The 285,476-nt window shown below is 54.9% G+C and overlaps 2 protein-coding genes across 52 annotated transcripts; one reads left to right on the top strand and one right to left on the bottom strand.

The window, feature by feature from the left end:
* The first annotated feature begins 37,966 nt into the window (after positions 1–37,966).
* RFLNA (refilin A) lies at positions 37,967–52,898 on the top strand. Of its 2 annotated transcripts, none has more exons than XM_072722726.1 (3): positions 37,967–38,376; positions 50,013–50,122; positions 52,052–52,898. In XM_072722726.1, the coding sequence occupies exons 1-3, from the start codon at positions 38,170–38,172 to the stop codon at positions 52,380–52,382; spliced, it is 648 nt and encodes a 215-aa protein (XP_072578827.1). In that variant the 5' UTR covers positions 37,967–38,169; the 3' UTR covers positions 52,383–52,898. The 2 variants fall into 2 exon arrangements, with proteins under 2 accessions (XP_072578827.1, XP_025872872.2); XM_026017087.2 differs by lacking the exon at positions 37,967–38,376 and adding an exon at positions 48,486–48,620.
* Positions 52,899–59,901: 7,003 nt separating this feature from the next.
* Positions 59,902–269,636, bottom strand: NCOR2 (nuclear receptor corepressor 2). 50 transcript variants are annotated; one of them, XM_072722674.1, is made up of 50 exons: positions 269,501–269,636; positions 240,658–240,705; positions 205,442–205,656; positions 197,707–197,834; positions 195,905–196,082; positions 189,537–189,716; positions 186,516–186,629; positions 177,263–177,319; positions 170,169–170,221; positions 160,613–160,679; positions 154,234–154,406; positions 153,191–153,284; positions 150,404–150,582; positions 146,990–147,044; positions 144,542–144,640; positions 129,346–129,500; positions 127,813–127,985; positions 125,653–125,715; positions 124,224–124,268; positions 113,244–113,386; positions 105,934–106,081; positions 102,766–102,816; positions 101,121–101,754; positions 94,100–94,220; positions 93,035–93,191; positions 88,587–88,751; positions 87,672–87,811; positions 86,849–86,951; positions 86,514–86,618; positions 86,096–86,199; positions 82,253–82,403; positions 79,624–79,764; positions 79,145–79,231; positions 78,215–78,513; positions 76,307–76,661; positions 75,398–75,619; positions 74,559–74,810; positions 73,626–73,775; positions 73,340–73,489; positions 73,028–73,247; positions 70,884–71,425; positions 69,567–69,716; positions 69,190–69,335; positions 68,538–68,731; positions 67,530–67,679; positions 66,785–66,933; positions 65,940–65,993; positions 62,871–63,092; positions 61,666–61,845; positions 59,902–61,055 (listed from the first exon to the last, which is right to left on the bottom strand). In XM_072722674.1, the coding sequence occupies exons 3-50, from the start codon at positions 205,544–205,546 to the stop codon at positions 60,874–60,876; spliced, it is 7,785 nt and encodes a 2,594-aa protein (XP_072578775.1). In that variant the 5' UTR covers positions 205,547–205,656; positions 240,658–240,705; positions 269,501–269,636; the 3' UTR covers positions 59,902–60,873. The 50 variants fall into 50 exon arrangements, with proteins under 50 accessions (XP_072578775.1, XP_072578797.1, XP_072578780.1 ...); XM_072722696.1 differs by having other exon boundaries at positions 63,006–63,092; XM_072722679.1 differs by having other exon boundaries at positions 73,037–73,247.
* Positions 269,637–285,476: the final 15,840 nt, after the last annotated feature.

Here is a 285,476-nt window from a genome sequence, read left to right as displayed (position 1 = left end):
AAAAATAAAACAAACAAACAAAAAACTTAAGAATGTTCTTCTCTGCTGAAGTACTGTTTAGAACTGCAATCCAGCTTGCTCCCAAATGATACCCACAACTATGTGTGCCTGGAGGTGGGAGGGGAGTCCACCTCCTCCTGTCTGAAGCTGGCCGGTCTTAGCTAGATGGAGCCCTTGTCAGTGGCCCCAAGGCGAGTGTCTGTACCCTGGGGTGCAGAGCCCCATGCCGGCGCCCCTCAGAGCCCCGTCACTGGAGAGTAATATGGGGTCTGCGATTCGGTCCCTCCTTTGTACCATATGTGCTAAACAGTAAACAGTCCTCCAGGACCCAAATAAAAAGGTCTTTATGGAGAGAACAAACACAAGCAAATGCCAGAATCCAATTTAAATGAATAAATAAACCCAATTTCAGAGAATGCAGGCCACAAGATTTCGGGGACACGAGCCAAGCAAGTTGGTTTCTTGTAAATGTGGGGAAGGAGGGGAGGCCCCAGCTCCTGTCAGCAAACACTGGCTGCTCCAACTCTGAGGGTCCTGGCCTCTGGAAGGGAAGGCACTCACACTGGCTTGCTCCACCACAACTAGCTTTCAAGTTTGCATTCAGAAATAAAGTTGAGTGACATCTCCCAGAGGTCCGGGGAGAGGGGACATCCCAGCCTCTTGGAGCCTGTGATGGGGCTGGGGAACGGGAAGGTGATGCTGGATCCTTTTAGTGATCAGTGTGTCTTGTCAGCCATGCTAGCTCGTGTGTCCCCTGCTGGCCTGGGGATGTGGCCATTTCCTGGCTCAGCCTCTGTCTCTTCACAAGTTCCACCACCTTGTCTCCTCCTCCGATGACCTTTTCTCCATTGTTCTATGCTATGCACAATGCTTGCTGGGAGCTTCTGTCCCCTTGTGGTTTCAACCTTCTATGGCAACATGGTTGCTTCTCTGCTTGCTCAAGCCTATGTCTCCTCCAGATATCGGCCTCACGCACAGCTTCCATGGCTCATGCCCCCAGGGCTCCCTCTGTGGCTCTTGACTTCCATCCACTCCTGATGGACCAACTGCCTCTCTACCCCTGGACAGAAATCCTGAGAATCCGAGTGTGTGACAGGCTTCATACCTGGCCATTTTACGAGCTGCCACCCCTTCTTATGGAAGCTTCTCAGGCCTTCTCCTGGGCAGGTGGAGTGGGCACTTTGGTCCGGCAAGGGGACGTGGGTCCAGCCAGCATCTTGGTTAGACACACGAATGCAATTGCTCTTCCTAGCACATCCATCCACCTACTCCATCCAGTTTAAGGACTCTCGTGTGCCAGGCAGTGGACAAGGAAGCGTACTTCCTTGTAGGAGCTTGCAGTCTAGAGAAAGAAAACCACAACCAGCTCCTAAGACAGTGCCCCAAGCACAGTAAGTGGGACAGGAGGGGTGCCAGGGGTGAGGGTGGGTGGGCAGTGAAGGCCACCTGGAGCAGGGCTGAGTGTTGGGGGCTGGGTCAGAGAAAGCTTAGAACTTTCCCCCCATCCTCCCCCGAGCCCAGGCCTGGAGAGCTGCTGGCCAGCACCTCGTCAGCCTTGCTGTAGGGCAGAAACAGTGTAGTATTATTTCAGGGAAATGGGGCATCTTTGCCACTCTGCTGCATCAGTTACACCTCTGGCTTTGACTTAAAGACTGGCTTTTTTAGGGGGTACTGGGAACTGTCTCTGCCAGCACGAGGAAGGGGCCAAAATAATAATATCTATGTCTTTGCCCCAGACGCCCCACCCACCCACACTGTGCTCTTGTGCAGGAGACTTGGAACAAAGCCAAAAGGCATGGCCGTGAGCCTCAGGGGCCGCTGAAGGGCTGAGGAGCTGGCTCAGCTCTGGGCTCCCTGAAATCCTCAGACTATTTTTCAAACATTGGGAGATTGGTTAAAATCCAAAGTCAGTTTTTCCAAGTTAGGTTTCCCCCCCTCAATTTAACCCTGCTTGTCGCTCTGGAAATTTAACCTTCATGTGAGCATGTGTGTAAGAGTGTGTGTGTGTATGCATGGGCCAGTGGGTGTGTGTGTGTGAGCACGGGCAGGTGTGTGTATGCAGACAGGTGTGTGGGCGTGTGTACGCAAGGCAGGTGTGTGTACGCATGGGCAGGTGTGTGAGTGTGTGCATGGATAGGTATGTGTGCGAGCACATACAGGCAGATTGTGAGAGTGTGTGCATGTGTGTGTACACACATATTACAGGAGAGTAGGATGGAGGATAGACACTTGGGAACTGAAGAGCAAGCACAGAATTGCAATGAATTCATCTCTATTTCCATGGCCCGCTAGTGCTCAACCAGAGTAAGTTGGAAACAATTTTTAAAGTTGACACTATGTCATTCTATAATAAGGAGTCATATGGGCTGAACTGGGCCCCGCCCTTCCAGATTCATATGTTGAAACTCTAAACCCAAAACTTGAGAATAGGACTTGATTCAGAAAGAGGGTCTTTACAGACATAATTGGTTAAGATCAGGTGACAAGGATGGGGGGTGGCCCTAACCCAGTAGGACTGCTATCCTTTTACTGGGGATATTTGGACACACACACACACACACACACACACACACAGGGAGATGCCATGTGAAGACTAGATCTGTGTCTCCAGGAGCCAAGGAACTTCCAGAAGTTGGCAGTGAGGCCCGGGACACAGTCTTTCCAAGGCTTCAGAGGGAGCATGGCCTTGCCAGCCCCTTCATCTTGGATTCCAGCCACCAAAATGAGACAAGACATTTCCGTGTTCCGACTCCTCACTTTGTAGCTGTGGGGGTCCCAGAAAATCAGCACAGGACTTGTGATACTGCTGAGTTCCACCGGTGAGTCATTCTCAATTCCCTGGGATGCATTGTACTATTGTTTTCTAGTGTGTATCTTCCTTTTTGCTAATTCTTTATTGGATACAGGTAACTTCCTTCCTCTTTCCATGAAGGAAGGAACTTTCTGTACACCTCTGTTTTTACCCTACATCTGCCTCATTGTTTCTTCATCACATTAAAACAAAATAACACTTCCACCCAGGTGTCGACCCTATGAAGTGGGGAGTGATCTGCCTGGATGGGCAAGAATAGGGTTCTGAAGACGAACCCTTTGGCTGCACAATCTCTACTCCATTATTTATTGTCTTCAAGACCTCGGGTATGCTACAATACTTCCAAAATCTTTAGTGTTGCCAGCTGTAAAATGGGGACATTAATATCTTATGAGACCTGAATAAGGTCAGACACAAAATGCACAATCTGGGCAAAATATTCCAAAGGGCTGAGTTTACTAAGATGCATTCAAGTTGCTCATTCACTTGGTGAACACAATTGAGAACCTTTTATGTAATATTCTAGGTGTTGGAATGCGAACTAAAGTAGAATGTCCCCTGCCCCCTCAGGACTCCCCAGTCCAGTTGATGTGTCAGGACCATCATGTGATTACAGTGATGGGAATTATATCTGACTGGCTTTTTCAGCTATCAGTGACAGAAATGCAACTCAAGTCAATGAAAACAGAAAAGGAAATTTATTGGCTCACTTCAATGCAAAATCTAAAGGCAGTGGACTCTGTTATATTTCTCCAAAGATTGTTGTTATTGTTGTTAACATCCATTCAGACATGGTGGATACGGGTACCCAAACCATGCTATCAGGAATTGACCTCTCTCTACCTCTTGGTTCTTCTTTCTCCTGTGTTGTCATTCTTAGATGGGTGACAAAGTGGCTGCCAAAAGCTCCCAGCTTACACCGTGCCCATTTAGGGACCCAGCAGTAAAATCTTCTGCCCAAAAATGTCAACCAAAATCCTTGGGAGTGTTCACATTGGCTTTGTTTCACTCACATCCCTGTCTAGTGTGACCCCATTACATGGTTACAGGCTGGAAATGTACTGAATGGCCAGGTCTGGCTGATGGGCCCATTCCTGGTGCCAGGGAGAAGGGCCAGCTCTTCTCAAGCCAGAAGAATTAAATGTGGAAGACGAGTGGTCTCACCAAAGGAAAATCGGGAATGGGGAATGAATGCTGAGCAGAGGGAAACAATAGAAGTCTGTTAGAGAACAGAGGAGGGAGCAGGTGCTCTAAGAGAGGAGTGAAGATGCCAGAGGAAGCTTCAGGAAAGGGTAAATGGTTTGTGCAAATACTTACGTGTGTTCCCCAGAGGAAGACTCATTCTGTAAATTCGAAATGAAGTTAATCCAACAAGGACCTTGAGGTCCCCACTTGCAGGTGAGACAACACACTGACCTCCATGGTTCTCTTTCCTGGACTGTATATTTCAGTTCCTCAATTTCCATGTGGTTCTATATATATATATATATATATATATATATATATATATATATATATAGTTTCTGTTTCTCTGCTGAGATTTCCCATCTTTTTTATTCATTGTGACCATGTTTTCCTTTATACCATTGAACACAATACTAAGAGTCACTGTAAAACCCTTATGGGATCATCCCCAAATCTAGATGGTCTCAAGGTGGTCTCCCTGGACTGTCATTTCTCTTGAGAGTAAGCCACATGTTTCTGGTTCTTTGTATATTGAGTAATTTGGGGTTGCATCTTGGGCATGATGAAAGTTATATAGTGAAGGCTCTGGACTCATATTTCTCCAAAGAGTGTTGTTATTGTTGTTAAGCATGAAATTAAGTTGATGGGGCTAAACACAAGTTGATGTGTCTCTTGGTGTTTTTAGGTAGGTGGAGATTATAGAGGGCTGGTGGTGAGAGAGCATATGCCATCATCATCCTCTTTCCCTGCATGCCCAGAAGAGGCACTTTCTCTCAGGATCCAGATCCACTTATCCTGGCACACTCTGATGTCAAGGAAACATGACTAGAGAGATTGATCTCTGTGTTCTCTGAAGCTCCCTAGGAGGCTGTGATTTTAATTTCTAGCATCCCGTAAGGCAATAAATTGATCTTAGCTCTCATTAGCAAGCTTTGTGCTTTAGAGCAGTGGGAGGAACCATGAAAATCTAAGAAAAATGGGGTGCAAATCGCTATAACCATTTGAAGAGCATTTTGGCAGCATCAAGCAAAAATGACACTGGGAGGGCCCTGCAGACTCACTCCTAAATATATTCTGTAAAGCAGCTGCTAGGGGCTCACAACTCATGTGTGAAAACCTACCCCCAACATGGTGGTATAAGGAGGTGGGGCCTCTGGGAGGGGGTTCGACCCTCACCAGTAAGATGAGCACCCTTATAGAAGGAATCCCAGGGCATGGAAACTGGTGCAGTCACTGTGGAAAACAGTATGGAGGTTCCTCAAAAAAATTAAAAATAGAGTTACCATATGATCCAGCAATCCACTTCTGGGATTATTGAAAGGAAATAAAAATCTCTATCTTGTAGAGTTATCTGCAGTCGCTTACTCCTTGCAGCATTATTCACAGTTTGAGTACGATTCATGGAAACAACCCAAGTGCCAATCAACGGGTGAGTGAGTCCACAGGCACACAATGAAATATTAGCCGCACAAAAAAGAAAAAACTACTGTTCTTTGTGACAACCTAGATGAATGCAGAAGGCTTTACACTAAGTGAAATAAGACAGAAAAAGACAAATACTGTCTGACCTCCTTATATGTAGAATCTGGAAAAGTCAAGCTCACAGAAACAGTAGAGGGATGGTCACCAGGGGCTGACAGTGGGGAAAATGGGGTGGGGGGTGCTGGTGGAGGAGATGAACTTCCAGTTCTAAGATGAGTAAGTCCTGGGGATCTGATGGACGGCATGGGGACTGCAGTTCACAGTAATATATTGTGGACTTGAAAGGTGATAAGAAATAAGTCTTAATTCTTCTCACCCCTCCCAAATGGTCATTATGTGAGGAGGCGTTCACCAACCTAGTGTGGCAATCGTTTCAAATAGAAACGTGCATCAAATCATTACATCAAACACCTTAATGTTCTAAGTTAATCGTATCTCCATAAGCTGGGGAAAAGAGGCCCAGTGAGGTCCCTCCCGCTTCCGCCATGTGAGCACACGGGGGGGGGGGGGGGGGGGTGGACACGTGTCTGCCAACTAGGAAGCCCCCTCATTACCCACCAAATCTCAGTTGCGCTGGCCCCTCGGTCTTGGACTTGCAGCTTCCGGGGCTGTGAGAAACAAATGTGTGTTGTTTGAGGGCCCCCCACCCCAGGGTGTGACGTTTTGTTACACAGGCCTAACCTAAGACAGCAGTATTTGTCCAACTTCTCAAACTATGACCCACATAGTTAGGAACACTTTATATCTCGGGCACTCGGGTGGCTCAGCAGTTGAGCATCTGCCTTTCGCTCAGGTCTTGATCCTGGAGTCCCGGGATCGAGTCCTGCATCGGGCTCCCTGCGAGGAGCCTGCTTCTCCCTCTGCCTGTGTCTCTGCCTCTCTCTTTCTCTCTCTCTGTGTCCCATGAATAAATAAATAAAATCTTAAAAAAAAGAGAGAGAACACTTTATATCTCAATCTGGGCAGCACACACTACCCCCCCACACACTCACAACTACATACACACTCTCACACTCATATACCACACACACACACTCGCTCATACACACACTCATACACACCCACGCAATGCACTCATATGCATATATACACCTACACATATGCACTCACACCCACCCACATATACACATGCAAACACATATACACCCCCCACAGTCACACACATATACACTCACTTACCCACCCACACTCACAACTATATACACACTCACATACTCATATATCCCCCTACATAACTCACATGTTCATACACATACATACATACCCATATATTTACACATTCACACAATCACACACCCACACACATATATACACGCACCCACACATACACACTCACCCACACAGAAGTCACACCCACACCCACACATATACACATTCATACACAAACTTCCTCATGTACACATGCACCCACCCACACATATATACTCACACACACAGACTCACACCTATACACCTCCCTGATACAGAAGTCTCATGAACTAGTACCCAGTCCTATTGGGTGATGCCCTCTAGTACCTTTCATTCTCTTCCAGTATTTAAATTCTACTTAGGGCTCACCGAGTGATTTCAGTACTCATTAACGGGCACCACCCTCATTTTGAAAAATACTGTCCTAAAGAGACAAGGAGACACAGATAAGAGTATTTATAACAGCATTATTCATGATAAGAAAACAAACAAAACAAAATAAAACCAGTAAACAAAGTGCCCGTGAAGAGGAGTATGGATACATAACAAAGTGCATTCATACGAAGGGAAATTGCACATAGTGGACCGAATGAACTGGAATGAACTGAAGGAATGTGTGTTAGTGTGGATGCACTCACAGAATAATGTTGAGTCAAAGAAGCAAGTTGTAGAAGAACAGACACAGTTAAGTATATATGAAAAACAACAAAGAGCTTCTATATATACACCTTTATGCATAATGTTCAGGGAGATGTTTATCTACAGGTAGAAATGTTTGCAGAAATGTGCCGGAATCACTAACACCACGTTCAGGACCACTGCTAACTCGTGGGACACCAGGGCTCCGGCCGTTTTGTCTGGCGATGTCTCTCTTCACCTGGCAGAGGGTGCGTGGCTTCTGTTGTATGAGCTTCTAGAGCTTTTTGATCATTTTTATTCCTGAAAACATCTAATGAAAGATGGACCCCTGGGTGGCACAGTGGTTGAACGTCTGCCTTTGGCTCAGGTCGTGATCCCGGGGTCCCAGGATCAAGTCCCACGTCGGGCTCCCTGCATGGAGCCTGCTTCTCCCTCTGCCTGTGTCTCTGCCTCTCTCTCTCTGTATCTCTCATAAATGAATAAATAAAAACCTTAAAAATGAAAATCTAATGAAGGATAACAGGATTCAGAACCTGGAGTCCACTCTTCCTATATCCGTGCTGCAGATTTCCCATTTTGTGTAGTTTCTGCTACCTGCCAGCCCTTCATAACAGAATTTGCTCAGAATCTTTGTAAAATCTTAAGCGTACAAATGCTGTACAGAAGAACCAGAATGCACCTCAGTTACACCATGTTCATTTTATGTTGCACATTACAATGTATTAATTTATAAGGGAAAATCTGTAGCACACTTCTTGGCTCCGGGCCCATAACTAAGAAAGATTGCTCAGAAACATGCACTCTTTAGTGCTTTTATTCATTTAATGGTCTTGGGAATGAAGAAAGGGAGGGGGGAGCTGAACTATTTACTATGACTCTGCCCCCAACCCTTTACCCCACAACAAATTCTTTCCAGGTCTCTTTTAAAAGGTTTCATGGTGAACCAGTGAATAAAGACCCCATAGCAGGCTGGCCTTTATAAATAACAAAACTAGGCTACTGTGGACTAAGTTACTGACTTAGCAGCCAGGCAGGGGGAAGAAAGGAGGAATGTGTGGATATAATTGGGTCTCGTTGGAAAGCAAATTAAAGTAGTCTGCATCTCGTTACTCAGTGACCCAGCTTGGGAGGATTCTGGAACATTTCCAAGAACAGAAAATAAGGCCCCACTGATGTGGAAAACCACAGGGGCAGGGGTGGTTGTAGGTGGGAACATCTTGCCTTGAAATGGCCCCTACCCTCTCCTGCCATTTTTAGCTGGCTCTCTTGTGGGTGGCTCCAGGGGCCAGTAGGGATGCCACAATTTCCCTCTGAAATCACTTGATTGCATTAGAGCACACCTCTGAGGCCTGGCCTTTGATCATGCCTTTATTCCAGAATTTGAGATGAGGCTTAAGTAACACCCCATCCCACCAGAAATCTGACTGTGATCCTGCCTTCCAGACATAAAGGGCCTCATCTTCATAGGTACAGACTTGGGACACTAGGTCCTCTTTCTGGGCGACCAGGAATGACAGGTAAGCTATCGATAAAGACAGAACCGTTGTGTCAGGTGAGGGACAAAAGCTTTGCCCCCAACATGGGTTGGAATTGGGGTTGTGACCTCTGTGAAAGTAGGGGGCAGGAAAAGTTGGGAGTCCCTGAGAAGGGGAGGTGAGGCCGGAAAAGCAGACCATGCAAATAATGAAGAAAGGAGATTTGAGACAGAATGCCTGGGTGCCAAGGCAAGGCGACCTTGGCCAAATAAACCCTGGGCATTTAGTATACTCTATGCCTCCAGGTCCCTCACTGGCACTGGGGAAAAAGTCTTGCCACCAGAAGTTGGAATAGGATTAGGGGCAACCTTCCTCCTGGAGCCCTTAGTAGAGCCCCCGGCTGAGCCAAGTGCTCCATCCCCACTGGTGCACTGTTGTTGCGAGAGAACAGAGCGGCCACCATGCCTGAGTGGGGAGCCTACCCCTTGCACCTTGAGCCTGCTCCCCAGGGTGGGAGGGCACACATGACCCACGTTCTCTCTCAGCCCGGAGAATTCTCACCTTCTGGGAGAGTTCCGCTCCCTGAACAACAGCATGCCAATGCCTTCTGGATCTTCCTTCCTGCACATCCTTCATCACTAGAGTGGACTTATGAATGCAGCAGCTTTTGATTTTCCTGGTGCATGAAATAGGGGTGGGACGCGGGAGGAAGGTGAGAGGGAGCCAAAGTTCCAAAGAGGTGCTATTTCTTATCCGTTCAGGCAGCCGCAGCTAAAAGTCTGAGGATGTGAGCAACAGGAACAGTAATTCTTTGCTGCTTGGGATGAAATCCCACCAGTAGGTATCCACCCAAGAGAAGCGGAGAGACATCCACACAAAGCCTTACACTTCAAATCTTAAGAGATCCACACTGGAAGCAACCACGTATTGGTCAGTGGGGACATACTTATACCAAAAAATACGCGTAGTTTTTCTGATGCTCAAATTTAACTGGGCGTCCCTGCATTGCCTGGCAAGCCTACCTCCGAGGCACCCATGGGAGAGCTGCCCTGAGATGGTGTTGGGGGCGGACCCACAGCAACACATCAGACATGAACATATGGTGGTAAACACAAAGTGTATGGCAATAAACACAACTACCCTTTATCGGGCACTCACTGTGTGGTTTGGTCTCGTGGTTAAGAACAGGGGCTGCTCAGGTGGGAACCCCAGCTCTGCAACGTTCCAACTGTGCCATCTTTTGTGCCTCAGTCTCCCCACATCTAAAATGGGTGTAATAATAGCTCCACCTCACAGAGACGTAAGGATTTGTAACGTTTGTAAAGCACCCAGCCACGGCTTCAGGTTGTAAACTTGTACTGAGGGTCCCGGGCATTTCCCACAAAGCTGCCATCGAGCGACCTTCGCCTCCCGCGTCCTCACGCTTCAGAGTGAGAAGGCACAGAGCATACAGAGCCCGTGACTTGCTCATTTTCCCACTCCAGCCTGAGAATGCTCCAAATGTGTGCAAGCCATTACAGGAAGGCAGCAAAAGATTGTGCACCCCTTTGGGCCGAGAAAGGGAGCAGCAGCGTGGGAGGGAGCAGAGCCCTGGGGAGAGCAGAGGGGATGCTGAGGCTGAGGGCTGCCCCTTGGAGCTGCCTGCAGGACCCACTCCCTAGGCCCCCTGTGATGAGGCACCCTGGGGGGGGGCAAGGCTTGGCCCCTTGCACACGGCTCCTCCAGCAGGGTCTGAGAACTAGCCTGGGGGAAATCTCCTTCATCTCCACGTCGCCAGCCTCTGATACGTTTACATTCCTTCCATTGGGATTTCCTTCTATTACAAACCACAATAGTTAACACAGACTGTGACTTTATTCCCTACAAAAGGCAGAGAGAAAAACAAACAAACAAAAGGCAGAGAGATTTTTGCATGTCACATGGCAGCTGTTGCAGCCATCTCAAAGTATCTCTTACACTTGTCACTACTCCAGAGTTACAGAAGTTCAGACCTGCTGGTGGTTGCATCATTTAATGCGCCTCTAGAGAAACCCGTGTAATTATGGCGTCCTTAGTCTGTTTAATATTGTGATAACTGTTTTTGTGCAGTTTTCTTTGCAAACATCTGGATTAAATGTTATGCATTTAAAAACATTATTCTGGGGCCCATCAAACTGTCAAAGTGGTCAGAGGCGCAGAAAAAGACAAGCCACCACCTGTGGCCACCTTAGGCATCGTGGAGTATGCGGGAGGATGCTCAGACCACGTGAGCCAGAGTCTTGGGGTGTGCTAACCTGGGGCACCCCAGAACCTCCTAGCTGGTCCTCCCCTCCTACTTGCTTCCTCTCCTTTCCACAGAAGCCCTAGTGCTCTGCAAAACACAAATCTGTTGTGTCGTTCTCCTACTCAAAACCCCTTCATCTGCTTCCTGGTAAACTTAGAATAAAATCGAAGCTCCTCACCTGGTTTGTAAAGCCCACAATGATCTGGGCTCCAACCTTTCCCTGACTCCATCTCCAACCATCTTTGCCTGGTCACGCTGGTCCAGCCACACTGGCCACCTTGCTCATCTCAAATACATCAAGTTCCTTCCTGCCTCAGGACCTTTGCACTTGCTCTTCCCTCTGCCTGGAAAAATTTTCCCCCCAGATATGTATGTACCTTGCTCCTTCATTTTAATGAGATCTCTGCTCAAATGTCACTGCCTAAAAAAAAGCCTTCACTGGTCACTCTGTTTCAAAGATGGCCTGTCTTCTTCACTTACCACTTGTTATGTCACTTTTTCCCCAGAGCTCTCATTGTCTCCTGAGGCTACATTTCACAATTCTGTGTTTATTGTTTCTCACCTAGATTGTCAACTCCAGGAGGGCAAGGACTTTGCTTGTTCATGGCTATATCCCAAGGTCTAGAACAATGTCTGGCACAAAGTAAGTTCTTATGAAATAATGATGAATAAATGTATGCATTTTTAAGTCACTTGGGTAGATGGGCAATGTTACTTTTGCCTTGAGCTAATCTAATATCCAAGGATCTCTCTTTTTCACTTTTTTTTGTTTCAATGTTTCACCTTTATTAAAGTTTTTTATTGAAGTGCAATTCATGTAACATAAAATGAACCATTTTTATGTAAACGATTCAATGCTACTTGGTACATTCATAATGTTGTACAACTGCCACCCCCTTCTTATTCCAAGACATCCTCGTCACTCCAAAAGAAAACCCCAAATCCATTAGTCATTCCCTATTCTCCCTTCCATCGCTTGGTAACCGTCCATTGCTTCCTGTCTTTATGGATTTACCTACTCTAGACATCTCGTACCAGTGCAATTATATATTTATGTGGCCTGCGTGTCAGGCTCCTTGCACCTGTTTTCAAGGGTGATCCCATGATAGCAGGTGTCTATACTTCATTTCCTCTTATGGACAAATAGTACTCCGTTGTGTGGATGGGCCACATTTTGCTTATCTGTTGATGCATTGATGGACATTTGGGTGGTTTGGGCATCTAGGCCATCTTAAGGAAAACTCTGATATTTAATCCACATGTCCAAGAATGTCAGTGGTTCAGTTCATCTGGAACGTTCGTCCAATCCTCACTGAAGATCAAGGTGGAGTTAACTCAACTTCCTGCAGTGGACAATATTCTCAAGGGGTCGGGGTGGGATGTTACAGAAAATTGGAGCTATAAATGACACTGCCCCGTCCCTCAGATTCATATGTGGAAGCCCAGCTCCCAGAGTGAAGGTGTCAGGAGATGGGACCTTTGGGGGTGATTAGGATTAGATGAGGCCATGAGTGTGGGGCCCCCATCATGGGACCATGGCCCTTATAAGGAGAAGAGGAGACCCCAGAGCCCCCTCTCACCACCTCATGAGGACACAGGGAGAAGGCAGCCCTCTGCCAGCCAGGAAGCGGTTCTCACCAGATAGATGCCCAACCCGCCAGCACCTTGACCTCGGACTTCCAGCCCCGGACGGTAGGAAATAAATGTCCCTGCTTTGAGCCACCTGGACGGTGGTGTTCTGCTTGGGCGGCCCGAGCCGACCAGGGCCAGCGCCCCTAGCCGCAAGGCTGCAGGGTGGCTGTGCTGCTGTGCCTGCTGTGGGCCTTCCTCCCGTGACCGCGTCCCGCCCCGCCCGGGGCCGCTCCGCACCTTCCCCGCAGCTCTGCTCTTGTCCCGGGAGTGGACTGTTCCCGGGCAGCGGTCGGTCCCCGGGGCCCTGCGGCCTCCTGGGCGTCAGCCTGTCCCAGAGGCACCGTCACCCTCGGGGCCAGGCTGCAAAGTCGTGGCCACTACTTCTCTCCTTCCTCCTTTCCATAGTCTTCGGTTAGTTGGTCAGCGGGTCTTGTGAAAAAGGTGGAATCAACATCTTCCAAGCTGTCCATTCTTCCCTGTTCCCGCCATCAGCATGGTGTCCAGGCCTTCATCAGTTCTTACCTGGACAACTTTTGCAGCCTCCAGTCTTCCTGGGCTCATGTCTCGGGGTCTAGTTTATCCTCTTACTGCAAATGTAAGGGTACCAGACACGGGCAATAGCTTTTTGTTTGTTAGGGCCCACAGATGAGATCCCAACCCTTACTAACATTATATAATAAATGTTATTCCAAATAAGATATGACAATATTTCCAAATATTTTCCAAAATAAAAATGTGACACAAAGAGAAGCTCACCAGTATCTGCTATCACCACCACTTATTAAAAAGAAATGGGGGATCTCTGGGTGGCTCAGCAGTTTAGGACAAAGTAACAAGGGATCTGGATAAGAGAAGGAGGAATTCATACGAAAAGAAAAACCACAGTGACTGTTTCGGACAGTTTGTTGGAGAAATCAAAGCAGAGACAACACACAATCTGGAGAACAAACAAGGAGTTTGCCCAGTTCAGGGGAGAAAAAAGATAAACAGATGAAAACTGCTAAGAAGACGTTGGTAGAAATGAACGACAGCATCTGAATAACTAGCAAAAGGATTGGCAGCCCACAAAATCAGATCCATCAGAAATTATTAGTGAAAGAAAATCTCATGATGTTTAAAAATCGAGATAATATTCTAAAATCACATACACACAAAAACCGGGATCGAGCAGCGGAAGGTGGAAAATGATTTGACGTTATTTGTCTCGTTTTACATGAAGACCGCTTCATTCCTGACCTTGATAATTATAGAGACCTGACTATCCTTTATTGAAAGGCTAGCGTCCAAGTGACCAAAACCACTTCGCTAGAAAGAAAAAGAAGGAAATGGTATCCATCTGTAAAGGCTACTGAATAACGGACATTGTGAAACAGCAAAACAACATACGACGAGGTGAGAGGAGCAACGCAGACGGTGCTCGCCGTGGAAATGTGAGTTGGTTACCTGGTGCAGAGACAGGGTGTGATGCTGACTCAGAAAACGAAATCCAACTGCATGCTGTCGACAAGGGACACACTGAAAGCAAAGTGACACCGTGAGGTTAGAGGTACAACAGGGGGGCAGCCCGGGTGGCCCAGCAGTTTAACGCCGCCTTCAGCCCAGGGCCTGATCCTGGAGACCCGGGATCGAGTCCCACATCGGGCTCCCTGCATGGGGCCTGCTTCTCCCTCTGCCTGTGTCTCTGCCTCTCTCTCTCTCTCTCTCTCTCTCTGGGTCTCTCAATAATAAATAAATAAAATCTTGAAAAGAAAAAGAAAGACAACAAGGGGTGGATACAGCAGGAGAGCAGGGTGTCAGGAGGAGGATTCAGAGGGCTCCCTGGGTGTTGATGAGCTCACGTGGCACGGGGTCCCGCCTCGGATGCAGAGAAGATGAAGCCGCCAGCGGCCTGCGATGTGGTCTCCATCCCCACCTGCTTCTCCTCTCCCCCGGCCTCAGCTCTGACTGTGAGCTTATTTTTTTAAGTCTTTAACTTAGAGATCTGCCTTTCTCTTTCTCCAAGAAACTCCTCTTCTGAAGTGCGTTCCCAGCCTTTGGGATTTGGAGTATAAACATCTCTGCAGCAGCCCCAGGCCCCAAACACCCCAACATGCCTCCTGTTCCCCTTGTCGACTGTCTCATGGCTCCTTCCCGCCTGCCCCTCGCTGCCCCTCGCCGTCTGCTGCCCCGTCGGCCCCAGGCACACGTGCTTATTCACCACGAGGCGGCTTCTCTGGGGCTAAGAAGGAAACACCCTGTGTTCCGTGTTTCCAGCCGACCAATGCCCGCTTTGGGGATCCGGGAATGCTGAGGCGTAGCCGTGGTAAGGTGGCATTGCTTTCCTTGCGGAGCAAACGTGCAACCGCCCTCCCTCCACGTCCATCAGTGGGTGAAGGGAGAAACGAAACGGGGTGCAGCCACGCAGTGGCGTGAACTAGGGACCCACGCCGGAACGTGGGTGGCCTTGGGAACGTGATGCTGGCGAGAGAAGCCAGACGCAGAAGGACGACTATGGTGATCCCGCAGATGCGCGAGCCCAGAGACAGAAGGTGGACCCGAGAGTGGAGCGCTTGCCCGCAGCGGGAGGAGGGAGGCCGAGGAGCTAGGGCCTAAGTGACACAGAGCTTGGGGAGATGACAAAGTTCTGGAGATGGTGGTCATGGTCGCACGACCCTGTGAATGTACCAACGTCCGTGCCTGATTCACTGACGCGCCCCAGAGGCTGTGCTGGTTTCCTGGGGCTCCGCGACGAAGCAGCACACACGGAGGAGCTCAAAACAGTATATTTACTCTCAAGGTCGTGGGGACCAGAGTCTGAGCTCGAGGTGTAGCAGGGCCGTGCTGCCTCCGAGACCCCGGGCAGGACCTTTGCGTGCCTCTCCAGCTCCCGGTGTGGCGCGATCTGTGGCGCTCCGTGGCTGGCTGCCGTGGCTCCAGGCTCTGCTCCTGCTGCCACCCGGCATTCTCCCGGTGTCTTCATCCACGGTCACAGGGGTTCTGGATCAGGACCCGCCCCAACGACCTCGTCTGAACTCAGTGACATCTACAAAGACTATTTCCAAATGAGGCCACGCTCACAAGGGTTAGGACTGGGGACATCTCTTTTGGGGACACGGTTCAGCCCATAACAGATACTTTCTGGGGAGTGTTGGGTCAAGTTCCCTCTTAGCCTATAAATGGGGGTAGGATTCCATATCTGCACAACAGCCTTGGCTCTTCTAAAAGGCAAAACGCCCGTGGGGTGTTGCTTTTCCCTTGTGGTGTTCCATCAAGAATTCAGTGCCCGTGGGACTAGGTCCCTGAAGCACATTTTGAGAACCACTGAAATCAGTGGTAGGTAAATGAACTTGGTTGGCCTCAAGCCTGGTCTTCCAAATCCCACTGTTCTGGTATTACTAGGCTTGCTCCATCCTAAGTATCACCGGGGTGCTCCCTCCAGCCCAGACTCCTGGCTCCAACTCCAGAGATTCTACAGCTGGCCTTGGGGCCCTGGGGTGATTCCTGACATCAGGACAAGTTTGGAAACTTCTCGGGATCATGGCCGTATGCTCACTGGGGCCCCACATCCTGGAAGTCATCCAGCCCTTCAGCTTGGTATTTCCAAGCCAAGCTAATGCTCTTGTCCCTTCAAGCCTTGCATATTTCTCCCTATTCACCCAGTTGCCAGGCTTGGTACTTTGGAGACCGGTCAGCCCCTCCTCCTCCCTCAGCCTCACACCTGGTCCGTTGCCTGCACACACACACACCCAGACTCTCTCCCGAGCACATCTCTCGTTTCCTCCTTGTTATTCCTGCTTCTGTCACCTTGGTTTAGGTGTTTATCAGGTTTTGGTAGGACTGGTGCAGTAGCCCACTAACTGGCTTTCTTTCCTTTGGTCTAAGCCTTTTCTGTCTGTCCTCTGTACTATTGCCCTTAACCCCCATCCCATTTCTCCAGCTTTATTGGCTACAGTGTCCCTTTATGAGGCTTTTATGCTCACAGAAGTCCTATATGGGTCCTATGGTTTATGCCCCTCACTTCTTTGAACATGTGGCACTTATTAGTCTCCGTGCCGCATCTTGTTTATTATGTTACTAAAGAACTACATTAAATTAATACAAAAGGACAAATATTGTACAATTCCACCTACATGATGTGCTGGGAAGAGTTGAATCCATGGGGACAGGAGTAGAATGGGGATTGCTAGGACCTGGGGTGGAGGAATGGGGAGTTAGCGTTTAGTGGGTATGACGTATCAGTTTGGGAAGATGAAAAAGTTCTGGAAATGGATGGTGCTCCTGGCTATATGACACCATGAATGTGTTCAATGCTACTGAACTGGACACTTAAAAAATGGTTAAAATAGTAAATTCTGTGACACATATTTGACCACAATTTTTAAAATGTGCCAGTAACTGTGTAAAACAGACCTCAACAAAAACTAAGAAGCAAAAACATTTATGTACATGTTATATATTACTACATTACAAATTTGGGTTTTCAAAAAGTGTTTTGATAGTTGCATTTCCGTATTACGAGCTTCCTCTACAGTCCTCTGTATTTTATTATTCTAGGAAGAAGTTTGTCTTCGTGCTCGGGGCAGCCACACAAATGACCACAAAGTTGGTGGCTTTAAGCAACAGAAATGTAATGCCTCCTAGCCCCCGGGGCCCGGGCATCCTTTGGGTCTCTGTGTCTGTCTCCACCGCCCCCTCCCCTACATCTCCTTCCTCTCCTCTTCTTTATAAGGATACTTGTGGTTTTATTTAGGGGCCACCTGGATAATCCAGGGTTATCTCCTCATCTCAAGAGCATGATCTAGTCTCTGCTCAGACCCTTTTTCTGAATAGGGTCACATTCACAGTTTGCAGGAACGTGATGCAGGCATCTGTTGGGGCCCCACCATCTACCAAAGGGCCTCCGGCATGAAACAGGGGTGCACCTGGATGCCTTTTGGTGCCAGGACTTGGCACCTCCTTCTCATCCCCCACAGTGCCAGGCCCAGCATTCCCAAAACTTCCAACATGCCCCCTCCATGATGCTGGGGCCTCAGCCTATACATGCGGCCGCATCCCCATCCCCCAAAACCCCTGGGGGGCAGCAGTCTGGAAGTGAGGGCACCACAGAGCCTGTCCTCTGGCTGCACCTGCCCGGTAGCTCCTTGCCTTTATTCTGATTCTGTTTTTATTCGGGGGGGGGGGTGCAGGGTGGCACCGATGCAGAATATGGGGGGGGGCCTCAAATGCCTCCAGGTCACCAGTTGGTGCTACCATGATCCTGCCCTTGGCAGGAATCCTGAGAAAGAGAGAGCAACACAGCAAGAGCAAGCCAGGGTGAGCAAGCAAGAGCACTACTGTGATGGGGCCAGGGTGTAGAAACAACCCTGATGACGGCCCTGCCCTGAGAAGAAAGGGGGCACCTTCCCGTTCAGCTGAGGGCTTCCAGATGGTGCCAGGTGGTGCCCTGATGAGGCTTCTTTGTTAGAAATCAGGAAAGATAGGAGTGGTGTGTGGAATGTGCTGGGTGCCGGGCTGAGACCTTGCTGGCTGCCTGCAGGGCGGAGGGAGCCTTACTTGTGTGACCCTCAGGCCCCCCTCCAGCAGGTAGGTCTGCAGAAGTGGTGTCAGCAGAGACGCTGGCTCCCCACCTCCCATCACTGGTTTTTACTTGAGAGCCTAGAACGTGACCGGCGGAGGGGCGGCCTGCTTCACCACATCACTGCTCTGTCTCCAGATTTCAGCCTCTTACTCCACCAGAAACCAGGGTGTGACCAAGCCACCCCACTTCAAGAACCTTCTGGAACATTCTAAGGATACACTCCATCAGGTGGAGACTGAAGTATCCCGAAGGCATACATGCCTTCGCTGGGGCTGCCCTCGCATCAGCTCTTTGGAAAAGGCCATCGCCCTGGGCCTGGGGATGTGGTTCTAGAAGCTGGGAAGGTCCGTGGTGGACGGGGCACAGCTGTCCTGCCTGACCCTAACCCGCCATCCTGACCTCCCTCCCCTCCACTCCCCATTTCCCCCCTTCCTCCCTTCTTGTCTCCCTCCATCCTTTCTTCTCTGTCCCTCCCTCTTTCTAATGTCATGTTTCCCTGATCTAAGTGTAACACCGATTCAATGGAGAACATGTAAACTCTACAGAAACATGTCCAAGAGGACTCAGAAAGTACGGTTGCCACACAGAGGTGACAAGGACATCAGTGGTGATGCTTTATTGAACACCTGCTGAGTGCTGGACACCAACCAACCCCCCTTTTTCTCTGCAAAAAGTTTTATAGTTTCCATTTGTTCTATGGAGTGGGGGAGGGCTCTGAGTGGGGAGACAGGTGCCTAGTGGCCACAGGGACAGCCTCAGGCACGAGTCTGGGCACCAGGGGGGCTCCAGGGGGCCCCTCAAAGCCTGCCAGCCTCCAGAGGCTCCTAACGGTGCTTGAGGGTGAGATCGCCACCCAGTCTCCTGGGGGCCAGCCTGGGCACGTGAATCAGGGGTTCCCGCTCTGTCTGTCTTCCTGACAAGTGTCACCTGCTTACCTAGTAAGTGGCTCTCCAGGAAGTCCCAGAGACCAGGGCTGCTCCAGCTCCTGGAAGTAGCGATCCAGGCCTAGAGAGCCACGTCCTCACGGTAGAAACAGAGGCCCAGCGAGGCAGGTGCAGGAGGCCCACAGGTGTATGTGGACCAGGAGGCTGGTGGCAGCCTCCCTCTCGGGGCAATAATTCTGATGAGCCTGGGAGCTCATGGTTGATTAGTAGTAAGGAGCTCAGCTCCAACTAGGGTGTTGGGTGAGCTGTCGTCACACAGGTATCTGTGTGATGCAAAATGCATCAAGCTGGACAATTGTGATGTGTGCCCCCGACACGGGGAAATTATACCCCATTAAAATGAGGAAGATCTAGTAATGGTTTATTCTACACTCAGGGCCCACTGAAGAGTACACACGAATCAATGCCTTAATAAATGAAGGAATGAAAGTGTGCTCGCTGCTTCCTGGGGCCTCTCGAGTGTGAGTGCTGGGACCTCTGAGCCTCCGGCGTTCCTTTCCAGCTCCACTGAGTGGGCCAGTGTCCCCAGTGTCCTCAGGTTTGTCCCAGGAGGAAACATACCCTGTGAGTCAGCACCGTTGACTCAGCGAGGACTCCCTGCAACTTGTCCCCTCCTCCCACCATTTTACCTTTCACCACCCACAAGGCGTTTGAGGAAGATGATGTCCCTGTATCTGTTCTAGCAGGGAGGCCACACCCTCCTGGACTTGGAGCCCCTGCCTGACTTCTCCTGCCTCCGTGAGCTCGGAGACCCCAAGGTGAGATCATGTCTGGGGAGTTGTCCAGCCAAGGAAGCCACCTCCTGCCCAAGAGAATGTCCAAGTGTCCCTGCCCACCTCTGTCACTTGGGCCCCATCACCATGGAGCTCTAGTGCATTACTGTCTCCCACCCTCCAATCAGGCTGCTGAGGGGGGTAATTTCCATAGTGGATGGAGCCAGAGAAGGTTTGTGCTACAGAAGGGGTTTGTAAACCCCCACCCCCAGGGTTCCCAGGGAAGCTGGGGTCCACACGTGGCCTGTCCATTGCTGTACACTGGGGGCCACGTGGGCTTTGCTCAAGCCCCGATGGGGACTGAGAAGGAATGGCATTGTAGGGATACCCTCTTGCACCCTCAGACTCCTGCTAAACCCCCCTTTCCCTCGGTGGAGATCTCAGGGCTGACCCCTAGTCTGGTTGAAAAAGAACTTTCTGGAAGGCAAACTCAACATCCCCTCACCACTGAACCTGGAGCCACGCTTGAAGAATGGTGGCGGTCAGAGTGCCAGCTGCTGTTGAGCAGTTGACTTTGAACTTGAACTATTTTGAAATCCAGCTCATAAATCTCCAGCTCCACACGGGGACCCACCTTCAGGTCCGGGTGTGGAGCTCGCAGGAGAGGCCTGAGGTCTCTAGCACAATGCGGCATTTACAGAATCGTGTCATGTGTGTGTGTGTGTGTGTGTGTGTGTGTGTGTGTGCGTGTGTGTACCTGGGGACAGAGCGCTGCGGCTGGTGCGAAAGGGAGGGCGCCGTGCATCTGGAAAGTGTCAGGTTTAATGCCCAAAGCTACGGCCCGGTCAGCTCCCACAGCTGCAGCTGTGCAAACTCCCGCCACTCAGGCTCTGCTGGGCTCATGTCAGGTTCCCTCAAAGACAGTGGCCCCTTTGTCAGATTCCATTCCAATCCCGTTTCAAAGTCATTGGCCTGCCATGGGGCCCCCCGCCATCAACAGCTGCGGGGCAGCATCTGTCTGAGGCCGCATTCATTCTACAGCGAGAAGGAAAATATCGTAATTTAGGGCACACGTCTATGGCTCGTCCACCAGACTTCAGCCCTCCCTTCCTCCAGAAACTTCCGTGTCCCAGCTGGTTGTATACCCACCACTTCACATGCGTTAGGGTCACAGTGAGCCCATAGCATGTCCGACTCCCACCCTGGGGAGCAGGTTCCGCTTCATTTGGGTGTTCGTGGCCATCATGTGGGAAATCCTTTCCTTGTCGATGGGGTTTGGCTTGTGTTGGGGAGGGCGGTGGGAACACAATGGTGTGTGTATGTGCACATGTGTGCGTAAGAGACGGGGATAGTCCAGGGATCACTTGGGGTCAGCCAGTATATTAGCCTGGTTCAGCCCCAAAGCAGAGCTCAGGGTGGTGGCTTGCGAGCAGGTAGTTTGTTTGGGGATGTGGTCTCAGAGAAGAGGGGTGAGGGGTGGGAGCAGCGCAAGCAGGGAAGGAGGCGGCACCAAGGAGGGAGCACCATCCTGCATGGGCATCATGGTGAACTGGGGCGCCATCCTACAGGGCCTTCGGACAAGTCATGAAGTGCAATGTCAGGACAGTGGGAAGGGAGCTGACCCCATCGGTGGCCCGTGGCTGTTAGCTCGCCACACTCCTGGGCTTCGCGGGCCAGCCGAGGTCCTGCATGTGTCCTCCTGCACGCGCACACACCTGGGCCAGGCCACTGCATGGCTCATCCCTGCTGCGAGCAGCTGGAGGGTCCCAAGTGGCAGACAGGAGAGTCCAGAGCGACCAGCGTGGGTCTGGAGCCTGAGCCCGCCCTGCGTCACCCCGGGTTCTGCTGTGCCACCACTGCCGCCCTTCGGGAATGTTGTATTTGACTGGCCAAGAGCTTCTCCCTCTTCAGCCGAGGAGAACGGGGTGCTGGGGCTTCCCAGTCTTCAGCCTTCTGCCCAGGAGGACTGAGCAAGCGCCCCTCCCTTGGACAAGAGAACCGGAGCCCAGGTCCGAGTGGCGTCCCAGCTGCCCAGGGTTCCATCCGCCCCCGGGGGCGCGAGTGGTGGTGATGCCCTACCCCGCCTGTCCCCTCTGTGCTGCCAACCTTCCACGGCACCACGGACGCCCCGGTGGGGCCACGTGATGATGGTGTAACAGCGGCTGGCGCTCGCAAGCACGTCGGTGCCCATACCGACTCGCTGCACTCCTAGAGCGACCCTATGTGATAGACGCTATCATGATCCCCATTTACAGCCCAGGAAATTGAGGCTCAGAGAGGCCAAGGAACTGGCCCAAGCGATACATTAGATGGTGAAGTGTAAGGTCAGTGGCAGAGGCAGAAACTCGAGCAGGGCCTGCCCTATAGCCGGTCCCAGCGCAGCTACTCCCCTTGCTGACATCTGCTACTCCCCTTGCTGACATCTTGCACTGGTGTGATGATGCATTTGAAATAGCTGATGAACCGATATTCGATACACTATTAACTAAAGTCCACAGCTCTGTGTTGGATCCGCTCTTGCTCTCTGGGTTTTAACAAGTGCGTAATGTCACACGTCCTCCCTCACACTCTTAGAATAGTTTCACTGCCGCCGAGGCCCTCAGAGCTCCACCTCTTCACCCTCCTCGCCACCCCCAGTCCCTGACAACTGCTAATCTCTTTGCCTCTATGGTTTTACCTTTTCCAGAATGTCCCACAGTTGGAATCACACGTACGCAGCATTTTCAGACTGGCTTCTTTCACTTGGTGGTATGCATTTAAGGTTCCTCCATGCCTTTTCATGGCTGGATAGATTTTTTTTTTTTCCTGAATACTGTGCCCAGTTGTGCCACAGTTACCCACCCACCTGCGGAAGGGCATCTCTGTGGCTTCCAGGTTTTGGTAGTCATGAGTAAAGCTGCCATAAGAGCTGGAGACTGTCCTCCCCACACTCCCACGTTTTCCTGGAAGGAGGGCATTTCAAGCAGAAGGAACACATATCAGAGCCCCAACATTGAAGGGCATGGCATGTCCTGAGGACAACACAACAGCACAAAGGTGGAAAGAGGTGTTGGGGGAGGTAGGGGCAGAGTGGAAGTGGCTAGAATGGGGTCTTGTGGTATCAAAATTGTGATAACAACCCTCCCCCCCACTGCCCCGTGTAATAAAGCCTTCTCGGGGAAAAAAAATTGTGATAACAGTATTGGCTGCCACTTACAGAGCATTTATGATGCACTAGACCTTGGTTAAGTGTTTTCCATGCATTATCTCATTTAAATTAATCTTGTTATCTCACAGAAGCCTGTGAGTAGAGACTAGTATTGTCACCATTTTGCAGGTGAGGGAACAGCGGGCTCAGAGAGGTGGAGAGGCTTCCTAGCAGTCACAGAGCGTGGATCTCAGCTTGCAACCCAAATAGGCAGATGTGAAAATCCTGCTCTTGACTGTCATGTTGCATTGTCCCTTGAGGAGTTTGGATGTTAGCCCACGGGTAAGGGCACAGCATCAGCAAAAGGTTTAAAAAAAAAAAAAAAAGGAAGAGGGAGGCCTGGGTGGCTCAGTGGTTAAGCGTCTACCTTCCAGCTCAGGGTGTGATGCTGGAGTCCTGGGGATCGAGTCCCACATCAGGCTCCCTGCATGGAGCCTACTTCTCCCTCTGCCTATGCCTCTATTTCTCTCTCCCTCTGGATGTTTCTCATGAATAAATAAATAAAATCTTAAAAGAGAAAAAAAAGGAAAAGAGTATCATGGTTGTCCTTGAATTTCAAAAGATTCCTCAACCAGCTGGAGGAAGACAGGCTGAGGCGGGTAGTGGGGCCACCACGGGTCCATTAGGAGGTGATTTCATGAGTCCAGAGCAGGGGTGATTTGATTTTAAACTCAGGCATTGCCATAGTGTTGGGGACAAAGAGAACTTTGAGATGTTTCAGAGGAAACCTACGGGACCTGGGGTTCCACTGAAGGAGGGAGCTGAGGAGACATCTGGGGTCTCTCTACTCCAGCAACTGGGTGGACAAGTGGAATGCGACTCATCTACCATGAGTGTCCCGGCAGGTCAGAGTCTCACATAAATGTCCAGATCATATTGTGGGGTTCTCAGAATGTTGATGTATCATATGATTCCACTGTTGTTAGTTTGATCATTCCAGAAACTATAGTATTGGGAAACACCCAACTTTCTAAAAAGGTAAGAGGTGGATTCCGCTCTTGGCAGAGTCGTAGATGGTATTATTGTGCAAGATAGCCCTGCCAACCCCTATATTCCCTATGTGCCTGTGCCATTGACAGCAGGCTTGACCATATGGCTCGTTTCAGCCAATAGAGTAAGCGCAAGAAATGTGGTTCGCTTCCGGGCGGGAGCCCTCAGGGCCACTGTAAAGTCTTCCGCTTTTCTTTCCTGTCTACCACAAGCCTGGTTTCCCAGAATAAAGACTGCAGCCTTTGATGGATGCATAGTGTGAGCAATAAGCCTTTGTTGTTATAAGCCACTGAGATTTTCGGGTATATGGTCCTGATGTGGAGCTTAGCTTCAGCTCTGAACCTGTTATTCACAGCACTGTTTCTGAATTTAAAAATAAAAGAGTGATCTCTGGAAGCCAATATGGGTTCACGTAGAACAAGTCACACCTGACAGAGGTGGTTGAGTTATTTGATAAGGTTACTCTGGGTCACAGGAGTGACACATCAGAGGAATTCTGGAAATCTAAGTGTACTCACATTTCAGCAAGGCATTGACAAGGTTATTTCTCATGAACAAGATGGGGAAAAGTGACTCAGTGAGAGCATGATTAAATGGTTTTGTAACCATCAGAATGACGAGCCAAGACAGACTGATTTAATACCGTTGATGCCAACCTGCAGAACGGTCTCTAGTGGCATTCCATAGGCCTCTGCCCTTGCTCTGTTCAGTTCAACATTTGTAGCAATGATTTTTCATAAGGCCTTCAAAGGTATGCTGGTTACATTCAACGATGATACAAAGCTGGGAAAAATAGGCTGATGAATGGTGAGGATTTTTTAGTGGGGGGGTGACATATTTTTGGCAGAGTATAGCAAGGTGAATTGTAGGCGAGATCAAACCACATTTCAAAAAACCAGAAGGACTAGAAATGGAAGCTATAAGAGCACGCATGGGATAGACAAGGATTTTGTGGACCATGAGCTCAGTATGAGTAGTTGCTAGTAAATGCCAATATTTGTTGAGCACTCATGATGCAACAGACATTTCGTTAAGTGATTTACAGAATCACCTCATTGTATTCTTTACAATGACTCTGGTTATTTCATTCCATGCTTTGCAAAAGTTGCTTCCATTGAATTACTGATAGAAAAATAGTACATGTATACATATGTGTGGGTATGTGTGTGTGTATGAAACTTTATATATAACTATATATATAACTATAAAACTGTGTGTTGTGTGTGTGTGTGTGTGTGTGTGTGTGTGTGTATAACTATATATATGATGTTTTTGCAAAGAAACTCCTAGGAGGTAGGGTCTATTCCTTCTGGAATGCAATGTCTTCTATCATTTCCTCTTAAATGTTTTTAACTTAAGGATTCAATGTATTTAATTTTTTTTTAATTTTTTTAAAATTTTTATTTACTTATGATAGTCACAGAGAGAGAGAAAGAGAGAGAGAGAGAGAGGCAGAGACACAGGCAGAGGGAGAAGCAGGCTCCATGCACCGGGATCCCAACGTGGGATTTGATCCCAGGTCTCCAGGATCGCGCCCTGGGCCAAAGGCAGGCGCCAAACCGCTGCGCCACCCAGGGATCCCTAATTTTTATTTTTTATATTTTATTTGTTTATTCATGAGAAACACACAGAGAGAGGCAGAGACACAGGCAGAGGGAGAAGCAGGCTCCCTGTGAGGAGCCCAATAAGGGACTCCATCCCAGGACCCTGGGATCACACCCTGAGCTGAAGACAGATGCTCCACCAGTGAGTCACCCAGGCAAACAAGGATTCAATTTAATTCAGCGTTTACTGAGCACCTGTGATGTCCCCAACACTCTTCCAGATGCTGGGGATTGATCAGCGGCAAGGCAGGTAAAGTTCCTTCCTCCGTGGAGTTGCCTGCTAGTGTGAGTGACAGACAAGCCCCATGATTTTTGGTGCCAATACATTCTAGGAAGAGCGTAAAGCAGGGTCATGGCAGAGGCTGGGGAGGAAAGGAGGGATGACTAGGCAAGATGGTCAGGGAAGGCATCCTGAGGAGGTGACATCTGAGCAAAGCCCTAAGAAAAATCCAGCCTGTGGTTCCGAGTCAAACACTTCCTTACACTCCACTTCCTCTTTGATTAGAAGCCAAGGCATTAAGAATGACAGTAGAAAACCCACTTCCAGAGCCCAGGCAAGAGGAGAGGGTCTATGAAGCTTCCAGATGTCCAGCATTCTTGACCAGCTGGCTTCTATGCAGTCTTCACCGTGCCCTTGACACAGGCAGGTATCAGGAGCTCCACCGTGGGCAAACTCTAGCCAAGGCACAGAAAGTAAATCTGGAACAGGGTGTGTGGGGGGGGCAGGTATTTTTTTTAGCTTGGATTTATTTTTGCTGGGGTTTCCTTGCAGAGTTAAGAAGCCCTGGGAAATTATTTGCTTAACAAGAGCATTCGGTATTTCTCAGAGGCTTTTTATTTTTTTTTTTTAACCTTCTTTCCTTTTGCTCTTGTTTTTCTTCTCTTTGTTTGGCTTTTGAGCAAAAACTTCCTACCCACTGTGATATTTTCCCCCTGAAAAGCTAAGTAGGCTAGAAAAACAGTAGTAGGAAACACAGGGGATGGCCGGGAATCAGGGTAAACAGCTGCCTGGGAACCTCCCAGAAGAACCAAGGTCAGGACTCCAACCTCAGTTCATGTCAGCAAAGTGCTCCAAAGGCAGGTTGGCCGCTCAAGTTCTACGGGGAGGTCTCTCCCCTTGCAAGGCTCCACTTTGAAAGTGGGGGGGGGGGGGGTGACGTGGCAGTTGCAGAGGGCTTGTTTGGCAGGCCCGGGAGGAAACAAAGAGAGATGCACTTTGGAACCTGTCCCTTGTGTGACGGTGGTGACAGAGCATCCTGCATCCAGCAGTCATTCAGGGAGGGACAAGGGACGAGGGACTTTGGCCCATCCAAGTTTTAAACCAGCGCTGTTAAATCTAGCCTGTGAGACAATGATTTGAATTTCAAAGGATTAAGAGAAGCCCCTGGAAAGAGATGAGGTACAGAGCTGCAAAGAAGTCAGATGTGAAGGGAAGGACGGGCCCCTAGGAAATTTCGCTGGGAGAGAACATGGCAAGGAAAAGAAAAGTCATCCCTTGTCATTTACCCCAAGAGTAAAAGCAGAGTTTCCACACTTTGTTAAATTAACATGCAAGTATTGTATTTTGGATTTTTACCACCTTAGATTTCTTTTTCAAGATGAAGTTCCCATCAAACCTCTCTCTTTCTTTTATCCATTCATTTTTTAAAATGTGTTTTTTCATGAGAGACACAGAGAGAGAAGCAGAGACACAGGCAAAGGGAGAAGCAGGTTCCCTGCGGGGAGCCTGATGCAGGACTTGATCCTGGGACCCCAGGGTCATGACCTGAGCCGAAGGCAGGTGCTCAACTATTGAGCCACCCAGGTGCCCCATCCATTTACTTTTAAAATATGGGATTTTTGAACCCACAGCAAGCGGCTCCACATCAGACGTCCTGGTTCTGGTCACCATCCCTCATCTGTTCTTCCTTCCCCGTGAGTGTCCACCAGGCTGGGGTCACAGAGAGGACTATTTAACGTCCCTGTCCTAGACTCCACTGAGTTGAGGTGTCCTTCTTCTGGAGTCTGCTGTATAAAGGAAGAGCCCCTACTTCTCACCTTCCCCTCCTCTTCTGTGTTGGAGGCAAAGCAGTGCAGCGGCCGCCCACAGCCTCCAGGCCCAGTGGCTGAATGGTTGTCTGCCCGCAGGGCTGGTCCACACAGTGTTTTGGGGCTCCACCCTCAGTGACATCTTTGGAGTCCTCCCCCTTCAGCCAGGGATGGAGAAGGTATTGAGAGAAGCTTGTGTGGGCCAGGCTTAGAGGAGTGCATGTCGACCGCACCCACCTGCCAGGGGTTGGAGCTCAATTGTGTGGTCACACTGAAGTGCCCAGAGCCTGGGAAACTCCATCCAGCCGGGTCCCCTGGAAGAGCCCGTGAGCTCCAGCCAGGTGGCCACGCTTCCCTACTCTTTCTCCTCCTTTTTTCAACATCACCTCCTGGTTCCTGTTCATCTCTGGGTTGGTGTGTCTATGTAAGGTACCTGTGTGTCCCCCTACGGAGCAGGAAAGTCCTGCCTTTTACCAAAACTCCTACAGGCACTTCACAAACTTGCTGAGCCTCACTTTAGAAAAGCCTGAGTGGGGACACATGGGTGGCTCAGTGGCTGAGCATCTGCCTTCAGCTCGGGGTGTGATCCTGGGGTCCAGGGATCGAGTCCTGCATCGGGGTCCCCTCAGGAAGCCTGCTTCTCCCTCTGCCTATGTCTCTGTCTCTCTGTGTCTCAAATGAATGAATGAAATAAAATCTTAAAAAAAAAAAAAAAAGAAAAGCCTGAGGGTCAGAAATGTTTTTTGAGTTAAGTGACCGTGTATGCTCACCTCTGTGCCTCACCTGGGCATGCACAAAAAATTGATCCAACCTGAGCTAAATACGAACATGGCTAATTGCAGAGAGACATGTGCTAGTTTGAGAATCCATCCATCCATCCACCCACCTGTTGTCCATCCATCCATTTGTTTAAATGATAGTTAATGAACCCCCTGTGTACAGAGCCCTGTGGAAAGAGCCATGCAGAACGAAGGAAAAGAAAGCACATACTCTGCCTTTGAGAAGTTTAAAATCCAGTTGTGGAAAAAGAACTACACACACACAACGCTCGCCGAGGTGCCAGGTCCAGCACATAGAGACGAGAAGGAATCACTTAGGAGCAAAGGCAACATGCTGGCTTTGCACGGTCACCCATCTCCCTTCCTTCTCCTTGTGCACACAGCACCGCGGTCCATCTGTCCTGTCCCTCCTCTGTTCCTTCACAACTGGCCTTACTCTGGTTATTCTCTATCCCATCACCCCATTTTATTTGTATGGTATTATAACTCTCTGAAATTACCTTATTTAATTATTTTCTCCCCCTCCCCAGATTGTAACCATCATAAGAATGGGGGCCGAGTTTGACTTGTCGGTGGCTGTATCCCCAATGTTGAGCGTACAGGAGGTGCTCAATTAATAACAGCAGATTGAAGGGATGACAGCAAGCCCCTCTCCCTTTCTCTTGGCATCTCGGCACTGCAGGGCCAGCATTGCTGAGCCTTGGCCTCCCCCAGGCCATGCCCCTCTCCCCAGAGTCTGCTGCACAAGCTCCGCCCTCCCTGAAGCCCCCAGGCATCCATCCCCCTGGGAGCCAGAGCCCTCCTTTGCTTCCCACTCAATGACCTTTGTCTTCAGTTCTGCAGAAAACCATGCAGCCAGAGTATCTGCCCGGACTTGTGTCTTCCTTGAGGAATGAATAGAAACATATTTCTCTGTGAGGCACTCACCCAGGGGCACTGGCGAGGGGTCCCTGTTGCTGTGCTCCCTCCCTCTCTGAGCTCTGGCTTGCGCAGGAACTGGGGAAGGGCCCATTGGCTCCTCTGGGCCCTTGCAGCCACTCTGATCTTGCCTCAGCTCTGACCAAGCTAGACTTAGTGTTGGGTTATTTTTAATGTGCACAGATGCCCTGTCTGCCTCATTGTTCAGAGGGAGCTCAAGATCACCGTTGGGGTTATCGAGCATCTGCCATGATGCCTTCTTAAAAAGCCAGAGCGCTTTTGGGGAGGACTCCTTGTTTTTCACTGTAACAACTTCTTCATCCCCCAAACCTTCTCAATCAAGAAGTGTATTTTAATGTTATGGTTTTGGGTAGACATGCTCACCAATTATGTGGCATCACAGTTTCTAGTCAGAGAAAATAATTTGGGGCCAGTTTGGGTGGCGTCCCGCATTCGGAAGACCCCAGAACAAGTTGCCTTGTGGAGATTTGCAGAGCCAGGGGCGGGCAGAAGCGGTGGCTTCTCATCTGCTGTGTGGAGTTCTAGAGATGTTTGCGTGTATGTGCAGCTTGAGAGCAAGAGAGCCCTCCACCCCTAAACATTTGGAAAATATAACGAAAGTGGTGGTGTAGAGAGATGACTGTGTCAGAGGGGACCTACTGAAGGTGACTGCTGGGTTCACCTTCTGCCCCCATCACCCACCACTCACTGGGTTCTGCAAACTCCTTCTGTAAGGGACCACTGGGTAGAAGCTATTTTAAGCTCTACAGGCCATGTAATCTCTGTGGCAAGAAGAAAGCATCATCATCATCATCATCATCATCATTATAGGATCGGGGCTGTCACCCGGCACCATGCCCTCGGCAGCTAGACTGACTAGGGTTTGCAGAGGGAACGGGCTATTCCTGTGGTGTCCTAGCAGCTCCCCACAGATTCCTGGTAAATCACAAAGGGAAAGACAACTTTACCAGAAAGCAACGTAGCAGACAGCACTTCAACTGAGAGGAGACGTTAGTGGGGTCAGTCAGGAGAGGAGCCAATGTGACATCCCTCCTGCTGTGGACGCCTCAACAACAGCCCTGTAAAATTCTTGCATAAGTGTTTATCCTAAGTCTAATCTCAAGGAAGCCATCAGACAAATGTGGATTGTGGGACTTTTTTTTTTTTAAGATTTTATTTATTTATTTGTGAGAGAGAGGCAGAGAGAGAGAAAGAGCAGGAGCAGGAGGGAGGGGCAGAGGAAGAAGCAGACTCCCCGCTGAGCAGGGAGCCCCAATGTGGGGGCTCCATCCCAGGACCCTGGGATCATGACCTGAGCTGAAGTCAGACGCTTAATTGATGGAGTCACCCGGGCATCCTGGATCATGAGCCTTTCTACACAATTACTGGCCTGAACTCTTTACAACTTTCACTGTCTGCAGAGACAGAGAAAAGCATGGGACTATTCTAGATTAAAGGAGATAAGAGAAATGATGATTTGGGGTGTGAACTGACTCATACCCTTATCTGAAAATGACAATCAAAGACCGAGAAGCATCTGCGGTTTCACTTTCCTGGCCAGCTAAGTAGTTAGCCTGCCGCAGGCGCCTGGATCTGGCAGGAGACGCGAGCCTCCTGGGTCAGAGGCTAAGGATGCTTTTATTACACAGCCAGAGGCATCTTCCCGTGCCATTTCTCAAGCCCCACTCAAAGAAGGCCAAGTGGCACCTGCACACACACACACACAGTGCCTGTCATCATAGCAGAAGAGGCCTGAGCTGAGGGAACCCAAATGTTTTATTTATTTATTTATTTATTTATTTATTTATTTATTTATTTATTTTTAAAGATTTTATTTATTCATGAGAGACACAGAGAGAGGCAGAGACACAGGCAGAGGGAGAAGCAGGCTCCATGCAGGGAGCCTGATGTGGGACTTAATCCATCCATTTATTTTTAAAATATGAGATTTTTGAACTTCCCCCAAATGTTTTATAAAGGGCAGAAGCCTGCTCAATCTTTTCCCCAGATGGAGATATTATGCTTTTTATACTGGACCATGAGCACACCTTGAACGTATCCTTTGCTTGGAGAGAGACAGTTTCTCGACCTGTTGAGTCTGTTCTCCATACAAACATCCTTGAAATGACACTCCAGGGGCACCTGGGTGGCTCAGTGGTTGAGCATCTGCCTTCTGCTCAGGTTCGTGATCCCGGGGTCCTGGGATCAAGTCCCATGTCAGGCTCCCCGCATGGGGCCTGCTTCTCCCTCTGCCTGTGTCTCTGCCTCTCTCTCTCTGTGTGTCTCTTGTGAATAAATAAATAAAATCTTTAAAAAAAAAAAAACAAGAGACAGTCTAAGCAGAGCACAGCCAGGTCCTCTCCTCAAAAGATGTGCAGAAACACAAGAGCCCTGTGCAGAATGGTCTCCCCATGGCCCTGCATTGAAAAAGAAAGCAGCTTTCAGAGGCATTATTGGGATAACTGGGCAGCAGTGGGGGTTGGTGGTAGAGGGGATTTGATATAAAATAGAGGCCATATAATATCTTTGCACCAGTGTCAAATTCTTTTGGTGTCAGTCATATAATTGTGTTTATGTAGGAAATCATCTTTGTTCTTAAAGATGCCACTTAGGTATTGGGGTTAAGGATCATGATGTCTGCCACGAACTCTTCAATGGTTCAGAGAAACAGACAAGACAGCAGTGTCGGGATCACGCACGCGTGCACACACCGGGAAAGAGAAAGATCGAGAGAGGCCGATGAGTCAACATATCAACCAATGATGAATGGAGGTGAAGCGTGCTTGGGTCTTCATTATACTATCCTTTCAACTTTATAAATCCAAAATTAGGGGGGACCTGGCTTCCCTGGGAACAGGCAACTGGCCTGGGCAGGTGGCCGTCTCCTGAAGGGAAGGACTGCGTTTTCACTACACTCTGTCCCCATTGTATCCCTGCCCTGCCTTAATGAAGTGCTCTGAGGACATAAATAGGTTTTTTTGTTTACTCAAGCTTGGGAGCAGCTGGCGAGAAAAGGCCTTTTCAGCTAAAACTCCCTAAACCCGAAGGTGTGAACCGGCAAGTTAGCAGCCACGCAAGCCTTTTCTGCTGCGGACTCCCCAGCACTCAGAGGTGACACGTGGCACCAGCCCGCTTCTGGAAAGGGAAGGGGAAGAGCAGCAGGCAGGCCAAGCTGGGAAGTTGGCGGCGGACCCCGGGAGCAGCATTTTCATTATTTTGCTGGAAGCAGGGGGAACCCTGAGTGTATTCCAGACACACACACATTCAGATGTCAGCAGTACAGGTCCCCCCCTTCCAGAGGCACCTGGACCCCTCTGGTCCCCAGGTGGGCAGGTGGGCAGGAGCCGGTCTCAGAAATGGGCTCTGCCGCCGTGGGCCCGGGCCAGCGGCCAGCGAGGCCAGAAGCAGGCCCTGACCCCAGACCTGCAGCTGCCGGGCAAAGCCCGAGGACCGTGCTAAAAATGAAGATGTGAGTCATTATCGAAGCCACGGCCCCGTGGGGACGTCTGTAGCTCCTGCGGGGGACTGAGCGACGGTGCTGCGGACAATCTGATGGCCCTGTTAGGCCAGGCGGGGAGGGGCATCCGCTGGCCTGGCCCCAGACCCCGGCCCTGCTTGGGACACACACACACACACACACACACAAAGTCACGGTCGTGACTCAGCCTTGAACGTAAAACCTTCTTTCTGCAGAGCACTTGCCCTTGCGAACAGCTCAAGTAGGAGCGGATAAAAAAGAAACTGCCCTCCTCTTGCTCTGCCTGTTTGACTTCCACTTAGTCTTCCCAACACTCCTTTCAAATGCTGAATAATGTGTGATTACTGCCAGCCATGGGTCCCTAAAGGCAGACCAAATCTGTGGGCTCTCCATACAGAAGATAAAGATTTTGCTCACATGTTGCCCCCTTCTTTTCTCTTCCTAAGGAAAAAAAAATGTGTATCTATATACATGTGAGTACGAGTCTGTGTGTGTCTGTGCGTGTTTGCCATGTATATCTGTGTCCTGTGTGTTTGTGCGTCTGTACACGTGTACATGTGTGTATACTTCATATATTGATTGCTTTGGTCACTTCAATCAGGCAAGGTGATGCCGTGATTGAGCAAGGGCTGGAAAAAAGCCTGGAGAACTTTCACTGGCGTCGTGCCTAGGGTCCAGCCCGAGCCTGGCACGCCTAGAAGCATATGCCAGTTATATTTAATCCTGGTATATTCAGTCCTCATTCGATCTCTTTATTTAAACCCTGCTTTATGGAGCAGACACTCGGGCACAGAGAGGGCATTGCAAACTGCCCAAATCACACAGCTAGAAAGCAGTAAGAGTTTTAAGACAGGCTCTGCTGTGTGAGTTTAGGTGGAATAGTTACCCTCTCTGAGCTTCCATCTTGTCATCTCTGAAGGTGATGCAACTCTCTGCCAGTCTCTCCAGATTATGGGAGCTGTACCCCATGAAACCAGCCAGCCAGCACCTCCCCAGGGACAGCTAGGTGGGTCACTAGGACCCTCCTCGGTGTGTTGAGGAAGTTTGAGTAATTAGACTTGGGCAGTATGGTGTGCACAGCCCGCCAGGAGATGGGAGTGCCCAGCCCTGTCCTCAAGGCACTTCCAGGGGAGTGGGCAAGAGTGGGAAGTATCTGTGAACGATCACTATGTCACTAGAGTAGGATCATTGCTTTCAACTCAGCTTGGGCCTTTGGGGTCTGTGGCACAATCCCCTAGATGGGCTTGTTTGCTTTGGAGGAGTCTCTGCAGGCCACAAACATGCCTCATCATCAGGCATTAGAACCTCAGTCCTCCAGCCTCACTATTTCTTGATACATTGGGACCCACTGACAACCTTCCCCCACATCCATCCTAACAACCTCCAGCCTGGCTTTCTACTTGGAAGCTGTGTGATCTCTGTCAAGTCACTTAACCTCTCTGAGCCTCCGTGGCTTGATCTGCTTTATTTTAAAATAGAAGTAATCCACATCCATCTAGGGTGTCGGGGTAGCTTGTGGGGTTCCAGTGCAAGACAATACGTGTGCAGAGGCCTTTAAGTAAGCTGTCCATGAATGCTCAGCTCTACTTTTATGAATGTTCTCCAAAGCTGCTTGGAACAAGTGGCTTACGACTCTCAATGAAAAAGCCTTTATTTCTGCATGCCCTTCCCATTCATCTTCTGGCATTTCTTGGAGCCTTGAGCTTCCCTCTCACAAAGCAGCCTGGGAAAGTCCCCCTGATGCTGGGGTGCTGGGATGCTGGGTGAGTCCCCAGAGCTTGCAATCACCCTACCAAGTGTTCTTAAAAACAGGTGACTTCACAAGCTCCTGGATGAATGTCCAGTCCAGAGGTGTGTGGTATGGGGGTCTGCCCTTTCCTCCAGCATGGGACACACACGTAGGACCCCTTGTAGTGTACCCCAATACCTCTTTTCTATGAAATATCTGCTTTTTTCTATTATATATCCAATCTCTCTTCTCCTGTCTTTAATTGAACTTTGGAAGCAGTTTGGATACAATCATTCCTAAAAACTGCTTCAAAACTTCTGCAGACTCCCAATCTCCTGGCAGATAAATTCCAAAAAAGTCCAAATCCTTGAGCACTACATACCCACCCATCTCTGAAAACCTGAGATCGCCTCCTCCTGCCCCTGCTGCCCTGCTCCACAGCACCTGACCCAGAGTAAGCACTTAGATCTTCAGAGACTGCCCCTTTTTATTTCTCTGGCTTCACATCGCAGAGGAAAGGTTCAAGCCCCCTTTCCCCTTGAGGCTGGCCAAGAGAGCCACCCACCCACCCTCCTGCTAGCCTCTGGCTCAAGCTAATTTATGGAAATTTTGGCCTTTCCTCCCTTCTTTGACATTTGAAGACCATCTGGCGCTGTGAGAAATAGAAGGTTTTACAGAACAGGCTTTCAGTGGACAGGCAGCCTCCAGCCTGCAGCAGTGGAGGCCATTAGGTCAGAGGTCATGGTCCCCAGGGTCATTTGTGTGGGCCACTAACTCTGGTGTTTGACATTTGAATTGTGGGCAAGTTTTTTCTGCCCCTGGATGTATACACATTTCCAACATTATTCTACACAGGTGGGAAGTTGTGTGGGGGTGCCGGGAAACTTCCAGAACCCAAGTGGGCATCGTCAGAAAGTGCTCCTGATCAGTGTGAATGGCACTAGGCGGCCGGGATCAGGTGAGGTGGGTGAGACACTCGCCGAGGACACAAATTTCTGGAAATGTCCCAAATGTGGAAATCAGGACAGATATGATTTTACTTTTGAAGGCCATTTGGATTGTCAAAATTGACACAAAAATTTTCAAGGTGAGCAAGATCTTAAAATTTTAAATAAACAGCCCACGCACCTTACCCTACCTACCTCCACACCGGGCCCTGGGAGATGCTGCTGCCTGCGCCTCGCCGTTCACATCCCTGCGATCAGAAGTAATCAGCTGTTTGTCAAAGACTTCTCTCTAGGATGGCCAAGAGTTGGCCACGATTGAAGCAAGCCCTCTCCTACAGGGGGAGGTGAATCTTAACGTGTTCATGATCTGGAAAGCACAGCCTCTCACTTTTGCCCTATGAGATGACAGCAGTCCCCCCCACAGTCGAGTGGCCCATGGAAGGCCCGTCTTGCCTATTAAGATTTGAAGCAAATGGAGTCAATTCTAGTTTTTTACCTGCAGAATGTTCCAGATATCCAAACCTCTGGTTGAGTCTGTTGGGGCAGCAGACTTCCCATGCTCTCCCTAGTTGATATGGAAATGGGTTGTAAATTCACCTGAAACAAGTCTCTGAGTGCCCCAGTACTCTCGGGAAGCTACCCTGCCCCTCCTGGAATGCGCTGCAGGCCCTCTAGCCCTGGGAGGGGGCGACCCTGTTGTCCCTGCTGTCCCTCCCACCTGTAAGTAAATTCTATCTCCCAAGTACTGCTTGATGGTTGAGGTCTCATCTTAAAGTGTCACCTCAGAGCTGCCTTCCCTGACCACCAGAACCATCAACTGTCCCTCCAGTTCTGCTTGCTTGAGGTGCCTTATGAATGAACGTCCTCCACTAGACTCACCCCCTCTGCTTCCTGGTGTGTCCACCACCCTTTCACCAAACAAGGTGCCCCAGGGCCAGGCTATCCTACCCAGGGCTTAGGGTGCAGTGGGGCCCTGATCAGGCTTGACCCGGTGAACCTGCTTTATGGAACACAAGGAGCAAAGCCTGGCAACCCGAGCTGGCACACCCATCCATACCTTCCTTCTCCCTCCAGCCTCACCGCTCCCTCCATTCCTGCCCTTTTCAAAGCAATTTGTGGGCACCCTGGGTGCTCTGCCTTCAGAATGGAAGGCTGGATCCCTAGGAGTGGTGTGGGGCTGTGTGAGTGGGTGGGTGGATGGGAGCAGAAGTTACCGGAAGAAAAGGAAGCAAGTGCCCTCCCCTAGGAGGGAAGAAAAGATGGGGGATGGGATACCCTTGTTCAGGAGAAAGAACTTGGTAGGAGGAAATGTGAAAATGGACAGATGCTCCAGGATTCCAGAAAGGGTTTCTCACCTCCCCTGCTGCCTGGGCCCCATTTCCACCCAGTGCTTTCCACCCCAAAGGCCCGGTTGTCACCGGATAATCAGACCATCCAGACCCGGGTCCCCAGCGCAGGCCATGGGCCCTCTAGAACCTAAACGAAGGGTGGGCCCTCTGCTTGGGAAGAGGCCGCTCAGGGGCAGGTCCCCGCCCCCCAGGAGCCTTCAGGCATCTTGTTTCTCCTCCACCGGGACTCGGACTGGGGACTCGGGACTCGAGGATCTTTAGAAGTGGAGGCTTCTAAAGATTCCTGCGCTCTGACTTCCTCGAGATGGAGACAACCTCGGGTGGCCGCATCAAATGCGCCTGCCACCAGCACTCGGGGTGACTTGGGGACCCCCAGGCCCTGGGGTGTGCACGGGGAGGGTTCGCCCGGACAGCGACGCTGCGGTCCCAGGCAGGGCGCGGGGCCGGAGGGGCGAGGCAGGCGAGGCCGGCTGGGGCGGGTGCCCACCGCGCGGGCATGGGGGGCGCAGGAGAGGGGAGGAGGGGGAGGGGACCGGAGGGGGAGGGAGGGGAGGGGAGGAGGACGGAGGGGAGGGGGGGAAGAGGGAGGGGAGGGAGGGGAGGAGGAGGGGAAGAGGAGGGAGGGGAGGGGGGAAGGGAGGGAAAACGGAGGGGAGGGGGGAAGAGGAAGGGGAGGGAGGGGAGGGGGGAGGGGAAGAGGAGGGAGGGGAGGGGGGAGGGGAGGAGGAGGGAGGGGAGGAGGAGGGAGGGGAGGGGGGGAGGGAGGGAGGAGGACGGAGGGGAGGGGGGGAAGAGGGAGGGGAGGGAGGGGGGAAGAGGGAGGGGAGGGAGGGGGAAGAGGGAGGGGAGGGAGGGGAGGAGGGGGGAGGGGAGGGGAGGAGGGAGGGGAGGGGGAGGGGAGCAGGAGGGAGGGGACGAGGGGAGGGGAGGGAGGGGAGCAGGGGGGAGGGGACGACGGGAGGGGAGGGAGGGGAGCAGGAGGGAGGGGACGAGGGGAGGAGGAGGAGGAGGAGGGAGGGAGGGGAGGCGCCTAGAAAAGGAGGCGCGGGCCGGGAAGGTGCGGAGCGGGCGGGCTGGGAGCGCGGAGCCGAGGTCCGGCGGCGGCGGCGGCCGGGAGCCGGGAGCCGGGAGCCGGGGCTGGGGGCGCCGCGCTGGTCGGGTCGAGCGGTCCGGCCCGGGCCCGAGCGCGGTGGAGGAGCCCCCCGAGGAGCCCCCCGAGGAGCCCCCCGAGGAGCCGGGGGCCCGCGCCCCGCGGCCCGCGCCCCCAGACATGGTGGGCCACCTGCATCTGCAGGGCATGGAGGAGGGCCTCCGGGAGAAGAGCCGGGAGGGCCTGCTGGACAGCCCCGACTCCGGGCTGCCCCCCAGCCCCAGCCCCAGCCCGCCCTTCTACTCCCCGGCGCCCGGCATCCTCGACGCCCGCGCGGGGGCCGCCGGCGCCCCCTTGGAGCCCCCCGGAGCCGGCGAGGCCAGAGCGGTGAGCGCGCCTGGGGAGGGCGGGGGCGGGGGCGGGGGGCGGGGGCCTCCCACGGCGGGTCCCCGTCCGCCCACCGCAAGGGGGACAGGTGCGGGCCCTCCCGGGGGACGTGGTGCTGGGGGCACCGGGGCGCGGAGGCGGAGGCGGAGGCGGAGGCGGCGCGGCCCGACCCCGACCGCGGCCCCGGCCCTCTCCCTGGCGCCGGCAGGGGGTGGAGGCGCAGGTCCGCGTCCCCAGAGAAGCGGGCGGGCGCTAGGCGGCCCCGCACCCCGAGCAGGCTGCAGACACCCAGAGCCAGGTCCCTGTTTACTGCTCCAGCGCTGCCAGCGCGAAAGCTTTATTTTTTTATTTTTTTACTTTTTTTTTTTTTTTTTTTAAACCAAACCCAACAGTAACCCTTCCTTCTCTGGATGTTGAGGGACGTTGACGTGGAACAGAGGCTCGCCTGGGGGCTGCTGGAACCCCAGGGCAGGAGACCTGAGAGTTTTCTCCCCTGTTGGACCTAAAGGGGCCTTTAGGTGGATTTGGGTGGGCACCAGCAGCGGTGGGACAGAGTCGGGGTCAGGGGGCACTGCAGGCCGGAGCAGAGTGGATGGGATCCAGCACCTCCCGGCCTGAGAAATGACAAGGTGAAATTGGGAGGTTGCTAAGGGTCCCAGGGGCATTTCCCTGGTCCTGCCTGCTCCCTGCACATCTTAACTTTTCTGCCAAGTGTGGGTGCTGGCATGGCTCCAGCCGATCTCTGCTTTCCTGGGGCCCCTGTGATGCTTGCTCACCTGGCACCTCCAAGGGCACAAAATGCCTCCCCCTAGCTGAAAATCCTCCCTCCCCCCCTCCCCCGCAGCAGGAAGGAGGACTTGCAACATGAGTTTCACTTGCGCCTCCCTCATTCCTTGGTCTGATGCTCCCAAACTTGACCGGGTGTTGGCATCTCTCACGACACCAATGCCCACCTCCCACCAGACATCCACGTTTCGTAGGTATAGACTATGACCCGAGTGCCAGGATTTTCAAAACCTCCCCAGATAATTCTGATGCGCAGCCTGATTTGGGAACCACTGTCTTGCCGTGAATTTGATTGTGCGTGTGAACGCGCCTGCTTCTCTGCAGGGGGGCTTGGACTTGGCCCCGCTGTGTGGGGGTATTTGGGCTGCACACGTGGGGAGTAAACCCGGTGGTGTCTACCATGACAAGACTGACAAAGGGACAGAGAGCCAGTCTTCCCCTTTATTTTTTGGATGACCTAGAGTCCTCCTTAAAGAGAGTTTTCTGGAAGTTTTCTCTGCCAGCCAGGCCAGCCCGGCCAGCCAGGGGCAGCCATAAGAACGGTGTGCCTGGCTTACTTGGCTGTTCTGGTTGATTTTAGTTTTTTTCCCTTCCTTGCTCACTGGTTGCCAGGTATGGAACCAGGCTGTCCCTGATCTTTTTAATTTGGCTTGAAGGCAAATCCTAGGGCTGTTTCCGCACAGGTAATGCTCTCTGGCATTTAGGGAGCCCTTACCCCAGGCCAGAAACACTCCTTGCCATACGTTGGCCCATCTGCTTTCCAAAGTATCCCAGTGAAGTGTGCTCTTACTGCCCCATTTCCCAAGGGGCACATGGACGCAGAGGTTAGGGACTTACCCAAGGTCACCCAGTTGTTGGTAAGTGGACTTGCTGGGATAGAACCCAGGGAATTTGGATCTGGAGTCTCTACGTTTAAATCTTATAGTATCGTCCTTTTCACTCTGTAGCTAATTAACTACCTTGTACAGGTTGATTATTATTTTTTTCAATTAAAAAACAAAATGCCTGTGAACCTATGGGGTTTTGAGATGCTGCTTTTAATAACTAGGAAATGGTTGCCATGGGCAACATCTTCTCAGTGGCCCCCCGGCTCCCCCCACTCTGCAGCTGGGGCCCTACCCCCTAACCCACAGGGCACTCACCCTCCTGGCACACTTCCCGCAAAGTCACTAATCTGGTGTTTAACAACAGCACCCCGCTCGCTCCTGACTCACTGAGGATGCTTCCAGGTGTAGACGTGGGCAGGTCATCCACTGCCCATCTTGCGCATCTCTGGGGACGGGGACAGAAACCTGTCCCATGTCTTGGAGCTGATGGTTTCAAATGCCCAAGCAGGGGCTGGTGGCAAGTGGGGCCTGGTTTCCTCTGGCATCCCCTTGGTGTCATGTGCCATACCGTACAGGCCTGGGTGTCAGCCTGTTCTGCACGGGGTTTTCTGATACTTGGTGCCTGGTGCTGTGTCCCCAGCAGAAGTTGGGGACACATGCCCGAGCCAGGGCATGAGCGGCAAGTGCCATTCCCAATCCCTAGCTGGTGAAGGCTTGGGGACTTGTCACTCTGCTTATGATGCTGGACATGAATGTTCAATTTGCTCACGCTTCATTTCATCAAAGAGGCCCATCCCATTCCCCAGCCCTCGCTTTGTTTCCAGAGGCTGGGCTCACCACCGTCTGCACAATGCCCCATTGACGCTGGGTGTCTGGCTGGCTGCGAGACCGCTCCCACCCAGGCCAGCGGAGGCACCCGGGCCAGGCTGGGTGTGAATGCGCCTCCCCACCCCGCCTAGACCGTGGGATTTCCTTGCTCACTCTTTGGAGCAAAGAGAGAAGCGTTCCTGGTGATTCCCAAATCAAATGAAGATGTAGGGCTCACTCCTTCACTGCACCCACACTTAACTGAGCGCCGACAGTATGTTGTGCACTGTTTTGGACTGTGGGTGACATGGTGCTGAACAAGACATGCACAGTCCCTGCCCTCATGGAAAGCTGTTCTAGTGGGAGAGACACAGTCACCAGATTAAATGGGACATAATACCAGGTGGCTTAAGACACAAGACTGGGGGATCCCTGGGTGACACAGCGGTTTTGTGCCTGCCTTTGGCCCAGGGCATGATCCTGGAGACCTGGGATCAAATCCCACATCGGGCACCTGGTGCATGGAGCCTGCTTCTCCCTCTGCCTGTCTCTGCCTCTCTCTCTCTCTCTCTCTCTCTCTCCCTCTCTCTCATAAATAAATAAAAATTAAAAAAAAAAATACACAAGACTGGATAGGGGTGAGATGGCCTAGCCTGGGTGGTCAAGGAAATGATGGTTATCAGAAACCAGAAAAAAGTGAGGACGTGGGCTTTATGGTTATAGGGCTGAGGTGTGTGCCAGTCCAAGGGGATGGATGGCAAGTGCAAAGGTCCTGAGGTGGGAGCAAGGTAGGAGTGTTTGAGGAGCAGTGAGGAGGTAGCAGAGGCCAGAGCAGAGACTTGTGGGCCAAGCTGAGGCCAGAAAGTAAAATTCCATTTGGTCCTTTAAAAATGTCCTTGTGACTGTTTTATTTTTTTCTTTCAAAAAGCATCCTGAACCTCTACAACCCCTTAAATTAGAGACTCAAATCAGACTTGACTGAGCAAGATGCCCTGAGGCATGGGATCTGTGCGGGGCTCGCCCACACAGGTGCCCTGCTCTCCTGCAGGACAGAGGGACAGCCAAGGCTCAGGAGGGCTCACTTGTCAGCTGCAGTCATCCCACAAGTGCTTGAACCAGCCCAGGGGAGGCACATTGTGAGCAAGACACATGTCATATCGCAAGCTCCTGGGGCCTGTACCACTGGCTTGAGGTTGAGCAGACACCCATGTCCTCGCTCCCACCTCCCTGGCCTGCCAGACCTAGCTGTGGGGATCGAGGGACGCTGTGGGGAGAGGGACAGGCTGGCTGGGAGCCACCAGCAGAGACCACGCACCCCTCCCGTTAACATGGGCAGTGCAGGAGCTATGTCCTTGGGGAGCCCACGAACAGCATTTGGGGTCTCAGACCGTGCTCTCTGGGTGCACATTTGAGAGAACAGCCACCCGTGGGGTGGATGGAATGTGGACAGATGTGGAGTCTGTCGCAGACGAGGGACACAGCCCACTAGGTATTGGAGGTAGGGGGTGACGGTCTGGACTGTCATCACACAGATGTGGAGATGGGGTTCTGTTGCCCCGGGCTCCATCAGAGCTGGCAGCCGGGCTCTGTCGTGCTCGCTCCCATCACCCCATGAGGTCTCCCAGGACTGTTGATGTGCTGAATGGACTTCTGAGGGGCACACCTGAGAATTTCCCTAAGGATGAGGTGCCAGTTCCCTGGACCCAGATCCTGGGAGGAGCCCTGTGGGCCGGGCGTAGGTAGGACCAGTGGTCGGGAGTGAGAGGTCTGTGCCCCGTCCAGGGAAATTTCCTGGGGCCACCCAGCTCTTTGAGAACACCCATAGTCACAGCCACCTCCTAGGAGCTTGGCTGTCACCGCTCGCCCCACCCCACCAGGAGTCCTGGATTTTCTCTTTTCTGTTTCTGGACTGTGATGGTAATACCAAGGATAATGGAGGGAGGCCGAGATTTCGGGAGTTAGTGTCTGGGCTTGGGAAGGATGAAGGATGGATGGTCAGATGGACAGAAGGATAGATATGTGAATGGGCAAATGGATGGATGGACACATGGATGGATGGACAGACAGGTGGATAGAGAAATGGGCAGTTGGATGGATGAATGGACAGATGGAGAGTTCGGTCCCCTGGCCCCCTTGCAAGCTCATCTCTGACTGGTGAAGGTGTCCGCGCAAGCTCACGGGGAAGGGAGCCAGGTGTGTCAGGCAAGGTGGGAGGAGTCCACTTGCAGAAAGGCCGGTTGGGAGGAGGACAGGGAGGAAGGGCGCCTCCCTTCACTCTCATCTGCTTAGCCCTGGACGCCTTGGCCTCCAGCAGGGTCTGCAGAGCCCCACGTTCCCATGGTGGGCTCACCTGTGTGAGAAGCTCTGGCTGTAGCTCCCATGTGGCAAGAGGACAAATAGGCCCACACCCTTCCAGGTGCTCTGGAGATGTGGGAGTAAGCAGGTGCCACCTTGCTTCAGAAATCGGCTTTTGCAGGCGGGCAGGCCTCGCAGGTGCCCGCAGTAGCTCCCTGGGACTGTACAGCCGGGTCACAACTGGGGAGGCCAAAGACGACAGACACTCCTCCTATCCTGGAGCCAGGGCTGCGCTCCCTGCAGAGGCTCTGGAGGAGGATCCCTCCCGCGTGTCGTTTCCAGCTACTGATGGTGGCTGGCAGTCCTTGGTGTCCAATCTCTGGCCTGTCCTCATGCGCTGTGTCTCCTGAATGTGTCCTATAGCTTCCTCGAGTACGAGGAACAGGATTTGGGGCCCAGCCTCATCCAGTAGGACCTCACATTTGCAAAGACCCTATTTCCAAATAGGGTATGCTTGCCAATTGCCTCCTCGGTGGTGGTCACAGGCCAGCCTGCCTCCCACTGTCCTGCTGGTGTGGGTCAGGCTGGTCCTTGAGCCCTGCCTCAGATCTGATGTTTGTGTTTTCTTAGTTTTGGTGCCTTGGGTGTCAGACCCCAGGCCTATGGGGTCTGTGCTGGGCCCATGATACTTTGTGGCCCTCTGGGAAGGGCCCACTCCATGTTGGGGTCTCCTGGGCTTCCCTAGCCAGGCTCATTCACCTCCACTGTGGTGCCATGTCAGAGGAGGGCAACGAGCCTAAGGAACACCCTCCCCATTGCCCTGGGATTTGTCACATGGCCCAAGGCCCTACCATAAGAATGGCAACACTTGAATGTCTCCTCCTTGGATCGCTCTCCTCGTGGGTGAAGGTCACGGTCAACAAATCCCAAATGCACACCGAAGATGATCACGTTTAATTCGGATAGCAAAAAAACAAAACAAAACAAAACAAAAAACAGGAGCCATCGCTGGCCGCTGAGGTCAGTAACCCAGAGAAACGGCCATTCTAGCCATTGCAAAGGTTCTGTGTGGCTTTGGGGAGGACACCTCTCCCCTGTGTCAGTGGGGGTGTCCCTAACCGGCTTCCTCTCTCCAGGAGCAGCAGGGGCTCTGGACCCCTCCTCCTGTCACACACCCCCCATCGATGGGGCTTCTTGTTCCCCGACAGAACCCAGAGCTCACGGCCGTGTGTCCCCCCGAGTTGGTCACGGACACAGCTGGGCTGTCCCTGCGTGTCCCTGGAAGCCAGGTGGGGACCCCCGGGCAGATTGGGCTGTCACCCAATGGCACGGAGCTCTCCTGACTGAACGGTTATCTTTCTTTGCCGTCCCATGGGCCGTGCCCTGTACCGCAGCCAGGAGGGGGCTGCTCCAGAGCACCGTGTGTTTGCACTGCCAGCCGGCAAGTATTTATCCTCGCCCTGGCAGCTCCTGGGGAGGCACATGAATCACTGGCAGAGGCAGGTGCGCCTTCTGAGGCCCGCCCTGCCCCCCTCCCCCCGCCGGCCTGCTCCCCCAGATACTACAGGGCCCTCCCAGCTGGGAGCTGGGGCTGGAGGCTGGGCCAGCTGTGTGCATCCACCCGGGTACAGAGGGCAGCATCCAAGGGGCCTGGTGGTCTCAGCTGGTCTGTGCCTGGGACTTAGGCATTCCTCTTCTGCCCCTGCTGCGAGGGGATCCGGACCCCCTGGGTCACTGGCCAGCCCTGTGGGGTGGGCCTCGCTAACGGCACAGAGAACAGGTAGCTGAGCAGCTGTCAGCAGGTCCTCGTTGGGATGGAACAGGAGTCCGGGCATCTGGGGGAACGACTGGGGGAGGGTGGGGAAGAGCGGTGGGCCGTCTGGGGGCTCTCTTTGCTCCGGGAAGGCCCGTGGCTGGTGGAGCAGGAGTAGTGGCGGTGGCCCCCTGGGTGAGCGAGCCCCATTCCCCCCGGCCTGGTGACTCCCATCAGAGAGCCACCCAGTCCTGGAGGAGTGTCTGTTCCAGGAGGTTGGCAAGTCCTTCCAGGGCCAGCGGTGTGCTTTCTTGGCTGTGAGAGGCGCTTTCCTTGCCCACTCTCCAGGCTGGCCGGGTTCCATGGGGCTGGCACTGCCATTTTGGTGTTAAAATAACTCTGCGTCCAGAAGGGCTCCGCTTGGAGCTTCCGGACGGGCCGGTGGCTGCCGGGGAGGCCAAGCGCTGCGCGGCCGCCACTGTCTTCCTCCTGCGCCTGTCCCTGGAGCCCCGAGGGCTGTCCTTGGGCCTCGTGGGGACTTCCGGAGCTGTCTCGCCACCCAGGCCCTCTGGATGCCAGCCTGTGTCTGGGTTTTCGCTGGCTTCTCATATCTCTTTTGCAGCACTTCCAGTTTCGGTAGATTTTAGACGTTTTTCCACTGGGCCCTTTGGAAAGCAGTGCCCAGAGCTCCGGCTCCCCAGCCCAGCCTGTGAAGTGAGTCTTGTCTCCTCTCTTGGCAGCCAGTCAGGGAGTGAGATCCGGCCGGAATGGGGCTGCTCTCGCGGGGCACTCAGGGAGGTTCCAGAAGGTCTGGCAGTTTCTTTATCCTGGGTCGACCCCAGGGGGATAGCACTGCTCAGCTCTGCAACAGCACGGAGGGCTCTGCCCCTCGGAGACGTCCTCCCTGCTCCTTAGCTTGGAAGTTATTCTTTCGGGAGGAGGGGAGAGTGGGGTGATTAAAACCAGCATCAGGCTTCTCCTCTTTCTCGCCAGCTGTTCCATCGATCTGGACAGAAGAAACATCTCCAGATAACTTAGCACCCCGTTCACATCCCCTCACATGCCTGCGTCATTCCGTTTTCTCCTATAGCCAATGTCATGCCTCCCTGGACAGGAGGTGTCCCCGGAGGCACCGTGCCTCATCCCACCCAGGGTCTGGCACATAGTAGGTGCTCAGCAAACACTTGCACACCTTTGGGGGAAATGCCACTCTTTAGGTAATGCCTTTGGGGAGAGAGAATTATTTTTACAAATATTAAGTCATGCAGCTTTGTGGCTGGGGCCAGTTGGCATAACCAGAAGAGCCATGGAGGAGGCCCGAAGTGCTTCAGTCTTGTCACAGTCCCTCTACCCCTTTAAATCCAGTCTCCTGGAATAGGTGTGCTTGCTTCTGGAAGGTAGAGGTAGTGTCGTCTTAGAGCTCACAAGGGTGTGGGTTATGCTGCTGTCCAGGGAGGACTCCCCCACCCCAGATCTTGATGTAAAAGGAGGATTTGTGACACAAGCCGGTTTTTGTACAGCGCTTACTTTGTGTCAGGCACTGGCCCACACATTCGCAGGCTTTGACTCGTTTAGGTGTCACTGTGACCCATCACCCACTTCAGGGACGTGGAGGCTGCTGGCCAGAGAGAGGAGTTGTCTACCCCGACCTGTGTGGTGTGTGGCTTCCTACTGCCGTGGAGACAGACCACCAAAAATTTGTTATCTTACGGTTCCAAAAGTCAGAAGTCTGAAGGGGTCCTACGGGCTCCGATCAAGGGTTTCGGCAAGGCTGTATTCCTTTCTGGAAGGTTGAGGGGAGAATCGTCCCTTGTCTCTTTCACCTTCTAGAGGCCACCTGCATCCCTCAGCTTGTGGCCTTTCCCGTTCGTAAGGCATCTTCAATCCGAACCTGACCCCTACATCCCTCGGATAAGGACCTCTGTGATAGCCTTAAGGACAGCTACTGGGGGCTTCGGGGGACCTCCTCCTTTGCCAAACTTCGCATCCTTTCTCCCTGTGGCCCTTGGCTCTTGTTCTGGGGACACTGTGACCGGCTGGGGAGGGGCTGTGGGTGATCCTGTCCGTAGCTGACACCAGACAGGCGTGGGCATGGCCCTGGAGCTGATGAGGCAGTGGGGGCTTCTCCGCACGTTTGCGCCTCACCTCTCAACAGTAGGCCCTGGGGTAGGCCCTCAGTCTCGATCCTTATGGAGCTCTTGGTCTGGATGGTGACAGGCACACAAAGGGGTCACAGCAATCAAGGCAGCAGGTGGGAGCCCAGGGACCCCGCAGAGGGCGGCGGGAGGCAGGAGAGGGTGCCTGAGTTGAGTCACTTTGGAGCAGATGAGAAGGAACCAGAAGGATGTTCCTGGAGCAGGAAGCAGCACAAATGGAGGCACAGAGGCGACAGGGGTGTGGCCGAGGGGGTGAGGGATGCGCCTGCAGAGGCCCGAGGGGAGGTGCCGGGATCCTGGGTGCGAGGGCATGCCAGCTCTGGGTGCTGCGACAGGGCAGGTGCCGGTCCCACACACGCGAGAGACGGCTCGGGAGTGAGGGCATGGACTCTGGGGCCAGACCCAGGGTTCGAATCCCAGTTCCGCTCCTTCCCGGCCGTGTGGCCTCAGGTGAGGTACTTGGTCACGCTGGGCCCCTGTTTCAGCATCTATAAAATGGGCGAGCTCATAGCAGCCGCCCTGCGGTCGGATGATGAACGCATGGAGGGAGTGCCCGGAGCAGTGCCTGGTGCAGTTAGAGCCCGGAAAGCACCGGCTGCTGCGATTTATCCTCCTCCAGGTGAGGCCCCGGCAGGACCTGGGCCTGGGGAGGGGCCGGTGCAGGAAATCTCAAGTCAGTAACCAGGCAGGACCTGGTCTTGTCCCGTCTGGGGGTGGGGGCTGGCCTGCAGGCGGAGCCCCTGCTCTTGCGTATTAGGGTAAAATGAATATCCCCTAGGACAGTGTTGTCCAAGAGGACTTCGTGCGAGAGTGGGAATGTTCTGGATGTGCACTGAGCAATACAAGAACCACGACTTCGTGTGGCTGCTGGGCACTCCAAGTGGCAGCCGGGGTGGCTGAGGAGTGGAATTTGTCATTTGTTTAATTGTAATCAGGTTAAATTGCAGTCACCCCTTGCAGCTAGTGACTACCGGGCTGGGCAGGGCAACCCCAGACCAGTGTCCCCAGGGCATGTGGATTTTAGGAGAGGCGGGGAAAGCTCCCTCTTAGTGGCAGGATGTATGCACGTGCTTTACAGGCAACCCCAGGCCTTCATCTGTCTAGGGTGGGGCTGGGACAGGTATTTGAAGTAAAAAGGAAGAGGGATAAGTTCCAAAGATGAAGCACACTCAGAGAGTAGGTGGCAGGTGGACACAGTGGGAGCTGTGGATGGGCAGTGACTGAGGGGCATCTGGGGCTTGGCTTCATCTGTCCCCTGTGGCCTGGTGGGTCGCAGCAGGCAGAGCAGGGGAGGTGGGTGTGCTGGTGTCGCAGTGCTGTTGGACTGAGGGATCCCTGATTGGGTGGCATTCCAGGACACATGAAAGTGCAGGCCCCATGACCGGTGGGGCCAGAGTTGACTCCACCCTAAAGATCACATCTCAAGTGTCACTTCCACAGGGAAGCCCTCCTGGATTTCCTGATGGTCAATCCCCCCTCCAACCCGCCCAGTGATTACAGCCCTCACCACGGTTGGAACTTTAGTCTGCTTAAGGGATCATTTGAAGACTAGTGGAGGATTCGGGCAGCAAGGTCTGCAGGAGCAAGGAGGCCATCTTCTCGCTCACTGTGGCAACCACGGTATGGATCCCGGTAGAGCACAGACGGGTTCAGTAAATGAATTCAATGAAAGACCTACATCCACATCCCCTGAGCTCGTTCAGGACTTGGTGTGGGCACATGGAGTTACAGTGGAGGCAGGCCGGTGAGTGGCCTGGCGGGGGACGACTGCTACCCCGGCCGGGTAACGCTGCTTAACAAACATCCCCAGACGGCAGTGGTGTCAGACAGATGGCAGAGGTTTCTTTCTGGCTCTCACTCCACGCCCATCACGGGCTGACCGTGATGTCGAGACCTGGACAGTCTGCCTTTCAGAGGAACTGAGGGTCTCGGGCTGGCAAAGCGGGAGGACGTCACACTGGGAGGAAAGGTTAACAATGGGGGACCTCACCCTAGTGTGAAACTCAGGGCCCAGGGGTGACATGCGTCACAGGTACTCGCCACAGGCCTGTCGTCCACAGCAGGGCTGGGAAGCATGGTTCCCCCCACACGAGTGGAAGGCAGAGCTGGAGCTCGCGGCTGACAGGCTGGTGGTCATGAGCCACGCTGACCACACTGGAAGTGACGCAGGAGGAGGCGCTGAGGGCGGGTTGGCAGACGTGTGCAGGCCCCAGCTCAGGGCCCCGCTCGCAGCCGGCCCTGAACGATTCCCACTGGAGGGATGGGGAGAGCCGCGGGGTGAGGTTGTGGTGGTGCCCTGGCTGGTCTCCGAGGGGGTGGCTCCTGGTCCTCTTCCTGGGGGACCTTCGCTCCTCCCGGCAGGTGTGTCACAGACACCTGGGTGGTGGCCCTCAGCCTGGCGCTGCACTAGGCAGGGTCAGGAGTGAAGATGACACAGTTCAGCCTCTTGTAGGGCTCCTAACCACCCGCGTCAGCACAGGGGCAGCTTGGGGGCCCTTGAGTCGGGGCTTCCCTGAGAGGGTCCCCGGGGCTCTGAGCTGGGCTCCTGGGTGTGCTGTGGCTGGGGGTGGCAGGGAGAGGCCATCACCACATCCTCGCATTGAGGTGTCTGGGAACCGGGGTCAGGCTGGTGGGTGGGGAGCCCAGGGCCCAGGGGGGTGTGCTGGGGTGGGCTTTTTTTTTTTTTTAAGATTTTATTTATTCATGAGAGACACACAGAGAGAGAGGCAGAGACACAGGCAGAGGGAGAAGCAGGCTCCATGCAGGGAGCCTGACGTGGGACTCGATCCCGGGTCTCCCAGGGACTCGATCACGCCCTGGGCGGAAGGCAGACACTCAACCACTGAGTCATCCAGGTGCCCCAGGGGTGGGCTTCCTGATGGACCCTGTAGAGCAGGCTCCCAGGGGCCAAGCCAGGGCTGGAAGGATGCAGGGCGCCCTTGTGCCCAGTGGAGAGCTGGGGCCACGGTGCCAAAGGGCTGCATAACCCCATGTCTGTGGCTCTCCCTACAGCCCCGTGCCCTCCCCCCGAATTCCCCAGCGCTTGAGATGAGGCCCCGGATGCTGCCTGTGTTCTTCGGGGAGGGCATCGAGGTGCACCCAGAGCCCATGCACGAGATCCGGTGAGTGGGGCCGCTGGGCGGGTAGGGGTGTGGCAGGCACTGGTCCCGACCCCCCAGTGGGGAGGGGGGCCAGGCTCTGGGCCCAGCAGGCTCCCCCCACTCTAGGCAGCCCTCTGGGTGCTGCTCCCTGAGGAGGCAAGGCTGTGTCTTGGCCAGAGATGAACTGATGCTAAGAGACTCTGACCCAAGGGGATCTTCTCTGTCTCCCATCTCCAGGTTGGCATCGGGCCCTTGCCCCACTTCCCTTCTCCCCAGATCTGGCAGCTTTTATTTTAATCCAATCTTCCAGAGTTTGCACAGTGATCAACACTCCCACAGCTAATGTAGCTCCCTCCTTCCTCCAGTCCTGCCAGACTTCTCAGTATCCAGACTGAACCTCACAGGTAGCTGGGGGCCCCCTTTTCTGCTCAGGGTTTGGCAGGTGTCACGTGAGATTTGCTGGGTGTTCCTGGGATTGTAGTGTCTCCTTTGCCTCCTGAGGAGTCCTCGACCACATCTGTCTTAGGGGCGTTCTCACCTATAGGGCATCTTAAGTGCATCTGGACTTCTGAGTTAGGGTGACACCACCAGGAGACTTTCTGCATTGGTTTGCCCTCCTGGAAGGGCTTCTGGGGATCAGTATTCCAGAAGGTGGAGCCCAGGGGCCACGGGTCTTGCCCACATAGCCACAGGATGCTCGGGATGGATTTGTCTGCATCCACCTGGGCCAGCCAGGGAGACCCACTGCCTCCTGCCCCTCCAGCGCTGGATGTGGCCCCAAGGGGACAGGTGGCTCTACTTGACCATTTGCATTTCCCAAAGAGTCTGTATTATCTAAACATGAACTAAGATTATGAGCCGCCCCCACATGGGTGGATGAGCACTGCCTTGACTCTTGGGGCCTCTGATCGCCTTCAGGAACTGATCGTCTGTGGGGATACGTTGGGGAACGAGGCAAGTACAATCTCCGCTGCCCCACCCCGGAGCTTTTGCTTGCAGTTTGGTTTTCTGGAGTTCTGGAAGCAGAGCAGTTGCTTACTGGTACAGGGGTCACGCATCTAGCTGAAGCTACTTTTTTGGAAAGTAACTTTTTCTTTTTAAAGATTTTATTTGGGGATCCCTGGGTGGCTCAGCTGTTTAGCACCTGCCTTTGGCCCAGGGCATGGTCCTGGAGTCCCGGGATCGAGTCCCGCATCGGGCTCCCTGCAGGGAGCCTGCTTCTCCCTCTGCCTGTCTCTGCCTCTCTCGCTCTCTGTGTCTCTCATTTATTCATGAGAGAGAGAGAAAGAGGCAGAGACACAGGCAGAGGGAGAAGCAGGCTCCCTGCAGGGAGCCCGACGTTGTACTCGATCCCCGGACTCCGGGATCACACCCTGAGCCGAAGGCAGACGCTTAACCACTGAGCCACTCAGGCGTCCTGAGAAAAACTTATTTTGATATAATTTCAAACTTGCAGAAAAGTGGCAGGGAGAGTGCAAGGAACCTTCGAGTACCCGTTAAATAGATTCACTCTTCCTTATGGTTTTCTCCTGTTTGCTTGAACACCTGCATGCTCTCTTTGTAAATGAAACTTTTCTGAACCACTGGGGAGGCAGTTGGTGGCATCCTGACCCTTTGCCCCCAATACTCCAGCGCCCTTCCTAAAGAGCAGGGACATCCTCTCACCTAGTGACACCGCCACCCATATCCACATGGCACAGATTTCATCCATTGTCCCCAGATGTCCCTTCGTGGCCTATGTTTAGCTGACCTGGGATCCAGCCGGGGTCACGTGCTGCACTGAGCTTTCCCACCTCTTTAGTGACATGCTTCCTCTGCCCTTTGATCCTGACGTTCCGAAGAGCCCAGGCCATTCCGGTGGGTGGGGCGGAGGGGCAGGAGGAGGTGCGGGAGGGCATCGGCGGCCCCCCTCATCCTGGGCTCAGCCCGCCTCCTCCCCCGCCTCCCCAGCTGCAACTCGGAGGTCAGGTACACCTCGGAGAAGCACTTCCAGGACAATGTCTTCTACGTGCCGGTGCCCACGGTCACGGCCTACAGCGAGACGATCGTGGCGGCGCCCAACTGCTCGTGGCGCAGCTACTGCAGCCAGCTGACCCTGGAGCCGCGGCCCCGGGCCCTGTGCTTCCGCAGCACCACCATCATCTTCCCCAAGCACGCCAGGAGCACCTTCCGGACCACCCTGCGCTGCAGCCTGGGCCGACCCAGCCGCCGGTTCACCTCCAGCGTGCAGCTCCAGCTGTGCCAGCACCCCCGCCTCCTGGGGCCCGCGGCGCTGCTCTGACCTTGGCCCGGGCAGGGGGCCCAAGGCCGGACTCTGGGGTCAGGGGGAGGCCTGGCCCCTGTGGCCGCTCTGTAGACACCCCTGCCTCATGGGCACATGGACGGGAGGGGCGGCGCGGGTGGGGCCCCCTGGAGCTGCGGCAGGCGGCGGCCCAGGGCACCCGCAGAGGGAAGGCCACATCCCCGTCTGTGCGTGGTCCGTGGCTCCCAGGCGAGTGTGAGGGACGCGGGGTGCCACCAGACAGCCCCGCCTCCCGGGAGGAGGGTCTCCGGAGCGGGCCCTCGCGGTGCTCTGATGGAGGCCCAGGCTGAGCCACCTCTGCTGGCTGCCGAGGCGGGGTTGGCGGGGCCCGGGGTGGAAGCAGGGCTAGTGCCGGCGAAGACCCAAGCCGCCCTCGTGCGCGGCGCCGCCCGCATCCTGCAGAGGATTGAGGGCACAGCCCGCCTAAATTGAGGCCTTTGAGCTCTGCATCTGGAGCTTCGACCCCCTGGCGTCCCACTAACCTCTGTCCCCAAGACCCCCTCAGAAACAGGACTCTCATGCCAGAGCCTTTGCACCAGGTGCCGAGGGGAGGCGTCGAAGCTTCCAGAATGGCCACCAGTCACCTGTGTGAGGGTCCAGGCTCAGTCGTCGGCTTAAAGAGACACCATGGGGGCTCCTGCCCATGGTGATGCCACACGCACAGCCCCAAGGGCTGCAGGGCTCGTCTTGCGTGTGATGCCAGGACGCGCCAGGGGCTGGGGCCATGGGGCAGTGCTGCCCAGACTGGCGCCCCAGGAGCCCCCAGCGTGGCCGCCGAGGGGCCCCCTGACCTGCTCACCCCCCACGACGGGGGCAGAAAGGCTCTCGGGGGCTTCAGCCCCACGCGGGGATGAGAAAAGCAGCTCACAGCTCACACGAAAGAGAGGCAAAGTGCCTGATATATTTTTATATATCTGACAGATGGTGCATGTTCTCTCCAGTCTGATTAACAAAGAAATAACTTAAGAACTTGACTGATATTATCTTAATAAAATGTGCAAACCTGAAGAGGCTCCCTCTTCTGTGTTTCTGAGCCCCTCAGATCCCCTGGGGCCGGGGGTGGGGCAGAGGCCCTGTACTCTGTGGCTGCCCCCTTTCCTACCCGCTCAGGCTTAACTTTGGGGAACCCTGCCTCCTTCAGCCCCAGGTGGGTGGTGAGGCTGGGAACCCTGTACCCAAAGTGGGCAAGGCTTCACCCAAAGAGCTGGTGAATACATGCAGAGACCCAGGTCCCACCATAGGACTTGGGTCTGGGGTGGTTCTGAGATGGGCCTGGGGATCTGCATTTTTGGTGTCCAGATGCTTTGCGCTCAGCATCCCAGCCCCCTGCACCAATACTCCCCACTCCCCTGGTCCCTGGAGGAGGGCCCCAGCTGTCTCTGCAAAGAAGGTGGTCCCCACCCATGTTATAACTTCTCTCCATCTTGTCCACATCTTTGGAGGGGCTGCTGGGGTCCCGGCAGCAATAAGACAATGTCCTCTGGGAATTGGAAAGTCAGACTGGAGCTTGCCCCTCTGGGGCTCTGGAGTTGGTGGGCAGAGCAGGTGGGGGTGTCTTTTGACATAAGAGGCTTTGCAGGCGACAGGTCCCTCCTTGGAGGGGGTGGGTCACGAGTACAATGGGCAGGCAGGGTCAATTGTGGCCTCCTGATGCTGGAGCCTGAGCCTGGCCATGTGTAAGAGCACAGTCGTGGTAAAGCTGTGCCAGCTGACTCGTGCAGTGCCCAGCACGCTCCCGAGGTTTTATTAAACATCCCTGGTGGCTTGACTCTGTTCAGCCTTACCTGCTGAGATGGGCACTACTGAATCTCCATTTCACAGAGGAGGAAGGCACAGAGAGGTTAAGTAAGTCCTGTGCCCAATCACACAGCTACTGGGAGGCAGGGCCAGATCTTACCCATTTGGCTACCTGCCTTGGTGGTGGAAGGTGTCTGCAAGGTGGGGCCGGGGGTGAAAACCAGGAGGGCCAAGGACAGGCTTCCGACGTCACTGTGAGGAAGACTCCTGAGGCCTCTGCTGGCTGTGTGGACCAGCAGGACTCAAACACAGCCTTGGGGACCCTGAGAACTCAGCCCGTTTAGACATGGGATTCTGTGCAGACATGCACGCTAGGGGCCACTTTGTTTGTACCTGATAAATCCGACTGCATGGGCTCCATTTCAGCCACAACCTTGATCTCTTGCCACTTGAAGGAAGAAGGGGCTGGGCCTCCTGACGTGCAGTTAGGGTGCCAATGAATCCAGCAACCTTGGAGGTACCCTTGGGGTCACCCTTCAAGAAGGAACTTGCAAGGTGTGCAGGTTTCCAACCACTGCCAGGGACCCCTAGCATGAGTCCTTGCTCTTGGGGCACCGGGATCGTGCCCCCTCGTTACCTTTCCCAGCGCCACCTCCATCCTGGGTGCCGTGGAGGACAGGCGGTGCGCCGGCCCGGAGAGCAGAGCAAGCCGGCATCTTGCACTTGGTGTTTGCAGAAGTCGTTTTGACCCTGTCGATAGCTTTTGCCTTCACTATGGACACGGGAGTCCCGGACTGCTCCCTGTCTACACAGGGGGCTCAGAGAGGCCAGCCTGGGAGATGGACAAAGTGGGAAACAAGAACACCTCCCTGGAAGGCCCCCAAGTGTACCTCCGGTTTCCTGGGCACCCAGAGGACCCAGAGGCCAGGTAGAAGGAGGTGCCGGTTTTGCCTAGATCCTTGGCATTTCCACCACCCCGCCCCCCACAATAGAGACTGGAGCCCAGTGCCCCCTGCTGCCGGGGCTCAGGCTGCACCCCGCGGAGGCCCCTCTACCCTTCCCTGTTCTCCACACACCCACACACCGTAGATCTAGATGTGCTGGGCAAGCCCCCAGGGGGCAGAGGTCACTCCCGAAGTCCCCCAGGGAGCAGGAGATGACACTGGGGGTGGGCTGGTGGCAGGAAAAAGAGCAGGTCACTTCACATCTCAAAGCGTCTGCCAGGGGGACACATACGCTTATGGCCCCCGCCTCCCCCCCACTGTGGGGGGTGGGAACAGCTGCTGCTGATCCCCGCTGGCCAGAGCCTCCCTGGGGGCGGGGCAGAAACCTCGACGGAGGGCTGCCTCTGGGCCCAAACATAAGCCTTGAATCAAACTCAGCAGCCCCCCTAAACAGGCATCCCCCATCCTTGGGACTCGACAGGGTCCTGTGCCTCCCCGAGTAGGAGTGATGTGACGTGACAGCCAGCAAGCCCTCAAGGCCTCAGGTCAGCTTTGGCACGTTCATCTTCTTTCATCTTCACCGTGACCCTGGGAGGTCGCAGGTGAGAAATCCTAAGGAGGGAGCAGGACCTGCCCACCTCTGGAGGTGAGAAGGGAGGACCTGTCACATGGCTGCCAAGCCCTCAGGTTTCCTGGAGAATCCTCCCCTCCCAAAAATCCCCCCCCAGGATGACCCTCCTCGGCCTCAAGGACAAGATGGTCAGGGCCGCCCCCTCCGCCCCAGCTGCTGGCAGTCCCTTTACTCCCCAGACATGCAAACGAGAGTCCCCGCTGCCAGCCCGCCTGCAGTTTTTCCTCCTTTCATTTTCTATCCAACCCTTTTGGTCTGCTCCTTGCCGGGTTGCCCTGACTCCCGCCCAGGGGAGTGCGCCGTGTCTCTGCAAGAGAACCACAGATAGCATCATCTCCCTTACAGAGGAGGACACTGAGGCACAGAGGGTGCACGTGACGGCGTCAGGGTCACACAGCCATTCAGTGGCTGGTGAGGATGCCTGCTCCTGCTCCCTGCCCTCACCCGCTCCCGGCCAGGGGGCTCCATCCTGCTCTCCTCTGCCCTGTGAACCCCATCCTGGCCCCCACTGGTCTCGGAGGCTTCTCTCTCTCTCAATACATCCAAGATGCTTGCAAGCTAACGTCACCCCAATTTCAGAAAAGCAGCAAATCACCTTGTTGGGCTCATTCTCTCTCAGAAACTCCTGGGCCCCCACTGACTCACATGTGGCCTCCCTTGTCTCCCAAATGTCCCACTGGGTCTCACCTCCCAGCCTTTGCCCAGGCAGGCTCCCTCCATTCAGCCCATCCCCCTACTCCTCCAAGAACCACCACCTCCAGGAAGCCACCCTGACTGCTCCAGTTGTCAGTGTCTGTGTCATCCAGCCCCAGGAGGGCTTTCCTGAGCCAAGCCCGGTGCCTCGGGGACTGGTCTGTTCCTGCCTTCCCTGCGGGCAGCAGCTCTTTAGGCTGGGCCTCCTTCTACGTGTGCCCTGAGCGGAGGCCTGCGGGCCGGGCAGAGGGGAGAAGCCAGGCTCCAGGCGGAGGTCCAGCTCCGACCTTGGACACCCACCCCCGCCACCACGGTGACGGCTGGCAGCCCACCCCAGCAGAAACACCTGATCTGTTTGTCAAGAACACAGGTTCTCAGGCCGCATCCTAGACCTACCTATTCACTTCCACGTTCTCTAGGCGGGGCGCAGGAATGTGCATTTAACCAACCTCCCAATGTCCTAAGACATGTGGACATTTGTCAACAACTGTCCTTCACCTTACAAATCACATCTGGTTTCCTATTAGATCTGCTTCTTACAGAGTCTGTTCAGCTTAACAGTCGCCCGGGGAGCTCAGTCAACAACAGGGCAGAAGGGGAAAACAAGAGCTCTGCCTTGAGGGGCTCTGCCCGGTTCGGGACATGGGGAGCCTGCGGTGCGTTACTGGAGACCCAGAGGAGAGAGAAGATGGAGAGGTAGCAGTTCTTAGAAGAGGCACTGATCCAGCTGGGTTTTGAAGTGTGTGTAGGAGTTTTCCAGGGAGATGAAGGTCAGGGGAACAGCACAGGCCTCTGTTTTAAAGATGGAGGAGTGAGGACCCCTGGGTGGCTCAGCGGTTGAGCGTACGTCGTGATCCCCGGGTGCTGGGATTGAGTCCATCATTGGGCTCCCGACAGGGAGCCGGTCTCCCTCTGCCTGTGTCTCTGCCTCTCATGAATAAATAAAATCTTTTTAAAAATAAAATAAAGATGGAGTAGTGAGAAAACCAAACAATATGGGAGTCTAATGAGTTCTTGGGGGGTTGAGGACTGGTTGGTTGGGCTTAGAAGACAGAGTGGGCCCTCCCCAGGTGACAGGAGGCCATGAGCTCTCCCTATACCCTGCAAACACCTCTGTGTTGGGTCAGGGCCACCAGCCCTCACAGGAGACAGAAGTGCTAGATAGTGTCAGCTCTGAGGCCATGGGGTCAGAGGCTGGCAGAGATGACCGTGTGGACTGAGACTTGTGCCCCACCCCCATCACTCTGGTCTGACTGCAGCTTAGGGAGGGTCCAAGGGATTCTGGGTGGCACCAGCATGTGTGGCCAAATCCTGGTGGCTGGCGTGGTCAACACAAGCGGACCTGTCCCGGGCTCCAGATGGGGCTGACCTATATGCTGACCAGGCAGGTCCCAGCCAGGACAAGACCCTTTGCTGGCCCGACACTGCCACCTGCCTGCCGGCCTCAATAGTACATACAGTCCAGATGCCCGGCCAGATGCTGTAGATGGAGGAGCACAAGGCCCACTGCCACTGGGGGCAGGCACTCACAATGTCCCCAAGGCTACACAGAACATTATCACTAGGCCAGGCTCCAGGCCTCTGCTCATCTTGCCTCATGGCACAGGCCTGCAGGAGAAACTTAGGGTGACACAGAGTGCCAGGGAGGTTGGGCAGTTACCTGGACTTAGACCTGTCCTCTGCCCCATTCCTGGGGCCTCCCGGATACACACCCTCAGCAGTGGGGAGGTGGGGTGCTGGCTACCCCGGGAAGCTAGGTAGCACCAGACTGGAGGCTGGGGAGGGGATGGCAATTTCTGCCTCCAGTGGATCCTGGTTCTCTCTATGCCTGCCCAAATCCCAAGGTGTCTCTATAGTGCTGAGGGTAAGGCTGGGGTCTGACGTCTGGTGAGGGCCAGGGGTGCCCTGGGCCTGCAGCCACCCTTGCTGGCGACTCCTCACTGGAGCCTTGCAAGACTGGTTCCGAACTGAATAAACACTATCCCCTTGGCCAGACACACCTGTTTGCAAACGGGCTGGGACAGCCTGGGTCCCTCCCCGGGTGGACCAAGGGGCCAGCACCCACTGGGCTGAGAGGCCAAGAGGCAGGGACAGGGCATATTCCAGGACCATGACATCCAGGCTCAGCGTGATGAGCAGAAAGAGAACCTGCCCTGCTTAGAAGACCTTACAAGCTTCATCTCTAGCTCCTGACCCCTATGAGGGGCACAGGGCCCCCCTTCCAAAGTCCTCAAAGCTCCCAAGGGTTTCAGGGTCCTGGAGACCCAGGGCCGCCCCCAAGAGCAGATCCAGGACTAGGCACGGCAGCCAGAGGCCTTCCCATGGTGTGCATGTCCTAGCTGCCTGCTGTCTGTCTGCACGTTAGGCAGTTGAGGGGCTGTGGCCTAGTCTCATTCGGCAGACAGAACCTGAGAGGGACACAAGTCGGTGGCTGCTCACCCCACAGAGCAGGGCTGGCCTTGGCTCTGCTGGGGTGGAGTTTTTCTGAATTCAGACCAGCAACACAGGGGTGGCTGACAGGTGGCTACTTGACTCTCGGCTGCAGGGGGGCACTTAGGCCAGGCCAGACTAGGGGGAGGTGCTCCTCCCTCTGGGTGGGCAGACGGTGGGTACCTGCACACACAGGCATGCAGATGGGACAGTGGGCAGCAAGGATTTCCGAATGTCCTTCCTCAATCACACCCACCCAGCCGGGCAGTGGGGGCTGAGACTGGCACCTGTGAGCCAGGACCGGGCGAGTCTGGAGGACGCAGCAGAGGCCAGGGGTGCCGATGAGGTGTACGTAGGGGGAAGGAGCAGGTGAGGGGTGACAGGGACGCTGCCAGTGCCCGTGGCAGACAGACACCGCATCTGCCCAAGGCCGAGAATGGCAGCCCGTCTGAAACCCAGGCTCTGCTCATAAGGAACACGGGAGGTGAAGAGCAGACACGTTTTGGGGATGTGTCACACTAAAACTGCAAGAAGCAACTTGGTGGCTATTTCAAGACACAAGCTGGTGAGGACTGCTGTCTCTTCTGTCTCGTGTTTGAAGAAGGTGGTGACGGCAAGGGGTCCGATTCTTAATACGATGTTGGCACCAATGAAATTAAAAGTATTTAACGATTACGGATCGATGGTGGTGAACCTGAACATCCTCACCGTAAGCGTGATGCTCTCTCCATGGGTGTGAGAGCGGGGAGCCCTCCCCCCAGGGGCGTGAGGACACGATACCCCTACACACACACAGGGTGCACACACTGGTGTGCATACTTGGTACCGTCCCTTCCCAGGGAGGAATGTCTAACACCCTAACCACGGGTGTGACTGTGGGATGCCCTCACGGTGACTCTCCGACCCTGGGCAGAAATAACTCAACCGCAGAGGGAACATGTCGGGGGCATTTCGTTTGGGGGGATTTCCTTGCCCCTCCAGGTTATGCTCCTGCTGTCCCCTGAAACTCCAGGTGCCCGCCCGCTGGCCGCCCTGTCCAAGCTAGAGAAGACACCTTTGTCACTTGAGTATAATTCGCTTTTTAATGAGAACAATGTGTGTAAATGACAGAACGCCACCGCCGTGCGCAGGTGGCGGTCACAGAATACCCATCAAGTTTATTCTGCCCAAGGAAGGGAAGGAGGGAGGGCGCAGGGTGCTCACGAGCCGCAGCCCCGCCCCCCAGACCTGTGGCCGATGGGCTCACTGCCTGGCGGCCTGCACACGCCTCTTGAACGATAAGCAGAGATCGAAAGCACAGCAGCAATAATACTGGGTAAAGTCCTTCCTTGCGTAAAACATCTGAATTAATTCATTGAAGGTATCAAAAATATACCCTGTAAACCAATACATCATTTACACCTGCCTTTCCTTCCCACCGCTGCGGCGACGCTGTGTGAGACAGATAGTCCAGTTCCTCGGAGCGTCCGCTCGCCCCAGACCGCACCCTTTCGCCCGCCCGTCCGGCCCAACTGGGTTTCCGGCAGTCTCGTTGACTGGGGCAGTCCGTGGAGCCCGGGACAAGAGCGTGGGGGGCTGAACAGGGCCCGTGTCCGTCTGTCCAGAGCGAGAAGCGGAATGGGGACAAGGGAGGGTGCGGGGGCTGCTAGCTCAGTTTAGACTTTGGTTCCAAATGTGATAAGGGGGGAGGCAGTGGCGTGGGAGGTGCGTGGTCATCCTGCTTTGGGTCCCTGGCCGCCCCGGCTGCGTGCGTGTGGCCACCACACACCACCGCGCCCCCTCCCTGGCCCCTCCCCTCCCGAGCACCAGGTAAACATCCCCTGAGTAAGGTCACTGCACAGGACCAGCCCGGGGCGGGAGTCGTAGTTAAGGCTTTAGACAGGCAAGGATGCCAGCTCTGGACGGACGGACGGGCGCGCAGGCAGACTCAGGGGCTCCTTCCTCAGTGGGGGAAGTTGGCGGCTGCCCCACTCCTTGCCCCGCTGTTCTGGCCACTCGCTGGGTCCCGGTGCCGCCCCCCACCCCGTACTGACAGTCACTCGCTGTCGGAGAGCGTCTCGTACTGAGAGCAGAGCAGCGGCTTGGGCTCCTCGTCCCAGGCATGGTGGGGGCCGGCAAGGGGCCCGCTGCCTGCAGGGAGGCCAGGTGGGGGTGGGGAGGCCATGACACCAGCCTGGAGCCGCATGATCAGGGGGTTGTAAGGAAATGGTGTGGAACCTGCCAGAAAGACCAGGAGAGACCATCAGGAGGCCCCCATGGGCTGGGCACTCCAGACCCACCCGCCCACCTCACCTCACCTCAGCTTCCCATGTCTGGCCACTGTCCCAACACCTCTTAACTCCTGTGAGGTTTCTCAAAACCGCAAGTGTCTCCTCACCAATGCCACCCCCGCCCCATCGTTATGCCCTGGCCACCTGTCACTTAGACCAGCAGCGGCCTCTCTGCAGTTCCTGCCCTTGCTCCTTGGGTCTGTTCTACAGCCAAGGGCTCTCTCGAACCTACATCAGATCAAGCACTTCCTCATTTACAACCTTCCAGGGGCTCCTCATGCTCACGAAGCAAACTTTGGCTCCATGACCCGCAAAGCCTGTGGTATCGGCTCCCTCCTCGCTCCCTGAACCTTCCCTCTTCTCCGGTCAGGGCCAGAGGCCAACCTCCCTGGACAGCATGCAACACACCCCCTCTCCCTACCTGGGCCTCAGTTCTCATAAAAGAGGTCAGAGCACACACTCTGCACACAGTAGGTGCTCAGGCACCCCTGATGACCCAGGCCCCCTGCCTGTGGGCAGCCAGCAGGCCCACGCACCCACCGCTCCCCGATGCGCACCTGCCGATGAAGGCCGGTCCTCCCACACGCGGTTGGTGAGTGGGGTCCGGCGGTTGCAGTCCCCCTCCGAGTGTACCGAGGACACGGAGGGCGGCCGGTCCCCAGATGCCAGGCCCGGGGCTGGGGACTTGGCCTTTCGGCTGCTGGGTCTGCCAGAGACTTTGGCCTTTCCACCACCACCTGTGAGGGGACACATGGAAAAGGGTGATGTCAGATTGTGGAGATGGCACTCATGTGGGAGTAGGGGCGGTGGTGGTGGGGAGGCACCCAGGAGGGGCAGGACGCGTCAACCTGATGGACAGACCCAGCCCTGGGCCTGATTCTGGAGGTGGGTTTCTACTAGGGGAGTGAACTAGGGAGGATGAACTACTTTCAAAAGCCACTCAGGCTGCCCTGAGGCCCACCTGCCACCCGGGGCACGAAGCCTTAGGCCTCTGGCTTGACCCGGACCATTGCCCCAGGACTGTGCTGGGGCTGGGAAGGTTATAGGCCCTTTGCAGAGAAGCTGGGACCCCTGGGGCCAGGCCTGGGCCCCCACTAAGTCCAGAAACTCTTCCTGGGACCAAAGTGTCCAGGTTGGACAAATGGGTCCTAGGTCTCCCTGCTCGGCCCTTGCTCAGACATGCAGGGGTACAGAGAGAGAGCTGGCTCCTCTGGCTTCCCTGACTCCTCTGAGTTTGGGCCTGGCACACAGACAGTGGTCTCCTCACCATCAGATCCCAAGTCACCCAGGGTCACACACAGGTGGCCCCAGTCGATGTCCAGCCCACAGGCCTGGCTGTCACGAGCCAGGCTGCCACGAGCCCAGGGGTCACCCTGACCCACACAGAGGTGGGCCCTTTGCTCTAGCCTGATTTCCCCCAAGGAGACACAAAATGGGCCCGGACGCAGGCATCCCAGGGACCTGTGTCCAGCAGGGGAGGAAGGCAGGGCAGGGCTCGGACAGCAGTGAGTGTTTTTAGAAAAGCAGCAGCTCCTTTGGACCTAGTGGGAAGGGGGGATGGGTGGGGGCTGGGGCCGTGCCCGCCCAGATGGGGATTAGCCAACTCCAGAACCACGTCAAACAGGCACAAAAATAAAGTCACAAGCTCCAAAGCTGGAGGGGGCTGGTCAGAGGACCGCGGAGGCACAAGATTACGGACACTGGGATGGGGACAGGCGGGGCAGGTGGGGCTGGAGGGCCGAGGCAGGGGAGGCCTGCAGACCTGGCGAGGTGAGTGCGTGTTCGCTCCGTCCGTCAGCAGCGGTTATGGGTATAGCAGCGGGCAGGCTGGCACTGGCATTCAGAGGGTTAAAAGCATTGGCGCTGAGCGGGGGCTCCTCCCACTGATCATATTTACCCATGAGCGCCTTTCTAATAATGGCCTCCAGCCCCATGTTGGTGCTGGCATGCTCCTGCACCGCCTGGCTTCTGCAGGTCATAAGGCCTGGGAGAGAGACACACACACACACATACACACACACATACACACACACACGGGGGCCAGGAAGGGCCGGAGGGACAACAGACGGAGGGAGAGAGAAGCAGAGAGAAGGGAGAGAGAGGAGAAGAGAGAATACACAGTGAACACATTTTGGCAAAGCAACATGTTTCTTCATTTCCCTAGTTCCCTCCCCCCCCCATTTTCCTGCAGCGTGTTGATGGGGTAGACTTGGGCCCTGGGGGTTAGGGGGTTGGGAGGCAAGGTGACCACCCCCCAGTCTCTCCCACTCTGCCCTCTGGGGTATCAGAAGCCCCGCTGGCCCCACGAATCCCAGCTGGGGCTGCTTCTCTTCTAAAATTCCAAGGGGCCTTGAGATGGAATCGGGGAAGGGGTGTGTGTGTGTGTGTGTGTGTGTGTGTGTGTGTGTGTGTGTCAGGGGGTGGGAATCAGAAGGATACTCTGGAGAGATACACCTGGGAAACCAGGTCAAGCCAGAGCTTGGGACTGGGTGTGTGTGTGGGTCCACCCTGGGTCCCCTGGGGCTGGCAGGGGCTGAGGAAGAGACTCTGGAAGGGAAGGTGACCCCCACGAGGTCTGGGACCCTCAGCACACCCCCACCACCTGCCCCCCAAGCTGAGCCTAACTCTCCTCCCCCGCCTCTCCCCACCCGGGAGCCACTAAGAGAGAGAGGTGCAGAGACGGACGGTGAGGTGAGGTGGGGGTCGTAGCCATGCAGTTACGGTGCGTGCGGGGGGACAGGGCAGAGCTAGAGACGCTTGCATGACCACCCTCAGCCCGGCGATCTCGTCACAAAGTGGTCGAATCAACAGACTGGTCCCCAATAGACCCTGCAGACACCCACTATGTAGCCACGTGAACTCAGCCTTTGTCATTCACCAAGTGTTCTGTCCCTTTCTCATTTTCTTGTGGATCATTCTGGGGACTTTCACAAACCTTGGGGGCTCTCTTCTCAGCATTTTTGCTAAACCAGACTTTGGCCAACGAAGCTCAAGTCCCCTCTGCCTGCCGTCCTTGGGCAACATCTGCAAGGATTTTAAAACTTCCACTCTGGCGAAGTGCATGAATACCAGGCAGCTGGCAAGTGGGTCTTTCTGCCCCCGGCTCGTCTATGAACTACACTGATGGCTTCTCAGTGGCTTTGAGGATCACATTTCTGGGCAGTAACCGTTTGCTCCCTGCATTTTGTTTTTCCTTTCTTCCTTTTAGCTCCAAACTTGGTCACAGCCTGGGACACATTCTCTACCTTTTTAGCTGTGTCTCAGGCACATTTCACCAGCACTTAAAAAAAGTGGGTCGGGGAGCTGGGGAGCCATGTCTCTCAAGAAAACGCAGTATTTCCAGCATGGGGTGGGCACTGGGAAAAAAAAAATTTGTGATCCTCCAGGCTAAGAAAATAGTGCGAAGTGGAAAAGATGATGCGAGCTGTACAGGCTGCGGCAGTTTCTTGGTGGATCTAGCGATCCCAGATGCTCCGGAGGTTTCCACTCAAGGTCGCAGGTGTGGGATCTGACAGTGCCAGGCAGGAAGGAAGCTTGACTGCCTCCAGTTACAAAGGCAAAGTCTGACGTGGGGCCAAGCAACAGAGACTGGGGCCTGGGGAAATGTGTGTGCACACGCATGCTAAACTGCTTACAGAAAAGTCAAATATGATTTACACAGAAGTCTCAGCACAGATCTTCATCGTACCCCTGCATGGATCTTTATGGACAGAAGTATCTGGTGTGTCCACTGCCTGTGTCAAGATTTACAACATTCTGGAAACATTCATTTCTAACCGTCTTGTTGGTTCGACCAAATTGTCTCCTCCCTGTTGTCCGAGGCCCAGTGAAGCCCCCTGGATCTAGTCTCTGGGTAGATAGATGAGCCTTGGTTAAAACCCCCACTTGGAGGTTCTGATTGCCTCCAATTTTGATAAAATCCAATGGTTGTCTTTTGCTCACCACATTCCCAGGGCTTGAGGCCTCTCATGGCCCCAGGGAAGGCCAGCCCATCTCCTCTCTGCTCCTCTGGCCTCAGATTCCCACTGAAGGCCCAGGGCATAGAGGACACAGCCCTGCCAACGATCCTGGCACCCCCACCCCACTGGACAGGGTCTGCCCACGGAGGCACCAGTCCTGAGCTGGTCTGGGCTCAGTCTCTGTATGCTGGACTTTGGAAGGCATGTCCCTAAAGCCCCACCCCTGGTCCTTTTGCGCAGCAGGAGAAACACACACTGTAGCCCCTACCAGAGGCTGGGGACCCAACCTTCAGCATCCGCCAAGCCCAAAATATCATAGCAGGCTGAAGCTTTAGTTTCAAAATGTGTGGGAGTTTTCACCCATCTCCATAATACATCTTCGTCGTTCCCCGAACTGGTCTGAATGTTCGAGTACAACTGATGTTCTCTCTATAAAAATGCTCACTTGGACTGTCAGAGAAGCCTGTGTGCACCAAGCACACGCCCACACTCCCGGTCCACACTCAGATCTCCACCAGAGGCCCCGCCTTAGAGCTGGTGTTTCCAGATAGTTGTGTGTGCACCTGACTCTGTACTAAACATACTGGGAGGCCTTGAAATGTAACTCCAATGTAGACGCCTTGCAAAACCTTGCCAGCCTTATGTGTATTTCCCCACTGCTGGGTTTGCCGAGTCCAGAGGGAAGGATAAGGATACACTTGACCTAAAAGGCTTCCCCTTCATCAGGACTATGGCTAGGGTGAAAGCCACACTCCCTAAGTCTCCTTCCAGATCCCACACACCAGCCTAACCTCCCCAGCACGCAGCCATGACAGGGGATGGGGAGAGTGGGGAGGGGGCTGGCGGCCATGTAGCCCAGGCTGGACAGTTACCTGCTCCGGTGATGGCAGGCATGTTGAAGATCTCCGTCCCGGGCTGGCCGATATCTGGGGGGAGCAGGTGACAAGATGGGTAAGGCCTAAGGGCCCACTGGTCCTAGGGGCAGTCACCTGCCCCCACCTGTTCTCTAGTCTAGGCAAGGTGCACCATGTGGGGAATCCATTCAGTGTACACAGATTCACAAGGTCTGGGGCAAGGCTAGGGATGCTGCATCTCCAACCAGCTTGCCAGGGCTGCTGACCTGCTGGCCCACAGACTGCACTTGGCAGGGCTCTGGCGCTACCAGCCTGCAATGGTCTAGCCCCAGAAAGTTTCAGGAAAGGCCCTACAATGCCCCCAGACTCCCCTACCAGCTAATGAGCCCCCAGCTAGGGCCTGTGGCAGCTTCTACACGTGCTGTGATCTGCTATGTGCCAGGCACTATGCTAAGGGTGGGGGAATTAGGACTTATATCCAGCAGCCACATAAATGGAAAAAACGTGTGATGAGCACTGTTAGCTGGGAATACACAGGACCCTTGGGCGGGCAGGCCCCCAATCCCTGATACCCAGGATGGGGCTTGGCACACACCCATTCCTGCAGGAATTCACCACATGCCCACAGTGTGCCGGGAACCACATCCTGTAGCAGCCAGCACCGCCAGCAAAGGAGAAGCCACCCGGAGCTCCCTGAATGGGGGGTGAAGGGTCAGTGGGACAGGTAGTCGGTGGGGCCACCTAGCTTTGGAAAGTATCCTGTGGGTTCTAGCCCTGTGTGGGCCTCCAGCCCCATAGAGGCTCCTGCTTCCTGGGGGGGGGGGGGGGGGGGGGGGGTGTGTGTGTGCAGGTGCATGGCTTACTGTACTCGGGCTCATTCCGGTTGTGAGTGTTCAGCTTCTTGTTGATCTCCTGTTTTTTAGATTTGACCATGGCAGAGTTGCTCTCGGTCAGTTTGCTGAAGAAGGCGGGTGGCTGGCTGGTGTTGCCTGGGGACTTGGAGCCCATCCTGCTGCAAAAATCAGATGTCCCAGGTTGGTTTGCTTAGTGCTAAGCTTGCATACCTTTGTTGATGGGGCACTCATTACCTGCCATGTCTTAGAAACTCAGAACCAAGCTTCTCCTACCTCACGCCTACATCCTTCATCTCTTAGGGATTCTGTCTCCTGCAATCTTCTCTGCAGTTCATGTGTCTGGGCTTGGGCTGCCTCTGGAGAGCCCCAGTTGCTCCGGGGGGCCATGCTAGTCTACCTGCAACAGCCTGGCGCCTTGGAAAGGGCCTCAGGAACTGCGCGTGCAACCAGAGCGCACCTTTCCTAAGGCCCACAGTCCTGGCTGCCTTCTATCTCCACCCACCTGACTGGCCTAGACGTTTAGCTCCTGATTTCTCAGGTCCTCAGCAAGTGCCCCAAGTAGGGGCCTGGCCTGAGCCCAGATACTGCAGTTCAAGGCACGCGTTCTGCCACGGAGGTCCCTCGAGCTGGGACACCTGCTTAGCAGCCCGAGATCCCTGAGCCACACACGAAGTGCTTGTGAACCCCCAACTGCAGAGTGGTGCAGCGGAGCCGCGAGTCGAGCCCCGGGGGAGCAGGGGCGTCACGGAGGTACCTGGTCTCGGTCTGCTCCCCATCCCGGTACAGCAGCGGGTACATGGTGCTTCGGGGATGCCCGGGCTCTGCCAAGCCCTCTGGTGGGGACACGGGTTCGATAGCATCCTCGCTGCTGCCCAGGGCTGACATCTTGCTTGGCTCTGGAGACCTGAGCAGACAGAGGGTGCTGGCTGTACTCAGAGTCCAGTGCTCCACCCCAAGATGACACAGGGATGCGCCCCTCTCTCCACTGCTGTCCCAGCCCTGCCCCGCTCCATGTCAGAGCTCGGCCACTCTTCCCGCAGAGGGCCGGAGGGCTGCTCTTTTAAGCTTTGTGGGCCACGTGTGGTCTCCGCTGTAGTTTCTTCTTTTACCATCTTTTAAAAATATAAGACCACTTTTAGCTCCCGGACTGTGGGCTGGATTTGGCCCATGGGTGGTAGCTGACCCCTGCTGCAGCCCATGCCAGGTCCCCCACTGTTCCCCCAAGGATGTCCTGTTGCCTTCCCACCCTTGTGCCTGACTCATGTGGCACCTTGAGTGGTTCCCTTCAATGGAGAGCTTGGGGGCTGCCCCAAAGCCCAGCACTCCTGGGGAACCCAGAGATGAGTGTGTGTGTCTCCAGGGAGGCTGCTAAGAGCACAGAGCTCTGGTTCGAATCCTGGCTCTGCCACTTACTGGCTGTGCACCTGTGGATGAATGGATTCCCTCTCCATACCTCGGTGCCTTCATTGGTGAAATGGGGACAATATTGCCTGCACTTGCTGGGCTGGTGGTAAGAATTCCAGTAACTTGTGTGAAGTGCTTATTAGCTTGGTGTCCGGAGCCCACACACTGTGATGCACATGTCAGCTACTACCTACTGGCACTGTGCCCTTGAGCAAACTCCTGCATTTCTCTCAGCCTCAGTTTCTCCTCTGTGCATGCATAACAGGGGCGTCTTGCACTTGCTCAACCCTTCCCCACAGACATATGATGAAAGCCTCCCAGAAGTGGAACAACAAGGCCACCTGTCCCTGACACTTACCTTTTGCCCCCTTCACTGTGGGGTGAGCCACGAGCTGGGGCGCCATGGTCTGGGGGTGGGAGGTAGAGGTCGCTGGGTGGGCGGCGCAGGTCCAGGACTGGGCAGCTGGCTCCAGGGAAGGAGTAGAGGGGGGCAGGGAGGGGCGCGTTGAGCTGCTGTGGATGGTGCCGCGTGTAATCCTGTGTGATGACCTCCTGCAGGCCAAAGGTCAGAGCAGAGGCACAGGGTCAGGCAGCAGCCACCCCACCAAAACCTTCAGGGTGGGCAAAGGCTAGGTTGAACTTCAGGTACAGAACTAGGTTTGGTTCCTGGCTTTCTGGGTGCTTCAGGCCTACCTACAGCAGCCTCATGGTCCCTGTGTGCACAGGGTGGTGGCCCCTGGATGGGTCAGATTCCACTGGCCAGTATATATAAGATATGGATCATGGACTCACACATCCCAGGCTCCATCAGCTGGAGGAGGGGGCAGTTACCACATCTGAGTTTGAGGGCTTGCCCTTGCCAACCCCCACATCCTGGGTCCAGTCTGCCAGGTCTCAGTTTACCCACTAGACCAAGAGCTGTGTGTGACCCTCCCCGACCCTTCCCCAGGACCATGTCCTGGCCCAGGTTCAAAGATGATGAGGAGGGGTGGCAGAGAAGGGGTAGTTACACTGATGTGCTGTGCCAGGGTGACCACCCTCTGGTGACCTTTGACCCCTGGGGTGGTCTGGAGCAGCGGGCTGGACGAGGACTGGCTCTCAGGCAGTGGCCGCAGGTGTGAAAGGTGTGCAGCCTCACCGCTGAGCTTCCCGGGGCCTGCAGACAGAGCAGAGCTGTTTAGGCCATGGGAGGAGGGGTGGCTGAGGTGTGTGCCTGACTGGGGGCGCATCCCTGAAACCCAGCTCGACCCTGTGAGCTGTGGGGTGGGGCCAACTCCTCCATCCCCAGTGCCCTTGGTTTTCCTACCTGTATGATGGGGTGACGGCGACCCCTCTCTCACAGGGTGGTGGTAAGTGGGATGTTTGAGGGAGTGGTGAGGTAGCCTACCTGGCTGCTTGTGCCGTAGGTCCCCTTCCAGGTGACTCTTGTCGAGCTCCTCGAGGTGCTTGGGGAGCCCCTTGTCGTGTGTCAGGCTGGGTGAACTCACAGGGCTTATGGGCTCCACTCCGTCGGGGCTGTAGCTGCCACCATGGTAACCTAGTGTGGGCAAGGCCATGGGTCAGGCCAGTGCCAGGACCTGGGGCTGGGGCTGCCCCTCCTGGCCTGCCCTCCCATGCTGGCTGGGGCCCCCAGGCCGGAGTGGGGGCAGTGGGCAGATAGAGAGAAGTTGCGAGCCGGAGCAGGGGCTGCTGGCCAGTCAGGGGTGGGGGTACATCGAGAACGGAGAGAGCTAGAATGGTGGGGAGAGTGACAGGTGGAAGAAAAACATGGATAGATACACAGGCAGACAGGCCAGGAGATGGAGAAGGACAATGAGAAACACAGACCCATCCAGATGGTGGAAGCTGGGGGAAGAGGACTGGGAGCAGAACTGACTGATGGAGGGGAAGGGAGCTTCCCTGGTATCCCGTCCCACCCAGGGTCCTATTCAGAGGCAGGTGCTTCTTCCAAGGTGAAGTTTGCTTTCATACAATGCAGGAGTATGCAGGAGTATGATCAGTGGGAGGTATGGCAGGGAGTGACACTCAGGTCCCAGGACCCCGCCTAGGCCGCATTCCCTACAGCCCCCAGTTCCAGCTACCAGGAGTCCAGAGCTGCGGCCAGAGATGGGAGGCAGGCGCCAGAGAACTCTCCTCCCAGGGGATGCTGGGCAGCAGGTCAACAGGGGCGTGTGGGGCCAGAGCACCCCAATACTCCCTCACAAACCAGGCAGGGTACAGGGGTCAGCTCCTCCTGGAGAGTCAGGAGCCTCCCTCCCCTCCCTGTCTTCTGGACAGTCTGCCTTGGTGGGTGTCCTCCAAATCAGACTCACCCGTACAGCAGCAGGCGTCAGCCCAAGCCTGCAGCCCCACTCCCTGCTCCCCAAACACAGGCGCAAAGGTTGGGAGATGGGAGGCGCAGTTGAAGTCAAAATCACAGATCCATTCATTAAAGGAAAAAAAAAGCGAAAATCCAAAAAAAAAAAAAAAAAATCATGATAAAACAATGTGCAAATGATGAGGTGCCCCCCAATCGGGGGGGGGGGGGGGTGGCGTGGGTGGCAGCTTGAGGAATAACCATCAGAGCGTGCAATCGACGAGGACGAGTTTAAAAACAAAATACCAAAACCAACGAAAAACGGGGGGAAAAATAAAAAGCAAGAGATCTGAAAATATCTTTAGGCCACAAGACGGGGTGGGTGGGCGGCGGGGCCGGAAGTCTTACCATCGCGAGGGGAGTCGTTGGCCAGCGAACCTCCTTCTCGCGGCCCTTTATCGTGAGCAATTTGACGCATGATTATCGCGTCTATGAAGGTGGCCGCTGTCAGGGTGGTCTTACCCAGAGAACGGAGCTCCAGTTCCTGGATGGAAAAGGGTTTACTTTGAGTCTTTTCCCGATGCAGGTCCGTGGCCGAGGTGGGCGGCGCAGGCTGGTCCGGGCCGGCGTGGTGGGGTGCGAGGCTCTTTGCTGGGGTGCGGGCGATGGCCGAGTGACTGGAGCTGGGGGGTGCCAGGGGCCGCGGCTCGGAGCCCTTGCTGGGGGGGGAAGCAGGCTCCAGCCCGACGCGGGCCTGAGGCTTGGCAAGGAAGGCATGGCCAGCGTCTGCCCGGGGCCGCTCCGGCCGTGCAACCCTTGGGGCCTCCTTGGGTGGCAAGACGGGCTCCATGAGGGTGGGGTAGACCCCATCGAGGGTGCCGCCCAGTGGACAGTGGGTGGTGGGTGGGAATGTGGCAGCCGGGCGGACAGGCGAGGAGGTGGAGGTGGACCTGAGGGAGGAGAGAAGGCGGTAAGGGGGCTGGGGAAGCCACCCTGGGGTGGGGTGGGGGGTAGGGGGAGAGCCCAGGAGACTGAGGCACAGTCACTCCCTCACACTTCCACACCGTGATGGGTCCCCACTGCCCTGGGATAAATCTGCCCTCCTGACCCAGCCCGCGAGGCCTGGTATGGCCTTACCCACCCCATACATACACCTGCTCATTTATTCACGATCTCCATCGCTCCCAGGCTTCCCACTGCCTGCCATGTGTCAGGCACTGTTCTAGGAACTGCTCTAGACATTGAGGGGCTGGGATTCAAACTGGCCCAACTCCAGCCCTCAGGGCCTGTCAAGCCCAGTGTCCCTGTGAGGAGGTTCCCTGCTCTTCACTAACCCTCACTCTAGCTGCCAATGGGAAAGGCCCGACTGCCTCATGAGTTTCTAATCAACTCATTGCTGGTATAGACAAATAGCTGGCCTTCCTATGTGAGTACTAACCGTGCTCTAAGCAGCTAGGTGCTTCTGTCTTGTGTACCTGCTGGGTGCCTGTGTCACTGAGGACAAAGCCAGTACTTCTGGGGAACAAAGTTGTCAATTCCCCTAACTGGAATTGTGGTTGGGTGGTGGGTGTGATCAGAGCAGCCGAACGGGTGTGGGTACTCGTATGAAAGCAAACTTCACCTTGGAAGAAGCACCTGCCTCTGAATAGGACCCTGGGTGGGACGGGATACCAGGGAAGCTCCCTTCCCCTCTATCAGTCAGTTCTGTTCCCAGTCCCTGGGGTGTGGGTGTCACTGGAGGGGACCTGGGCCCCTTGTGGGAGTGAGTGGACTCTGAGGGGCACACATGGGGCCTGTGGAGGCTCTCCCATTTTTACCCAGGCAAGACAGACACCATCTCCTCCCTAAAGAGCCCTGCTAAAGTCAGGGGAGGACCAGGAGAATCTCTCCCCACAGCCCTTGCTCATCTGTCCCTCTCCTTTCCACAGACTCTATCTTTGAACCCAACAATCCACCCACCTACTCATCCAACCTCCCCCACAACCTGCCACCTATCCACCCAACTCACCATCTACCCACCTAACCATCTGCATGCTCATCTACCCACCTACCTACTCACCTCTCATTCAACCTCTGTTGTTATTCATTCACCCTTCCATTTGCCCCCTCTCCCTCCATCTATCTACCCACTCACCTAATACCCACCCACCTACCCATTCATTAAGCCCAGCCATATCCACACCATGGCACCCACCTATCCACTTACTTACCACCTGTCATCCACCCACTTACCCACTCATAATCCATTTGTCTACTCACTCACCCACTTTGTCCATCCACCTAACCTTCTAACCCCATCTCCTATCCATTCACCTCCAAAATATCTGCCTATCCATCCACCCTCTCACCTGCCCTTCCTTCCACCTACCCATGTATCGTCTGTTCATCCACCGTCCGTGGGCCCTCCTGCTACCTACTCACTGACCCACCATCCATCTACCTACTTTCCTACCCATCATTCACCCCACCATCTATCTCCCAACTCATCCATCCACCTTTGCATCCACCAACCAACCACTGGCCCACCCACCTGTCCCCTCCCTTGTGCCAACCTGGCCCACCTCAGGACCGTGGGTGTGCTAGGCTCCACGGAGGTGATGATGCCCTTCATGCCCGTGTTGTGTAGCACGCTGGGTCTCTGCTGGATGGCGTCCTGGGTCCGGGGTGAGATGGGCGAGTGCTGGTGGGAGTGGGAGTGGGAGGCGGGGCGGCTGCCACCGCTGCTGCTGCCCCCACCCCCGCTGCCACTGCTGCCGCTGCTCTGCTCTGTACCTGGTGGGGACAGGCTGTGGCGTCAGGGAGGCAGGCTTCACATGGCCCATGAGGACCCCCAAAGGCTGGGGCAGGGACCTCTGATGCCCTACCAGGTCTCCAGATGGGCGCGTGCTCCACTGTGGTTGTGGATGTGAGGATGGACTTCTCACGCTCCCGTTCACGCTCCCGATCTCGATCTCGCTCCCGCTCCCTCTCGGACGAGGAGGTGGCAGAGGGTTTTGTCAAGTGAGTGGGACCTCCTGCCAACCAAAAGTCCTGTGATTCAGCCCAGTGCTCAGGGAGGGCCTGGACCTGTCTTTGGGGGTGGAGAGAGGACACCCAGCCACCCTCTGTGGACGCAGGGGTCCTGACCCAGGACAGGGGCAGGGGTGTTACCTGGGGAAAGTGGGGAGCTGCTAAGTCGGCTGCTGAAGTGTTGGGGTGCTGTGGGGAGGTAGGCGAGACGGTCCATGGCGGTGGCGGGTGTGCCTGGTGTCGGAGGAACCAGCACAGGTAGATGTGGCACTTGGGACAGGTCGATGATGCCTGCAAGAGGAGGCAGGGTTGCAGGAGGGGCAGTAGGGGCCAGGCCACTTGCCAGCTGACCACCCCAGCGGTGGAGTGCAGCATGCCCTCATGAGCAGCAGCACAGCCAGGCCGCTCCCTCCTGCTTCTGAGCACCAACCCCCCTGGACCCTTTTCTGAATGTCAGGCTCTCCCCATCCCACCTCCCCTTGGCTCCCAGACCCCAGGAGTGGTGTCCTGCAGGTGGCATCCCTGCATTACCCTGGTACACTCTTCTGCTCTTCCAGCCTCTGGCCCCATACAATCAGTTCCTCGTGTTCAGTCCTCACTGTCTGAAACAACTAGACTGACTGGTTTTTCCAAATGGACTCTGACTGGTACTTGCTTGTTCCAAAAGTGTTTCCAGAGGATGACTCCAATGCACTTACAATGCAACCATGGGTTGTTTGCAAGTCAAGGGATTGGGAAATTCTAACAGTCTCCTATTTAGACCCTCCCTTTTTTTTAATGCCAAGGACCCCATATACCAAGAGTACACAGAGGCCCATGCACACCTCCCATGTGTGCATACAGGATGCACATGGCTACCAGACACACACCCACACTCACAATCACCCACCAGGTCTGTGTTTGTGCTAAGGGCAATCCCACCTCTCAGACCTCTAAGGGGACCACACCACCATCTCACAAGCATACACGTGTCTTTGCACCCTCAAGCAGGCCTGGGTAGATGAGGACTAAGGCCGATTCTGGATGGGGAGGGTCTGCTCACCCACTTGCCAGCAAGTGACCAGCCCTACTCACCTCGAGGTCCAGCGGCATAGTTGAGAGCCAGTGAGGACTCGCGGGGTGAGAGGCCCCTTAGCATGTCAGCTCGCTGGGCCATGGCGGTGGCCGCATTGTGGTGCATCTGCTGTGAGGTGATGTAATCGTTGATGATTGTCTGGCGGTTCTCCAGCGCTGCCGTGTCAGGGTAGCCTCGGATGAGGTACGGTGGGTACAGGTGCGGGTAGGTAGGGTTGGGGGCCAAGTGTCGGGGCAGGTAATAGGCAGCGGCTGCGGGGAAGAGAAAGGCAAGGTCAGGCTGGTGAAGAATGTCTCCCCACCTGTCTTTACACCCCCCACTCCCATACCTGACAGCTTCTCCCAAAACACCCCCACAACACAGAATTGAGAGCCTAGACAAAGAACAACCTCCGCTCTCCACACACATGGGAGCACCTTCTATTGATAACTTTTTCAGATCCAAGTTTCCCCAAACAAAGGGCATCCAAAATGTAGATCACTAAGATACCTAGGGAGGCATCCTTCTAAACAGATTTTCAGACCATGTTCATTTGAGGAACATTCAATACTTCAACCCTCTTTTGATACCTTTGCAGTTTTAAAGGCACTGGTAAGTTCTGCAGGAAAAGAAAACCACTGAAAAATATTTAACCCCATATATCCCTCAGACTCCTAAGAGAGATTCTGTTCTAACCTAAACTATTTACATGACTTCATTCATTACTGCTGGGTCTCTCCACCCTTACACTTGTTTCCCCATCTACCAGAGCTGAGCTGATGCCTGAGAAGTCCCTGGGCTGACACTGACGAAGCCTCTGACCCTATGCTGTAGGATTCTATGAGTCTGGGGCAATCACCTGCATCAAGAGGGATTCCGCGGGGTATGGAGGTGGGATCGAAGGCCAGAGGGATGTGGCCGCGGTATAGGTCCACGCCACTCACACCCCGAAGCAGGTGCTCATAGGGCGAGATGGGGTGGGGATGGTGCTCAGGAACGGCGCTGTGGGGGGACTTGGCAATCTCACGGGGCGTCGACGTCAGCTTCCGGTCCTGCGATGCCTTGCTAGATGAGAGGCTGCCTGTGGGGACAGGCCAAGGGGGGTTAGCATCAGGCCTCCGTGGCAGGGCTGTCACAGCCCCCAACACAGGGTCCGCTGAGGCTAGGGGTTATGGGAGGCCATTTGAGGGTAGGCTCTCTGGGATCCAGGGACCAGGACCCTGCCTTCCCCTGTTTCTTTACCTCAGGTTCTGTGTCTTTCATCTACTCACTTGCTTCTGTGTTTTTGTTCTTTTAAAAAATACACTCACTCCTGCTCTCCTTTGTTCTCTTTCATTCACTCATTCAAACAATCAAAAAATCTTTACAGAGCCTCTACTAAATGCCAAGCAATGTTCTAAGAATCGGAGCCACCCCAGTGGGCAAAACAGGCAGGAAACCTGGCCCACATGGAGCAGACACTTACCGCTGGAGAAAGGTGATAAACTAGTTTTTAAACAAAAATTTCTGAGTGATAAATGCTCCAGAGAAAATTTAAAATGTGACCAGAACAGTGGAGCGGGATCCTTAGAGCCTCCCTGAGAATGCGATTTTGAACAGAGACCACCAGAAGGATAAAAAGAAGCCATTTAGGTAACAATCGGAAAGTGGGGGTTTCAGGCAGAGGGAAGAGCAGGTGCAAAGGCTCTGAGCAAGGAACAGAGAGGAAGAAGCTGGCTCACTGAGCCTGGGGCCCTGGCACTCGTACCCCAACCTGTACCCCACGTACCCTCCTGTAGGCGTGGGGTGGGCTCCCGCGTGGTCACAGGCGAGCCGCGTGGCAGGTGGCCAGCAAAGGGTGCCCCGTGCTCCTCGTAGGTCAGGGGGCTCTGGCGTGGCTTGCCCAGCTCGGGCACGATGACCGGGGCCCCCCGGGTGATGGAGCCCCCTGAGCTGCCAGCCGCCCCCGGCCGGCTCTTCAGGCTCTCCTCGTAGCAGGCACGCTCCAGTGCCCGGGCATCAGCCATCACATCCAGTGGGTGCACGGGTGGGAATGTGCGGCCAGGGCTGCCGATGATGGAGCGCACGTCATGCTTTTTGGAGCCGGCAGAGGATGTGCCAGTGTCATACTTGAGCGGGGTGCCCTGGGGAGAATGGGTTGTGAGCACCGGCCATATCACCTCTCTGAACCTCAGTTTCTCAGCCATAAAACAGGAGCACATTTCACGCCTCCAGGGGCAGGGGGACAGAGGGCTTTGCTAAACCTAAGATGAGCACACTTGTCACTTCCCTGCCCGTCCCTGTCTTGGACCCCAAAGCTACTGGGAGGCTATAGAAAGGGCGTAACGTTCACAGGCCAGCCCTTCCTGGAGCAAGTAGAGGACCCCCTGTTGGCCCCTGCAGTCTCAGCACCCCACGTGGGGACAACATCCCTCCCGTCAGCCTGGGACCCTCTATGGCACACTCAAGGGCAAGCCAGAACTCAGCAGCAAAACCCAGCTCCACTGCCTGTGGCCCAAGGCTCAGAGGTCAGGGCTGAGGTTTGTTTGCTCTCTGGCCAGAAGGGACAGCTGAAGAAACAGAGGGTCATGGACCAGAGCGCAACCCGGCCACCTGGGAGAAGCCCCCACCCCGTTGACACAGGCTTGGAAACTAGGATACAGTGGGGCCCTTTGTCTCTACAAGTGATAGAACTCAGAGCTTATTTATGGACCTTTTAATTACTTTCATAAGAAAGGGAAACACCCTGCTTTTAAGAATCCTGTAGAATCAGACTGACCTCCCTCTTGGGTCCATAGTGGGCTCTTGCCCAGAAGCTGAGAGCCTAACTGGTCCCCTGGCATTGGATCATCTCCCCACAGCTTCTCCCGGCACTGTGCACCTTTACCCCAGCTGGGACCTCTTCCAGGATACCCTCCCCAGTCCTGTCCACCCCACAGCCACACAGCCCCTGGGATGATTCCCACTCTCCCTCCTCATTCCATCAGGCCCCCTCTGCCAATGGGAAGAGACAGTGGCCACTCGTAAGGGCCACTGTCCAGCTCCTCACACGACTGGAGTGGGTCATATCCTAATAGGTTGGGGTCTTCTGATGCGTAGGGGCCACAGGGGTGCAGCCTGCTGATGGGGGAAGTGGACACCAAGAAGCAAAGATGTTGTAGATTTAGGCACATCTGGATTTGAGGTTCACAACTGCCATTCACTTGCTGTGTGACCCTGGACAAGCCGCTTCATGTCTGTTAACCTCCACTTATGCACTGACAAAATGAGAGTAGTAGGAGAACTACCTCAGAGAGTGGTTGTGGGGGCTGAACAGGACATGATGCCAAGTGCTCAGGCAGGGCCTGGCCCATGACAGAAATCCAATCAGCAGCAGCCACTTATTTTTAGGACTAGTTCTGGGAGTTTGGCAGGCTGCTTGAACTCTGTGGGCCTCAGGTGCTCCACCTGAAGAATGGGGATAATAGGTATGAACTTCACAGGAGCATAAATACAATCAAACAAGGTCGTGGATATAAAGCCTATAGCCTGGAATCTGGAATGCGTGTGGCAAAGGCTCAGTAACAAGCAGCTGTGTAAACTCAGGCAAGATGCTCACGGAGTCTTAGCCTCAGTCTCCCCATTTATAGAGGCCAGAGCACAGCTAATACTCCCCCCATGCCTTCTTGGTCCAGCCTGCCTGGCTCTGGTGCCATACCTGTGTGATGGAGCCCTCCTTGAGCGGCCTCGGGGCCAGGGGCAGCTCAGGCGTGCGCCGCAACTCCTCTCGTGGGATCTCATGGATGGAGCGACCGGCTTCCTTCACCGTGGCCACCATCCCTTCATGGGCCGGCTTCAGCTTCAGGGGCCCCAGGGCCTCTAGGGGTCGGGCCTTGTAGGCCTCAGCCAGGTCTCGCGGGGGTGGGGGCGGAGGGGGCGGCGTGCCCTCACGCTTCAGGAGCTTGGCCTCCCGGCGGAGGTAGTCTTCCTGGGCCTCCACGTAGGACCGTGGAATCCCTGCCAGGGGGATAAGGAGCTGACCCTTGACTCTGCACCCTACCGTGCCTGTCCTAACCTGGGATCTCCACGTGCCAGTGTTACTGGAGCCAGACTACCAGGGTTCCCATCCTCACTCGCTATGTGGCCTCGAACTCATGACCTGACCTCTCTGAGCTTCAGCCCCTTCATATGTAAGAAACACCTCACCCAGCCATGCTCATTCGATGAGACACTGCAGACAAAAAGCATAAAATGGGGCCCACAGAGCTGGCTTGCTGCCGACACCAAGAGAATCTGAGTGGCATGGTAACAGCAGCTGCTGAGAACTGCTCATGAGTGATAATATGGGTCCCACATGCTAACAGAGGTGTAGCACTTGCATTCGTGCCAAGCACCAAATAGATGCTCAATAAACAATGCCCACGAAGGACAGGACTGATGGGCAGTACTCTGCTTTCTACTTTTGTTTTTCAAGAAGACATGCCCTTGCTCTGCACTTCAAGTCATACCTGTACTGGCCATGCACACGTGTTACACGCCTTTCCCACAGCACTCCAGCTCGTCCCCCTCCTCCCTCCCCTGCTCATCTTGACTAAACCTCTGTACCCTTGTTGCAGCCACCGTGAGGGCAGTGTGTGTGGGGGGGCACCTTGTGTGATGGAGCCTCGGATATGGTGCTGCTCTTTGAGATGGTGGGGGCTGTGTCGCTCAGGTGGAATGGCACGGCCCATGAGACCTGGGGGAGGGATAAGAGCATCATGGTCACGCAGGTCCCTCAGCCAGCCTTGGGCAGAGACAGGGGCTGCGGTCAGAACCACCCTTCCTGGCACGGGTTCCTCCAGCCATTGACAGCAGTCCCCATAATGGTGGCAGCAGTGGCAGCACTGGATCCAGCAAGCAGTGTCCCATCTCCGGGGCCCTGCTCCAGATGGCGGAGCCTCAGCAAAACCCAGCCTCAGTTTAGCTCTCTAGAAAATCAGGCAAACTGTCCCACCACACCCATCCAGGGGGCACTGACAGACAAATCTCTTTGCTACTATGACCCATTGAGCTGGGAAGCCCCACAGGGCAGGTCCTGGGCCCCCTGGCATTGTTCAGCTGGAGTAGGGAGCCAGGCAGGGCACCCACCTTCAATGCTGGCTGAGGAGATGGCCCTGCTGACACGGCCCTCCATCATGTCGTAGGTGCGCTTGGGGGCAGCGGTCTCATGGGGAGGTCCTGAGCTGCTCCTGCCATCCTCCTTAGAGCACTGGGACACCGACATGCCACCTGGAAACCAGACCGTGCTCATGGCGAGGGGCTGCAGGTCTGGTGCACAGGGCCCAAGACCAGCAAACCAACTGGGGCCTGGGGACAGAGGTCAATGGCAATGCCCATGCCGGCCCTGTCACAGGGTCCTGCTGGGCCCTCCTGAGGGAACCCACAGCCTGTAGTCCAGCTGAGGCCTGACGACAGGGCCCCACCCAGCAGTCTCTCTCAAGTCCAAGGGATTTAACAGATAGAAAGGCTTCCTGCTCCCTGAACCCCAACCCACTGTTCATGGGTGTGCCTCTGACCACCGGCAGCCATATAAGCCTCTATTCAAACAGCCTCACAGGGGTGCTGACTTGTGGCAGGAACATGAGTGCACGTGTGTATGCGAGCAGAGATCCAGCAGCAGAGTATGAACATACGGGATATGCATGACCACTTATGCATTAGCATTTACATGTGGGAGTGTGTGAGCGTGCACGTGTGTGAACATGTGCACACATGCTGAGCCGCTGAGAACAAAGCGCAAATATACCCACATGCCTGTGTCCATGTGCATATATGAGCACACACACGCACGGGTGTTATAACAAGTCCACATGAGGATAGTGTACATCTGGCGGGGCTGGGGGGCTGCCCACAGCATATGTGGCCTTGCTAAGCCAGGATGAACCCCCTGGGGCCAGAGACCTCTGGCTGGACCCCTAGTCCCCCAGACTGGCTGAGGGTCTGAAAGCTGGGAGGGACACCCTGAGCAGAAGAGGGCCTGGCTTTGCCCAGCAGGCTAGGGCTTGTCCAGGGGCCTCTCCTTCCCAGAGCAGCAGAGTCCAGGGCATCAGAAGTAAGCTTCTCAGAACTTCAGTCTTGCCCCTCAAAGAGAACAGGTCCTCTCCCTCCTGTTACTTTATGGGATCCACTCCACAGGTTACACACCGGTGGCCTATAGACAGACTGGGCCGCTGCTCTCAATTTTTTTCAGAATTAATTGTTGATGTTTAAACAAAGACTTCAGATCAAAATAAAAAAAAAAAATATATGGAGAGATGAGAAATCTAGCTGATGGGCTCACATCCATACAGGGTGACAACAGTCGCTGTCTGGGCTGCCAGGGCTCCACACCCCTGCTGCCTTCCACCCGGCCTGTGCTCTCCGGGCCACCTGGCTCCAGGTAGCCTAGGAAAGATGAAAAGCCCTAGTGCAAATGCACTTCCTAGATGGTAACCAGACAACCACAGGGGCTCCAGAAGGGGCTTGGGGACCGGAGCCGAGGTGGCACTCTCCCAGCCTGTCCGCCTCGGCTTGCAGGTCCCCTTAGCCACGTACTGATGCTGGTGCCCAAGATATAGCTGCTGGCCTGTCCCTCGGCCACCTGGTACCAGGACTGAGGGGGCAAGTGGGCACAGGCCGATGCCCACTCACCAGAAGAGAAGCAATTTAGGGCCAGCTGCTGAGAGGGTGCCTGCCCATTAGTTATGTGTCACTTCACAGCCCTGGGTGTCCAGGGATGCTGGAAAACCCACATCCTGGCTCTGTGCTCCCCTAACTCCCTCCATGCAGGGCTCCTTGGTTATGGAACCTGAACCCAGGAAAGGAGAGGGGGTGAGAGACAGGGGGAAGTGGAGGGTCACTCTGGTTGTCACCCTGGTAGCCACCCACGGGCTACCAACTAGAGCACACCATTTGCAGGAAGTGCTGGGCTTCTGCTCTCTGGGCCTCAGTTCTGCCACTATGCTTCTAGCACAGCTGGCCACAAGTTTGTCTCCTAAATTGTAAATAACCAAGCGGAGGTGAAAGGCAAGCCAACCCTTACCTGCCACTGGCTTACATGCCTGCAGGGACAAAGAGGTCACCACCTCTCTCTCATGCTTCATGCTGCCTGTCACCCAGCCCTGGCTCCCTGTGAAGCTACCTCAAGGGGCCAAACATCCTCCTCCCCTGATCCCAAGGGGATCTGGTCTCTCAAGGGGCCACAAGGGTGGCCACACGGAAGGACCACTGGCTGTCCCTGTAGATCCATAAAATGGTGACAACATGCTTCGCCAGACAATATGCCTGGTTCCTGACCACCTAGGCCGATGGGAGGGGCACAAACTCCCCAGATCTGTGTTTCCAAACACATCTGGCTGCCTTTTACCCTGACGTTGTTTTTCTAGACCCTCCTCTTTTGACCAACTCCAGAAACACCAGAGCTTGGGGTCCTGGGGACAAGCTATGCTGCAGGAACAGATTTCTGTGACTCATAGAGTTCACAAGGTGACTTCCTATTTGAGTCACATGTGGGTGTCCTGAGCTCTCTGAGGGGGGCTTCATCTGCTGTATCCCCACCTAATATACCACGTGGAATGTGTGGCCAACTGTCCTCCCATGCCCCCATCAGCCCTCCAACTAAAGATTCTTTCTGGGCACTGAAGACTCCTGTGGATGGGAAGGAGGAAGGCACAGGCCTTGCTGGCCCCAGGCTGCCTCCGCCTGCTCCTTGAGGCTGGGAACACTAGGATGGACTCACCCTCGTAGGACAAGACGTGGCCCTTCTTGCCCTCGTAGATGACATGGCCCTTAGGCAGGCTGTCCTCCCGGCTGCGGTCCAGGCGACTGGGGCTGTCTTCGCCGATGATCCTGGTGATGGTGCCTTTATACAGGACATCGGCTGGAGTGCCCTGGAGGCACAGAGGGGGTGAGCACCTGGCAGGCTCCACCCGGGGACCCCAACACTCCCCAAGCACGACGTGGGCGTGACCAGCTTACATACACGTGTACCTCCACATCCACACACACACACACACACACACACACACACACACATGTTCACACGTGCCGGCTCTACCAGTGCACATGTGTTCATACATGTGCTGCTTCAGAGGGGGGGAGACCAGGCCCAGTGGACCGCAACCACACAGGACACCAGCATGTCGCAACTTACAGAGAGCCCACAGTGTCACAGGAACCACTAGGAGCACCTTATATATATTGACTAATTTAATCCTGGCAATCACCCTAAGGCTATTGTTATGCCTGTTTCAGAGGGGGAAACTGAGGCACTTAATGGTTAGGTGACTTCATCCAGGGGCAAAACTGGAACCCAGGCAGTGCAGCTCTGGAGTCGGTTCCTGCCTGTCCTCAGAGCCCTAACGTTTCACTACTCACCCCTGCCAATTTGGCTCCCGTGCTATGCCTGTGAATGTGCACCACGCACCCCCACTTCCCCAAACCAGGGTTTCTCCCCCTCGACACTATGCCATGTGGGGCCAGTTGATTCTTTGTTGTAGAGCGCTGTCCTAGGCATCGCAGGATGTTTAGCAGCATCCCTGGCCTGCACCCACTGGACGTCAGAGCTGCACTGTGCACCCCAATCTGCCCCCTTCCCAAAGTGTGACCATCAAAGATGTCCTTAGACATTGCCTAATGTCCCCCAAGAGGCAAAACTACCCTCAGTGGAGAACCAGTGCCTTAAGGGAGTGTGGGCTCCCCACAAGGGGAGGTATTCAAGCAGAGAGAAAGCAGCCATGTGGAGTAGCATCCTGCCTTGGGCAACTTTCAAGAACACGAGCGCGGGGATCAGAACAGAGTGTGGAGTCAGATGGCTGGATGGCATATAGTGGCTTTACCAGGGAGTTGTTGTGTGACTTCTGTCAAGTCACTCTGCCTCTCTGAGCCTGGACATCTGTACATCTACAGAATGGAAATAATCTCTGCATGTGCAATTCTCAAAGGCACTTGGCACAGATAAGCTGTCCCCAAGTCAAGAGGTCTGTGATTCCACAGGCCTTTTCACAGATGTGGGGTCCTACTGTGTCCCAAACCCTAGACCAGTGAAGCCCAACCAGTCTCCCCGTGGGAACTCCTCTGCTGAGAAACATCCCCCTGGGGGGGAAGGGCAACAACTGGCAACCCCTTGGGCTTTTGCTGCAGACCTTGATTTGCAAGGATAACAGCAAGAGCCTCTAAATGCACACGGGCTCCCTGCAACTTCACACCACAAATGCTCTAGCTAGGGTCTCCCTGCCACACTCTGAAATGACTGTGCACACTGTAGTGTAAATAGGCGATCACTGGGCAGCAGTCCAGGGGCAAAATAGGAGCACACGGCAGTGACATCCCCTCTGGAGGCAGCTGATACCAGCACTGGGTGTTGTCAGAATGGGGTACATACTGCGGAGAGTAGTGGCTTACCAAATAGCACAGGGGTGATGGGGAGGGGCTCTCCTGCTGGGGCTGAAGGTGGTCCGTGTCCTCAGGCTACACTGTTTACAGGTGCTCTCCTACTCCAACAGAGGACAGAAACCTGAAGGACTGCAGACCCTGCCCCTGGGGACAATACACTGGACAGACTCAAGTGAGTGTGGACACTGTTTGCCTGAGGCCTGTTTCAGGGACAAGAGCTTGCAGCCTCATAGGGTGGGCCCCAGCGAGCATCACTCCCAGGGTGGGGGTAACACTGGGGGAACACAGTGCTGGGGCTTCCTGGAGCCTCCGGGGGGATATCACGGTCCCTGCCTGCCAGTGCCCGCTGGGGTTGCAGATGTATGCGTCTGTCTGCACACGTGTGTGGTCCGGGCATGATTTCATCACCACCCGGTGGCCAGGCTGTGGGAAAGTCTGACTCTCATGCATTTGGGCAGCTGCCACCCTCTGCGCCAAAGACAATCGAAGGGGTGCAAGTGACTGAGATGGTGTGGGTCACAGTTGCCTGGAAACCTGGGGTGGACGGGTGTCTAGGGCCTGCACATGTCAACCATTCAATCACAAGAAAAGAAACTCCACAAGAAAAGAAACAGTGAGGAGTACTTTTACTAGAGGGGAAACCGAGGCAGGAAGACTGCTCCCTGGCTTCAGCAAGTGTGAGGCACAGCTGAGACCTGAACACCCTGGCCTGACTTTTGCCCCAGGTACCTGTTCTTTGCACTCAGCGAAGCTGCCTCCCAAAGCCTGTTATTTCAAAATCTACAGCTTTCTCCTCTGTGGTGTGATCTGAGGCCACTGGGCTCAAACACACCTCACTACAGGCCAGCCTATGGCCTGAAGCTCCACTACAAACGTGCGTGTGGGTGGGGCAGGGTGTGCTGTGCGTGCGTGACTGCTCCTGTCCATGTGTCTGTCCATATGCCCTGTACATGTGAGTGCACCTGCATTATATCCATGTGTGTGCCTGTCTCTGTATGCAAGTATGTCTGAGCATGTACTTCTGGGCACGCACACATCTGTGTCTTAGCTCCTCGCCCTCTGACACGGCATTCGAGAGCCAGATGCATTTGGCACAAAACTGAGTCCATTACTTACTAGCTATGTGACCTCGGGTCTAATCTCTGAGCTTCGCTCTTCTTATCTCTAAAATGAGCTGCAATAGCATGGACTCTGTGCCAGTGTAAAGTGTCTTGTCTGGAGCTGGGTAGAAGGGAAAGGAAAAGAAAGCCCAGGCTGCTCAGGACCCCACTTCCTGCTCGCTAGCCAGGGAGGAGAGGGTTAAATGATCCCAGGGGCACGGGGAGGCCCCACTCCACACACACACCCCCCCCCCGCCCCGCCCTCTGTCAAATGGAGAACTGATCCCCCAACCCTAACACCGGAGGGCCTTCCAATCAGCTCCCTCTGCAAACCCGGGGACAGGGACGGGGCAGATGTCGTTAGGCACTCCCTGCTGCAGAGGTAAGTAGGGCTAGAACGCTTGCCTCTAGCCCTCAGGCTGCCAACACCACAAGGTCAAGGCTGGCACAAGAGCAAACCTCTTTGTTTTCTGGGACTTAAGTCACAAAAGGGGAGGATAATGACAGCACACGATGGGCCACAGTGTGGCCCAAGTGCAGAGCACCTGCCTACTGACACCCTGACACCCCAAGGAGCCTCTGCTCATGCTCCAGACACCACAGCCTCTCACTGATCCTTGTGCAAGCCGGAGACACTCCCATATGCCGTTCCCTGAACCGGGAATGTTGTTCCCTGAGATGCCTGTGGGGCTCATCCTCCACAAGTCTCCCCACTAACCTGTGTGGCCGAGCTGGCCCCAAGCATTCTTAATCTCAGTATTTTACTATATTTGAAGCCCTGGGTACCCTGAAGCCATCTGTGCAGTTTTCCCCCTGTCTACTGCCCTCTGCTACCCTGCCAGTTCCTTGGGAGTAGTGAGTTTTGTGTTTTGTTCAGCCCTTCAAGTGCTGGCTCCAAGTACACAAGAGAAATGACCATGAGTTGCCATCCCCAGGACATCACCCCATCCACCAGGACAGGTGCCACAAAGTGATGCCAGAGGGAGGAGATGGGCTAGCCCACTGCTCTGCCTGCGGTCAGGGCTGCGTCTGGAGATGCTGCCCGCTGGGCCTCCCCCAGCCCTCAAGCAGTGGCCCAGGACACCTACGTGGGTGATGGAGCCGCGGTACGTGATGGGGCTCTCAGGAGGCACCCGCGTGCTGGGAATGCCCTTGGTGATACTTCCTCCTGGAACCGAGCCCAGGGACGTCCCTAAAAGACAAGAGACACAGGGCATAAAGGGTGTCTGCAGCCCCTTCCCAGGTCCCAGTCCTAAAAGCCACCCTGACCGTGCTCCTGATGACCCGCAAGACCCCCTTGGTGTCTCGGTGCAGAAGACCCCATGCCCCTAAATGGGTGAACAATTATGAAGAGAAGCTTTGGGACCCTCTGGGAACTGATGGTGTTCAGCAGATTCTGGATAAAAGATCCTGTTCCTGCCTCAACCTTTCTCCAAAGAGCTGAGGGGCAGCTGTTGGGGATGTAGGGCAGACTCCAGGCCTCATGCCCACCCCTCATGCCCTCACCTCTCAGCACAGACGTCTCCTGGGCTGTGGGTACCCCCAGGCTCTCCGGTGGCCCAGCCTGGCCCCGTGGGGACAGCTGCTCCTGCTTCACTCCGCTGAAGGGCGCTGGGGATGGGCAAGAGCAGTGAGCCACACGCCGCTAGGGTACAGACTTGGAGGGAGGGCCCCCACCTAATCCTACTGGCTGAGGTCCAGCAGTGTCGGGGATTTGGAGTGCCACCCTCCCCTCAAGTTCAGGCCACAGTCCCAGGGGCCAAGCTGCCTTCCCTCATGCCCCCAATACGGACAGCTAAAGCCAAGCCTGGGCCATCCAGGTAGAGGGCCCAGATCCTTACCCAGCTTCTTGGGGTCCATGGCGAGGGGCAGCCCCATGGTGATGGGGCCCACAGGAGCCTTGGCGTGCTCAGAGTATGGGACATGGAGCTGCACTGACATTCCCTGTGAGGGGCATAGGTCCTGGGGTCACAGGGGCCCCCTCAGTCCCTCCACCACATGCCCAAGCCCAGCCAGAGTGCCCTGACATCCCCTTCCACAAGAGCCTAAGAGGAGGGGAACCTCAGAATCACATGCAGGTCAGCGGAGCTGCTCAGCTGAGTGATCATGGACAAGTCCCTGGCTCTCCTGAGCCTTGATCCCCTCACCTGTGAAGTGGCCATCATGACCTGGTATGGTTTAAAGGAAATGGTGCATACATGTGGTCTTGGACAGAGTGGATACTTCGCCCCCATCCCTCACCACACAGGTGGATAGGTCAGGGGGGCGAAGGGGCAGATAGTCCCAGACAGGCTCACCACATGCTGTGTGTCTAGTGCATTCAATCTTCAATTTCACAGAGCGGAAACCGAGGCACAGAAAGATTCTGTAACTTGCCCAAGGCTATACAGTCTGGCTGTACAGCCCATGCTCTTGACTACCCCAGAGTCCCCAAGGTCCTAAGTGCCAGGGGCAAGCTCCAGCCAGCTCACACTCCAGCAGTGCCGGGCAGAGAGGTGACCCTGGCCCCTTGAGGGCCCAGTTCCCTCCTGGCTATCACTGCTTCCAATGCCCCCACTTTATAGATGGAAAGACTGAACCCCTAAAAGAGGAAGGGGCTATTCTCTGGGCAATAGGCCACATAGATGCTCCTGGGGGGTGGGGGTGCTAACCCTCCCGCCTCACCTGGGAGATAGCACTCATCTGCCTCTCAAGGACGCTGGGGTGCTTAGTAGAGGAGATGAGGGGCGGCGGGTTGGAGATGGTGGGTGGGCGTGGCAGGACGGGCCGGACACTGTCGTGGAGGCCCAGAGGCAGTGGGTGACCTGTAGGGCACACATGTGTCCATCATGGGGCCCCAGCAACGGTCATGCCCCTGCCAGACAGACCCCGCCCCCAGGCAGCTTCCTGTCCACACATGCCCCTCTGCTGCTCCTCCCATCTCTGTCCTGATGAGCTGCTGTGTCTTTGGTTCAGATGCCACACTCGGAAGCCTCCCTCCACCCTGTAATAGCCTGGTCCCTGGCCCAAGCCCCTCACCTCTGGCCCAGACCCTTTAATTGGTCTCCCTGTTCCCACTTTACCCACTACCCTACCTCTGCCCTGCCCCAGCCACTACCCATTTTCTTCCCAGGAACCAAAGGGATCTTTCTGAAAAGTCTTCTGGTTCACATCCTCCCCGCTGCTGTGAACCTTCCATGGCTCTCCACTGCTCCCAGAAAGTCTTAATCTCTGACTCAGCATTCAGTTTCATCTGACCTGGTGCTTGTGGTCTCCCCAGGCTTTTCTTTCCATGTATCCATTCTTTAGCTCTACGTCACTGGTAGAAGACAGAGCCCCCCCCCCCCCCCCCCCCACTCTTGGGCTATCCCTTACCAGCTCAAGCACCTCCTATGGCTTCAATCCTAGTCCTGCAAATTTCTCAAATCTCAACAGATCTTTTCTTTCACAGACCAAACCATCCCTCTCGTTAGGTCCCATCACACTCTAAAATCCTTTTACATGCAGTTCAAAACCAGTGCAAATAGTTGGCACCCAATGACTGTGCTGGCTGACTCAGCATGGCAGCTGAAGAGCCCACGCGTGGGCCAAGCTACTCACCAGGTGGGGCGTAGGAGAAGGCCGAAGGGTCAGGGGTGTGCGGGGAGGCCTTGATCACCTCACGAGGGGGCACAGGGAAGGGCAGGCCTGACGTCCAGCATGGGGCCTCCGTGGGCAGCTTCTGGCCCTCGGGTGCAAAGGCCGGGAAGAACACAGGCTTCTCTGCTGAGAGGACGAGGCAGGGCAGTCAGCCATCCTCGGCCAGCCCTCAGGGACCCAACGGCCCTGGCCACCCCTGCTCAACCAAGGCCCTCTGTGCCCACAGTACTGGCCTGGGGCGAGAATGGGGTCTGGGCCAAGAGTAGTAGGGGTCTATGTTGGGAGCCCACCAAGTCTGCAGCCTGGCACTGCCCTGAGCCCTTGTGATATTCTGTCTGGCACAGGAATGTGTCTCTGGGCTGGGGTTCTTGGCAGCCCTTGAGATCCTTGGGAGCTTCTCAGTTCCAGTGTGCCAGGCGAGCAAGGGGCCCTGGACAAACCTCCAAAGCAGGGGCTGGCAACCGGTGGCACAGGGCCTGCTGCCTGCTTTTGTACAGACACTTGTTCTGGAGCATGGTTGTATCCGCCCATTTATTTATTGTCTATGGCAGAGCTAAGCAGTTGCAGCAGACTGTCTGGCCCATTAAGTCTAAAATATTTACTGTCCAGCTCTCTCTAGAAAAAGGGGTTGGCCTGTGCACAATGATGTAGGCTTTCTGGGGTACGTACACCCTGGCAGGAGGGGTGGCCAGAGGTCCACTCTAGAGAACTACCACCACCATTGCAGCCTATTTGTTGAACATGTACTATGTGTCAGGCACTGTGCTAAGCATCCTACCAGCGTGGACCCAAGGAGCCTCCTTAGCTTATTAGTAGGCTTGTGAGAAAGAGACTGTTACCAGATCTGTCATACAGAGAGAGAAATAGGTACAGACACATCAATGGAGTTTTGTAAGGTCACCAGCAAACATCTGGCCAAGTCAGGATTTGAATGCTCAACTTCTTGGCCTGTGTAGCTGCAGAAAACAAGACAGGAAGGTAATACCCTCCCAGAGCCTCCCATGGGCCAGAACTTTTCCAAGTGCTTGTGTGCACCGACTTGTTTATCCTCACTATACCCTAAACAGAATTACCATCATCCCCATTTTACAGATGGGAACACCAAGGCCAGGAGAGTTGAGGTCACCTGGTCAAAGGCCCACAGCTGGCAAGGGAGGGAGCTTCGAGTCCGGGCAATCAGGCTATAGACTGTGATCTTAGCCTTCACTAGATGCCCTGCCCACAGGAAGATGAACTACCACTGGCCCCAGATTCTCAGGCCTAGATACACCGTGTAGACCGAAGGCCAGGGACTCAGGTCCACCATCATGGTGTTTCCCCCTGCCCCTCGCCTCCCACTCTACTGAAATCTGCCCCAAGCTCTGGACCTCTCCCTTGAGAACTGGCTAAGAAATCAGGCAGGAGACACAACTTGGAAACACCAGAACTCTCTAACTCCTGGGACAGGAATAGTAGGCAGGTGTCATCTCTTGGGCCACCTCCAGATGACAGAGGGAGGTTCTGAAAGCCCACCGAGGTATGGCAGCAGAGTGTTAGCATCGATTAGTGATGCCTGCTGTGGGCACAGCAGGTGGCAGTGGAGGCGTGCATTCTCCAGATCTTCCCTCTCTCCTAAGAGAGACAGAGTCATCATCCCCCCAGCCCCCGCCGCCCCCCCAGGCCTGTGCCCTGGTGAAATGAGCAGCCCACAAGAGAGGGTCACAGGTGCAGAGAACAAGTCAGTGGAGGGATTCCACAGCCCCTCAAAGAGGCGCCCCCACAGGGCCTGCCGTGAACACCCAGGCCTTGCCCGTCCAGCTGCCCGATCCTATGTGCACCTTGGATGCTTTCTGGAGCTCAGCTTGGGCTGTGCCGGGCGGGGGTGGGCTCCAGCACTGGAAGGGAAATCTGTGGCTGGGCCAGGCTGGGCAGGAGGCCGAGAGCCTGGAGAGACAACCTGTTCCTCCAGCTGGCCCCCAGGGGAGCTGAGCGACTGGCTTGGCTGAGCTGCTCCATGCAAGAGCCAGGCAGCAGGGAAGGCTCCTGAGAGACCAGAGAGGTAGTGCTGGGTGTCAAGTTCACACATGTGCCTACAGGCACTGAGCAGCAACCCAGACCACATGAGAAAAGCACACAGCACCTGATGCCAGGGGCACTGTCTACTGTGGGGAGCCATTCCAGGAAAAGGCACAACCCTTGGCTAGACTCAGAAACCACTGGTGGCAGCTCACTTTCTCCCAGGACAGGGCCTATGGTCTGTCCCAGCAGGTCCTGGCTGGCCCTGAGTGGTGCCCAGCCACCCACGGGCTGCCTAGCCCTGCTCACATCTGACAATGGCCAGAGCTGTTTGGGCCCCAGGCATCATTACACAGCAAACCCCTGGGCTGGTGCCCCAAGCCTGGAATGTCCTCCAGAGCCATACTTCGCTCTCGCCCAGCAAACCCCATCCCTGCCACGGGGTGTCCTGGTCCTAGTATGGGGGGCTGGCAGGGTCCTTAGAAAAGGCACACGCCCTGCCCTCATCCCCACATGAGACCATCCACAGACCCCACAGGCTCTGCCTCTGAAACAGACTCCTAGTGCTCCCCCTTCCTCCCTACCTCCATGGTCACCCCTGCAGTCCAGGCTGCCACCACAGCTGGTCAGGAATAGCACTGTGGCCTCCTCCATCTGCCCATGACTCCCTGTAGCCCTTACCCTCAACAATGACCAGAGAGGGAGAGAGAGAGATCTTTCCAAAATAAAAATCAGATTATCCCCCATAACACAAACATATTAAAACTCCTCTGACAAGGCTTCTCCCACACCTGAGACAAAAACTATGGCCTACGAGGCTTTACACAATCATGGGTCCCCATTTCCCTCCTTGACTCTCCATCTTACCCTTTCCACAGCCACAACGACCTTCTGGCAGCTCCCCAAACACACCAAGCTTATCCCTACCCCAGGGTCTTTGCGAATGCTATTTCCACTGTCTGGAATGCCCTTCCCCTATATCTTCCCATGACTAACTCATTATCTCCACAGAGACCCCTCCTCACCCTGCTTTGTTCTATTTTAATTGCATGAACAAATCTAAAGTCATCTTGCTTCCTTTGTATGTATCCTGGCTTAATATCCCTCTCAATCAGAGAAAGAGCTCCCTGAATCAAAGACTTCATCCTGCTCACTCCTGAACCCCCACCGCTTAGCATAGGACTTGGCCATCGCAGGTGTTCAACAAATGTCCTGGCCCAGTGGCCACAAGACAATCTGTGTGCTGGCCAGGATGCATGGCCACCCATGTGGGTGGCGTCTGAGACTTCCTGCAGCAGGTGGAAGCGGCCACAGGGAGGCAAGAGGGCAGGCTGATGAAACAGGGAATATCTGACAGGCCTGTGTCATTTGTGGGAAGCATGGAACCATCTTCCTTCAGGGATAGCCTTCCTCTTTGTCCTCATACAGGTAAACAGCACCCCCCTCAAGAGGCCTGTGGCCAAGGGCCCAGCCTGGCTTTCTAGAGAAGGGCTGCTCTACCCAAGAAGGGAATACAGATGGCACTGGCACTGTGCTGCTCAGGGAGGGGGCCGGGGTCCTGTTGCCCTTATACCCCTAGAGCAGCTAGTAGAAGCCTAGGTTAGCCCAGTGTGGGGGAGTCTCTGGAGGACCAGCGCCCGACACCCATGATGCACATGGCACATGTGGCATGCCAGGCTGCTCTGGGAGGGTGCCTCTTTGGGGACACAGGCCTGGAACTTCTTGGGTCCAGTGGGGAAAGGGAGGCAGAGACAGAACATCCAGAGAACAAGAAACCCCGCTTGCCTGTCTCCTGACCTTGAGCTTCACATGGCAAAAATAAAGCACGCCCTGGGCACTTGCTATAACACAGCTGCTCAGGGAATTACCCCACGGGCTCCCCAGTGAACCCAGTGACCTCGGCCTAGAATAAGGTCAGGATGAGACCTCGAGGGGGCAGTGCTTCCTGCCCAGGCCCCAGAGTTGCTGCCAGCTGGGCACTGAGCCTTATGCATGATTCTAGAAGCTCATGTGTGGGCTGAATCACATGGAATCAGAGCCTGAGTCACAGACGTGTGTACGTGTATATACAATGCTTTTGAAAATGTTTTAAAGTTGCCAACATTAAAAAACCACATCTCAGGTGAGAACATGGATTTCTGGCTTCCCTGGAAGCACAGGGGCAGGCCTGTTCTGCCCCATGGTGACTTGGCTAAAGCCAGTATGTGCCTGTGTTATGAAGAGCAGGAGTCCTCAGATTCACTGTGGTTCCCACCATGCCCTGCCTTCTTCCCCTTCACCTGCCTGTTTCAGCTGGCCTTCCATGCCATTCTCTGCTTCAAGCCTGCCATGGCTGCTGTGGATGCATAGACACCCCTTACCCCTCATCTCTGCCATACCCCTACTCCCCGCCGTGGCCACGGGCACACACTCACCTTCCTTGTCGGCAGGAGGCACAGGGCTCCTGCTTTTGCCTCGAGGGCTGCTGCTGGGCTGTTGGGGGGTGTCGTTCTCTGGCTGCAAGGGCTGTGGTGGTGGCAGAGCAGGGGGAGCTGCATCCTCCCGGGGGGGCTCGTGGACTTTGGTGACCTGCTGAGAGAAGTGGGAGACGTGAATATCTTAACAGGCCTTCCATGAGCCACAGAGATCGAGAATAGCCTTCCAGGCCCCCTGCACACGAGAAGCCTGAAAGCCATGGATGGCAGTGAGGTAGCCAAGAGCACAGGAGACAGGAAGGTAGGTCTTTGTACAAAGTGTGTAGGATGTGGCCGCCCATCTCAGCTACCTAGTAGGGAGCCCAGGCTCTAGGACCCTGTGGGTCTGAGAGAGATGGGGATTGACCCAGCCCTGGGAGCTGCCAGTATAGCCTAGCTCACACTGTGCCCCTCACTCAGAGAGCCCCTCAGCCCGCAGCCCCCAGCTGTACTTGGGAAGCCCAAGAACGCTTCCTCAGAGAGGAAAGGGCTCCTCCAAGGGGCTGCCCATGTAGCCTGGAGATTCTTCTGGAAGGCCTCCTCAAAGGGCATCATGTTCAGAATGGGTGGGTGGGACCCCACCCTTCTCCCCACGGTGTTGTGACAGCCAGGAGATCTCCTGCCTTCCCTGGTCTGGGGGAGCTCTGGAGAACCTTGGGAGGCAGGGTTGGGCAGGGCCACTCCAGCGCCAAGGGCCAGCAAGGGTACACTGCTGGAAGGGTAGAAGGCAGCCCTGTGGGCCACAAGTTCCCTGGTTCCTCCAGGGCCCCACCCTGCACGGCTGCCAGCTCTCTGGAGCTGTTCCTGCCTCATCTCCATGGGGATTTCTCCAGCAAACAGGAGGCTGCTGGGAAGAGCTGAGGAAAGGAAGGCTGCAGGTGCTGCCCACCCCCACCCCCATGGAACTGTGCACCTGCCCTGATATACTGCCTTATTGAACCAGAGGGGAAGGGCAGGGGGCACAGAGGCTGTGGCCTTCCTTGGCAGGAGTCCTAGGGTGTGGGAGGGGGGTGCCTGGGCACTCACAATTGGGGGTATGGCAGCTGCCCGCTGCTTCAGCTGCTTCAGGTCCAGAGGCTTCTGGGGTGAGGCACTGGCCCTGGCGTCACTGGTCGAGGTGAGGAGGCTGGGCCGCGGTGACAGCAGCCTGAGGGAGAGACAAGGGTCAGCCCATAGGCTCACAGCTGGCCTCTCCTGGCTCCAGCCCTATACAACCGGGCTGGAAGGACTGCCAGAGGGAGGCAACTGTCCAGGGTCACCTAGCCGAGGATATCAACCAGGACTCTGGGTGGGGACCAGGGGGAAGGGGACTCCTCCCTCCCTCCTTCCTCTGGTCTCTGCTGACTCCATGAGGAGCTGAGATCTGTTCCAACCCCAGCCCAGAGGCCCAGGCCAGGATCAAACACTCCTCTGAGACAGCCCACAGCAGGCAAAATCCCAGGGAAGCCCAGACTTCGGGCCTGCACCATGCAAAGCCCTTTGGAAGCTATGGGAAAGCCAAAGAATCAACTAGATTAAGGTTTGGTGAGCTTAAGAGATTCAGAGAGATTATTCATCACCCGAGTGTGAGGGGCTCAGGCACCAGGGCATGGAGTTGAGTGGACCCCCCTTACCAGAGGACAGGAATTGGGAAACCTACCCACTTAACCAGAATGCTCCACTAACTGGAATCTTACCATTTACATAAGAGCTTAAAGCAGGTAGACTGCAGGCTTTGTGTGGAAGGGTTGGTCGGCAATAAAACTGTCTACCTATTAGCAAAAAGTATGGCCATGAGCTGAACCGGGCCTGTGAGCACTGGGTTCCCCAAAGCGAGGTCACATCCATCTGCTGTGGACATGCAGAGCTGGGTACCAGGACAGGGCACACAGTGGGGCTGAAGCAGATACCAGGGGAAGGGTCCCTCCCATTGAGGGCTGCACCTGGGCAGAGCCTACCCTGCGGGGTGGCTCCTGAGCTGTTCATGGGTGTCACTTCCTTCAGGATGTCTTCAGGGATTTCTAGGAAATCCCAGAGTATTGGGCACAGTAACTTGCTCCAAATCCCATCTGGCTCCCTAGCTGGCATGAGGTCTCCAAGGCAGGAGCTCAATCTGCCCCAGCCTCAGTCCCTCAACCACCCACTGGGGCTGCCAGGTTCCTGCCTAGTTCTTGACTCTCTCCTGCGATCTGTACTTGCTGAACACACAACAGACCTGGTGCTGTGCTTGGGGAGCACAGAGACCCAGGATCCAGTGTCTGCCTGCAGAATGCCACAGATGACCAAACAGGGTGCTTGAGGGCATCGGCCATGGGCTGGGATTCACCCAGAGGGCCAAGCTAAGGCTGGGTCCCCCAAGCCAGAAGGTCCTGTTGGCATACCCCTGTTGTGTACTTCGATCATACTGGGTCATTCCACGTGTAGACTGTAAGCCATAGCCACTGCCTTCCAGGTTAGAGCTGTGACAACCAGGACGTGGCTCAAGCCACTCTGCAACCCAGCAGCTGGTGCCATACCCCCATGATGAGGACAACATGCCTCTTTCCTGTGGATGGAGCAGGGCAGACACCTGACTTGGGGCCTAGGTGCCCTCCACTCTCTATGGTGGCGGGGCTGCCGAGCCATGGCCATGACAGGCTGTCCTGCGGGTACCTGCCTCCCACCCGCATCTGCCACACGCATGGCTGAGCAAAGACAGACATGGTGCTGCCTGCTGGGGCTACCCAAGGCGTGCAGGCAGGGCCGGGCACAGGGGAAGGTCATCCTGACTTTTCCACGCTCGGCCGGCCTCTACAGTCCTCCCCACTTGCTCGCTCTCCCTCCCGCCCTCACCTCTCCAGCCTTCCACACCCTGCTCATGCTCTGAGGATTTCAGGGCCTTTCCTGTAGCGGCCATCCCTCCCCACTCCCCTGCACTTGGGCCTCCGTGCCCACGCTTCCTAATGGGACTAAACACTCATGTCATCAGCTGTCCTGCTGCTGCCACCCTACCTCAACAGCCACCACACCTGGTCTCCCCTCCCCTCTGCCTTCCAGCACCCATTTAAACCAACCCACATTTGTAAACTTCAATTTAAAAATGAATATGACTGTGCCACTTTGGAAGAAGTCTGGCAGTTCTCAAGAGACAAAACACAGTTACTGTCTGACCTGACAATCCCACTCCTGGGTGTCTGCCCAAGAGAACCAAGAACACAGGCCCACAGAAAAACCTGTTTACCAGGATGGCAGCAGCACCATCATTGTAGCCAATGGGAGGAAAGCACCCAGATACCCAAACATGGATAAAAGGACGACCAACACACGGTCTGTTCACACAGTGGACTGTGATTCAACCACAAAAAGGAATGAGTAGCTACACCTGCTACACCATGGATGGACCCTGAGAACAAGATGCCAAGTGAAAGCAGCCAGACACAAAAGGCCACATGTTATGCAAATCCATTGATATGAAACATCCGGAAGAGAATCCGCAGACGAAGAGAGGTGAGTGGAGGCCAGGGGCTGGGGGTGGAACGTGGAGTGATGCTGAGGAGCAAAGGCTTTTTTTCTGGGGTGACGGAAACATTCTGGAGTTCAACGGCAGTGATGGTCGCACACCTCTAAACAGGCTCAAATCCGCTCAACTGCACACTTGAACGGCTGAATTGTACACTAGCTGAATTATTGCTCCATAAAGCTGTCATGAGAAGAAAATAAAGAACGTACTATATGCTAGCCAGGAAATCAAGAGATTGATTAACTGCACTGTTCTAAGAATGACGTTCTATTGGACTTTGTATTGGACAGGTGTACAAAAATACAAAACTACCGTGAAACACACACATTAAAGCTAAAAAGTAACATTTCATATCAGCATAAGTATGTTTTATAACACATATGCAATGAAGTGTTTGTGTCCCACCCTGATTGCCAGCCAACGAGGGCCATTCCCTGGGGTTTGGGCCCTGCCTTGGTTTCCCCACAGCTCCTCACCCAGGGAGGGACAAGCCACACCAGAGAGAGGGGAACAGGGACTGCCCCTCAAACACTCTAAGCAAGCAGCCAGTCTCAGCAGAGACCCAGACTCCTGTTTCCTGAGTCCCCCACGGAGTGAGGGCAGGAGCTCAGTGGGCCTGGGGTCATGGTGCAGCACTTCACCATTTATGAGTGGCCTCCTGATGCCAGCCCGACCTCTCACTGTAAGAGGGCAGCATCCAAGAACAAGGGTGTAGGTTCAAGTCCTTGGCAAGCCTTAGGGTCTGGAACCCCAAAGGAGCAGGAAGATACTTAGCACTGATGTGGCTCCCACTTGCCCTTGTTTCAGCAGCCGTGGCTGGTGAGCACCGCCTCCAGGAGCCCTCCTTGGGATGGCCCTGCCTGTTCTCTTTCCTTTGTTTTCTTGGAAGACAGCAGCTTTTATTTTCCTCTCGGGAGGCCCGGGCGGGTCAGGGCTCTCAGAGCCTGGCACCAGGCATGTGACCCAAGAGGAGAGGGGAGGCCGGCAACACAGCTGGGAGTGGCTTAGGGCTCATGCTCCTGTTCAAACCCCACCTTTGGCTATAGAATTAAACCACTGGGCCTTGGTTTCCCTATCTATAAAATGGGAATGAGAACATTTACCCCCCTGCCCTCTAAGCAACCATACATGAAGCACCCTGAGCAGCACCAGGGGCTGAGTGGGTCACACAATCTTAAAATCACAGTGGGTTTTCTTCTCACACTGGAGGGCTGAGGCTGGGGGAGGGGGACTGGGGACACACTGGGTCTGCAATAGGGCACACCTCTCTGCCTGCTAAGTGCTCTCCTTGGCTTCTCCATGATCACCAGGCTGAGATCATCCCTGCTGCAACTGGGGCTGGAGAGTGATGGAAGGCTGGCTGTGAACAATGTCTGCATAGACGTAGTTATGTTGCTTCCTGTGGGGCCAGGTCCCTGCCCACCTGTCACTTCCTCTCCTGCCCTCTCCCTCACTCCACTCTGCCACAGGCCTCTATGCCCTCTACTGAACATAAGCTCATACAGTCGCAGGGCCTTTGCACTGGCTATTCCCTCCTACCCTCCCCCCCCTCACACTATAGGCTCTGATCACCCTCCCATGCCACCCTGACTGCTCCCCACACAGCCCCTGGCCAGCACCCCAATCTTCCCATCACCCACTTATCATAGGAGCAGCTGTTTTGTTTTTTTTCAATGTTTCTGTTCCATACTAGGCACTCTCACCAGAAGGGAAGAACTCTGACATCAGGACTCATCTGTACTGTTCCCAGCATCCCTCGCACATAGAAGGGCACCCGGCACACACTGGTGCCCAGTCAATCATTTACGGAATAAAGAAATAAAAGGTAAATTGCTGTTGGGATGCTTTCAAACTTTCAGGGGCACAGTGGAAGCCACAATCTAGCCTGCTCTTGGAGTAAACTTCCAGTGTTCTTAAAACAGACCCAAAGGTAGCAAACCTAGTGTGTGTGGGCCTGGCACCAGGCTGCAGTTTTTGCTATGACCTCCATTATGCTCGCAGTAAGCCCAAAAGTGGGGATTCCACACCTACCTTATAGAAAACTGAGGCCCCAGGGAAGGGGCTTTCTGAAGTCCCCAATCCACCCGAGGTGCCCAGGTACCCTCTCCAGAAACTGGGACAGAGGAGGGCAGGCAAGCTCAAGGCTCTGCAATCAAAGCCACTATCTCTGGTCATCAGCCAAGAAAGCTCCCAGGCAGAGCTGGCTGGCAGAAGGTGACGGAAAGTAAAAGCAGAATATGATTTCTCTCCAAAGGTCGTCTGGCAGAAGCCAGGACGAGATGCATCCTGGGCCTGTCTGGGGACGCCAAGCTCACCACACCAGGGCTGCCAGGCGGGAAGGAGGGTGGTGGGCAGGCGGCCAGGACCTGGGGTCGAGGAGGGGCCCATCCGTCCCGCCAGCCCTTCCGGGAGGCTGTGGCTGCCAGGGCATGCTCTGACGCATCTTGCCTGCACGGCCACGGCTAGAGGGAAGGAGGGGTGGCAGGCGGCCAGCCAGGAAGAGGTCAGCAGGCTGGCCTAAGTCCAGCCTGGCTCTGAGGGTGGGGGACCAGCCTCGATCACACAGGGCATGACAAACCAGGTGTCCTGACTCCCAGCCCACAGCCGCTGCTCCTTGGGGATGGAACGTTGGACATTCAGGCAGGAAGAGTGGGTGGAGCCAGACCCAGCTTGGGGAGGGAGGGATATGTCCCTGGGTGGGGCTGTTGGGGGAGAGAGGGAGGCCGAGAGTAGCCTCCAGGGCTTCAGGCATGGCCAGAGGGATCCCGGGCGTTAGCGGGGTTCAGCCCAGCCTTGGGTCTTGGGCAGGCCACGCGAACCCAAAACAGAGACTCCAGGAGGCTTGCTTATCAGCATGGTTGCCTCATGAGCTCAGCACTCTTCCCGCTAAGAGCAGAAACACGTTTCCATGACTCCGACCTCATGGCCAGCAGGAGCAGGGTGGGGAGCCATCCACCCTGACCCCATTACCCAGGCACAAAGAGTGAACGTAGCAGCAGGCCCTGGCTGTGGGCCTTCCCCAGAGGACCGGGCCACTGCGCATACTGGTTTCCAAGGACAAGAAGCTCAGGAACTTCTGAGCCCTCGGAAGCCTGTTGGTCTGGCCTTTGCTGGTCACGGGGCTACCCACCAGACCATCTTCCTGACAGTGGGGACTCCCAGGGACTCCCGGACACAGGAAACTGAGGACAATCTGGCCCACTTCCTTCTGTGGCACATACAGAGACCCACAGAGCTCTGGATGAATCTGAGTCTCACATGAGGAGTTCTTGAGCTCACCATGTTCACATGCCCCAAGGTGAATCACGGGACAGGGGAAAGGCTCCACATGAACTTGGCGATCTGAAAGTCAGATTTTCCTCCCTCTCACTCTGCCCAGAACTTTCCGAGAGACAGGAGAGGAGAGACAACAGACCGCACCGGTTTTAGTCAAAATAAAAATGACCCACCTGCCTCACTAGAAAACGTTGGCCCAGGATCCAGATGTGGGTGGGAGTGGGTCTGCACCTCTGCCCTCAGCTGCTTGGCTCGGCCCCAATGTGGGGTACGAGCTCTGGTCCTGGCTGGGGGTCTCAGAGGCTCAGAGCCCTCGACCATCTGTGCCACATGTGGGTAAAACCCAGTGCTCCAGGGGCCTTGGGTGCAAGGTGGGGACAGGTACCCCGCACCAAGAGCAGAGACAAAGGAGAGAAATGGAGGAACACATCTCAGAGACAGCAGTACCCAAAGAGGACAGCATGGTTTGGGGGGATCCCTCCAGGCCACCCCAGCAGGAGAGCAGCCTCAATGGCTCCATCAGCTCGAGCCAGGACAGGGGCTCCCAGTTCCTGCACCCTGACCCTTGGCAGATGGGATGTGAGCCACTAGTGAGCTCAGGAGTCTGTCACAACCAGCTGCAGGCAGACCCGCATCACTGGCTGCGGGGACATGGCAGCCATCTCCGTGGGCCTCTCTGACCCCCACTGAATTCTCTGCATTCTCCAGCTGGTTTCAGAGCCTCAGTCACACCCAGCTGACCGGGGCATTCCCCTGAGAACAATCTGCAGCCATGAGTTAGTGCAGCCTGCCGACCCTCACTGGCTCCAACACTTGGCCTGAATCACGCATGCTCCTTCCACCCCCAGGCCCCGGCACCTGCTGTTCCTGCCCTGTTAAGGATAGAATTGTGCCCCCCAGCCCCCGCCCCTCAAACAAGCTTAAGTCCAAACAGCCAGGGACCTGTGAATGTGACCTAATTTGGGTGGACCCGAATCCAATGATGGTGTCCTCATAAGAAAAAAAAATTGGGGCCTGTAGACACAGCGGGAAAACACCCCACAAAGATGGTGGCAGACGGGAGTGATGCACCTACGAGCAGAGGAAGGTCAAGCAGGGTCGGCCATCAGCAGGAGCTGAAGGAGTAAGAGCAATCAGTGGAGCCTGCCCCATGCCTCCAGCCACCCAGCCCTGCCTGTGCAATCCCCTCCTCCAGCTGGGCCACACGCCCCGAGGGCAGGCACTGAGGCAGCCTGAGTGCTGCTGCCCTGGTGCTGGCAGGAGATAAGAGTCCCACCCGGTGTGCCCACTCACCTGTTCTTGTCGCCCCCCTCGGGCTCGTCCACCTCATCTGCACTGCAGGTAGCACTGGAGTCGCTGTCCTGGGGGGCTCCGGCGCCCTTGGCTGTGGGAGCTTTGCCCCCAGGGCCGCCGCCCTCTTTCTTCTCCACCTTGAGGGCCCCCTCGGGTGTGGCCTCGGCCTCCGCGCTGGGCTCAGAGCCCCCCTTGCCCTTGTCGGGCCCCTCCTCTGTGGCCTCCTCTTTGCATTCACTCTTGATGGGCTCTGCAGGGGATGCCTCACCAGGCTCTTCCGTCTTGCCCATGTCCACAGCCATCTCTTGGGCCACCGGGGGCTTCTGTTCCTCCTCCTCTGCCACCAGGGGGGCCGCAGCATCCTCCTCCTCCTTCTCCTCCTTGGGGACCACGGGAGGGGGTGCAGTGGGTGATGCAGGTGCTGGCGGAGGCGTGGGCGGGTTGGTGGTTTCAGGGGCCGGGCCGGGCTCGGAGGATACCAGAGCGTCCTCTGGCGGCGGGGTGGGTGGCTCAGGGGGTAGCACATCAGTGCCTGGGCCAGGCGGGGGCTTGGGCCCATTCTGTCCTGTGTCCTTGGCAGCCTCAGTGCGGGGGGAGGGGATGCTCTCTGTGTCAGAACTGTTGTTGACGGTGGCTGTGGGGGAAAAAGAAGAAGAGTGAGTGGTGCCGGGGGCTCAGAGGTGGAGGCAGGCATGGCCTTCCTCACAGCCAGACCCGCCCATTTCGGGTCCAGGGCACGAACTCAGTATGCATCTCAACAGCCCCGAAGCTCTGACACACTCGGGCAGCTGGCCCATCACGGTCCTGGGGCCCTGCCCTCCCCCCTGCCCCGTTCTCCCCATGCTGACCCTGGAGCCCAGCCACGTCACTAACTTCCGGCCCCTGGGGTTGCTGGCACCCCTACATAGCCAGGGCTATGGAGCTTCATCTGCATTCCACCTCTGGCTCTGCCCACACTGGAAGCCCAGCCACGGTAATGCAGGCTATCTCTGGGCCTGCCTTGCTTTTGTCTGTAGAGCTTACAGGGTAAGGAAGCCAGGAGGTGTAGCAGCACAGGGTGACACTTGGTGACTATTTACTATTGTGTCGTTATGACACGACAACGTAAAATGGGCCGGTGAACTCTGAGGAGCCTGAGGAGAAAGGGCCCGATAGCATCCCCCATTTGCTCCCTACATGGCCCAGCACATAGCAGTGCACAGTAAGTGTTAAGTGAGTGACTGAATGTGCATACAGATGAAAGGCAAGGAAGGACAAGGGTGGCTGGCCTCCGACCTGGCTCTTCAGCCTTAAGAAAAACACTTCTGTCACTTCTTTGGGTCTCAAATTCCCCCATTTTGTATAAAATGGGGATATCTGAAAACCCCTGCTGTTCGGAAATCAAACAAGGTGAAAGTCATGGATGAAAACACTGGTGAAAATCAAGAGAACGGTGGAGCTAAGTGCACAGATCTGCAAGAGTGAGTCAGGGAACAGCACGGGGAACAGATACCACACCGGGAGGGGGACAGAGGCCATGGCTGCACCAATGTTGGCACTCATAGAAGTGGGGCCCCTCGCTGAGGACAGGTGACCTCAGGATGCCCCTGACCCCAGCACAGCCTTACCCCTACCCCACCCCCAAGCCAGCTGGCCACATTCATACCTGGACCACTGCATTCCCCTCTGGGCACCTCGTTCCCAGAGGCGTGTAAGGCTGGAAGGAAGCGAGAGAAGGATTAGAAGCAAGGTGGCAAAAGCAACAGGCAGGAGAGAAGAGGTGGCCGTGGGGGGGGGGGGGGGTGCAGCAGGGGGACCTGGGGCCTGGCAGGCAGCAGGAGGACCCGCAGTGGTCCTCATCTTGGAGTGCCCACAGGTGGCCTGCAGCAGCCTTGCCCAACAATTGGGTAGTGTAGGGTGAGGAGCCAGTCCCGCCCACTCCTGGGATAGTATCCTTGGACAAGTCACTAGCCTTCTCTGGATCTGAGTCCCCAGGACTCTAAGGGTGGGAGTGCTGACCCCAGAGGTGGGCAGGGCTGCAGGAGTGGCCTTTGGAGCCCTGGACTCCATCCCACTGCTCAGTGACAGAGCCAGGTGGGCAGGGGCTGCCATGGCCCTGGGCGAAGGCTTCCTGCAGCCTCCGCTGCCCCCATTGGCCCCTGCCTCCGCCACTGCTCACCTCCCTTCAGGGTCTACCACTCCCAAAAATCATCATTGGAACAACAGGGCTTCTTCTATGGGTGCTAAGCTGTGCAGAGCCTTTCATGCTCATGACTCATTTAATCCTCAGCAACCCCGAAGAACAAGGACAAGCGGCATCTCATTTGCAGAGCAAGAAACTGAGGCATAGAGGGGCCGAGTCACGTGCCCCAGGCCATACTGCACGGGGGCAGGAGAGGGCTGACCCTGTGTCCCGTGTCTCTAACCACAGAATTCCTACCCCTGAGTGAGGACTTGTGATGCCACTTCTTTGTTCTCACTTAACAGACATCAAGGTGTTGGGGCCAGTGTGGACACCCCTTGGACAAGTGGCTTAACTCCCAGAATCTCAGTTTGCTCATCCACAAAATGGGAGGTTATTACTAGGCCCTCTCCCTTACTGAGAGACTTGTCCCATGAGGAGTTCTCAAGTGCAAGCATGCGCCTGAGGCAGGGGCTGTGAAGACGCAGATGGGGGGGGGGGGGGGCGCGGGCTCACCCTCTCCCGAAGTGCTGCCTCATCAGAAGATTCAGGAGGGGCCTGAGGATCTGCACTTCTGACTAGTTTGAACCCTAGTCCCCAAGCAAGTCAACTGTATGACCATGGGTGACCACTCTGTGCCTCAGTTTCCTCAACTGTAAACAGAGTGACAAGAGAACCTACTCCACTGGGTCACTGTGATGGTTCATGAGATGAACTCAAGGCTGCCCCTCTGATTAGGCTGGGGAGACCATGATCATTGCTGAGACACTGAACAGAGAATGAATCCTCTCTCCCTGGATGGTTCATCTCTGCCTAGATGCAACAAAGGCACTTGCTGCCAGTTCCCTGGAGGGGTCTGTCATGTTGCTGGGGCTGGCTAGGCTTTCTAGAAGGTTCCATTAGGGGTGACCTCAGGCCCTAGCCCAGAACCTCCCTGACCGACCCCCCCCCCCAAACTCCATGGTCAGAAAGCACAGGGTTACATGGCAAACACAGGCTGGACTGTCCGACTCCAAGTCTACCAGTTACATGATACCCTGTGAAAGCGATTCTCCTCTCCCTGGTCCTCAGTTTCAAAGCTCATCCATGAGATGGGAGTATCACCCTGTTCCTTTGTGCGGGATTTTCCTACCCTGCTGCACAGGATCCACTCAGAGCCATCAGGTGGTCACAGAGCCTCAGCTGCACCAGACCAGCCCTCCCATCACCCCAGCACAGAATGACCCTCCTTTATCCCCTGCTGCAGTATGAGAACCCTACAAGTGACGGGGAGTTCACTACCACACAGCTCTCTTACTGGGCAGTGTCTGTTCTAGTCTTAATGCTGAGCCAAAGTCTGGCTTCCTTCTACTTTCCCACCAGGGCTGCATCCTGTCCACAGAGCAGCTGGGAGGATATTTAAAGAGTGGGATTGGGTTTCTGTTTCCTTCTCTTTTTTCTGGTTATAAACCCAGGACCAAGAAAATGAAGGCAGAGGGATTTGCAGCCCTCCATCAGACACTGGCCAGGCCTGTCACCAACTTGGACAAGACAGACCCAGAGCAGAAAGGGGCCAGACTCTGTCCCCAGACCCATCCCCAACTTGAGACAACAGCAACCACATGGCCCAATTCTCTGTTTTCAACCAGGAAGTAGGGTCCAGGTCAGTGAATGCCCTGGGGGCTGGCAGAGCTTGAATGTATTTGTAGGCCTGGCTTGAGGAGCCAGGAGGTGACTCCCACCTTCCTATACCATGTTGGCAGAAGCTTGGGAGTTTGAATGCAGAGGCAGGCAGATAGAAGGAATAGGAAGGCACTCGAGGCAGCGGCAGGAAGAAGGAAGATTCTGTTCACTAGGAACATGAGGGCCCAACTTGGGCAGTTCTGGGCAGAAAGACAAGTAAGACACAGACATGCTGCTAAGCAGGGGTTGGGGTCTTTAGGGACATCATGCCATGTGGGGCAGGTACAGACCCATGTAATCCAAAATGGGGTACTTGGGAGTAACACCATCACCACCATCATCACTACTACCACCATCATCACCATCATCACCACCACCATCATCACCATCATCACCATCATCAATCACCACCACCACTGCCATCATCACTACCATCACAATCATCACCGCCACCACCACCACCATCATCATACCACCACCACATTCATCACCATCACCACCAATCACTATCATCACTGCCACCATCACCATCATTACCATCATCATCACCACCACCATCACTACCATCACCATTACTACCACCACCATCATCACCATCACCACCACCACCACCAAATTCATCACCACCATCACCAATCACTATTATCACCACCACCAACACCATCATTCACTACTATCATCACTACCAACACCATCATCATACCACCACCGCCACCACCACATTCATCACCATCACCACCAATCACTACTATCATCACTGTCACCATCACCATCATTACCACCACCACCATCACTACCATCACCATTACTACCAGCACCACCACCATCATCACCAGTATCATCATCACCATCACCACCACCCTTATCATCACCGTTACCATTATCACTACCATTGTCACCACCATCGCCATGTTCTCCCTCCAAGACAGTCTAGGCCTCGTCTCAGAAGGACCCAGACACTTCTGGGACAGGTCAGTTCCTGCCCCTCACCTTCTGCCTCCTCTGCCATTTCCTCCTCATTCCCGCTCGCACCCGACGCCTCCATCTCCTCGTCCTCCACCACAGGTGGGAAGGCAGCCTCCTCACTGGCAGCAGCTGGGGCTTTCTTCTTCTTCCTCCGTGCATTCCTCTCCTTCTCCTAGGGCACAGGGACAGTGACAGTCAGATCCTGGGCCTGGGCTGTCAGCCCGGGGACTCCCTGTGCCCGAGGACGCCATAGTGCAACAGACAGCAATCCCAGATGCGTGGCCATGAGGCAACCCTACCCCTACCCCCCACCCACCCAGCAGTGGCCAAGCATGCCAGTAGTTGTTTTTACTGAGGGCTTTATTCTTCCACCAAGTCCCAGATACATGTATAGCGCAACCTGGCCTCCCGGCTGCCCTGACATCCTGCTGGGACCAGTGAGGAAGGGCTGCCTCTGCCTAAAGGGCCCCTGTGATCACTCCAGTCCCTCTGATTACCACAGCCAGAGCATACGCCTTGGAGGATACCCTGCCAGGCAGAGTCACTAGGTGTGGAGCACACTAATGAGTCAACCTTCCCTGCATGTCATCTCTGCCCCTCACCAAGCCCCGGGAGACAGGGCTGGCTTGGGAATTTCATCGACTCACTATGTTGGTCTTTATATGGCACCTCCTATGTACCAGGACTGCATCAAGGCTGAGGACACACAATGAAGGAGGTAGACAGGTCCCTGCCCACAAAGGTCTTCCAGTCAGGGAGACCAACAAATAACACGTCACTTAAGAAAAAGAGACTCAGAGGTGGGGACGTGAGCAAGATGGGATGGGGGAGGCTTCTTGGAGGAGGTGACATGTGAGCTGAGTCTGAGCACTGAGAGAGCTAGCCAAACAAAGCCCTAGACGATGGCCGTCCAGGTGGAGGGAACTGCAAGCACGAACCCCTGAGGTGGGGCTCAACTCAGTGTGTTCAGGGTAAAGAAAAGAGGCTCTCACTGCAGGGCCTTTCACATCCCTCCACACAGGACCCCGGTTCCCGGAAGCCCGGCCCCCTCACTCATGGAGCCAGATGCCCACCCCCCAGATTGGGGACAAACAAGCTTCTCACTCCTCACTAGCAGCTCCTGCCTTTGCACCTCACTGGGTGGGGCACTTTGGAGGGCGTTTCTTTACCTCCCATGCTGAGCCAGGCAGAGGTTCAGAGCACATCTGCCGGCTGGCTGGCTGGCTGAATGGGTGGCTTCTGGGGCTTAAACACAGTTAACAGAGTTGGTATACAGGTGGCAGCAGAGTGCTAGGGTCTCAGGGTGACCAGGGACTCCCACAGGCGGTAGACTGGTTCCTAAGAGGGGACGACTGCCCCCAATACAGCTGGTGTGACAGGAGGGTCCCAGCCTGAGCCCCGTGGGGTCTCCAAGGAAGGAAGCAGAACCCACGACAACCCCAGACATGCCAGCAGTCTCAGTGAAGCCCCTCAGACTGGGCGAAACATCATTCCCCCAGAATCCATGTCCACCCAAACCTCAGAACATGACCTTATTCAGAAATAAGCTCTTTGCAGATGTAATTAGTTGAGATGTGGTCATACTGGATTAGGGTGGGCCCTGAGTCTGATGACTGGGGTCCTTGTAAGAAGAGAAGAATTTGGCCACAGAGGCACACGGGGAGCCATGTGTCTATAAGCCAAAGACCATCCAGCATGACCGGCCACCCTCAGAAGCTAAAGGAGCAAAGCAGGCTTCTCCCGGGAGCCTCCAGAGGGAGCAGGGCCCTATAGACACCTCCATTTCAGATTTTTGCCTCCAGAATTGTGACAGAGTAACTTTGTATTGTTTTAAGTCACCTCTAGTTTATGGTACTATTATAGGAAACAGGAAACAAATGTACCTCCCTTCTACCAATTCCCCAGCCCCCTGTGGAAGGCCACCTTACCCCAAACATGATAGGGTCCACTCTTGGAGCAAATGCCCTGTCTCCTCCAGGCACCAGGAGCTGGGCTGGGAATAGGCCTCAGGAGGGGTGCCAAAGCCCCAACCTCAGCCTGGGGGTGGGATCAATTCCTGTCCTACCACCTTCCTGAGCAAATGGGGGTCCTCTGAGTTTAGGAGCTCTGAACACGGGGAGAAAAAGGCAAACATCTGTTTGCCCATTAGTCACGGTTTCCGTCACCACCAGGCCAGGGCCAGAGCCCCACCCTGCTGAATGTCCCCTGGCCACTGCAGGAACACTCAGCTCCGCCATCCACCCACCTCCAGGGGTTGGCCCAGCCCTGCCCCAAACCCCAAGCTTCTCCCAGAGGCCCGGCTGGAGCTCATGGAGGCGCGAGAAAGTTGTGTGGCATGTGGGTTCTGTGGGTGAGGCTGAGGGATCCCCTTCTTCCCCAATCTATTTTTAGCAGACAGGGACTCACTCCTGTGCTCAGGCTGGGTGAGGCAGGCGATCAGGAGCCTGGCAGGGAACAGGAGCTCCTGGGGGCCTGGCCAGGATGTGCATCTTCCTGGGGACTCAAGTCCAGGAGGGTTGGCCAGAACCTACAGTCCAGGACACATCAGGCCAAGTGGCACAAGTATGAGAAGTCACAGTTTCCATCAGCACAAGGCCACACTGAAAGGCTACTAGGATTTACTGAGTGTCTGAGGAATTACACCAAATCCTTCCACATGTGGCCCCGTACCTCCAAACCAGGAGGTGTGTGCAGAACAGGAGATGCTAGCAAAACCAGTATAATTATATCTGCTGTTGACTGAGTACCTACTATGTGCCTAGCATTTTCCTGGATTGAGTCGATGGATCTGCACAGCTGCTCTGCAGGCAAGCCAGAGTAAGCTGCTCCCTGCTTCAAACTCTCCGGGGGCTCCCTGAAATCCTGTGTATAAGACCCCAAGTCCTCCCCACTCCATAATATAGCCCTGCATATTCTAGACCTGGACCCCACTCACCTCTTCAAAATACTCGTCCACCCCTACCCTCCTTGGTCATCCTGCTAGAAACACACTGGCCTCCTTGTGCAAACATGTGCATAGTGCCCCAACCACAGGGCCTTTGCATGGGCTATTCCTCTGCCTGGATAACCTTCTCCTACTAGATACTAGTATAACTCACCTCAATCAGGGCTTTGCTCAGACATCACCTCCTCAGAGAGGTCTTCCTTACTACCGTGTCAAAATCAGCTAATCCTCATACCCCTCCATCAATCACTCTCTACTATATCCCTCACCTTATCACCTTCAGACCACAATCAGAAATTATTTGTATGTTAATCTATCTCTTGAAATAGAATCAGTTCCTTCTTAAGAGCTAGTAATCTTTGTTCTCTGCTATATTCCTAGGATCCCTGAAATAGGGCCTGGCATCTCCAAACAGGTGGTCTGTAACTATTTTAGATGAACTGAACTTGACAAAGACACCGGCTCAGAGAGGCAAAGACACCTTCCTGAGATCACACAGCTCCTGAGTCAAGTAGCCCAGATTTGAACGCAGGTCAGGTTTAAGCACTCTGTTGCCTGGACAAGGTCCCTCTGCAGGCCTATGCAGCCTCAGACGGAGGAGACAACAGAGGAAAACAAGGCAAGGCAGGGCCTGGGCTGAGACAGAAAAACATGGAAGCTGAGCCCCAGGGCCTGGATTTGCAGATGGGAGGAAAGGGTAACCTTCGGCCATAACAAGGGGGAGGGAAACCTCGGAGAAGTCACTACTGCCAAATGTTACATAACTGGGCCACGCTCCGCCTGCCCACCCGATCCTGCTTCCTGCTGACGTCGCCCTGTGGCCATATTCAGGCCAGGCTTGGCGTAAAGCAGGAGGGGACACCCGCTGACCCTCTGCTTCCCCTGCTCCTTCCTGCACTGGACAAGAGTGACATGTCTTTCTGAGCTCCAGACAGGGCCTGGCCAGCGGCCAGAGGTGGCTGCTGTTGATTCAGGACTAGTAGGGACCTAGCTTCCTCCTGGGGCCTTGGAGAGTGCCGGGGAGGGGCAGCAGGCGGAGGTCATGGAGTTCAGCAGCATCTTGTGAGGGCTGCTTACATACTCCAGTGACAGGGAACTCATCCCTGCAGCATGGGTGGCCACTGGCAGGATGGATGGACCCAGGCAGAGCCCAACTTCCCGCAATGGGTCCCTGGAACTGCTCACGGTGATTCCTCTGTGATTCCTTCAAGGTCAGCTGGGAACGAGAACCAGCTGCATGCACCCAAATTGCCTTTTCTCAACAATAAGTGGTCAGCAAGATTCACCCATCTGTAGGCCTCAGGACATGGTTTGCTGGCCCCCATCTTCTGGCCTGATGTACTAGGTCCACGGCTCACCCAGTATGACTCTGCTTTGCTGGGTCCTGTGTGAGCCATGGCTAGTGGAGGACGGGTCCACGAAGGGACGCGCCTACAGACCCGGGGTCGAACCCCCTCTGTGGTCTCCTGGCCTCATCACCCTGTAGTGGTCCACCCATCAGTACTCAGGATCAGACAACGAGGAGGGCAGCCTTCTCCGTCAGTGTCAGCTTTACTTCTCTCAGACCAGTACAACCCACTTTGAGCCTAGTCCCGGCAGATGGCTTCCCGCTGTCCCCTAAAGGAATGCCCAGCAGAAAAACCCCATGCGCACTGCTTCCCTGGCACCCAGTGGGTGCTCAAGAAAGGCTCACTGACTGCACAGTGAGGATGATGTCCCACACACCCTGAGCACTGGCCCAGGGCCAGGCACTGCCCCTCACATAGGACTCCTCTGCTCCTCACAACCCTAAGGGTGGGTCCTGGTCTTCCCTTCCCTCTACAGGGAACACTGAGGCACAGAGGGGGGCGCCGTGTGCCTGCAGGCACCACCCAGCTGCTGACACTGCTAGGGTGTGGGCCCTCTAGCCCAGAGCCCTGCTTTACACCATTCTGCTAGGCTATCTATTCAGATGAAAGACACTGACTGGGTCAATCAATCAATCAGCTGACCAATCACTCACTCAGCCAGTTCAAGAGTAGCTGCTCTCCATATACAACCAAGCACCCAGGGAGACACGAGATCTAGCCACTGGGTGTCTGGTGGCCATGATACCATCACAGCTGTGGCTCTCACCTGTGGGGCACTCAGAACGTGCCAGGCCCTGTTCTAAGCCCTTACATCCATCCACTCAGATGAGTGCCATAAAAACCCTCTGAGGTGGGCACTAGTATTGTCCCCACTGTATAGTTGGGAAAACTGAGCACAGAGAGAATAAGTTGCTTGCCAAGGTCACACAGCTACTAAGTGGCAAGATCTGGATTAGAATCCGGGTCTTCTAGGCCAGAGTCCCTGCAATGGCTGCTCCTGCACACCCCATTTGAGAGAGTGCCTCCCACACCCCTAAGAAAAAAAGGGGATCAGTGGCTTTAAAATAAAATACTACCACTACTACTACCACCACCAGTGGTAGCAGTCAGGGCAGCCACCCCTCACAGAATGCTCCCCTCTGGCAGACACTTGGGTCCTCAGAAGTGGTGACTCATTCAATCCTCAGCAGAATTCTTGGGGGTAAGGGTCGTTATGCCCCCACTTTACAAAGGACGAAACTAAGGCTCGCTGGGACAAAGCTGTCACCTGAGGTCACACAGGTGCCAAGTCATCAAGCTGGGACTTGGCCCCACTCTTACCCCTGAACCCACACTCAGGTTCTGGGGTCCCTGGGGGCATAGCAGGACCGTGCCATGAGGGAGTCTGGGAGAGGAGGCCTATACCCCCAACAGCCTGAGCCATGGCTGGGCTGGTGTCCATGTTGGCTGGGAGGAGCAGGGGCTAGGGGGAGGAGGAGGGGAAGGGCAAGAAGACCACCTCTTGTCAGGACTGCCCCCCCCCACCCCCCACAGTTAATCTCTAGCTGCGACACACATAGGCTGCTCCCCTTGGGCTCAGCCATCCTCCTGCTCTAAGGGATTTCAACAGGTGTTAAAGACAAGTGCTCTGCGCGCCCTCAGGCTTTCATAAGACTTCCACCCTGTGGAAACCGGAGTCCTAGAAAATCCAGGAAAAAGTAGAGCTCCTGGTGTACCAGGAAGCACTGCCAGAAGCTCAAGGAGCACTAAGACCAGCTGAGCAGCAGGCAGGGAAGGTGAGGGTGGTCTGGCTTTACCAAATATGATGGGCAACAGGGAGTAGACAAGAGCCCAACTGGAGATGAGGTTCGGCCTCAGCGCTGCCCACAGGGGCATGACACAGTCTCCGCTGGCCTTGAGCAGCCAGCAGCTGCTTACATACTCAATCCGGTAAGATTCCCACCCAGGGCAGCCGAGGAGGGTGCCCTTAAACTCTGTGCGGCACTCAAGCACAGTTCAAGTGGGGTGATTCTATGCCCGGCCTGCCTGCCATGCCAGGTGACCTCAGTAGTCTGTGCATCTCAGCAGGCTGCATGGGAGCAGCAGTTCAGGGCCGTCTCGTCCCAGGACAGGCTGCCTGTACTTTATACGCAGCAACAGGCAGCCTGATGGAGGGGAGGGGGCAGCAGGCAAGGGGGGCCTGAGGAGGAGAGCTGCAGACCCCCTTCTTATACCTTCACATATATAAGGAAATACGTAGCCTGGTGATCCAGAACACGGGTCCCTAGGTCATACAGGTGTGGTTGACCCAAGTCTGTTGTTTATGAGCCTTGCTGAGCCTCAGTTTCCCCATATCTGAAATAGTGACCATGCAGGCATGTTGTAAATGTGTCCAAAGGGGCAGGAGTCAGGGAGGGAGGAAGAGAGGGGGTGGGGAAAGAGAGAAAGAAAGACAGAGAGGAGGAAGGGAAGAGGCTGCCCCCGACCCGGCCCTCCCTTCACAGTATTGGCTGTGGAGGAAGCAGTCTCTCCATAGAGACCATTTACATGCTCAGCAAGGCCAGCCCGCCCTTCTCATGCTCCTGGCCTCCCCCGGCCTTCCCTCGAGGCCAGAGGGCTGCGGGAGGGCCGGGGGAGGCCAGGGCTGGGCCCACTGCTCCCTGACCTGTCCCTCCTGCCTACTGAGGCGGCCCTAAGACTATGAGGTCAAACAGGATGGGAGAGACACTTGCTTGGGGTTCATCTGCCTCTGGGCCTTCGTTCTAAGGCACTGACTGCCACGATCCTTGATGAGGCGGTGTCTGGCCCACGGTGCTCCTTCCCCACACACCCAGAGGTGTGGAACCCAGGAGAGCAAGGGAGCGGAGGCAGGGAAGCAGAAGGATGGGCCTGGCACACAGGGTCGGCCCAGTGCCCAGGAGGGGATGTGCAGAACACAACAATCCCTGCAGCCAGTCCAGGGTACCCCCAATCCCGAGGTGCTGGTGAATACCTGCTCCCGACCCAGGGCACACAGGGTGCAGCCTCCCAAGAGACCCCAGGAGGCAGGGCAGAGTGCTCACCATCTTCAGCTTGTGCTGCTGCAGGATCTCATCCAGATTCTGTCTCTTCTTGTAGTTGAAGTAGAAGTTCTTACACTGAGACACCGTCTTGGAGCCCACCATCCGAGCGATGGCCGACCAGTTCCGGCCGTGTTCCAGAAGACCTGTGGCAGAGGGCGGCAGGTGAGGGACGGCAGGAGGCCTGTGCCCACAGCCTGCAGCCCGGACTGAGGCTCTGCACGTGGTTCCAAGACTCTGGAAGCAGACCAGTGGAGGTGGGGGGGCGCCAGAGAGATGGGTATGGTGACCTGGCTACCCCCATCCCCCACCCAGGCTACCTGGGCAGGGCCCAGGCTCCAGGAACGGAGAAGAGAGGGGCAAGGGGCTGTTCGCCCTGGGTGCACCCCTCCCGAGACCACCATCGAGGATTCTGGTGGCTAGGAGCTGAGATCTGGGCACAGACCCCGCCCAGGCTCCCACCTCCCCTGCCTCCCCTGGCTGTCGTGACCTAGCACTGACACTCCCTCACAGCTGCAGATGAGGCCTCAGGCCTCGGGAGACAGTGTTGTTTTCCGGCCGCACCAGGCCAAGGCCAGAGGAAAGGAAGGAACGTGTGAGCAGGGGAGGGAGGGTGGGGTCCAAGCGAGTGTGAGCTGGAGCCAGGAGTCTCTTCACCCAGGTTAACTGGGGCACCTTTGGGCCTGGGGCCCACCATGGGCTTGAGGCCCACAAGGCTGGTTCAAGGGTCTGGGAGTAGAACGGTCCCCCAAAAACTGGCCCCCCCATGTCTGTGAGCTTTCACAGCCTCACAGACTCCTGATATGGGGAGAAATCCCCAAGAATCAACACTCCATCCCAAACCCACCCAGGTCAGAGAAAGTTCTCCCCAGCCCCACAAACTCGGGCCAGGGCCATACTCACCCCCACTCCATACCCTATTCTGGTTTCAATGCTGTAAATACCAGTCTCAGCAAAAAACACAGCCTCCTGCTCACAGAAGCCGCACATGGGACACCTGGCCCCAAGTCTCAATCCACCTGCCCACAGAGCTCCTGGCACACACAGGCACGCCACACGCAGCAGCATCTCTTTATACATCGGCAGCATGCCCTGTGCGGCCAGGTCAGCCTGAGCAAGTAGGCTGGCCACTTCCCGGTGGCTGCCCAAGAGACAGAAGGCAGACTCCAGATCTCCAAGGGCTGTGGGGCAGGACTGGGCCCCCAAGGGCAGCAGGTGGGAAGCCTGAGTCACACTGGAATACAGCAGCCTCTAAGCCCCAGAGCTAGACTTTTAATGGCTAACGAAAGATTTCCCATAATGAAGTTTGAGGCCATTTTCCTTGAATCAAATCAAGCTGTAAACAGGGAGGCTACGACAGGAATTTTGTAGGGGTACAGGAGCTGGAGGGGCCAACAATCTGCGTGTTTGCACTTTCTGTGCCTCGTTTGTCCGTCCATCCATCCATCCATCTGAACATGTGCCAATAGCTCACTACACACACAGCTCTCATGAAAATAAAACTGCAACAAGAAACGACAAGACGCCACATCACACGGCCGAGTGACCTGGAGTTTGCAGAGCCCTTCAGAGACGTGATTCCCTCTCACCCCCGCTGCCGAGGCCGTGACTGTCCCCATCCCCAGATGGGAGAAGGAGCCAGAGCCACTCTTGAGCTTCTGGGGACAAGCCAAGGGCAAAGGGGGAATGAGGACCCAGGTTTTCTGCTCTCCTGCCTCTGGACACTGTGGGGTGAGGTGGTGCCAGCCCGACAGGCCACCTGCTCCCCTGCGGAGGCTATGGGCCACGTGGCTCCACAGCGGGCTCCTCAGGGTTCCTCAAGGACAGGCTTGGAGGGAGGGCTGGGGCATGGGATCAAGTGTCACCCAGCCCCCTGACCTTTCCCTCAGCCTGCGCCAGCAGCAGCTGCCACTTCCACAGAACCTGGCGGAGGACGACGGGACGCGAGTTTATTTATATTTCCCCAGCCGGGGCCAAGAGAGCCCAGGCAAACACGTCGGGCCAGAACCCTGGGCGGGAGAGGGCGGGTCTCCCATCTGGGCCTGCTGGAGTGGCGGAAGGGGGGGTGGTGCAGGGGTTAGCCGGACCCCAGAGAGGTTGGCATTTCCAAACTCAACACATCAATAAGGAGGTGGTTTGGAGGCTGGCCGGGGATTTAGGGTCCTAATTAACTCCACTTGTGGCAGCAGCGACAGCAGGAGGTGAGGGTGACAGGGTCACCCAGCCCTTCCCTAAAGCGAGTGGTGGCTCAAAAGGGAGTACTGTTCGAGGCTGTCCAGAAGCCCTGGCCTGGAAAGTGCTGTGTAGAGTCAGCCACCCACTCCGTCCCAGCCACCCACTTGGGTCTTGGTTCCCTAGCGGCTTTGTGAGACGCTGGGGTGAGTGCCCTCATACAACTGCCTGGGACCCCCTCTGGTTCCTGCTCCCAGGCTGAGGATGCTGGGCACAGCCTCACTGAGCCTTGCAGACCACCCACACTAGACCTGGCTGAAAGCCCCCCAACACCCATCCACCTGAAAAGCGAGAGGGCGCCTTTGAGCATGCACCAACCAAGACCCCCAGGGCTTGCCCCAATCAAATGGAGGTCCTGCCCTCCCACCCTAAAAGCCCCTGCCTGACAGCCAAAGAGGCAGGGGGAAGGGGGCCCCAGGCAAAGGATGGGGATGGGGTCCCACGGGTGCAGAACTCCCAAGTCCCGGGCCTGGTGGCCACAGCCAGGTCCCTGTCACCAGCTCCCAAAGCAACCCCAAGCCCCTCCTGGGGCCTCACTCACATCCTCTCATCTGCGTCTCCCCCTCGGCCAAGTTTTCCGGAAACATACGGCTTGGAGGATGCTCCAGGGAGTGGAGCTGGGAGCAGTGGGCTGGGAGGCGGGAGGCTGGGCGGCCCCGATGCCGATGCCGGCTCTGCGAGGCTTGTGGCTGGAGCAGGCTGTGGCTGGCGTCTGCTCCGGCTCAGCTCTGCCTCACATCCTTCTGTCCAACGGCGGCAGCAGCGGCAGTGGCGGCGGGAGGGAGGGAGGGAGGGAGGGAGGGAGGGGGAGGGGGGAAGGAGGGCGGGCAGGCGGGCGGAGGCTGGCTCAGAGAAGGGCGGGGAAGCAGCTCCGCACCGCCCGCCCCTGGTGGCCCAGGGCTCCTACCACCCGCTTCCCGGCGCTGCCAGTCCTGACATCGTCCTCCCCACTCCCCCGCAGCTGCGGGCGTGCGAGGTGCCCTTCGCCGATGGGGGCGGGCGGCGGAACTTGTCAGTTGTGTGCTCGTGCCCCGTGCCAGGCGTCACCAGGGTGCACGGCGTCCAAGGCTCCTCCAGGCACAAGTGCGCCCTGAACAGGCGCTCAGCAAGGGGTGCCGGCTGGGAGCCCCCAGTGCCCGGACACCCTGCTGGGCGGAACCCAGAGAGCCAAGCCTGACGGGGCAGCGGTGTCCTGAGCCGGCTCGCCGCGCCTGGGCTGGATCTCCCCGCTGCCTGACCCAGCGAGAGACGCGTTGTCAGGGCTGAATGTGACCTCCAGACGGAGGCTCGCGGGAGCGGGCGGGCGGGGGAGCGTGGCAGAAGCCCAGGTTCAGAAGGGGCGGGCCAACTTGGCACTGGCTTCCTCCTCCCTCTCTCCCCATCCGTGGCGGTGGCGGCGTCAGCAGCAGTGGTAAGAACAGATGAGGGTTCAGAAAAACAGAGCTTCTCCACCCCAGCAGACGGGGAGCAAACAGCTTCTTCCGCTGTCATTCCCCTGCGCCAGTTCCACCCGCAGTCTGCCCCCAACCCGGCCCGATGCTGCCACGGCTGGCCAGGCTCTCTGTGGGACACTCTGGACGTCTGGGACCGCAGGAAGGGGGCCATGCGGTCTCCTTCTAGCACCCGCTGGTCTGTGGGTGGGCAGGCCTGGCTTCACATTCCAGGAAGAAGCTCAGGATTTGAGGAGCCTCTTTCCGAGTGCAAATGAGACCTCCAACCACTGAGGGCTGGGGGAAGGGCTTCAAGATCCCAGATGGTTCTCTGCTGCCTGAGGGTCTCTGGACCAAGGCAGCCTCTTTCCACTCTGTGTAAGGCACCCCTGACAACCTGAGCAGCCTGGCCCCATATAAACACCTGCTAGAAAGGTCATAAGCAGCTCCTGGGAGTTTGAAAGTTAACGGGGTTGAACTTTGGAGCCGGATCCAGGTCATGACCGATTTCTCCAACTCCAGGGTCACTGACCTGCTTGTCCCTTTAGCCCTCAGCTTTTATGCCCTGCCCATAGGAACCCAAGGAACGACGGACATCCCTGACGCACCTCTGCACCCAGCCCTCATCCTGGGATCCCAACCATGTCAAAGATCTAGGACTTTCTGCTTAGTTCCGCAGTCCATACCCTGCAGAGAAGTCCAAGTGAGCTTTTATGAACGCCAATCCCACAGTGTCTCTCCTCTACTTAAAATCTTCCAACGACAAACCATGCCTCTCTGAATAAAACCCAAAGGCTCCTGTGTGGTACGTGAGGCCCTGCAGAAGCAGCCCCACCCCCATGGCCAGCCTGCTTCCTACTTCTCCCCTTCCTCACCCACTCCAGCCACCTTTTATGGCTTTTATGGGACCTTTTATATGCCCAGCCCTTGAGTGTGACCCAGGACATCTGCACCAGCTATTCTCTCTACCTGCATGCCTTTTTCACAAACCTGACTCTGTCCTCCTTCAGCTCAAGTGATACCTCCTCAGAGAAGCCTTCCCTGACCAGCTTCTCTGAAGCCATCCCCCTAGACACCCTGCCATCATGAGGCTTTATAACCTCCAGGGAACTATCGCTCCCAGAAATTAGCTCCTTTGCTCCACTGCTCACTGACTGTCATGTCTCTGCACCCACAACTGCTAGGCATGCAGAAGGCACTTGGCAAATGAACAAAGTTCCAGACTCCCCAAGGGTCTGGGTCTGGGGGCCATCTCTCTGAGGCTCCTGAGAAGGAGCTCCTGAGAGGAGGGGGCTGACTGTTTATCCCAGCAGGGTCCCCTGGACCCTCACCAGATGAGGCTGGAGACAATGCCCACCTCTCACAGCCAGGGGCATGCCCATAAGCATTCTGTGCCTGTGCCCAGATGGCAGATTCTCCCAATGTCCCCTGCGGTCTGGATTCCCCGACCTCACTTCTAATTTCTAAGGAAAAGAGTTTCATTCTGAAGAGTCAGGAGGCAGGAACTAGGAAGTGAAATTGACCAAGACAGGAAGTCAAGCCAGGAGGTCTGAGTCACATACTTGGAGCTCCAAATGAGACAAAGGAGCAGTGGGTAGCTGCAGGGGTGGCAGCAGGAGGGGCACCTCAACACTGTGTCCTGGGGGCTCAGTGTGGCCACCAACTGCTCTGGACACCATCGAGGGAAGCTTCCCATCCACTGTGCAGGGGCCTGTGACAAATTGTCCTTATGGGAGCAGTGACTCAGGCTTCTCTCCCTGCCCCATCCTTCTCAAGGTCCCTGCCACAGGCAGCACTCCCGAGGGTCTGTGAACCCGCTCCAACAGCCAAGCCCCAGCCCACCACTGGTGAGTTCAGACACACAGGGCAGGGAGGGCCCTGGCAGCACCCATGGGCACACTACCATCCATCGGGGTCCCAGGGATCCCACAGCTGCTCTCTCTGGAAACCAGCACCCCCTTCCAGGAAATGCAGTGGCTCCCCCACCCCAGCCAGCCCCTTCCTACCCTGAGGCTTTCTGTTCCCTCCATGAAGAGCACAGGTGGCCTGCAAGAGAGACACATCCCTGCCCCTCCTGCCAGCTCCCATTTTCCAAAAGAAACTCCAGTTTGCAAAACAAAATTTTCTGCCCAAAGTACTGTCGAAGGAGAGGGGAAAAAAACCCAGCAGGCTCAGTGCTACATCCTGGCACTTCCTTCTCTCAGAAACCCCAAGCCCTGGGTGGGTTAGACACGGAAGCAGCCATTCAACTGGCAACTCTATTGGGCACAGGCTCTGTGTCAGAGCTTCCAAAACTCTGGCTAGTCTTGAAATCCCGTCAGGATCCTGGCGAGACAACTTCGTGCCTGAACTTTGACTTACCTGCCTTTTTCTTTCCATTTATGCTCTTAAAAATACGCCCCAGTTTCAGCAATTACAGCCACACACATCATCGACAGGATGTCTAATAGCAACCTCTTCTTTCAACACACAATGCAGCAGACACGATGAAAAGAAGTCACCTGTGGGTGACCTAATGTGGCCTTGCCTACCACTCCGGGAAAATGCCATGTTACATGTTCAGCATCAAGTCTTTCAACAGAGCACAGGAGAGAGCACGCTCCTGGGGCCGAGCAGCTCTGCATCATTTGTTGCATGCATGCTGGCTCATCCACTCAGCCCTCTGGGCCTCGATTTTCTCATCTGCAAAGCAGAAGTCATGGACGGCCACATATGTGGAGCGCTGGCCTGGTACGGTAATTCACGCAAAGTGCTCAAACCAGGGAACACTTACTACGTGCAAACAGGTATCATCATTACTGTGTAAACTGCCATGTGTCTCTCTCCCTGAGGAGTTACCAGCTTGAGTGTGGACGTGCGGATTTTCCTCCTGGGAGTGAAGCGGGATGGTAGATGCCTGACCGTATTTTCAAGGGGGCTGACAAGGAGCAGCAGAGGGGTTTGGAGCCCGCCCCTAAGCCTGGTCATCTCCTCCACCCTGAGGTCATGCAGAAACCATCACATGCCAGAAGCATCCGGGTTGGGACGCAACGTGCCCAAGATGGGATCCTCCAGAGCAGTCCAAGGGTGGCAGCGGCTCCTCACCAGTGTCAGCCCTGGGGTGCCTCACCATCCCTTCTAACGTCCCTTAATGCCGCCCCCCCTCTGCGTCAGCCTCCCTTAGACACCCACGCTGAGGGGTAGCCCTGTCCCCATGTGGGCCCTCACTGGTCCTGGCATCAGAGGTGGCCCAGCACAGGGGAACCTAGCCCACTGCACCGCTCTGCCCATCACGAGCCTCAGCGGGCATATGTGCCGTAGTCCAGGTGGAGCGCACAGGCTGCTCCCTGTCTGGTCCCCGCAGTAGGGGCAGGAGGAGACTGTGATGACGGACACGTATGTGAGGAGGGCCTGCTTTTCCGAGCTCTGTGGCTGGGAGCTCACACCTCCCCTTACTGAACCTTAGACTCTTCATCCGTAAAAACTAATTAAACCAACCAGTGTGCACAACAAGCACTTTGAAGGTGCAAAGCGATTAGTGGTTTCTCCTTTACTCTCCATGAAAGAGGGGCGGGGGGTGGGGGTGGGCGTGGGCCCGGTGGGGGTTGCAGCCAGCAAGTCCTGCAGGCCTAGAGTTACTGAGAGAGAGAGAGTTCTGGGGCCTGTCTCAGCTCCACCCAGCCTGGGGGGGCTTGCCTGGGGCTCCCTGAAGCCAGCCCTGAAGCAGCCTCCACACTGAGCCAGGTCAATCTGGCATCTCTCCCCTTACCAGGCAGGCCGCTAGAGGCCAGGGGAGGGCAGGGCTGGCAGCTTGGAGCTGGGCCCGTACCTATTCCTGGTCTGGAATGGTGTGACCAGGGGCTTCCCCACCCCCTCCACAGCTGGCGTTCTGCCCACCAGAGAAGAGATGCTGGGGACCAAGAGGAGCTGCCAGCAGAGCCCCGGGCCTCCCGCACAGCTGGGTCAAGACTCTGAGCCAGGCCAGGCTGACCTTTCCCAGGGGAACGAGAGCCTCACATCCCAGCCCAGCGCCTGGCCTGCCCCTCCTGCCCAGCATGGCGCTGAGCCTGAGGGCAGGCGGCCAGCTCCCTGGAGCTGCCTGGTTCCTGGGGAGGCTGCTTCCTGTACATGCTCAGTGCCTACTTGGTATGAGCCCTAGGGCAGGCAGCCCTGCCTGACTCCCTGCACACAAGAAAATGAGGTGCCCATCTGCCCACCCAGAACCCTGCAGCTGCTATGTCTGTCCCCTGCTTCACCCTCTCCCCAGGTTCTGGCCCTCCTCATGCTCTTAGAGTCAGACCCAAACTCCATCCTACAGCTGGTAAGGCCAGGACCCTAAAAGCCTTTCCATCTCTTGACTCTCTCGCCCTCACTCCCCGTTTCTACATCTTCTTACTTGACCACAGTCCCCCTGCCACAAGGCCTTTGCATGTGCTGTTCTTGCTGCTGGGATGCTCTTCCCTCCCTCATTATTTGAAATTTTTAAAGATTTTACTTATGTATTTAAAGAGAGAAAGAGTATAAGCACGTACACATAAGCAGGGGAGGGGGAGGGAGAGAGAGAAACTCAAGCAGACTCTCTGCTGGCAGGGAGCTCAACATGGGACTCAATCCCATGACCCTGAGATCATGAGCTGAGCAGAAATCAAGAGTTGGACACTTAACCAACTTGAGCCACCTAGGTGCCCCTCATTATCTGATAGTAGCCAAGGCTAACTCATTCAAACTTCACACCAGCCCCATTCCCACTCTGTAACTAGAATACCTGAGTTCGAATCCACCAACTGACAGCTGTGTGACCCAGGACAGCTCATTTAACCTCTCTAAGCCTTGGTTTCCAAATCTGAATAAAGGAACTAATAATGGAGCATCTGCCTCATGAGGTTGGTAGGGATGATGCGACCTGAGGAACACCCAGTATGGTTACTGATTATCTGTGCTCTGGGTGCCAGCCCCGGGCCTCTGCCTCGGGGGGGTGGGGTGGGGGGTGGGGGGGACCATCTCTGGCCTCATTGAAGCTCCTCCAAGCATCAGGTTACATGAGCTCAGCACGTCACTTACCTTCAGCCCACTTCCCCCACATGCACATAAGGAGCCAAAGCCCTGAAAGGGCAGACACTTGCTTGGGGTCACATACCCCTTTAGGGGCAGAGCCATGACTTGGACAGAGCCAAGAAAGGCTCCAGAGTTTTGGTATTGAACTGTGGGGCCTACCACTTCTGAGCGCCTACTGTATGCTGTACGTTTATGGTTCACGCCTCCCCCCTTTTATGATGCCCCTGTGGGATGGCATCCTGGCCACATGCCAGAGGAGGGTGAAACAAGGCTAAGACAGGGAAAGGCCAGGCCAGGGTCACATGGCTGAGGAACTGGTTAGTGTTATAAATGGTGATGGGGACCTCAATATGCCTGACACATGACTGACCTAAGCTCTTCTGTTGTTGTTTTGTTTTTTCCACAGAACCCCAATGGTGGCTTTACCAGATTGAACTGTGTTCCCTCCAAATTTCATGTTCATCTGCCACCTATAAAAGTAACCTTATTGAGAAAAAGACTGTTTACGGATATGAGCAAATTGAGATGAGAACACCCGGGTTAAGGTGGGTCGTTGTAAGGAGAGGGGGATTTGGACACAGACACACAGAGGGAAGACAGCCACATGAAGACAGAGGCAGAGGAGGGAGCCATGTACCCATGAGCCATGGAACACCAGGGACCACGTGGTGGTGGGTGCCCTCTCAGAGCCCCCAGAGGGAACACCGCTCTGCCCACACCTTGACTTCAGTCCTCCCACCTCCAGAGCTGGGAGAGAGCACCCTGCTGCCGTTTCTAACCCCCTGTTTGTATGTGGTTAGGGGAAGCTCCAGGAAACTCTCATGGTGGGTGATACTCTAATTCTTACTGTACTGATGAGGAAAGAGACACAGAGAGGTTGATGGACTAGCCTGAGGTCATGGAGCTAAAAGGCTTGGTTTCTCTCTGCTGCTCAACCTTCAAGGCCAGGCTGCTAGATGTCTCCTGGGGTACTTCAGTCTGGCTCATCTCTGGATACCCCCCACAAAGGGTGAAGCACTGGGTCGATGGGAGGGATGGCCAGCAGGATGAGTGCATGCCATCTGCCTGAAGCATAGCTGCTTTTTTAGTCCCTTCCTGGGTTTTCTGAGGGCTGGACAGAGCATTCCTGACCTCCCCACCTCTGCCCGTGGTGGAGAAAAGTCGCCGGGGCTACCAGCACCTGCCTCCCACCCTCCCCCCTCCCGCCGCCTGGAACACAAAGCCATTAGCAGCCACCCTGAGCAGTAATTGTCCAGATTGCTGTAATTCACGGCAGTCGAGCACGCTGGTGCTCATCGCATTATTACAAATGTCACTGAGCAGGGCCTTGGCCGTGCACAGTCCCCAGGGGGTTCTCGCACTGCCGTCTCTGTGGGCAGGACCCAGGATGAGCTCATTGCCGCTGTAAGGACCCAACCTTGAGACAGTGGGGCGCACTCCTGTCTCGGCTAGTGAGTCATCCCTGCCGACCTCCCATTCCCCAGATCTGCCCTTCCCAGAGGGAGAGGACAGCCGCCAACTTGGCCAACTCTTGGTTCCCAAGCAACAAGAAGGGAGCCAGGGATGGAGCCGCCGTGACAACAGAAGACACTCTGTGGGGGCTGAGGGGCTGAGGGAATACAGGCTGGCAGTCCTGGGGTGTGCACATGGAGCCCCTCACTGCCCAATGGGTTGGGGTGTGTGTGTGTGTGTGTGCGGGGTGGGAGTGGGGGGGTGCTGAGCAACATCGCTGCCAATGGCTGAGACACAGGGATCTCACGTGTGGTTAATAAATAATCCTATACAAATGTTCCTGGCAGCTCTGTTCATAATAGCCAAGAGGTGGAAACCACCATGACCGTTGACCAACGGATGAATGAACACATCAGGGAGATGTAGTCCATCCCCACGGTGGAACAGAGCTTGGCCATACAAAGAATGAAGCCTGCATGCTACAACACGGATGAACTTCGAAAACACAATGCTGAGTGAGAGAAGCCAGACACAGACGGGCACGTACTGCAGGATTCCATTCATGTGAAAGTCCTGAAGGCAAATCCACAGAGACGGAAAGCAGATTAGTGGCTGCCAGAGGCTGGCAGGCCTTGGGGGCTGGGTGTGACTGCTTGTGGGTACGGGGTTTCCGTCTGGGGTGATAAAACGTTCTGGAACTAGACAGAGGTGACAGTTGCACAACACTGTGAATATACTTAATGCCACTGAACTACACACTTTTAAATAGTCAAAACAGTAAATTTTATGTTATACGTATTTACCAAAGTTACGTAAGACAGAGAAAAAAACTCACACAATGTCAGTGAGGCCTCCTTTGCACCCAATGGTGTGATCCATCCTGGAAACCACAAAGTGGACAGAGAAAAACAACAGTGTGCCCCCCACACACACCCAGGGGGCTAACCAGCACCCCGGCACCCTGCAGGTAAAGACGACACCCAGGCACCAGGTGAACTGCTCTGATGTGCTGGAAATCTCTCATGTTCCAGGGCCTTGGCCTAGGCGAAGAGGCAGGGCAGCTCCTCTCCTGAGTGCTGCTGAGGGTCTGCCTCAACTGAAGGCAGGGAGTTCAGAAGAGGGGGCTGGGGCCTCAGGAGGGCAGGGGGCGGAGCGCCCAGACAGCAACTGGGAGGATATGGCCTGCTCAGGTCTGGGGTTGCTCCTGGTCAGCTGCTGAAGCCCCAGGGAAGAGCACCCAAGCCACTGAGCATCCCCTTCCCAGGGTGGACAGTAGAGGCAGGGCAGGGCAGCCAGCCCAGGTGCATCCTGGCTCGGAGGCTACAGTCCTCACACCACTGCCCTTGTGCACCTAGGGCCCTCACGAGAAAGGTCATTTGTTCCCTCTGTGAGTCATAACCTGGAGGCCCAGGCTTGCTCCCCACCCCTCCATGCACCAGCTCCTGGACCTGGGCCATCCTGGGCCTCACTCCTCACTTCCTCCTCTGTGAAATGGGATGGAAACAAGAGCCACTCTGGGCGCTGCAATCAGAGTAAATAGAGCAGTCAGGTAGACAGAGGGTCAGGTTCCACCTAGCCTCAACCTTCCTGTCAGTGCTGGGCACAAGCAAAGGAGGGATCGGTCCAGAGACAAGCGGAATCCACACGGACACAGTCCTGGCAATGTGGGACGCACCCTCAGGACCCTCAGTGCTTGTTATCTCTGCTTCCTCATGGCCAACCCTGATGCCCCTCCCAATTCACAGATGGGGAAACCGAGGTAGATAGGTCGCTGAAGCAGGAAGTGAAGGACCCTGCTGCTCTGGCTTCAAGGAACACATGGCTGGCTTCTAAGGGAGAACATGAGGTCAGTGCTACTGCACATGGCCACCAGCCGCCTCCAGCCCTGCCTCGGTGACCCCATCATGGTGGCTGCCACCAAGCTCTGTACCTCCTCTCCAAGACGCCCAAGTGTGCTGCCACCAATATCTACAGGGCCACAATGTGCTGACCCTGGAAGGCACAGAAGCTATCCACTGACCCACCGGCACAGCACGAGCTGCACCATTTCTGAGCTGTGCCTCGATGTCACCCTGGGGACACAATGTGGAGTCTGACAAAGCAGCTATTGGCCAAGGAAGAGGGACCAACCTGAGAACAGCCCAAAAGCAGAGCATACCCCTCCAGATGGCACCATAGCATCTGGTTCAAGGCCCAATGTGCCGCATCCTCCCCAGCACTTGGATGCCAATCGAGACTGGTCAGAGCTCCCAGAGAACCCTCACCTTTCTTGGCTGTCTCCATTTCTTCTTCGGTCCAGCGAGAACTCTCATTCATTTCCATTGAAGCTGAAAAGAAAGACAAGGTGCATTGGCAGCAGCCCAAGGGGCGGTCCAGCTCACAGACAGCCCGCTAGTGAAGGGGTGATATAATCAGCCCATTTTACAGGAAAGGAAACTGAGATGGCCCAGGCCCTGGACTATGAGAGCTATCTCTGCATGCACCTGGTTGAGAAGGGGGTAACCCACCTGAGAGCATGGTGACTGCATAAAGGTCAGGGGGACTAGGGACATGAGCTTTGGGTGGGCAGGGGTCTCATCAGAGCATGGACTTGCTGATACCAGTGATTCTCTGCTGTTAATCCCCGTTTTAACCCACTAGATGCCAGGAGTCCTCACTCCAACTGTGACAGTTAAAAATGGTTCCAGACATGGCCAATTGTCTCCTGGGGTTTGTAAGGTCACTCATTGACAATGCTGCTTTACAGGACAACTGCCATATTCTCCCCCAAAGTCCCCCTGTATAAGGATGAAGCTTTAGAAGCGACATGGCAGCCCTTGACATCACATAGAATTGGCCAGGCCTCTACTGTGGCAGTTTTGGGGTCTCTCCTCCAAGGTCCCCCAGATATGAGCCCAGGTCTCTCCCTATAAATTGCTTAAGACTTCATGAAGGGAGGGGTGCCAGGGCAGCTCAGTGGTTGAATGTCTACCTTTGGCTCAGGTCATGATCCTGGGGTCCTGGGATTGAGTCCCACATCAGGGTCCCCACAGGGAGCCTACTTCTCCCTCTGCCTCTGTCTCTGCCTCTCTCTCTCTCTGTCTCTCATGAATAAATAAATAAAAATCTTAAAAAAAGAAGAAAAAAAAAAAAAGGACCTCATGAAGGGGGCAGACATGAGAGGCCAGCCACATGGACTCAGTGTCAGGAACAGCACCAGGCCCAGAGTATAGAGGCTGGCTGACCAGTGTAGGAAGTCCCAGCAAGAGGGAATGAGAAAGAGCAGCTCAAGCCAAGAAGGGCACCCCACCCTCAGGCAGGGCAGCCTCCCCCACTCCCTGCTGCCACGGCCTGACATTTTTGTGAGAGCTCACCAACTTTCCCCTTCCTTTGCAACAGGATCCTCAGAGGGAAGCTATGAAGTCTCAGCTTGGGGTGGGCATGTTGGAATAGTCTATCGGAGGGACCAGGGTGGTACTTTCCACCCGGTAGACTAGCTCCAACATCAGCCTGGGGCCTGAGAGGAGCTTCCTATGAGTTTGGCCCACCACTGACTGCAACGGCCATTGGCCTCTAGGCACCAGGGGGTAGCCAGCAAAAACCTACAGGAGTCATATATGAAAACTGTGGCCAATGGGGCTGGGTTTGAATCCCAGCTAACCCCATGACTATGGAGGCAACATCCTTTCTCTGAGCCTTAAGCAGCTCATCTATGAAATGGGTACAAATTATCTCCCATGGGAAGAAGGGACAGGTGTCTGGCACGGACCCTGTGTGTGGGGTAGGGAGTATCCATGAAAACAAAACATCATCTCCATCAATTCCTACCCTAGGAAGGTATCCTGGTGGCTGGGCCTCTACCTGAGCACTCAGCGCCCTGGATGGGGGCTCCCACAGAGGTGGGAAGGCCAGCCCCCACCAACAGCCAACATAGTATGGAGAGGAGAGACACATGTTGGCTGCCCCCCTGTGGCTGAACTTGAGAACTGCTATTCAATCCATCTCCCCCCCCACACCTTCAACAAGTTGAGGTGGGGGTGGTGAGGTTCAGAGCACCTGGAGGAGCAGGGGAAACTGAGGTCCACAGAAGAGAGTGCAGACTCAGGGGCCTATGGGGCTGGGGCAGGGCTGGGGCAGGGCAGGGGGGTACAGTCTGTGCCCAGGTCCTTCTAAACAGTAGTGGTGGCTATTCAGTGGAAATGGGGGCCAAGAGTGGCCAGATTTTCTGATTAAAAAACAGAACCCAAACCAGTAATCTGGATTTTTATGTGAACTCTCCCAGTTCTGGGGTAACTAGGGCTGACGCACCATCATAGGTTCTCCCCACATACAGCGAGCAGTGTAGATGAGGACCCCAACACACAAGGAGGTCCAGGTCATGCAGTGAGTTCAGAAGCCAAAGCTGCGGTTTGGAACCCACCCGTCCTCCTTGGCCTGAAACTCACCCAGCTCAGCGCTCTGTTGCGGGGTGATGGCCTCCTCACTGTTGGCCTCATTGGCCATGGAGCGGGTGATACGTCCTTTGCGTCTTCCCTGGCTGTTGGCAGTTTTGCGGCCTTTGGAGGCCACTGCTTCCTTCTCATCGTTGTCCTCCCCAGAGGTGTCATCCGTCTTCTCCCTAAAGGCCAGAGGGAGACAGGGATGGCTTCACCTGAACCAGCAAGTGACAGTTGCAAGAGGCCTGCTTTTCTTTAGTTCGATGTATGCTGGCTGCCAGGGGTTTTGTACTACTGAGAGGCTAGGAGCCAGGAAAGCTCAGGGTAAGGGCTAGAGGGCAGCAATTTGCAAGCCTTCTTCACCAGAAGAGAGGCTGTGGCTACCAGCTCTCTGCGGCATTGCTGTGTTTGTCCAAAAGGACCTGTGAGCTAACAGCTACCACAGCTTTATATTCTCCAAACCAGGGCTGGGGGCTGGTAGTTAACTGGATGGATGTGCACAGACCAGTGGCTCTCTACAAGACCACCTTACACACCAAAACAGAGATGCACTCTGCCATCTGCCTGCAAGACTACCGGATTACCTGCGTGGGGGTAGGCAGGTACAACCCACAAGTCCACTACACTTCTCAAAGCAGAGATGCTCAGTGGGGCTCTAGAAATGGCACCAGCTTTGCTTGCAGTATTACTGAGGGCCACCATGCCTTGCAGCATTCACAAAAGGGAAGTCTCCTGCCGGGCTTCTGCAGCTGAGCCAGGTGTGTGGGGGTGCATGTGATCTCCGTATCCGTATCCACGGCTGGGGCATTCTCGGAAGCCAACTCAGAAAGGTTTACTGTGGGGCCGCCTCCCATTCATCTTCCTGAAGGCCCTCCCTGGACGTCTGGGAGACAGGGGGTAACGAAGCCAGATGTTCTCTGAAGCCACATTCCTGAGCCTATCCCAGGTATCTGGCACTCAGCCGTGCCCGCCCCCCTCTCTGGCGTGAATCTCCAGCTGGCTGTGCTCGGCACCCACCCCTGGCAGGCACAGGAGGCTATGCCTTGATCTGCAAGAACTCATGCTGACAGCGATAATTCTAAAAAGGTGAGGGCAGTGCCCGCCTGCATACCTAATCCTCCAGCCAGCCCCTCTGATCCCCCTTCCCCCACCTGGCATCTCGGGAGGCTTGGCGGAGGAGGGGGAGGAGACGAGCAGGCAAAGAGCTCCAAAGTCATCGCCTAGATTTATTAGCTCAGGAGTAGAGCTCAAATGAGCTATCAGTCTCTGAGGTCTCTGGAGGGTTTGAGAAGGAGAGGGCAGCCGGGAGGCAAGAGGAGGGGGGCAGGCAGGCTTCTGGAAGGGGGGCTGTCAGGTTCAGCCGGAGCCAAAGAAGCCTCCCTTGCCAGCAGGCAATCCGCCTATGCCAAACCGCTGTCCTCCAGTGCCTCTGCAGAGTCGGCCCCGGGGGGCCTGGCCTCCAGTGGGGTGCAGACCACCTTGCCCCCTCATGGGAGGCAGGCTAGGCTCCAGCTGGGCAGCCGTGTGGCTGGGCCGCCTTACTTGTTCAGCTCCTCCTTGTCGTTCTCCACATCGGGCTTCTCCTCCTCCTTCTCGGCCTCCTTGTCCTTCTCCTTCTCCTCCTTCTCCTCCTGGCTGCTCCGGGGCATCTGCTGTTGCTGCTGCTGCTGCTGCTGCTGCTGTTGCTGCTGCTGCTGCTGGGTCCCAGGGCAGGGTGGGGGAGGAAGAACAGTGAGTAAGTGAGTATCCACACCTGAGCTGAGGGAGCTGGCAGAGGAAGGGAAACAGACCAAGTCAGCTGCAGGCCCCACTGCTAGGCCAGGGAGAGGCCTTCGCAATGGCTGGGAGTCCTGCAGCCCCTGGGATCTGGGAGGCAGGGACCCCGGGCGATGGGCAGAGATCAGAAGCCTGAACTCAACTCACGCCTCCTCCACTGGCTGGCTGTGTGACCCTAGATGAAGGTCTTGACCTCTCTGTGCTCTATTCAGCACACCTCAACCTCAGCCAGGGGCCAAGAGGCCGAAATGAGAGAACCCTCAGGGATCTGGTGTCTGGTGAGAGTGTTAAAGGGGGACTGACGCTATCAACAGCATGGCCAGAGCATGTAAGCACCAGGGGACCTGGGGACACATCCCTGACGAAGCTCAGGCCTGCTTGTCGCCACATCTGTAAAACAGGCAGGTGGAGCGGTATCCCGGTGCTTGCTACCATGTCGAGGAGTCACTCTTGCAGCAGTGGCTCCATCTCCTCACGTCAAGGGGAAGTGAGCCTCTACTTTAAGGGAAGATCAAAGGGGCTCACAGCAAACCAGCCTCCTCCCTCCCATATGATTTCATATGCCCCGTCACACTGGGCTGCCGAACCTGGCAGGACAGGGGAGGAAGTGAAGGCAGCTCCCTCCTTCCCCAGAGGTTGCCTGACTTCCTTTCTGCCCTACCCGATTTCTTTTAAAGCACACACAGATCCCCTCAGCCACCCAAAGTCCTCTCTACAGGCAACTGCCAATCTGGACCATCTTTCCAAGCCAATGATACAAGTGAAATGAAAACAAACCCACTGAAAAGCCTTTCAAGTGTGTGGTAGGGGTATGGTCATACCAATTCTCAAACAAGAAGAAAGAAACCCAAGCAGATGGAGAAAGTGGGGGCAGGTGGGGTTTCGCTCCCTCTCTGTATCTTTCCTCCCCATCAGGAACACACAGGCTGCCTCAGCCTGCGACCCCCTCTCTAAACCTTCTGGTGCAGCTGGAATTTAGGAAGCAGCAGAGCACTGGCCGGCAGGGGCATCCTGTGGATGCTGGGGCCCAGAGCACAGGTCTGCAGGGAACCCCGTGTTCTCTAAAGCTATAGCAGCAGCCACCCTGAGACTGCCTGGTTTGGGTCTGCCTCCCTCTCTCCAAGAACCTCCTCTACTCTTTAAGAGGAGGCAAGGGAGCATAACAGCTAGACTCAGAACAGCCTCTCCCCCACCCACCATGTTGCTACCAATTTCGGGTGGCTGGCCCGGTGTCCCTTAACTAGCCTGTCCCTCGCCACCGCCAGCACCCCCCAAACACTAAAGCATAAATTTTCCACAGCCTAGGAGCTATGGCTACCTCTCACACCCAAAAGGCAAAGTCTCTTCTGGAGCTGTCCATCCCAGCAGGCAGAAGCAGGGACAGAGGTTTCCCGGTTTGTTCCAACACAGCAGGCCCTCTACACACTCTCCTGGTGAGCCCGGGTCAGGGACCTGGCTCCAGGGCAGGACAGATACTGTGGCTGACAGGGGAGCAGTTCCCTGCCCTATGGGCCACCAACGTGGCTACTGTCTCCACCTGTCGGATTTGCTGACTTCTACAACACCTGGTAACCTGACACCAGGGTCTGGGCAGGGCAGGGGCTTTCCAACCGCAAGAAGCTTGGCATCTCACAACACAGCCTTCAGCTGAATCCACACCCAGACCCCCATCTGGGTGGCAGCCTCACTCCGAACCTTTTCTTGCTGTTGCTCCCAATGGTCACATGGGCCCAACTCTGGGCCACCCTCCAGGAGGCATCTGTCATCATCCCCTGGATCTAGGCCGGTGGGTCCTCAAAGCCCACTAGGGTCTCCTCCTCCACAGAAGCCACTGTCCATCCCAGCATGGCCAGGAGCTGTGGCTCCCCACCACCAAGGCCTGGCCCTGCACCAGCGCCTCCTAACAGGGGCAGAATCCCAGGGGTGTCTGTACCCCAGCCAGCACCCAGCTACATGCCTTCCTGTGGCCCTCCTGCCTCAGAATCCTGCAGAAGCCTCACTAGGGAGATGCCTGCATTTCCCAAGGGCTTACTATACGCCCAACATGGAGCTATCAACTAGCTCCTGGCCCTATGAGGTCCTGAAGATAGTGATGGAGATGAAAAACCAAGAGTGGTGATGACCAGGGCTCCATGGAGGCGCCCTGTCCCTGGCACCACACCAAGCACCTTGCCACCACTATCCTGCTTAATGCTCTTAGCCAACCTCAGACATAAAGGGCAGTGACCCCTGTCCCCATCCTGCAGAGAGGCAAAGCCTTATGGTCTCAGGGGGAGGAAAGGTGATGGCCCAGGGAAGGCGGGCACGGTCCCATTGTCCCCAAAGCCCCATTTGGAGTCTCTGACCAGGATCTACAGCCTCGGTGGAGTGGTCTTTAGGCATCCTTGTCCCCTCCTGCCCAGCCCACCTTGTCCCCCATTCAAGACTCCTCGAGCCTCCACCTGAGCCCAGACCAGCCTGTAATGTAATCTCCCCTACCCCTGTATCATCAACCACATCACAGCACAAATAACAAAAATAGCTCAAAGTGCCACACACATGTCCTTCTATCACCTCCTATACTAAACCCTTCATTCTCCCATTTTACAGAAGAAAAAGCTGAGGCACAGAAAAGGCAAGTGACAAACCTCGTAAAAAGGAGTGCCAGGATTCCAAACTAGGCCTGAGTTAACCCCAGCCATACCTGACCCCCTCTCCCGCCATCTCCAACCACCCTGGTGTGCCCCTCACCCCTCTACCAGCCCCCAGCCCGTGCTCTGGGCCCACCTTGTGGGGAGGCCCAGAAGTCCCTATCAGCATTAGAGCTTGGTCATGGTTCCCATCACTTCCCACTCAGGCTTGTAATCCCAGAACCAGGCACCACCGCCCATACCCGGACACGTTACCAAGCCCAAAGCAGGGGTCAGGGAGGCAGGGACGTGCAGCCAATACCTGCTAGCGCAGCACCTCTGAGGCCACCATGGAGCCATGGCACAGAGCCCCCATATGGGCTCATGGTTTCGTGTGACCTGACCACCATCTCCCTTAGGAGAGGTGTCTCAGCACCCAAAGCTGAATGGCACCAGTGCAGGGGGTGAAAGGGAGGAATCCCAGGTCCATCCTGGCCTTAAACACATTTTCCAGTGGGTGAGACTCGGCAGGCACAGTAACAATCATCTGCCTGGCCTCCTATTGCCTGCAGGAGGTCAACGGGCTGACTTAGGGGTGCTCTATTCACTCCACACTTATGGGGTGAGTTAAGGTCCCAACTCAAAGGCCCTCCACAGCCAGGTTAGTCTCCAAAAGCCTTCAATGGTCTAGAGCAGCAAACAAGAGGACTGCTAAATCAGCGAGGATGAACACCCACTCCCGTTCCACGTCTGGACCTCAGGCCATCCATGGCTGTGGAATCGCACTTGCTGGCTTTCACAATCAGTTCAGAGCCCACGTTCCCACGGCCCAAAAGCCGCACATATGGGTCACCTGGGAATCTCTGGGAAGTCCTGACGCCCAGGCCACACCCACACCAATCACAAATCCCCAGGTTAGTCTAATGGGCAGCCAAGCGTGAGAAATAGTGCTTTAGACAAGGAGCCAACTGACTTTTTCCGAAAGAGCCACGTGGTTAATACCTTATGGCCATAGGTCCACTGGTTTCTATTGCAACTACTTGATGCTACATGGTTTGTAACTTGAAAGCAACTAAAATGCAAACAAATAGGCATAGCTGTGTGCCAATAAAACTTTATTTACATGGGATCCCTGGGTGGCGCAGCGGTTTAGTGCCTGCCTTTGGCCCAGGGTGCGATCCTGGAGACCCGGAATCAAATCCCACGTCAGGCTCCCTGCATGGAGCCTGCTTCTCCCTCTGCCTATGTCTCTGCCTCTCTCTCTCTCTCTCTCTCTGTGTGACTAACATAAATAAAAATAATTTAAAAAAATAAAATAAATAAAATAAATAAAAAAATAAAATAAAATAAAATAATAATTTTTTAAAAATTAAAAAAAAAACTTTATTTACAAAAGAGGCAGTGGGCCAGATTTGGCCTGCGAAGCCATACCTTGTCCACCCCTGCTCCAGACCAGCGCTGCTCAATCTAAATTGTACCAGGGCTCCATGGATCAGCCACAAATCAGCCGGGGATAGTGGGAAAATGCAGATTCAGCATGTCTGGGGTGGGTCCGAGCCTCTGCATTTCTAGGTAGCTCCCTGGAGAGGCTATGCTGCTAGTTCTTGGACCACACGGAGGAACAAGGCTTTCACAGATCCTTATTTCACAAAATACACCGAGGGCCCTTGTCACTGGCAGCAGGTGACACCTGTGGACCTGGGAGAAGAACCAGAGCCCAAACTCCACCATCTCAAATGACTCTGGAACTCATGATAAGGGGTCTACCTTTGCTTTCCAGACACATCAGTGGTCAGACTCACAATGGGCTTCACGCCCAGTGCTCGGTCGGGAATGTCCCTCCCAAACCACTGCACAGCTTTGCAGAAAACCTGACTGGATGTATGGTTAGCCAGAGCCATCAGTGCAAATCCCTGAGGGACCCCTGCTTCCAGAGCGCTGAGTGCAGGACAAGCAACTGTAACTGAGCCTGTACTGTGCTAAAGCCCCAGACCAGGGCTGCTTGGAAAACAGCATGGATAAAAACAATAAACGTTTCACAAAGCCTCCTTTCCCTCGATATACCTGTGAGACGACAAAATCCTTCCAACAACCCTGAGACTGCCTCTTTATAGAAGCAGTTTTATAGAAGAGGACACAAGGTCATGAGAAGTCAAGGAGCTCACCCAAGGTTGCACAGCATTTCTTAGCAAGATCCTATAGGCAGGTGTTTTCCTACCCTGGGCTAGGAGATCATGCCCTACCCCTACCCCCCTTCAAGCCAAACTGTGCTATCACTTGATCATTCCCTTCACATGTGTGCTCTGAGCCCACAAGGGGGACACCACACCACAAAAAGTGCAGTCCCTAACCTTCCAGAGCTAGTGCCCCAGCTGACGGAGGCTCAGTGCTGATAACACTTTGAGAGGCACAGCAGTTAATGTGGTGACAGTTCCTCTGGATCCACGGGGACAAGGAAGGAGATCTCTGAGTCCCCAGAGGCTTTTGGTTGACAAGGATGAGGGGAATGCTGCAGGGAGGGGACCTGCCTGGGCAAAGGCACGGCAACATGAAAACAAGTACCTTACCACATGACATACGATATAGTGGACATGGCTGCAGAACCTGGCCACCTTTAACACCCACACTCAGACATATAGGTGCCACCCTGGTGGCAGTGGACAGCCACTGAAGTCTTTCGTCAGAGGTGGAGGGGTAGGCGGGGGATGACATCTTCTGCCCCATGTTGTAGGGCAACACAGTAGCCGATCGAGGGAGGCATGGGCGTCAGTTCCAGAAAGAGAGAGTCCAGTGAATAACAGTGCCAACAAATCCCAGTAAGAGCTGATGAGACTTAATCCTCAGATGACAGGTCCTCAGAAACGTGTCATGAGAGTTTTCTGACACCCCCTACACAGCAGCGCCCAAGGCACCACCATCTCATCCACTCACTGAACAAACACATCACTGAGCAGAGACTATGTGCCTCCAGGGAGCAAATCCTGAGAGGGCCTTTGTCCTCATGACACCTGCTGTCTCTCAGCACTGGGGACAAGGGTGCCTGGGAGCCCAAGGCAGGCAGGAGAGCTGGGGTTGGGGTCAGGGATCAGACGCAAGACACAAAGGGGTCTTCTGGTCGGGGAGGCTGCCACCTCGGCCCCCTACCCTCCTCCTCCAGTCCGTCTGTCCCTCCTGGAGAAACACAGACAGGGATGCCCCCAGAATCTAGACAGCGGTGTGCTGGAGCTGGCTCAGACCAGCTCACGAGAGCAGAGTTCAACTTTCAGGGATTTCGCAGGCAAGCCATTAAATACACCCATTATTAAAAACAAAAGTACATAACCTTACACTTAAAGAACTTAAAAACAAAGACAGTAAGTACTCAAAACGCATCACTTCCCAATTATTTAACTACATGTATCTGCTATCTACGCTCTTCATGGTATTTACATCAGCGACATCCACATAGCGGAAGTGGGATGGGGCACCACGCTAGGCGCGTCCCCTCCCAGTTCCACCTTTGGTGACATCACTTTGGTAGCTTAGATGGGGCACGGTGGGAGTATTGATACCACGGCAACTGTTACGTGCTACAAATTGGGGCTTTGCCCTCAAAAAGCTGCTTGCTAAACACTTACCAGCACTCCCCTGCAAACAGATATGCCGACAAAACTTGAGTAGCATTTAATACACACACACACACACACACACACACACACACACACACACACACACAAACACACACACGTGACGTCTGTGCTGCCTGCAGGGAGATGTGTAGTTGTGGCAGCCAAAGCTCTGTTTTAAATTGTCAATCAGATCCTGTCCTGCCACTGGGAATAAAATCAGCAGTCTGCCAGACCACAAAGCCATGTGATCCAGCCCCTGCCCAGACCTGCTCACTTTACGCACTTCCCTTGGGGCTGCTCCCCGCTGTTTCCTGGAAGATGCCATGTTTATCCCTACCTCAGGACCTTTGCACTCGCTGCCTGGAATTCTCCCTCCAGCTCTGCCTGGCTGGTTCCTTCTTATCACTCAAGTTTAAGCCCAAATGACACCTCCTCAGAGGAGCCTTCGAGGTCAGCTCCGTAAAAGCTGCCCTCCCTCACATCAGCTATCTACTGAAATCCTGTAGCCCTTACCACCACCTCAAAGAATCATGCTAATTTACTTATGCACTGCCTATCTCCCACATGGATGTGTCAGCTCTGGGGACCTCATTTGTCTGGTTCACTGTGGAATCACCTAGAATGGGGACAGTGTGAAGGCATGACAAAAGGTCTCCAACATGGCCACCATCCACCCAGGATGATCCACAAGCTGTCAAGGCCAAGGGAGCCTGTCCTGCTGTGGCCTGCATTGGCATAGACCCACACAGATGCTGCTTTTCTGGGAACTATTTCCTGACTCTTGGCAGCCCAGCTTGAGAGGCCCGGATGTGGGGTCCATCAGCCCCTCATCTCTCAACCCCCTGCGGTCTAAATGATCCACGCTCACATTTTCTGGGCTGGGCTCACATTTTCCATGTCTTTCAATGCTTTTGATGTGGTCTGCCCTGGACAAGGCTGGCAGACAGCCAGGTCTCCCCTGCACCTGAGAAGGCCATGTTTGTCTTCTCCCGAAACAGCAGCCCAGTTTGCTTGCTCCCTAGGGTATGGCCTCTCCTGCCTCCCGGGAGCCCACCTACCCTCCTGAGAACAGTGGTCCCTGGAATGCATTTGGGGGGCTGTGTGCCCGGAGGAGCCTCCCACAGGTCTCCCCTTTCTGGGCAGGAATCAGAGACATCTGCTCACTGGAGCCCTAGAACTGGGCAGTCTGGCCTGGCCCCACTTGCTCCCAGCAGTACAGAAGCACCGCCTCTGACAGGCTTGGGCCGCCCAGGAAAGTCAGACAGACCCCCAGGCTGGAGGCCCATCTGGGCTCCGGGTAGCAGCCCGGGACAAGTACACTCACACTTAGCCAGTGGGCCAGGAGGGACAGCCCAGCCCAGAGCCAGTATGGCCATATCTGGCCTGCCACACATCCCTGCCAGACTGCACCAGGGAAAGCCCTCCGGTGATCTCATTGGTTGTGGGGGGGAGAGGGGGAAGCAGCCTGGCTCTGCGAACCAGCTCCAACTGCACAGCAGCTGCCCCCTCCCTATGTGGACCGTGCTTGGCTGGGTCTGCCCTGGAGCAGCCTTCCAGGTCATACTGTCCCCTGTGAGAGCTGCCACGGGCACAGGAGCCTCGGGAGTGCCACAGCAACCAGAACAAGGTCACCTGTCCCTTTGGCAAGGAGCTGGGAGAGGAGGCTCAGAGGGGCGGGGACAATGATTGGGGAGAGGAGTGGGGACAGATAGGGATGCAGGCACAGAGGGAACAGAGATATAGAGACTCACACGTGGGGAAGGAGTCTGGGAGACAGAACACAGAGGGAAGAAAGAGGGCGAGAGAGGGAGATCAACCTAGAAAACATAGAAGCCTGGGGTAAGCATCTGGTCAGAGGTGGGAGGACTGGGCCACAGAGCAGAGCCATGGAACGCAAGGATGCACAGGCCAAAGGGCAGGAGGGAAGTGGGGCCCCCTGCATGTCCCCCATGGATGCCCCAGGGACAGGCTAGAAGGCTGGGCTCAGCTGCCTGGGGGTGCCAGGAACATACATCCTCCATGGCATAGCCCCTGCCATCGCCTGGATGGCCACGAGAGCCCCTTGGTCACAGCCACGGCAGGATGGGCCCTGCTGCCTGGCCCAAATCTGCCTCACACTCTCAGTACCTGATGGTCTCCATAGTTAGGCCGACTACTGACCACAGCATTCCTGGGCTCTGGTTCTGCAATTAGCTGGGATAATGGGGCCCCTCTGTCCATGAATCATAAACTATAAACTGTCACAGCCTCGGCCAGTGATTCACCTCATGGAGAGGATGCTCTGGCTTGGGCCCAGCCCACAAGCCCACCTGCCACTCATGGTTGGGTCTCATGGGCCAGGGTCAAGTACCTGAGGGCTCAGCTCCCACTTGCCAAAGGTCAGGTGTGCAGGGTCCAGGGGGTGGGCATGAAGCGACTGGCATTCTAAAAGTCTACGGCTTGGCCTGCATCTCTCTCTGTCAGAATATGGGTAAGTTTCCAGAAGGTGGACGGCTCCCTCTGATGAACACAAGGGTGATTCTGGTGCCCCAATGGCCAGTGCACAGGCCTTGCCTCCAGAGTCAAGCACCCATGCCGTGGATGCCAGGGTGGGCCTCATCCCTCTCAGGGAAATGCAGCTGTCTGAGGGTCTGAGCACAGAGACATCCAATGGGTGATGATTTTCATCAAGGAGTTTTACATTCTGCTTTTGTAACCATTCAAGCTTTCAAAAGGTGACCAACATGATGAACAAATGGCTTGGTGCAGGGTGTGTGATGAGGGTGTGACGAGACAAGGTGTCATCTGAGCAGATGCAATGATGTCTTGCTACACAACGCTGTGATTAAGCATTCAAGGAAGTCATGACCCTGGGAAGTGTCATCTGCATAGATGAAAATGCACAGGGTTTGTCCCCTGGATGGACGGGCCAGGTCCCCTTCTACAAGATGCCTGCTGCCTGCCCCCACTGCTGCAAATGCCCTCAGCTGTGCACGGCCTGTGGACTTAGACCTGGCCCTGCCTGCCCACTTCAGGACACCTCAGAAGGGCCATTTGAGCTCATGCTACCTTCACAGTCATCTTCTCCTCCCCATCCTTCAACTGTGGTTGGTCTATGTGGCCAGTGATCCTGTGCCATGTCTCAATTTCCTCTTCTACCCCCCTGCTCCCTTCCCTCTCCCTTCCTCGGGGGCCCTTCTCAGTAAATATCCCATAGGCTGAGGTTCTGAGTGGTCCCCGACCAGCAGCCAGCACTGGATGCCTGTTAGAGAGGTAGGCTCTCGAGTCCCAAGGAAGAGCATAGCCCAGCAGTCACCTCCTGGTGACAGTTGGGAGACCCTCAGCTGGATGTCAGCTCTGTCTCAGGTTTGTGACTCATCCTGGGACCCCAGGAGGGGACAGCCTGGGGACACAGACTACAGCCAGTCCAGAGCAGGTGGTACTATCCCCTCCATTCTGGGGAAAATAGCTTCCCCCATTGGCCCTGTGGGTTCCTCTCCTACCCAGATGTGGGAATTTGATCCTGGAACCCACCTCGATCCCACTAAAACAGGAATAGTGAGAAGAAGGGCACTGGCAAAGACATCAGGAGCACCCTCATTTCTGGGCTTGGGCTAAGAGCCAGCCAATGCAGAAGATGCACCTTCTATAAGGTGGCAGGTGGGACCACCCAGCCTAAAGAAGCCATCAAGCCACCTGGCACCCATCTCACAGCTCTTCATTGGGACAGTCTGTGAGGCATCAAGACAGCCATGCTGGGCTGATGCCTTCACTCTAGCTTCCTGAAAGATGATGGTTTGGTGTGGCTCTGAGGATAGAACTTCTAGTCCTGACATGGCGGTAGGCACTCAATAAATGCCCTTAGATGAACACACGGTACTGTGCATCTGACACCTGGCAGGGAGGGCCCATCAAGGAGCACTTGTTGGGCTGAGAAGCTGAGTGGCCCCTCACGGCCATCCTTAGCCACAGTGTGGGCCCAAGCCACAGGAACCACAGACAGATGCCACAGCCTCCACAGCCACTGCCACCAGGGGGAGGAAAGGACAGGCATGCAGCTGGGGGTGCTAAGAGGGACTGCAAGAGAGCCAGAGAGAGAGAGACAGCACTCTGTGTCTCCCAGAGACGCTCACGGTCCAGGGAGCACAGGAGAACTGAGAGACAGTGTTTCCAGCCACTGGCCCCCCAGAAGCCAGGTGCACATGAGGCCAATAATAGCTTCCTAGGGAGCAGAGATGGAGACCCAGACAGGCCTGGTGCCATGATGTAGATGGGGGCTCAGGGGGGCACTCCCACCCACAGCAAGGTCCATCTGCTCCCTGATGCAGCAGAGCCTACAACAGACCAAGGAACCTACAGGCCGACAAGGTCAATGAGGGGCAGCTTCCACGGCCAAAACGTGGCAAATGGGACCACCAGGTCCCCCCTGCCCTTGGGCTCCCATGGCAGCCTGTGCTGGGTTAGCATCCTGACTATGACACTAAGAGCAGGTTCCTTACCTCCCTGTACCTCTACCTGCTCACCCATAAAGCAGGGATGATGATATCCACCCCTCACACCGATCCTGGTGCCGGGTGAGTGGCCAGCAGTGTCACTGTCCCATCACACTGCAAGACCAGTGCCTGGCAATTCTGACAGGGCTCCCCTGTCTTGCTGGCCTCCTAGCAACTCCCCAAAAAGGCAAATACTGGCTGAGACAACTAAGTCCTCCTCTAAAACTAAAGGGACCCAGGAAGGTGGGGCAAAGCCTGACTTGCTCCCCTCAAGGAATAAATACATGACCGATGGTTCAGCCCCCATCTACCTGAGGAGGAGCAGAGGGAAGGGAGCAGCTACTTCCTGGCAGCAGAGGCTCTGTCCCCGAGGCCACCCAATGTCTGTCTTCCTGTGGCTGCTCAGGGAGGTGAGGGGGCCGTCTCCGTGGTAGAAATAAAAGGCTAGGCTCTTTACTCAGAAGCCCACACAAATAGGAGAGTCGGGACAGGGAAATGGGCAAAGGGAAGGGGACACAGGGTGGGACTTGTGCGCTGGGGCCTAAGACTGCCAAGGCCCAGAGCTGCCAGGGGTGGGGTGCGTGCTGGTCAGACACAAGAATGAGGCAGCAGAGAGGTCATCTGGGCGCAGCCGTTCCGCAGTCCCCACACCCTTCTCACCCGCTGGTTGGGCATGCAGTGGGTCTCCGCAGCCTCTCTTCCTGCTCCCAGTCTCCTGTTCTCAGCCCGTGGGAGACCACCACCTCCTGCGCCCGTCTGTCCATGCAACCGGAGGCACCCACACGGACACACCCCTGCCCACTCCAGGCCAGGCTGTGGGAATCCCTACTCTCCTCATTGGGAGGTTTATCAGCAGGATCACAAGTTTTGTAAAACCAAGGAGAAATAAGGAAGCTTGGACTCCAGCAGGAATTGCATCTCAGATTCATGAGAGGGGCCGAGGGACCTGGGTCTGCCATTTATTTCACTGTCACGGGGCAGAGAAAAGACTTACAGCCCCAAAGTCAACACTTGCGTTGATCCACTTACTCCATATTTACGAACAGGGCCAGTGGGTGGTGGTGAGGACAATGAGTCTGACGGACACAGCAGCCCGTCCAGGATGTGCCCATGTATCTCCATCCCAGGCAGGGCCTGGGTCTCAGAGGCACACCAGTATCCCTGGCTGATGAGAGGGAGGGGTGAGCCTCCCAGCTATGTCCCATCTCTCGGGAGACAGGGACCTTCCGCCAGCTTCTTCCTTTTTTCGAGAGGCAGAGCACAGAAGCATCCTTTCTCCATCCTGAGGCTCTGGCTTGGGCAGAGGGCAAAACCTCACCAGAGAAGCAGTGCAGACACTATGGCTAATCCAAGGCAACGCAGACAAAGAGAGGTAACAGATGTTTCTCCTCTGCTATAAAACATTCTAGGGCTCCCCGGCGCCCTGGCCTTGCCTGGTCTGGCCTCTGCCCCAAGTCAAACAATTCCCTCTTTACTGCCCCCACCTAAGCCCTACTCTCAATACTGGGGGCTGAGGACAGATGGAGAGCAAATATGATCAAGTGTATACTTATCACAATGAGCACTGAGTAACGTAAGAACTGTAGAATCGCTATGTTGCACACCTGGAATTAACAAGTTTAAATTAAACTGGCCTTAAAATTAAGAACTTAATTTAAAAAAAAAAAAAAGAGCAAACAGATTATTTGGTCTCTACCGTCAATGTCTTGTTGTTTTTCATGCAACCAAAGATTGAAAACTCAGACAATTTCACATAAACTCCAATCTCTAGCTCATCATCAAAAATCAGCACTGGCAGCACGAGGCCACTTGGCCGAACGTCAGCTGGGGCAGACATGGGGCACAAGTTCTCTATGCCGGCTACAGGCCTCACCACTTCTGTGGTCTCTCACAGAAGCTGAGATCAAGTCTGAGCTGCCACATACCATCACATTTGTGCTTCTATTTTCCATAGAGTACAGAAACACTACTAGTCACTCATCAAATATGAGCAAAAACCAGGGTCCCATCATTTTTCTCCAATTGTTCATTTATTTAAGAGCCTGGAAGGTGTTAAGACCCCTGGTCCAAATACTCTGAGGGCACTGTGCTCTCTCATGCCCCCAGTGCCTTTGCACCTGCTCTTCCCTCTGACCAGGACACCCTCACCTCTGTTCTGGTCCAACAAGAGGCTGCTCCTTAAACTCATTTTTGAGGGTCTCTACTCTATGGAGACTCTCAGGCAGACCGCCAATATAACCAAAGGAGATCCCTATTCCCAGCATACAAACGTCCCATAAACAGAATTAACACCACAGAATGAAAGGCATGGCAGCCAGAACCAAAGATGCAGGACACGGACACCCACACGCATCCTGGGACTTGTCCGGGGTCCCCCCTCCCTAAATGACTTCAACACACATTAGTCCTCCTCTCCCTCCATGGCTCTCCCCATCTGAGTCAGAACCCCTTCTCCTCCAGATCCCTCAGCCCAGCCACCAGGAAGGGCCTCATGAGCCCAGCCACAGTGACCCCACAAAATCAGTAGGGTGAAGGCACAAGGGCTGGGAAGACTAGTAGGAGAACTGGCACATAGTAGGTGCTCAGCAAATCTCTGATGATGGTTTTAAAATAATGCTAAAGGCCTTTAGCTCCCCCTCTATTTTGCCACAGACCCCACCACTCCCTATTGCCTCTCATGCCTCAGCATATTTATGCTCCCTGCCTGGAATTTATTTGCATTTGTGCTTCTCAGCCTAGAAAATCCCTGACTGTGCTTTAATTTCTAAAACACCACAGCTAGCTCTTTGGAATTAAATAGCTCCAAGCCAGTAAGACTCGCTTTTACACACCTGTTAGATGGGCTAGCAGGCTGGCCAACCTGGCCACACAACACTCAAGGAAAAACCTATCCATCAACTAACTAAACACACTCCCGCTTCAATGACCCAGCCCGTGAGAACCGATACTCAGTCCTGATTATTTACCCATGAGTGCAGAGAGGGGTTACTTATTCCCCCATCAACAAATTTGCTCCCTTAATTACATGTGGCTTAGCCAACAAGGAGGTGGGTGCACAATTCCCCGAAGCACAGGAGAAAGATGCCAGTTAAGAACCCATGTGTGGGACCCGATCACAAAGTGGCTGTTTCACAGTGGGTACCAGGACCCCAGAGAGGATGGCTACGCGTGATACCTCAGGACCCTGCCCTGACCAGTGTGGGGAAGAGAAGACGCCAACATTAGGGAGAAAACCCCAGGACCTTCTCCTCCCAGCTTCTGCTACTCCTGGCCGCCATCACACTTCCCTGGGTACCCCAGGCCAAAGGGCCCAGGAAGGACACGCCTCCACCAGCTCCAAGCAGCTTCAAATGGCAGCACCCCAAAGCTGTCTGCATGCCCAGCCCAAGTCTGTCCTCCAACGGTGGAACCCCTCCTCTTCCCTGAGTCCTGTACTCCCAGCACCTGCCCTGAGCCATGCTCAATGGCCTGGAAGTGAAGTGAATCCATCCCCTCTCCCTGTCTCCCAAGCACTGATTACCCAGGCGCCTCCTTTCACCTTGTGCTACAGACCCCCACCATCTTTACCATTATTTGCCAAATGTTTAAAACCAACTCCTTGCTTTCTAACTCAGAGGTCAGCATTTTCTGGAAAGGATCAGTCAGTACATACCTTAGGTTTTATAGTTTATATCGTAACTAGTCCACTCTGCTGCTGTAATAGAAAAGCTGCCACGGCAATATGCAAATGAATGGACATGACTGTGTGTCAATAAAACTTTATTCACAGAAGAAGGGGTAGACGGGACTTGGCCTACAAGCCATAGCTTGCCAAGCCCTCTCTAACATAAGTCTCATCCTAAACAGTGATGTCTGAAAGGTTTCAAGTTGATGTACTGGCTATTTTTTGCTTTCAAATATGCATAAAAACACGCTAAAAAAAACTATAAACATTTTTCAAATGTTAAATTTGTGACCCAGTCATGCAGAGAACCCAGTCCTCACTCTGGGGATATGACCGGTTGACCACAGAGATCATGATTCACCAAGCCAGGAGTTCTAGAATTTTCCAGGCTGAGAATGGATGTGATCTTTCTCCTAATACTCTTCTATGCTGCCTGGGTAGGCCAAACACCCCCAGAGAGGGTTTCCTGGCCATCAGTGAGGAGGCCCAAACTGAGGGAGCCTGCTACAGAGCAACATGTGCAGATGGTCACCACCCATCTCGCAAATGGCCGCACAGGAGCATGCTGGGAACTGGTCCCACAGCTAACCACTCTGCCCTGCCTCTCACCTGGCTCTTGCCGCGGCGCCGGTAGCTCCTCCTCACCAGGCTCTTATAGTTCTCATTCTTCTTGGTCAGGTAATAATAGAGGACACACTCAGCCACAGTCTGTGGGACAGAAAGAAAATGATGCTGTGTACAGTGTGGGTGGTCAGAGCAGGTGGCCAGGAGCCGGAGATCTGGGTTCAAATCCTGCCTCCTCCACCCAGAACAGGGTGACCTTGGGCGGGTCACTGCGCCTTCTTACCTATGTAATAGGGATGCTCAGAGCACATACTTGCCAGAGCAGTCATGAAGACGGAGCACTCGGGACATGCTACAGAAGTGCCACCTGGTCCTACTGCTCTTGCTGCTATCCATAACTGAAACAGCCAAGGGGTCACCTGCCCTCTCCAGCCCCTCCAAGCTCCCAGCCGGGCAAACTCAAAGGTCTGCCCCAACTAGGGCCTGGGTCTCCTTTCTCTCAGTCCAGCTTCTTCTTCCCGAATGTCTGGGGCCCTGAGTAACCTCTTCCAAGCTTTGTGACCCAGCCAGACTATAATGTCCCCAAGCAACTCTTTGTCTCTCAGAATGTTTATAATTTTCTCTGCCTTGGTCTTTTCCACACCCATCTGGGTCTGAACCCTGGTGCCACTTGCTGAGTTTGTGACTGGCCCTCCCTGAATCCCACCACCTTCTTGCCCAAACAGGACCAATGACAGGGTGTCCTCAAAGCAATGAGACTCAACATGGTGGTGCCTGCCACCTGCGACCCTGAACCAGCTCCAGATGACAGCTCGCCTCTGAGGGCCATCCTGTCAAGGCTGCTGGCGGCAGAGGCAGGCAGGGCCTCAAACCCCACGGCCTTTGACACCTCCTAGAATGTACATGAACAGAGGCTACTTCCCAGGTAAACCTGGCCCCCACATGGGGCCCACACAGCAGTTGAGAAAATCATTATGTTATCAGACACCAGTATTTGCAAATTGGGCAATGTGGGCGTCCGACTTCCCCTTGAACAATTCAGGGGAGCGCCTTCCATGTTGGAGGACAACAGGCTGACTTTGACCCTACGCAGCAGCTGTCCCCGCAGGTGGGCAAGTTCCCACCCTGCTGCTGGCCTCACTCAGAACATGCCTCTCCCCAAGGGCATGAGGCACCATTGGCAATCCCTGCTTTAGATCCTTCTGGAAGCTCTATTTAAGTCCTATCCTGAGCTGCCTCTTAGCCAAAGTACACCAAAAAGTTTACTCTCCAGGGTAGAGACTCTGATTCTCCCATTCCCAAGCAATGCTGCTCAAGGACCAACTTCTGAAAGCCTTGCATCCATCCCTGGGGAGCCCTGACCTAGAGCCTCCTGGACTGTCTACACCCCCAGCATGAAGCCATCATGAACTCAGACGAAAGGCTATTTATAGGGCTTGCTTTCCCATGCCGGTTTTTCAGGCATGGAGAGATTCCGTTTCCCCACACTGCCCCATCTCCCTCCTTCTATGGTTATCAGCTCATTAAGGACAGATGTCGGGGACAACTGTTCAACTTTAAAATAACCGCCTGGCTCCTGCTCAGACGGCCCTCTCTCAACTAAAAAGCATGAGGCCTCCAGCAGGCGGGTATTAGCAAAGCTGGGGGTGGGCAGATGACCCTCCTCTCTGACAAACCTGATTCAAAGGAGTGTAGCCTAAAACACCCAGGACTGCAGCCCAGAAGGAAACCTTGGCTGGAGCCCTTCCTGCTCTGCCCAACAACACCAGGGTTCCCAGGGCCAAGGCCAACACACAGGGTCTCATCCAGATCCAACCCAGCTTCCCCCCACTCCCAGCACTGCCCCACCCAACAAAGAGTGAAGAGTGCAAAGGAGGTCTCTGCCATTCTGATAGGACATTTTGTCCACCTGCCAGGTAGGAGCCAGAGCGAGAGGGGGCACTGGCTTGCTCTGGGTTTGGGGGCAAGGCAAGGTTCAGGTGGCAGTTCTATACAAAGGTCTATCCAAATAGAATGAGGACTTACAGACCACAGGCCCTGCTGGCATCGGTATCAGAAAGCATACCGTGACCATCAGAGGGAGCAGCCCCCTGAAAGAATGCCACTCTTGCCTATAAAACCCTAACGGGGACGCCGGGCACAGCATGGCTTCCAGAACCCATGCCCAACGTGCAAGAACGCTGGTGCCACGTCTAAGGAGCTAGCTCCAGGGAAGCCGGGTGCATTCAGCTCTCCTGGGGTTTCCTCGCTGGTGCTCCACCCCCTTGGATGGCAGGGGCGGGGCCTACGGCTGCTTCTCCAAGGAAGGAGCAGGAGGACAGAGGGGGGGAAGCAGGGAAGGACAGACAGACAGAACAGGGGCAAGCTCCATGGGCAGGGAGGGAGAGTCCTCTGCCCCAGGGCCAACGGTCGCCCATCAGAGTGGACCCCAGAGAGGTGGCGGGGCGGGCGGGGCAGCTGGGCTGGCGGCTGCGCTTGGGGGTGGCCACTCACCTTCCTCTCCAGGAACGATGCGATCAGGCCGAAGTTCTTGGGGTGCTGCATGAACCTGCGGAAGGAGAAGGGCGGGCGTGAGGCCCAGGCACAGGGGGCTTCCCAGCTGGGCGGGCACCGAGCACCCGGGCGCCTGCCATCTCTGCGGGCCCGGCTGGGCGGGCGCCGCCCCACTCGGAGCAATTAAGCCCAGGGGGGTGTGGGAAGGGCGGGCGGGCCGAGGGTAAGAGAGGGCGTTCCTTGGAGTGAGTCACTGGTTTTAGCGCCTTTGAAAATATATTTGTTTGTCCTGCTGGAGGCAGCTTCCAGGAAAAATGAGGACATTGCATGCAGCTCTTTGGTGGGGTTCCCCCCCTTTTAAAATCTGCCTTTGTTTCTATCTCCGGCCGGGTCTGGGAAGCCGGGCCTCACCCGGCCCACGCGGGCCCCCACAGCCAGACCACAAGTCAGGCGGCAAGCTGCAGGCCTCCCTGGGCGAGGTGGGAGCACAGGCTCCGGGTGCCCGCGAGGAGGCGGCAAGAAAGGACTTATACCAGAGGGGGTGCGGGGAGCTGGCACCCCACCAAGTGGCTTCCTGCGAAGCCTGCGGAATTACTGGGAAAGGCTCGGCAAGGCTGAAATGTCAGGGCCACAGGAGCAGGCGGGCAGTGGGGGTGGAGATGTGGGTCACGGCCGCTGAGGCCCTAGGGATGCTGGGTGGAGTCCTTGGCCCAGGCCCAGCCTTGGCCTGCCGGTCGGTCCCCACGACGCGCCACCGCCCCACAGCCTCCCCCGGGGAGGGAAGGAGTTGCTGGTGAGGCGGGGGCCCCAGTCCCCTTGAGGGAGCCTGGGCCAGCGCCCGGTGCTCTCCCGCCCGGCCCTCCAGATGGCTGGGCAGAAGGCCAACAGGCCCCTCCCCTGCTCCCCAAGCAGACACCAGAGAATCCGGAATGGCCTCTTCTTTCTTCCAGGAGGAAGCTTAGAGTCGAGTGGCAGGCTTCCCCGCCTGGGATCCTGCCTCAGGCAGCTTGCAAAGCTGGAGCCAGCCGAACGCCCTTCTTTTCCAGACAGTCCCCTTCCTCTCCCTGCCCCAGTGACATTTCCTTCCCCTCTAGATCCGTTCCTCAAGGTTTCCCCAAGGAGAGATGGGGTCCCAGGAGACCAGATTTCAAACCTGGAAACCTTATCTAGCTCACCTCCTCCAGTGCCCTCCATCCTAGCCCTGGATCCTCTGCCAATGCTTCCTAAGAACTTCCTACCCACTGGGCACCTCTCAGCAGCTAAACAAGAGAGGCACTGTTGCTATACCCATCTTACAAACGTGGAAACTGAGGTTCCAAGAGGAGAAGTAGCTACTGGAGGGGACTAAGCCACTAAATGGTGGGGCTCTATGCAACTGGCACATGATTTCCAGAGGCCTGAGTGCCATCGATTCTTTGGAAAATGAGGCCTTGACCAGGAACACTCTCCCGGAAAGATGCATGGCACAAAGCTGAGGCTCAGCGGATAGGAGCCCAGCGAGCCCCTCCCTGGCTGCCCTGTTCTTCTGAAATAACAATGAACTCATTAGGTGAGAAGAGCAAACATGAACTCTTCAGAAAAGCTCGAACACAGAAAACACACCAGAAGCACCCTTATTTTTTTTTTAAAGAAAGCATAAATAAATAAAAATGTCAAACATATCATGGAGTATTTAGATCCCTAACACCACAGTAATTCTTAGCACCCGTGACTGTGGCCCTTCACTAAAATTATACCATCGCTTACCCTGGGGACTTGACTATGCACCAGAACGATCGCACTGGGGATCATGAGGACCAAGAAATGAGCCCCCAAGCAACTAGGTTTTCTGTCTCCAAGGAGTCAACCCCAAACGCCCCTGGGACCCACTCCCCAAAGTGCTATTCCCTGAAAACTGCTCAGTCTGTGGCAGGCACTTGAGGCCTTGTTATACTACCCCTCTTTTTCTTACAGATGTTTTAGAATTTCCAGACTCATAAGCTTTTCCGAAAAACACAACTCTCCTGCCCAGACCCTCATCAACTGCTCCTACACTTTTGTGTCCTGGCGTCTATGCAGCTAGAACACCACCACCCCCCATCCGTGTTGCCCATTACCCAGAATCATCCTCGTCCCTGAGGCCCAGCAGGCATTTGGGGCCCCGACCCTGGCCTGGCCCACAGCGGTGGCTGGAGAATAGGAGTTTCGTCCCCTGGCCATGAGGCCTTCTCGGGAAGCAGAGGTGGAGGTCCAGCTGCTAAGCAGGCAGGGTCTGTTTCCAATGTACCCTGCTGGCCAAACTCTGCGGCCTCTGCCCAAGCTCTGAGGCCTCTGCCCAAGCCTCGCTTCCCACCCTCCCACCTCTCCGGGGCCTGCGCCTGGCACCTGTGTGGGCCCCTGGATACAACTTCTGAGTTTGGTTGAGAAGACAGGGTTTTATCCATCCGGCAACTCCTCACTCATCTCCCCAAAACACTCCAGTCTTGTGGCTCTTTCCTTTTAGAAGCTCTAAGCCTCACCTCTTAGCACTCAACTCTTGCCTCTGCTTTCCAAATCTCCCCTGCCCCAAGGCTCCATCTCCCTCCCCAACAAGCCTCTCCCCTGCTGCTGAGCCCTTGCCCTGATGATGAGGGAGCCTAAAGCCTGCCTCAACGTTTATAGGCTGTGTGGCCTTCATTTAGTGTCTTAACCTCTCTGAGTCTCTGTTTCCTCACCTGTGCAATTGGAATGGCCTGGCAATGCTATTATGAGAGATAGAGGGACAAACTCACAAAACCCAAAACACATGTGCACTGTGTCTGGGATAGAGGACATGCTCAACAATCTCTCTCAGAGTAAAATGGAAACCAAAGAGCCATCAGCCAGCCACAAATCTCTGCCCTCTGGCCCAGCCTCCAAGATCCTCCAGCCTTGTTCTTGTGATATACATGGCCCCATTTCATATAAGGCTGCCCTCACACTTTGTACTAGGTTGAAGAGCATGCCCCAAATTTTACGTCCACCCAGAGCCTCTAAATGTGACCGTATTTGGAAACAAGTTCTCTGAGAATGTCATTAGTTACAATGCAGTGACACTGGATTATGGTGGGCCCTGTACCCAGTACAACTGGGGACAGACAGACACACAGGAAAGACCATGGGATGGAGGCAGGAGGGAATGATGTAGCCAAGGAATGATGCCGGCTGCCGGAAGCCCACAGGGGCCAGGGGAGAGGTGCCAGGCAGATTCTCCCTTGGAGCCTCCAGAAGGACCCAGCCCTGCCCACACCTCTGGAGCAGTGAGGGAAAATTCCTGTTGCTGTAAGCCACCTGGCTTGTGGTCATTCATCACGGCAGCCCCAGGAATCCCATCCACGCCTTGACAGGAAGGGCTTCCCAGGACAAGAGAGGGCCAAGAGGGCCGTAGGGCCCACACCCCAGCAACAGGGGACTCACTTCTCCCGGAATGTCTCCTTCTCCTGCTCGCTCCACATGTTCATGACCTGGCGGTCTTTATACACCTTCATGGGGTCATCCATGAGCCCGTTCATGTTGATGAACTTGATGCGCTGCTGGTCAGCATCGTACAACATCGGTGGGATCACAGCCAGCTGGCGCATCTGCTTCTCCAGGTTCTGGAGGGAGGAGGAGAAGGCGGAGGGCCGGGGTCAGAGGGCTCCAGAGGGCAGCCTGGGGAAGGGGCAGGGGCGGGCGCTGGGGCCCCAGGCGAGAGTACAGACCTGCCCAGCGAGAGTGGGAAAGTGCGGAGCCAGACAGAAAGGGAAGGATGACTGGAAAATACTAAGAGCCAAATGCCAGGGGGAGGGAGAATTTAAAGGCAGCCCCAGACAGGTTTATGGTGGATGGGGCTATAAATTAAATGCAAGGAGCAGCAGAGGCCTTATCTGCAGCGAGAGAGGGGCAATGCATCTTCCCTTTAGAAATGCAAGTGCCATAAAACATGACAGGAAAGATGTTCACCCAGCTGGGTGAAACTAGCTGGGGAGACAGGCCTGGCCATCCAGGCTCCGAGGGCACGCAGTGCAGAGAGAGGGGCCAGTGAGACCATGGACCCATTTCCTCCCTGCCACCCTCCCAGCCCTGGCACTTGCTCCTTCAAGCATGCCCACTTGGGATCTAGCCTGCCCGGCCCCATGCACGGTAGGAGTCGGTGTTCACTCATAATGCATCGGGATGGCTATTAAGAGGCTCTGAGCCACCGCTCAGCTGGGCTCATTTCCCCAAATCTCTGCAGCCAGCCCATTACCGGCGATTAATTACCCATCTGAGGAGGCAGACAAGGGCCCAGCATGGCCAAGGTCAGCTAGTTCAAAGGATCTGCGTCGCCTGCCCTCCCGCAGCCAACCTCTCCTTTGGCATTTGGGATTCCCAGCAGGAACACAGAGCCTTGAGCACCAGCTCCGGGAGGACCCCTGCCCCAGGAGGCCTGAGCCTCCCAGTACTTGGCACAGCCCTCTGGTACCAACACCTCTCCCATCATCCTTGGCCACCCCGCATGCGCACTAATGGCACAGCACAGGCATGTCACAGGCAGAGCTGTCTCCAGGCAGGAACCCCTGCTGTGCCCACTCAGGGGTCTGTCTTCTGAGGCGTGCGCTGTGACTGCATCTCTCCTCCTGCCCCGCCCCCTCCTTCCTACCCTCCCAGGGAATCTCCAGTCAGGTGAAGTCTCGGCTCTAAATCCCTTTTTCCCACCACCCCACCCCAATGCCACCCCTTCAACATCCTCAGGAGGCCAGTGGCTACATTCTCATGTGGCCAGGACCCAGGGAAGTAGGCCTCTGGCATGGGGGCTGGGGACAGAGGACATGGTCGGCTGAGATGCTACTCACCCTTGGCCATCAGGCAGGAAACACTGGGAGAGGGCCACCCACCCCCCTCTTGCTTCCAAGGAACTGAACTCGTGTCCACACCCCTGTGGGATGTGCATGCAGCCATTAGCATCGGCGCGACAGGAGCTAGAGCCAACCCGCATGTATGACTGTGGCCAAGGGCTGAGTTCTGCTTTCTCTGGACCGAATGGCATTCAGAAAAGGGACATACCATGTGAAGTTTTAAAAAGAAGATCTCTTTCATGGCCAGACAGTCTGAATCACCTGCATCAGAATCATGCGGGTAACTTGGTAAAAAATGCAGAGTCCTGGGCTCCACTCCAGATTGGCTACATCAGAACCTCTGGGGGCAGGGCCTGGAAAACTGAACAGGGCACCCCTTCCCTAGGACTCAACAGTCTGTCCAGTGTGAGAATCAGCAGCCTAGAGCAGTGCTGCGGCAGCACTGCCGCAGGCAGTATTCACTGCCTGCCCTGTCCAGTGTGGCAGCCATGAACTACACGTGGGTGCTGAGCACAGAACATGTGCCTGGTATGCCACGGAACCAAAGTTTTAGTTTTCTATCACTTTAGTTAACTTTGACTTAAATGACCTTGGGTTGCTAGGGGCTGCTGCACTACCGGATCAGAGTCCCTGGGGAAGAAGCACATGCTCCCTCCTTTCACAAGCCTCTCTCACGTCTACTGCGGGGTTGGGCACAAGCAGGTGGGGGGACTGGCACATTAGAATCTTGACCTGTAAGACTCAGGAGGGGCCAGGCTGGCACCAACACTTCCCTAGGCAAATGCCTCCTCTGCATACTGATCATCTCTGGGCCCCAAGACCTTGGCCAGGGTCACCAAGGCTGAGCTCTGGTTGTCCAGGCATGCCCAGGGGGTCCAAGAGAACAAAGAGAGTGTGCTCGTGCTGGCAGGGCCAGAGTCCTGCCAGAAGGCCGCCAGTGGGGTGTGCTGGGAACTATCGCATCTGCCCCCAGTCTGGGTGCTGAGAGGCTGACCTAGAAAGCACAGTTCTCAGGCACCCCTACCTCTGGCTTCTGGTTGGGCTCAGCCAATGGGAGGTACTGCAAGACAGGAGATACAAGAGGCGGGGGTAATAATCCCCCAGCTTCCTCCCCACTGTGGCATCATGCTGTGACCTGCCCTGGCCATGTCCTGCCAGATGGCTGTAGCATGGCAACACCCCTTTCTCCATTTGTCCTTTAGGCTTGGAGAAAGGTGATGGCCACCGCCCCCATGGCACAATACCCTGCACTGATTCTGCCCACACTTCAGGGACAAGCCCCTTGATTTCTACCATCAGGGTGAATTCTGCTTCCTGTCAGGAAGCTCCCAGGGATGGGGGATGGAAGGGAATGAAGTCAAGGCCAGAGTCAAGGCTGTGCTCTTACCTCCTGCTCGGAGAGGCCATCGATGATCTCAGACACCTCGTGCTCACTGCGGGCGGCCGACATGGAGAGCCCGCTGCCCCGCTGGCCCACCCTGCTGGAGACCAAAGGGACATACTCAAGACCGGCCCCTTGGCAGCAGGGACTCCAGCAGGCACCACAGCATAGACCAAGCCCAGAACTTCACCAGAGGCACAGTGTAGATGGGAAGGAGGGAGGTACAAAGGGACCAGGCCTCTCCTACCCACAGGGACCACCCCAGGCTGAGAAGTCTAGGGGAGGGCATGGAGCCCCAACCCTGACCCAGGAATGCCACAGGGACCCACTCCCATCTTCTCTCCTAAGATGCCCCCGAAAGCCCAGCCCCACTGCTCCAGGACTTGTGCCTCAGTCTCCTCCCCTGTAACAGGGGGATAGAGAGGCCCCTGGCTCCCAGGGCTGGGAGGGGGCATTCAGTGAGATGTGGCCTGTGAGTGTCCAGGAAAGGATGGAAGCGGCATCATCAAAGCTCACTGCCCTTCACCCCATCTGTGGAACAACAGAAGCACAGCTACGCATCACCAAGCACCCCTGCTGGGCAATGAGCACTCCTATGCAGGATCTCACACTATCCTCATGACCCCCACATAAGCCCAGAGACCAGCATCCTGATCCAGCTTCCAAGTGAGGGGCAGGCAGTCCTCTTGCCTCTGATCTACACCCAGGATCTCAAACTCCACTCCCTTCAGGGGCCATACAGGCCACATAAATGAACAAGGCTGGCAGGTGCCAGCCCATGGCACATGAGAAGGGGACCTTGCTCCACCAAAACATGTTTGAGTTTCAAATAAGCACTAAAGCCAAGCAGGTGCTGCATGGCACATCCAAGAGCCTCATACAGTCCCTGGGCCACCAGTTTGAGACCCTGCTGGGCTGTTTCACAGCAGCCAGGGCTCTTCTGCTGACCCAGGTCCTTGAGGCATCTGGGAGGAATGGAAGTGGTGGGCAAGGTGGGATGCGGGAAGAAGCAAGGAAGGAGGAGGGTCAGGCTCCAGCCCCTGGCTCACCTCTGCATGCGCTCCTGCAGCTCGCGCTGCTTGCGGATCTCAGGGAACTGCTTCTCGTAGTATTCGCGCACCTTGCTCTCCTTGGCGCGTCGCCGGGGGTTGTTCTCAATGCGCTCCACCTTCTTCTCCCAGGCTTCCATGAGTTGGTCATAGCGCTGGCAGAACTTTTGTTCCTGGGTGAGCACAGCATGGGGAGCACTGATCAGCGGTTCATCCTCCGTCTGGACGCCAGCCCCACTCCCGCCCTGTGCTCCCAGCCCGCTCTGCATGCACATGGGCACACACCATCACACAGGCAGACAGGGGCAAGCTGAGATGCAGACACACACGGCCACACACAGGAGACACACATGATCACACAGAGACCTGGGCAGACCTGGGCCCCAAGAAAACCCAGCTGCTGCTCCCAAGCAACTCCTGGGAAGAAGCCTCTACCATCCCTCCCTAAGGGCCTGGCTGCCTCCTACCCTGGGAGATGGTCCACCGGCCTGGCCTCCTAGAAATGCCTCATCTGATGCAGCTGCCACCAGCTACACATGACTAAGTTCAAATCACATTAAGTAACATTTAATATTCAGACCCTGGTCCCCCGAAACACATTTCCCGTGCTCCATAGCTGCATGTGGGAAGGACTCTCATCTGGAGTGGGCAGCACACACAGAGGCCATTTCCATCATGAAAGGAAATGATGTTAACACAGGCTCTGCGGTGTCTGTCAGGTTCGGGGTGCCCCCTAGAAAGCATCCTCTTTCTGAAAAGTTCCTCATTCTCTGGCCTCAGGCTCAGCCATGATCCCAGGCCTAGGGAGTCTATGTGAAGTCCTGAGCAGCTCCCAGGGAGGAGCCTCTACCACTTCTCCTGGACAACGTAGTCCCTCTCTATGTCTACTCACAGTGCCACCTACTTTATGTCCTCACTAAAAGACCCCCAGCCAGCCAGGAACATAGCTGCCTGCCTTCCACATCTCCAAGGTGACCGAGACCTTGAGCAGGTGGGGAGCAATAAGCTGCCCATAAGACCCCAATCTCCCCGTCTCAAACAGCTGTGCTAGACAGATGGCATGGTCTGGGAGTCTCGCTTGAACGCCCTCTCAATGCTTCAGCATAATCAGAAAACCCCTCTTTCGTCCTTGTGATCAGACACCTCACCCCATCCTGCATTTCAACCTATGTAAGGCAACCTGTGACCTTGGTCCTCAGCAAACACAGCAGGGCATCCATACCCAAGGGGATGTCAGGCCAGCTTTGGCAGGGCATGAAACATGACCCCAGCTCCCAGGAGTCCCATACATATGTGGGCTGCTCCAAGAACCCGATAGAGATCAGGATGTGGTTCCAGTAGCAGACAACAGCCACAGCGTTCGTGGCTCTGCGGTGCAGACAGCACCCCATCGGGCATGGGGACTGGGGGAGGGGAGGATACTGACAGCCCTGTCACCATCATAGCAGGGGACCCACCCCACCCCACTCCTGCCTGAGAGGCCGCAGTCTGATAAACAAGAGTGAGAAAACAGGTCAGATGGGGAGATGGGGAGAAACGGTCACCCAATCAGCATAGGAAAATCATACAGTTACCAGAGAAGACACACATGGCCCGTGTCCACTGCACCGAGCTCCTGGGGACAGTGCCCTGCGAGAGGTGGCAGCCCTTCCCCGGGGAGCAAGAATGCTCAGTGGGTTTTCCATGAGGTGGACCCACTGACCAGGGAAGGAAGCGAATCTCCACCTCATGCTCACACACACACTCACGCTCCAGATGCTGGGCCAGAGCTAAGCCAGTGTGAGGGGGTGCCAGCAGCAAATCTCTGCAGTGGACGAGGAGCAGGGCCACCATGCCCATGACCACAGTCTCTGTGTCTTATGAGGACATGTCACCCCCAACCTCTTGCTTTCTGGCAGCTGGAGTTCACCCTTGCCACCCCCACCCTCACCCCTGCCACTGGCTGAACATTCCTTCCTGCAGACAGATTCACTCAAACCCACACAGGCTGCAACTACCATCCCCGGTGCCAGGGGACTCAGGGCCCAGGTACCCCAGCCCTGTGCCTGGCATCGCTCAGTGTAGGAACAGAGGCCAGGATCCCAGCAGCAGCAGCCCACAGTTACTCTGATGGCATCCAGAGCACCTGCTCGCCCCTTGCTGCTGGTGTTTTTGGTGTCATACCCGAGAAGCCACTGCCACACCCAAGGTCATGAAGAGTCACTGCTGTGTTTCTCCCTAGGAATTTTATGGTTTCGGCTCTCACATTTAGGGCTTCAGTTGACTGAGTGTTTGTGTCAGTTCTGGGGGGTGGGGATCCAACTCTACTCTGCACGTGGATACCTCGTCATCCCCACAACACTTGCTGAAGAGACCATCCTTCTCACTGAATGGATTCAGCCTCTTGTGAAAAATCACCTAGCCACAGGTGTGAGGGCTTATTTTCAGGCTATTCCATGCTGTCCCACTGATCTTGGGTCTGCCCTTATGCCAGAACCACACTGTCCTGGTTACTATAACTTTGTGATCCATTTTGAAATCAGATGCACATGGTTGTTCTTTTCACATCCCATAGGGACTGCCTAGCCAGCCTGCAGTTGACAGTTCTGAGTGCCCACTCTATGCCAGGCGGCACCCTGGGCACACTGCATGCAGCCTCTCACTCAGTGACCCAATGAATGGGTGTTAATATCCTCACCGAGCAGAGAAGGAAACTGAGGCCAAAAGTTAAATGATTTGCCCCACATGTCTAATAGCACCAAGATTTGAAACCTTCCTGCCTGCCCTGCCAGGTGCGGTGTGATGCAGCTCTGCACTGAGGGAGGCAATGGGTGATGGGGCTCCCTGAACACAGGAGAAGGCAGTCCCAGGCCAAGCGCTGGGGGAAAGGAAGGTGGTGTCAGAGAAGGGCAGCTGCAGCTAACTGGCCAGAGGGGCTGGCCTCTGTGGTCACCTCCTAACCCATAGGCTGCCTGCAGGGCTCAGCAGGACAGGGTCACAGAAGCTCAAAATGTTCTGTCCATCAACTGTCCTGAGCACCAGGGCTCCCAGCCTCCCCCACAGCATGTTCATGAGGGATAAGGGTGACAGGCTGCGACTCTCCCCGGCCTCCAGCCTACCCAGTGCTCAGGCTGCAGAAGCAAGCCACGGCTGCTGGGGCAGGTCCGGGAAAAGCCCCAATGCTCAAAGGGAAGCCGGGAATACTCTTGAGAGGTGTGAAGGATGGAAGAGGGGTGAACAAACCTTCAGCTGCCTCTCGTGTACATAAATGACAAGGTGGGTGGGGACAAGCCAAGGAAAGCGGAAAGGCAGACTATGCTGAAAATAAGCCAGTGCCCACTGTGGTGGGCTGAAGGGTGACCTCCCAGAATCTGGAGATTACTTGAGCTTGTTTGACAAAGCACTTGAGATGAGGTCATCCTGGATTAAGGTGAGCACTGAACCATGTAATCAGGTGTCCAGGTAAGAGACCAGGAAATGGCCCTGTGGATACAGAGGCTGAGACCAGAGGGACACAGGGACCCCCAGGGGCTGGGAGAAGCAGAAGGGATCCACCTCACAGCCTCTGGTGGGAACACAGTCTTGCTCACATCTTAACTTTGGAATTCTGGTCTCTGGAACCACCAGAGAATATATTTCTATTGTCTTCAGCAGCCTGGCTTATGGTCATGTTACAGCAGCCTCAGGAAACAGGTGCACCCACCCTCCATGCTGGGCACACCTCCCGGCTTACCCATCCCACACAGCCACCATCGCTGTCAAAGCACCCCCTTCACCAGGCACCACTCTAAATGCTCTTGCAGCAAGCACGTGCCTCCAGCCTCACTGCACCCCACCCCATTTTGAAGAAGAAGAGGAAGAGTAAGGCTCGGGGTGGAGACTGCACTCCCCAGATCACACACGGCAAGCCATGGTGGGTGGGCTGAACCTGAGCCCCGATATTTCAGCAGAGCCTTACCCCCACCCCTACCCCCCAGTCCAGCCCTCCCTGGGGCTGAGCTCAGCTCCCAGGGAAGGATAGGACAAGCTGAGGAGGTTTATGTCAATGTCCTTCTGGGGGCAAAGCCTTGGCTCTTTGCACAAGGCCGGAGTGCAGGCAGTGTGGGCAGCTGACCTGTGTGGTCCCTGGAACCTTTAAGTCTGAAGGAGGTTGGTTCACAGTGGGGACAGGACATGCAGGTCTAAGGTCTGGGGGACCATCTGGACCATCTGGACCCTCCCCATCCTCGATGAAGACAATGCTTCAGGGGCTTTGGGTTCATTACAGAACAACAAGAACAAGAATGCCCTGCCATTGCAGGATGGGCTCAGCCTGGCCTCAGAGCCGCCCTGAATTTCAAATAAGACTACTTTCCCCTCCACCTCAAGGGACCCCCAAGCAACCACAGGGATCCTTCTAAAATGTACATCAGAATTTCTTCCTCCTGCCTAAAATGAACCCCACCCCAGACAGGGCAACAGTGGACAGAAATGTGGCTGAGGCTGGAAGATGGCAGGGAATGGCTATTGGTTCTTCAGTGCGGTGAGAACAGAACTTCCCATCCTCTCAGGAGATGGGTACAGAGGCATTAGGGAGAGAGGCCCAGGTGCCTGCACCTACTCCCTACTTGTTAGACAAAAATATTCATACTCATGCACATGTGCACACACATGCACGTGCACACACAGCAAAGAAGCATTAGCCATGACCCCATGACTGACTCCACTCGGTGGGAATACAGGTGTTCACTGTATTTTGTCCAATTTCCTGTTTGAAATTCTCACAATAAAGACTTCATATTGTTTATCAAGAATGCACTTAGAAGAATAAATTAAGGGTCCCACTGCATTTAGAATAAAATCTGAATGGTTCATCCTGCTGAAGGCAATCTGGCTCCCATGTCATTCACATCAACTGCCGACCCCCAAGTCACACAGTGCACTACAGACTTGCCTGCTGCATTCTGTCCCATCCTACCCAAGCTGGCTCCAACCTCAGGGCCTTTGCACTTGCTGTGCCCTGATGCTCCAGATTTCCACACAGCTGGTCCTTCCTGTCATTCCCACTTCAGTACTGAGGCTACCACGCGGGACATGCAGGCTGTTCCCACTCCAGGCCTCCACACAGCACTTCTCACTGTGCCTCCTCTGCTCAGCCACTGTACGAGCCTTGTGGCAGGTCCTGGCTGTATATTTAACTCAATGAGTAAGATGAAACACCCACTTTCAAGAAACCCATCCATGCCACCTCTGGTCTCCATGTGGTCAATCTGGGGATCTGAGGAAACTGAGAAAGGAAAGGCGAGATGCCCACCACTTCTCACTCCATGGAACTCTGGGGTCCAGAGGACCACCTGCCAGCTTCCCAGCCACCTGCCATCTGTTCCAGAAGCGTCTCCTCTCTTCCGGGACCCAACTGGGGTCTGGGGCCAGAACACGGTCAGTTTAGAAACTGGTTTAGAGGAATCATGCCCTCAAGTGGTCCAATTGGAGCTTTGGTGAGATGGTCTGAGAAAGGACAGCTCTTCCTCTGGCTCTAGAAGACTCAGATCTGCTGCAGGAATTCGGGTCCCACAGACAAACCCATCTGTCAATGTGCTAACATACAGAGTTGAAGAAAAACTGCACAGAAATGAAGGTAAAACGGGATCGAATGACTCCTGAGCTCCACCCAAAGGACTTTTTCAGCCACAAATTCCTGTGCTGGGTAAGCTCATCTGAGCCAGCTCTTCCCTCACAGCGAAGAGTACTAACGAGTGACTTCCCCTCCATCACAGGGCCCTAGTCCCCCCCCACAGTGAATCAGTGATGTAAACAGCCCCCCTGAACCACAACTGCCTGTGTTCCCTCATGCACACTCTCTTCACCTTGGGCCCCCGTCCCAGATGAGAGGCCAGAGCATGTGGCTGATGCAGGAGTCGCACCCCTGGCTGTAGTGATGTAGCCACTGCCCACCGGAGCAAGCAAGGGAGCCTCACTTCTTCTGAACACCCTCATTTTCCTGAGCCAAGAAAACCTCATCTCTAAGGGAGTGCCCTGCAGTCACCTCCACCAACACATGGCCTACCCCACCCCAAACTCTTCCAACAAACTTCTCTCTTCCTGCCTGGAAAGCCCACGGGTCCTCTGACAGCAACCAATTTTCACTGCTTTCTCCCCTTCCAGGCTGGAAAAGGAGCAGCAGAATTCCGGGCCCCAGGCCTCCTCGGGTAGCTGCGCCCCAAGCCCTGGCTTCATCAAAGCAGCTGCCACGCTTCTCATCTGCCCCGCTATCCCTGGCCTTTCTTCATAGCCTGGACATGCAGAGAGACAGCTGCAGGCCAGGAGGTCCCACGGGCACGGCCTCAAGTGCCTGGACTACCTGACTGTCCAGGAAGCCTGGCCCAGGGGAGCGACCAGGGAGACTCCAGCAGTGGCTTACCCATTGTTTCCGAGCGTGGTTCCTCCTCTTGAAGTACAAGATTAACTTTTTCCGCATCGCCTGGTTTCTAAGCAAGAGAAAAACAGCAAATGGGGCAGGTCAGTCATACAGGGTTTCACATATCTTATCCTTCACTGAGCTATTTCCTGACAGCAAGCCCTAAGTTTGCCCCTTTACTGACCTAAAAGACAGCCCACGGCCCCACAAGGGAACCATGAAATGCCAATGTGCATCCTCTCCCTCCCAGCGAGGTTTCCCACATTTCAGACTGAGCACAGTGTGCAGAAGAAGGGTTCCCAGAGGGTGGGGTGTTGAGGCTTCCTGCCCTCCTGGAGCTGCCATCCCCTGCCATGCACACCCAGGATCCCTTCTAGAAAACTAGCCACAGAGAAACATCCACAGGCTCAGACCAGGAACATGGGCCAGAGAGATCAAGACCCTGAGATCTGTGGCCACACAGAGACGAGTGTCTCCCAGTCTGCCTCCAACTAAGCAGCACATTCTGGCCTCTGGGGCACCCTTAGCCTGTGGCAGTCGATGTCACATAAGTAGGGCAGCATGGGCTACCCATGCTCCAGCCCGTGAGGCAGGACCCCTCGGTAAGCCCCTTCCCCTCAGCCCCTCTCCATGGCCTCCCCACACAAGTGAGTGCTACCAACACCTGGGTGGGCCTGGGTCGTCAGACAGGCCTTAGTAAGTAGCCTGGGGAGACCCAGACCTTGCTCACCGCGATCCAGGGGTACAGCTGTGACAACTTCTCTGAGGAGGGGTACTCCAACTTCATCTTCTCAGTAGTATCCAAACCCCACAAAGAGCTTACATGCCATTTCCCATCCAGCCTCTAGGAGGTTCCAGGAGCCACCCAGAACCCCAATCTCAGAAAAAAGACCAAGATGGTAGGAGTCCCCAGGCCCTGATGGGACAAAACTCCCCCAACACACGCCTCATGGGGGGCTAAAGGGCTGGAAACAATCAGACACAGGCACCTCATACAGAGTCCCTCTCTGCCTCCAGGCCCCTGCAGCCAGAAGCCACCACTTCAGAAGGCCCCACTGTCAGGCCAGCTGTCCTCAGGGTCTGCCCCCACACTGGAGTCCCAGGCCAAACAAGTACTCTCCCCAACCCCCAGTGATCTCCAACAGAAGTCAGCATCCTCATTACCTGGTCTCAAGTCCAGGGATGCTAACAAGCCTACATGCCCTCTCTTAATTCGGAGGGAAAGGCACAATGAATGTGTGGGCAGCATCACCTCTCTGGAACTCCCCATGGACCCCAGCAGGGTTCAGAGCCCTGTTTACTCTCCACCTCCTGAGAAGGAAATACCATGCCACTTCTAAGAGGGTCCTGGGAGGTGGAGGGGGATGGGTTACCCTGCCTCCCGGGGTCATTCTGGCCTCATGTTAGCCAGGGCCCTCCCACTGTCATCAGCCTCCCTGTGCTGTCCCCAAAAGGGTGGGCACCAGGATCCTCAGTCACAAAGGCTGAAACCAGAACACTTCGTTCTGTGACGAGGTGTTTCAGCAACCTTAGAGGGCCTCCAACCTCAATACCCTCATCTGAAAAACGAATTCAATAACATCATGTTTTCACATCCTCAGTCATTCAACAGATGTTTATGGAGTACCTACTATGTGCCAGCACTCTTCTAGGCACTTGGGACATAGCTTTGAGTAGTGTAAAGTCCCCAGACCTCACGGAGGTGACACTCAGAGGGGTCACATGGACAGTAAGCAGGACAGTCCACATCATCATGGATTCAGAAACTCAAACATGGGAGTGGGGGTAGTGAGTAGGTGGGACAGGAGAATGTAGCTACTTTAGGTGCAGTGGTGAGAGGGCTGGGGGCTGAGATTTGGATCACCAGAAGCACCAAGCTGTGGAAAGATGCGGAGGGAAGGGCACCGCAGGCAGAGGATTCTAAGTACAGAGGCCTGGGGTGGGAACAAGAAAGGCCATATGGTTGGAGAGAACTGGGGAGGGGCAAGGGACAGTGAGGCTGGCAAGGCTGGCTGTATGAGGTCTTGGTTTGGGCAGGGTGAAGGGCTTTTAAAAATATGGGCAGCTGAGAAGGCCGAGAAGCAAGGACAGCCCAGGGCAGGGAGCCGGGGAGCACTGAGGTCTTGCTTCTTCACAGGATTCTCTACAACAAATAAGCCATTTCTCTCCAGAGATGGGACAGGCATACACAAGAAGAGCCCAGAACATCTTTAAGTAAAGAAGTGCTGAAAAGAAGATGACAAAATTAAAAGATCAGAAGGACAAAGACCCAGCCTGAGCTTTGGACTGCTGAAGCTGGGAAAATATAAACACCAAAATAAGTAACCCCAGCGCTGGATCCAAACCCAAAGAACAAAATAAATATCCATGAGTCCGCATGCTGATATAAATAAAAAACTGAATAAATAAATAAGGAAGAAGGAGCAAATGTTTCTTACAGAATCCGCTTACAAGGAAGGCGGGAGATGGAAAGTCACCACTAGAACACTTCAGCCCACCTGCCACCGGAAGATCCATGTGTGAATGGTACAACTGGCCACGCTTTAAGGAAAAACCAGAATTTGCATAGCTTCAAAGTCTCTTCTCCCAAATAGTTGCTAGTCATTGAGCAGTTTCCACAAATCTTATGATGCTCCCCCTGCAGGAGGTGGAAGGGAGCCCTCCACCCCATGATGGTAGCCTGGATCCTTACTTGCTTCTAAAGCACTGAACACAGGAGAGCAAGATAGCCATGCACGGAGGTGACGGCACCTCTGTCGAGTCCTGATGGGAAGGGTGGCTCCTCACCTCTGTGGGGCTCTCCCCCCAAATCTATGCCCTGCCCCTTCATGAGAAAGCACCAGGCAAACCCAAATCAAGAGACATTCTGCCCAAGCCCTGAAAACAGCTCTTCAAAAGGGTCAGGAAAGTCAGGGGAAGATGGAAAAACTGTCACCTGTGGACCAAGGAGACACAAGGACAGAGTGCAAAGTAGGAATCTGCAATCAGATCCCGGACCGGAAAAATCCAAAGAAAGTCTCTGGGTTGGCACTGAGCACTGTCCCACTGCCACATTATCAGTTCTGACGAATGCAGCCTCACTTAACAGAAGATGTTCATATTAGGGATGCTGGACGGAGGGTATATGGGAAATTCTTTATAATCTTAGCCACTCTTCTGTAAATCTAGCTTTTTATTTTTAAGATTTTATTTATTTATTTAGAGAGAAAGAGGGAGCAGCAGAGGGAGAGGGGGAGAATCTCAAGCAGACTTGCCGGGGAGTGTGGAGCCAGACATGGGGGCTCAATCTCATGACCCTGCGACCATGACCTGAGCGGAAATCAAGAGTTAGATGCTTAACCGACTGAGGCACCCAGGAGCCCCTAAATCTAGCTATTTTAAAATAGATGCTTAAAAAGAAACCAAACAGGGTCATGATCTATGTTGAAATGCCATAGTACAACCAAATACAATTTACTGTAGACCTTGCAGGGGGCATGGTGTATGTTACAAGTTGAAATGGGTCTCTCCACACTCAGTGATATTGGGAGTCCCAACCCCCTATACCTCAGAATTCGACCTGATCTGGAAACCGGGTCTTTACAGAGGTCATCAAGTTAGCATGCAGTCAGGAGGGTGACCCTCATCCCTTATGAATGGCGTCCTTATATAAAGGCAAAGTGTGGACTTGGAGGAGAACACACATAAAGGCAAGATGACATGAGAAGACAGAGAGGAGATAGTGGTGTGTCTATAAGCCAAGGGATGCTCAGGAAGCCAGCAAACTCCAGAAGCTGAGAAAGGCACGGAAGGCTCCCCAGGAGAGACCAGGGTCCCATCACCGCTTCATTCCCAACTGCTGGCTTCCAGAGCTGGGAAAGAATAAGTTGCTGTGGTTTCCAGCTGCTCAATTTGGGGTAACTTGACCCAGCTGCCTGAGGAAGCGGATGCAGCCAAGGCCAGTCTTCAACCAGCTGCGGTGCCCTGGCTGCACCCTGGGAGGGACTCAGTGAGTACAAAGTCTCACGGGGCAGAGGTAACTCCTGTAGCCACCTCTGTTCCCCACAGCTACTGCAGGGCAGTTCTCCCTGGTGGATCCGAATTTCCTTCCAAAGCAAGCACTGTGCCTGGCACCCAGAGGTATCCACTTACTGCCAAAGAGGACAAATGTCAAGTCCGCAGGTTGCAAATGGGCACAGTCCACCAAGCAGAGCCAGTCCATGAAAGCATTGTTTGGACTGCCATGCTTTCTAAAAAATCTGAATTCGTTGCCAGTATTGAAAACCAGAAGCTGTTGTGTAAAAAGCTGAACTTAAAGCTTCTTTTATAAGACCAGGCAGTCTGCTACACCCCCTCATGGCCACAGGCTGGGGACTGAGGCTTGACCACCCCTTTACAAGGATGATGAGCTCACCATTCACCACAGTCCCTGCCACTCCCTACTGCCTCCCGCCAGACCTCCCCACTCTACCTTTCCCTCTTAGCCCCATGGGCATGCCTCTGGTTGCAATCCCCTAGACATCTGGCTTAGGGTGTCCACTTGTTCAACATTCTTCTGGCAAACGTTTTTGGAGTGTTTATTTTGTCCCAAGGAATGTTTTGGTATTGGAGATGCAAATAGCTTCCTACAGACAAATCTTTTCTGCTATGATTTTTTTCTGGCAAAAATAGGCAACACAGTCATAAGAGGGCTCTAGAAAGGCTGACAAACCAGCAACATGATGAGTTTGCCAGTGGAGGCATTTACAGGGATGCAAAGGATAGCTATCATTTCCTGGAGAAGTCAGAGTTTATAAAAGCACAATCTGTAAGGAAACATAGGCCTCGTCAACTGCTGCTGGGCCCAGAAGGAGATACAAAACCTAGAAGGGAGCAATAAGGGGCTGGAAACTCTGGAAGTTTGAGGAGAGTCTGGCCAGGCCTGGGACCACAGGGTTATAAAATAGGAAAGCTTAGGGCAATCAGGGAGGCTTCCTGGAAGAAGAGAGGCTTGCACTGAGGCTTGGGAGAAGCAGAGCAATAGAACGGGCAGAGGAAAATGACAGCATTGAGTTCTAGGGGAGTGAGGGTGATGATGGATTTAGAGGGGGTGAGGAGGGGCATTCAGGGAGAGCCAGACCCCCAGCTGCTGGCTCCAGAGGAAGCCTGCCTGAGCGGGGCTCTGAACACCTTGAGAAGAATCCATCTGATGGAGTAACTGATGGTCTGAAACCTACATACAGACAAGCAAGGTGACTTGCCCAAGGCCACCAGACTAGCAAGGGGCAGAGGCCAGACCGGAGACCCAGGAGAGGTAACAGGGTGGGTGTGCAGACCTGGTTGGTCTAGGAATTTGGCTCTATGACCCTAGTGAAGTTACTTAACATCTCTGAACCTCCAGAGCAAGACCACAAAAACCTGTTGTCCCAGGTGCCCTTTCCACCTGCACAGCTCTAAGGCTGCCGGCTCCAATCAGCCAACCCCCAAGTGAGGCAGGAGGAGGGATGAAATGGGGCATCAAGACAAGAAAAACGGGGAAGAGAACACCGGGAACCCGCAGGCCTCCAGGCCCCAGGGAGGCAAGAGGAACAAGGCCAGTGCCTGGGTTCTACCACCAGAGGAGAGCGTAGCAGGGAAAGGCACAGCACACAGCAGAGCACACATATCAGTAACTGTCCCCCAGGCACCAACCTCAGACCCCTTTGGAGAATCACAGGGGTCCTCCGAGAAGGCACTGAGCTCCTTGAACAGCAATCCTGGCAGGTCCTGCAGTGGCGTGCCCAATTAGTTCTCCCCGGGGCTGCCCTGGCCTCTTCCCTTGCTTCCCAGAGCCTGAGAAGGGCTGAGCATCCACAGCAGACACCCCCACACCTCCCCATGACGCAGGTGGTAGAGGGAGCGCAGCAGAGGTGGGCACAGGTGACTTGGACACGTCTGAAATTGCCAGCGCGGCAGGAAGTCAAGCGTGAAATTAACTTTAACTGTGCAGCCCCAGCGCGCACACACAGGGAAATTAAAGTGACAGAGCAAGGTCCTTGGGGAAGGGGTAACCTCCCACCTGGCCCAATGACAGCAGTGGGGGCAGGGAGATGGAATGGGCTCTCACTGTCCTTATCAAGCTGTCACCAGGTCACAGAATGTCAGACCCATCCACTCCTGCATCCCCAGGGCCCAGAACAGTGCCGAGCACACAGTGAGCGCTCAATAAATACTGGTTGGATGAACAAAGGACAGGAATACATGGATAAAACAGCAAGAAGAAGAAAGATCACAAGATGCTTCCCACGTGCCTGACACTGAGCTCAGCACCTCAGGGACAGTAACTCACTGAATCCTCAGCAACCCTAGGAGGCAGGAGCTACTCTTATTCCTACCTCACAGATGGGGAAACCGAGGCACTGAGAGTCAGTGGCTAGCCAGATGCTCATGGCCCTCAACCGGCCCTTGGGTTTCATCAGCATCATCTCAGATTTCGCTGTCCAGGCCCCTGACCTCTGCAGCCACGAGACTTCTCTGTCCCTGCCCCTCCACACCACACCCCTGGCAGCTCCCACAGCACCAGGGCCTGCCACTGCTTGCCTGGATGGCCATGGCTATCTCCACCAAGGCCTCCCGACAACCAGTCCTTTCTCTCCAGAGCCACCAGAGTGAGCTTTGAAAGTAAAAACCCAATACATCACTTCCCAGCATAAATATCATCTCTGGCCTCCCTTCACACATAAATAATATGACCTGAACTCATCAGTCCTGGGTGATCTGCCTGGCACCGTCTTTCCCTCACCTACCCCACAGGCCACGCTGGCCTTCTCTGGGATATCACCAACTCAGTCCAGTGCCAAGGTCTTTGCACTGCTTGTTCCACTTGCCAGGGAGGTCACATGGCCAGCTGCCACTCAGCCCCCAAGTGTCCCCTTTGTTGTCAGGTCCAACCCTGATCCTCTGGCTAAAGCCACCTACCTACCATATCTGCCATCTGCATAGCATTCTTTTTTTTTTTTTTCTGAGAGAGAGGGAAAGAGATAGGGGCAGAGGAAGAGAGAGAATCTTAAGCAGGCATACCCAGCATGAAGCCTAAAGTGGGGCTCGATCTCATGACCCCAGGATCATCCATGACCTGAGCCGAAATGAAGAGTTGGATGCTTAACTGACTAAGCCACCCAGGCCCCCCTGCATAGCATTCTTTAAAGTGAATGTGCTAATTTGCTGATGATCACATTGAATTAAAAATACAGAGATCATTAGGATTTTTGTGGAAAACTGGGAACAAAATCAAAATTCTAACAATAAATCGGTTCAAATAATTTGCTTACAGATATATTCTTCAAACATAAAATTCCCACTTATGTAAGATATCTTAAAATTATTCATCTCTATATTTTAAACTGAAACATGTCCATCTGTGATTTGGGTTTGGAACACATGTCACCAGGCAGTCACCTACTTAGCCAGAATGTACTCCAGGAGACCAGAACTGTTCTCTGATGAGGACTGGGGAGTGCAAAAATAGGGCACTGGCTTCAGCAAGTTTATAGCTTTCTTCTGCTTAACCAGAGACGTGGCAACACCTTATCTGCTAAAATATTACTATGAATACCTTTTTCCTTTCTTGTTTGGATTTTATGGCGGTTTTTATAAACAGAAATCATCCATGTTATTCTGCTTCAAATATTGCTCATTTTTTAGCAAACAATTCGTGTAAGATTTCAGTATGATGACATTACTACAAAAACTGTTATGTCAAAAGGGAAAACACAACTAGATGTATCAAAACATAAAGAGCTTAAGATGGCACAGTACTTTTCGTCTGCAGGTATCTTCTTATTTGTTTAACTCACTTTCTGTCTCCACTGCTAGATAAAGCTTGAGGAAAGCATAGGCCTTTGTTCTGTTCAGAGCTGAATCCCCAGGTCCTAGAAGAGGGCTTTGCACACAGTAGGTGTTCTACAAATGTGTGCTAAGCGAATGAATGAATGAGTGAGTGCTTCCAGCAGCCCTGCTCAAATGAAAACACCCACCGCGGAGCCCCAAACCAGCTGTCATAGCCCTAAAAGTCCCTCTGCCCTTACATACCCTCATCTAAGACCCCCTCACCCCTAGCAGTGGCCCCAGGGAAGACAGATCGCAAGGAGTCTAGAAGGGATTCAGGTGGCCTGTGGAGTCAAGGAGGGCTGGCTACCCGGGCTGCGAAAACATCCACAAGGCCACACAAAATCACAGGCCATATCAGACACAGAAATCCTAGCATTGTATCAGTGCCTCCTGAGCAGGCCACTCTGCAGCCATGGGCTGAGGGGGGACCTGCCAGTGGTACAGGTGAGGCATCCTCAGCAGGTGTTCCTGGGCCCAAATGGACCAACAACCTCACTGGCAACAAGAGGTTTTCCAGGCTGCTCCATCAGTCACTGGGAGCTGCTAGGGGGCGCCCATTTTGGTCACCAGAGCTTGGTCCAGTCATAAGAGTCCAGAAGCCACAAAAGAAGAGACTTCTCTGTCAACTAGACCAACACCAGTAAATACTTAAAAACTACTGGGAAGTTTGCATGCCTCCAGGGATGGGGAGCTCACTATCGCAATGAACACCCTTGGACAGTCAGACCAGGCTGGACTGCCCACTGGACAAACTAAGTACTATGCTCTGAGGTCACACAAAACGCCTGCACTCTCCCACAATGATGAACCCTGAACAACACATCCCAAAGAGTCTACCTCCAACCTAACACCTTGAGTGCCCACAACCACGTGTTCCTCAAGGGCCAAGGTCTCAGCCCCTTTTACTTTTTGGGCTCCCTGGATAACAATATTCTCTCTTCAGCCAACAAGGCTATGCTCCCATTAACGCATCCCACCCTCCCAAAGCCTACCTTCTTCCCACAGCCACATCTGCAGTGCTTTCCTCCCAGCTTGAAGACATGAAGCCACCAGCCTCCAACACAATTCTGTTGCCCCATTATGCCAGCTCAGCCCATACCAACTACACATGGCACTTAATTGATATTTCTTCACTCCTAGCATCCATCCAGGAAAAGGCCCCATCATTGGGGTATTCCGTATTGGCCACCTCTAACCTCCAGGTCTGGATTAGTGCTCACAGCTGCTCCATACTGAGCCATATGCCACAGAAGGACCCCCTGAGCAGACCGTAGAGCATTCCCAAATATGCTTATTACATCAGAGCCCAAACCACAGGGCCCCACTTGTCCCAGGGCCACCCCACCCAATCATCTTGAGCTTACTTTCCACCAAGAACAGCTTCTACCTGTTCAAGTGGGATGAGGCTTTGCAGCCCTCCATCTCTGTGTCTCCAGGGCTGTGCATGCAGCATCCTCGCCTGCCCTCCCCAACTGAAGGTCTGTGTCCCCAAGTTTCATGGGGCCACTCCTCTTCCCCTCCCTGCCACAGGCCTCCTCTGACCATGATCTCAGCACTACCCAGTCCAGAATTCCTGCCCAAACTGCCCCTTCCTGGCCCTTCCTCTGGCACCTGGCCCTGCCTGGGAGACCTTTTGGGAACTGAGAACCTACCTCCCACCCCAGATCTCTGAGGCCAAACAGCCTGTCCCCACGCCCACCATGCGTCTGCACAGCTGCCCACGAGTACTTACATTTTGATGTTCTCATGATACTGCCTGGTGTCAGAGGGCTGGTTGTACAATGGCTGCAGAGGAAGAAAGAGGAAAGCACTTCAGAGCCAAGCCGGGTGCCACACTGCAGTCCTGGGCAACCTTGGCCCCAGTGCCCCAGGCCCTGGCTCCAGGGAGCTGTGCGCTGGGGTGGGGAGCAGCCGCCGGCAGGCATGAAACAGGACACAGGGACCCGGCCCGCAGCCCCAGCCGGGAACGGGCTGTAACCCTCTGGGCACAGCTGTGGGTGCCATGATGCCTCACCACGGCTGCCAGAGCTCCTCTGCAGGACACTGGGGAGTGCTGCCCTGAGCGTCCAAGGTGTCTGAGTGCAGCAGTGGTCTCGACACGGAAAGCTGCTCAACTTCTCAGCATCCAAACCATGCTAAGACACCATGCTGCCCCACTGCCTGGCAGAGGAATAGGGCCAGATGCTGCCAGAGCCCGTGAGAGTGAGGGAAGGATAGGAAGGCTCATGACAGCCGGGGACCCAGAGTTGGGTACACATGCTCTGCAGAGCAGCAAGGCAACAACTGTCAAGGAAGGAAGATGTGTATGCCCTACAGCCCCCTCCCCTCCTGCAGATGTCCAAGAATGTTTGAGTATTGTATCCCGCCAGGGGAGGACACCGCCACGCCCAGATGGCACAGTTCATAACGATGATACATCAGAAGCAAGCTAAATGTACCCCCCGGAAGAAAGGAGTGGGACAGGAGGGCGTGTGGGCAGCAGAATCGCACACAGAGGGCAGGAGGGCCCTGGACCCACATATGGCATCAAGTGTGTGTGACAGGAGGCAGCAGCAGCTGCAAAAGACTACGTGCAGAGCCAGCCACCGTGCGTCTCCCCTCTCATGGGCATGGCCTGGGTCTATAGCCTGGCTCTGCCACTCTCCAGCCATGTGTCTCTGGGTGAGTCACATAAGCCACCTCTGCCCCAGGTGCTCATCTGTAGATGGAGTTAAACTCACAGTCCTTGTGAAGATCAAATGTGGTGGCACACAAGCAGCTCTCAGACCAGTTCCTGGTGAAGGAAATGCCCAAGACTGTCCATGTCATTACTGTCACCATCAGGGTACAATGATGTATTAATGACCCCAATTTTTCCTGCCTCCCGTAACCAGCCACGCCCTTGCTCTGGCCAATGAAACGCTTGCAAACTTAATGAAAGCAGAGCCTTGAAAATGCACGTTTGCATTTCTGCTTCCTCTCTTGTTCTTCTGCTCCTGGTCAGAGAACACACCAGGCCTGGCCTGCTGGAAGCAGAGAAGACGACACAGGGTACAGGAGTGCCATCCCAGCCAAGGCTAAGCTGGGGCGACCAGCCGACTGTCCAGCTGAGAACATAATCAACAGAAATGCTCAGCTGACTTCTACACTCATGGAAGACAGGAAACGGTGCATATTTCAAGCCACTAAATCTGAGGCTGGTTTGTTACACAGCAGCGGCTGATACAATTATTGTCCCCATTTTAGGAAGGAGAAAATCAAGTCCCTGAGAGGTTAAAATGTGTGTCCACACCTGGGAAGAAATGAGCTACAACTGGAATCCTGTCTCAACTTTGGCACTGGAGGCAGGGGTCTGCTGTCCCTGCCTGTGCCCTCTCTGGTTGTCTTCCTCCGTGTGTGTGCCTGTGTGTGTACATGACCCTCTCCCCTGCCATCCCCTCCTCCTCACACTCACACACACAGCAGGAGCCTCCTAGGGCAGCCATGGATGATCGCCGGTAGATGAACCAGGTACAGAATGTGAGGGGTCAGGCAAGACAGGTGCAGCCTCAGGACAGGGCCCCGGGGCGAATGAAAAGGGCACGTAAGTCTCTACCCTAGAACTTCTCCCCGGGAATGGAGCTGGCTACACCTCCTGACACCCCCAAATGTCTTGAGAATCCCAGTCGATGGAGACCACCCACAAGCAGCACAGCCACAGGGCCCCACCTGCTCTGTTTCCCAGGAACAGGCCACTTGCCCTCCATGGCAGAGCAGGGTCCTCAAAGAGGGCCCTCCACTGCCTTGGGCACTCACAGACCTATGGATGAGGCACTGCAGGCAGCCCTGGCTGAGGACAATGTCACTCCCTCCCCATGTCCCTCAGATTCCCTCCATGACAACTGACCCCTGGCTCTGAGCTCAACTATGCCCCCCAGGGACAGAGATGTCACCCCATGGCTGGTACAGGCCGTCTCCCCCCACATTGGGTCAGGCTGCCCTTCCTAGGTGCTCAGCCAGAAGCGGGGAGGTTTGAAGTTCACTCTGGGTTTGAACAAGAGGGCAACTATAGAGCTCACAGTAAGACTCATGCAGTTTCTCAACTAGAAGGAGGCAAGGCATTACCAATGAAGGCCAATAGCACTCACCTCAGAGCAGCAAGGGGCCCTACAAAGATCCTCAGGCCAAATTTTCAAGCACTAAACATGCATGTTTAACCCTGACTGATGCTGCATTAGGTCCTTTGAGTTTCTGCACACCCATAAAACACAGGCCAGTGGGGAGAGGGCTTGACCCGAAGGTTCAGTTTCCAGGAACAAACAGATGCCCTGATTTAAAAGATGGCACCTCCCTCTCTGGCTGTGTGACCTTGGTCACATGTGGTCCACACTCTGGGCCTCAGTCTTCTCATCTGGGAAATGGGCACAGGAACCACCTCACAGGGCTTTTGAGGAACCCAGGAAATTTCAGGCTTGGTGGCTGATTTGTGCTGTTTTGGTTTTAAAGATGGCAAACAGCAATGTCTCCACAGCCTAAGGAGGCCAAGAGGGCCTGAAGGACCACATACAGAGACCCTAGGAATGAGTGATGGACAGCAAGCAGGGACTACCTCTACATATTAGGTTGGGCCAGAAAAGGGGAGATAGGTTTCTGAGGTGCAAATGGGTCACAGTTGGCCTGTGACCTGCCAAACCCACCTTCACCTGTGGCCACCTGCCCTGCTAGGTAAAGATGAGGACAGAGCAGCCTGGCCCTCAGGCGGCTTTCAACACTGGGAACTTGGGGAACACTGTGGGGCTCACAGCCTCTAATCACAGGGGCTTTCCCCCAAGGAGGCACTCACTGAGCGCTCTTCGAGGTAAAGTGAGTCTCAGGAGGGAAGGAAGTGTCTGGGCCCAGAGCACCTGGCAGGCTGTTCGTTACCATGGTGACAGACTCCCGGGGCAGCCCCTCTTGAAGGCCCGAGTGGGATGGGGGTCAGAGGGGCCACATCCCATCCTTGGCAGGTGCACAGCTCAGAAAAAGGCAGGGTCCAAGGGAGGCTCCCTTATAGCTCTCCTGGCCACCTGCAGGGGGTGCTGCACAAGGGCCAGGCAAGGCCTCCCTGGGTCCCAGGAGACAAATCCCAATATGGCAGCCAGGACAGGACCTTCACCTCACTCACACCCACGGTGGCTTTCCTCCACCTCTCCCTACCTCACAGACTCCAGCCCCCCAACCCCCGTCAGGGGGACACAACACCCAAGAGGGAAGCTCCCTCCCACAAGCAAAGATCAAGGTACCGCCGAGAAGACCCACTCTCCTGGCTGGGGGCCCCAGGCCTGTCTCTTTGCCCTCCCCACACCTCCATCTCCTCCTCCAAAAATGGGGGCACAGCCCGAACAATTCAGAGGGCAGAAAGAGAGTGCAAGGCGGGGGACGTGCAAGGCTATAAAGCAGACATGACAAGGAAAGCAGCACTGGTCTCCGGGAGAAGGAAGGGGGGGTGGTCCCCTTTGGGCCTGACTGCAGCCAGCTGGCAGGGTGGCCAAGAACAGCCAGCAACCCAGGTGGACCGAGCTGCTAAGAAATGAAGTGTCAGCCCCGGCCCTCAACCCTCTGGTGACACCACGTTCTTAAAATAGTACCTCTGAACAGGAAGGAAAGCGATGACTCAAAGCCGCGGGGGAGAGAGGGTGGGGGCTGCAGCGGCCCACACCCTCCCCCTCCCCCCCAGCGCCCCTCCTCCAGGCCTCGTAACACCCCCAGTTAACTCCCTCAGTCCCCCACCCCCCGTCCAGTATCCCCTCCACCCTCCACCCCAGGGGGCAGTTCAGGGACTGGGGGGGGGGGGGGGGGGGGGCGCGGGCGGATACTGGAGGATATGGGACTGGCAGGCCTGGGATGGAGTGGGTGAGTACTCAACCCAGTCCATGCTATTCACTTGCTTTCCATTGCAAATTTCCCCTTGGCCCCCTGGCTGCGCTCCCACAAAGTCAGAGAGCACCCATCCTTATCCTGAAGCCCCCCACCACCACCAGCAGCCTGTCCCTAGGCCAAGGGCGCCTTGGCTGCAGATGAGACCAGTGTGGAGCTGCACTCCCCAACGGTGCTGCCTGGTGCCCAGAAGGCCTAGGATCAGCAGCACCAGGCCCTCCCTCCATGAAGGAACCTGTGCACGGGCTACACCTCTGAGCTGCCTCTCCTTGGAGGACACTTCTGCTCAGTGGGGCCTTCTGGTGACCAAGACAGAGGGCAGACCTCAGCTGGCTGCAATCCCACAAGTTCGGCATACCTCTCTGCCTCATTTCTTGTTCTGTGACCTCAGACAAGGAACTGCCCTCTCCAAGCCTCATCTAGAAAATGGACAGTGACCCCTCTACGAGGCCAGACACAAAGCAGGCACTCTGCCACTGTGAGTCCTCTGCAAAGCCCCACTGAAGGCCACCAAGCCAAGAACCCACTGAGGTCACTTCAGGAGGCTCCAGTGACAGCCACACAGCCCGCCAAACAGACACTCCAGACCTCAGCCTCCTGCGTCCCCAGCCTTGATGGAATCTCCGCTTGGAGATCCCCAAGGAGGGGACAACCCCTCCCCCTGGAAGACCCAGAAAAGGATCACTTGGATTGTGAGCCCAGTGGGCGGCCTCACAACACTCACTGGGAGGCTGACCCTGCTCCCCTGAGCACTCAGCCCAGGGACAGGCTGCAAGACCTTGGGGTCAGGGATTGGGTGTTCTCTGACTTCGCCAGGAGGGCAGCCTGGCCCTGGGCATTCCTCGGGCATCTGGACACAGCAACCTGCATCCACACCTCCACTCAGGATGCCCCTGGGACTCATTAGGTCAGAAAAGGGGAGAGGGAGAGCTGCCAGGTCTAGAAATGATTGGGTACTACGCCTTCAGTCCTGCCATCTCTGCTGGCAAGAGGGGAAACTGGAGCAAGCAGCAGCTTACTGGTGGGAATGGAAGATGGTTTACCGCTTGGGGTAACAGTCCAGCAATCCTCAAGAGGCCACACATAGAGCAACCATGACGTACCAATTCTGGTCCCAGGTATACAACCAAAAGCAATGAAAAGCTGCCCATGCAGAGACTTGTATGGTAACGTTCAAGGCCACTCTATTTGTGATGGCCCAACGCACAGACAGGCTAATGTCCACCAATGCATAAATGGGGTAACAGATGTGATGTACCCACAGTGGAATATTATTCAGCCCTAAATAGGAATGAAGTCCTGACACATGCTACAACATAGATGAACCCTGAGGACATTACACTGAGTGAAAGAAGCCAGTCACAAAAGGCCACATGGTGTATGTGTCCATTGATACGAACTCTCCAGCAGGCAAGGCTGCAGAGACAGACAGCAAATGAGAGCAAGTGAGTGGTGGGACGTCGGGGGGGGGGGGGGGGGGGAGAGATGGAAAGATAAGGCAGTGACAGTTAAGAACACGGAGTTCTTTCTGAGATAGTGAAACATTCTAAGGTTGCTTGCGGAGATGTCACACACACCCATGAATATACTACAAAACACTTAACCATACACTTTAAGTGGATGAATTGTATAACTTGTGGGTTATTTCTCAATAAAAAAAAGTGGGGGTCTTAGAGACATCCCAGAAATCACATCCAACAGGGAAACAAGCCCCAGGAGGGGTGCCTGCCACCCATCCCAGAGCCCTAGAAGCCATCCATCGCCTGCCTGGCCCTGTCCTCTGAGAGAACCCGGGATGCGCCCTGCCTCCCCGTGGCCCAAGCACATGGACTCCAGGCTAGGGCGCAGCTTCACTGAAGAAACAATCCCAGGGGCAAACAGCTCAACCCTCCTAAGTGTTCACAACGAAGCACTTACGACAAAGTAAGGCTGTGCTAACTGAGCCTTAACAGTGCAGCATCTTACCCCAACCCCCATAGATCCTGGTCTTCCCATTCCACAGAGAAGAAAACCCAGTCCTCTTCTCAAGGCTACTCAGCAAACACACGGTGGAGCCAAGTTCAGAATTAGGCTCCAGATGCAGAAGACTTTATTAGGCATGAGCATGCACACATATCCCCTTAGATGTGCCACGTGCATGGGGCCCCACATGGCCAGCCCATGTGTATGCCCATACATGCTGCCCTGCAGCTCTGCGCCAACCTGCCCAGTGGGACACAGACTGGTCCCACTGACTGGTCCTGGGCAGGTGGAGCTCTGCTCACTTCTCCTGGGGCTGAGGCTTCCCATCAGCTGGGAGTTCCCTCAACGTCTCTCTCTGACACATAAAGGTGTTGAGGACACAGGCATGTGACTGGGTGCCTGAGAGAGAAGAGGCCTGGGGTCTGCTTCCCAGCTCTGCTGCTAAGAGGACATTTCCCATCAGAAAACTTGCAGACAACACTAATATGAGTAAGATGAACTATAAATGCTCAGTGCTTATAGTCCGCCAGGCACTGTGTTCAGTGCTTCACAAAAATCATTATGGTAATCTTCAATACAACCCAATGGGATCTGTGTTATTACTGCCATTTACAGATGAGGAAACTGAGGGATAGGTTGGTTAAGAGAACTGCCTAGGTCCACACACCTATTCAGTAGCAGAGATCACCTGGCCTGGGGTATGGGCTTCCTATGCCAAGCCAGTCCAACTGCACTGGACTCCACTGTGTCCTGACTGCAGGAGAGCCAGCTCCCCTCCTCCCCACCCCCAGCCCCAGCATGGCAGGCCCACCCACCCGCCTGCTATCAGCCAGTCCCTCTTATCAGAAGGGTGTATTTCCTGCCTCCTCCAGAGGACAGGGCAGCCTTGGCAACAGCTGACTTCCTCCTTCCCCTCCACGCCCACCTGCAGCCCTGCCCACCTTTCTAGCCACCCCTGCCCAGAGCTGCCCACCCTGTACCCCAGCTCACCAGCTCCACCTGAGGTCCCAGGCCTTCCAGAATCCGATGTGCAGCTTCGGCCTTCTTCTGCAGGGTGATGGAGAGGAGGAAAAATTAAAAAAAAAAAAAACAAAAAAAAAAAACAGATTATAAATAGAGGCCTCCGGAACAGCAGGCAGCTGCCCAACCCAGCAGCCAATCCACAGCCCCAGAGGGTGAGGGGTGTAGGCAGGATCCCCCTGCAAACCCTCCCCAGGCTAGAAACAAACAGAGGGGCCTCAACACCCCTTGCAGCGGCCCTGGCAAGCCAGCCAAGTTTCGATTCTAACAAACACACGGTGTTCTCTGCTGCCTGGCGCCCCCACCCCAGGCCCACATCCCCCAGGGCCCAGTGCTGTGGGCACAGCCCCTCGCCAGCAGGCCACTCTGCCAGGCCCAAGATGCCTTCCTCTGCCTGGGAGCTGGCTGGGTGTCTGCAATTACCTCAGAGCTGGTGCCGCCAGCCGGGGGGGGGGAAGGATAGAGGCGCTCAGAGATACCCTTTCTAGGATTCTTGTATTTCACAATCATGTGACTATTTCTGAGCTGCCCAGGGGCCTCCCCACCTCCCTCCCCACTCACAACCCAGGACTTATTAGGAAAACAGGAACATGTGGCAGAAAATGCTCAGTGGCTGTGAATGCAGCAGGCTGGACCTCCAAGCCCGGCCATAAAGGCGGACATTGTGCCTGTGCCAGACCCCACGGGCCCCCAGCCTGGGACCACCAGGGCCTGCTCTCAGGAGGCCCAGGGGATGGCCTGGGGCCAGCTGGGGTAAGGGATGGGCAGAGAGCTATGGACGGTGGCTTTAGCAGGGTTATCATCAGATCTGGGCCACCATGTGCCGTGGAAAATGGGGTGCCCATGGCGTGCATGGGGGCAGACCTGAGTCCTCCTGTGACTCAGGGGAGGCTGGCTGCTCCTGACTCAGTCCACCTCAGGGAGACCATCTAGTATCTGCAAAGAGCCAGGATAACAGGCCAAGCAAGTCACCAGCAACAATTCCCAAGTCCAGACCCACTAAAAGGGGACGCTCCCAGAGTCCTGGGAAACACAGCTAACAACAGAATCTGAGTCCTGGGCTCCTGGTGTCACAGTGGGGAGGAGGAATGCTGAAAGCCAACCCATCCCCCCCTCTTAGCCCCTGGTGACAGACCGTGGGTACGTAGGTGGGCTTAAGCTGGCCCCAACAACTAGCTCTACCTAGAGCTCTGGGCCCAGCCCAACCAAGAACGAGCCATGCTCTCAGCCCCTTTGTGCAGAGTCAAAACCCCAAAACCAGCAGCCTCAGCATGTGGCTGGGGGCCAAAAAAATCAGGGGGCAAATCATTACTGTAATAATTGCCACGTCACCAAGGACCTACTATGAGCCAAACATGACCACAGAGCACATGTTATCAAGACTTAAATCACACACAAGCACAACATGAGACAGATATGAGATGTGTCCCCATTTAGCAGACCACAAAACTGAGGCATGGAAAGATAACGTAAGGAGAAAAATTCCTGCTGACCTCCAGGCTCCAAGAAAGACAGACAAGGGCCAAGGCCCACACAGGGCCTCCCCTGGGCTTGGGACCGGCACCATCCTGACAGTCATTGCCAACCACCCCTGCCCTGGCCATGCCAAAAAACAAGGGAGGGTTACCATGAGGCTAAAGGTAGAGTTCCTGAGCCAGGTCAAGTGAAAGAAGGGATGGGGTAGAGAGGGGATAGAGCAGCTCCCTAAACTGCAATTACCTCAGAGCTGGTGCCTCCAGCTGGGGAGGGGGAGGAGGATAGAGGTGCTCAGAGATACCCTTTCTAGGATTCTTGTATTTCACAATCATGTGACTATTGTGACTAGCACCCACTCTGTACTGAGCATGGGGGCAAAACACGAAATGAATGAGGCCCAGCCCCTGCCTGCAATAACCCCAAGTCCAATGAGCAGCTGGTGAGGAGTAGTGATGGCAGCCTAGGAAGCTCAGCAGAGAGAGGTATGTGTGGTGGGCATGCAAGGCATGAAAGCAAGGCTCAAGTGTCTCCAGAAAGGTAACAATTGGGATGCATAAGGTGGTCTTTGAGGGATGAATCAGAGTTTCTGTGCATTCATGAGGTTCTGTGGGGGTCAGCAGCAACTAGATAAAGGAGAGATGCCAAGCACAGGAAGGGTATGGCTGGAGTGGCTGGGCCCCTGGACACTGCCGCATCACACAGGTAAGCATGGGTCTTGGATCTTGGTACCAGGCCCATGGGGCGGGGCGGGGGGGGGGGGGGACGAGGAGGGCGGGGGGGGGCAGAAGCCCATGTCCTACGAACCATAGCAGATTCCATCTTCAACCACATCATCATTCTCAGGACCACGGGCACCCAGAGAGGGGGCTTCCTGCAGGCGCTGGAGAAGAAAGCAGGGAGGAGTCCCTTCCCCACCTGCCAGTCACAGGGAGTGCAGGAGACGGGGTGCCCCGAGCAGCCAGCTTGCCAGCACATGCCTGGTACAGGAGTGTCTCTGCTCCTAACACTTCCCCAAGCTCCACAGCTCAGCCCTCAGCAACCCTGGGGCCTTTTAAGATGCACTTCAATTTTCCAAAGATGACACCACTCTCCCCCAGTTTACTCACTGAAACCGATCCTGAAATTACCCCAAAGTTGCTGCAGGATTGGACAATGTGCAGCCCCAGAGCAAGGGGCGCAGAGCCAGCTGGCCCAGGTTCAAGTCCACTTACTAACTGCGTGGCCTTGGGCAAGTCCCTCCATCTCCCGGAGCCTCAGCTTCCTCCTCTGGAGAACGGGTGACCAGGGCACCACCTTGGGCAGCTGTAACACCCTGAAATCAGGATCTGGCACACAGTAGGCACTATATAGTAAGGGTTGCCTATCGCTATTACTGTGGTTGACAACAAGCACAAGACCATGGCTCACACTAGGTGGCCCCTACCTAAGCCAGGCCCTCTACTGGATCTTCCACATGCCCCACGTATTTGGATTCCTGCAAGAACTCTATTCAGAAGGTTCTAGCATCAGCCCATTTACACACAAGAAAGCTGAGATTTGGGTCATGCAGCCCACCTGAAGTACACAGGTCCAATGGTGGGTAAAGGATGGGACACAGCAGGCCCACCTCCTCATGCCTCCCTGGGGGCATTTCCTCTCCCCATGCCACCACACCCCTGCTCCTGCTTCATCCCCACCCCCACCCCATCCCACTTCATGGCTCAGCTTGAAGGGGTGGAGTGGGAGGAATCTACTTGTCAGTTCATGGGGAGCTGGGGGGATGTCCTGCCTATTGGGCCTCTCTCCTACACAGGCAGGGCTTTCTTGTCACATCTGTCCACCAGAGGCAACATATGGGAGTCAGCTCTGCTCTAAGCTTCGTCCAGCCACTCTACCTATCCCGGGCCTTGGTCCACCACCAGCAAAATGTCTACACTCTTCCAGGCTACCAAACCTCCTGGACTTTGACAAGGACGTTCTGCAAGGAACAAAGTGACATGCATGTTGTCACTTCTCTCTTAATGCCTCCCTTCAAATAGAAGGGAATTCTCCCACCACCTAGCAAGGGGCATGGCCAGGAACACAGGTGTGGGCCAGATTGTGTCCCGCACCTGATAGTCCCTCCCACCCCCTCAGCTGACAGCATCTTACCACCTTGAGAACCAAAACCAAACCTCTCAGAGGACCCATGGGGCCCCACTATGCCTGGCCTTTGGGAGGCCCCTGCCAGAGGGTGCCCTGCTCAGCAACCAGAGAGCAAACCTAGGAGCTCATGCCAACAGGCAGGTAGGAGCAGGTCCCTCACCAGGCACTGGGGCGGCAGGTTAGGGTCTGACAAGAGACTGCACTCGTGCAGGGGACCCCGTGGTCCCAGTGGCCAGAGAACCTGGGTGCCCAGGTTAGGGTCTGACAAGAGACTGCACTCGTGCAGGGGACCCCGCGGTCCCAGTGGCCAGAGAACCTGGGTGCCCAGGTCATGAAACCCCACAGTCACCTGCATCAATAGGTGCTGAGCATGGAATCTGCTTAAGACTCTCCCTCTGCCCCCAGCCCCTCCACCCCTCCCCTGCATGCCAGTGCGCGTGTACACACATGCACATGAGCTCTGTAAGATAAATAAATAAGTCTTTAGAAAAAACAAAAAACAAAATTTACTCCTAAGATGCTTGAAACGTATGGCAAAAGAAAACGTGGGTCTTACTCTGATTCCCTCATCACTGAGCACCACACAAATAACCACAGGTGTGCCCCACATGTACTGACTCAGGCACACATGCACACAGTCACCCCCAGGTCCCCTCAGACACGTGCACACATACGTGCACAGAGGTGCTCTGCCCCCATAAACAGCCTCCTAACCCTCTATCCTTCTGGCTCGTCCCAACAGCACCCATATCTGCAGACCCAGTGCAAGTCCTGCCCACCGCCCAGACTCCCTCCAGCATCAGTGCCATGCTACGTGACCCTCATCTGTGCAGCCTGCAGTAGTGCCACATGTTTGTTTTACTCAAACTCTCAAGTGTGAGCATGCTCCTAGACCCACAAGGCCTCTACCTCCTGGCCCTCACACACTTCCTCTGAAGATCAAATGAGACCCTGTCCCCTCTCTGAGCCTCTGCCTGAGCTGGGATCTCCCCCAGGATGCACTCTCCTCAGGGATGTCGGCCCACCCCACCCCTCATTCCTCCCCCCAGGGACCCTGCACAACTCTGCCTCCTGTCCTGCCATCTGTGTGCACCTGCCCAGCCCTGCCCACAGAGGCAGCTCCTGGGAGGCTGGGAAAGCCTTCCTTGCTCAATTGGCTCCCTCTGCGCGGCCTGGGTGCCTCAGCCATGTGCCCCGAATGGATAATGAGCCCAACCAAGTCCAACATGCAGAAAAGCCAGCCAGGCCCTGCCTGGCAGGGAAGCTGCGTTTTCCAGCCGGCAAGGCATTTAGAGACAGACCCTTGTCATCCACCTCTCAGAGGAACCAGCAGGGAAGGAAGGAGGATTAAAATTTAATCCTATTGATCCCCCAAGGGGCTGTAAATTCTGGCTGCTCCTGCCAAAAGCAGCTGAGGGGCTTCCTGCCCACCCAGCCTCCAGGCCCCAATTCAGCCCACATGGAGGGACCCCCTTCCATGCTAACCTCCACTGGGGGCCAGGGACCAAACCCAGCACCCCCAAAACCAGAGGACTCTTCCAGGGGAAAGAGTCTCCCCTCCTCTCTGCCATCCTTCATTCATTCAAAAAATGTTTGCTGAGTACCCACTGTTTGCTGGGCACTGTTCCGTGCTGGGGATCCAGCTGGGAAACAGAGGCAAAGATCCCTGCTCTCACAGAACTTCTGTTTACAATAAACAGAATAAATCAAATATGAATCGTGTCCAGTGGAGTGGGAATGAGGGAAAAAGAAAGGAAGAGGACAAACATCCCATGAAGGGCTTTCAGGATCAAACAGAGGATCACAACAGGCCCTGCTGAAAAGGGGACATCTGAGCAAAGAGCTGAAGGAGCAAGTAAGCCCAGTGTGAAAAAGGAGCTCCAGGCAGAAGGCACAGCCAGTGCAAAGTTCCTGCGGCAAGAAGGCTGGGGCAGAGTGAGGGCGTAAATGGAGGAAAACGGGAATTCAGGGACAATGAGGGCCAAAATCCTCCAACCAATGGGATGCTCAGGTGTGGTGGTGTGTGGATGTGATTGTGTCCCCCCCACCAGAGAATCAATGTGAGTGGGCCACTACTGTGCCCCCCTGCCCCCTGTGGCAGGCATGAGGCAAGTGTTCTATTACAGGGCTCCTGAATGGATGGATGGATGGATGGATGGATGGATGAAGAGGATGAGTGTAATGCCCCCTAGGGCACCCGCACTTGACCAATAGGGGTATGCTCTCAGCATCCCAGGAACCAGAGTTCTAACCTGCCACTACTCGCCAGCTATGAGGCCTCGGGGCAATTACCAGAGCTTCAGTTTAACCTAACCTACCCACTCCTACACCATCAGGTCACCATCGGAATGAAATCCAGGAATTGAGCTTGAGCCCCCAGCATTCAAGGTGCTGGGGCACAGTGGGCAACACCAGCACTCTGGGACCCCACCAAGGTCATCACCAGCCCGGGGTTGGGGGCTGCACGTGCCTGGCCAGCCTCCTCTCATCTCAGGAGAATCTCCCTCCCTCTATCTAGTCCCTGGGATGGAGCGGCGGGTGGGGCTGACAGCATTCCAAGATGCAAGGGTGGGCCTGAGACCCAGCCCTGACCAATCAGTGTATTCAGACCCCCCCCACACACCCCCTCCCCTACCAGGCCTGGCTCTGGCTGAGAAATGAGCATGTGACTCCAGCCAACCAGCAAGCACCAACATGAGGACTATTTCCTATCCACCCTGGGAGGTAGGTGGACCTAAGGTGGCAACAGCTTTTCCATGTCCTGGGGAACTGCCTGAGAATGACCCCGGCATGGAGAAAGCCAGGATGGGGATGGGGAGCTCCCAAACATCTCCATTTAAGTGCCTGGATCCACCCATACCTGAAGCAATGAACACCAACTTGCATTACAAGACCTCTCATCAATAACCTCTCTCGGGCCTCAATCAATTTGAGCTGAGTTTTTGTCTCTTGTATCCAAGAGTCTTGACTTCCTGGAGCCTTCCTGGTAGAGCTAGCACTTTACAGTTTACAAAGCCCTTCTTCCAGCCATCTCGGCCACATCAACCCCATGACTTCAAGAATATGGCCGAGACCCAGTGAAACCAAAGACCTGAGACTAAAATAAACCACCCAGCTCATTCGGGCATGGACTGGCCTGGAATCCAAGCCCCCTCCGCCTCCCCTCACCTGCCCACTCACAGAGAAACTGCAGAAAATCTAAACGGAAGGAGGCGGGAATTCTGGCAGGGAGACCATCCCGAGAAAGAACTGGAAGGGGGGGGGTGCTTTCACTGGTCTTGGGGGAGGAGGAGTGCTGAGGCCAAGTCGCCAAAGACCAACCCAATCTGCAGCCACAGCTCTTTGGGGAAAAGCTGGTGAAACCTCAAGGACAGACCCCAGGAACTCAAGGACAGACCGGAGGGGAATAGCAGGCCAGTCTCGGAGCTGGGAAGTGGAGCAAGCTTCTTCCTACAGTGGGCACCAAAAGCCTGTGCCTTCAAGTCCACCTGGCTGGGAAGGGCTGGGGGTCGCAGCCTGCTGGGGTCTCCTGGCCTCCGACAAGGACCAAGGGCACTGTGCTGACATCCTGGGCAAAAGGCACCAACCTGCCTCTACGGCTGCTGGAGTGAAGCATGCCTGTTCCCTCACCCGAAGATCAGGGAGGGTAGGCAGCGGGGCGTCCAGGGCGACACCCAGGGGCCCTGCCCTTGTCTCCTCCACAATAGGCTCCTGGAGTCAGCTTAATCCTGGCTCTGATTTCCAGCCTCAAAGCTCGCTTGCTGTGTAATTTCAGGCAGCTCATCTTCCCTCTCTTAGCCTCTGCTTCTTTATGAGTAAAATGAAGAGAATAATAGTACTTGTTTCATACAGGTCTGGAGAGAATTCAGTGAAACCACACATAATGTAAGCAATAACCAGAAATGAGCACTGGCAACAATAACTGCGCCAGCTAGCACTTGTTCAGTGCCAGACATTGTTCTAAGGGCACTCTGTGATGAACTCATTTCATTCCCACGCCACGGTGCAAGGGAGCTGCTATAATTATCATCACTATGCAGGTGAGTCATGGGGAGGTTTAAGTGAGTTGCCCAAGGTCACAGAGCCAGGGAGTGGTAAAGACAGGATATGAACCCAGGGCATCTGGCTAAAGCACACGTGACCCATCGGCTCTCCTCTTGTCACAATTGTTATTAGTGTTACTTGGGGTGGGGGTCAGGAAGGGTGAGTAGGTGGGGAGGGTAACCAGCCCCACAAGGCCCAGCATAAAGTTCTAGGCCTCCAGCAGGCCACACCCTGCATCTATTGCTGCCTCAAAAGGTGGAAGCATTGCCAAACCAATTGATCCAGTAGTTCCTCACCTGGAACTACAGCCACGAGCACCAAACACAAGTTCCTAGGCCCCAGTCCTCCCAAGCCCCCACGTGGATTCTGAGCACTGATTCCCGCAGCCAGGGGCAGATCCTACAGCAGAGACAGCTGGGAAGGACCACAAGGACCCCCAGGCTGGAAGGGGGAACCAGAGAAGACAAGGCAGGGAGAAGAGATCCCCATATGTCACGCTTCAATGTGTGACCTCAGACAAGAAACAGTCCCTCTGTAGGGACGCTTAGGTGGCTCAGCGATTGAGCGTCTGTCTGCCTTCGGCTCAGGACATGATCCCAGAGTTCCAGGACTGAGTCCCGCATCGGGCTCCTGCATAGAGCCTGTTTCTTCTCCCTCTGCCTATGTCTCTGTCTCTCTCTGTGTCGCTCATGAATAAATAAATAAAATCTTAAAAAAAAAAAAAAACAGTCCCTCTGTGGGGACAGATGTTTCCTCATCTGTAAAATAAGGGAGAGGACTCACATCCACAGGCCCTGGGCACATCTGCAAAGAGTCAACTATAAACCAGGGGAGCTGGACTCCCAGATGCCTGATTCAGATGACAAGGTCCCCACCTCACCAAAAACCAGGTTCCAGTTCAGGGCACCTTGGGCCCTCGGGCTTTAGCCCCTGGAGACACTCTGTTCTGCTACTCTAAGTCATCCCCCCAAGACCAAGGCCCTCCAATCAGCCAGTATCTGCCCTCCAGACCTCTGGGGGCCCACACAGCCTGCCTCAGATACTGTGTTCAACCATGCCAAAGGCCCCCTGCAGAGCTAAACATCAACAGAGGCCAGTGCTCATGATCTAGGACCTAACGGCTCATGGGTTCAAGTCCCAGGTCTACTATTTTCTAGCTGTATGGCTTTGGACAAGTCACTCAACCTCTCTGGGCCTCAGTTTCTGAGTGCTGAACTGATCGCCCCACCCTTCTCACCCTGACCTTCCAATCAACTGGCCTCTGAGGCTCTCCCACAACTTGATGCCTACACTTCCACACTGAATCCCACAGGCCAGCCACAGTCCATACCAGTCAGTACACCTGAGCAGAACAGCCAGAGCCACACCAAGATGGGCTGCCTCTTCCTGCTCCCACTCCCCAACCCAGATCTGTGCATACATGGGCTATTGCAGAGGTCCCCGTTTCTCAGACAGAAATGCTGAGGCCCAGGGAGAAAGGTGGTCCTTCCCAGCGACACCTGCATCCCACCCGGCAGTCGGCCCAGGGCCAATGGGAGAACAGGGAGTGGGGGCCCCCACAGGCTGGGGCAGGGCATACCCGGTTCTCGTCGTAGATGATCTGCACCAGGCTGCGATGCTTTGACTCAATGGGTGGCGGCGACACCGGCTTCTCGGGCTCTGGGGGTTTGGCAGCCTCCTCCTCCAGCTGTTGCTGTGGAAAGGGGGAGAATGAGTGCAGCGGTGAGCACCCTGGCGGGCGGAAGGCAAGATGTAGCACCCCCATGGTAGAGGGGCGGCACCACGCAGCCCAGCAGGCCCAGTGGACTCGCACAGGAAGTCAGGCTGCTAACCATTTCCTCTGAGTCACCAGGGGACCCCGAGCTCTGGAGAGGCCCCAGCTGGGTGGGGAAGGGCCCATTCCAGGCTCTCAACTATGTGGCTAGCCTTCCTGGGTTCGAATCCCATTTTGGCCACTTATGAGCTAGGTGAGTAAAAGCAGGCTGCTGGGTGCACCATGCTGCCGTTTCCTGGTCTGTAAAATGGGGCTTATCACCGTGCCTCTCTGACAACTTTGTGCATGGGCAGCATGGCTGGGGGCTCGCTACAAGCCAGCGATAGCCTCCTCATCACGACAAGGACCATCACCATCAGGGGAGGCTGCATGGACTCTGGAGCCCAGCTGTGTGGACTGGAATCCTAGTTCAAGTACTTCCTTACTCTCTAAGTTGGAAATTGCTAAATTTCCCTGAGCTTCACTTTCCTCACCTAGAAACAAGGGATAATTAAAGCCTCTACCCTGGAGAGCAGGTACAAAGGTTAAAACGTGCAGAGGCACACAATGGACACAGCACCAACCAAGCACCTCCTCATCCTCATCTGCCCTGTGCTCTTCACACTGGACCGTCCTCCCCCAAACACCATAGAACATCCCTTCATGCTGCTGTCCACTTTCCTCTGAAAAGACAAAGTGAAGACTAGAGAGCTTAAGACATTGGTCCACAGTCCCACAGAAGACTAATGCCTGGGTGTGTGCAATCTGACAGGGCATCCTGAATGAGAGCAGAACACCATTTTATGCACATAATGCATAGTCTACCCACAACTACTGACCATGGGACAAACCAAGAGAAACTCAAAAAGGCGGCCAAGACAAGAGCCACACAGAAAGAGCCAGAAAATCTAGTCCTGGCTTCTGCTGGCACCAAGGAAGGCCTGGCTGGTAGAGCCAAGCTGCTTCAGTCCCACAGTGACCCCTGGCGGTAGCTTCCGAAGGGCAGCCAGAATCTGGCAAAACCTGGGGAAAACCCCCTAAAGTGCAAAACAATGGAAGCCAAGAGGTGGAAGAAGCATTACAGCCAGGAAGCAGATTCTCTACAATTTGTGAAGGTGGCCCTCCCTGAAGCACCAAGGAGAGATACCACCCGAGGCGCACAGAGATCTTGGTGACACAGAACTCCACCAAGGCCGGAATTGAACCTCACTCAATCGCTCACCAGCTCTGTGAGCCTTGACCAAGTCACTGAAGCACATAATGTGCTGCTACACACAGCCAGTCAGACACTGGCTATTGAAGGCAAATCGAAGCCACAATCCCACCTCTACCCGCCAGGAAGGCTAGAAGGAAAACAGAAACTTGGGCAACAAGCGTCAGTGAGGCTGTGAGGGAACTGAGGGCCCTTGCTTGGCTGCCGGGAACACGAGGAGACACAGTGGCCATAGGAGACAGTCTGGTGGCTCCTCGAATTGTCACACATGGGGTTACTATATGACCTGGCCAATCTACTCCCAGGTATGTAACCCAAGGAACCAAAAAAAGATGCACAAGCAAAAACGTGAACCAAGTGTTCACAGCCCCTGTGTTCACGACATTCAAACGATGGAAGCAACCCAAACCTCTATCAGATGAATGGGGATCAGAATGCGGTCCAGCCACACAAAGGGTATTATGTGGCCTTAAAACGGGGAGCTGGGCTGGCTTGGTGAAGCATGTGACTCTCGATCTTGGGGTCATGAGTTTGAGCCCCATGTCAGGCATAGAGATTACTTTAAAAAAAAAAAAAAAAAAAAAAAAAGGAAGGACATACTGACATCAGCTACAATATGAGCCTTTCACCAAGTGAAAGCAGCCAGACACACAAGGTGATGTATTATAGGATTCCACTTCTAGGAAATATTCAGAAGACAGAAACATGATGCAGACTGGTGGCTGTCCTAAAACTAGACGCAAGGGATAGTTGCCCAACACTGTATCTTGAAGGCAGCCACAAACAACACATATGAACGTGACTGTGTGCCAATAAAACTTTTACAAAAACAGGCATCAAGCCAGATTTGGCTGGATTTGCTGGCCCCAGAATAGAGGGTAGCTGGGGATGAGGGCTCCTACAAAGGCCAGGAGGGCACCATTGTGGAGGGGGCGTCTGAGCAGGTACCTAAAGATGCCAAGGGAAGCCTGAGAGGGTATGGGAAAATGTAGATCATCAGTTAATTTTATATCAGTTAATGTTAAAAATTAAACTACAGAATTAACATCACAAATCTTTATGCTAACTTTTCTCTGGTCTCAACGGTTACCATAAAGACCCTTTTTTACCACATGACCCCGTTCCCTCCTTACAACCCTATGATGGGCTATCAAATCTGTGCCCATTTCACAGAAAGAAAACTGCAGCTGGGGGGAGGTGACTGTTTAAAGGCAGAGCTGGGAGGCCCTGCCCACTCAGGTTCCAGGGCCTCGGCCAGAGGCAGGTGAGGGTAACTGTCCTCCCCACATCACTGGGGGGTGGGGGGTGGCAGCAATGAGAACAGAACACTGAAAGCCTGGCTGTGAAGCCTAGCCTCACCTTGCAGCCCTGTGCCAGCTGGTACAGTAGCCACTTGAGGCTTATTCAGGTGTAGGTGTGTGTCGTTTAATTCAAATTACACTAAGCTAGAAGTTCAGTTACTCAACCAAACCAGGAGCATGTCACACAAAAGCTACCTCTGTGCACAGAATAGCACTCTTGCGCAGTGGACGTAAGGGCAGGAAAATGAGCAGACACGTTGGGCAGGCTCGGCACACATTCACTACTACTCCCAGTGTTCTCTCCCGAGGCGCCACCACCCCACCCATCCGCACCTGCTTCTTCTTCAGCTTGGAGATCTGCTGCTCCACCATAGTGATCTCACGGTCCACCCGGTCCATGTTCTGGATCAGCTCCTCCTTGGAGAGCCGCGGAGGTACCAGCTCCAGCTCAGGGTCAGCGTGTGGCGGGCTGGGAGGAGACACAGGCTCCAGCTTGCCCGCCAGGCTGCGATCCTGCAGTGGAGAGAAGAGAAGCACGGAATCAGTGCAGAGGGCATCCCAGCCAGCATGCCCTGCCATGCTCCCCAAGTTTCCAGCCATGACCTCAGGCCCCAGCACTGTGGAAGTTTTCACAACCTCTCCTCAAGCCATGAAGCCTCCCCTCTTTCCTCCTCCCACAACACATCTCTCTCGTGCCCCACCTACCTGGCCATGTCCTCCCACTGAACCAAACTCCCCAAGAACAAGCACCAAGACCCCCATGTCCAAGCCCCCAAAGTCCGGCCTCAGCTGACCCTCCGTGAACATTTGTTCATAGCACACAGTCTGAATAGCACATAGGCTGCAAGCCCAGTTTTGTAAATGCACACAGAGACCCAAGACCAAGGAGAACAAGACAGAGGTGCAAGGAGCTATGGACACTGGGGGAGGAGCTTTCAACTTTCCTTGTTTCATTGTCCAGTATTTTTCTGCTTTTCTTCTTTGAGGATTACTCTTTGTATAATAAAGTTTTCAAAATTAGATCAAACAAACAGGGGAATCCTTCATTGGGTTATCCATCGACCCACTCATTCCAACTGGGGTTTACTGAGCCCCAAGCTGTGCCAGGAGTACTCTGGGGAGGAGGAGGTTAAAACAAACAAAACAAAACAAAAAACAAAACAAAACAAAACCCAGTCCTTGCCTCTGGAGCACAGATGTGCAAGGCCCCAGGTTCAGATCCCAGTCCACTCAGCCACCCCCCAGCACTGTGACCAAAAGCACCTCAGGCACCCGCTCCCTGTCTCAGCTTCCTCATCTGTACAATGGGATAACTCCTGCCTGTGCTCAGGCTGCTGTGTGGCTGGGATGAGCTAATGTGTACAAAGAGTTCAGTTCAGAGCCTGGCAGACTGTAAGGTGCCTCATAAGCAGGGGCTGGGACTGTCCTGCCCCAAAACCCAGGTTTCGGGCCTGGCGGCCAGCACAGGCAGAACCCAGCCTACGCCTGAGCCATCCTCAAGGCCACGCCAGCAGCTGCTGGCCGAGGAGGCCCCAGCAAGAGCTCTTGGCTGCCGCCTCCCCGCCCCCATGGCAGCTGCACCCAGAGGACAGAGGACACATTATTCCCTGGGACAACTGCAGCCCCACGGGCTGCCAAGTGCTCCCCATCTCAGGACGAGCAGAGGCTGTGCCATCATGTGGCCACCCCTCCCGCCCCCCCACAGGCCCTCCCAAGGTCCACACGGCCCGAAGTTCTCAGGACGTCCCCGGGTTTGCCTTCTGTCCTCATCATGTCCATCTGTGACATGGGAAAAGCTGGTGTCAGGACTCTAGGCCTTCCGCACTCAGAATGCTCGGGGGAAATGCAGAAAAGGCCCCAAGGCCCTCAACCACCTGGCCCCCACGCTGCTCAGGTCCACAGGGAGGTCCCAGAAACCAAACCAGGTACCACTCCTCACTCAGCCCATCCTCATTCCCAGCACACCCACAGCAGCCCTACAGGGGGCTGCCACTTTGTCCCCACCTCACGGACGAGGAACCCGGGAACCTGGAAGCACATGCCCAGCACAGCTCTAAGCCAGTGACCAGCAAAAGCCAGGTGGAAGAATAATTCGATTCAGGTTTGCATTCTGGACTGTCCAACTACTTACCCACCAATGTACTGGGAAAGCAGCCACAAACAAGGCACAAATGAATGAGCATGGCCAATAATACTTTATTTACAACAGGCTGAGCACTAAGTTTAGAGCCCGCCAAGTCTCCCAACCTCTGCCCGTAGCAATTCACAAGTCTGAACTCAGGTAATTGTCACAAATATCCTGTGAAGGAGGAATACTGTTTTTCCCATTTCCCAGATGAAGAAAAGAAGACCCCGTAAGGTTCAGCAACATGCCTGAGGTCACCAGCCACAATGCTAAGGAACCCTGGCTTGGAGGGCATAAGAGGCTGAGGCTGGGCCTCAATCAGACTCTCTAGAGGTAGGCAGAACATGAGACCAGGCTGCAGGGCGTTCCATAGCAGAGACAAGGTCCAGACCATGCATTTTTCATCCCAAGGAACTGCAAGGCTGGGCAAAAAAAAAAAAAAAAAACAAGAGCAAGATCTCTTCCAGGGCCCAGGACTCCCTGAAATTAGTGGCAAAACTGTGTGTAGAAGAAAACTTCCCTAGAAAAATATGTAGTGGGCTTGGGACTCTAACTACTCCCCAACAGGAGGGCCAAGCCGGTGGATACAGGCACCATGGGCACCTGGACCCACACATACCAAACCAGAATCCATTCATGTGCTCCAGCATCTGAGGGCCTTTGCACAAGCCATCCCCTCTGCCCACAGCACCCAACTCCACCTCTGGGCCAGCAGAAATCAGACTCCCCTTCCATGGCCACCTCCCCCTGCCCCTGAGATCTACTAGTTCCTCCATGTATCAAGGGCACTTGGCTAGGCTCTCCCTGCAGATTCAGCCATTTCTCAGGGTTCTGGAGACAAAAGGTGGCAGTGACGTGGGTCCTAGAGCCCAATAGTATTACCTGTTGTAAGAAACACCTCCCCTCCCCTCTCTGATGGTACACCAGAACCAAGAAGGAAGACAAACAGCACCCCCACACAGGAACAATTCTCAAAAGCAACACTAGCAAAAGAAGAGCCCATTCCAAAGCTGGCAGTCAGCACAAGGCTTAGATGAAGCAACTGGAAACTGCTGGAAACCACTGGAAAAGCTGCTAGAAACTTTTCCTTAAATTCTTGCTGGGTAAGATCCACCTTCTTCAATGGCTTCTGGTCATCTGAGGTTCAGGCTTAGCTTTCATTCTCACCAAAAATGCACAAGTGGGTCCATCAATGGCTGAACAAAGAAAACGTGGATCATCATATAATGGAACATGATTCGGCCCTAAAGAGGAATGGAGAAGCCCCAATCCATGCCATAACATGGATGAACCCAAAGAACACGAAGCTGGGCAACCCCGGTGGCGCAGCAGTTTAGCACCGCCTGCAGCCCAGGGTGCGATCCTGGAGACCCGGGATCGAGTCCCACATCGGGCTCCCAGCATGGAGCCTGCTTCTCCCTCTGCCTGGGTCTATGCCTTTCTCTCTCTCTCTGTGCCTCTCATGAATAAATAAATAAAATATTTAAAAAATAATAGAAAAGAAAGAAAGAAAGAAAGAGAGAGAGAAAGAAAGAAAGAAAGAAAGAAAGAAAGAAAGAAAGAAAGAAAGAAAGAAAGAAAGACGAAGCTCAGAGAAAGAAGCCAGACAGAAATGGCCTCATTAGAGGATTCCATTGATAGGAAACGTCCAGAACAGGCAAATCCAGAAGGAAAGAGAGCAGACTGGTGGTTGCCAGGGGCTGGGGAGGAAGGAATGAGGAGTGACTGCGTATGGGTATAGGGTCTCCTGTCGGGGTGAAAAAAATGTTTTGGAATGAGAAGAAGTGGGGGCTGGCCAGCGCTGTGAAGGTATTAAATGCCACTGACTGTTCACTTTCACAGGGTTAATTTCAGGTTCTGTGAATTTCACCTCAACTTAAAAAGCAGCAGCACACCCATGAGCAAAGAGCACTTTCTCCATAACTTGAGTTTTCCAGGAATGGGACCAAGCTGGGTCTACTGGCTACTGGGCCTCCAGATGGTTCTCCCGATGGCTGCTGGCCTTCACTTCAGCCCAAAGCCACAGGAGCAAAACAACAAACCCATACCCCAGCCGGTCACCAGGTAGCAATTGGCACCATATTCCCCATCAGATGCCCTCGGTGTAAAATTCAGGCCAACACAGAAGAGAAAACTCACTATGCAAAATTAAAGACATAGAGGCAGCAAAAACCCTGTAGCTGGTAAGGTCTCCTTAATCCCAGCTTCAGGAAGGGGCGGAGCTGGCCTCAGGCACCCAGAGTCTACTCTGGAGTCACCATGATGGGTTCCAGGATGGGCAAGGACCCCACACACAGGCAAGGAGGGAAAGAGCTGTGGCTGGAAATATGGGGATGGAGGGAAGCCTCTCCCTTTATGCTGGCCTTCAACATAGGAAGAGGAAAGCCTGGAATCGCAAACTGCCTTCTTATTCTTAACACACTAAGACCACGTAGAAAATGGCAGACCCAAGACAGGGACAGAGATGGGGACCTGGTGACAGACATCATGTCATCTGGACCAAGCTGTACCTGAAGTCAACCAACCCTGGATTCCAGTTATATGAGCCAGGATACAGTCTTAAGTTAGTCTGACATGAGTTTTCTTTTTCAGCCAACAAAGCCCCAAAAGACAAAGGGTTCAGAAATGGTTCTGTGTGTGATGACTCTGGAGTCCCCTAAAACAGAGTTTGGTGAATTCCAAAGGAAGCCTGATACCACAAAACTCCAGAGGCTCAAGGGCAGGGAAGCATTATAAAACAGAACATTTTCATATGAAAAAGGAACACAGCTGGGGGGGGGGGGGGGGGGCGCGAGCGGGTGGAACAGGGCTGTAAAAAAAATCCCACTGAATTCCAGTCCCCTGCATCCAGCTGAATTCCACAAAGCAGATGCAAAAAACATCTGAACACTTTCAGAATTGTGTTCTCCCCTGGCTTCTTCCCTTGCCCAAAATCTGCTCAAACTTTCCAAATGCTCTTCATAAGCAGCCTAGACCAATTACAATAGTTGGTCTAGGCAGGCCCCAGTGCTGGGCCTATCCCTTCCCTGAACCCCAGGGGCCAGGAAGAGTAGAGACAAACAGAAACAGACACAAAGACAAGACTCCCCAGGCAGCTACAAGAGGAACAAGCATAGGATCACAGAGCTACTTCGAGGCACAGACACCCTCAGAAGAATTCACAGGTCTGAAGGCTCTGAGCCACTATTCCAGAGAGCCAGTCCAGGCGGGCAGTAGAGGCCTGATGGGGGCTAGCCAGAGATAACTGTCAGCCTGTTCTCTGGGCAGAATTGGACAGGAGCTGGGGGGCACAACCCATTGGGGGCCCCAGTCTCTACGGAAGAAATCAAAGTTCCCAGTGTGGCCCATGGTCTGGCTAATGGCATGGCCCTAAGCCCTTCACACATATCCCACTCTCCTACCATCCAAGGCCCACTTAGGGAAACAGTTCTTCTAACAGCAACATCCCTCCCAGCAAGCTGAGCAGTCGGGGTTGGGGAGGGGGGATTACAGGCACCAGGAGGATGGAGGCAGGCAGCCCGCAGCAGGACAGCCTGGTGGGCAGGGAGGGGTGGCAGACCCAGGCTGCCTGGCCTTCGGTGCCCACTTCCCAGCGACTGTGGGCGAGTGGCTTTCTCTCTTAAGCTGGGCCCCTTTAGAGAAAGTATGCTCTGTGATCACACTTCACGGGGCTGGGAAGACACAAAGGAATGACACTCACAGCTGGCACACTACCTGACACGCTCACTTAATGTTAACTTATCATCACCACCACCACCACGGGAACACCTCTTTTATGCCAGCCTCCCAGTGGAGGGCCTGCCTTGGCCAGAAACCCCACCATCCAATCCCATCCAGCATCAGACAGAGAAGAGGACCCAGCAGGCTCGAATGATCCACTTCCATCGCCTGGCCTGGCTCCCACACCCACCAGTGCTGCATGAGGACTGACCTCACCCAGCAGCTGGGAGACTGTTAATGAGCTAACATGTGTCCCCACGGTGGTGAAGACACTGAACGGAAACAGCACATGCAGAAGTGACATCCATCATCACTCAGCCGGCCAAGAATGAGCATGTCACCTGGCCACCGTCCCTGCCCCATCCCAGGCAGTGACAGTAGAACAACAGTTTCGGGGCAGCCCCGGAAACTGCTCCATTACCACCTCCATCAGCTTGGCTCTGTGTAAATGGAGACCAAAGAAGCTTCCAACCTCAACTGTCCTGAGACTTACTGAAATGGCAGAAGAACCTCCCACAGTAATCTCTACACATCCTCACCCCCCTGTCTCAGCTCGACTTTCTGTTTTAAAGAGGAGTAAAGCAGAAGAGCTCTCTAGGGCACAGGGGAAACTGTGGCCCTACAGGCTGGACATAGGCAGGTGTGGTCCCTCTCTGGCCAGGAGTGCCCTGCAGAGCCAACCTCAGCCCAGGCCTGGCCTCTGCCCAGCTGCACTGTGCCCTGCACTCAGCCCTGCCTCCCGGACGCTTGCCTGAGCTGTGCCTCAGTCCAACACACCAACCCGTCGCTTTGCACCCAGTCCAATCACAGAAGAAAACTGAATCCTCAGCAGGGCCCGTCTGGAGCCAGGCCTTACCTTGGACAGGTCCTCGGAGGCCCCAGGCTGGCCCGCAGCCAGCAGGGGTGAGGGCCGCAGCAGGGGGTCAGGCAGCAGCTCCAGGCGAGGGCGCTTGCTCTCAATGAACTCCATCTCTGACTTGCCCAGCTCGGGCAGGTATGAGTGGGACTCAGGTCGCAGGTGAAGCTCCTGGGATCTATGGAGGCAAGGACACAGGGTATCATATCTACCGTTCTCCTGATGAGCACCTGCTGGGCACCACACCCTCTTGGACCCTCAGAGAGCAGTGCCCACCTGTGGAAGGGCACAGACCTATCTTCCTGTGAGCCTACGTTCATTATGTTCACAGAAAGAGGATGTACTGGCAATTCCCTCATTAGCGAGTGTGGCCCATGACCAGCAGCATCAGCCCCACCCGGAGCTAGTTACAAACAAGAGTCTGGAGTCCCACCCCAGGCCTACAGAACCAGATTCTGCATTGAAACAAGAGCCCCAGGGTGATTCATGGGCACAGCAAATCTGAAAAGCCTTGTGGGTCCAGCACAGATAATAACACAGGTGATGTTATATGCACATCATCCACCCAGGGCAGACATCACTAGCCAACCATAGCACTCTGGCTGCTAACCCTGCCTTCGCCTCCTTCTTGACTCAGCCAGGCTATCTAGCCAGGCTACCTGGGGCAGAGATGCGAGCTGTCCAACCTAATCACTCCCAACTGGCTCTCCTTAACCTGCTCCCCCATTTGCAGAGGACAAAATTGGCCCAGAGAGGGCATGCCTTGCCTGAGCACACACAGCAGAGCCGAGACTCGCATACTCCATCTCCAGCTACGGCTCCTTACCAGACAGCCTAAACAGTGTCTCTGCTGAAATGCCTTTTAAGCTCACGCCCTCCCTGAACACTCCAAGTGCCTTCTTATCTCTGGGCCTTTGCATGTGCTGTTCCCTCTGTCTGGAGTACCTTTACCCAGCTCTCTGGTCAGCTACACACTAGACAAGCACCCCTCCTGTGAGAGGCCTTTCCTGGCCACTCTGGCCAGAGAGGTAATACCTTCCCCACCCCATAGGTAATAGTCACATGCCTCATTCTGGGGTCATTTTGTGTGGTCTCTGTGATGCATCTCCCTGCTAGACTGTGGGCTCCCCACAGGAAGGGCCATTTACCTGGATCCCGCTGTGTGCCCACAGCCTCGAATGAACCAGCATGTGCCAGATGTCAAGACTCTTAGCAGTTAGTGCTGTTACTATCTCTGGCACCTTGGGGCCCTGCTCTGACCTCGGTCCTCCTCTCACTGGGGTCCCCATCCCATTGCACTGGCTCCCTCCCTCCTACTTAAGGGTCTTAAGGAAACGCAGGCCAGCCCAGATAGGCAGACATCTGCCAGAGGACCTCTTCTGGTAGCAAGGGGCAGAAAAGAGGAGGACAGAGGGAGGAAAGGAAGGGGCTCCCCGTGCGCACCCAGGTATGGACATGTCCCTCTCAACCAGCACCCCAGCCCTGTCCCTGCACATCTTGGTGGTCAACCCCTCCTGCCTAGCCACACACCCAGAGACCACTGAAGGCCCTTGGTAGGAAGTCAGAGGTTCCACATGGCTCATCCCGCTCATCCCCATCTTTGCCAAGTCACAGCTACACGAGGACAAGGAAAAGCACACAAGTGACCCCTCATTTCACACCAACCCTGCCTGCTCCTGCCCCAAGTGACCCCTCATTTCACACCAACCCTGCCTGCTCCTGCCCCAGCACAGCCCTCCATCCCCCGACCTGAGACATGATGCCGCAGCTCTGAGCCAGGCAACATGCCAGCCTCTCCTTACCTTTCATTCCCAGGCTGAAATTCAGACAGCAGGGAGGGCCTCCTCCTCTGCGGCTGGATGATGGAGCCAGGCGACAGGTGTGAGGTGTAGTCACGGGGGTGGTGCTGGTACTCGAGCAGCCCGACGTCCTGCAGCAGGAGGCCCAGGAAGTGAGCAAGAGAAAACTGCCCACTTCACAGTGGCAGGCAGAGGCGGCAGAGTCACATGCTCCCTGCCCAGGCCCACATCCCCACGCAGCTCCTGAAGCCTAGAGTGGCCAGAGTGCGTACCTAGGGCTGATGGCCTCCGTCCCTCACTCCCCGCCACACTGGTACCCACAGTGCTCTGCGATTATGCCCTCTTTCCAGAGGACACAGCCAAGTCCACGTGTCAGTAGACAGCTGGAAAAGCCACAGACTGCAGGTCTACCAACCAGGCCACTAAAGGAGCGGGGTGCAGCATGTGTGAGACCGAGAAGCACAGGCAGGACACTGCCAACACCACCGGGCTGTGAGACTCAAAGGCCAGCTTCCAAGACAAGGCACCGCCTTGGGACTCCCCTGTCTGCTGTGTGACAGTAAAAGCCACACATGTATGTCATATATAGCACAGATCAAAGTCACCAGGATACACTGCAAGCAAAACCCTCCTTCTTCAGTAAAATGCCACCTAGTGTCCCTGACCATCTGAGGAAAAACTGAACACTAACAAACTAGATATATCCTGATTATCAACTACATTCTGACTATAGACACATTAAAAGGTTTTTTTAAAATAAGGATGGAGGAGCAACTGGATGGCTCAGTTAGTTGGTCAAGTGTCCGGTTCTTGATTTTGACTCACGTCATGATCTCAGGGTCATGAAGTTGAGCCCTCTGGGGAGCTCCACACTCAGTGGGGTGTCTGCTTGAGATTCTCTCCCTTTCCCTCCACCCCCCACTTGTGCTCTCTCATTCTTGCAAATAAGTAAATAAATCTTTAAAAAAAAAAAAAACTTTAAAAGGATAAAAACAAGTCTCTCAAAAGAGCAAACAGGACTGGCTTCACACCATACATAGTAACCCAAATCGATCAGCGCTGTCTGCCTAGAACACTCAGTTCTACTATGTGTGACAATCAATTAGTGATGTCTGACACAGGTGAGGCTTAGGAAGAGCAGCACCACGTATGACTTATTTCCTTCTTGGCACCTCTCTTAATTCTCCCAATTTTCCCTAAACACCTAGTAAGTCTTCTGTTGTTTGGTTTTTGTTTTTTAAGTGGTTATTTCTGCAAAGAGATCAGATGATACTAGGCAGGTGTGCTGGGAATGTATGTGTTTCAGACCCTCCATACCAAGCATCTAGAAGGCTGAGAGGCCAAAGGTTAGAGCAGATGAATAAATGGAATGAACAGGGACCCTGTCAACTTCAGAGGCTGGAAACACTGAGGAAGCCCAACGTAGGGCACAGCTACAAGGTGCCTCAGGCTGGAGGGGGTTGTCCGATGCTCAAACCCTCTGAGATTTAGGTTTCCTCATCTTTGAAGAAGGCACCTACCTGGGAAAGAGGCCTTTGTGCCTCCTACCACTCACCCCACCTTAACTCTCCAAAGCATCACCCCCCAAGACGAAGGGCAGCTTCCAAAAGGCAGAGAAGGTTTCAGCACATCCCTCCTGCCCCACTCTGCAACATCTAGCATGAGGCACCAGGTGCTCGTGCAGGGCGGCAGGCGGGAAGGAGGAGGAGGAAGAAAGGCCTCGAGGGAGGGAGTGAGGGCCTCTGGGATCACGCCGGCAAGGCTGCCAGGCAAAGATCTCGCGCACACGTACAGAGGTGTGAGAAGGAATCAGCAGGCTTTGCAGTCTGCCAGGAGGAAAATTTTCTCCAACCGGCTCTTTCACACAAAAGCAAAATGAGCAAAGCGGCAGAGAGACAGACAATCCGATCCCCTGGGAAAGGGCCACAGCAAGACAGTGCCTACACCTGCCAATGGAGGCAGAAAAGGCACATGGCAAATGGGGCCCTTGACGAGGAGGAGGGGGAAAGAAGCCACTTCACAAACTTTCTGGCCTCCGTTTCTCAGTTTAGGACCCAAGAGGGAGATGTCTGTCTGCAAAGTCCCTCCAAAGAGCATCTTGGGGCCATTCGTGCAGGGTCCTCATGAAACTCCACCACAGGGCCTGAAGCAGGTCCCCGAGGCTGAACCCAGGAACCCCCAAGGGTGTCTGGATGCTCCATAGGAAGGCAAAAACTGGGGAGACCCCAAGAGAGAAACTGACCCAAGGTGGGGCTCACTTGAGACTGGATACCTCAGGCACTTGGGCTACAAGCCTCCCAGCCACATCTCGGAGCAAGAGAACTCTTTGGGAGTTAAAATAGCAACAATACCCATTGTACACAAATTGCCTGTGTCCATTTGCCACTAAAAGTTTGAAACACACTAACGTAATCCCTACAACACCCCGACGAGATATCACACATAGTCCCATAGCAACATGAGAAATCAGGAACAGAGAAGTTAAGTGACTTTTCCAGGTCACACAGTAAGGAGGGGAGGCTCTGAGCCCCAAGACTGGCCCAAGCTGGCTTCCTGCTGAGGAACAGGCAGGAACAGGGGGCCAGTACTGAACGACAGCAGCGAACCAGACTCGGGGAGAAGAGGCCTGCCCTGCCCTTGCTACGTGCTTCCAGAGCTCCTGCTCAGAAAATCAGAGGAAAAAAAAAAAAATCAGAGGAAAAGAGTCTCCAGGTGAGGCTCCGACTTGCCTCTGCTGGCTTCTCTCCAGCCATGGTGCCTCTGACACTGGGAATTGGGGCTAGCCAATAAACTATGCCCCTAAACTCCCCAGGTAGGTGACGTGGGGCTGTGGAAAAACAGTGTAGCCAGGAGGGAACCCCATCTGGCATGTCTCTGCCCAGATTCTCCTGTGAGGTTACATGGACAGAGGGGCTGGGGCATTGCGCATCAGGTCAAATCCAAACTGGGCCTGGACTCTGGGAGATATCTGAAGGAGGGACTGGGAGGAGGATTTTCCTTGTGGCTGTGTTAGGAGGAGGCATGCTCCTCAATGATCCCTGGGATAGGGCTTTTCACCCCAGAAGGGGCTGAAGAAACATCTGGAACTGTACATGGCAGGCAAAGAACTCATGGGTCCCTCCTGGAGAAGTAGGGGCTACGATCAAGATGGCTCCCACTTCAGGGCCTTTGCATGTGCTATTCCCTCTACCTAGAACATTCTTTAGCCACATTTCCCCATGCCTGGCCCTCTAGTTCCCTTCAGGTTTGGACTCCAATGTCAGCTTCTCAGTGAGGCATCCTTCCCCGACTCCTGACTTCAATTAGGACCCCTGCAACCCCAGCCATCCCTCCCCTTTCCTCCCCTGCTCATTGTTCCCCCATGGGAACACTAGCTGCCAGAGGCAGGGATGCTTCTGATTTGCTCACAGCTCTGTTCCCAGGGCCTACAATAGTACTGGCACATGAGGTGATCCCTCTAGCCCAGGCAGACTCCTGGATCCCTGACCCTGAAGCCAGGGCAGCGCAGCTCCACGTGGGGCCCATGACGCTGCTGGCCTGTGACGAGGAGGATACAGAAGACACACGCATTTGTGCCACAGCCAGTATCCACGCTACTGGCCTTAGCCACAACCCACCCCCGCATCCAAGAACTGGGGCACATGCAGCACAACCATGTACCAGCTGGGGGCAATCTGCAAGTTCACCAGATTCAGCCTTCCCACAAAGAGTTTGACAAGCACCAATCCAGGGCAGGAGTCAGAAATGGGGCCCAAGGCCAAAGCCTGCCTCGGCACTCAGCCATCCCTCTGCATCTGGGCGGGCTGCTCTCAAGCTACAAGGGCAGCAGAGCCAAGCAGTTGTGACAGAGCCCAAATGGCCTGAAGAGCCTGCAATACTCACAGGGAAGGTTTGCTGACCCTCCTCCAGAAGAAGAGCCCAAAGGCAAGGTGGAAAAGGATACCCATGCTATGTTGTCATAACAACACCATCGTTGAAATCAACATCACCATTATTTGATACCACTGTGTGCTAATTCTGTCCAGGCACTGTGCAAAGGCCTCTGCCTACGTCAGCTAACCTGACCCTGAAAATCCCTTAATTACCTTGCTCAGATAATGGGGAAACTGAGGCATAAGGTGGTAAGGCCACTTGTCCAAAATTCCACAGCCAGGATGTCTTTTAGGCAGGACATGAATGTGAGCAGTCTGGCTCCAGAAGCTATACTCCTAACTACCCTTCTACAGTGAGGCACAGACAGATTAAGTAACTTGCCCAGGGCCACACAGCAGAAAGGGGTAGTGCTAAAGTCAGGCCTTGCACCTTTTGACTTGAACACATTCATTTAGCACAAGGACTCCAAGAACTCAGGGAAGTTCAAATAGTTCCTGTGGACTTGGGAGGAGAAACTGCAGAAAGACTGATAAGAAGCAAGGCAAGGAGGGTATGTCGGGACTCTCAATCCTGGGAGACCCTCAGGGAAAGATGTGGGGTCCTGATTCTCTGAGGGAGGGAAGCCAAGACCACAGAGGTGGAGAGAACAGGACACAGATTCCATGGGTAGGGCAAATCATATTCAACGAGCAACACAACAGTGTGCCTAAGTTGGTATCCAGAGAGGCCAAGCACGCTCCTGAAGTGGTCAGAGGAACACTGGGATTTCCACAGCCCTGGGTCCAGGCCTCTGCCTGCAAGCACACCTGGAATTATGCCTTCCATCTGGGCTGTGCAGAGCACAGCAGGCAGCCTGGAGGTGTGGGCCAGCAGATGAGACAGTCCAGAGTCCCTCAGAGTCCAGGGTCCTGCAGCCCCAAGGAAAAAGAGGCTCTCCCTGGGGCTCTTGTCACCCTGCCAGGAGGAAAGAAAGGTCTACAACATGCTTACTGCATGCAGATACCACCCTGAGCACCTTGCAAACATCCTCCCCTGAAGCTCAGACCCACAACTCCATACTGCAGATAGGAAAACTCAGGTTGCTCTATTGGGTTAAGTGAGCAGCCCAGTGTCACTCAGTAGGTTGGAAGGAACAGAGATACTCAAAGCCACATCTAGAGGTTCTGGCTCCAGGGGAGACTGGCCATCCAAGCAGCCTTGAGCCAGAGCACCCTGCAAGAGGCCTCTGGAGCCAGCACGGGCTATCCCAGAAGGTAAGCCTTTTAGGAGTGTGAGAGAGAACTGAGCCCCAGAAAGGTCAGAGGTCACTGGGTACAAGCTCCTCCCCTTCTTCCCAGCTTCCTGCCTTGGCTACTATGCTAGGAGCCAGGACACTGGGCTCCTGCCTGGCTCTCAGATGGAGCATTTATCTCCCTGTGCCTTGAATTCCCCTTTCTTCCACCCTCTGTCTTCTAGACTTGGAAAAGGGAGGCTCTCACAAACCCCACCTGTAAAATAGGCTGATGAAAAGGGATTAGAGGGCATGTGAATTGTACCAGGGGCGGGAGGGGGGAGGGGAACCTCCAGATTATAGACCCAATGCTGACCTCCCACCAGCTAAGGGCAAATAGCTCCAGCCGGAACACATGCCCAGGAGACCCCCCACAACCCCCGGGATGCCCAGAATTCTTGCTCCTGCCTTTCAGGTGACAAGCAGGGCTATGCCATCCCAGCACAAGGCAGGGTGGTCAGGGATTGGGGCCCCACAGATGCCACCACACACGGGACAGGAACACCCCACCCCACAGCCACCCTAGGGGCCCATTCACCCCTGGCCTCAGCCTCCTGCTTCGAGTGGGTGGTGACTGCTGGGTCCTGTCCAGCCACATCCTGCGTCACTGACAGCCCAGCAGGGGAAGAAAAGGAGATGTTATGGGTCAGCCAGTGACCCCAGATGACCGGGAGAGTGCCCAGCTGAGGGCCTAGATGAGGCAAACGACAGGAGGGAAGGTAGGAGAGCGGGGGCTATAGAGACCAGAGGACTTCCCAGGGTTGTGCCCACAGGGAGGGGGATGGCAGAGGGGTGGGAACCTAGCAGCAGGGAACGAGAATCAAGACAGAAGCCAGAAGCATCGGCCACGGGTCCCTGGGAGAGGCAGCCCCTCCAGGAGGCTGCAGTAACAGTGACAATAACAAGGAATAATAACATCAAACGGACATGTCGGGCAGAGTGTGTGCCATGTGCTGCCATAAACACTTTATCCGTCGTTTCATTTAATCCCCACGAGAATCTAGGAGACAAGTGCTCTTGTGACCCTGTCTTATAGATAAAAAACTGAGCTCAGAAAGCATGAGCAAGTGGGCCTGCTTCCTCATCTACAGAACATTCCTCCTCTACAAATAGCTAAAAGACCCACTCACAGTGATTCGGAGCAGCAAGTGCTGCTGTCCGCAGAGAACGTCTGTCCTGCCACAGGTAAATGAGAGGTTGCAGCGTTGTTGTTGTTGCTGGTGATCACGATAAAGACTACAACACTACATGATAATAACTCGCCCCCAGGAGCACACTCTTTGGTCCTGGGCACACAGCAGGTGCCCAATTAATAGAGTCTCCATGACGGGGGCTCAGAATCCTGAAGCTGAAGCCGACTGTCTCCTGGCAGTGATCTCCCCTGAGGCCTGTGGTTTAATCTCCTGGCCTCAGTCCCCTCATCTGCAAAATAGGATAATAACATGAGCTGCCCTTTCACTGGGCTGTCTGTGGGAATCCAAAGACTCTACCCAGGGGCAAGCTCTTGTCACAGGGCTCCATAAGGTGCCCATTTAGCCCTGCTGGCTCAAGAAGGACCCGGGGGTAGAGGGTGGGAGGCCAAATTCTCAAGAGGTCACTGTGTCTGGGACAACCCCCACTCTCGGCCAGTGGATTCACATGCTCACTGATAGAAATGCCCTCCCATGCCACTTCCTCTCTTCTCATGAGAAACCATGCCAAGAAGTATACACACATGCATGTGCACGTACACAGACACACGTACACAAACACAGGCCAGCAGAGCCAGCCTTTCCCCCAACTATGCCCACAAGGCCCCACATCCCCTCGCTGAGCTGCCAGTTGGTCAAATGGGGAGGCCCAAGGCCCTAAGAGCCCTCTGGCAAGCACCAAGGTACCCAATAAATGTCCACAGAGCAGAACCAAAGGCCCATCCCTACAGCTGTACCATGCAGCTAGAGCTGAAGGCAGGAAATGGGCCCCACTGGTGGATGGACAGAGCGGGACACAGCTTAGGAAAGCTGATCAAGAGCACACACGTACAAGCCGGCACATGAGAGCACGTGAGCCTCTCCACAGGTAGGTCATCCCCCAGAGATGGAGTGGCTCCTCAGTGAGGCAAACAATACGTGGATCCCCAAATCAGGGCTTCGGAGACACTGATGTGTTCTGAGCTTCATCATCTCAGAGCCCCGAGCCATCACCAGAGTGAATGAGCTCCAGGGTCAAGGATCAGGGAGGCAAGGGGTTATCAGCAATATTCCCCCCCATAGGCCACCTCAAAAAGCAAAGAGTTTTGGGGAGGCTGGGCTGCCAGCAAAATGTATACAGTGTGTGCTCCATGTTTACATGTAAATTCCACTGAGGCCTAGGGAGACAGAGATCCCAGCTCAACCTGGCAACGGTCTCCATCTTCCCAGCTCTAAAGTGGGAGCTAAGAGATTGTACTGGAAGTTCCAGATACCAGCAGTCTCTGCCGTGGCAGCCCACTTCCCCTCGGGGGACACAGTGAGCCCTGGCCAGATACCACTAGAGACGCACCAGCCCTTATGGGGACCTCGATGAGAGAAGGCCCCAAGGGTGGCCCCAGGGAACACATACACACCCCTTACTTACCGTGTGGGGCCGGGCAATCTGCACGGGGTAGGAAATGCCATGGGGCGGGTAGCGGGGCTCAGCGGCCCTCCACGTCTGCGCCACAGGCTGCGTGGATCCCGACATGGTGGTGAGTCTCCAGGGACTCTTGGGCCCCAGTAATGTCCCTCTCAGTGACCACCAAGATTAAAAGCCAGTCCTCGGCATCTGCGGGTGGGCCGCCTTGTCACAACCACCTGAGAGTAAACCAAAAAAGAAACACGATCAGCCGCAGAGCAATGGCCCCTCCAGACACCCTGGTAGGGCCCCTGGTAGTTCATCTACTCCAAGGAAGACAGCATGCAGGTCCTCCTGACCCTTCTCCGGGCCACTGGGTCCCTCTTGCCCACTGACAGCAAGAGATGCGAGTGGCATTTGAGGGACCCCTGAGCCATAGCCCAGGCAGCAGTGGCAACATGCACCACGTCAGGGAAAGCCCCTCAGCCCCCCGGCCTCACCCCATGACCTCTACAGTTTCTGAGTCACCAAGGCCAAGTTCTCCAGAAGCACCCAGTTCAGGCGGACGGCTGGGCACCTGTGCTGAGAGGCATGGCCAGGGTGAGGCGCAGAAAAGTGTCCTGAGAAGCGGTGGACAGGGTCAGCTCCGGCAGGGTGCAGGTCACAGGTCACAGTATGACCCTGTGTCGGAGCAGAGCTGGGAGTGGGGGGGTTGGGCAGTGGGGGGCTGGGGAAACAGCTGAGGACACAGGTAAGAGCCAGGGGGCCCCAAAAGGCTGCTGGGGTGCAGGTAAACGGTGCCTTCCGCGGGAGAGAAAGGACCCGTGTCCAGGCTAGAGAGAATCTCAAGAGAGTCCAGTCTTTACAGGTGGGGAAACTGGGGCTCGGGAAGACAAAAGGACTCACGTCAAGAGGACACGGAGACCAGAGTCAGGAGCTGCCTGTGCTGGGGAATCTCTGGGGGCCTCCTCCCGCCTAGGCCCCGGCTCCATCAGCCGGTCGGGGGCACCACCGGCCCCGCCGGCGCAAGCCCCAGGTGACAGGACGGCCCGGCCAGGCCTCCTTTGCCCTCCACCCTCAGCGCCCACCCGGGAAACGTGTGCCCCTCAGGCCCGCCGCGTGCAGCCCACCCCAGCTGAGGAAAACCCAAGATGGCGCAGGCGCCCCCCTCCGTGCTCCCGCGTACTGCGGGCGGCTGGGGTTGCACCTGCGCCCATCAGGTAAATAGGTCGTACCCCCAGCTCCCCGAAACCTCCTGGCCTCCCTCATCGCCTGCCCCGGCCCGCTCACAGCTGTCCTCCCGCCACTGACCCTCCGCGGGTGACGTGCCTGCAGGGGTCTAACACGAAAGAACGCTGGGAGGGCGGTCAGAAGGGTTAGGAAACCCCTGACGCGGGTCCGACTGCCTCCCATTCCCCGCCCCCATCTTCCACGATGGGAGGAGATTCGGCAAGACCCTCCCAGGAGCCATCCTCCCTCCGCAGGCTCTGGGAGTGGTCATGTGATCCCGGCCTGGCCAATCAGACTCCTGCATCCCCTGGGCCAGGGATTGGTTGGAGGATGAGCATGTGACCCACACTGGGCCAATGAGAGGCAGCCTTGAGACTTTAGCTGGGGGGAAAACCAAGAACAGGTGCACTCTGCTTGGGAGGAAGCTGGGAGGATGAAAGCCTGCGGTCTCAGGGCCACCTCACCGCAGTGCCTGCCCAACGGCGACACCATCTGGCAGGAAGACAGAGCTGAGGATGGTGAGCGCGCGGTCCAGGTCCTGATGACAGCCATGCCTGAACACAGTCGAAGCCTGCTCACTGGTTTAGGAGAGCTGAGACGTCCCTGTGTGTGTTTGCCTTCACCAGCCCAACCTGGGTTTCTGTAATTTGCCACCAAAAGTTCTGACTCACCCAGGGAAGAAAGGAGTCACAGCCCAGTGCACCTACGAGCACCTCAGGAAGTTGCCCACGTGGGCTTGTGCCAGCCCACAGGATGTACCGTATAATTTTTATGAGCATGGGAACACATCCTGCTCAGCTGACAGGAGCGACTAGTATCACTCTCACTAGAACCAGCTCTGTAGTAGCTCCAGCCCAGTGATACTGATGCTCTGCTGTGGAAGTGGGGGAAAGAGCTGCCCTGCCAATTCCCACAAAGGGCAACGTGGCATCTGTCCTGCAGCCCAGAGACATGAAACTGGCCTTGTCTGGGGAGGGCCAGGGGTGGCCGCTGCTGCTGGACCCCATTCCAGAATTCTCATGTGCCGGCTCATCTCAAAGCCCAAGCAGACCCTGGTCATACAACGCAGCGATGCAAATTTCATTCTGCCCTCTCTCTGGGCTTTCAGCAGTGGCCCACTGTCACCGAGGAGATGAGGCCAGCACTTGGGTGGAAAGATGCTCACACTGCTTGCCCCTCCTCCAAGAGCACTGCCAGGCAACTTCCAAATTGCTATTTGATTCTGCACTGCAGAAAGTGGCAGAGGAGTCTAATTTACCCATAGCTTTCCTAACTTCCTTTGCCTAACAAAACGCCAACTGGAGAAGGCAGGCCTCTACTAGACAGATGCTCACGCATACAGTGCCTGTGGGCTCCAGAAGCCAGAAAGGTGACACCTTTCCAAAGCAGCTCTAGAGAATCCTCGCTGGTATCCCTACCCTTCTCACTCCAAGCCAGGGTCTGGCTACCTTCCAGGGTCTGGCTCCCTCTAGACTCACTGTGTGTCCACCACCAAGCTTGCAGTGCTTCAGCCATCAACAGGTCACCCCAGCAGCTCCCTGGCCCCATGTTCTCACACACATGTTGTCCCCAAAACTAGGAGATTCTGAGTGCCTTCCTCATTCACCACGAGCTGATTTAATAAATCCGATTTCCATCCCTCCCAACCTCAGTCACATTTATTGCCAGCTCAAAAAAAAAATTTTTTTTTTTTTTTAGGAAACCATTTTGGCGGTTCCTCCAAAAGTTAAACATAGAATTACCAAATGACCCAACAATTCCACTTCTGGGCACATACCCAAAAGAACAGACAACTGGGACTCAAACAAATACATGTATATGAACGTCCATAGCCACATTATTCACAGCAGCCAAAAGGTGGAAACAGCCCAAAAGTCCATCAACAGATGAATGGATAAACAAACTGTGGTCCGTCCAGACAGTGGAACATGATTTGGTCACAAAAAGAAATGAACATTAACACAGGCCATGCCACGGATGAACCTTGAAAACATCACTCTAAGACAAAGAAGTAGGTCACAAAAGGCTAGGTGGGGCATGAGTTCACGTGCAGGAAGTATCCAGAATAGGCAAACCTATGGAGACAGAAAACAGACTGGTGGCTGCCAGGACAGGGGTGGCCAAGGACTGCTCACGGGCAGTGGGCTCCCCAACGTAGTGAGGTAGTATTTGCATAATATTGTGAATGGAAAAACAAATTAAGTATTGACCTCATCAAGGTTTGAATGTGAGTGACGGGAAGAAATGGGACACTCCTTCATCAAAGACAGGGGGAGGAGAGGATGCCTGGATCTGGGCTGGGCTGGAAGAAGAAGAACCGAGACCGAAGCAGGTATGCGACACAGCAGCTCCGGTACCACTGCGAGTGTTGGTGGCTTTAGGGTCAGGAGAGGGCGGTGGGCATCTGCTTATTTACAGAATCTTTGAGGTCCCCACTGCAAGCTGAGCCCCAAGCTAGTGAATGAGGCAGGGCCCAGCCACAGAGGGCTCAGTGCCCCGGTGGGGTGCAGCAGGGGGCAGACAAGCATCAGACTGTGAGCTCAGAGAAGGAAGCTCAGTCTACCCCAGCCTTGGGGAGGGCGAGGGGGCATCAAGGAGAGAATGGGCATGAGACAGTCAGGGGGAGTCAGATGGCGCCACCGTCTGACCAGGAGCCCAGAGGTGAGACTGGGTGCCACGTGCTTGAGAAACTCTTTGAGCACAAAGCAGGGAGGGCAGGCAGTCACTCAGGTTCACGGGCCAAGGCAAGGATGGATTCTGTTCTAAGGGCCCTGAGGAGCCAGTGGCTGGGAAATAAAGGGTCAGTGTGTTTTCCAAGCAGGCACTGCAGAGAATCAGGAGACCCAGGTGCTCCTGCAGACATCCAAGCAAGAAGCGATGCTGGCAGGACTGGAACAGCAGTAACAGAGAAGCAGCAGCACACGGCAGGAAAGTTGGGACAGAGCTCACCACTTGGCCTCCCAGGGACAGGGGTCCTTTGTCCCCTTCCCAGGCAGGGTGCTTCCCACCTGTGAGTCTGCTTCCTCAGCTATGTATCAAGAGCTTCTGCTCCACTGGCCTGCTGGGAGGACAGCAGCCTTGGGAAGCTCTGCCATCATGCCCAGTAAACAGCAGGCGCTCAATGAGGCCAACTCAGCAAAGTCAGGAGAAAAGACAGCAGTCAAGCAAGAACTTGCTGAGCCAGGGGCTGGGATGGTTCCGAGCCCCAGGGCCCCAGACAGGGACACCAGAGGCCCAACCAGGCCTTACACATCCAACCCACAAACCACGACACCAGGGCCACCGAGCCAGCCAGGGGAGGGCCAAGACCTCCAGAGCTGCCCACGGCAGGGGATCCCGTACACAGTCCAGAATGGGGCTCCCAGTGAATGGCCCACAGCAGGGGTCCCCCCCACCAACACCGCAGAGGCTCCAGCATGGCCCTCTACCATACCTGCCCCAGAGGCAGCACCCAGCAGGGACCACTCAGCAACCCACAAGAGAGAGCCCACAGGCTGCAGGTCCAATGTGGCAGCACCCCACAATCCTAACCTCACATTCCTTGTCACATCCACTGTGTGGCTTGGTAAGGCTTCCAGATCTGCAAGAGGAAGTTCAGTGCTGCGGGTTCTGTCCACCTTGCTCCCTGCTTCATCCCTGCAGCCGCTCAGTGGGCCTGGCACACAGCAGGTGCTCACCAAGTGGACCTGTCCAGGCAAGCGCCAGTAACACCAGGTAAGGCCAGAGCCTCCTGCCCCTACATTCCTCTCAGGCCCCAGGCAGGACGCTGAGGCCTCACCGAGGCACATTCCACAGATTTTCCATGTCGTGTGCAGCCTGCATCGGCTCCGGGGAGGGCGGAATTACAACAGGCCAGGGCTGGGGTGTGTCTGAGAGTGGGGGAACAAAAGGGGGGATTCCCACTAAGGTGCTAAGAGCGCAGAAATGTGCCTGGGAGCCTTCAGACCTGAGCCCAGGCCCCGGAGAAGATAAAAGGCCAGCTGTCTGTGCCACACGTGCCTAACTTTCCTGTGACGACTGGGTGCCAACATCAGAACTCCAGAGGGTGTGGGAGCCTCAGAAGTAACACAGCTGTCAGCCCAGCAGAAGCCCACAGCACATGTACACACACACATGCACACACGCACGCTCACCAGAACCGTCCAGGGTGCCGGCAGGAGCCATGGGGCCCACACAGGGACAGGGTTTCCTGTAGCCATGCCCCCACGGCCTCCTGTCCAGGCTGCAGGGACACTGATGCACCGGGAACCCCACCTCACCTCTGCCCTTCAGCAAGCATCTAGAAGAGTGTGTGACCATCAGGAAGCGACTAGACAAGTTGCTGCTGAATCCCTGCGAGGATCTGGCACGTAGTAGGTATGCTGGTGCTCTGGAACCTCGAAAAACAAACGACCATGTGCTAGATGGCTGAAAACAAACCAAATGCCTTCTCTCTCACTGTTCTGGAGGCCAGGAGTCCCAAGTCAAGATGTGGGCAGGGCCACGCTCCCCCACCTAGAAGCTCCAGGATCCTTCCAGCCTTCTCCAGCTGCTATTGGCCCCAGGCAGCCCTTGGCCTATGGCCGCCTCACTTCAGTCTCTGCTGATCATACCTGGCCTGGCCCCTGCTGTCTGTGCATCCTCTCCTCTAAGTAGGACCCCAGTCATTGGGTTCCAGGCCCACCCTCATCAAGGATACCTTCATCTGCAAAGACCCTCTCTCCAAACAAGATCACATTCCCAGATTCTGGGTGGACATGAATTAAGGCGGGGGGGACCCCATTTAACCCAATATGGTAGGTGCTCAATAAATATGTTTCGTTCACTGCTGTAATTCCAAGCCTGGCACAGTGCCTGGCACACAGTAGGCATCCAACAAACATCTACCAAACAGCCTGGCCCCCCAGGAGAACAGAGAGCCAAAGCCAGCCAACACAGGGAACGTGAGCATGGAAGCTGTTCCGGGATGTGAGGTTAAGATGTGGCAGAAACATCAGCTAGAACGAAGCTGTTTACACCTTGAGGTTCTAGTTTCTGGTGTGCTGTAAAAACAGGGAGCTGGCCAAGTATCTCCTGCCATCTTCAGCAGGGCCTCCTGGCACAGAACGGACGCCCTGGGAGCTGGCTCTCAGCTGGGTCCACAACACAGAAAGCCCCACGGGAGGTGGCCCCAGTGAGCTCAGAGGAGCCTGCATGGCCCTCTGAAGACAGGGGCTGCAGGCAGAGTCCCTGCCCCCAGCCCCAGCAGCTCACCACCATCAACCACCAGGAACCAACCAGGAAACTTTGGGGGCAGGTACTGAAATGCAGTAGCAAGTAAAAGATCCCAAACACTGCCTTTGCTGAGCTGCCATTCAAGCAGGCAAGACAGCAGTCACAACAGGAATGCCGGAAGGTGTTTGTGGTGTGGAGAAAAACAGAAGCAAGAGGCATGAGGAGGGCAGACAGGGGATGGGGGTGTGTGTGGTCAGGACAGCTTCACCAGAAAGTATCTTTAGGCAAAAAGGTGGAAAGGGAGAGAAAGGGGAGAAGGGAAGCATGCAGATGTCTGGGGAAGCTGTTCCAGGCAGAGGGAACAGACAGCTCAGAGGCCCTGAGGGGGAGAAAGAACAGCAGGGAGGAACAAGGCAGGGTCCTGTGAGGTCATGTCACACAGGCTTTCACTCCAAAAAAAAAAGGGAGAAAGGGAAGGGCCACCCCTCTGGGCAGCGGTGATGCTCAAGGTCTCCCCATCAAGCCTACCCTGAAAGGGTAGGTGCCCCTGGGTTAAAGGAATTTCAGCTGTGTCTCCCATCAGGGAGTAATGGGTCCAGGCCTCTGTGAATCGTATGTGGGTAAAAGGATCAACCCACCCAGAATCTTAACACTGTTAAAGCCACCATTCAGGATCCCATAGAAAACAAGCCCCTGCCAACCCATTCATATAGGCAGGCCCAGCAGGAACGGCGCTGACCCAGCAGAGAGCTCTCTGGGCTCCCCAAAAATGAGCCAGGAACCCCAACCAAGACTTGCTCACACCTCTGTCCAAAGAGCAGCAGCCCTGAGGGGCCTGTGGTCACTGTACTCAGAACCCAGAGTGCCACTCACAGGAGTCCTGCCTGCCCATCCCCAAACTGAGGCCAGTGAAGACAAACCCACCCCAAGTGGGTCTCTGTCCCATTCTGGTCAATCAGGAACTTATTTGAGCATCTCTGATGTGCAGGCACTGTGCTGAGCGCTGCAGTCATGGCAGTGGACCAGTTGGACAAAAACTGCTGCCAACCAGAACTCACATCCAATGACAAGCCTGTCCCGACAGAAGAAGCACCTCCTCACCCCAGGTACTCAACAGAGGATGGATGGAGGGGGAAGGTGGGGTGGGTGGATAGACGGATAGATGAAGGAGAGACGAGGGAAGGAAGGAAGGAAGGAAGGAAGGAAGGAAGGAAGGAAGGAAGGAAGGAAGGAAGGAAGGAAGGAAGGAAGGAAGGAGGAGGGGAGATGGATGGATGGATGGATGGATGAATAGATGGACAGACAAATCAGTGGATGGACATCAATTTAACTGTCCCACTATCCATGGTTTTTTGGGTCTCCTTTTAAAGCAACCCACAGACCCAAGCATGGCCTTATTCCACCAATACTCCTATATCAGGCTCCCTGCCAGCCAAGGCTGGGGACACACATGAGCACCATCACCCCCATGAACCCCCAAACCTGCACAACTGCCCCCCAAGCCCCAGACTGCTGGGCAAAAAGGACCCTGGGGAAAACCACATCCAGTCTCAAACTCCAGAATCAGAACAAGGAGAGACAGGTAGAAAGGTTCATTGAGAAAAGAACCACAGGAAGCTCAACACCCACAGAAGAGTTCCCCAAATAAGGGCGAGGGCTCAAGTACCCTCCACCACTCAAAACACGGGGAGTTGGGGGTGGGCGTGGGGGAGGCAAGTTAATGATAATAATGGTGGCAATATTAATCTTTTGGCAGATGCTATCACCCTCCCCATTTTGCAGATGAGCAAACCAAGGCTGGGCCTGACCAAATAAATAGCAGAGCAAGTTCCCAGAGCATGGAGGCTATGCAGGACTGGGGAGACCCACACCTGAACACAGAGGAAGGCAGAGAGCTCCCCGAGGGAGGGGTGAGCCTCGCCTCACAGGGTCTGGACGAGTGAGGAAGGGGCTGCCCTCACTTAACACTCTCCTTCTGCAGGTGGGGAAACTGAGGCCCAAAAAGAGGCAGGCACTCGGCAGGCTGGTGCCCCATGGCCCGACTCCGCCCTCCAAGGCTGGATCCCATAGCCCACAAGGTCCGGGCACCCAGGGAGGTGAGCAGAGCGACCTGGGCCAAGCCCACTTCAGACATTCCAGGGGAACCACACCCAGAGCCGTGGGGACCAAAGCTCCAGGTCCAGGTGCAAGAACAGAGCCCTGGACTGGCCACAGCCTACACCAGCCTTCCAGGAAAGACAGAGGTCTGGATCTAAACACACCCCCAGCACCCACCCCACCTCTCACCTCCCCTATAAAGGATCCCCAGCCAGCACAAGAACCTCTGCCACCCCCAAGTCTGCTTGGTGCAGCCCTCCCAGGTCCCTCCTACCTGCCTTGGAATAGGCAGCTCCACCTGCTTCACAGGTGACGTGTATCAGGCACCCACACAGGGGAAGGCTCCAATTTCCCTCGCCAAACTGGACCACCCCGTTCAACAGACGGAGAAGCTGAGGCTCAGAGAGGTGAGCTCACTTGCCTGAGGTCACACAGCCAGAGGCAGCCAGGTCCAGCCCTGCACACTGTCCACAGTAAGCAGAAGCAGCGTGGCACTGCTTGGGGCCACCGAGGAGGCCCGTTTCTGTCTCTAATTTAATTGGTACATTTGTGTCCAGGTCGCCCAGCCCCAGCCAGATATGCTCAAAATCACTTCCTCCTGGACCCCCTTTTCCCTCTTTTAATTTTAAAAGGAAGAGAGGAGAGGGAAGCCACAATCAGGACAAGCCGTCCCCGCACACGAGGTCACAGGGTTCCACATGAGAGCCGTGCCGCACTATCCCTCCCTCCTGGGTGTTTCACAAACATGACGCCGGATTTTTCCTGGCTCTTCCTCATTAGGTTCTGGGCGTCCCGGGAGAGATGTGTTTTCCATTAGGCCCTGCTCTTCCATCTGGCCTTCCCAACAGTGATTTTTTCTGCAGAGGGAAGGGGGGAACCAGAGAAGATGCTGGTATCCAGGCAGTGGCAGGGGGACACTGGCACCAGCTGTGTGCCTGGGCAAACCAAAGCGCTGGACCCTCCACCCCAGGGGCCTCACAGTAGATCAAGGCCCACTGCAGGGTGGACAGTAGGGGCCAGTCGTGGCAGGGTGTGTTGGGGCTCAGCACGGTGCCCGCTCACAGTGGATGCTCACCCACTCAGAGCCTGGGACAGCGCTACTAATCCAGGTCCTGGGGATGGTTGAGGATGTGGGGCTTGGGGTCCTGGGTCTGACCACTTCACTTCCTGGATGGGAACCCAGGAGTAAATGGGCCACAGCGCACAGCTCTAGACATTCTGCTGAGTGAAATAAGCCAGACACAAAAGGACACACTATGATTTCACTCATAGGAGGTGCCTAGAATAGTTAGATTCATAAAGACACAAAGTAGAAGGGTGGTTGCCAGGACCTGGAAGAAGGAGTATGGGAGTTAGCATTTAACAGGAACAGTTTCTGTTTTGCAGGATGAGAAAGTTCTGGAGACGAAGGTGGTGGATGATTGCAAAACCATGTGAATGTACTTAATGCTACTGAACTATACACTTAAAAATGGTTGAGATGGTAAAATTGTTATTTTACCACAATTTAAAGTTTTTTTAAAAATAAGAAAAACAAAACAAACCACATACCTCCTCCAGGGAGACCTCTCTGATTGCTAGTCAAGTCATCTAGCTGGGCTGGTATTACTCTGGTGGCTCCAACTGCCCAAGACAGCCCCATAAGAGAGATGGCGTTGCCAGAGGCCCTGCCAGGAGTCTTGGCATGCAGCAGCCCCTCCTTGCCAGGCACTGAGAGGGACCAGAGTCAAGACCTTGCTCCCAACCTGGGCAGTCTGGGAGATGACTGAAAGGCCAGGATGCAGGGAGGAGCTGCCAGGCTGTCAGCTCCACCCATCGTTCACCAAGACCCTGAGGGTGCAGGGGGCCACTGCCAGGGAGCAGGGGCAGCTTGACTCTGGGTTCCCACCAACTTCCCTGCATCAACATCTGGCAAATGTGTCTACAGCTGTGCAGCTGCCGGAAACGCCTCCTCCAGCCCCTCCTCCAAACACACTGGTCCCTCAAGGACAGCCTTCTGAGGAATTTATGGGGTCGTCCTGAGTATTTCAGGGCAGATCTCTGGGGGACATCCTCCACCACATGTGAAGGAGGACAAATGTTCCCGCTGCTAAGAATAGCTTGGCCAGCAACAGCCTGCAGGGCTAGGAGCCCACCCACTCAACAACAGGCCCCCTCTCTGTACCCCACCCCATCCCTGGCCTCCAGATTCCATCTCCCACACGCCTGGCCGGGAGGCCTCTCCTGCCCCCTAGGTGCCAGGCCAAGGGGGAACGGTCCATTTCAATCAGCTCTTTGCAACGCTCCAACGTGGATCACAGGAGCCCCTCGGCATCCCTGAGGGCTTTCTTTCGTTCATCAGTTAGTCTCTGATGATGGAGCAATGATAGAGAATCCAAAGGGCCCCAGCCCCTGCAGCCAGGAGTTCCAGATGCGAACAAAGGCTTCAGTGCCCAGGACTGGCGAGCATTCCCCTGGGATCTGATTATCAGTTTGTGGAAGGAGCGAGACTAACAAGGCTCCAGGGGAGAGGGTCCCAAGCCAGAAACAAGGAGGGGAAAAGAGGAAGGAGGGCAGGCTGAGAATACCATACCCTGATGAGAACACACAGGGCCAGACTGGAGTCATGCCAAGCAGGGAGGCAGGTGGTGGCTGTCATGTGTGAAAGGACACAGGAAGGGGGTGGCTGCTGCTCAGCCCCAGCTGGGGGGCACATCATAGACGCTCAAGACTATGGCCCAAGGGATCACAGCTTCCAAGTGTTTCAGGCAAAGAAAGTGTGATTTTGAGACACCCCTCAATTTACAATTTTTATTTCAAAAACATGGACTATAAACCCAACCCAATAAATCAGTCTGACATCCAAATACAGCCCGTGGGCTGCCAGGAGGTGACCTGTGGCTTCTGACATGTGGTCAGTTGAAAGCCACAAGAGAGAGCCCAGCGAAGCCCAGGGGAGCTGGGCGGGCGGGGGAGGCCAAGGAGAGTGACAGGCAGGAATGTTCTCCCAATGGCTTGTAGGGGGACCGGAGAAGCCCCTAATTAAAACAGGGAGTGGGAGGGGCTGAAGCCACTTACCCAGTGCACATTCAGAACACCCCCACTCTAAAGGACACACACGGGCTGTGAAGGGGGGACTGGACAGGGACCCCAAGCTGGCTCATCTCCAACACATGCAGTGAGCTGGCTGTGGCCAGTAGCTGTTGTCTGCCTGCCCACCCACTCCTTGCAAACTGCACCCTCATGTCTCTTGGGTTACAACCGCCCTGTACCCTCCAACCTGGACTCGGAAGGAAGCTCACACACACACACACACACACACACACACCCGCCCGGCTTCCCAGGTCCAGGCAAGCAGCATACTCTCAGCAGCAGCCCCAGCACTACCACTACCAGGGCCACCGTCACTGCTTTAGGGAAATGCTTTTAACTCTTAGCCTGAGCCCATAAAGCTCACTCCGACTTGACTTTTGTTGTAGTATCGGGAATAACAAGATTCCCTTCCGCTGGGCTGCAAGGTTGTGATGATTTGTTTTAGGCTACCAGGGACTGGACATGGGGAGCACCTCAATCACCTGAACCCCTAGATCCAACTGTGCCTAAAGCTTATGCTGAGCCTTTTGTGCTAAATGTGGGAGGAGCAAGGAGTCTCCCAACTGTAACCAAAACACCTAATAGCAACCCCTGAAAACCCAGATTCTAACCCGTGAATCTCCCTGGAACCATATTTCTACCCTCCCTCTAGTCGTCCCCCCCCCCCCCCCCCCGCCTGCGTGGGGAGGGAGCTCTCCCAGGCCAGCCAAGGAGGAGGCAAGAGAAGTGAGACGGGAGCCTAGGACAGACTCAGTCTGGGAGGAAGGGGCTGGGCAGGAGCCTGGCATAGGAAGCATCTCCTGGACCAGTCCTGAGCCATCAGTCGCCCAGGGTGGGACCCAGCAGGCAGCAACTTTGCAGATAAAGACTGCCCCTCCTAGCTAACTCAGATCTGGGTTGCCCCTCAGCAGAAAGCACACCCCCACCCACCAAGCCCCAGGCGGTTAAGTGGAGGCTCTGGCCTCTGTTTCTGGAGGGATTTCTGGAGGAAAATCCCAAGCTGGCGAGTGCTACACCCTGTCTCTCTCTCTCCCTCCCCCTCCCCATCTCTCCCTTCAGACAGGACCACAGTCCAGAAGCCAGGTCGTGCAGGATGCATCCACAGACACACCTTGGGCCACATCCCTGCTGGAGCCCGCTGCCTGAGCTGTAGAAGAGCAGTTGCTCTCGGCCTGGAGGGTGGTGATCAGGAGTCAAACCAGCAGCAGGTAAAGATCCTGATCCCCCAACCGCTGACCCCAGAGGGTCCTCTTTTCCTCCCAACCTCCATGTAGCCACAAGTTAGTTACACTACCCTTTCACAGATAGGGGACTGAGGTTCTGGGGCCAAAGAAAGCTTTTCAATGTTCCACAGGCAGGACAGGACCACAGGAAGATTAACAAATTCTACTTCCAGATTCCAGGTCCGGAGCAGTCCTGGTAACCAACTCAAAGTGAGCACCTTGCACTCATCAGCACAGTTAATTGCTAACATGGTGCTCACTATCACCAGTTCATTTAATCATTACAATACCCATGGGAAACACAGTTGAGGCACAGAGAGGTTAAGTAACTTGCTGGAGGTCACATAGTAGGCAAGTGACAGAGCCTGGATGCAAACCCAGGCTAGCCCTCTCCAGCATCTACCTCTTATCCACTGTGTCCTGGGAGTCCATTGCCAGCGTACCCCAGCCTCCCTGCTCAAGCTGGAGAAAACCCCTGCCTCTCCCACCAGGCTGGTGTCAGGGTCTCATTGGTCTTATAGCCAACATCACTGCTCATCGGTCCAGGCCAAGTCACTGGAGGCTGCCAGCTGGAGGCAACCACAAGTCACTGCTGATGGGCCACAGCCATCTCCATGTCCATCTGGCTAGCCCCCCAGAGCTCGTTGCAAATCCCCACCCCTCGTCCCAGAAGGAGAAGGCGGCATCTTCAGTCCTCCCCCAACCCCCTGCTCTGTTACCTCCCTCATCAGGATCTGGAATCCTCATTCCCAAAGCCCCTGCTGCCTTATTTCCCATCTCCCCATAACCCCACAGGTAAGGTCCATGAAGGCAGGAGCCATACCTGTTCTGTCTGTCACTGAGTTCCAGCTCAAGGCACACAGCAGGCCCTCCATAAATGCTTGTTGAGTCCACGAACACGGAGAGCATTATTGTAGACTCTAAGCCAAAGCTTGAAGGCCACTCTCTGAACATAGAAACTGAGGCTGAGGAGGGGTCTACTTAAAGTCAGATTTTGGGGTGTCACCTACACTAGGCCAGCGTGTCCCAAGAATTTACCCATGTCTACACTGCCTGCTCTCTTACAGCTTTCAATGTGGTCAGGGCTCTGACCCCTTCCTCCTGGAAGCTGCAATGCCAGCCCACCCACTAGCCATGGCTAAGACTCTGAAGGCCATCACCACCACCGAGGGCTGTAGCCTGCCTCCTCTGGGCTTCAATGTCTCCGCTTGTGAAGGACTCCTAGCAAAGGAGGCAGGTTAGGGGGCAGGGAGGTGCAGGGCAGAGGATGGCTGCAACCCAGGTGATAGATGAGTGGCTAGGCATGTGGGAAATGAGTGTTCAGGGCTTAGGGAAGGCTCAGCATGGAATCTGGGGAGCCTCTTGCCTCCAGGTTATATCCTCCTTAGCAGGGATGCCCAAGGAGGGAGAGCTAGCAGCAGGCAGTAGGCAGGGTCGGGGATTTGTGGATTTGGGTTCTGGACCCCTCTGACAGGGCTGCCCACACCACTGGGCACAAAGCAGTGTTCTCAGCTATCCCAGCTACCTCACTAGGTCCTGGGCCCTCAGCTTGGGATGGGGAAGAGTACCCCCCACGCCCCTTCCCCGGGAAGCGCTCCCTCCCACCTCTGAAGCACTGGCATCCCTGGCTGTGTTAGCTGGTCAGGGCTACGCATGTAACAAATGACCAGAATCCGGGTGGCTATAAAACAACAGAAATTTATTCTCTCCCAGGTCTGGAGGCCCAATGTCCAACATTAAGGTGTGGGCAGGCCACAATCCCTCCGAAGGCTCTGGGGCAGGATCCCTCTTGCCTTCTCCAGCTTCTGGCCACGTCACCCTGGTCTCTGCCCGTCTTCACACAGCATCCTCTGTGTGCCTTCTCTTCCGTCCCTCATCAGGACACTGGTCACTGAATACAAGGCTCCCTCGGGGAATCCAAATGACCTCATCTCAAGAAACGTCTGCAAAGACCCTCTTCCCAAAGCAGGTCACATGGGAGAGGAGACGGGTATTAATGCCTGTGTTTATCTTTTCGGGGGGCTGCCGTTCACTCCGTGACACAGCAGCCTTTCCTGATGCCACCCCCTGACAGGAGCTTGCTTCCTGCCGAGGCCCACCACCAAACCCTGGGCAGGAGCCCCCGCTATGTAAACAAGGAAACTGAGACACAGAGAGAAGCCACAGGCCCAGAGTCTGAGCCCACTTGCTCTGAGCAGTCCTACCACAGGAGCTGCTGGGCACAGGGGCCTCCCTCACGTTTACAGGAAGCGAGGGACTCTCACACCCACGCCTCCAAGAGAGGGCCAACCAGGGATGACTCACCCTCACTTCACAGGCCAAGAAGAGGCGCAAAGTGGTTCAGCCAGGGAGCTGAACAAACTCTGAATCTGTTTGCTCCTGTGTCAAAGAGAAGCAGATCCCACTCCTGGAGGATGAAACAACGTCCTGCAAGGACAGCACGTCCGGCCCCCGATAATCAGCACCTCTCTATTTATTACCCACTGGGGCCCAGCCTACACAGCTGCCCGCCCAGCCTCCAACCCCAGCAGAAAGGGCCCATTATGACATCACAGGCCGGGAATTATGTTATTAGCCTGGGAAGGAGGCTGGACCCAGGGACAAAAGGCTCATTGTTATGCAAATGGACAACTAGTGGGGGGGCAGCTCCTCCAGCCTTCTAGCTTCTGAGCCAGGCTGAGAAATCAACTCCAGGCCTTCCAGAAGAGTTTGGGCATCTCTGGGCCTCAGATTGGATAAGTAAGGCTCGCTCAGAGTGGGAAAGGGGCCCTTTTTCGCCTGGCTGCTTACAAAATGCCGTTTACCTACTAATACTGGGTGCCTGCAGCTGTGTGTCTTTGGGCGAGATGCTCACCTCTCTGTGACTCAGAGCGTTGTTAGAACTCCATAAATTAACATGTGCGCAATGGTTGCCTTGCTTCATCAGCCCTCAATACACGAAGCTTATGCCCCATGTCACCAGGCCCCCCCCTTGCCTTGCTCACAACCTCCACCTCTCTGACTTTATCTAGGAGATGCACACCTTCTGGAGGTGTATTTGCTACAGGGCACTCTTGAGCACAAACTCAAGAACTGCTTTTCAAAGGACTCTAATATACCCTGAGTCCCCAAAATGCATTCTCAGCCCTCAGATGCAGAACTTCTGGGATGATATGGACCTGAGTCTCCCTAGCCAGAGCCTTCATGGGTGTGACTTGCCTGGAGGCAGAGCTGAAGCACATCCATCCCCAGAAAGGCCTCATTCACTGCAAGGGGACAGGCCCAGATCCACAGCCCGTGGGGGACGCTGAGTCAGGCACAATCATTTGCAGAGCACCTATGACATGCCCAGCACTAGAGATACTGCAGTGACCAAGAGGAACAAAATCCTGGGTGAAGGGGTTAGGGGGACATGGCGATAGACACATGATAAATCCCAAGTGACAATGGTACAAGGGGGCAGGAGTAACTTTGGGGAGGTCAGGGCCCTGCTCAGAAGGCCACATTTGAGCAGAGGCCTGAGGCAAGAGTGTTGCAGGAAGAACATACAACAAGTACAAAGGTTCAATGGCAGGACGATGATCGGAGTTTCCAAGAAACAGTCAAGATGTTCATGAGGCTGGAATATCCCCAACTCAGCCCACTCCCTGCCCTCCAGGCTCTGCCCAGAAAAGCCCAGAACCTGAGACCCTGAGCTATGAGTGGTGCTCCCCGAGCCTCAGACACAGCCTCCATTATTGGACATGATTGTGGACACCCTTCCCGACTCAGCCCCAGCAGGGCCTGCCAGTACCCTGTCCCCAGCCTGGGATGGTCTAGAACCCTCCCAAATCCTTAGGAATAAAGCAAGCCCTGCCTGGACCTCTGGGGACACTTGAAGGCCCAAGCCCAGTTACTAGTCAGTTGTAAGGGAAACAAAAATCTGTAAGCCCTCTCTCAGGAGTCTCCAGAGATGTGTCTAGCCTCAGATTAGCTTTGGCTGAACAGAAACGCATTTCTCATGCTTAAGCACCAGCTAGGGATAACCCAGCTCACTCTAGGGTGAGCTAGTTACATCCACCGTGGAGGTGCGAAGGGGTCCAAGAGAAACCAGTACCTTGCCACAGGAAACAGCAAGAAAGGAAAAAATGCAGCCCAGAGGACAGAGAGCAAGGAGGAAAGAGGAAGCAAGTGTGGCTATTACAGGAGTGACCCCACAGGCCTCAGAGGTGGCTGAGAGGGGACAGACTCTGGGAGGGCCCAGGAAGTCAGAAGAATGAGAGGTCCAGAGGTCAGGGCTCTCTGGTTTTCACAGTTCATGAGCCTAGCCAACACCGCCCATCCCAGCCTCCAAGCCCAGCCTACAGGTAACGACAGGAGAAGAGGAACCAGGGCTCACAGGCTCTGGCTAAGGTCAAGTCTAGCCCCAGCCCTTACAAACTCTGTGCTCTTGGGTGGGTCACCTGACCCAAGCCTCAGTGTCCTCATCTGAGAAGCAGAGATCATATAGCACCCTCCCATGTCTCGGCCAACTCAGGTGTGGAATGAGTCAGCGAGGGGAGAAACACAGTAATCACATCAGGGATGATACTCAAAGAGCACCCCCCGCACAGCACTGGGCACACACCAGTGCCTTTCTTAACACCTTGCATGTCACCTCATTTCACCTTCCCTCACGCCCCACAACATACCAAATGTTATCTCCAGTTTACAAATGAGGACTGAGGCCTGGAGGGGCCAAGCCACTTGCTCTAATGCACACAGCTACCAACAGGCAGACCTGAATTCGAACCCAGGACAGCCTGGCCTTGAGCCTCTACTCTTTGTCTCCCTAGATTCATAGACAGCCATAAGAAAAAAGAAAACTTGACCCTGTGTATCCTCAGCCACCCTCCCCCAATGGGAACGTCCCTAGAGAAGCCCATGTCAGGACCAGAAGATTGACATTGACACAATTGACCTAATTCAGACCTCGCTGGTTTTACATGCACTCATTTGTGTGTATATGAGTGTGTGTTGAGCGCTATGCACCTGCACCTCAGAGCAGATGGGAGGGGCATCAAGTCACTGAAACCCTCAGGGCAGGGCTGGGACACCCACAACCCAGCTCTGCGGCTGACCCAAATAGGTCAAGCAAGGTGACACTCATGGGGCCCCCTGCGACAGAGGCTTTCCCAAGGTCCCCAGGAGAGGCTGGAGGACAACCGGACAGCAGGCAGCTGGTGTGGACTGCCTGGACACCTGGGGAACTCCCTGCGGGCTCCTGCTGGCCCAGGAGGAGAAGCCCTGAGCCAGCCACCGGCCCAGCATCCGGTGTCACTTACAAACACAGGATGACTGCCACCCTCGGCGGGAGAGCCAGCCCTGCCTGCCCAACCCCCATGCCACGCCAGGCAGTAGGGGTGCCTGGCCCCTGCTTGGTGGGGGATGGAGCAAAACAAGCACACACTGGGACAGCTCCAGGGCGCCCAGCCCAGGCCCAAATGCAAACAGAGCCTGGGGCTTGAGGAAGGACCCTCTCCGCCGCCCGTGATCTACACCGTGGTTTCCAAATCTACAGGGTTCTCGACAGAGAAGAAAGGAAATATCGGTGAAGCCCAAGGTATAGCTAACTTAAATCCAAGCTTATGGTCTACGCTAAAGGAGCCTCCCCACACCAGCCCACAGGGGCCCTGCTCAGGCAAGTCTTGGCTCCCCACCACCACCGTGCACCTGCAAGCCACTCCCGCTGTATGGACAAGAAAGTGGAGTTCTGTGACCTCACACCTTACACGAGGGGCAGCACGGGGCCACCTTGCGCCACACAACCACTTCTGGGGTGGAGACAAATGGAGGGCCCATTTGCCAGAAAACTGAGGCTCGGAGACGTGAAATAATCTGTCCAAGGCCAGACACAGCCATGAAGTGTTTCACTGGGATGTGAACCCCAGTAATCTGGCCCCAGAGGGAACCAGGAGGCTGCAGCTCTCTCTCACCTCATCCCAAAGCCTGAGTGATCCCCCCCACTATTGCCCCATTTTACAGACAAAGGAACAGGCTCACACAGGTGAAGCAAGACCACCCAGTGTAAAAAAGGGATGGAAACAGGATTCAAACTCAGGTCCATGGCAAATGAGAGATGCCACCTTGGGAAGCCAGCCCTCCCTGGCCTGGGCTCCAGGCCCCCACGAGACGTCCCGCTACCTCCCAACGGTCCTGGCGCACCCAGACCTCAGGACAAATCCCTCCCTCATCCCCTGTGCCTGCAACTGAAGGCTCCTTGTGAGCTCAGGAAGCCCTTCCAACTTTCCAGTGTTTATGCCGGCTCCTCGCTGCCAGGTCCCTGGGCAAGCCTGGGCTGGTGGCGCTGATTTCAAACCAGACATGGGCACCCGGCCAAGCGCCACCGCGGTGGGAGCGGGCGCCGGGGCAGCCGCAGCGCTGCCTGCACCTGGCTCCCCTCTCCTGCCCCCTGCAGCCAGGGAGCCCATCACCCAGATCCCGAGGCCCCCCAGCCCACCCCCACCCCGCAGCCACAGCGCCAGGAGCACCCCGATCCCTCGGCCCTGCCTGCTCTCCTGCAAGGAAGTGTGCACCCCGGTTCCGGGCAGCTCAGTCCGCACCCCGCACATCCACCCCGGCGGCCAGACGGCGGCCACAAGCCCTTCCTGCAGGGCGCCCTGCTCCGGACCCCAGCCACTCGGTCCACTGCGACCGCCGGCCCTGCGTCCCCCAGCGCCACCCCGCCATCGCCACCCGCCCGACACAGGGCCGGCCACCTGAGGCTACCGTGGCCAGGGTGAGCCCGGCGGCCCCCGGACAGACGTCCCGGTGCCTCCCGGTCTTTGCCCACCCCTCCTGGGCCACGACCTGGACGCTCTGCGACTCCCTGCCCACCACCAAGCCCAGAAACTTCTCTTACCAGAGCACATGACCAGCTTCCACTCACGTCAGCTCCCAACACAACTTGAAGTAACTCTCCCACAAAAAAAAAAAAAAAAGAAAGAAAGAAAGAAAAAGAAAAAGAAGTAAAATGTGCCAGCAAGTGGGTCAGTGGAGTCCACACACACAGACTGCCCTGTTGGCTTCCAGAAGACAGCCGGTGTCCAACATCAAAGCCATCCTTCCTGCGGGCCGACGCGGAAAGCGGCCGCTCGCCTTCCCGCGAGACTACGGGCGCCCCGGCCGAGGAGGCCCCGCGGCCAGGCCCGGCCCCGCGCCCCCTCCCCCGGCCCGCTGCCCCCCACCCAGCGCGCAGCCCCAGGCCCACCAGGCACGAGCCCCGGCCGCCGACCCCAGCGGGGCCAGAGCTTGGTGTCGGGCCTCCGCGGTCCCTCCTCGCCTCCTGCCACTCCGGGCCTATAAACACAGAGAATTACATAAGTCCACTCCTCTTGTTCGGAAGCCAAAAGTACTCGCTTTTTCTCCCAGCCTTGGCAGTAAGTAATAATTCCTCATCGCCATGGTAACCCTGGCGGGCTTCCAGCCGACACTCAGGAGCTGAAACGCTGGGAGGCCTTTTTATAGCTTGGTAGAAAAACCTCTTCACTATTCCCTCCTCGCGGGCGAAGGCGAAAGCGAGCTCCCGGCCCCAATTCTCCTACTTCAACGGGCTTCCTCCCGGCCGGACCGTCCTCCCGGGAGCCGGACCTGCCCACCTCCCCCCGCAGGGCCTGGCCAGGAACCAGAGCCGCGGCCGGGTCCCTCCTTGGCCTCCAGGCCTCCAGAGTGACATGGCGGAGGGGCAGGCTCTGCCTCAAAAATATTTCTGCCCTACTTGTAATCGCAGGAAAAGCAAACATGACCCCCTCGCATTGGTATTCTGAACGAGGGTCATCTCGGTGACAGGCCCAGAGGGTGAACAAAGCCAACCCCCCCACACACACACATGCACGCACACGCACGCACACGGGCCAAAATGGATGCTCTGGTGGTCAGCCAGGGGTCTGAACCTTGGCCGCAACCGGCTGAATGACTCAGAAACAAGTCTGAGCTCCTCTGGGTGTCAACTTCCCATCTGTAGCAGGGGCAGCCTGGGCTCTGCTTCCCACAGTACTCCCTGCGGTGGCCACCAAGGGGAGCGGCTGGATCCCCTGGGGGGTCTCCGGATTCACGCCCCCGCCCCTAGCAACCAGAACTCGAGGCCCCAGGACATTTGCCCAAGATGGCATCCCCAGGGATGACTAGGGGAGGGAAGGGGGTCCCCCGGGTATGTGGGGCAGGACGCTGTAGGCAGGAAGCACAGCCAAGGTCTGGAGGCGGGACCAAGTCCAGCGTGTTGCAGAAGCAGAGAGGAAGCTGGAGTAGATACAGTGAGGCAGAGAGAGAAGATGAGGTCAGGGGGTAACAGGAGCAGAGGGGGAAGTAGGTCAACAAGACACTGGGCAGGTCACTTAGTTCCGCAGACTGGAAAGGCTCCCAAGGGCAATCATGACGATGACCCTGGAGGCAGCGTACAAGGTGCCCAGCACTGCATAGGGCACTTTCACCTGTGAGCTCATCTGTCCTTGCCACAGCCTGACAAAAGGCCAGTGCGCTTCTGAACCCCAAAACACAGAGAAGGGAACAGGCCCAAAGAGCTTAAGCAGGCTGCCCAAGGTCATACAGCTGGAAAGTGGCTGGGCTTGGGTTTGAAAAGGGCAAGCCTGGCCCGCACTCATCCTGTCACGTGGTACAGTCCATAAGGAGCTACAGAGGGTCTGGGGCAGATCAGATTTACATGAGACGAAGGCCTATGGCCACTGGCCTAGCGAGGGGGTCAGCGTGGCTGCCAGGAGACCAGTAAAGAGGCCCTACAGGGGCCATATGGTGTTGACTTTTGTCAACTCACCCTCCCGCCTTTCCCAAGGCAACTCCCTTAGAGTGTTAGGGGAGGGCTGCTAGGACCTGCCCTGAAAGCCACGATGGGGACCTCACTCCTCCACAGCCTCGAAGATGGGGAAGCTAAGCCACAGAGAGAGATAGGCAATACAAAGCCACATTTTTACTCCCCAGATCTGGCGGCTGTCTCCTGCCTGTTGGTTCTCACTGTAACCGTCAGATCACAAAACCCAGGAACGGGTGAAACCAGCCCCACCAAAACACGGCCAGGAAGCGGAGCCTGAAGCAGCAGCAGCAGCAGCAGGACTCACGGGTTCCTTTTGTTCTTTTCTGTTTGTTTTGGACACAGGCTGGGACCCAAACCTTCACAGAAGCTGGCCCGGGAACCAGGAGGAACGCATCCACACCCCCACCAGAGCTATTTATGCTTGTGGCAGGTTCAACGCTGGGCCATGTCATTCCACGGTCACTTCTCCGTCTTGTGCCTGAGATGCTGGGCCATGGACAATTTGTTGAGGGACTTCATGAACATGGCAAATCATCACCAACCAGAAACGGTGACATGCAGGTCCCTCTAGACAAAAGAACCTGAGCTTATGTTCAGAGTAAGTTAGCAAGAGGTCCACTGCCTGGCAAAGGAACACCTCATTCTCCCAAGCCTCTGACAGAGACTGTCCCCAGGAACCTGTCTGCGGGACAAAGCTTTGCACACCGGGAAAGATCAGTGAAGAATTTAACAAGACATGCTTTGGTGGAAGCCATGGAGGCATAGGTGGAGAGGCAAAGGGGTCCCCGAGAGGAGGCAGGAAGGACTCTCTGCAGGCATCGCTCTGCTTGGCTGTGAAATGGGGGCATGCTGACTGCTGCCTCTCTCAGGGTCAACAGAAACCATACCTGCTGCGGGGCTCAGGGAACCACTGGATCTGGCCCCAGTGGAAGGGACCCCCACACACACTCCCTCCCTCCCCACAGAAGTAGAGCTGGAGCTGAGGGAAGAGAAAGAAAGAGCAAGAGAAAGGGGTGCCTGGGGGGCTCGGCCGATTGGGTATCTGCCTTCAGCTCAGGTCATGATCTCAGAGTCCTGGGATGGAGCCCCACATCAGGCTCCTTGCTCAGCGGGGAGCCTGCTTCTCCCTCTGTCTGCTGCTCCCCCTGCTTGTGCTCTCTCTCTCTCTCTCTGTGTCTCTCTAATAAATAAATATTAAGAAAGAAAGAAAGAAAGAAAGAAAGAAAGAAAGAAAGAAAGAAAGAAAGAAAAAAAGAAAGAAAGAAAAGAAAGAAGAAAGAAAGAAAAGAGCAAGAGCTAGAGACGTGAGCCTGTTCCCACATTCCTTCTCCTATCCCGCAACCCAGCACTCAGAGCCCGCACAATGGGACAGGAGGACGCAGCCATAAAAAGGAAGGAAGCAGTGACACCTGCCACAACGTGGGGGAGTCTCAAAAACATGACACTCCGTGCATGAGGTCATACACAAAAGGTCACATGTTGTGTGATGCCACTGATATAAAATTTCCAGAACAGGCAGGTCCACAGACACGAGAAAGCAGGTGGTCTCCAGGGGCTGCGGGTAGGAGAAATGCAGGAATGGCTGAAAATGGCTTCTGGGTCTCCTCTAGAAGGTGATGAAAATATTTTAGAACTAGAGGAAGGTGTTGGTTGTGTTCAACATCACTTGGGAATAAAAAAAACCCAATGAATTGTTTGCTTTAAAATGGTTAATTTTACATGATGTGAGTTTTACCTCTGTTCAATAAGCTAAGAGCCTCTGACCCCAGTCTGCCACCCAACAAACACATACAGAGGCCCTACTGTCCACCGAGGTGACTGGGCAGACAGAGGAGTTGAAGACAAAGACCCCTGCCCTCGTGACACCAACACGGGAAGAGGTCAGGAGTCAACAGCAGATGAAGATGTGATGTAATTCACGTAACAAATGGTTTCTGAAGTGGTGGCCATTCAGCAGCAGCCTGGCTGGAGAAGACAGACAGATGCGGAAACTTCTCAGCAAACAGGGTGCCAGGCAGAGGAAACAGCTAGAGCAAAGGCCCTGGGGCCAGGAGGCCACCGTGGCTGGGATGGCCGGTGAGGGTCCCAGGGTGCAGATGTACAAGGCCTAGGAGGCCACACACAGGTCTTTAAAATTCACAAAACTGCATCGGTGTCCGAGGGCGGCCGAAACAAACTGCAACAAACCTGGGGGGGGGGGGGGGGTAGCTCAAAGCAAGAGCTATTTATTCTCTCACAGCTCTGGAGGCCAAGAGCCCAAAATCCAGGCTCTGGGGAGGATCCTGCCTCACCTCATCCAGCTCATGGTGGCCCCGGGCGGTCCTCTGCTCCTTGTCTCTGCTCCCATCTTCAAAGGGCCTTCTCTGTGTATCTTCTCTTTTAAGGACTTCTGTCGTCAGACTTTGGGCCCATCGTAATCTAGGATGATCTCATCTCAAGACGCTCGACTTGATCGCATCTGCAAAGACCCTCTGTCCAAACAAGGTCACATTTACAGGACCCAAGCAGACACAACTCAACCCACTACGTGATCAAGACTCGATTCGGCAGCATCAGATGCTTTGCTCAGCAACGTGCTGGGCCTCTCCTCTCCTTTCTGCACTGAGTCCAGGGAACCAGGCCGGAAGGTGCAGGGACAGGCCCATGGGCCTCTCAAGGAATCCCCCCCAGGGACTCCACAGCCGGCCCTCTTGAGGCCGAAGCCTGCTAAAAGCAGACAGTGAGGAACCCAGACCCCCTTCCCTGAGAGAGGTGTCCATGAGCCACTCGCCAAAAGGCTTGCACAAAATGGACCTCCTTGACAGGGGGGCCAAAACGGGCCACAGCCTTGGTCCCAGAACGGAGGAGACTTTGCCAGACCAAGATGCACCCTTCCTTCTCCACCATTTCATCCACCTACAGAAGCCGTGTCCCGTAGGGCTCTTTTCCTGTGTGCTGTTTTTGTTTTACAAAGGGGCCACCCCCACCCAGAGCAGCTGTGAGCTGCAGTGGGCAGGGCTAACTGCTCACTCATGTCCAAGTGCAATGCCATCCCGCAGCAAAGGGCACACAGCAACTGGCGGATGGCTGCCTGTTCTGGGGCCCCGGGAGCCCACGCCCGAGCAGCAGAGGAAGGAGGAGGTGTCGGGGAATGCTCCTGGCCACTGCCAGCTGGATCTCAGGACCCAAACCAGGAAGGACAGATAATACCAGCCCAGGGGAACACACACACTCCCAACACACCAGGCACTGGGGAAACAGGCTTCCATGTGCTCCTTTATGCGTTAGGGCAATACTAAGGAGCATAGCCGACCCATTCTACAGATGGGGAAGCCCAGGAACAGGGGTGAAACGACTTGCCCAGGTCGGGAAGCTAGAAGTGGCAAGGGTTAGAACACAGGGAATGTAGTACCCAAGCTTATGTCACTAACCCCAAGGATTTACGGCCCTCAGACTCTCAAACTCCACTGGAGGGCTCTAGCAGGGACTACTATGGCCTTGGGCCCCAACTTTTAGAAATGGTATCTCCAGAGGCGTTAAATGTGACTTCCCAAGCCCTGGGACTTTCTGTTACATTCCATGGGATACCCTGCCCCCAGATCATGAAGGGCAAAATACTTTGAGATGAAAGTCATCATTAAAAACAGAGACCACAAAATGATGACAGCCAGCTGCAGCCAACAGGGAAGTTCTTTCTGGCACACGCAGTGTTTTTTAAAAATTAGGACACTGCTCATAAAATCCAGATTTCTAGCTGAAGAAGAAAATCAGAATATCCAGCATGCCAGTTAGCCACAATCCCCACCCCTCCCTTTTGCCTCATTCCCTTCTTTGATCGCATCTGGTTTGGGCCAACCCCTCCCCCCACCCCAGCCACCTCCCATAGCTGTTGAAAATAGCTGAACAAGTACTGAAGGTCTCACTCAGCAAGGATAACAAACAAGAGAAAGGAATGGCACTCTTGGGGCTTCAAATGACTCCTTCCCCTGGCTGGCTGTACTGGGAGCATAAACCTACCTATAAACAAGGCCCACACAGAAGGAAGCAGAGCTGAGACAGAGTCAGCTCCCCCAAGGCACAGTTTGAGCCACTGGATCCAGCCATGCCCGAACTTGTCGTACCCTGAACCTTGCCCTTGTGAGCACCTGTCAATTCCTCCTTGTGGCCCAAACCAGCCTAAGTGTGACTCTACCACGACTCAGGAGTCCTAACCAATCACCTTTGGGTCTTCCCTCAATTGACACACTTGTCCAAGAAGGCCTGTCCTGACCACAGACAAATTCAGACCTTATTATACCCCAGTGATAGCCTGAACTCCACATCATGACCCTTACCACCGTCCGTATCACCTGTTTTACTGACACTCTCCCTCTGGACACTAAACTCCTCAAAGGCATGGACAATGCCTGCTTTTTCCATCATTCTGATCCCAGTGGCCTAGCAATGTCCAGAACATTCCATGTGCCCAATAAATGTAAATTAATCAATGAACAAAAGAACAAACGGGAGAAGCAAAAGCCTTTAAACTTGGTTTCTGCCTTACATGTGAAAAGAATCCAACCTCCGAGGTCTATAGAACAGCCTCAGATCCAGAGAAGCATTCCTGCTGCCCCTGGCTCCATTCCAGCCATGTAGGCCTCCTCGGCATTCTTGAAACATTATGGCCTCAGGGCCTTTGCACAAACTATTCCCACACCTAGGACACTCATTCCTCTTCTTTTCATATGCCTGCTTCCTTCTCGTAGTCTAGGTTCCAGTTCCAATGCCACCTCCATCGAGACCACTCTTGATTCTTTGACCTAAAATGAGCCTCCCCACAAAACCAGCGTTGTCACCCACCCTGCATTAGCCCACAGCCAGCATATCCCCATCTTGGAACACCACATTTGTTTTGTGTACTGCCGATCTCCCTTTCAGCCCATGGGATCCACAAGGCGGGGCCCCAGCATCTTGTTTGCTGTGTATACATACCCCGCCCCACCCCAGAAGGCCACTGGGACACCAGCCTGGCTGCAGGGAGGCAGAAAACAGACCCCTCAAATCCTGACCAGTCCCACCCAGCCCAGAACAGCTGACGCATGCCTGAGAGCCCTACGTGGCATATGGAGCCTGGCCCATGGGTGGTGCAGCCCTGCCAAGAGGTCTAGTCTGGCTCTAGGCTCAGGGGTAGCTACAGGTGATGCCTGCACAATCCCCACAATTAACAGCAGGTGCACAGAGTCACTCTGCCTGGGTTCAAATCCCAACTCTGCCAGCGGTATGACCTTCGGCAAGTCACTTAACCTCTCTGTGCCCCCAGCTTCCCCACGTATAAAACAGAGCACCCACCTCACAGGGCTGCCATATGAATGAACGTATACGACACACTCATATCACAGCATGGCATAGAATAAATGGCCAGGAATCATTAGAAATTAAGTTAATGTCAGTGATGGTGGCAATGGTAGAACCTCGCATAGCACTAAGGCAGGCAAATGGTCAGGAAATGTTAGCTTTGGTAATAAACACAGTATTTGATCTATGCTAGGTCTCGTTTGGAGTGTTTTACTCACACTGATTCCTCCAAGCTAAGTTCATTATTGCTCAACATGCCTGCTCCAGCCCTTCCAGGCAGCCTCTCTAGATTGCTCCATCCCCCAGAGCACCATGAAGATATACAACTCTTCATGTGAGTCTGTCCTCAATTCCTCTGTGCCCCAGGTTGCAGCAAGAGGGCAGGGAGAGAGCCCAAACCCCAGAACCTGAAGTCAGCACAGGGGAATGCATGCCCCAGGCCAGCCCAAACCAAAGCCTCTGCCAAAAACACAGGCCCCATCTGGCTGCATGAGCATTCCCCAGAAACCAAAGGGTGTTCCCTCTCTGCAGTCTGCAGGACAACTCCCCCAGAGAGGCCCAGGCATACCAAGGGCTCAGAATTCAGATGTCCCAAGACAGAGGGCAAACAGCGTGAAAGAAAAGATGTCAAGCCTGACTGGCGGTCCGGGGTCTGCATGGACTGCATGTGATAACAACACCGCCCCAGCCACCCCCACATCCCCAGAATGAAATGCGCACCGCTGGTCTCCTCTTCCCATCAGACAGATGGCTAACTGGACTCGCCATGGCCACCCAGCATAGCAGGGACCCCCTTCACTTCTCAGGCAAGAGAGGCAGCCCCTCCACAGCAGGTACTGAGGTGGTCTCCATTCCCCAAGCCAGGGGGGAAGGGCTGGTTAGAATGCAAGCCCAGCGCCACCTGCTATGACCTCCCTCAGGTCCTGCCACCTCCTGGAGCCTGGTTCCATCATCTGGAAAATGGGTCTAATGATCATCAACAGAGAGCCCCTGGCAGGGTGAGGAGTGTCCACAGTGCCAGCAAGTCAAAGCCACCAAAAGGGAAAGACAAGATCTAGAAAGAAGGTCATTTTAATTCAGCAACGGGCTTGCTTTGTCTTCAAATGAAAAACAAACATTTTTATTTTATGGTTCAGAATGGTTTCTGTTTGATTTATGGCAATCGTGGAAAGCATGACATAATCTTTTCAGCATTTAAAGCCTCGCGAGGCCTTGAGCCACCCTAAATTAGCATCTGCCTCAAAGGGATGTGCTGAGGAAACAACAGTAAATGCATAAAGCGCCCAGCACCGAGACAGCAGAAGTCCCACTCAGGATGACCTAGACATTGAGGCAGGAGAATGGGAAGGACGTAGGCCCCAGCATAGACAGCCTGGGTTTGAATCTCACTGGCTGTGTGACCTCAGGCAGGTCACTTAACCTCTCTGTTTCTCGGGTTCCTCATCTATAAAATGGGGATGATAACAATCTCTGCTTTACAGGGGGTTTTGGAAGATTAAATTATAACATGTAAAGTGCAACAGGATTACTATTACAAACTGTGTTATTATTACTGTCATTTACAGCGATTACAAAACTTGCGTAGGTTTTTAAACCTGACTGCAGGATGAAGACAAGTCTGCCTGGATCCCTGGCGCCAGGGGGGGCCCATCACCAGGCTCAATGGGAGCCCTGCAAGGCAGTGCCTCCCTCCTCCCTCCAGCTGGGGCAGGGATTACTGTCAGATGGAAGGAGACGCATGTTGGAGCCAAAGATTAAAAACAAGTACAATTATCGGGCAGGCATCCATCCATAATTATGAATTTGATGTAATTAGGCACCCCACTAACTTCATTACTTATTTATTTACGGGATTGCTTATTTAATTTACGGGCCTCCTTCCCCGAAAAGTCATCTTAGCTAACACCCCTCAGGTGAGGGAGGAGGAGGAGAAGGCTCCCCTCTTTGTCCTCATCCCCATTCCTGGGCTCTCGTATGTCATGCTCCTGCCTTGCCCCAAAAATAACTCCCGGAATGCCTGCGTGACTTTGCCCAAGACAACGGGATCACGCAAGGCCTGCCGTTCACGCTCAGCAGTGCCAGCAGACAGTGCCTGACCCGGAAGGCAAGGTACCTCTACCACACCCTCACTCAGCAGCAGAGGAAACCCTTGGGGAAGAGGGGTGGTTCTTGTCCCGCCTAGCCATCAATTCCTGGCTCGACCCTCTGGACCAGCAAAGGCCTTAGTGCAACACATGGGCCTGGTACGCCCCGGCTCCAAGGAGGAAAAAGAGCACTCAACTCTCACAGAAAACTTCAGATAAGTCACCTAACCGCTCAGAGCCCTCAGTTTACTCATCTGTAAAATGGGAGTGTAGAGAACAACTCCCACAGCTAGCTAACCCTAAAAACCCAACTGCTGCCACCCAGCATAGCCCTGGGTCTCTACCAATGCAGTAAGGAAAGAAAAAGCAGTTGAAGGCATAAAGGCTTGCTAGCTTTATTCCCAAGAGTCCCAAACTGGAAACAACCTCTAAGCCCATAACTCATGAAGGGATAAATGAGCTGCAGCACATTCACATGTGGGCTATTATTACTCAGCAATAAAAAAGGACTTACTGGTACGTCCCAAGACACAGATGAATCTCAGAAACATGCAGAAAGAAGCAAAACACACCAAAAAATGCATTCTTTATCATTTTACTCTGAAAAATCTAGAAGATTCTAGAGCTTCTGCGGTGGCAGATCGGTGGGTGCTTCTGGTGGGGGGAATGGGGATTCTGTTGGGGCAGATGGAAACACTCCATATCTTGATTGTTGTGGTTGTTATGTGAGTGTTTTCAGTCGTCTGGACTTAACAGAAGTGAAGCCTTAAAATGGGTGCGTCTTATACTCCAGGTTAATCATGTCTCAATAAGGCTGATTTTTGTTAACCACAACAGAGAAAGACATATGTATAAATCAACACCACTAACCCCACTTAGGTGCCCCCAGCGCTCCTTCCCCACTTCCCAGTCAGGTCTGCTGTTTCCCTCACTGTACATCCAAGTTGCCCCCATGGCCCTGAATTATGAGCCCTGAACAAGGAAGGTCACGGTTGCATCCCAGATTTATCCCTTCCTTGCTGGGTCATTTAGGGCAAATCACTTTGCCTCTTGCCTGTCAGGCTCCCCCTCTACAAAAGCAGCATTATAAATAGCACTCTCCTCAGAGAGTTATTGTAGAATAAAATGAACCGAGGTGAAAAGCACCAGCTGCAGGCTGTGGCATACAGCAGGGGCCTCATTATTGCTGCTGCAAAATGATGAATGAGCAAGCGCCAGGCCCAGTGTGGACAGGACCGGCCAGGGTTCTTGCCCCCACCCCACAACACACACAAGACCCCCACCAGCCAAGACGCCAGGTCTGGGTAGTGACCCCCACCACTGAAGGCTCCTGGCTGCCAGGGTTGCAGCATTTAACTGATGCCCAGTGTCCAGAACAGGACAAGGCTCCTCGACTCCACCCAAGAGAGCAGACACAAAAGAAGGGGGGCCCTGTGGGAAGGGGCTGGCCCTGAGGGCGGCACAGTACCCAAGAGGTCATTTGGGGACAAGAGCTGGCCAGCAGAGAGGATGTCCCGGGGGAGGAGGGCATGTCGGTGGCCTGGCCATCACATGCACATTAACTGGGGTAGGACAAGGGTCACCCCAGAGCCCCCCATTTATTAAAAAAAAAAGATAATAATAGAAGGATGACAGGGACCGGGTAGGGGGGTAGCTTCCTCGCCAGCTCACACGCGACTGCCCGCCAAGGGCGGCCCCTGCTCCCTGCTACCGTGTGAGTGATGGAGCGGGCAGGCGGCGCCTGGGAGCCATGGCAGGAGGGGGCGTCCCCGGGGCCCGATTAGAGGGCCAGCCACAGGCAGACACGCTCAACTGTCAGCCTCGTCCTCCCGGCCCGCCATCAGAGGCACCATTAATTGCTGTCATTTGAGGGTGGCCTGTGGGGAAAAGGAGGGGGGTTGTGGGAAGGGGAGGAAAGAAGGAGGGGGTTATGGAGGGAGGAAGGGGAGGGAGAGATGGAGAGGAATGGAGTGAGGGGGGTGCAGAAGAGGGGGAAGGAAGGAAAGGAGGAAGGACAGCTAGCCCAAGGCAGAGAACCCCCAGACATCACTTCCTCCACCCAGTGGAGGGACGGGGACCCTGGCCAGCCGGGGACAAAGCTAGTGGACCCACCGCCCAAGTGGGACCAACAGGAGTTCCAAGAGGTGTGATCCTGCACGGCTGAGCCCCTCCAACCTTCCCCCCAGCCTCCCAACATACACACCTGGACACTTGTCTGCCTGCAGGTTGCTGGGTCCAGATCTTCCTCCCCAGGGTACCCAGAAAGCCTGGCTACCCCAGTCCCTCATCTGCTTTCAGCCTCCACCCATAACCCCCCCCACCCACCCAATCTCTACACCACCACGCGCTACCTGGCAAGCCCCACCCACTCACTGCACCAGGGATCCTACAGCTCCTCCACCTGGGATGCGGGAAGGGCCCCTCCCCAGGCCACTGGGGTCAACCCCTACACCTGGCTCAGGGGCACGCAAACCAAATGCCACCTCCTCCAGTGACATGCACCAGCACAAAGATTCCAGAGCCGAGCTCCCCAGGTTCAAACCCTCCCTCTGCGGCTTCCATGCTTGGGGACCTCCCAACACCTTGCTGAGCCTTGATATCCTCACCTACAGAACAGGACAACAACAGTCCCCATTTCGTGGGGTGGCTCTCAGGATTAAATGAGATAATCCCATGAGGTACTTAGAAGGGGGGGTCTCAGGCGACGTGAGAGCCGCGAGTGTTTGCTGCAGCCGTTATATTACCATCTCGGACACGGGTCCTCCTTGGCCTCCACCCATCTCGTGGGCTACCTCTTATTTCAGAAATGCCCACTCCCCCACCCCCCAGCTCTGACCCCCCCAGACCGCCCCAGGTGAGGGTCTCAGAAAGGCCCCCAAGCTGCCAACACGGAGTTGTGGGGCAAGGGTCCACACGGCATCCCTGTCTCCATTTGTCGCTCTGCCTCCATGTCCTTCCGTGGCCCCCTCCCAGCTATCCCTGCCTGTCCCCAGACAGCCTCGTCTCTGGGCCGAGGAGCCACTTGGATCCTGCAGGGGGGGCTCCTGGGACCCCCTCTGCCCCCTCCCCCATCTGTCTGCCTCCCTCCCTCCTCAGGCATGATGGATCGCCCCAGAGGAGGAAGCTAAGTGCTTGCAGACAAAAAGCCCTTTTATCGTCCTCGGGTGGGCTACGGCATGACAAGCAGATAACTCAGCCATGGGAGGAAGGTTCCCCATTAGGCCAGTAAGGCAGATTGATGGAGGCCCAGGAGGCAGAGGAGGAGGAGGAAGGGGACCTCCCCTGCCCCTTAACCTCCGGGGGCAAGGTTGTCTCCCTTCAACCTCAGAAGCACCCAAACCTGGCTAGACTCATCACCTTTGGGGGATACCTCCAGTGATGCCCACATCTCTCCACCTCCATGATGAGACTCACTGCTTGGGGCCCAGGGGAGGGCCTGGCTCAGGAAACAGGCAACCTACAAGCCTGTTTATCTCTCCAGCCTCCCAGGGGGTGGAGGGCAAGGGAGAGACACCTGCCCCAAGAAGACCCCCCCATTTCACAAGTCTCCTGCAAACCAAGAACCCCATTCCACACAGCCTCAGAGCCCTTCCATGAGATGTTCCCTCTGCCCGGGACACCCTTCCTCCAGAGACCTGCGTGCTCCCTTCCTCCCCTCCTGCAGGTCTCTGCTCCAATGCCACCTTCTCAAGTAGGACCACCCTGTCTACCAGCCATTAGAAACTGCAACCCCCAGCCACACACGCCCTTCCCAAACCCCTTTCCTGCTGGCTCTTCACACCTGCACCCCCACCACCACAGGACACACTGTGTGTATGTGACGTGCTTACTACCTGCCTCATCCAGGGAGGACGGAGTGTTCATCCACCCAACACACAGCTCCATCTCCACCACCTGAAACAGCACCTGGCACACAGTAGGTGCTTTAGAAATAATCACTCTCGTGAGTGAACGTCTTCTGAAGAGGAGGAAAACCTCTCAACAGCAGCCAGGCCTGAGCCAGAATGTGCTGAGCCCTGTTATGGGGCCAGCAATCCCCTCAACAGCCCTGTAGGACACCCATCTGGCAGATGAGAAAACTGAGGCATGGGAGTGGATTCATGCCCAGGTCTGTGGGAGGCCTACCCACTGCAGAACCGCCAGGGAAGCCAGGACATCAGCTTCAGGCTGGGTGTCAGTCAGGGACAAGGGCTGGAACACCCTCTGCTTGCTTCTCAGCCTCAGTTTACCTGGCTATTCCTCCCAGGTCCCCGCCTGCACCCGGTATGGCTTTGATGGGGGGAGAGGGGGCAAAAGTGAGAGGTGCTTAGAAACCCAGAGAAGCACAAAGTGCCCAATCTCAGCCCTGCCATGGAAGCTGCTGGTCAGGCTGGGGCTCTGCCAGTGGCTCAGCCCCCCTCAAACCCTCCTTGGGGGCCAGGCCAGGCTGACATCCCCTCTTCACTCCCAGAGGAACAGCTCTGTCAGTAAGAGGTAAAGAAAGACCCAGGGAGCAGTGAACAAGCACTTACTACCTGCTAAGCACCACATGCTCACAGAAATGCACGCCCCACCACGCTGACTTGTACTCAGTGTCATGGAACCATAGAGTCAGGAAGGTGCCTAGCTGCCACTTATGAGGCCACCCTCACTGACCACCCCTTCCTCCAGGGCATGGGCTGGGGCTGGGTGCTCACCTTGTGACCCAGGACACCCTCCCCACAGCCCCTCTGGGAGGCATCCTCCACTAGTTCTCCAAATCTTTCAACTCTGGAGAGAATAGAGCATCTTTGGCATGCCCACCAGGGTCTCCCAGGACATGGCCTTGGTGTTGCCAGGCCTGGGTCAGCAGTCTGTCCTCCCCCAGCCAAGCCCCATGACTCCAGGGATGGGGATCAGGCATGGGGAGACGGGGCCGTGGATGTAGCTCCCTCCACTACAGGTCTCCCAGCTGCTTAAAAAAGAAATTACAAAAACACAGAAATCTTAGCAACAATCCACTCATCATTAGTCCTGTGGGGTTGGGGGAGAAGAGATTTGGGTATATCCCCACTTCATAGGTAGGAAAACTGAGGCACAGGGTGACAGAGAGCCATGGCTAGGGTCACAGAGATAATAAGTGGCCAAGAGAGATTGGCACGCAGACAGCCAGACTCCAGAGTCCCTGCTCAGGAGCACCATGCCTCTCCTAGTTAAAAATCAATGTGATATAAACGACACTGTGTGCCAGCCAGACCAATGTCCGAATTCCTGGCTCCAAGCTTTTCGTCCACCACGCGTGACCCACTCCTGGACTGCCTTCCCTCCCCGCTGAGGTTTCCAAACCCCGCCAGTGCCCGTATGACCCCTACCCCACCCCCCACCCCGGTGGAGAGCCCCAGCCATCCAATGTACCAGGTGGAGATGCGGGCAGTGGGCACAGGCCTACCCATTATGGGCCTTACTCTGCTTGCTGCCAAATGAGCATGTTGGAAGAATATGCCAGGTTCTCTGGGAGGGTCGACAAAGGGTTCAAGCCCCAGCTCTTAGCTTCTAGCTGAGATGTGGGACAGGTGACCCATCTGTGTCTCGGTTTCCTGGTTTGTAAAATGCGGAAAGCAGCCCGTTTGGGAGCATTACTGTGGGACCCACAAAATGGGCGACACCTGGAAAGCACTAGCCGCGGTACAAGCTTCTGGAGCACCCACACCATGCCAGGCTCTGTCCTGTATCAGCTCATTTAACCATCACTGCCCTGCTATGAGGTGGTACGGATGGTGCCCGTACTTGACAGGTGGAGAAATGGAGGCCTAGAGAGGTGAAGTGACCTGCCCTGGGTGCCCAGCATCAAAGTGGCAGTGCTGGGGCTTGGAACACTGGTATGGCGGCCACGTTGGCACACGGATGTCTAGCCCAAGGATGTCCTCCAATACCTGCCACCCCAACACCAGGGCCTTTCCACAGGCCTGTCCATTCCCAAGCCTGCAGCGACCCTCAGAGGACAACAGCAATGTGCCCATGAACCCCAGAGACAGAGAAAACCCACCATCCCACATCTACACTGTCAGGAACTGCCCCTTCTCTCAGGCATCATAACCCGTCCCCAGGGGACCCCAAGTGCCCCAACCATTCCCCACCCTGGGCAACTACGGTGCCAGATCCCACCCCACAAGGTCACACTGGGCCGCCAACCACATCCACCAGGAGGAATCTCTGCTTCCCCAGAAATTCCTGATCCCACCCACGAGAAGGTCCCAGCCACATGAGTCTGCTGGAGGCAATGAGTGGGGACAGCTGTGAACCTACCAGAATCAGCCTCCAAGCAACTCCGAGTCCTCAAAGAGCCCGGGAGACCTGCAGGAGAAAATACGAGTCTTGTTAGTAAAAAGTCAGCAGCCTCCACACATGAGCTATGTATGGCACAGCCACATCAACATGTGGGCAGCAACAGTGCGGCCCACCGGTCTGTGCCTGGTACGCCGCATGTGGGAGGCCAAGCACTTCCCTGCCACCACCCTGTGAGGCGGGCAGTGCTACCAGAGGTGACAGACAGGGACACAGAGCCTCAGAGAATCAAAGTCTCGTGGCCCCCAGTCCCACCGCCAGGAAGTCACAGAGCTGGGATTCCAAACCGGGCTGCGAGGTTACAACGAGGAGGGCCACCGAGGAGCTAGGAGCCCAGATCACAGTGTCACTGTGAACTACGTGCCCCACAAACTTCTCAAGAGGACCCTAGGCACCAGTGAGGGAATACCTGAAAGAGCACACCTGCTATTCTCACTCATGAATTTCCACATCACCATTCAAAGTCAGAAACAGTCCAATGAAAACCAGTGTCCAGAATATATAAAGGAATCCCACAAAGAAATAAGAAAGAGCCAGTCAACCCAAGAGAAAAACAGACAAAAGACTTGAGAGCACTTCGCAAAAGTTGATATACGAATGGCCCATGAGCACATGAAAAACTGTTCGAGGTCACTAGCCATCAGGAAAGTTTAAGTTAAAACCCCCAGGGTCCGCTAACTACACACTGACCGGGATGGTTAAGATGAAAGCCAGACAGACACCAAGTGTCTGGTGATCAGGGACCCAGCAATCCTACCCCTGGGCAGTTACGTGGGAGAAATGAAACCACCACGCCTCATCAAGACTCTGCGCAAACGTCTGTTGGAGCTTTATTCGTAATCCCCCCAAATCTGCAAACAATCCAGCTGTCCACCAACAGGCGTACCCCAGAACAGTGCTCCTCCCCGGTAACATGCAACAACGTACGGGTGCACACAACCAGATGGAAGGAACTCCGGCTAACGTGCCGGGCAGACGCCAGGCTCAAAGGGCTGCACGTGGCTGCACACACCATCGTTCAACCTACATGATTCCGGGAAAGGCAAAACCCAACTTTCACACGTACAGAGGCCCACAGAGGTGGTCACAACCAGACAGAATAAAGGAGAGTCCCACAAAAAGCTAGGATGCTGGGCAGCTCCAGTGGCCCAGTGGTTTAGCGCTGCCTTCAGCCTGGGGTGTGATCCTAGAGACCCAGGATCAAGTCCCACGTCGGGTTCCCTACATGGAGCCTGCTTCTCCCTTGGCCTGTGTCTGTCTGTCTGTCTGTCTGTCTCTCTCTCTCTCTCTCTCTCGTGCTCTGTGTCTCTCATGAATAAATAAATAAAATCTTAAAAAAAAAAAAAAAAGCTAGGATGCTGGTCACCACTGGGGCAAAAGCAGGGGGGCTATGTGGTGTCTGCTTGATAATTATTCATTAACCTACACCCATGTTTTTGTGTTACCGTGTTAGCTTTCACACGGGAATAAAAAATTGTAAAGAAATAGTACGCAGGCAGAGCACTGGGCCGAGAGTCCAGAAACCTGGCTCTAGTACAACTAACAGATGTGACCTTTTAGCAAGCCCCCCAGCACTCTCTGAATTCAATCTTCCCAACCAGAAAACAGGCCCGCTCCCCACAATGACTCCACAGCCCGCTCACGCGCAAACACCTCAACATCCAGGTTTCTGGGAACGCTGCTAAAGTCCCTGGCCTCAGAGTGGATGCAAAGTGCTTGCAGAGCCAGAGCATCCCACAAGCATTCTTTTGCCGCCAGGCTCTACCATTAACCCTACCCAGGGGCTGGCTGCCCGTCTGCCCTGGCAGCCCCTTCAGATCCCAAAAAAAGCCCTAAAAGGAGCAGCTGAAGGTGGCTCAAGGGAGACACACCCCCTTTCTTTCCACCCCCATGTTTTTTTGTTAAGTTTTTTCCATTATGATGCCCCCAAGCTTGGCACTTGGTCCTGCCATCGGCAGCAGCCCCAGAGACAGGCCCCCGCAGGACAGCTGGAACAGGGAGTGCCCAGGCAGGACTCCATAGTCCAGAACTGGGCTCCCAAAAGCCCTGTAAAGGGCCAGGCAGGGTCGGGCCCAACGGGCGCTCTCCCCAGACCATACCTCGGGGCTCAGACCCCATCTTCTTTGCATATACCTTCCCCCAACTGCAGCCAGTTCTTCTTGCAACCCCCAGGCCTGAGTACCTGGCAGCATGGGGTGAGGACCAGCCCGGCCCACCCCAGCCCACCCCAGGGTCACATGGCCCACCGGGAGATCGGGGCATCTCCCAGCAATGACTGAGCCACACACAAGTCCAGAGCACGGTTCCCAACTAAAGAATTCCCCGGTCTTTCCAGGCGAGGACATGAGGACTGGGGGACAGGTGGGAGCAGAGACAGGGGACAAAGCTCGGAGTTGGGGAGAACCTCCAGGGCCGCAGCTGGAGCCACAGCTGGAGCAGATGGAGCATGCGAGCTCAGGGAGATAGGGAAGGTGACAAAGAGCCCCACAGACACCAGCTCTGTTCCCAGATCAGTGCGACCCCTCTGAGGGTTTGCTTGCCCAGAAGGCACAAGCTCCCGCTAGGATCTGGAGCGTGCATTCCAGCTGTGCAGCGCAGAATGGGTGGGGGCAGCGGGTAGAAGCCGATGGCCGAGAGGAAGCTCTTGCACCGGCCCAGGTGGGTCACCAGGGGAGGCGGGAGAAGTGCATGGGATAGAGCACCCTGCAAGCAGAATCCACAGGGCAGGCAGGGAGGGAGCTCGGCTTGTCAGCTTGGCCATGGTCAGAGAGCCCTGGTCAGCTCTAGACAGGGTAGGAAGAAGAGAAATACAGCCACCTAGGCCCTGTGTTCCAACTGCTTCTCACGAGGCACCTCGTGGAACCCTCATGACCACCGGGACCTGTTTTCCAGCCCAGGCAGCTGAGGCTCAGAGAGTTGAGGCAATTCTCCTAAGGTCACACAGCCAGAAAGTGAAGGAGCTGGGATTCAAACCCAGGTACACGCTCTTTGGGTGATGGGAGCCAGAACACAGGCAGGGCAGCAGGGGAGGCACTTGCTGGAGCTCCCCCAGTATGGCCGTGGCTCACACCTCCCTGCACGGAGCTGCACCCCCAGGACCTCCCTCTGCCCAGGGTCCTCTGTGAGAGGGGGCAACACTGACCCCTGTGCCCCACGGGCCAGGGAGCAGCTGCCACAGCCCAACCAGGTTCCACACCCCTCACCCACCATCTCCGTCACGCTGGCACTCACACTCACACACTTGTTCACACCCATGCACACCCTCAGCCACTCCACCACTGGCCCATGCCTCTTCCCTTCACACACTCTCCCCCTGGTCCATGCTCATGGGCACCTCACGCTCATGCACTTGGTGCAGGCTCCACTCACTGAGCACATGGGGGGACCAGGCACCCTTCCTCCTTCGCTCCCCAGGGGTAGTCCTGGCCTGGCTCGGCCACAAATGCTTAATTCTAGCCCCCTCCTGTCCTCCTCTTCTCCCAGGGGCTGACCCAATTTGTTCCCCGGCAAAGCAGATCCGAGGAGGGCTCCTTCTCCTAAGCCCACAGCCACTCTAGCTCAAGTATTTCATTGGCCCCCAGGGCCCATGGGCTGAGACTCAGCTCCCCAGCCCCAACACAAGCTCCCTCAGGCCTCTGCCAAATGCACCCTCATCCTCCTCCTCTGCCCTCCCAGGACAAGCACAAGCATCACCTTTTCCTCCTCCAGGAAGCCGGCCCAACGTGTCCATTCGTCCCACTCAAAGACAGGAAGTCACCAGTCCAAGGCTACAGAGCCAGGAGGACAGAGCTCGCCAGAATTCAAACCTCAGGGCAGCTGTTCTGCTTCGACCAGGACACCATCACCCTTCAGTCAGTCCACAGGCTTGACAAAGCCCCTGAGCAAGGATGCAGTCATGAATGCAACAGCTGGGGGCTCTGGGTGGTCACGGCACAGCATGCAGGCAGGGCCCCCAGGAGACACATTTTTGAGGTATAAGGAAAGAGAGCAGGTGTTGACAGGGCACCCCCTGGTCTTGCCTGCAGACAACAGGCAAGGTGGGGCCGGAGGTAGCCCAGGTTCCAGTCCCCGCTCAAGCCACTTCTGCATGGGGCACCCGAGTCACCTCATCTCCCCATGCCTCTGGCTCCCCATCTGTAACCTGAGGCGTGGCGACAGGGGCCCCCACTCCCCATAAGGTACAGTGCCCCGTGAAGGAGCCAGTACAGAACAGCACCCAGCATGGCACAGGTGCTCGACAAACCTACTGCCACAACAAGCACTTTCAACATGTCACCCTCCTGGGGACCTGAGCCACACTCCAAGAAGCTGCTCTCCAGGAAGAAATTTAGCTCGGGAGGGTCACCTGTCCCAAGGGGCTCAGCGAGAGGCTTAAAGAACAAGGGCTAGAACTGGGAGCTTTCTTGTCTCTCCAAGGACCCCAGCAAATTCCTCCCTAATATGCTCATTTCACAGTGAGGCAGACTGAGGCCCTGGCCCTGCTGACAGCAGGTGACCGCTCCAGAGAACTCCCTCACATCCCTCAAAGCCCAGCTCCGTCACGCCTCTCCCCTTCTCCCCACCCCCCGCCGCCCCCCCAAGTAAGTCTTTCTGGATGGTCCAGGCATGTTCTAGCCTCAATGCCACCTCACCCAAAGGCTCTGTCTGGCCACCCCCTGCAGACCTGAGTCCCCCAGGAAAGGACCAGACTCATCCCTCACTCTGGCTACAAGTGTCTACCTGAGGCCAGATGCAGAGTAGGACCAGCATGGTGAGACTCAGAGTAGAAGAGGTGGGGTACAGGGGAGGGCCAATGCACAGCAAAGCCAACACCATGGGGTGCAGCTGACAGCAGGGCTGAGAGACGGCCTGGCCCAACCAGCTCACAACACACCCAACACGATAGTCGATACCCGGCATGCAGTGGGTGCATCATGGGGCCAGGCACACAGTGGGGCCCCAGACCTGCCTGCTGTCTTCCACCAATCCCCTCCCCCGACAGATAAGCCCCCACCACCACCACGCACCTCCCACACCCCCCAGAATCCCACGCGTGTGTACCAGCCCAATGTCCCCCTTCCTCAAGGCAGCCCTCACTCCTACACACTCAGCCACATCCAGTCTGGCAGCAGCCACAAAACCAACAACTAATAATAATAGTGGTCCTAACTGACTACTCAGTGGCAGCCCCAGGCCGAGCCTTTACTTACTTAAACTCCAACAAGCCTTCAAACAGGTTCTCTTCCATTCCCACTTTGCGGATGAGAAAACTGAGACCCAGGGAGGTTGAGCCAGAGAGTGAAGTCAGGATGGGAGCCCTGGTAGTCTTAACCCCCACTTGGGGGCTGAGTGTCAGGAATGTCACAGTCAGGGGGCAACCTCTGCCTGCGTTAGCTCAGACCCCGGGCCTGGCAGCGCTGATCCAGCCCAATCTTTCCTGCAGCCTCTCTCTGGAACTGCTACCGCCCCTCTTCCGGACAGAGTGAGGCTCCAAGAAGGGACCTCAGGGCCAACTGCCCATATCGTCAGGGGTCCCTGCTGAGGGCGGGTGCCCTCACTGCACTCCACTGTCAGTGCAGAGGCACAGACTGGGACCTCACAAGGAGCAGGTGCCATGGCACACCCACAGCACCCCTGACCCCAGGCATTGCCCCCTGCCCGGGTCCCCCTGCCCAGCTCTGCTGCTCCAGGGCAGGACCTCCAGTACTGGCCCTTGGAGAGGAGCTGCTCTGCCTGCAGCACCCTCTGCCCATGACAAACCCCCTTCAGCAGGCACAGGGCAAGTTCTACAAAATCACCCAAAGCCCGGGGACCACTGTGGTGCCTGCCCCTTCGAGCAAAGCGACATGATACCCATGCAAGCCTCCCAATGGTCCCAATAGCCAGCAGCGTTAGCCAAGCCAGACAGCTCTCCAGAAGCCACAAGTTGAATCGAGGAGACCCCAGATCCGGGTACTGGCCCAAAAGAGGCAAGAATGACCTCCAGAAGTGGTCCCTGCCAATTGGATTTGGGGACTTCAGGCACCATTTGACCCAGGCACCAGGTTGGAAGCAGGCCAGGGCCCTGAGGCATTTGGGGATGGAAGGAAGCAGAGGAAGACTGGGGAGGGGCCTCTAGGGCCATCGGGCATATCTCTTCACATCAGATAAAAAGGGGCAAGGGGCGGGCCATCCCCATCACCGTGGTGGCCAGCAGCCCAGACAGCTGGAGCGGGAGGCAGGCTCTGCAGCCCTTCCATTTAGAAGCCACTGGGACATTTTATTTTCCTTCTCAAGTGACAGCTGAGGCATGCCGGCCTGCGCCGGCTCTCCTGGAAGCTGCAGAGAGGCAATCACCGAGAGCTGGCCAGGTCTCTGATTCCCCACTGGACTGCAGCAGCTGGCAGGTGCTGGGGGGCAGGAGGCGGGTGGCACATGCCAGCCAGATGGAGCCCTCTCGGCCCGATCCCCTACCACTTGCCAGGACAGTGGCAGCCACAGCAAGGACAGGGGGTGTGGACGGAAGTGGACAGGCAAACAACCACACAGTCATCCTCATGGTAACACCCCCTCAGCAGGCACCCACTGCCAGGCTCCGGGCCACCTTCACAGCCCAGCAAGGAGGGGCATGATCCTGACCTTGTTTCAAAGACAGAGAAACTAAGGCCTAGAGAGGGTCAGCAGCCTGCGAGGTTGCACAGCCTTTGAGGGGTGGGGAGGTTGGAAACTGGGCATATGCTCAGCTGCCCCATCCTCCACCCTCTACACCCCCAATGTAGCCCCAAACACGCTTCTCTGAAGCCTCCTGCCCATCTCAGGGCGTGGGGCCATCTTCAAGGACAGCTACCGCCAGGAAAAATCAGACGCCAGGAAGGAGCTGGGCTATCGGAGGGAAGGGGGCAGGCGGGGCCCAGCTCGAGGCTTCGGCAGCCTGGCTCCCCGCCAAGCACAGGCCAAGGCAGGCCGGCGCTGACCAAGCCGGGAGGACCAGGGGCTTCCCTCCAGGCCCATGGAGGCGCCAGCATGGAGAAGCCATCTGTCCGTCCATCTGTCTACCACCGGCAATGACAGCCCACAGAGACCTGGAGCTCCCCTGCCAGGCACACCGCTCTGCCCTTTGTGCTTATTAACTGGCTAATACTTACAACCAACCTACAGCCCTCCCCATTTTATAGATGGGGGCAATGAGGCAGAGGCCAGAAAGCTCGCTCAGGCCTCCCACAGCTGAGATCTGCATCCAGGCATCCATATAACCACACAACATGACCTCTGCTACATACCCCTGCCCAGAAGCCCCCTGGGGGGCAGGAGACAAGAGAGCAGGCCCTCTGGGAGTGGTGCGCTGGGAATGGAAGGGAATGGAAACTTCTAGAAGCATCTGGATGCCTTTCAGGGACCCCCTCACTGTAAGGATAATTCAGTCTCTGCCTCTCGGAGAGCACAAAGCAAGCACTCCAAGATATTAGCAGCTGGGTTCCCCTCAAAAAGGCCGCCTGCCACCGGATCCTGATGGTCAGCCATAAGGAAAACACTGCAGAGCCTTTCCTGCCTCCGGCCCAGGCTCCCCGCCCCCAGAGTGGGGTCTGGGCCATTAGTGGCTGCAGGGCGAGGCTGGGGGCTGCCTGGGAGAGCAGGGGTGCCGTGGAGCCATCGATCGCCAGAAGCAATTAATTGTCCAGGTCAAGAGACGGTGAAAGAAATTTGTCACCCGAGGCCCAAGGGATGCTCCAGGGACTCCAGCAACCCAGGGCGGGCAGGACAGTTCCCACTGACCTGGTCCAGAGAGAGATCAGGGTCCTTGCACATTTCCTCCATCATCCTTCCCTCCCTCCCTCCTTCCCCCTCCCTCTCCTGGCCTCCCTCTGCATGCTCCCCACTGGCTTGCATGCTGACACCAGCCCAGGGACCTATGCACCAGGAGGGACCAGACAATCCCTCAGGCAGTGCTCACTGCACAGACAGAACAGGAAAGCCCAGCAAGGGAGCCTGTACCCAGAGCCCCTGAAGCCCAGGACCTGGCCTGACACCCGGATTCAACCCAGGTTCTAGCTGGACGACCCCAAACTCGTGGCTGAACTTCTCTGAAGCTGTTTCCTCCAGCACAAAACAATAATAACCAGAACAGCTAAAGTCAGGTTGGCTGAGGCTCAGACCCCAGCCCAGCCATTCTGAAAAGCCTGAGGAAGTCACCTTGCTTCTGCAAACCTGTTTCCCCATCAAAAAAGCAGGGATGAGGGACACCTGGGTAGCTCAGTGGTTGAGCGCCTGCCTTTGGCTCAGGTCGTGATCCCAGGGTCCTGGGATCGAATCCTACTTTGGGCTCCCTGCATGGAGCCTGCTTCTCCCTCTGCCTATGTCTCTGCCTCTCTGTGTGTCTCTCATGAATACATAAAATCTAAGAAAGAAAAAAGAAAAGAAAAGAAAAGAAAAGAAAAGAAAAGAAAGCAAACAAGGATGATGCCAGGTGCTGCTCTGTGGGCCAGCATGAGGCACTGTTCAAGATCAGGTCGGGGGCTCAGGTCAACCAGCCTGCCTCCCCAGAGACCGGAGCTCAGCCTCCAATCTATTCAGACATCAATCAACTCCCCCAGAACCAGATACACCCAGACTCAGCCCCTTGAGCCAGGCAAGGATGAGATGACACAGGGCACAGGCTCCCATCCCAGCCTCTACAGCAGGACCCAATGGGTGGGAGATGGAGGCTTCAGTGGCCACCATTCGTTCACCCACCAGGCTCAGCAGCTGGTCGTCCTGGAGAACAGAAGGGGCCTGACACACACACCCAGACATGTGCGGCCCCTCACATCCACTAATTGATATGAGAGATATCAATAAACACCTCCTTCCATGCCCCCACTACACAGAAAGGAAAGCCAAGGCCCAGAGAAGCCAGCAAGTGACGGTCTCAAATCTGGTTCCTTCTGATGGCTCACATGAGCAAGAGCTCGGCTCAGCAGGTGTTCAGAAGCCCAGGTCACTGGGGCCAGGGGCAGCACTGAGTCAGAGCAAGAAACTCAGCAGAAACTGAAAACAGCCCAGCCCCCCGCCCCCATGCTCCCCAGAGCAAGCCACACTGAATCACAGCACCCGACCCGTGTTGGAAAGTTCCTGCTTTTGTAGGGAGGGTGGGGGTGGGGGCGAACAGGGGTGTTCATGGCTGCAGGGCAGGCAGGCAGGGGAGCCACCAAAGCACAGACTTCTACCATTTTCCAGGCCACGGGGAGGCCATGGAGCACAGACGTGGGGACCTGAGGATCCAGCCCCGGTTCCTCTGCTTTCCAGCTGTGTGACCCTGGGCATGCTGCTTAACATCTCTGTGCCTGCCCCTTGCCTGTGAAATGGAAACTCTCACTCATGGGGTTGACTCAGTAAGCAAATGTATACGGTGTCTAGCATGGAGTAAAAGCTTACTAAATACATATCTTTTTTCAGTTCCCAGATTGGTTTTTTTTATTGAGGCAAAATTCACATAACACAAAATTAACCATTATAAAGTGAACAACTTGGTGCACCGATGACATTCACAGTGTTGTGCAACCACAATCCCTATCTAGTTCCAGAACATTCCCCAGACATGAAAGGGAAGGAGCCCCCACTGCCCATGAGCAGTCACCTCCGTACCCCCAGCACCCCCTCCAGCAACCACTTATCTGCCCCCTGTCTCTACAGGTTTGCTTGTTCTGGACATTTCATTTCAACAGAATCTGATAGGTGTGGCCTTCTGTCTGGCTTCTTTCACTCCACATGTTTGCAAGGTTCATCCACATTATAAATGTACCAGAGCTTCAATCCTATTTATGACTGAATAGTATTCCTTACATGAATAGAACAGTAACATATTTTTAAAATAAAAAAAATATTATAAATGATACAGAAATGCAACATGACCAGGTACAGACACGAAATATTTTTTTTAATTCGCAAAATTATAAAACAAACAAAAAAAATATAAAACAAATAGCCATAATGACTGGAGGGGATGTGGAATCTGGTCAGTGGGAGGAGCCAGACAGACAGAGGCAGGAGACCGTGGGACCTGGAGAGCTGGCATTCCCTGCTTAAATATCAGGCCTCCTAAGTCCAGCCCCTATAGTGCTGTGCAACCCTGAGCCTAACCCACTCTGGGCCTTGGCCTTGCCATCTGTAAAAGGGGCCCTGAAGGGGATGGTTGCAGGGGGACCTCCCACAGCAACAACTGTGTTTGCAGGGCCCCCAACTGGCTCTCAGCCCTGGGAAAAGGAGAAGCTCCAGCCGCCAGGCTGTGGGAACCCTGCAGACGTGGGGGACCCATCACCAAGGCAGCTGATGGCCAGCCTGTGCTGGTAACAGACCTGACACGCCACTCTGGGATGCCTAGACACCCTGCCCGGGGGCACACTCTGGGTCACAGATATGCAGACACAGCATGCAATGAGGACCTAGGTCTGCCCGGTCCTCCCCTGCTCTGAGCCCAGCCCAGATGCTGAGCATCCGAGGCCTGATGCCAGGTCCTTGCACTCTTGACACTTGGGCTGGATCATTCTTCCCTGCGGGGGCTGCTCTTGCCCTATCGGGTGTTTACAGCATCTCTGGCCCCAGCATACTAGGCCTGTGGCACCCCCTGCCCCCTGCCCCTACCCCCGCCTTGTGACAACCATAAGTATCTCAGATGTTACCAAATGAACCCTGGAAGCAACCCCACCCCGCTGACCCCATCTGCACCCTGACTCCCTAAGAGCCTCTCTCCCTGGGCAGGAAGCAGCAGGCACGGGTCTGGCCAGTTCCAGACAGGCTGGAAGCCACTGAGGGACAAGGGCCCTGTGTCCAGCACCCGGCCTCCCCTTCCCCTGGGCCAGGCCCACAGAGACCTGGCCCAGCCAGGTTCCATCTCAGTGCGAAGGGACCCAGCCAGCCCTGCGAAGGGACTCAACAACACAGAATGAGCCCCTATGTCCCGGCACCATTCCAGACCCCAAGGGCCCCACCGCGGACAAGACAGACAGACGTAGCTCCTGCTGCCTAGGAGGTGACCTCTGACATGGGAAGGCCATCAAGACATGAGGGAATATAAATCCACCGAGGAGCTTCACACAGCAACTGCAGACGGTATGTGGGGAGCAACGATAGTGATGGGTGGCCCTCCTGAGGGTGACATCAGAGCTGACATTAATGACAGCAAGGAGGCAGCATGCCAGGTGGGGAACAGCAAGTGCAAATGCCCAGGTGGAAAGAAGTGTGAAGGTAGCAGGAGCCGCCCAGGCCTCAGGGCCTCTGGCTTTCTTCCCCGAGGAGGAGGCGGCAGGGCCTGGAGAGCGGGACCCTGAGGCACCTCCTCCCTCAGACAGCTTCCCTCTGGCTGCAGCACCACAAGGACAAGAGTGGACTCAGGAGCCAGCAGGAAGCCACTGCAGAAATCCAAGCCAGAAGGGGACAAAGGGGGGAGGGGGGGGGGTCACAGCACCTGGTCTGCCATCACTGCTTCTGTTAACACCGACTGAAAGGCGGACAGGGTGCGATGCCCAGGTGGCTCAGTGGTTGAGCTTCTGCCTTCAGCTCAGGGCGTGATCCTCGAGTCCCGGGATCGAGTCCCACATGGCGCTCCACTAGAGGAGCCTGCCTCTTCTTCTGCCTATGTCTCTACCTCTCTCTCTCTGTCTCTCATGAATAAATAAATAAAATATTAAAAAAAAAAAAAGAAAAGCGGACAGGGGTCTCCGAGGCAGCGGTCCCACTCCCGGCACATGTTATCCATCGTTACCAGGAAGGCTTCTGGACAAGTGGTCATGTGACAGCTGTCACTGTTACCGTTTCCACGTGGTTAGAGCAGCAAGGGTCTCAGAGGTGGTGTCCCCACCTGGAACATGCCAGAAACATACGCAGATGATGATGGCTGTCGTGCGCCGGGCACTCAGCCCGGGAAAACAGGCACACGCCGTGAAAGTCATCCTCCCCACACAATTTTCAAATGACCTGGCCATTATAAAAACCTGCCAGAACCAATTCAAACACTTGCTTTTTTTCTTTTCTTTAAGTCACTTTCATGTATTTCCAGAACAAAAACCCTTCTGCACTCACTCCTCTCAAATCTGCACTTACTCATTTGAGTGGGAGCCTGCAGCTCCTTCCTTACATTTCCCTTTATACTACAATGGGGGCATTACACTGATTTTTCTTGTTGTTGTTAACCCTGTGTAAAGTCAGAGTGTATGAAGCAGGAATCTCAGTACCCAGGAATAAAAGGGGTTGTTGCCCATATATGCAGCAAATATCATTGGGGGTGTCAAGACGCTGTGTGACCCTGGAAAAGTCAGCTGACCTCTCTGAGCCTTAACTATTTGCCTATAACACAGAAAAAGTGATGATGGTTGCTAGTTCATGAGACTGAAAGGGTCAAATGAATTACTGTGGCATGTGCCCGCCAGTATCAGACCAACATCAAAAGCACAGTCTGAACATGCAGCCGAAGGGGCCGGGGGCAGGTAGGGCAAACGCCCCCAGCACAGGCCTCAGCTGGGCAGAGTGGAGGATAAAATCCCACACTCCCTGCCTGGGCCAGGTGGCTCATCGCCTGCCTGGCTTTCATCTCCAGGAGATAAGCCGCCTGCTCAAGTTCACGTTCAGGATCAAATGAACCCACTTAATCGCCTTAGGGATCTCCACTGAGCCGGCTCCTTACAGGCCTGGGGAGGAGGGCAGCTGGACTCTCCCTCCCGCCAAGACCCCCACTCGCATGGCCAGGCACAGAGAGGATGCCGGGGGCATTCCACCAGCACGCCCCGCCCCCACCCAGCAGGCTGTGATAACCCAAGGGCAGATGCCTGCACACTGGCCTTCAGAGTCTCTGCACACACCATCTGCCCACCGTCACACGGTACCTACTGTGTGCTATGTGCCTGAGCAAAGAACTCACAAATCCCCAAGGCAGCCCAGGAGGTAGGTGCTACTGCAAACACCACTCTCCAGATGGGGAAACCGAGGCCCAGAAAGGAAACAGCCAGCCCAAGGTAATAGAGTTCCTCAAAGGGTCACCTGCAACCCTCAGGACAACCTTTGCCCCATGTCACAGAGAGGGGAGACTAAGGCAGGAATAGGGCTTAAGTCACCACCATATCCCAAGGCCAAGCCATGGTTAGTGCACAGTGTCCAGCTATGCCCAGGAAACAAGAAGAGAGACCACCTGCCTGCCTCGTTCCCAGACGAATCCTAGCACCTAGGTCAGCTCCCAGCACACAGTAGGTGCTTAAAGCATCTGAATGAAGAAAACCTACACACTGGGCAGAGACTCCATGGAAAACTGTCCTGGGCTTCTCTGTCTTCCAGACAGTCCTCTATGAGGTCCTATCATGTACCACAGGGGTCCTGGAGGGGCAACTGTGCCCACCAACCCCAGCCCCCAAGGACATCGGGCAGCGAGTGTCCTGAAGTCCTTTCTGGTTATCACATTGGGTGGGGGGGTACCATCTACCGGGTGGGCAGAGACCAGGGATGCTGCTCAACACCCTTGAATGCATAGGACAGCCCCTAGATCAGAATTATCTCACCCAAATGTCAGTAGTGCCTAGGCTGAGAGACCCTACTATACTGCATTCCTTCAGCATCAATTGTGTACCTACTGTGTACAGGGATGCACAAAAACACTGCAAGGAAACAAAGTTGTGGGTCTCTGAGGTTCCATGAGCCATGCATGTCACACAGCTACTGCAAGGCAGAGGTGGGTCCTGGATCCAGCTGATGCAAAGTCCTACTCCAAGCTACCAAATCCCTGCCCGATCCCTGAGTATTCTCGCCTGCTGGGTCTCGAGTGGAGGCCGCAGAATCCCCATATTTCACTGCTCCCTTGGCCCATGGTCACTTCAGGGCAGCAGAGATCAGAGCTGATCCCTCTCATCAAAACCCACATACACCAAGATGCCAATGCTCCCTCTCTGGGGGGCGGGAATGTAGCTGGATTTTTTTATGTGCAGGCTTTTTGTTTCTTAATTTTCCAACTTACAGAGAACATGTTTGTTCTGCTTCTAAAAACCAAAAGTCTTTTTTTTGTAAGGCAGCTATCAAACCACATGCCCCACCCAAGGGCTTGGCCGTAGGGAGATCCCATACCCCAAAACAGAGAGAGTCAGCCAGTGCAGCCCCTGGGCAGCACCAGCTGGCAATGTCTGGAAAAGCCACAAGCCAAAGATTCCAGTCCCAAGAATATGTGGAGGAGACAGGACGCACATGAGCACCCTGAGGTACTCAGAGAAGGTCCAAACACTGCAATCAACTCAAGTGGCATCTCCATGGAATACACCAATCACATGTCATGCATCCCCATGACAAAATATTATCTGTACATAAGTTAAAATCCATCAACTAGATCAAACTCCACCAACACACTGCAAAATCATAATGTTTTTAAAAAATATAAGAATAATAATAATGACTATAGCTACGTGGTTTTAAATGCCTTGTATGTTACACTTCTAATCCTCAAAACACATCTGGAACGTAGGTAGCAAGTATTTCGATCCTTGTTTTACATGGGGTGGGAGCCCACGCACCATCAAATCCCTGCTTGTAGCTACTCCGCTCCGCCGCCTGTCTAAGCATGGACAGGAAATTACTAGCTTGAATTATATAAAAGCTGTCGATATTCGAGCACTTTTGACCTACAAAACTGGCCAAGTCCTATGGCTCCCCTTAACAGCAAACTGCAGAGCATCGCACGCAGAAAAACATGGCCACATGCATTCTTCAGCCCAGAGATGGGACAGGGCCCCAAGCCATGCAGGGATCCACAGAGAGGCTCGTGAAGCATGAAAATGTGGATTAGAAGAGCACATATCTAGCGGAGAAGTGGTGACCTCCAGGGAAGGGACTCGGGTGACCAGAAAGTCACCTGCAATTTTCTGTTTTAATAAAAGGCAGCCACCTTAGTGGTGGCCCTGAGCCCGGCCTCTTGGACTGAGGCTGGCTGGTACATTCCCACCCTCTCCCCTTTCCCTGAGGCAGCTTCTCTGTGCCCCCAGACCCCACACAGTCCATCCATCAGCAGCAGGTCCCCAGGGCCTAGTCTCTGGAGCCTCTCTGGGCAGGAGAAGCTCTCCCCACCTACGGATCTAGTTTCATTTAATTGCAGGCTTCAGGTTTCTGGACACAGGCCCAGAGGCCTTCGGAGCCAGAGGTGTGGGCCATTTTTTTCCCCTCTTTTTAATAAAGCCAAGAAGGAAGCAGCGTGTGGCATCACCTGTCTGCTCCAAGAATCTGGTACACCTGCCCCTTGGGAGACCACACCCAGAAGAATCATCCACGGCTCATCACAGGTTGATGGATAGGCTGAGGATGTGTTATTTTTCTGGCCATCGCTGGGGCCAGGTACCCCACTGGATTCGAAGTAATTAAGAAAAAAGAAAATACACACACACACACACACACACACACACACACCAACATCCTTACCTCACACTACCTCTTTCCCTCTCCAAAGCTCCCAAAGGGTCACCTCCCTGCTTCCAGATTTGTTTTGTATTTCAGTTTTTCCCTAGTATGGCCCTTTATAGTTCCCTCTCTTGGCTCAGAGTCCCTTACCCACAGCCCTAGGTTGAGGCCAAGACCCCAGAGCAGACTTGACTCCAAGGTCACTGGCAGTAGAGACACACCAGCATCTAAATGACCACATTGTGGGGCACCTGGGTGGTGCAGTTGGTTGAGTGTCTGACATGATTTCAGCTCAGGTCATGATCTCAGGGTCAGGTCATGGTATCAGGGTCATGGGATCAAGCTCCCTCTCCCTCTGTCCCTCCCCTGCTCGCACCTGCTCTATCGCTCTCTCTCCCTCTCTCTCTCTCTCTCTCAAATAAACAAATCCATCTTTTTAAATAAATGAATGAATGACCACATTGCTCCCAGCTCCTGGTCTCAGGAAAGATGCAGGCCACGTATGAGTTTTCTCTTGCTGCTGTAATAAATGACCACACACTTAGTGACTTAAAACAGTATAAAATTTATTATTGCATTTCTGGAGATCACAAGTCCAAAGCAGGGCTACAAGTCAAGGTGTCGGCAGGCCTGCGCTCCTTCTGGAGGCTCCTCAGGAGAATCCGATCCTGGCCCTTTCCGGCTTCCAGAGGCTGCCTGCATTCCCTGGCTCTGTGCCCCTTCCTTCATCCTCAAAGCCAGCAGGATAGCATCTTTCAGGCTCCGTCCGCTCTGACCTCCTACTTCCTCCTCCTAAGGACCCTTGGGGAGAGTTGGAGCCCACCAGGATTATCCAGGGTAGCTTCCCATCTCAAGGTCGGCTTGATTAGCAGCCTTAATCCCAGCCACCGCCTGAATTCCCCTTTGCCGGTGACAAGACCTTCAAGGTTGCTGGGAACTAGGACATGGACAACTGTGGGAGAGATCATTATTCTCCTGACCACAGGCTTCAAGGAAACTGCTCCTATGGCCGCACCCCCGCCCCCCAACCCTGAACTCCAGAAGGCAGCTGCCAGGCCCACATGACTGCCTCTCCTACAGAGCATGAGCAGGCCCGGCCAGTTCCGTCACCTGCCAGGTAAACACATACGCCACGGGTGTCAAGTCTAGCCTTCGATGAAAATGTGAATCAGGTAGAGTCCTGTGGCTTATCACTAGAGACTTCCCTCTCTAAGATGATAACTCATCAATCAATAATCTTAGGCAAGCTTTCTTTCTTTTTTTTGGACCAGTCACAAATCGCCCTGGGATTGTATCCCACAATCTAGCAAGACTGCCAACAGGGAAGCCACCCTGATGAAACCTAGACTTCGTGTTCGTGCACTCTAGGCCATGGACGATATGTACACCGAGAAGACAGGTAACCTCCATGAAGGTGGAAGGCTTTGCAAGGTACGCCGGCCCTGCAGCATGAGGCTCACGCTTGGGAAATGTCCAAAGGATCAAGCCCTAGCCTTCACTGCGCAGCTGGCATCTGCCAGAAACCAGGCAGGGCAGTCAGCAGGGACCGGGGGAGCAGAGGCCACCAAAGTGCCCAGCAGCAAAGCCACTCAGGAAACTGCAGGAGCCAGGACCCCCAAGGACCTGACAGTCCAGAGAGGGGCAAGAGGAGCCCTGCCCCCTAACAACACAAGGACATTAGCAATATTAACCATGAAAACGCAGAAGATGACAGAGGGAACAATGAAATGGCTCCTTCTTGCTTGAAAGCTTTGTGTGCCTCTTTCCTGCCGGGAAATCTGAGGAGTATGCTGAGGCCCAAAGAAGCCATGCAAAAGTCACACGGGAACCGAGTAGTGGGGATGGGTCTCAGATGGCCAGTGCACCCCATGGTCATCCCCAGTCCGGGACCTTCCAGGCAGTTCCACCTCCTCATGTTCCCCCACACCCATCTAAGACAGGTCCCATGTCCCCTCCCCAGATTCCCTGGATTACCCCTCCCACTAACCTCCCCCACCTCCAAAGCCAAAACCATCTGACCCCCTCTCAATGACAACTCACCCTGCCCTGCATACCTCCCCAGCCATCCTCCAGACACCCTGGGAACACGTGTTACATAGCACAGGAAGCAGAGAGGCGTCCTAAACACATGGCTGGGGGCTCAGGGGCACAGAGAGGGCAGTGAGAACACAAAGGTCACACAGCAAACAGGCAGCACAATGCTGGGGTGCACACATGCTTCCACTTTGGCATTCCCACCGGAAGAAGGATGGTTCTGGGAGGCGCTGCAGCAAAGGGGCAGCAGCCAGAGCCCAGGTGCCCTGAGATGCAGCTTCCTGGCCGCCACTGTGCTGCAGCTGCTATTTATAGCCTAGACAAGCAGGGTCAGCTTCCTGCATGGCAGAGCCAGCCACAGCCCAGGAGCCTGCAAGGGTGACCCCAAGGGGGACAGGCTGGATTAGGGGAAGAATGGGCAGAGATGCTCAGGGCTGGATACAGGTACACCCAGGCCACCCCCTCAGACTCGCAGTCCAAGGGAAACAGAGAGCCAAGAAAAGGCCAGCCCCCACCTGTGACAACTGCCTACCATGGAAGACACTTACCAGCTGTGTGCTCTAAGCCATTCACACTACTACCAAGTGCCTTAGTTTCCCCACCACGCAACAGGGAAAGGAACAGTTCTGGCCACGTGGGAGTCACTGTGGGGCTTAAGTGAGTTGCCACTTAATAGGCGCTCGGTGAGCAGCTCACTGGGCTCCCCAGCCGGCTATGACCCAATCCCACCCAAAGACCAGGCACAGGGGTGGGCGGGGGGGTGGGGGGGCTGGCGTGCACACCTATCTACTGCAGGTGGTCAGAGGCACCCAATACCCTACTCCATCCCACTCCTCAATGAGGCAGGGATAGGGATGCAGCTGCCCCCATTTTATAGATGTAGAAACTGAAGCACCAAACAACCGAATTCTACCCAAGGGAGGTGTTTTCAGGCCCTGCGTTTCTTGGAGTTTACAAGTGTCTCTCCTCGCACACCAGATAGCAGAAATGAATCCCCCCAAACACTGCCTGGGCCTAGTTTGGGCCCCTGCAGAGCTCCCTTCTGGGGGTGGGAAAGGCGCCATCTCAGGCCAAAGTAGCACCCAGAAGCCACATGCCTGTGGAGACAGGCTTTAAGTCCCCCAGGCACCTGGGGTTGTCTGGCTGCAATATCCCAACCTTCCTGCACAATGGCAAAGGGAACTTCCCCACCGCAAATACCAGCAGCATATGTGCCAACCCGTGTTGAGGTCTTTCTCTGCGCCCTCAGCAAAAGAAGGCAGCAAAAAACAAAAAACAAACAAAAAAAAAAAGGCAGCAAGCTCCTTCATGCGTGATCTGACTCAACCCCTCAGCACCTTCTGGAGCCAAGTCATCTGACTGTGCACCCATTTTATGGATGGGGAAACTGAGGCCGGTCACCGTGTCATCCCAAAGCCCAGGCACCCAGCTCTGCTCTGCAGAACTCACAGTTCCGCAGTTGTCAGCGGGTGATTCCATCCGGAGACTCTATGGGTCTCCCAGCCCGCAATCCTCAGCACTCCTGGGCTCAGAGACATGACACTCCCATGTCTGCCTCTCTTCACATGGCCTGCTCCTCTGCTTAAAAATGACACCCACCATGCTGGATTTGGGGCCTACGCTACCCCAGCACCTCATCTCAGGTGCAGCTGCAACAACCCTATCTCCACATAAGGTCCCATTCCAAAGTTCTGGGGGAATGGGAATTTGGGGGCACTATTCAATCCAGCACAATGGCCTAGGTTGGGTGTAGAGTAGAGGTGGGGAAATGCCTAAAACTACTGGGTGGGGGTGGGGGAAGGCCAAAGTAGGCACCTCCCCACCACTCCCTGCTTACATCTCCCCCGCAGCCAGTTCAGGTGGTCATAGTAGCTGCCCACACACGAGTCACCCTCACACCCAGTGCCCGCCAGAACCCCATCCTGTGGGCCTGGCCAAGTCCCTAGGACCCCAGAGGGGGCCCCAGATTCCCGCCAGGCCCTGCTCCGGGCCCTGTGGCTCCCTAGACCAGCGGAGCCCGGCCATGGGGTCCTGGCTCCCACTGGCTCCCTGCCTCGGCCCAGCAGGCTTGCCTCGTTAGCCTAATGAACAGGGCCCTGGTTCCAGGCGGTTGCCATGGCCACGGAGACACCACCGCAGCACTGGGCGATGCTCCCAGAGGGTCTGCGGCGGGCACCGGAGTTCAGAGTGAGGACAAGCCGGGGCAACCCCTCCCCATGGGCCCGGCCTCCAGGCCTGCTGCTCCAGACCGCAGCTTCCAGAGAGGCTTCCTGGGCCACAGAGAAAAATCCACTCCCCACCACCCCCCTCCCCATGCATCCCCGCCCTGCCCAGCCAGAGCCTCCCCTCTCCCAGCCCCCAGCCCAGCACAGCGATTGCTGGTCCCCACCCCACCCCCCCAGCTTCCCCCCCCCCCCCCCCCCCGCCCCGCCACCTCCCCCCCCCCCAGGGGAGGTCAGAGGTCAGCAGCCGCCTGGGCAGACAGGCCTCCAAAGCAGTGAAAGGTGGTGGGAAGCCTTTCAAGACTCTGAGTAAGATCCAGGCACAGTATCACCAGGGCCCCATGCACAGCTGCACCCACAGAAGGTCCGTGGGTACACAAAGGCCACAAGCAGACCAGGGAGGGGGCTACTGGAAGCACCAGGAGGGCAGCCAGGAGGGCAGCCAGGAGGGCAGCATGGGCGACCCCGGGGTCTCTGGCCTGTGCCCCACACTGGGTCCAGTTGGGGACTGTTTGGGCCTGAGGTTCCTTAAGGACATCTGTGAGCCACCAGCAGGAGACCCTTGGATCCAGCTGCCTGGTCCCAGGTGGGCTCCCTGGGTGCATGAGCGCCATGGACAGGAGAGAGAGGTGAGGTCGTAGGCTGCAGGAGCGCCTTGGCCTCAGGCAGCCTCTTGGCCCCCTTTGCTCTACTACATCTTATGAGGATGTGTCATCCATCACCCCATTTCACTGGTGGATAAATTGAGAAGCTGTGCACAGAGGCTCCATTGCTTGTCCAGGTCACATCACACAGCTAGTAAGAGGCAGACCCAGGACTCAGGGCCATGGGCCAATCCTGGGAAACCAGAGGCAGAAAGGCTCAGCCACCAGGCCACAGGACACACTGACCCCCCAAAGCCTCCAAGCCTCCCAGCCACCTCCAGCATAGCACACACATGCACCCCCACATGCACACACACAACCAGGCAGCCAGCTGCCCAGTCTCCCCTACTTCCACTTTCTACAACTCACCCTATACCTTACTCTTTCCCCCACTTCCTTCCCAGCTCCAAGAAGTATCCCAGGATCAGCAGGAGGAGACAGAGGCAATTGAAAACATCAGCAGAGCAAGGAGGCTCAGAAGAGATGCCCTAGGGGTCCCTCCCTCAGTGTGGACACACCCATAGGACTGCCACCCTAAAATTTGGACATCGCTGGGCCCCAGGGCCCCAGTCATAGAAGAGACAGAAATGACACTTGACCCGAGTAGTGAGCCCAACACCTGCTCAACTCCAGGGCCTTCTCTATCTCCAGGGCCTCCAACGGGGACATCTGCCACCCTTCTCATCACTCACTGTCATCTTCCCAAATCCAACCCAACATGTGCATCCGAAAATCCTGGTTATCACCCAGGGTCTGGCCTTAGTTAAGACACTCCACAGGGCCAAGCTTGATGTCCTCCTGGGATCATCTATCAGGAGACTCCAGGGTGTTATCTCCCCCAGTGGGGTGACCCACCACCCCACAGACACCCACAGGACATGAGCATGAAAACATCTCAGAGTGTTTTGCTTTTCTTGACTCCTGCCTGCTCCAGGGCACCCCTCCAGAGATGAGACAACTTTCAGGAATGCATGTGGTAAGATAGTATCGGAGAGGGAGGTCAGGGCAAAGAGAAAAACCAGGGACAAGCTAATGTAAAATCAGGATGAAGTGGGTAAAACAGAAATACAGACCAGACCACATTGCTGAATATAGGCTGCAAATCTGACTCCGAGTTTCCTGATGGCCAAAGCAAAGAGGTAAACAAGATGTACCACACTGAAAGTGTGTCAGCAACCACATAACGCTGTACAGCAAGAATCACAGCTTCAGGCATCATAAAAATCAGTCTACACTGCCTGATGCCTTAACATCCCCCCACCCTTGCTACCGAATCCTACAACAATGAATTATAACCATGAGCAAGAACAGTTAGCCAGGCCAAAAGCAGGAGTTTTCAGGGCCTGCTCAGTGTGACTCTTAAATTCACAATCCTCCCTGGGATCCCAGTTTCATCAACAGTGAAAACCCCAGAAGGTTGTTCTGAAATTAAAAAGAATGATGTAGGGCAGCCCGGGTGGCTCAGTGGTTTAGCGCTGCCTTCAGCCCAGGGCCTGATCCTAGAGACCTGGGATCAAGTCCCACGTCAGGCTCCCTGCATGGAGCCTGTTTCTCCCTCTGCCTCTCTCTCCCTCTCTCTCTGTGTCTCTCATGAATAATTTTTTTTTAAAAAGTTAAAATCCTCACACAAATAAAAATTCTATGTTTAAAAAAAAAAAAAGAATGAAGTAGCTCTGTAGCAGGAGCTGGCAATAAAAACATGAGGCCTGGCAAGCCTTTGGGCCTCTGTCACAATTCTGCAACTTTTCATCTATAGCTTGAAAACAGACTCAGACAACACACTAATGCATAGGTGTGGCTGTGTGCCAATAAAACTTTATTATAGACACTGAAATTTAAATTTCATATAATTTCACAGGTCACGAAATATTATCTTCTTGTTATTTTTTCAGCCATTAAAAAAATGCACAAACCATCCTTAGCATGCACACCATACAAAGACAGGAGATGAGGTTGGGGGGTGGGGCGCCTGGGTGGCTTGGTTGGTTGAGCATCTAACTCTTGATTTCAACTCACATCATGATCTCAGAGTCGTGAGATCAAGCCCTACATCAGGCTCTACTCTGGACGTGAAGTCTGCTTAAGATTCTCTCTCCCTCTGCTCCCCCCCACCCAAAAAAACAGGAGGTGGGCTGGTTTTGGCCTGTGGGCTAGTAGTTTGCTGACACTTGCTCTATATGTTCCAGAATAAGCCCCAAGATATGTTTTAACTTAGGGGAAGAAAGCAAGATGTGACTAGGGTATGATATTACTTGTGTCCATTTAAGCAGGCATAAGCCCAGAGTCTCTGAGGGGAAACTGCCTTGCATGGAGGGCAGAAACCAGAAGACCTCCTCTGACACCTTCATGAACTGTTTTAACTTTCTAACAGACCCAGGCATTCTCTCTTATAAAAATTACTTTTCATAAAGCCCAAAGAAAGTAATGGAGTTTTGAATGCACTACTTTTTAGTTTCTTATGTTTTTCAAATGGCAATAGAAAGGGACATTATCCCCCAACCAAAAAAAAAAAAAAAAAAGTTAATCTAGTTGTTATGTCATGCATTCATTCTTCAGAAAAAAACTATGAAACACTATGGACAGTAGGCCTTCCCTATTGTCTGCACTTGTGAAAACAAATGGGGGGGGGAGCGGGGGGCAATAGTCTCTGTGAGCCCCGCCAGGCCCGAGGCCCATGCACCAGAGCTCAGCCCTCAGAAGTGAGAGCTGCCCACGCTTTGCACAGACCTGGAGCTACTTCTGTGCTTGAAAAATGACAGCCAGGGAAGCAAATGGGGAGGGAGAGTCCGGGCAAAGAGATTCTGGCCTCAGGGGCACTCAGGCCTGCTGCCTACAGGGCCAGGAAGACAATGTTAACCAGTGGTCTGAAAACTGGCGTTTGGCCCCGAGTCCACAGAGGAGGCACTAAAACCATGCCACCCAAAGGAGACAGTAGCCACAGGCCACACAGGACTAGCTAAATGTATCAAAATGAAGTAAAAAATGGAATTCCATTCCTTGGTTGCAGTCACTTCAAGTGCTCAGTGCCACATGCAGCTACAGCAATGGTGTTGGATAGGGCAGATCTAGAATGTTCCTCCCTCCTCCCCGCATGGCAGAAAGGTTGACTGGATGGAGCAGCCCCAGAGGCTGGTAGGGGCAGAAGGAGGCAGTGAGATCAGGAGCACGGGCAGGAGGACAGAGGCTGGAGGAGCCTGGGTCAGCATTAGGGTTAGCCAGGGGCTGTCTGGGAAACAGGTCCCAAGAATGTGGTGGCAGCCACCAAGATATGATGGTGCCCCATTGGGACCTGGCAGAGACAAGAAACATGAAAAAGGGAAAAACTCAGATGCTAAGAGCCAAGCCCTGTTCCTGCACAGACTCTGACTCCCATCATCTAGCCCCGAGCCATCTGATTAGGCAGCCATTAGCCACAGCCACATGTGGCTATTTAAATTTAAGTTAATTAAAATGAAATAGGGCAGCCGGGTGGCTCAGCCTTCAGCCCAGGGCATGATCCTGGAGACCCAGGATCAAGTCCCCAGTCAGGTCCCCTGCATCCTCTGCATGGAGCCTGCTTCTCCCTCTGCCTGTGTCTCTGCATCTCTGTCTCTCTGTCTCTCTCTCTCTCTCCCCCTCTTCCTCTCTCTGTGTCTCTCATGAATAAATAAATAAAACCTTTTAAAAAATGAAATAAAATTGCCAGTTCAGTCCTGCTAGCCATATATCAGGAGCTTAAGAGCCACGTGTGCCCAATGGCTACAGGCAGCGCAGGTCCAGGACACCGTCCCCGAAAGCAGAAAGCTGACTAGACGGTGCTGCTACACACTATCCACGGAGCTGGATGTTATTTCCTACTCAAGGGTAAGGAAACAGAGGCCCGAGGGTCAGAGACTTCACTCAAGTTATTGGCTGAAGGAAGCAGAATTTGAACCCAGGTCTGACTTCAAAGGAGCCCTTTCTATAGCCAGGACCCCGAGACCCCGTTCTGTTAGAGCATTCTCCTTCCCAGGAGCCCCTTAGAGGGAGAAATGACCAAACAGCCTTGGGGTGATGACCCAGGTTCCCACAATAAATTCTACAAGGAAGCATTCTGGCTCTGACAAGGTGAGCCGAAATAATAAACAGCAGCTCTTGCAACACACATCAGGTCCTCATAGCAATAAAGGCAGAAGGATGATGATCATCATCATCATTATCATCACCATCCCGATCTTACAGATGAGGAAACTGAGGCTCAAGGAAGTTAAACAACTTGCTCAGAGTCAAAACAGCTGAAAGCTACAGAGCCAAACATCAAACCCAATGCTCACACTTTCTGCCCTGTAATCCTCTCCACTACCCCACCAGCTGTGAGCGATGTACCCATTTTACAGACCAGGGAACCCAAACTCTGAGAAGCAGGGGCCAGCCCCTGGGCACACTGCGTGTATATTGCTGAGCTGGGGCTTGAACGCACCAGAACCTGCTAAATTGGCTGCCTCCATGAGGATCAGGAACTAAACATGCCTAGTCTGTCCTCTGCTGTTTGTTTAGGATTCTTTACGGATCTATGAAACGAAAGAGCCTTCCTCCAGGGTGGCTCGCCTGAGCCCAACTGGGTGAGTAACCACAATGATGTTGATCACTGTAAGCAAAAGTCACACCACTGTGTGACCTTGGGCTGGCCTGGCCCCTCTGACCTGTGCCCTCATCTGTAAAATGAGTAAAAGCTGCCTTCCACCTCAGACCCTCTCAAGGCCTGCTACAGAAACACCCGAGGGCTGCACGCCAGGCAGCATGCGGAAACTCCAGGCCACGCACTCCTCTGATGCCACTTTCTGGAGCCCCGTTATCCACCCTGCTAAATAATTCAAAACCATGTTTTCATTTCAAAATAAACACAGCCGCCAAAGCGAATACCAAATTTGCATGAATGTTCAAGATAAAATGAGACTTCAAAGAAACCCTAGGCCTGCCTCAGGCACTTTCCCCTCCCCATGTCTCTCCTGCCCCCCTGGGGCAAAGATCTGTAGGTGCTGCTCCAATAAGAAACAATTCTTTTCTTCCTAACCTGTCCAGCAGTTCCACAGAGCAGGTCTGTAGCCTGCTAGTGCTGTACCAACATGACCATGAGCAATCAATCCCAGGTCTTAATTCTTGGTTCCACAGCTAAAGTGTGTGACCTTGGGCAAGTCACTAAACCACTCTGTGCCTTGTCGATTTCACTATCTATAAAATGGGATAATGATAGCACTGACCTCACAAGAGCTGAAGGACTGGATTCCCGGTGGGGGCAGAGCCTGGCACACCGTGAGTGCCTGGTATGTGTTGGCTGTTCCTAATAGAGTATTTTGTGTTATGTACAATACCTCCAGCTCCAAGAGCAGGAGCCCAATGATGGGGTAAAATCCCTTCCAGACGCCCCCCAAGGATCCTCAGAGGATGCCGCTGAACCTCCCTAAGCATCACATCCCTGGGGACCCCACATACCCACCCATGGTGCAAGGCCTCCTAGGATGACAGCCTGGCCTGGCCCTGGGCAGCTGGCCCTCCCCAGGCCCCCCTCCTAGTACCCCCTCCCTGGGGCAGGTAGGGCAGGAATTACCAGCTCCTGCAAGCTGTTCCCTTCAGAGGTGTCACCTGGGGAGGCTGCTGTTGGCGGCTGAGACATGAAAAGGAAACAGAAGAGAAAAACAGACAAATAAAAGCTCTCAACCCTCTCGTAGGAGGCAGAGTGCCATGGGGGGCGGGGGGGGGGGGGGGGGGAGGTGTTCAGAGAGCTGGAGGAGGGAAAGGCCTGTGGGCTCCTGCCTGGAGCGCTTCTGCTTCTCATAGACAGAAGCTCCTCAGGCTGGGTTCTCCTGAAGGTGAACCCTCCCATTCCCAAATCTCAGCGTGAACCACCAATCTCACCCACAGGCCTCAGGTGGGGGTGGGAACACAGAATAAGGGACACCCCCACCGGGCAGTTGGCGGGGGAGTATTCCAGCCCAGGCCACCGCCACAGGCAGCCTGAATGGCAAGGCACTGGGGGCCACGACTCCTAGGGGGAGTGGGGGGGAGGCTTTCCACTGTGCCAGCGGGTGAGTGCCAGCGAGCCCAAGCCCCCACCCCGTGCCCTGGAACAATCCCGCCCTCCCCGGCTAGGCTCAGGGCTTTCATGCAGCTAAATGCGTGTTTCCAGAGCTCTCAGAAATCTTTAGGAGGTGGTATAAGTGTTATTAATTGGGGGAAAAGAACAGATTATGCCAAATAAATCCTTCCCACGTAGGCGAACCCTCGACCAGGGAGGGAGGGGGATGCGCGCAGCCCCAGAAGGGGGTCTCCATCCCTCACCGGGACCTGACAGTCACATTACCATTTACATGGATTTATCAATAGTATTGATCCCGGAGCAAGCATAAATAGCTCAGTGGGAAGAGGCCAGGGCTGGGGCCCGCTGGCTCCTGCCCCCATGTCTGGGCACCGCAGATTCCCCGGGCACCCGGCGGCGGCGGCGGCGGTAAATTTCCAAGCAGGGACAAGGCGGCGGGCGGGGAAGCCAGACAGCGCCCGGGATGCCCTCGCATCTCGGCGCCTGCTCCAGGACCTGCTCCCGGGCCTGCTCCCGGGCCTGCGTGCGCCCCGCTGCCCGGCTCGGTCTGTGCATCCGCTCAATGGGCGGCAGGCAGCACCTGCCCCGGCTCCATCGGCACCGGCACAAGCGGAGGGCACGGGTGGGGAGAAGGCGTCCTCCCTCCACCTGGTCCCCCCACTCCCCAGCAAGAGGCAAGTCGGCCCCGGCTCTCAAGATTTCCAGGCCGTTGGATTAAAAGTCAAGTTTTAGAACCTAGTAAGAGTAATTAATAATAACAAAACAGTGGTCATGGTAACATGCACACAAATACCACTCTCTGGTTCTCACAACAACCCTAGGGACTTGGGAAAAATACCGTTACCCTACTTTGCAGCTGTGAAGACTAAGGCACAGGCAGGTTAAGTAATGTGCCCAGGGTCACCCAGCCAGATAAGTGACAAAAGAAAGATTTGAACCCAGGGAGTTGAGTTGCAGAGTAGGCTGTCAAAAAGGCTCGGCTATCCCAGCTCACATCTCTTCCTTTCTCTCATTGCTTCCCCCACTTCATCAAAAAAAGAGAAGAGAAGAGAAGAGAAGAGAAGAGAAGAGAAGAGAAGAGAAGAGAAGAGAAGAGAAAAAGAAGAAAGAAAGAAAGAAAGAAAGAAAGAAAGAAAGAAAGAAAGAAAGAAAGAAAGAAGAAAGAAAAGAAAAAAAGGCCACCCACGACGAGGTACACAACAATGCCCTGGGACGCCCTCCTAGCTCACGCCTGGTCCTGAGAGCCCCTTATATCAAAGCAGCCGCGAAGACCCAGATCTGGTTTTAAAAAGGGCAAAGTCAAGGCCACCGATAACACATCCCAACGTGCCCAGAACTCCCCCATCCAGCCCACAGGGATCCTCACCCCTCCCCCCCGCCCTCCCTCACACATCCTTCCTCCGAATCTGCAAAAAGGGAAAAAAAAAAATAATCATAATAAAACCAGTTCTCACCAACGAGGGGGGGGAGGAGGAGGAGGGGGAGGAAGGGAGGAGGCTGGGCCCACTGAACAGATCCGCCTCCGCTGCCTGCAACCAGACCCTTGGAGAGCCGGAGCGCGCGACAGGCGGCGGGAGGACACTGGCTTCCAAAAAAATAAACCTACGATGTAAAAATACCGCCGGGCGCCCCACGCTAATTGGGCCCGGGCGACGGCAGCTCACAGGTACAGCCGGTCTCTCCCTCCTCCCTCCGGCTTTTCACTGCCGGCGCCCGGGGTGCGGAAGGCGCGCCCCACGCGTCCCCCCGCCCCGCGCAGGTCTCTGGGGATGCTCTCCCAGCACTGGGGCCCGGGGCCTCCAGGTCCAGCCCGAGTGGGATCAGCTCTGAATTCCAACTTCCCAAACTAGTGGCATCCCAAGTATCCGCACAGCCCGGGGGAGGGACCAGGAGGCGGCCCAATGAGGCGTCACCGCCGCGGGAGGCAGGCCCAGGCGGCAGGAACACCGGCCCGCGGGGGCGCGGGCGGGGGCGCGGGCGGGGGCGGGGGCGCCTCTCCCGGGGGGACCCCCACCCAGCGCGCTCTGCTCCCCCGCCCGGGAGCGGCCCCCGCCCCCCGCTGGCGGGAACCCGCCTCGCGCCCTCCCCCAGCAGCCAGGCCGGGGAGCACCGGTGCCGTCTCCGGGGGCTCCCCAAGCCCGCGCTGCCTGCTGGAGGATAAGACGCAGTGTCACCCCCAGCCCGGGGCTACTTGGGGAGAGGGAGGCGCATGGCGGCCGGGCCCCGGGCTGGGCGCGCGGCGGGGGCTGCCCTGCGCATTTCCAGGGCGCCCCCCGCGGGTCCTCCCCACGCCCCCTCCCCCCTTCCCGCCCCTCGCAGGGCGGCCGGAGTTCCCCTAAGTTCCCCAGCGCCCCCACGCACGCGGGCCGCGGCGGCCACCCCCGAGAGCGCCAACTCCGGAGCGCGGGGCCCCGCCAACTCCGCCGCGTGCGCCGCGCGACCTTCCCCGACCCCCCCGGAAGCGCGCCCCGCGCCGCCCCGCGGCCCCGACTCACCTCGCTGCGGTGGCGGCGGCGGCGCCCGGGCTCGGGGCGCGCTCCGGCCGCCCGGGCGCTCAGGCAAGTGGCGGTGCCGAACGGGCTGGGGGCGCGCAGCAGGCCCGGCCTCCAGCCGGGGCGCGATCCTCCCGCCGCCGCCTCCTAGGGCGCCTGCCCAGGGGCCCCGGCCCACCGCTCGGAGCGCATCGCGGGGCGCAGGGCGCGGGCGCACGGCTCGGGGGGCGCGGGCGGACGCGGGGCTCCGGTGCGGCCGGGCCTGCCCGCGGCTCCGCTCCCCGGCGGCGGCGGCGGCGGCGGCGGCGGTGTCGGCGGCGGCGGCGGCGGCGGCGGCGGCGGCGGGAGGGGGAGGAGGGGGCGGGGCGGGAGCCCGGGAGGCGGTGGCTCGGCCTCCCAGCTCGCGGCTCCCCGCCCGCACCGACGCTCCCCGGCCCAGCCCCCTCGGGTCCTTAAAGGGCCCGCGTCGCCTCCCCGGCCCTGCGCGCACCCACTCGCGCGCGCGCACCCACACGCGTGCACACACACACCCTTACACTTGGGCGCGACGCCGTTTCTTTTAGCAGCTCCCTGAGGCAGGGAGGAGGGGGAAAGCGCCTCCCCATCCCGCCCCCTCCTCCTGCTCCTGCCCAGCCCCAGATACTTAACTGGAACCGCGTTTCTGCTATTAAATCGTAACTCCAGAGCGGCCGTGCGTGGGGAGGGGTGCGCAGGGGGGGCCCCGCGTGGTAGAGCCCACCCCGGGGACTGCCGCACATAGTAGGAGCCTGACCTCTCAGCTGCAGACCTTCGCACCCTGGGCCTCGTGGGACCGCAGATGTGCTCAGCGATCACACGAGGAAACTCACAAGGCACCGCAGACGTGCGCGTAGCCTGAGGCATGGACTCAAGTGTCAGATCACCCCCAGATAAACACGAGACGCAGACACAAGTTCCATACACGGTCAGGCACGCACACCAGAATGTCCTGTTCACCAGGGACGGCATTTTTGGCTATTTGTGCACTTGCCTTTTCACACAGTAGGGACTCAAGGATGTGTCGTTGAGCGTCCATCCGTTTTGGGACCTCCGAGGACACAAATGCACAGACTAAATGCTGCAAGCTTGTGGTCAGGGACACAGAGACACACACGCACACCCAGGAGCACACCCTCACAAGCCCAGACCTCACAAGCATGTGAGGTCACCTCAGGCACACGTACGGCCGCTCGCAGTTCCAGCAAGAACCTCTCTGGCCTCCCTGACAATTGTGTGTCCCGGCTCACCCCCTCCCAGGTGGCCCTCCCAAGCTGGAGAAGATTTTTTTTAAACAGCAGAGGGCACTGGGAGCCCCAGGCCTGGAGCCTCCCTCCTCCTCTCCTTTCCCCTAAGATGTTGGAGAGTTTGAATTTTTGTTTTCGGTTCAGCTTTCCTTTTTTGGAGCGAAGTCTCAGCAGATTCAGTTCTGCCATCTGCCAACATCTGAGAACCCCCAGGGGGTGTGGGGAATGGCTGCGGTGGGGAGGCAGCCATGCGGTTTCCAGGGGCCCAGGCGTGCCTCCTGCCAGCAGGCAGGGGTTGCCTGCCTCCCCTGTAGCAATTTGTCCTTCTCTGCCCCCTCGGGCTGCTAGTTTTCCTTTTATTGGGGGAAAAGAGGGAGCACCTGGGGCTGACAAAATCTGGAAAAAGGGGAAGTACATGTGGAGGGAAGAGGCACAGTTCACAGTTTGGAATGAGAAGGGGACATGGGTCAGTGGTCCCCTACCTCCCCATCCTGGCCTCACCAGCTCCACTGCCACCAACCAAACTGTGGGAATCCACAGGCAAAAAGCCAGACCTGCAAAAGGAAGGCGGAGTCTTCCTCCTGGGGCCTGGGGAAGACAGGGCCAGGAGGGTAGGGTGGGGACTGGGCAGCCCTCCTTTTGCATCCTCCCTGCCCCTCCCCCAGAGTGTCACCTGAGAAGGCTCCTGAGATCTTTTTTTTTTTTTTTAAGATTTTATTTATTTATTCATGAGAGGGGTGGGGCAGAGACACAGGCAGAGGGAGAAGCAGGCTCCACGCAGGGACGTGGGGACTCGATCCGGGGTCTCCAGGGTCACGACCTGGGTCGAAGGCGGCGCCAAACCGCTGAGCCACCCGGGCTGCCCGGCTCCTGAGATCTGCTCTGGGATTTGGCACCAGAGGAGGAGGGTTTGGGGTAACTTCAAGGGTTCCTTTGCCCAGGGTCTGCCTCCCAGTGGTTCCCCAGGGGCTTTGGCCAAGGCTGTGGGCATAGGTGGCGGGGCAGGCAGGCCAGGCAGGGGAACTGTCAGCTTTAAATGTCCCAGGGGCCGCTTGGAAACCCCTCGAAGGGAGCCAAGCACAGACTCCGATGTCAGTGTCCTCTGGACCAGCTATGTTGCAGATGGAAAAACTGAAGCCAGGAGAAGCAAGGCCTTTTTTCTCAGGATGATTTGTGATTTGTGCTCTTTCTAGCCCTCCTCTGTCCCTCTGGTTATTAATCCCATCTTCTTGGGCTACAGGGAATAAGTACATGTCCTCAGGATCGCACTGTTCCCCCCCACCCCAGAAGCCCTCAGACAGTGGGTTCCTAGTATTGACCTGACATTACAGATGGGGAAACTGAGACCCAGAGAGATTAAGGACCTAACTGATAGACTCATCCTGCAAGTGATTCCAGATGGGCACTCTAAACCATGGCTCTGCAGGGATGAACTGGAAGGGGTCTCAGCTGAGCCGCTGCCCACCCCCAGACCCCCACACATCAGCACCCAGCAGCACCCTGGATACTACTCTGCAGCACTTTACCATTTGCTACTGGGCTCTGAACAGCCGCCCCAGGGCTTCTCATGTAACTAATGGGAAGAGCAGCTTTGAAAGATTGCCAAAGAACACTCTGCCCCCAAACAGCCTCCCTAGAGGGGCCTTACACCCTGGGCTGGGATGGGGGTTAATAATTATGCTAACTAAGAGCCTCCCAAACATCTCATCATCATGAGGGAAAGACTGTCAATATACCCATTTTATAGGTGAGGAGACTAAGATAAAGGGAAGTTGCCCAAGGACATTGAGCAGCATATGGCACATGGGTTCTGACCAGCTGGGAACGGTGAGAAGATGTCCCATGCATCCAGGGAGCTCTGCCATCCCAGGGGCAAATTCTGCCCTTAGGTTATGTTGCCACTATCCTTCAAATCATTCAACCATTCCCTCCTAAATAATTAGCAAACTAGTCAAACTCATTCCTGCCTCAGGACCTTTGCACTTGCTAGTCCCTCTGCCTAAGATAGCTGTCTCCTATGTTCTAGTCCCAGTTCAATGTCATCTCCTTAAAGAAGTTCTCACTGGCCCTCTATCAAAACTCCCAAGGCACTAACTACCCCCATCACCCTGTATATTTTCTTCACCATTTATCACCACCTAAAAGTATCCTGGGCATTTATCACTTACACATCGTCTTCCATCACCAGAATGTCAGCTCCATGAGAGCAGAGACCTCATCTGTCTAGCCCACTGCTGTATTACCAGCACACAATAGACAGCAGTTAAAAAGTGTTGACAGTGAATGAACAGTGAATAATGAATTCATGCAACATGGAGGACACTGGCTGGGGATCAGGCTTGGCCTTGCAGAATCTGGACTCAAGTGGGAATGACTGGCCTCTGCATCCCAGTTTTCTAGCACTCATCCCTCTGGCACGTGTCACAGTAAAGCCTTCACCTCTCTTCACTGTCTCAGCCTCTGGGTAGATATGGGGGATCCTTCATCCCCAACCCAGGATCTGACCCCCAGGAGAAACCCATTCAGGCTAACAGTCCATATGGGCAACTATGATGTCAGATCAAACTTCCTGCCCCAAAAGTATGCCCCTGGACAGGCCTGGAGAAAAACACAGGCTGGAGGTTACAATGACTTGAGCCTCCTTGAGCCACCCCAAAAGCCCTGGGCTGGCTGTCAGAGCACATGCAGAGGAAAGCCCTCACTCTCTGGGCCTCTATCGGGGACAAACCAAAAGACACCCTGATGAACATTCCCAGGCCAGCCTTGCATACATACCAGAACCATGGGCACATGGGAAATCTCACATACAATGTTCATACTTTGGACATGCTTTAAACAGCAATTTCAAACTCAAAAGCCCACAGAGCCTGGCAGGAACAGCAAGCCAGGGAAGAGGTGAACAGCAGGGACAGGCGGGGCCTGCAGTACACCCCTGCACCCATGCCCGAGCTATCATGTTCACCCTCACTTTTTTTTATTTATTTTTATTTTTTTATTTTTTTTATTTATGATAGTCACACAGAGAGAAAGAGAGACAGGCAGAGACACAGGCAGAGGGAGAAGCAGGCTCCACGCACCGGGAGCCCGACGTGGGATTCGATCCCGGGTCTCCAGGATCGCGCCCTGGGCCAAAGACAGGCGCCAAACCGCTGCACCACCCAGGGATCCCTCACCCTCACTTTAAAACACAAGTCAGGGATCCCTGGGTGGCGCAGCGGTTTGGCGCCTGCCTTTGGCCCAGGGCGCGATCCTGGAGACCGGGATCGAGTCCCACGTCGGGCTCCCGGTGCATGGAGCCTGCTTCTCCCTCTGCCTGTGTCTCTGCCTCTCTCTCTCTCTCTCTCTGTATGACTACATAAATAAATAATAATAAAAAAAAATTTAAAAAAAAAAAATAAATAAAACACAAGTCAACCAAACCAAATACCAAATGACTGGGTGGGCTGCATTCAGTGAGTGCCAGCCTGTCTGTGACCCACCCCCACCCCCCTCCACACACACACAAAGCATGAGCTGCCCAGGCCAGTCTTCCATTCAGCAGTCAGTGGTCTCTACCCAAAATGGAGGGGTCGACAGGGGGCAGGAAGTAGAAACTTCTTTAGTGAACAGGGACCCTCTTTCAAAATTGTAGGCAGGAGGAGGGAAAGCCTGCTTTCAATGAATGCCTCATCGTTTGTTCATTTAATACGTAGTAAGTGCCTATTGAGTGCTGGGCACTGTAGGACAGAGCAGTGAAGGAAGTCAAGCCCAGCCCTCAGGACCCAGCATCCAGTGGGAAGTTAATACTCCAAATAAGAAGTTGCATCGAGGACACATGAATGCTAGAAACTCTTTAAAGGGTAAGAAAACATCCTGGTGTTCGAAAACAAAGTTACATTTCACAACTCAGGATTTTGAAGGGTCAGGATCTTCCCAGATCTCCACCTTTCCAGAATAATGGGAGTCCAGGGCCCCTTGTAATCTCACAATCCTGCAAAAGCATCCCTGAGGATGTCACTCAGAGCCCCCAGTCACCCTGCACCCCTTGCTGCAAGAAACTGTAGTGTCACCCCCGCTTCCTCTCATGTCTGCACCTTTATTGATGACACTGTGTACATTTCAGAAAGAAGGAAGCAGAGAAGGAGATCAAGCCCCTGTCTGATAGGCCCAATCATCTCTGAAGATAAACAACTCGCTTTCTCCCAGGGCTGCATCTCTGGAGTGTGCTCCTGCCCCCTACCCTGCCCCCTGGAGCATCTGCCTGAGGCTCCACTCTCAAGCACCAGAAGGATGGAACCAGAGTAGTGCAACCTCAAGAGGAGACATCAAGGGAGGACTGTGATCCATGCAGCCTCCCTTTTGGTGGCCAGAGGCTGGGGTCACCTGAGCGGAGTCAGTGGGGCTGGCTGCGTGTCCTGGGTATCCATCCAGTGAAACAGTTAGGCAGCTGTGGACAAGCATGAGGACAGACTGTGCGTTCTGAAGCAGGCAGAGCTCCAAGATACATTGTTTAGCACAGAAGCAGGTGCAGGCACGGGTATGGAAAATGGTACCTTTCGTGCAAACAACAAAAAAGAGGTGGAGTAAATGTGCATATCCATGCTTGTCCATGCATGGAGACTTCTGAAGGGTAGTCACTAATGCAGGAGTACCTACTATGTGCAGGGCGCCATGGCCGGTGGAGAGAATTCAGCAGTGACCAAGATAAGCAAAGTCTCTGCCCTGGTGGAGCCCACATTCTAACAGTGGGGGAGATGCATTAGGAAAACCAAATATATTATACAATGTATTAGAGAGAAAAAATAATGTGGAAAGGAAGACTGTGTACAGAGGTAGGGAGGTCAGGGCTGGCCTTGCTGAGAGGGTGAGGGAGAGAGCCTTACAGTATCTGGGCAGAGGGCACAGCCAGTGCATATGCCCTGTGATAGGAATGCACTTGGCCTATTCAAGGAGCCAGGAGGAGGCCAGTATGAGGAGAACAGGATGGAGTGGGAGGTGAGGAGGGAGGGATGAGCTTGGGGGGAACAGGATGATTGAGAGATGCTACCAGAGGTTGCCTCTGGGTAGGGGGATGCCTGGGAGCTGGAGTTGAGGTCAGGGATGGAGACTTGCTCTGCCCATTCCCTGTTTAAAGATGCATAATGAAAACTCGTTCATTCGTTCTTTCTTTGTCTCTTTTTCTTTCAAGTGTGGACATCTGCTTTTGGACATCCCTGTGAGCGCTTTTGGGTATTTTTCCTGAGATTCAAGGAGGTCTCCTTGCCAGCATCTTTGCACCACATTTGCTATTTCTCAGCCTCCCAGAGAATGTCAGGAATTGGCCCCTGGGTGGCCTGACCTCCCAGTTAGGCCTGGGAAGCCGACAAAAGCCCCAGGAAGTTGGAAGAGCTAGGGAGAAACTGCACTGCTGTGGCTGCCCCACCTGCTTCTCCAAGTGGCCCGCATCCTGCCTATGGGCCCAGAGCTCAGGTCCCTAATCAAGGAAAGAGCAGAGCATAGAGGCTCGTGCTCAGCTGGGAAGACTTACAGTCTTGGAGCTGAGCAGTTTCGTGTCTCCTGGGTCCCCTTTGGCTCCTGCCTCACACAGTCAATCCTAATTCTCATTTAAAAAATACCAGCCTTTCTGGGGCGCCCAGCTGGCTCAGTCCATAGAGCACATGACTCTTAATCTCAGGGTCCTGAGTTCAAGCCCCACGGCGAGTGTGGAGCCTTCTGAGTCAGGCATCCTCGAGGAAGCTCTGAACTGCCAGCATCGCACACACAGAGCATCTGGGCCTCCGAAACCCTCAAGTGAGGGCCCAACGAGCGAAAGAGAGCAAGTTCAAATGGAAGGGATCTGGAGTTTTGAATCAGACAGGTCTGGGTTCAACCCCTAACACTTCATTCAGTCCCTTGATGGAATTGGGCTGGCCCATGGCCGGAGCAGGGAACAAGACTCCCGCCCGCGGAGCTAGCTAGCTACAGCGCAGTGCCGGGATGTCACACCTCCCTCTTCTTGGCTTGCCTGCCAGGAAGGTAGAAGCCAACAAGTACAATCTCCAGACTCCTTGCAGGGAGGGTTCCCTATGGACTCTGGTTCCAACAAACCATATGTAATGATAGAATTCGGAACCAAGTCCCCAGGGTAGACAGAGGGCCCAGCCTTTGGACTGAGGGCACTGCAGCAGTGGGATGGGTTCTGGAACCCGCATCTGAGGGAGGTGGTATGTCACTGAGAGAGTGGCTTCCTGCCTGGGACAAGGCACCAGCTTTCTGGCCACCTGCTTCTGCTGTGTGTCTCAGAGTGTCATGCCTGGAAGTTCTCTGCCTCAGGTGCAGAGGCCACTTAATCTACACACACCCCAACCCCACACAGGACTCATTCTCTTCCATGCAAGATTTAGGGAGTCAGTAAAGAAAGAATACGATTAACAGTGGTGGTGATTGCCACAGAGCAAGGAACTTGAGGACCTAGAGAGCTAGAGGGAAGACAGACAACAGGTTTGAGATTTGGGTGAGCAGGGATGGAGGGTCTCCCTAAGGAGGTGACATGTAAGACAGCTTACAAAGCTTGAGAAGGAGGCAGCCAGAAGGTGAGGGCACAGCATTCCAGGTGGAAGGAACAGCAAGTGCTGAGGCCATCCCAGGAAAAGTGACTCGGTGTCTTCGAAGAGTGGAGAGAAGACTTGTTTGGCTGGAGAGGCTGGAGTGGTGGGATGAACAGCTCATTTTCCCTCCCTGAGCCTCAGTGTCTTCCATCTGTAAAATGGGCTGGACCCCTTACCAAGTGTTTTCAGGAATTCAGTGAGCCAATGCAGCTGAATACCCTTGGAAACCCCAAAGAACAGGTACCCTTCAGAATCTTAAAGCACATGCTTCAAGAGCTCTTTCTATAATGGGCTGTGGGCTCACTGAGCGTTTCCAGTGACGGGCTGTGCAGCCTGAGGACTAGGCTCATATACTCTGTGGCCACACTGCCTGGCAGGGTGGTGACTTTGGGCAAGTTACTCAATCTTGCTGAGCCGGTTTCCTAATCTGTAAAATGGGGAACAATGACAGACCCTCCTTCAGAGGATTACTGTGAAAATGAATGAATGCAAGTAGAGCGGGTGATGTCTGGCACATAATAAGTGCTTTATAAGCATCAGTTATTCATTGTATCTTACGGAGCCTCCAGACAAGATAAGATGGGCACTGCTACCATCCCCCCGTCCGGGTGAGGAGACTGAAGCTCAGGGAGATAAATCAGCAGCCCAATGCCATCAGAGAGGCAGTTCACATTTACCTGGCTCTGTCCGGCTCTGGAAGTGCCCCCCACCCCCGCACCCGCACCATCCCACAAGATCTAGTTGGGTCATTGTTTTGATGGTAATTTCCACCTCTCAGTGGAGGCATTCACACCGCTGATGAACTAAACAGCCACAGAGGGTGCAGGGTTGATGTCACTGTAGCCAAAACTGTGGTTCCTTGGCCCCACCACGGCCAGCGCTTTAGAACATAACGCAGAATCTGGCTGGTATGAATCATCCTTGTCATAGCACCTGCTCGCTTAGGACAATCGATTTTGCTAGATGATGTAGGAGAAAGAAAAGCCAGAAGGACGGCAGCAGGAAGGGAAAGCGTCCAGGTAGGGACATCCTGATCCCCCCCCCCCCCCAACCTCACCTGACCTCATCATCCCCACTCCTCCCGCCACCCTGGATGGTGTTCCGTAGCACTGGCCTCTTCAAACACATCTACAGTGCTGCCTCAGTGCCTTTGCACTGACCATTCCTGCCCTTCAGACTTGCTTTCTCACCTTCTGCAGGTCCTGGATGAAAGACACTCTGCCTACTTTCTAAAACAAGCCCTTCAGCAAAACTCCCAATCCTCCTCTTCTGCTTAATTTTTCTCCTAGAACCTATTGCCTTCCACATTAGTCAGGGTTCTCCAGAGAAACAGAACCAATAGGATATAAATACAAATAAGTAGAGAGAGAGAGAAATTACAAGGAGTTGGCTCATGTGTTATGGAAGCTGACAAGTCTCATGATCTGCAGTCAGCCGGGTGGGGAGGTAGAGACCTGACATGAACTCCCTGATCTCATAGAGACCATCTTCCAGTGAGAGATATCAAAGAAACAAATTGACATATAACGGCATGTTGTAATTTCAGCTAATGTTGAAGGAAGAAGAATAAAGCAGAGGGTGGTTGGGGAAGCCCTCTTTAGGGAGGTGACAGTGGGGCACAGACTTGAAGGCAAAGAGAGAGCCAGCTGCAAGATATCCATGGAAACGACATTTCAGACAGGGGCAATAAGTGCAAAGGTCCTGAGGCAGGTTGGACAAGCCCGGCAAGCATAAATGTCCTTGTACACCACAGCAAGGAGTCCAGACTTCACCTGCAGGCACTGGAGAGACCCCGAGGGGTTTTCAGCAGGACTGTACTCTGGCCTGGGTCATGTTTCAGAATGGTTATCCCTTTGAGCAACATGAGGCAGGAGGCCTTGGCGAAAGAAATGCTGTGTCAGGACAGGGACAGTATAGCAGGGAGGAGGGGACGGGTACCAGAGAGGTTCAGAAGGCAACATGTGGGGGACCCAACCCCCTGCGTCCCAGCACAGAGACACCTGCAGGGCTGGGTGTGGAGACAAGTCTGGGCCAGGAGAAAGGAGTGAGCCCGCTGGTACCTGCAAAACAGTTTGCTTTGGCAGCGGCATGCAAGGACATTTGCTGTCCGTGCTCCCTGTGATTTCTTTGAAGCTATTTATGGAAAGGCGCACCTGGGGTTGCAGGGCCCATCTCCTCTCCAGGCCATCCCAGTCCAAGCCAAGCCCATGAAGATGTCCAGTGTAGGTGGATCAGGCCTCCTCACCCCATCCCGTTATTTTTCTTAACCTCTCCATGTCTCAGTTTCTCCTCTGTGAAATGGGTCTCATATAAGCCCCCCCCCCCTCACGGGGTGGTCCTGAAGATCAAATGAGATAGCAGGGTAAGGCCTTTAACATGGTGTTGGAGCCACAGAAATGTCAGCTGTACTCCTTTTATTAGTAGTGACCAGGAAGGGGCGCTGGGCGTGAACTGGAGGAATCAGGGGTGGCTTCCTGGCAGAGGAGCGGCTAGAGCTGGAACTGGTGAGTAACAGCTATGGCTAGCGGGGCTCTCACAACATGCCGAGTCCATGCTTGCGCTTCCTGAACCCCTGCCAGAACTCTTGGAAGTAGACACAATTACCCGCCTTGTGGTATAAATCTCCCATCACCGCTGTAACAAATTACCAGAAATTCAGTGGCTTCGAATGACAAAAACATACGACTTTATAGATGTGGATGTCAGAAGTCCGAAACGAGTCTTCTGGGGCTAGGATCCAGGTGTCTGCGAAGCCGTGTTGTTTTGGGAGGCCCTGAAGAGAATCCATTTCCTTGCTTTTTCCAGAGTTTAGAGGCTGGTGGCCCCTCATCCCCCAACCCCTCGCTCGGTCCTCACATCTCCTCTCTGACACTGACCCTCCTGCCTCCCTCTTGTAGGGCCCCTCATGTTTGCATTGGGCCACCTGGATCATCCAGGGTAATCTCTCCATCTCAAGATCCTTGACCTCATCACAACTGCAAAGCCCCTCTGCCGCGTAAGGTCACAGGTTCCCAGATTCCGGGGATAAGGCCGGGGACATCTTTGGGGGAGGCATTATTCTGCCTCCCAGATCTATCTTATGCACAAAAAAGCTGAGGTGGGAGAATTTGCCCAAGGTCAGCTGGCCCAAAAGTTGAGGGCTCTGCCCTGAACCCAATCTGTCAGACCGTAAAACCCACAGTCACCACCACCCTTTGGGGATTCTGGCTTGTGCTGTGCTTATTGTTTGGACCTACATTTTCATGCTTCAGCTTCTCTGCTGCATCGATTCATTTAACAAACACTAATTGAGTGCCTACTCTATGCCAGGCAGTGTTCCAGGCACTGGGGATACAGCGGCAACCAAAATGGGAGAATATCCTTGTCTGCACAAAGCTGACCATCCCTCTATCATTTCCATGTCAATGCAAGTAACAGAACCCCCAGCTCAAATGAGCTTACACAGTGAGATCATTTGCTATTTCACATGGCAAGAAGTCAGGAGGAGGGGTAGTCCTAAGTCAGGTTAAAAGCGCCATTGTCGTGGACCCCAGGATCTTTCCACCCTCAGCTTTGTTCTCATCCCAAATTCCTTCATAACCACAAAATGACTGCCATTGCTCCAGCTAATACATGCAGACACAACGGCGGGTGCATGGAGAACAGGAAATCTCCCCAAAGCCTACCGCAGGCGTTCGCTCATGTCTCATTGGCTACACCTGGGTCCCATGGCCATTGCTCAGCCAGTCCCCCGGAAAGGATCAGAGCAAATACCTGAGATCATTCCAGAGCCACCCTGCCCCCACCCCCCACCCCACCCCCGTCCAGGAGTGTGTCACACTTTCTTGAACCACACAGAGATGCATAGACCCCTAAATAAAATCATGGCTTCCCCAGCAAGAGAGAAGGGGATGATTGCTCCAGCATCAGATGGTTGGGATCCAATCTTGGCTTTGCCACATTCCCTCTGAATCATTCCCCAGGCCTCAGTTCCCCCATCTGTAAAGTGGGTATATTAAAGGGACCTAGTTCACAGGATTATTGTGACAATGTCATGAGTTAACCATGCAGAGCCTGGCTCTGAACAAGCCTAGCTACTACTACCTTTCTCTTCACCCCCAGGGGTGCCCAGAACGTCTATTCTTATTCCATTGCCTTGCCTGTGGAAGACTTTTTTCCAGTCTTCCCCCACCCCTGGTGAAAATGAAAAGTGACTAAAGATGACTGCCTTTCAAGACCCATCCTAGAAGCTGGTGAGGCAAGAACTTGCTTGAGCATGCTGCCCAGAACAAACCAGAATGTGAGTGGTGTTTACTAAAAAGGAGATGCTGGGCTACATGTTTGGCATAAGGGACCTCTCTCACCTTTGCCTTTGTTAACCACCACAGGCAGGTGAAGAGACAGAGGGTCAGAGAAGTAGAGCAGTGGGGGCTCAGATATCCCAGAGCAGACACAGAGAAGCAGGGCCTGAGCTGGGATCTCATGGGCCCTGAGGGTCAGCCTGGAGGTGCATTAGTGTACCCCATCGCAGAAAACAGAGATTGGGTAGCTCACAGACCTGTGGAGGCCCTCCCTGGGGCTGGGGGTAGGCTAATTGTCAGTGGACGGTCTTAGGGCCCCAATAAAGCCCGGGTCCTTTCTGCCAGGTAAGAACCATCAGTCTTTCCTGACGGGTGATGTCCATACCACTGATAGCATGTGAGGTAATTTCAGGTGGTGAACTTTTTAATAGGTTTCAGATGAACCTTTTTAATAGTTATTAGTTTTTATAATAGCTATTATAACCTTTTATTTGTGGCAAGTGATACTGACTTTTATGGTAGCTATACAATTTCCTTCTTAAAATAAACTTCAATGGCACTATTCTGTCCTTTGAAATATTGACACCAAAAAATAAAAATCACATAATAAAGTAAATAAAATAAAATAAAAAGTTGGGGCAAATTCTCATACATTCAGGTGAGAGTGTAAAACGGTTCGACCACTTTGAAAAACTCTTATCTGCTATGTCTGAACATATGTCTGCCTCACGACCCAGCCATTTCTATCTCTTTAGAAATGTGTCCACTGTTCATAAAAACACATGCACAAAGACGTCCACACAAGATTTATTCAGAATATAAACTACCCCAAATGTCCATCAACCTGGAATGTATAAATAAATCGTGGCATATTTACACCATGGAAGACTATACCACAGCTACACGGAGAAAACCAGGCCGAGAAGGGACCCAACTCTAAGATTCTATTCATTTAAAGCCTCAAATCAGGCAAAACTAACCTGGAGTTAGAAGTCATGGTAGCAGGACACCTGGGTGGCTCAGCGGTTGGGCATCTGCCTTCAGCCCAGGGTGTAATCCTGGAGACCCAGAATCGAGTCCCACATCGGGCTCCCCGCATGGAGCCTGCTTCTCCCTCTGCCTGTGTCTCTGCCTTTCTCTCTCCACGTCTCCCATGAATAAATAAATAAATTCTTAAAAAAACAAAAAAAAAAAGAAGTCATGTAGGGGCCACACTTGAGGGTAGTGATAGAAAAAGAGTCTGGGCAGGGGAAGTCCTGGGGAAGCTGGGACTGTGGTGTTCCTTGCAGTGAGTGCTGGTTAGACTGGTGTGTTTGTTTCATGAATTCTTTAAGCCATGCACTAAAGACCTATGTCTTTTCTGTATATATAATACACCTCAATAAAAAGTTCCAAGGGCTCCTGGGTGGCTCAGTTGGTTAAGCATCTGACTTTGGCTCAGGTCATGATCTCAGGGTCCTGGGATCAAGCCCTGCATTGGGCTCCCTACTCATTGGGGAGTCTGCTTCTCCTTCTCCCTCTGCCCCCCTCCCTGATCTGCTCCCTCTGTCTCTCTCTTGCAAATAAATTAATAAAATCTTAAAAAAAAAAGATTCAGAAAGTGAAGCACCGTAAAGAAAAATATTAGCTAAACAATTGGTACACTGGTTTATGAAAATGTGCAGGTTTTCAGGAATGACTGAAGTCTGGGAGTCTGTCTTATATCATCATTATTGTCATGTCTATTTTTAGTGGTTGGAGTCAAATGAACAGCAAACACCTGTTGTGATAATGTAGACTTAAGAGAAGAGGCTTAGGAGAACAGACGGGACATAAAAAGTACTCTTCACTTAGAGATTATTTCATTTTGCTTTTGATGGAAATACATCTGTCTTCAGTTGCTGGGTGGCCTCCTAACACCCCCTCTCCCTGGAATAACTTTGGGAAGTCCTGGCTCAGTTGCAGCAAGTATGAGGCGTGCCTTCTATCCCTCCATAGGCTGTTCCCAGGGCAGACATGGCTAATCAATCTCAGAGTTCTTGTCCATTGATTCCAGAGAAAGCCATTAATCCTTTACAATGCAACATCAAAGAGATTGTTGCAAACAAGTGGCGGCTTGCCCTTGGATGACATCTACTTGACATTCCATATCCAAACATCTGTTGCTCCTTGATCAGTGAGACTGTAAGCCATGGGTCCTACCTCTGCCAGGGGCATACCCAGGAAATCATCATGCCCAGAGGAGAGTGCAGAAGAGGAGAGATCCACAGCTTCCGTCTGGAACTAGACATACAGCATGATGCCTGGGCACCACGTCTCTGGTCTCAGCCCTACCTGCCTTCCCACTACCAGACCCCTTCCTCTCCTATACAGCATTAGCTTCTAGAGAGAAAGGCCTTGCATGTGTTCACCTGTGTGGTCCATGTACAAACAAATCCCACAAAAGCTCCATGTAGTTTTCATGGGCCAGAGTACTACCAGTTAGTTTTCTGTGTGTTAATGGAAGGATGGAACACAAGGAAACAATAGCAGGCTCATTTTGACTTTGGGATGCCATCTAGGCCTGTCCTCCTTGCATGATATTTGCATAACTGATCATAATTTGATTAGGCTGTGTTTTTGCTTGACCAGTACCCATTCCTTCCTTTCCCAATAATGGCATCTCAAATTTCCTTTAGGGAATTTCTCTTTTCTTATGGCTAAATGAATTAATCCCTACTGTGATTTGTGTGGAGAACATAGACTAACAAGCCATCATGGTAACTGGTTCAGGGATGGGTGTAAGACCCAGCTGGGCCAATCAGAGCTGGCCCAGATACTGCGGCTGCTCAGGTTGCCAAGGTGATAAGAGGTAATCCAACAGCTATTGGCATCATCTTAACTCCACTTGAGGAAATCCAATCTTAGAATGAAACCAAATATAAGACAAAGCAGATCCAATACAGGGCAAGATTCAGATGCCCTATGATATCATTTAAACACCAGGATCCAGCCATACCTGAAACTGGTGCACTTGCAGACATTTATTTCTGTTTATAATTATTTGAACTGGATTTCTTTCCCTGGCAACCAAAAGATTCTTGATTAATATAGGTTATTAAAAATACGTCTGGGTAGCTTACAAATGGACAATTATTCGGGGAAATGACCTAAGAACCTGTGGGATAATAATAGTATTGCCAGATAAAGCAGATGCAGAAAACACAAGGCAGATTAATCAAGAAACTGATAACAATTTCTACCATAAAGATAATAAAACCACTGTTCTACAGATCCTTTAGGAGGGCAGAGTCCTAAGTGGCCATCTGCTCTACCAGGGTGGTCCCCTGTGAAAACAGGAAATTGACATTAGCCGACACAAGGTAGCTTAGTGAACCTGTGTTAGCTTCTCGTGATTATCATATTTTCTTCTAAACAGTCACAAGCCATCTGTGTAAAGCTCTGTTCCAGAATTCTGGTAAGAGCTCTTGCTGTCAGACATACCCCATCTGGGGTTTCCAGAATCCATATTATCTTCCCTTTTAGAAAATTGGAGTCCTCGCCCGTCTTCAGGCTCCACTTTCTATCCAGCGGTTTCTTCTGGGTCCCTCCTTACTGTCTCCAGGCAAGCCGTGAATTCAATTCTCTCTTTAGAACATATCTTCCTCCCGTGGGATTTGAAAGAACATTTGTCCTCAGTGGTGAAGGCAGAGCTGCATCAAAGATGAGTGATTCAGCATTCTTCCTGTTGTCTGACCACATGACCCCGTCTCCTCCCACAGGGAGTCTGTCTCTGACATCTCATTTTTCCCTCTGAATTTTGTACATTATTTTTCTTGTAAAATTCACCTGGAGACCTTATTACTTTTTTTAAGTAACATATGCATATGATAAAATAAGTTCCAACCGATCA

Source organism: Vulpes vulpes, chromosome 10 (genome assembly GCF_048418805.1).
Source record: "Vulpes vulpes isolate BD-2025 chromosome 10, VulVul3, whole genome shotgun sequence".
NCBI lineage: Eukaryota > Metazoa > Chordata > Mammalia > Carnivora > Canidae > Vulpes > Vulpes vulpes.
The sequence above is the reverse complement of the archived record's forward strand: the minus strand, read 5'-3'. Positions and strand labels throughout refer to the sequence as shown.

Coding starts and splice junctions, on each gene's coding strand:
- RFLNA (XM_072722726.1), top strand. CDS start 38,170: ATGGTGGGCCACCTGCATCTGCAGGGCATGGAGGAGGGCCTCCGGGAG. Junction 38,377..50,012: donor GAGCCGGCGAGGCCAGAGCG/GTGAGCGCGCCT, acceptor CTCTCCCTACAG/CCCCGTGCCCTCCCCCCGAA. Junction 50,123..52,051: donor GAGCCCATGCACGAGATCCG/GTGAGTGGGGCC, acceptor CCGCCTCCCCAG/CTGCAACTCGGAGGTCAGGT.
- NCOR2 (XM_072722674.1), bottom strand. CDS start 205,546: ATGTCGGGATCCACGCAGCCTGTGGCGCAGACGTGGAGGGCCGCTGAG. Junction 160,680..170,168: donor TATCATGAGAACATCAAAAT/GTAAGTACTCGT, acceptor TCTCTTGCTTAG/AAACCAGGCGATGCGGAAAA. Junction 79,765..82,252: donor CCACGTCTTGTCCTACGAGG/GTGAGTCCATCC, acceptor TCTGGTTTCCAG/GTGGCATGTCGGTGTCCCAG.